Source organism: Schistocerca gregaria, chromosome 5 (assembly GCF_023897955.1).
Source record: "Schistocerca gregaria isolate iqSchGreg1 chromosome 5, iqSchGreg1.2, whole genome shotgun sequence".
In the NCBI taxonomy this organism is placed as follows: domain Eukaryota; kingdom Metazoa; phylum Arthropoda; class Insecta; order Orthoptera; family Acrididae; genus Schistocerca; species Schistocerca gregaria.
In genome coordinates this window covers 222,644,393-222,932,750 of record NC_064924.1, presented here as the reverse complement: position 1 = coordinate 222,932,750, position 288,358 = coordinate 222,644,393, and the positions used below count along the sequence as shown (strand labels likewise).

At 39.6% G+C, this 288,358-nt stretch overlaps 2 protein-coding genes across 5 annotated transcripts; one reads left to right on the top strand and one right to left on the bottom strand.

The window, feature by feature from the left end:
• Nucleotides 1–71,114: 71,114 nt before the first annotated feature.
• LOC126271901 (bromodomain-containing protein 7) lies at nucleotides 71,115–204,975 on the bottom strand. Of its 4 annotated transcripts, none has more exons than XM_049974286.1 (12): nucleotides 204,549–204,637; nucleotides 182,055–182,322; nucleotides 177,213–177,520; nucleotides 170,250–170,430; nucleotides 169,402–169,661; nucleotides 149,583–149,908; nucleotides 120,790–120,904; nucleotides 113,724–113,907; nucleotides 99,842–99,977; nucleotides 84,179–84,465; nucleotides 83,911–84,087; nucleotides 71,115–73,351 (listed from the first exon to the last, which is right to left on the bottom strand). In XM_049974286.1, the coding sequence occupies exons 2-12, from the start codon at nucleotides 182,077–182,079 to the stop codon at nucleotides 72,891–72,893; spliced, it is 2,460 nt and encodes an 819-aa protein (XP_049830243.1). In that variant the 5' UTR covers nucleotides 182,080–182,322; nucleotides 204,549–204,637; the 3' UTR covers nucleotides 71,115–72,890. The 4 variants fall into 4 exon arrangements, with proteins under 4 accessions (XP_049830243.1, XP_049830244.1, XP_049830242.1 ...); XM_049974287.1 differs by lacking the exon at nucleotides 204,549–204,637 and adding an exon at nucleotides 203,830–204,464; XM_049974285.1 differs by lacking the exons at nucleotides 182,055–182,322; nucleotides 204,549–204,637 and adding an exon at nucleotides 204,837–204,975.
• Nucleotides 204,976–205,074: 99 nt separating this feature from the next.
• On the top strand, nucleotides 205,075–278,579 carry LOC126271902 (cytoplasmic tRNA 2-thiolation protein 2-A). The gene is made up of 9 exons (XM_049974288.1): nucleotides 205,075–205,282; nucleotides 227,917–227,991; nucleotides 228,072–228,271; nucleotides 245,176–245,425; nucleotides 245,551–245,686; nucleotides 258,133–258,264; nucleotides 265,765–265,923; nucleotides 277,878–278,186; nucleotides 278,411–278,579. The coding sequence occupies exons 1-9, from the start codon at nucleotides 205,218–205,220 to the stop codon at nucleotides 278,507–278,509; spliced, it is 1,425 nt and encodes a 474-aa protein (XP_049830245.1). The 5' UTR covers nucleotides 205,075–205,217; the 3' UTR covers nucleotides 278,510–278,579.
• Nucleotides 278,580–288,358: the final 9,779 nt, after the last annotated feature.

Sequence of the window (288,358 nt, the reverse complement as noted above, 5' to 3'; positions counted from 1 at the left end):
AACTGAAGATATTCATGAAGCATCTGTAATAGGAGCACATTCTGAGGAAGACTCTTACATAAAAATGTGCTAATGGGTTAGAAAATCTGACATGGCTCTTACTTTTCTCACCAAGAAAGGCTACATTTCCATTATTTAGGTACTTCCAAGATGTTTATTTCTTGGGTGACAAAGAAGCACTTTCCTGGACACACCTCAATACAGTTGCTAATTGGCTCAGATAGTAATCAAATGTCTTTGAAAACCTGATGACATCTGGACAACAAAATTCATGTTCTACATTTAAGATGATGAAGTAGGTTGTCCATCACACATTCAAAGGTGGCAGGAGCAAATGGTGTAACTTCAAGTTCACAGGAGCCACAAGGTATAGGTGGTCTGCATATCTGTAATGTAGAAATATATCATTCCATTCAAACAGACCGCCATGTCATCTATTTATGGAATCCTTTTTCCACAGCCCAAGATAATCAGTACAAAAATGCTGTGTGCCATCTTTCTTCATCATAGTCAGGTTCTTTCTGATGAATAAATGATGTCATATTGTAGCATCTTCTCCAGACCTTTCTGTATTAACGATAATTGATGCAAACCATCAGCTGCTGAGAGGTGTTGTTGATATACCTCAATGGGGGCAGCTGAAAACGTGTCTCCCAATGGTTTCCATTAATTATCATTTATTCTAGAGGAGCTGCACTGTCATCAATGGTATCTGTTCTATTGGGAACAGTTACTACCTTCATCTATCTGAATTATATACATAATGACCAGCACTTGCTGATACTGTTCCTTGGTCAAGCTGTGACCTATTGGTGGCTAGATAGGGGTATTCTACAGTGGGTTGTCAGTAATGATTGTGTAACATGATTCTCTGTCAATGGGACTGAACTGACCTTTCTGGATGAACTCAGTTATCACTGTGGACATATCCTTAACTATGAGTTGTGGCTGGTCAAGGCAACTGGTGACTCAAAGCTCTCCTTATTCACTTGTGATGTTATGATGATTGCTAACATATACATTTATTTTCTGTAGTCCAGTACTCTTTCATGCTTAGCCTGACAAGGGAACTGTCCATCCAATGAACCAAAAGCAGTCCCGAAACGTGTTATACAGAAAGAATACACCGAAAGAAACACAATGTAAAAATGTTAGTTGCTAACCTGCAAAGCAAGTATTTTTGTTTATTTAAGTTGAAAATTGACAAATATATAGCTTGCCAGGTGGCTGGAGGAATGTGTACCCCTGCTGTAGCTGCGGAAGACAGAGCATGTGCTACATGACTGGTGCATTGCCTTGGTGGCCATGCGGTTAGAGGCGCCATGTTAGGGATTGCGTGGCCTCTATTATTTATCAGTTATAATCCTGGCCATTCATTCAAATTATGTTGGCATTTTATCAGAAATTATGAAAACATTAGAAGAAACAGAAAATAACTAACAATTCCACATATTGTGATTCCAGTGATGATTGTTGTGCTAATTAAAGTCCAGAAAAGAACACAGTACCTTCCTAGCCCAAAGAAAACATGTACATTAATAGCTTTAGGTTCCAAAGAGAATGTTGTAAACTGTTTGATTAAACAAAGGAGGGAAAAAGGGTTTAAAGTTAAGCAGAGTGCAAAGCTAGTTCTGTTTGATAAAATCTGAATGTGAATCATATAAATGGAACAAAGATTTACACAAAATACCAGTTCCAAAATGAAGCTTGCAAATTGTGAAAGGAAAGCTATTCGAAAGATTTAGAGTTGCTCATGAGAGTTGGTGAATTATTACCAAGGGAGATATATCTGACTGGGCCTCTGAATTGCAAGTGAGATTAAAGTTACTGATTTCCAGGTTTCTTTGACCTATTTAAGCAGATTCAGGAAATTATACGGAAAAGGAAGTAGCAAAATTACAAAGTTTACTTAATGTAAACATATAGAGGAAATGCGATTAACAGGTAATACAACAGAGAAATTTGTAGCTGAGGTAAGGATGAAGCTTCTTACGATCCCCTGAAATGCTATGTATAAACCCAATCAGTCAGGTTTCATACAAGAATTGCATGTAAACTGCACTTTATCATTTTCAGTGAAAGGATGACAAAGTTGGATGTGCAGTCAAAGAATATTAAGACATTCATATGCAACTATGCTGGTGATAAGTATCAGTGTACCATGACTTCTTCAGCTTTATACCTGCCTTCAAAAACCTCAAGACAAATTAGGACCAAAAATTAAATGAGAAAGACTGTTCATCATTTTTGCAACAGCAACTGGAAATTATCATGGAACTGTTTCATTGTCAGTAAAATAATAAGCATTATTCAAAAATTATTATGAGAGCTGTCCTACACAAACTTAAATATGTTGACATGAAATGTTTTCTTTCCTCTGCTGTTCATTTGTGTAACAATTACAACTGTAACAGTTTATCTGGCAACATGAACTGCAAGTTATTCAAAAAATTAATGATTTGAGACGTTTTTGTATGGTTTAAGTGCTTAAAATCTGCATGCATACTGTTTGGATTTCAAGTTATGTACCACTACATTCTCTTGCCATGGCTGCATTTGCTTATTCACCAATTTGCAAGCCATGCAGGAAGGGCTGTACAAACTGCTGTTACAAGTGGTTACGACAGTCAATGCTGCTATTTCTGGTTATTTGGATTTGATATTAACAGACTTCATAAACTCTTGTAACCCTTCTATTTCTGATCAAACAGTCCATTGCCACAATATTTCCGTAATCAGGCATGTTGTCATGCATGTTGTCATCATCGGGTGTGTTGACAGACTGAGCTCCTGCTGGAGTGCAGTCAGCCTACACACTCTCTGCAAGCCATTCACTCTGTGGTCTGTGCCCAAGCATGCACATTGGCAACTGCAGAGGCGATTGCATCAGCATCTGTGCTAGCATCTTTGTAGTTGCTCTGTCCACACTGGTTGCCAGATCACGCTTGCTGAGTGTCTTCTTAATTAGATGCAGCACTGGTTCCCAAGACTGCTCAGATTATAATCACAGTCCCAGCTGATAAGATTCTCCCCGGTGCAGATTTTGATGGTTTCTATAATGGCACTATCCCAATATTAAAAAAAAAAAAAATCCTGGTACATTCACCTGTCTGGTCCTATACCTAATAAGATACAATCATACATAGATATGATGTACATCTTTGTAATTCCGCAATTCTCATGAAATTTGCATTTGCTTTAAAATATGTCATATATGTGACCAGTCAGATGTGCAATTGTGTAGGTCTGCAGCTTTCATAAGTTTTGTATATGTTTTCATGATACAGTAATCTCTAGAATTATGTACAAGCTCCAATGACGTAGTGTTACCACACACGCAGAGCCTGTTAAGACGCAAGCTGTGACATTCATTGGCACCTCTTTTGATAGGGCCATCTCGTGATGTGGCCTGTAGTGTAAGAACAGAGCCAGAGTTGCAGTAGTACCTAGCTTGTGCTTGTATGTGATGGAGATACTTAACATTTATAATGTCATCCCTCTTGGACGCCTATGTGCTATTTACAACAATTTTGAAAGGCCCTATTAATCTCAACATTGTTTGCCTTGATGTTGTAACCCGTATGTATCCTAAGGTATGTAACTAAATTTATATGTATACATGTTATATAAGTGGAATCCAAACCCACTGTTATAGTGTTTTCTGTTCTCCCTAGAGCCAATGATGGGGGCTTTAGTTTCACCAAAACTGGTAATCATGGAGTAAAAAGAATTCCTGCAATCTTGGTTATCAGTTTATTGTTTTACAAGCATCTATATCACTCCCACATGAGCACTATGTGCTCCCTACAAAATGATGTATTTCTTCCCTCCTCTCCTTTGCATGCTACAGTTTTATACACCTGAAGGTAGGATTATAAAACGGGTCATAGTCTGAATAAATTATTAGTGCAGCTGAAATGGATCTCTTTAAATTAATTAATTAAGACTATAAAGTCAAACATTACCAGCAGAGACAGAGTGGCCATTCAGGACCTGAAAGAGTGGCCTGAGACTGTTATCTTACTTGTTGACAAAGACAATGCTACTGTTGTTCTCTCTCATAAGGACTACAGTGAGAAGATGCAGAGCCTGTTAAATGATGACTCCTACTGGAAAACCAATGCTGACGCCACCAAGAAGGTGGAGAAAAAGACTAGGGCGCTCCTCAAGGACTCTGAGTTACCACAGGGTGTCGCCAAGAAATTGTTACCACGAAAACCTGCACTGCAAGACTTTATGATCTCCCCAAAGTCCACAAAGATGGAGTGGTGTTATGCTGCATTGTCAGCAACACCAGGTCCAACATATTTTCTGTCAAAATACTTGAAAGAAACACTGAGCCCTTATGAGAGTCAATACCAGATTCACATCCACAGTTCTGTTGGTTTTGTCTCATCTGATTCACACTAAAGGACTCAGTGATCATGGTGCACTTTGACATAATTTTCTTATTCCCTAGGGTGCCTCTATGAGAATCACTAGAACTCATTGGTCAGAAATTTCCTGGGAAGTCTACTGATCTTTCCAGGCATGTCCTTACCTCCATGAATGTTCTGGTTAATGAAGAATACTATGAACAGATGGATGGAGTCACAATGGACAGCCCATTATCACCACTGGGTTTGAATTTGCATGTGGAGCACTTCACAGAAGATCTGATGTCACCCAAGTGGAAACCAATTTGTCATCCAGTCCCATGGAAGTAACAAACTCCTTGACCTCCTTGCTCATCTGAGCTCTCTACATCCCAACATCAAATTCACTAAAGAGATAAAAGAAAAAGGAAACTACCAATCCTGGGCATCATCATCAGGAGAAGAACTGACGACATCCTGGGTCCTGGTGTGTATCAGAAGAAAATATACACTGACCTGTATTTACATGCAGACAGGTGCCACCAAACTGCACAGAGAAAAGGGGTACCAAAAATATTAGTATATATGGTGCATGCCATATCGGATGCAGTGAGCCTTGCCCTGGAACTGGAGCACCCTAGAACTGTGTTCTGAAAAAACTGTTACTCAGAATGGCAAATTAAGCACACTCTTCACCCCACCACTACACTACAACCATTGCAGGAAGACGTCACAGAGGAAAAGGTATCCACAGTCCTTATACCACACACCAGTTGGGAGCATACTGAAAAAGCATCAAGAAAGAAGAGTCTTTTGCCACCAATAATACATGTGCATTATTGGAGAGCTCAAAGACAACTTCAGTTTTTGGAAGGCAGGGGTGTACTAGATTCTGTGGCAGTGGGCAAGACATATAATTTATCAGAGAATCATGTGATGGGATATGATTGTACAAGTATCTTAGCACAAACTTTGAAATACAGGGACAATATTATTAGAGAAACCATCAAAATTTTCACAGACTTTGAAATATCAGGACATTGTCATTAAAGAAGCCTCTGAAATTCGCTCCAGTGGTAGTATTATCAACCGGGACCGTGGCTATTTGCGTGATGTCATGTGACTAGGGCCTTCCGTTGGGTAGACCGTTCGCCGGGTCCAAGTCTTTCGATTTGACACCACTTCGGCAACTTGCGCGTCAATGGGGATGAAATGACGATGATTAGTGCAACACAACACCCAGTCCCTGAGTGGAGAAAATCTCCGACCTAGCCAGGAATCGAACCTGGGCCCTTTTGAATGACATTCTGTTGCACTAACCACACAGCTCCTGGGACGGACACTGTGACTATAATCTGAGCAAGGCTTGAGAACTGAGGGTGGACCATGGAGAGGATGGCTCATGGAAAGGGGGTATTAAGTCAGCTATGCAGACCCAGGAGCTCAGTTGTCAGTGCACCTGATAATGGGAATATGTCTGAGTGTCGAAATATTGTTCCATTGGACACTGTAAATTGACAGTATACCCATGGACTGTTCAGTCAACAAATATTCTGGGAGAAACTGAAGAACCTTGTCTTTCCATTTGTTATTTTAGCTTTGGAACTATTATCCAAGTGAATGTCAGGAATGGCTCAAAAGAAACACACTGAGATGGACTATCCCCCCCCCCCCCCCCCAGTCTGGAGACATCAACAGTGGATTGCCGAGTGTAAACAGAAAAGACAAAAGTGAGAAAATGTCCTACAGATGAACTAAGTTCATTGTGGGCCTGGAAAGAGAAAATTTTATATCTAATGAAAGTGGAGACCAAGAAAAAATGGTATGTTACAACAACAAAATGACAACAAAGTGAATACACCACTGAGTGCTGTGTTGCTGCTTGGTGGAACATATAAGATTGCTTCAAGTGTAATTGGCCAACAGAAGGGTGTGTGGCACAGTAAGGCAATGCTAGTGCTGACAATTATAACAGCCCCATGTAATGGTCGAGGTCAAGTTCCATGCTCTGCAGTGGGCTTTTGAATTCCTCAGACTGAGGTACCAGAACCCTCCTCCCTAAAATTGACACTTAAGTCATGAACTGCCCTGGGAGATGTTTTGGAAGGTGAACTGTTCAAGTGGATGGTATCAGGGCTCTTAAGCCTGCCAGCTGATGTGAGTATCTGGGAATGCCTGAAATTCTGCTGGAGTGTGGCAGTGTATGTGTTTTTGGCCATGTTTGTGGAGTCTACATGGAGACCTCAATCTCTGTATCCATATCCAAATCCTATGGAATTACTGCTGATTTTCTTGGGCATGAGTTACATCTTTGCGATCATAGGGATGGCAGCAGTAGGCTTCCCAGTTCAGGGTGTGTTGAGTGAAGTGATGTGCCACTTATGAATGTTTGCCCCTTTGCTAGGACCCACAGGTCTTTTATACAATATGAACATGCCCACACTACTGTTCCTGATGGATAGTGCCCTGAGTGCCATGTCCAGGATTCCCATACAGTTCCACTGGGCTTTGGTCCTGGGCAGGGGTGGTCTTGTACATGCTCAGTAACAGTACGAGTGCTGCTGTTGCTGCTTAAATGTCTGTGCCATACATTCTACTTTGTCATTGAAGGAAAGATGAAATGGCAGACTAAAAAGGTGTTCTGTGCCATTTGCAGTGAAGAATGATTTTAAATCTGTTGCTGTGAATTATTCTAATTTGAGGAAGTCCTTCACTGCCAAAAATAGCAATTAGCACATTTATTGTGGCTTCTGTTGTGGTGGGTCCTGTGCTTTCCACATGTGAATATTTGGAGTATGTGTCCAAACTAATAGCCACTTAAAGGCCAGGAAGGATCTGTGGTGGGCAAGGGAGTCGAAAAATTGCAGTGATGCTGCCTGATGCCAGGTGCACCATGGTTTCCACATTCCTGTTTAAGCTTGGCCAGTAAACATGTTGTCTCATTGGGCTTTTATCCATGACAATCCTCAGTGCCTGCAGTGAATTAATTCTGAAACTTGCGTTTCACTGTTCACCTGCTCTTAACTGCATAAACATAGGAGCTCAGAAAGAGAGCCAAACTTTGGAAGCATTGCACTGTTCATTCTGGAAGACTGCAATATGGCCCAAATAGTACTACCAGTGGTTCACAGTCCATAGTTAAAGTGAACTTGATCCTAACTTAATCCCAAGTAGCTATATGTGGAACTCACTAATGCCTCACTTCCTGTCTGTGAGTAGTTTCTTTGTGTGAATGTCCGCATCTTTCATGCATAGTAAATGTCTTGTTCAATACCATCATACTAATACCATATGGAGAGGCATCTGCCCCAGAACTAGTGGACACTATGATTAAGATGGTGCAAGACTGAGTACTGAGTACAACATACACTGAAAATGTATGACAGTGCAGTTACAGGCAGCCATCCACCTGTACTGACCATCTTCCTGCCATAACTGGTTTATTGATTTCATAATATGTGCCATTTGTGGGAGGAACTTCGAATAATAATTCATCTTCCCCAAAAAAATCTTGCAGCTCTTGTAAGTTTTGGAGGGAAAGTACAGAGTCAACAGCTGCTACAATTAGATCTGTGGGATGGATCTCTTATTTGTTTGGTATGTGCTAGAGGTATTCCATTTGATTCTGGAAAAAGTGGCATGTGTCTATGTGGCACTTCAGTTCTGCATCATGCACTGTAGTGAATAGCAGCCTGAACCCCCTCCACACAGTTCTGCTGTGAAGCATTCCAGGCATATTTGATGACCCTGCTGCACATGATGATGTGGTATGACTGACTTTTCAGAGGCTGTTGATACTCTGCTAAGTGTCCCTGTACCTCCCCATGACAATTAAGTCCTCTACATAGTTAATGCAAGTGGAAGTAGGCAAGTATCTCTAGAAGATTTCAGGAGCAGAGAAGACCCCAAATGACAAGTTGCCTGTATTTGTATATGCTGGAGAAAGTGTTGATAACTGTAACATCTTGCAACTCCTCATTTAGCAGTATTTGCACATAGGTTTTGGAAAGGTCAATTTCAGAAAAAATGTTTTCCATTGACAAGCTTTGTGAGAGATTTTGTAGACATGGGATAGAGGAGCACATTTCTACTTGTTCCTGGGCACTATCTGTTTATTTAAAGTCTCACGAGGGAGCCACTGGGTTTCTTGATCATGACTATCAGTGATAGTGTTATAAGCCTTTTGACCTTCTTGTACACTGTGCTAGTTGTGAACTGACACCAAAGGGGAACTGAACTGGCAGCCTGTGATACTAGCAAAGGGAGGATAAGGCTAATTCTGGGGAATGTAGATGAGAATAAGTTTAGAGGTTTACCAAGGAAATGGTAGCTCTTATGTCTATCTGTAAATTGGCATCTTTGTCTGCAATTGTAAGATTCATAAATAGGTTGTTAGTGAAAGCATCATCTGAGGGAAGTATTGCCTGAAGTTCATGCACCATACCTTGATGTGTGAGCGCACTGTGTCTGATCATCCTGATGGTTTATAACAAACTGTTCAGAGATGCTCATCTTTCCCATAATTGGTGCAGTGCATCCCAGCAGTCTGAACACACTGCACACAGTTCTGCTGAGAAGCATTCTGGGCACGATTGAAGTCCCTGCTGCACATGATGATGTGGTATGACAGGCTGCTCAGAGGCACTGATAATCTGATACTGATAATCATAACACTACCATCTTGGAAGTGGTATACTGAATTCCTGTAGTGTGATGTGGTGTCTGAGCTGTCGCTAATAGAGGCTGGGTCATGAGGCAGTCATTGCTTCCTGTGAAGTTTTGAAAGATCACACAAATGTTAAAATATCTCCCAATGAGAGGTTGTCTAGTTTTAGGGCTGAACTGTGCACTTCAGATCAGGATTCAACCAAACCATTGTATCTATAAATAAAGAGCCTGCATATGAAGTTTTATATGTTGGGTTTTCACAAGTTAAATCACATTGGTGACTTAACCCTTGAAAATCAGCCAACTAGGATTGATACTACTGTCCAGGTTGTTTGTAGTATTGGCAAAATTTGAGTCATGATGTGACCACATGGGATATCTCCAAATAACAATTTGAGACTAACATGCATGCTTTCTAGGGTGTGAGAGTGACTGGATTCAAGTGAGGAACGAATTTCTTAAGTAAGAAAAACGTCTCTGGGGAAACATAAGACATGAAGAGCATATGTTAGAGACTGCCAGCAATGACTTGAAAGATAGTGAAGTACTGTTTCAGCTACTGTAAATATGTGTCTCAATCCTCTTTGACATTGTTAAATGGTGAAAATGCAGTGTGTGGCTCTCTGTCTTTATTAGGTGGGTACTATGTGTTCATCATTTTGCTGCTGCTGCTGATGATGTTGCTGTTGCTGTTATTGAAACTGCTGTTGCTGCTCCAAGAGTTTCACAAGATTTGCTTCCATGGTACTCTGATAATTTTTTATCTTGTTGCCAGTTATTGTGACCAATGTTCAAGCAAAAGATGGAAACAACTCAAAAGAATTCAACGGTGCTGGATTGACAGGTCTAAAGCCATCAACAGCTGGTCTCTGAGTGCAAACAGAAAATACAAACCACAAAGAAACAGAGATGTGGATATGGCACAAAGTCCAATGAGTAATCTGGAGAAAAAAAAATCCTGAGACGTAGTGAAAGTGGAGACCAAGAACTAATGGTGCATTATGGCAACCAGACAATAGTGAAGTGAATACACCATTGAGGCCTGTGTTGCTATGTGATGGAACTTACAGGGTAGCTGCAAGCTGTAGTTGGCTGGTGGAATGGTGTGTGGTGCAGTGCCAATGCAATGATAATGGTGGTTTTTATAGAAGCTCTGCCTAGTGGCCAAAGTCAGGTTCCAAGTTCTCCAGTGGGCTTTCAAAATTGCTGGGCTGGTTTACCAGATTAGTGATGATGCAAGTTCGTAATGGTCTTCCATCACTGCCATTAGTATGACATTCAAAAATCTGTTGATTGCTTTTCAGTGTACCCTTATCTGGTCCACTGATTTGATGTACTGGCACAGACAGATGAAACCCTTTGTTATGGTTATATCCTTAATAATAAGTAAATGGCAGTCATCTTTACCAGACACTTCATTAGTTGTGAAAATTTATTGGCTTCCATTATATTCAAGTTCATTGTGTTAAACAACGCCAAAAGATAAATAACTGTCATTTCCTTCTAGCATTAGGCTCTGCTCTTGAGTTATTCTTCAGCTACACAGATCTGTTGCTGGTTGTCACCTAATCTCTGTTTTATATTTGTCACAACTGTAAGCTTTTTCACATTGTTGTGGAACCATTCCTGGCTGTGCTGTTCACATGAAAGTAGATATTGTCAAGATATGTCATGTCACCCCCACCAATGGTATTTAGTTATACACTCAAATCTCTTTAACAATTTCATCAGATCCTGGCCAACACCTTCTGATGACACTGCCAAATGCCTGAATCACTGATGTTTTTGTATCTGTTGGTACCTTTATAAATTAGACCAAAAAAGAATTATACTGTCTGTATTTGAGTTTCTGCCTATGAAGGAGATGGATTTTGTAAACCCCTATTTGGGCCACTGTGATAGCAGTGGTTGAGAAGACTGATATCTCCATCAAACTGTATCACAAAAAATTCCAAATCAAGAAACAGCTACAATATCAGGGCCATTGACAAGAACTGACACTTCTGACTGAAAACACGTTTATTAAATGGACAACAGAACATATGGAACTGAAATGGCTGCCTCAGCAGAGAGTGCTCATAGTTATAAATCTCACAGAATATTCTAGGAAATTCAAATATCTCATAAGTAAGTATGTTCTACCCCTCTCCCCAAAAATAACAACTCTTAAATTATAAATAATTGTAAGATGTGGGAATCAAATGGGTAATGTGCATAGTAACTGTTATAGTATATTTACTGCAAACACCTCACCCAAAAAGAATAAAATGTCACTAATAATGTGGAACTGGAGGATGACAGTCAGAAGATCAAGTAGAATTTGGGAATAAACTCTACAGAAGTTATGGACAACAAGGAACTTCCAGAAAATGACATAAAAGTAGAGACTTCTGGTAAGCTGGTTGTGGAATACTCAATAAATAAAACAGCAATTGCAAAAACAGCTTATGTTCCACATGTCTACAGTTCCTCTCAAATGCATTCAGATTATGTTGCTTTTCTTTTTGCATTTTTATGACAAAACCATATGGGCATTTTAAAATGCTGCAATCAGTTTTGACTAGCCAGTGATCATCTTCAGACTGTCAGTAGATGAAAAGAGAAAACAAATAATCATGTGACAATTTAATAATTTCCCAGCATATAGACAGTTACATAAAATTTCAGGTGAACTGATGTCTGTCAACAAATTGCTGCAATGATGTTTTGGTGCAGAGACTTCCAGCTACCTTCTGATGTATGCTGGTGACAGCACAATGAGGTGGCACATGTGTGGTGTACCCAGTTGTTACTGTGCATGTGTTGATTGAGCTCATGCACTTCTGTTGCAAGTCTGTGAACTGTGGGAAGCATGGTGAAAACTCACCTCATTGATTTCAGGTTCGTTATCTTCATGTGGTAAAATTGCAGAACTAAATCATTAAGCTGAGCATAAAGTTTCTCTGTGTTAAGATTCCATGAAAAATCCAACTGGAAACTGCCATCCCAATTGATAAGAGCCCAAGAGATTCATATTTCTACTTTTTCATTGATAACAGAGATCCAGAAGTTTGAAGTATGGTACACAATTTTTATTGCGCTGAATGACGAATACAAATTCAATATACTCCCAATAGTGCATCTGCCGGCTTGGAAGAACTGTGCATGTCACTGGTGTTCTGCAACATGCTCCTGAACAGTATGTGTTGTTTATCCTGCCTGTGATTTGTCACACTAACATGGAATCATATAAACTTGGCCTTGCACAGTTTTAAGTTGACTTTGACCGATCCTAGAAGTGCCAAGATTCTTGAAGGAGGATGAAAGATCAATTTATTCTCATGTTTTTGAAGCACTTAGCCTATTTCCATGGAAACATTTTCAATATATGGCAAGCAGATATAATCTTCTGTCTCACCCTTTTCATCTTCCATGTTCTGCCATTCATATACCTGTAGCACTCTCTGAGTCTGCTGAGATGAATATCTATTTTCGAGAAACACAGTCATTTGTTTTCATTTATGGAGTATAGGTGTTGTATGAATTCTCAGAGATGAACAAAACATGTGACAGTTCCAATTTATAGTACAAATATCACAGAACACTGAAAAAGTTGTACAAGTCTCAATACTATTTTAAAAAATACACAGCCTGACAAAGTGAAGCACCAAGAAAGGTTGGAGGAAGTCTGTGGATCCTTGAGCTAATATATTATAAAATTCATCATGAGCAGAAATCAGTCAGTAAAATTCTTTTGTCAATGGTATCACCATATAGATGTGTTTTTGCATGGCAGTAAACATTGTTTAGAGGTGATAGTGAATATTTGTGCATACATGTCAGCGAACCCCATCTTTCCACCAAGCTGTATTGTTTCAATCAATAATAACTTAGTGAGCAAGGGAAACATCACAGTGACTGTCATGAAGAGAGGAAAAGTAAATGCAAAATAATTTCCATCTTGCCCAGAGCTGACAACACGTACATGGTTTCCACTTCGTAAGCCCATCGATTATCTGCTGTCATAAGGAAGTAAATAAGTTTAGTGCTTAATGTCTCATTGACAGGTCAGTTCATTAATAATGGGGCTTTCCTTTGATCTTTTATTATTAGAAGGGAGCGGGGAGGAAGGGGGGGGGGAGGGGTAGGAACCAGCTGTGGCTTTTTCATGGGACATGATCTACCCATCTAATATTCAGTATTCTTCTGTGGCAATAAATTTCAAAAGCTTCTATTCTCTTCTTGTCTAAACTCTTTATCATCCAAGTTTTGCTTCCATACATGGCTACATTCCACACAAGTACTTTCAGGAAAGTTTTCCTAATGCTTAAATCTTTAGTCAACGATAAATTTTTTTTTTCTTCAGAAGTGCTTCTCTTGTTATTGATAGTATATATTTCATATCCTCTCTACTGTGATGATTCCAAATAACAAAACTCAGCTACTACTTTAAGTGTCTCATTTCCTAATCTAATTCCCTCAGTATCAGTTGATTTAATTCAACTATGCTCCATTATCCTTGTTTTATTTTTGTTGATGTGCCTCATATACCCTCCTTTCATGACACTGTCCCTTACATTCAGCTGCTCTTCCAAGTCCATTGGTGTCTCACACAGAATTACAATGTTATTGGCAAACTTCAAAGTTTGTCTTTCTTCTCCCTGAACTTTAATTCCTAACCAAATTTTTCTTTGGTTTCCTTTACTGTTTGCTCAGTGTACAGATTGAATAATATCAGGGATAAACTACAATCCTGTCTCATCTCCTTCTCAACCTCTGCTTCCATTTCATGCCCCTCAATTTTTGTAAGTGGTATCTGGTTTGTGTACAAGTTGTGCATAGCATTTTGCTCTCTGTATTTTACCATGTTACCATTAACATTTCAAATAGAGTACTCCATTAAATATTGTCAAAAGCTTTCTCTGACTCTACAAATGCTATAAACGTAGATTTGCCTTTACTTAACTTTCTTTCTAGGACAAGTATTCTTACCCATCTCTGGAATTCATACCAATCTTCCCTTAGATTGGCTTCTACCAGTTTTTCCATTCTTCTGTACGGAATTTGTGTAAGTTTTTTTGCAACTATGACTTAAAAAACTGATGGGTCAGTAATGTTCACACTTGTTAACTCCTGATTTTTTTTGGAATTGGAATTACTATATTCTTCTTGACATCTAAGGGTATTTCATCTGTCTCATACATACTGCATGCCAGATGGAAGAGTTTTGTCATGGCAGGGCTATTAGCAGCTCTGATAGAATGTCATCAACCTAGGTCCTTCACTGCTCTATCAAATTCTTCTTGCAGTACCATGTCTCCCATCTCATCTTCATCTACATCCTTTGCCAATTCTATAATATTGTCTTCCAATTCATCACCCTCTATATACTCCTTCCACCTTTCAGCTTTCCCTTCTTTGCTTTGGACTGGTTATTCGCCTGAGCTCATGATATTCATACAGCTGCTTCTCTTTTCTCGAAAGGCTTCATTAATTTTCCAACATGTTGTACCCATCTTTCCCCAGTAATATATTCTTCTAAATGCTTACATTTGTCCTCTAGCCATTCCTGCTTGGCCATTTTGCACCTCCCATCAATCTCATTGTTTAGAAGTTTGTATTGTACCAAATATGTAGGTGCATTAATTTCGACAGAATCATGTGTAGTAAGTTCGTGCTTTATATTTACTCTGTGAGACAATATTTAATTGTGTGTGTTCACTGTGAGTTCATGTGTCAATCACTGTGACAGCCGTTTAGTGAAAATAAATAAGGGCATTTATTCTAGCAATAAAATTGTGGGTATTTTTTGTTGTTTCACAAAAGATGACATGTTTGAAAGCAAATTAGTATTTGATTCAAGGACAGAAGTGTTAGCCATGAAAGAATGTACTCTAAAAATTTCATTCAACATATTGTCCACAGTAGGTACAAGACCAAGCATAGCCTGAAGATAGGAAAATGATGATTGAAACACAGGTGGTAGCCAGCTACATAACACATAAAGCAGTTACTAGCTACTGAAGCAAAACATTATCACAGGAGCTCTCACAAAACCATAAGAAATTTTAGTCATGTGTTAAGGCTGGCAGTGGCCAGAAATAAATGTATAGACTCTCATTGATGAAACAGGAATTGAAGTTTACTTACTTACTCACTCATTGGTCATACTGGACTCGAGAGTCCATTACCGCAGCAATGTATTTTTGCCATCTGTCCTTGTTATGGGCTATTTCCTTCCATCCAATGCCTAGGCTCCTCAAATCAGCCTTCACATTCTCCTCCCATCTATGCCTCGGTCTCACATAGGACGTTTTCCCTCTAGGTGCCCTACCAGTACTCTGCGCGCTGCCCTGCCCTCATCCATTTGAGCTAAGTGACCTGCCCATTGCAGATTATGTGATTTAATAATACTGATTATGTCAGGGCCTGAACAGAATTCATGAACCTCTTCGTTATGCAGTTTTTGCCACTCTCCGCTAATGTCATCCCTTTCTGCTCTGAAAATTTTCCTCAATTATCTTAATATTTCCATTTAACTCCACACCCTCTGAATTATCTGCTGCCATATGTACAATATATTCTAGGACTAAAGTAAAAAATAGTGGAGACAGGGCATCTCCCTGCTTAAGTCCGTTCTTTATTACAAATTCTTCTGACTCCAATTTCCCCATGCGTACTCTACCTTTTGTGTTTTTCAAACTCACTTCCATAAGTCTAACATGAATATACAGGTAATATATCCCTCTATAAGTACTACAATCCATTTTGTCGCCCTTCTTAAAAATTGGGATCATAATCGACTCCTGCCACTCTTTAGGTATCATCTCTGAGTTCCATACTTTAGTTATCACTTGGTGAACTACTTCCACCAATTTCTGTCCCCCAATTTTAACTAATTCTGCAGTTATGCAATCTGATCCTGGTGCTTTATGGTTTTTCAATTTGTTGATTGCATCTCTTACTTCCTTTATCATTGGCTCAGGTATCTGGGGTTCTGTTGTATGTATTTCATACCCCTGCTCATTTCCTGCTTCCTGGTGTACATTTAATAGATGCTCAAAATGCGCCCTCCATTTACTTAATATAGCACTGGGGTCTGTCAGTATTCCCCCAGCATCCCCTCGAAGTGCATTTGTCCTTGCCCTGAAGCCCTTCCTCTACCCATTTATGTCTAGGTAAAGTTCCCTAATGTTTTTTTTTTTTTTTGTTTTACTGTTTGTTTCCATTTTTGTAATTTGATTGTTCAAATAATCCCTCTTCTTTGCCCTTAGCCTACGACCAACTTCCCTTCTCAAGTTCAAGAACTCCTCTCACTTTCTGTCTCCAATTCTATCCCAATCTAATTGCGCTTTTCTCCTTTCCTCTACCAATTTCTAGCATTCCTCATCAAACCGCGGTTTCCTCCTGTTCTTCTTAATTGTACCTATTGTGACCTTTGCTGCCTCTCTGATATTATTCCTCACAGCGATCTGCTGTTTATTTACATCCTTGTCTTGATCTTCGTGAGTCCTGAGAGCATCAAACCTATTTTAAATTTCTATCATGTACCTTTTTCTAAGGTTTTCATCATTTAGCTTGTCAGTGTCAAACCTAACAAGTTCTGCATTGTGACACCTTGATGTTGCTGTAGATAAACACCTGTGAGAAAAAATACACTCGTATGGTATATATAGTCAGACTTGTGACTGGATTGAGAATTTAGCAGGCAGAATACAGCATATTATTTTGGATGGTGAGTCTTGCTCAGATGAAGAAGTACTATCTAGAATGCCCCAGGGGAGTGTAATAGTACTGTCACTGTCATACATTAATGACTTAAGGGTTGAGGTTGGAAGCAACCTTAGACTTTTCAATGACACACAGTTATACAAAAGGCAGTTGTATCTGAAAAGAATTGTACCAGCATCTAGTTAAATCTTGACAAAATATCTGCATGGTGCAGAGACCAACTCTAAATGTAGACAAACGTTAAAGTTTACTAGTCTGTGATTACAAGATAAGATGTACACAACTGGAATCAGTATTGTCATACAAATACTTACGAGAAATAATGTGTAGAGGCATGGAGCGGAACAATCACTTGGGAACATTGTGGGAACAGTAAATGGCAGGCTTCTATTGATTGGTAGGTTACTTGGAAACTGTGGCTTGTCTACAAAAAGCATTGCTTACAGGATGCTTGTGTGGCCCATACTTGAATAATCTGCAAGTGTATGGGATCCATATCAGGCCAGACTGATAATGATTCTAAAGTAGTCTGTCTCACATCCTGTGTTGTGGCTAGCAGAGTACAAACACGAGGTGTATCAAAAAGAATCATCTGCGTTAAAAAATTCTTAACTATTATGTTATTTGAGATATGCGCGTGAACAATGTACTGTTGGAAAGAGCATACTCTCAAGTTTTACATGGTTCCTGCTAGGTAGCAGGCATATGTGCGCACTTCAGTTCTAGTAAAAATGGTGTTGGGACAACAGAAAGCATTTTGTGAAGTGCGAGTAAGTAATAACTGTTCAGTGTGAATTTTGTACTAGGTATGGTGTGGATCCTCCTACAGCACAGAGCATTAGATGATGACATGAACAATGTCGAGAAACATGTTGCTTATGTAAAGGCTAATCATCAAGCCATCCCTGAGTGTCTGACCAAACATCGAATGCATCCACTCTGACACAAACATCGAATGCATTCACCTTAATTACACAAGGAGTCAGCAGAAATCTATTCGCCATGCAGCTCGACAGCTCAACATGTCCCCGATGTCCATCTGGTGTGGGTTGCACCAACGTTTACATATGAAACCACACAAAATTCAGCTACTACAAGCTCTTTGTAAAGGTGACAAACAACAACACCATAAAGTAAGAATATGGGGTATGGAACAACCACATGAAGTTGTAAAACATGAGAGAGACTCTCCAAAATTTAATGTGTTTCATGCAGTTTCATCAGAAAATGTGTATGGTCCATTTTTCTTTGCCGAGAACACTGTTATAGGAAGCACAGATCTCGATATGCTTGAGAACTTTCTTTTCCCACAGTTGGATATTGATTAGAATGACTTCATTTACCAACAGGAGGTGGCACCACCACATTGGCATCTGTAAGTGAAGGAATTTTTAAATGAAAGGATTATTGAACAATGGACTGGTTGCACCAGACCAAATTATGGAGCCTTACATTACTGACCTCCAAGGTCACTGGACCTGACTGTATGTGATTATTTCTAGCAGGGGTTTATAAAAGACTCTGCTTATGTGCCTCCATTACCAAAAACAATGAATGAACTGAGACATTGCATAACAGCAGCTGTGGAAGCTGTAACACAAGACATGTTGGCTGTAGTGTGGGAGCAATCTGAATACCGCATTGACATATGCCGTGCATCTCAATGGGGTCTATTGATCACCAATGAAAAGGTATGAATATAAAAAACTTTTTGAGTTTCCCCATTCAAAAGTATACAAGGCAACTGCATCTGAAAGGAATCGTACCAGCATCTAGTTAAATCTTGACAAAATATCTGCATAGTGTAGACAAACGCAAAAGTGTAGTAGCCTCTGATTACAAGATAAGAGATTCACAACTGGAATCAGTAATTTCATACAAATACTTGGGAGCAACAATGTGTAGAGATGTGGATTGGAACAATCACTTGGGAACGTTATGAGAACAGTAAATTCATTAGTAGCATACATGGAAACTGTGGCTTGACTGCAAAAAGAACTGCTGACTGGATGCTTGTGTGGCCTGTACTTGAATAATCTGCCAGTGTGTGAGATCCATATCAGACTAAACTGATTGGGGACACTGAGCATGTACAAAGAAAGGCAGCATGAATGGTCACAGATTTCTTTGACTAGGGAGAGATTGCAGTGAATATGCTCAAAATGCTGAACTAGCAAAACTCAAAAAAGATGCCACATATCTCAAGAAAATCTACTTTAAAAAATCATTGTATATGTTTATTATTTTCAGAAATATAGACATGCCAAATCAGATGATTCAATTTGATACACTCTGCATGCAAATGTAAATGCAGAAAAGTAAACAAACAAATAGAGAGATTATCACATTGCACACACTAAACGTTCCTGTCTCCTACATAATACTGCTTAAAATCAAGATTAAAAAAAGAAAATCATTGTGATCACAATAACAATTTCAGCAGATTCCAGGAGGGCTACACCAATGGTAGTTGTAAGCTGCTGCCATGTGAATGAATGTGTTCTCACCACTCCTAGCTTCAGCAATGGTGACAATTAGTCCTCACATAGGGACACCACTGCCTTTGAGGCTTAATCTACACAATGTGCTAATATTGTCACCCACACTGTCTCATCAGTGACATATTCCCGTTGCATTCCACACCACAATGGTAGTAGGCATTGTATGGAAATGGAGTAATTTTGAAATAAAGATTACATTGCAATTGATTAGCTATAAATTATACAATGTGTACATTATTCAATAAGTTCAATAATTTTTTTTAAAGATGGTTTATGTTCACTGATGTAAAAAAAATGTTCCATTGCCCACCCCATCCTCTTAGTTTTTTCCTCTATTTTACTTTCTAAAGTAACATACATTCTTCCACAGGGTTCAAATTATCTCTGAACTAGCAGTTTAGTCATGAAAATGTAACAGACAAACACACTTTCACATTTTATAATATCAGTACAGAAGTATAGATTAAAAACACTGAATATTGTATAAGCATTGAAACACATTATATAGATTGTATCATTTCCACAAATATGATAAAGTCATAGAATCAAAGAGTAAGTAGCTTTTTCACAGAATAGATATTTTTCTCTATTTCACATAATATTTTTCAAATAAATAAATGTCTATCTTAAGTAGCCCATGTTCTTCCTCAGAGTTCAAGCTATCTCCATACCAAATTTCATCAAAATCAGTTTGTCAGTTTAGGCATTAAAAGGTAACAGGCAAACAGACTTTCTCATTTATGATATTAGTATGGATTAGTAGCATTTGTTTTAAAAGTTGGAATTAAATAGTAATGTTACTCTTGAGCTTGTGTCACAAATGTGTGTGTGTGTGTGTGTGTGTGTGTGTGTGTGCGTGTGTGTTTGTTTTCTTTCATACTGTTTGTTAACTTATGAACCTCTGTATTTATTTCAGTATTTTAGGACGTTATATGTTTGGTTTTTGTATTATTCTCGTAACTTTCTAAGATATATACTTGTACTGGCTTTATGGGTAACGAGGGCCAATAAACCAAACGAAGAAGGTGATATAATAATAATAATAATAATAATAATAATAATAATAATAATAATAATTAACTCCACCAAAGCCGGTCCCAAGCCCGGTTGCAAAAGGAGGAGGGGGAGGAGTAACACCTCGTTAAAAAACCTTGGTTCACCTGGCCCGGGTGATAGTACCTTGTGAGGGCCCCTTGTCAGGGTACGATGAAGACCTCAACGGCAGTGAAGACGGAGATGAAGATCATCGGTACGGCGGAACTGGCGGAAGAGGCTAGCTTTACGGAGAAGATAAAGCATATCCAAAGTCCAGACACGTCTGTGTGGCAACCACCGGTACTCTCGCCAGCGTCTGTTCACCATGTGAGGTGCAGCTGAACACCATGCTCCAGGAACTAACAATCCCTGGTTCTAACCACCCAGCATAGCTGGAACTGAATTACAAGCAGTATGATTCGTACAAGTAAAATTAATATTACCCCAGGTGGACAATCCACTCGCCCTGTGGCGACAACCAAGCTATCGGATTCTGGGGAGCTTGGGCTAGTACGACAGAGAGAGTCGGAGTTCTCTGGTAAACTTCCACGAAAGTCGCATACATTTATTGGCACTTTCAACATCCAAACACTAATACAAACTGGCAAGTTACATAATCTGATGACAGAACTCAACAAACAGAAAATTCAAATCCTTGCTCTCCAAGAGACTAGATTCACCGATTCAGAAACAATAGACTACAATAACTACCGTATCTTTAAAAGTAAAACAGGCAAGAAAATATGCAAAGGAGCTGCACTATTTGGCATGACCTTTATTGTGAATAAGGACATCCTTGATTCTGTTATAGGTGTGAATCAAATCAGTAACAGACTAATGACCATGCGAGTCAAGCACACCAACAAAACATATACATTTATTAATGTTCATGCACCCACCAACATTGATAACAAAAAAGAACCCGAGAAGACAGAAAAATTTTGGGAAAAACTTGAAAATGAAATGTCCAGAATTCCAAAGGAGGACGTAAAAATTCTCCTCGGTGATTTTAACGCACAAATCGGCAAAGAAAAGAAATATAAAAAAACAGTTGGCAACTACACTGCACACAAATTCACGAACAAGAATGGCATGAGGCTCATCGAGCTGTGCCAGCAAAACAACCTAAAAATCATGTCAACATCATTTCGAAAGGACCCTAAGAAACAAAAAACGTGGCGATCCCCTATCCTTCAGCTAGGGGAATTTCAAATAGACCGTGTTGCGATTTCCTATGATTTCCAAAAAGAAATACATGACGTTCAAATCTGCAGAGGGGCAAATATAGATTCTGACCACTATCTTACCAGAGTGAAAATTAAATTCACTCCAAAAAGGAAAGGAGGAAAGAAAACTCCACTAATTCCCAAATTTGATCTGAAAAAAATTGAAGAATCAAAAATTACAGAAGTATGGGAAAAGCAACATGCAAACAATTGGAGAGATTTCCAAACAAAAATTGTACAGAAAGCAAGAGAACTGATCCCGTTAAAGAAAAAATCCAAACACCCATGGTGGAATTCAGATTGTGATAATGCAATAGAAGAGAGACGACGTGTCTTCCTAAATTACAATTGTGACAAATCAGAAACCACGCAACAGACATTTTTCGAAGTGAGAAAGCAAACAGCTAAAATACTTAGGCAAACTAAAAGAAAATATCTTCATGAACAACTAAACTCAATAGAAGAAGACTTCAGGAACCACAACACACAAGATTTTTACAAAATGTTCACAAATCAAGTCAAAGGATACAATCCACGAAACAAGAAAATGGAAAATTAGCATTAACTAACAAAGAAAATTGCCAAGAACTAGCTAAATACTTTTCACAACTTCTAAACTGCCCACAACCGAAAACAAGATTCCCCAGATTACAACCAAAATGCACGAATGAAAGTTCACTAGCGCCAACTCAGGAAGAAATATATAGCCACATTAAGAAGCTCAAAAATAATAAGTCATCAGGAGAGGATGGAATTGTAGCTGAACTACTGAAGAACCTTGGCCCAAACTCCCTAAAAGAGATCACTCAAATCATCACAGAAATCTGGCAAACAGAAAATATTCCAGAGGATTGGAAGTGTGCACTAATTCATCCACTGCACAAAAAGGGAGACAGAGCAGACGTAAACAACTACAGAGGCATTTCACTTTTACCTGTGACTTATAAAATTTTATCCGCGTGTCTACTAAAGAGGGCACAAGAACAACTAGAACATACAATTTCAGACTACCAAGCAGGCTTTCAACCTAGCAGATCATGCCCTGAACAGATCTTTAACCTTAAAGCTATTTTAAAAATGAAAGCAATCCAGTCTAAACCAATAGTGTGCACATTCGTTGATTTTAAAAAAGCATATGACTCTATAGACAGACAGTCTCTATTTAATATTCTCAAAGAACGTGGACTAGACACCAAAACCCGAAAACTAATTGAACAAACACTGACAGAAACCAAATCAAAAATTAAATTCATAGACGAAATCTCGGAACCATTCTTAATTAAAACAGGAGTAAGACAAGGAGATGGGATCTCGCCACTATTATTCAACATAGTTTTAGACAAAGTAATGGAAGAATGGGAAATCGAACTAAGGAAACAAAACTTCTGGGAACCAATTGAACTAGGAAGAGGTAAAGGAAAATTGAACATCCCATATTTAGCGTTTGCAGATGACATAGCAATTATAACTGACAGTGAAGAAACTGCAATAAAACAAACTGAGATCCTTAAAGAATGTGCAGAGAAGGTTGGCCTGCAAATCTCCTTTGAGAAGACTGAGTTTATGTGCTCCAAATTAGATATTCCGAAACTGGAAACAAATTTTGGTGAAATCAACAGAGTCAAACACTTTAAGTATCTCGGCGAAGTTATTGAACCAACAGGACTCGAGAAAATAGCACAAAACAACCGAGTACAGAAATTCAAGAAAGCATTCGGACTTGTTCAAAGCATATATAACAAAAAATGCCTGTCAAAAGGAACTAAAATCAGACACTACAACACAGTTATCAAACCTACAGTCACATATGCAAGTGAAACGCTCTCACTGAATAGAAAACTAGATTTACGAGATATTAAGAAAATAGAGAGAAAAATTATTAGGAAAATTCTGGGACCACGATACACACAAGATGGATACAGACTGCAGACCATCGAAACAACTGAAAAACTATCAAATATCGAAAGTGACATCAGAAAGAGACGAATGAAATTTTATTGACACCTACACAGATTACCTGGAACAGGTTAACTAAACGTCTATTGGACTATGTGACATCACTTAAAGCAACAATACCCTGGGTAACTGAAGTTAAGAAGGATTTGACAAAAGCAAAAATTGACATAACAGACGCATCAGCCAGGGATACATTCAGAAGAAAAATTGACAAGTGGAAGTTTACTTCAGAGACGGCACCAAAACCATACCGACCAAAGTGGACTGAAGAAAGAAAGAAGGCTTTTGGGGAGAAAATGAAGAAATATTGGCAAAACAAGAAGAACCTAAAGAAATATTGATAAATCACCTGCTTATCGTTCTCCTATGGGGACATTCGCTAATAATAATAATAATAATAATAATAATAATAATAATAATAATTAGACTTTAATATATTTCAGAATCTTTCTCTACAAAGTAATTGAACATGCTCTCACTACACACTTTTTGTATTGTGATTATAAAGTTTTTGACTAATTTAAGGAAATTATTATTTAAATTGAATTATACAATGTCAAATATAAAAAAAAGGGATAAAAAAGAAACAGAAATAGGACTCAGTCTTTGGAGTTCAAAAATCAACCAATTTGCTCTTAAGCTGCAAATGTTGACACACAAGGTAAAAGTTTCCAACCTGATGCTGAGAAACTTAATTCTTTGTATCAAAATTGTTTTTAGTTTTAGATATAGCCCCCCTTTTAGGTAAATGCACTTTGTCCAACTCTTTCAAAAAGAGTCAATACCTTTCCTAAAGGTTAATTCTGGAAGGTCTGTAAATTACCCTTGTATGTTTCCCCTTATGCGATTACAGGATCCAAAATGTTTTCTCACACAAATTTCTGTATGTTTGGGAATATGCGGGATACTAAGTGTGATGAATAGGATGAATGTTTCAAGAATTCGTATAACACAACTCTCAGTTTTCTTCTCAAAGTTCATTGATACATTGGAAGAAGGAAAATCAGGGTTAAACATTTGGTTGACAATAAGGTCTTGAATTGGGGAAGGATATATGCCATCGCCTTTCAAAGGAACCATTCCAGTCTGCACCTAAAGCTTTTTAGGGATGCCACAGAAAATATTAGTCTGGATGGCCAGACAGGAATTTGCATTGCCATTCTCTTGAATATGATTCCAGTATCTTACCACTGCACCACCTTACCCTAGGCATTTCAACTGGAACTTCTTAAAATGTCCATAATCTTTGTCCTGACTGACAGGTTCTCCTATTTGTAGAGGATTTTCTTTTTCTTTTTTTGGTACACACTGTCCAAAATGTTCATGGTAATGGACCATCACATAACTGACAAGGCCCTCTGGCAAACAAATTCTCCATTCTCTGCTTCATTGTACACTAAAATGGAGAATACCAAATGTACTGATCATTGCCAGCCTTGCAGCCCAAGTGTGAACTAGGCCAGTTGGTGAGTTCGTTCAGTTACCATGGCACAATAATATCTTCAAACTGTGCTCTCATATGCTCAGCATATAATGTGTAGTGTGACTGCTAGTGAACCTGATGTTCACTGAACAACTTGATGATCTGTGTATAATTATATCCTCTTATTGGTGATCATTTTCATTTCCAGTGTGAAGAAACATGATTCCACAACTTGTGGCTTCTGCAAGTTTCCATCCTCTTCAGCATGCATTGATAGCCATAAAGCTTCTGTTACAATGCATATGCTGTACTAGTTTGAAAAGTGGTTTTAATAGCTGTTTGAAACTGATTATAAATGTTCTGTATTATGAGCAAAAGCCCAAAAACTGAGAAGAGCTTCTAATATCAGTCTGCTGCTTCAGTTCCTTTATTTCCAAAACATTACCTTCTATCAGGTGGATGCTTTCATTTATGATACAGATAAAGATGAAATGGGAGATATGATGCTGTGAGAATAATGTGATAGGGCAGCAAAAGATCTAAGATGAAACTATGCCTCAATAGTAGATGTCATTCCATCATAACTACTGATAGCCTTGAGAGAGGCAGCTATGACAAAACCCTTCCATCTTGTGTGCAACATGTGTGAAACAGACAAAATACCCTCAGGCTTCAAGAAGAATAAAATAATTCCAATTCCAAAGAAAGCAAGTGCTGATGAGTGTGAATATTACCAAACTATCAATTTAATAAAGTCATAGTCGCAAAATATTAACACGAATTCTTGACAGAAGAATAGAAAAACTCGTATGAGTCAGCCTCAGGGAAAATCGGTTTGGATTCCAGAGAAGTATAGGACTGCACAGGGCAATACTGACCCTACACTTTATCTTGGAAAATGAGTCAGGGAAAGGCAAATCTACATTTGTAGCATTTGTAGAGTTAGAGAGAGTTTTTGACAATGTTGACTGCAGTACTTCTTTTGACATTTTGAAGGTAGCAGGGGTAAAACACAGGGAGCAAAAGGCTATTTACAACTTGTGCAGAAACCAGACAGCAGCTATAAAGGTTGAGAGCCATGAAAGGGGTAGCAGTGCTTGTGGAGGGAGTGAGACAGTGTTGTGGCCTATCCCTGATTTTATGTTATGAACATTGAGCAAGTGGCAAAGGAAACCAAAGAAAAATTTGGAGTAGCAGTTAACATTGAGGGAGAAGCAAGAAAAACTCCGAGGTGACTGGAATGGACAGTGTCTTGAAAGGTGGGTATAATATGAACACCAACAAAAGCAAAATAAAGACAATGGAATGTAGTCAAACTAAATCCAGTGATGCTGAGGGAATTAGATTAGGAAATGAGACACTGGAAATACTAGATGATTTTTGCTGTGTGGGTTGCAAAGTAACCAATGATGGACAAAGTAGAGAGGATATAAAATGTAGGCTGCAAAAGGAAAGAAAAGTGTTTCTGTAGAAGAGAAATTTTTTAACATCAAATATACACTGAAGAGCCAAAGAAACTGGTAGACCTGCCTAATATCGTGTAGAGCCTCCGCGATCATGCAGAAGTTATGCAACACTCTGTATCATGGACTCAACTAATGTCTGAATTGAGACCATGAATCCTGCAGAGCTGTCCATAAATCTGTAAGAGTACAAGGAGGTGGAGATCTCTTCTGAACAACATGTTACAAGGCATCTCAGATATACTCAATAATGTCCATGTCTCAGGAGCTTTGTGGCCAGCAGGAGTGTTTAAACTCAGAAGAGTTTTCCTGGAGCCACTCTGTAGCAATTCTGGATGTTTGGGATGTTGCATTGTCCTACTGGAATTGTCCAAGTCCATCAGAGTGCACAATGGACATGAATGGATTCAGGTGATCAGATAGGACCCTTAAGTATGTGTCGCCTGTCAGAGTAATATCTAAACATATCAGGGGACCCATATCACTCCAACTGCACATGCCCCACACCATTACAGAGCCTCCACCAGCTTGAACAGTCCCTTGCTGACATGCAGGGTCCATGGATTCATGAGGTTGTCTCCAATGTGAAACGAGAGTTGTCTAACCAGGTAACATGTTTCAAGTCATCAACAATCCAATGCTGGTGTTGACTGCCCCAGGCAAGGCATAAAACTTCATGTCCTGCAGTCAGCAAGGGTACGCAAGTCGGCCTTTGGCTCTGAAAACCCATATCAATGATGTTTCTTTGAATGGTTCACATGCCCACATTGAAATCTGCACCAATTTACAGAAGTGTTGCTTGCAGAATAAAGTCATGAAATGGTCAAATGGGAGGAATCCTCATTTCATCACCACACAGAAATGCTGTGTCCCAACGTTCATGCACCAACTATGACACTCACTTAAATCTTGATAATGTACCATTGCAGTAACCAATCTAACAACTGCACCAGACACTTGTTGTCTTATGTAGGCATTGCCGACTACAGTGCCATATTCTCCCTGTTTACATATCACTGTATTGAATATACATGCCTATACTAGTTTCTTTGGCACATTTAAGTGTTAGGTTGTCTTTTCTGGAAGTATTTGTATGGAGTGTAGCCATGTCTGGAAGTGAAACATAGATGATAAACAGTTCAGACAAGAAGAGAATAGAAGCTATTGAAATGTGGTGCTACAGAGAGTGCTGAACATTAGACAGATAGATCATGTAACTAATGATGAAGTACTTAATAGAATTAGGGAAAAAAGAAATTCATGGCTCAATCTGACTAGAAGAAGCGATTAGTTGACAGGACATATTTTCAACGGGGTCACCAATTTAGTATTGGTATTGGTTGCAGTAGTTATTCAGAGGTGAAGAGGGTTGCACGGGATAGAGTAACATGGAGAGCTGCATCAAACCAGTCTTCAGAATGAAGACCACCACCACAACAACAAAAACAACAACAACAACAACAACAACAATATGCTGTCATCAGGGATCTGAATATTATTTGGCTTAGCAAGTTCATTTGTTTAAAGCCAAATGATAATAACACTTTCCTTGATTTTGTTCTTTGAATTTTGAATTCTCGTGTATAGTACATTGGTTTTGTCTTGATGATGTGAATAATTTTTCAGTACTAATTGTAGAACCTCTTTAAGCATTGATTAGAAATAGTCATCAACATTAAGTAAAGTTCCTTCTAGCTGATACAACATTACAATATACTTTGATCCTGTATGTTATCCACCTTTTCTCTGTAACATTTTTTTTTAAAAAGAGGATTAAATTTCTCATCTACTTAGAGAGCCATCCCATTTAGAAGTCTGTTGCTGTAGCAAGTATAAAAGCACTTACAGTCTTCTGTCATAAATTGTAGTCTGTTATCAGTAACAAGGGTGCAAGATATAACTTCTATAGAGAGGACCTTCAATGAAGCTGTAGTTGTAGCTATGACAGTGACGCACTGTACTGTGGCCACATATGGGCAAAAGAGAGTATGACCCCATTGCTGTTATCCACATGGAACCTAGAAGAGGTTCATCATCAGTGTGAAAACATCTCCATGACTGTGTGGGCTCTGTCTGTGAGTAAAATATTAGGGGAGGTGTTAAGAGATACACTCTCCATGCCTGTCAGTTCTTTTTTTATTAAGTGTGTAATGTATTCATCCAATTGTCTCAATAAAGATAATTCATAGCATGATTTTTCACCTATGCTATTTTCAAGCATGATTGGGGAAATGAGTTCTAAATGCAATATCACAGGTACCGATAATATCAATGAAAATAATCAATTTTTGAAAATATAAGTAATTGGATAGATAAAAACTATACATATAAAAAAGTATTCTGGATGACAATGGAAGAAACTATCAGGAAAATTCCTGCACATAGAGCAAAATAATATTGGGAGACTTCAACGCTAAACTCGGAAAAGAAAATATATACAGACATACCACAGGAAAACATATTTCACATGGAAAAGCCACAACTTCGCCATTATGTCAACAAAATTCAAGAAACCAACACAGAAACTTACCACATGGAAATTCCCCAGCAGAAAGCAAGAACTACAAATCGACCACATAATAGTCCAGAAAGACTCACAAAAAGAAATTTTGAACATAGACACACATAAAGGGTACTTCAACTCAGACCATCACCTAATACAGATCAGGATTCATCCTTTGCCCAAGAAAAAGCTCCAGAAGAAGAAAATTGTTAAACCAGATCTAGAATACCTTACTTTAAACCAGACACAAATATCAGACAAAATTAAAATGGAGAAAATGACAGACGGGTCACAACTTTCAGGAAGAATCCGAGAAGCCATGAAACTAGCACAAGCTCCACGCACAAGGAAACATCGTTGGTGGAACCACACATATGACCAAGCTATTGACCAATGAATCAGTGCATGGAAAAAATTTAGTAGCCATAAATCCCAAGAGAATTGGGTGAACTTCCTGAAAACACAGAAACAATCATGCAAAATCATTTGCAGTGATAAACGGCAACTGACGGAGATCGAATCGGACTTCACGAAGAACAATACAAGAAACTTCTACAGAACATTCAGAGAAAATATGACTGGATATCAATCACCCAACTTGTGCTTCAGGAGACTGGATGGAACCCTAGAAACCAATACCAAAAACAACTGTGACATTCTGGCAAAGTACTTTACTTTGAAAAAACTCCTCAACACGGACACCCCCCCCCCCCCCCCTCCCTATGGAAGAAATAATGACAGAAATGAGCATGTACAACCCAGATAGTGTACCTCCAACTCTAGAAGAAGTCAAAGAAATAATCAAGTCACTCAAGAATTGTAGAGCACCAGGAGAAGACGGCATCATCACGGAAGTCTGGAAGTTGCAAGACCCAGAACTCATCAAAGACATCCATAGCATCTTGGAAGACCCTGAAAATTCCTGATGACTGGAAAACTGCCCTGATACACCCATTACACATAAAAGGTGACAAGACTAACCCGAACAACTACAGAGGAATATCCCTACTACCAGTCACATATAAGATCCTCTCTAAAGCTTTACTAAACAGACTAGAATGCCAGACCGACCACTTGATTGGGGAATACCAAGCAGGCTTCCGTAAAGGTTGGTCTTGTGTGGAACAAATTTGGAACCTGAAAATGATTTTACAACACAAACAGAACCTGATCATTACCTTTGTCAACTTCAAAAAGGAATACGACTCTATCGACTGGAAAACTCTCTTCAAAATTCTAGCAGAACACAAAGTAGACAACAAAACACTGGCTATCATAGAGTAAACTTTGACCAACATGACCTCCAAAGTCAAGTTCTGTGGGAATTATCAGAGCCCTATGAAATTCACAAAGGTGTCCGACAAGGCGATGGCCTCTCACCTCTCCTTTTCAATCTAGTGTTAGGTAAGGCAATAAAAGAATGGGGAACATCACAACAAGGGATAACCTTAGGAAACCTTCAGATTAAGTGCCTGGATTTTGCAGACAATTTGGTGATTGTCACAAAAAGTATAAATGAAACAAAAGAAACTATTGAAAAAATACACAAAATCGTTTCCAAAACTGGACTACAGATCTCTTATGAAAAGACACAGTTTATGAGCACAAAGAAACTCTCATCTCTGAACACAAAGTACAGCATGATTTAAAAATGGCAAACTTCAAATACCTTGGTGAAACACTACAAATGAGTGGACATAATAGTGACTCAAACAAAGAAAGAAAAACTAAACTGGACACGGGCATAAAAAGTGGTGTGGAATCATTACAACAAGAAGTCTATATCACAAAAAGCCAAATTACATCACTACAACACGGTGGTGCTCCCCGAGGCACTATATGCAGCAGAGACCACACTAATCCTAGGGCATACACATATCAGGCAACTAGAAAAAGTAGAATGGAAAATACTTAGGAAAATATTTGGTGCAACTAACAACAGTGGAATAAGGATCAAGAAACCTACAGAGGAACTATACAAACATATGGAGACAATCAGAGAAAAGATTATAAAACACAGACTACAATTCTATGGACATCTATACAGAATGCCATCACACAGACTGACCAAACAGATCTTTGGCTGGGTAATCACTAGAAACAACAAATGGGTGGCAGAGGTAAAAAATGACCTCAACAAACTCAGCATAACAGCAGACACAATACATGACAGAATAAAATTCAGAAACATCATTCAGAAAAGTAAACTACATGAGATACACTGTGACAAACGAACAGGCATAAAATGGACTGAAGAATGCAAGCAAGATCATAGCCGCAAGATGAAAGAAATATGGGCAACCAAAAAGGCAATCAAGATGAAGCCAAAGACACAAAGCCGACAAGTAGCATAGACAGAGGACCAGAAACAGAAACACAGTGAGCAAATGAGGGAAGTTTGGGCTGCAAGGAAGGAAGCAAAAGGAACTGGCCATGTAGTTCAGTCCAACTGTGCTCTTTAAGGGCAAAACACCGATAATAATAATAATAATAATAATAATAATAATAATAATAATAATAAAGTGTTACGATTTGCAAGCTTTCAGAGCCAGTGGCTCTTTCTTCTGGCAGAAGGGCTGAAGGGGAAGGAAGATGGGAAGTAAAAGGACTGGTGAGGTTTAGAAAATAGGGTAGAGTTCAGAAACGCTTCCTAGAACACCAGGGGAAAACTTATTGGATGGGATGAGAAGAAAAGACTGATTGTTAGGGACTGCACCAGATGAGATTTGAAAATTTGAGAGGTTAAAAGTAGGAGACAGAGTAATATGCAAGACAGAGATTACTGTTGAAACACTGTACATGAGTTAATAAGAGTGAAAACCTAAGTGCATTGTATGCAATAGAGGTGGGTAGGGGATGGCAAAAAAGAGACAAATCAGAAATTGGAAGATATAGAAAACTAAAAGGGAGTAAAGAAAATAATAGTTACTTTGAAGAGATGCTGACACCAAAGAAATTAAAGTATATGAAGGCCAGTTGGGTGGCGAGAACCAAGGACATGTTGCAGCAATTCCTACCTGCGGAGTTCTGAGAAACTTGTAGCTGGGGGAGGAATCCAGATGGCACATGTGGTGAAACAGGCACCGAGTTCACAACTGTCATGCTGTAGAGAACATGCTCTAGATTAGATTTACTTTCATTCCATTTGATCCGTAATGAGGAGGTGCTCCAGGATGTAAAACATGTCAGAAAAACAATAACACTTGACAAATATTTACAACAGCAACAAATAAGCTACTGTACCTTCCACCGGTCCCAAGTGGAATGATCATCATTTGTTTTAATGAATGCTATATGAAAGAATCATTTTACAAACACTCATTTACTAAGATCGCATTAATGCACTGAATTTAAAATGTATAAAAAATGTTTTATTTATTTATAAGGTAATAAACATATGATGGAACTACTACAATACATATTTACAACGAACACATTACTGCTCTGAAATGGTGCAGAAGTTAGATTGTACTATATATATAATCACACACACTAAAATCACTTGCTTCCACAGAGAAATTCATCAACAGAGCAGAAGGAGTTGGCCACCAATAAATCCTTTAGGCTTCTCTTAAACTGAATTTAATTGGTTGTTAAACTTTTATGGCTGCTGGCAAGTTATTTAAAATGTTTGTTCCTAAATAATGCACACCTTTTTGTACAAGAGTAAGTGACTTTAAATACTTGTGAAGAGTATTCTTATTTCTAGCATTGATTGCATGAATTGAACTGTTGGTTTGAAAAAGTGATGTATTTTTAATGACAAAGGAATAATTATATCAGGAAGCAGCAGTTAGTATCCTTAGTTCCCTAAACAGGCTTCTGCAGGATGTTCTTGAGTTCACACCACATATAACGCTTATTGCACGTTTTTGTGCCCGGAAAACTTTAGCTTAGCTTGATGAATTACCCCAAAAAATAATCCCATATGACATTATTGAATGAAAGTAAGAATAATATACCAGCTTTTTCATTTTTATACCTCCTATGTCTAACACAATTTGCATTGCAAATAGAGATTTGTTAAGACACTTCAGCAGTTATGTGGTGTGCTCCTCCAAGTTGAATTTATTATCAAGCTGTAATCCCAAGAATTTAACACTGCTGACTTCTTCTGGTTGCTTGTCATTGTCTATTAGGCATATACTTGTGGGACACCCCTTACAAGTTCTGAACTGCATGTAGTGTGATTTTTCAAAGTTTAGTGACAAAGAATTGGATAGGAACCAGTCATTAATGTCCACAAATATTTTATTAGCTGATCTTCCCAAGACTATGCTTGATTTGCTATTCATTGCAATGTTTGTATCATCAGCAAACAAAACAAACTTGGCCTCTGGTTGTGTCACTGATGAAAGGTCATTGATATACACAAGAAAAGTAAGGGACCTAAGATGGAGCCTTGTGGAACCCCACATGTCATTAGTTCCCAGCTGGATTATGCCTGATAGCTTAGTACATGTCTCTTTCCTAATAACACCCTTTGTTTCCTGCCAGAGATATAAGATTTGAACCATTTTGCAGCATTTCCTGATACACCATAATATTCTAATTTACTTAAAAGGATATTGTGATTTACACAGTCAAATACCTTTGACAGATCACAAAATATACCAGTTGTCTGCAATTTTTTGTCTAGTGAATTAAGTGCATTTTCACTGTAAGTGTAGATAGCCTTCTTATATCAGAACCCTTTAGAAATCTGAACTGCGACTTTGACTGTATGTTATTTGTGATAAGATGGTTATAAAGCCAATTGTACATTACCTATTCTAAAATTTTTGAGAATGTTGGCAAAAGTGAAATTGGACGAAAATTTGATGCTATTTCTTTATCTCTCTTCTTAAACAGTGGCTTAACTTCAGCATATTGCAACCATTCAGGAAATATTCCACTGATAAACAACTGGTTACACAGATCTTAATATGTTACTTAACTCAGAATCACATTCTTTAACTGTCTTTGTTGATATTTCATCATACCCACTAGATTTTTTTGATTTTAAAGGTTTTATGATGGACATTACTTCTGCTGGGGTAGTGAGGGTCAAATTCATATTATGGAAGTTACTTGAAATGTCTGGTCTAAGGTATTCCATAGCAGCATCTACAGAACCTCACAGCCCCATATTTTTAGTAACAATTATAAAATCTTTGTTAAAAAAGTTCTGCAACACTATATTCATCTGTCACCAATGTATCATTTACTCTTAATGCTATCTGTCCCTCATCATGTCTGGTTCTACCAGTCACCTCCTTCATTATATTCCATATTGTCTTTATTTTGTTATCTGATATGATTATCTTTTCCTTGTAATATATTTGCTTTGATGTCCCTATTACAATCTTTAATATTTTGTAGTGTTTCTTGTAATGTGCTATAGCATCAGCATAAGAACTGTTTCGACTGACAGATAGAGTTTTCTTTTTCTTTCACATGATACCTATATTCCCTGAGTAATCCATGGCTTCTTTGTAGACTTTGTTCTAACCTTGGTTAGTTTTGAGGTAAAACAGTGTTCAAATAAGGTAAGCACTTTATTAGCAAAAGTGTTATATTTTTCATTCATGCCATGAGCACTATAAACATCATTCCAGTGAATGTCTCTGAGGAGTGTCCTAAAATAATCAATTTTTGGTTTATATTACCCTCTTGAGTTGAGATTTAACAGTTTTTATGTCCTATTCAGTATTAACATTTAACAGAAGGAACGGCATGTCATGGTCTGAGAGGCCATTGGTTTGTAATATAATTTTGTTCACTGAACTTTTCTATAAAGATATTATCAATGGCTGTTTGTGAGCAATTGGCTACCCTAGTGGGGAACTTTACAGTGGGTATTAATTTGAATGATAGTGTTACTAACTCAGATAAGTTCTTATTTGGAGAGTCTTTTAGGAAATTTACATTGAAGTCACCAGCAACCATTGTTTTTGGTTGTTAAATGGGCCAATACAGCTCCAAGGTGGTTTATGAATAGATTAAAGTTGCCTGCAGGTGCTCAATATATGCTTAATATTATGATGGTTTTTTTGTGAAATTCTACTTATGTTGTACATGGTTCCATATGCTGTTCTAGGCAAACTTTATGAATGTCTGTGCTCTTAAATTTTTGATGGTTCCTGATGAATGTGGCAACTCCTCCTTTCTCCATTTCTGCTCTACAAAACTGAGAAGCTAACCTAAATCCTGTGACACTTAAAAGTTCTATACCAATGGTCACATAATGTTCAGAGAGGCAGATTATGTCATCTGGGTTTGAGGACTCTAATTCATCTGTGCACATAATCAATTAATTAATTTTATTTCTCAGTACTTGAATATTTTGATGCAGTAAAGATAGCTGACATTTCACACTGACTGAGTTAAAATAGGGTAGAGCTGAAATTTTTGCTGATTGTTGAAAATTCTTAAGCAACAGCTGTTTATGCTGATGTAATAAGCTAGAATTATGTTTTTTTTGGGTTTCTTTCTCAAACTGAAGGTTTGTATGAATCCTAACCTCTCTTAAAACTTAGTTTATTTCTGTCCTCCCTACCCTAAAAAAAGAGTCTTTTCTGTTGCCAGTATACACCCTCTGATTATTCCCATTCATCCTAACTAATAACTTGGTGGTAGTCAAGTCGATGTAATAGGTCAAAGAGTGTTCACGTGACAGTTTGTATATGATGTTTAGTTCTTTGATGGTATATGTTTAGCCAGTTACAGGGCCGGTATGAGTTATGGCAGGAGGGTGCATAGTGCAAGTCTTGCAGTGAGGATGGCCACCGGGGTAAGAGCCATAGGATAAGGAGTAGGAGCATAGGGCCTGACAAACGATATTCCAGAGATTGTGAGTGGCAGAAAGCTATTCTTGCTGTGGTGGGCAAAATCTCAGACAGAATGGTTGTCATTTCATTAAAAGACATGACTTTAGAAAGTCATAGCCTAGTTGAAGTAGCTGATTGATATGTTCAAGACCAGGATAGTACTGAGTGAGAAGTGGTGTACTCTAGAGGTGTTTTTGGAGGGATCAGAAGTACCAGGACTGGGTGTGATACCTCAGGATATCTGCTTTGAATAAAGTTGGTGTGGTAATTACATCCAGTGAAGACTGAAGTGAAAATGGTGGTGTAGTATTGTAAAGAGTCTGCATATGATCCAATAGGGTTGCATCAAATGCCAAGGCTGTCTATAAGAGAATGTATGGCAGCAACTGTCAAATTGTAAGCACTGTTGTTTGTTAGTATGTTTAATGTGGACTGAAGTGTTTAGATGACTTTCACTGTGAATGAGATCAACATCATGGAAAGTGACACGGGATTCAGAATAGTATTGTGTGAAATTTAATTGGGGGAAGTATTCAGAGATTCCAGGAATTTTAACAGGTCAGCCTCACCAGCTACTTTACCTTTTTAGTGGCAGATGCATGAACAGATTGGGGGTACACTCACGGGAATCAGGATGGCTCCTTCCCATGCAAAACTTTTCATGGGTCATGTGGTGGAGGCTTTCCTGGGATTCATAAGCCTTCAGCCCCTGGTTTGGTTTAGATACACTGATGATATTTTTACCATATGACTCATGGTGAGGATGATCTGTTGAAATTCCTTACTTATAGTATCACAGGGAGAATGGAATACTGCCTTGCATATTTAATTTTCAGAGATTAAGTGGTGGACACCTTCGAAAGATTCCAATTGATGTTGTTTTGCAATATATTATTGAAACTGTCATTCTGCTGTCTAAAGCACAGTTGGGCATCTTTGTTGAATATACCATAGTTCTTTGCTAAGAATAGGACTGTGCCTCTTGGATGTCACTTGTAGTGGTAGAATGAAATATCTCATCAATCTAATCTAATCTAATCTAATCAATATGCAGTAACAGAACATGCTTAACATGTGATGTTTAAAACTTTGTTCCAGTGGATACAGTGTTTCTTGGAGAGAACTCTGGTGATCAGTAAATCAACATCAGGGTTTCCAATATCTCATGTGGACTGAATTGTATTATTTTTAAGATACCCAAAAACAGTGTTGAAGTTTTGATATGGTGATTGCTGCAACTCATGTGGTCATCTAGTATGTTGGCTAGCATTTTGAGAGTGCATACATCTTTGAGTCTTAATGGTACATCCTCCTTTTGTACATTGGTAGACCACAGAGAGGAACTGGCATTGGTACTTGTGATCTGAAGCACTACATAATCTCTCGCAGTATCTCAAAGGAGTCTTGGAGCATCTTCCTCATGATGCCAAATCCCTGAAATTTCTTGTAGAATGGATCACTTACAGCTGCCAACATCATCTTCACGCAGTTTATGGAGAAGCACATTCCTCTTGTCAACAGGAAGAATAATTATGCCCCCATCTGAACTAATTTCCTCAGGGCTCTCCTCTCAGAAGCTGAGATGACAAATTGGCAGGTGGAATGATTGTTCAACAGATTTCTTCACATGCTTCAGATGAATGTCCCCTGATAGGCTGTCCCATTCCACTGACAGTCACATTTTTGAAGCACTCTAGGTCACAGAATAAAGTTCATACCTTTAGCAATAATTGGAGTTGTTGCTATATCTATTTTCGTCCCAGTCAAATTCACAACATACCTGGAGGCAGTGAACTCTTGGTATACTCCCAGTGTCAGATACATGGATGGAAATAAGTGGCCGGACAGCAGCATCTTAGCAGTTTCGTCCAGTTCTTGATGAGCGGTTTAGATGTGTTCCAATACAAGAGCCTCACTGGTACCGCAGGAGATCCATAGTATTGTCAAAGTGTTGACTGGGTGGTGGATCCTGACACAGTGTGGAATTTATATTTTGTACATGGTCTTCTTTCATTTGCTGTCTTCCTCGCCTCTAAACATGTAAACATCATGCAGACATTTGAAGATATGTAGGTGCTGCAAAACTTTTCTTGAACATTTTAGAATTTAACATCAGTGTGTCATAATTAAACAACACAAAAATTAAACAGAGAAATAAAGGGAACTGCAGATTTTTATGCTTCCTGACAATACAACAATATATCTGAACTCTTCAAAAAAAAAAAAAAAAAAAAAAAAAAAAAAAAAACTGTGTGGCATTAGAGACAATGGGAACTGTAACAAATATTGCAGCTCCTTCGATATTTAGAATATGCTTCTTTATAATATTTATGAAAACAGAAATGTTAAATGAAAATATAGTCAAATTATGTGTACACTCAATATGATAATGAACAATCTGTTCTTTGTGTTAGGCATATGTAAAAGTATGTTGGGAAGGAAATGGGGTGGGAGGCCCCAGATTAATATACTTATGATGACGAAATATAATTGATCACTATGGGATCATTCCATGTCAATTAACCAATTTGAGAAAATGTTCCAGCTGATAGTCTCAGTTTTGGCTGAAATTTAGCACACCAATGCTACCAAGTGTGGAACACTCGTGTACAAAATTTTAAGTTCCCCTGCCAATTAGTTCCAGAATTATGGCTTGTGAAATAAGGTGGTGTGAACAGGAAATTGCAACCCGCATCTGGCAATCTATCTTCAGACCCAGCTTCAGGTCTTAATAACTTTGGAACTATTCCGCACAGTCCAGTGAAATTCTTACAACCCAGTAACATCCACTTAGAGAATACACTATGAAACAAAACACAAACAACATATTTCTGAGGGAGAGAAAAAAATTCCAAAATATGATTAAAAATGTAATATGTTGAAAGGTACATATTGTAGGTGCCCTCTATGCCAAATATAAGTCACTCAAAAAGGGTATAAATTTTTTGTGGTAAGCTTAATGTGGCCTAAACACACACAGAACTCATCTTGCCCATATCAATCACACAAACAGACTTACATGCACATGAAAATACAAAAATTTGAAAAATGACCTGAAAAACATGGATTTTCTAAGTGTGGTAGCACAAAAGGGACAAGTGATAGCCAAGCCAAATTTCAAACACTGCACAAGTAGACCATAATATAATATGTGGCAAAATTTCAACTTGTTATTGCAAGGCATTTGTGTGCAATAAAAGTTGACAGAGATGTATTTTGTTACGTTTCTTTTAACACGATTTAGCAAGTAATAGTGATGATGCAGACAGCTTGTTTCAGATAAAGCTGCAGCAATTGTTGGAAACCATTAGGCAGCAGAAAGTTAAACAATGGTAGTTTTCAGGGACAGAGTGAGTCATTGTTAGGCAGGAACAACAAAGGAAACAAGCAACAATTACAGGTTATTCATGTTTTTAAGATTCTAGTTCAGACTGGTCAGTACTGTTGTGGAAAGTCAGTATGGAGGTAGAAGAGTGTACTAGTGGTGCTTTTGTTCAAACAAGTTTTGGTAGAGCACAAGCATCTGAATGTCATAAAACAACATATGGAACAAAATGTGGCATTTACTTTGTACTGTATGATCTGGATGAATTGGACCAAGATTTGTTGCTATGGAGATCCAGGATACACCCTGTGGGCACAAGAAGTACAGTTCCAGGAAACTTTAGTGTTTGTTATCATCATATGAAAGTGTTTCTGGATAAGTATTCTTCCTACAAAGAAGTTGTTTTGCTCCATTTCGGATTCGTAAGAAGACAGTGAAGTGTAGCCTCTGAGAAATTGATATAAAATCAGTATTGAAAGTGAGTCAGTGCGTGGGACTTAACACGAAACCAGGACAAAAGTTATGTTCCAGGTGTGTGACACTGCTAAAAAAATGAAGAATATTCTGATAATTTATGTGACAGTGACAAAGAGTATCAGCCACCTACAACCACAGCTGATCAGCAATTAAATACTTCAGTGACTGCTCTTGGTTTGTCTACCATCGAGACACACAAAGTTGGGAAAAGAGACAGGCCCAGCTATGGTAGAAGAAAACTACAAGAAGCTCAAATGGAATTAAAACACAAAATAGCTGACACACTAATGGTGGAAGAGGAAGAACTATCTGCTCCAAAGGAACAGAAATCATGCCAGAAATGCTCTGATTTGGACAAAATTGTACATGATTTTATTGAAAAATGTACCATATCCACATGCCAGAAAAAAGTAGCTATTCTTACCCTTGCACCTTCCAGCTGGTCTACTGACTACACTGCAAAGGAATTCAATGTTTCTACATATACTGTAAAGCAAGCTAGGAAAATAAAAGCAACCCAAGGAGTGCTTCCACAACTTCAGCAGGCTCAGGGTAAGCAATTGAGTTCAGAAATAAAGGTCCTAGTGTCAGAGTTTTATGAAAATGATGACTACAGCTGAATAATGCCTGAAAAAAAGCCTATGTAATGGTGCAAATGGGAAATGTACGTGTAGAGATGTAAAAAATACTGTTGCTATGCAACATATCAGAACTATTTGTAGAATTCAAGGAAAAGTATCCCAATACCAAAGTAGGTTTATCATCTTTTTTCAATCTCTGGCCAAAATGGGTTGTGCCTGTAAGTGCAAGGGGTACACACAATGTTTGTGTGTGTGAGACCCATAAAAATGCTAAGCTGATGTTTGCTGCTATAAAGGATTCTGGTCTGGATTACAAACGCGCAATGAAGCTGCTAGTTGGTGACATCAGTTCCTACCAGTGCATGATACACAGGTGTGAAAAGTGTCCTAATAAGCAAATCTTGCAAACCACATGAATAACAAACTGTATGGTGAACTCCTTATGGATGACGATGAACTTGTTTCTTATAAACAATGGACACACATGGATCGCACAAGTCTTGAAACAAAGCAAAGAAGATTTTGTTGAAATGTGTTGTCAAAAAATGGACAAACTGACCACACACAGCAACAGCACAATTAGCTTATCTCCAGTTTTGTAAGGATAATTTGAAACAAGATGAAATTATAGTAATATTAGACTTTTCTGAAAATTATGCATTTATAGTTCAAGATGCCATCCAAGGATATCATTGTGACAACAGTGAAGCAACTCTCCAGCCATTTGTGATTTACGATAGAGGTGAATCAGGTGATGTCTCTGTCATGAACCTGTGCATTTTTAGTGACTGTTTAATTCATGATGCCATTGCAGTTCATGCCCACATTCACATTGTCATGGTATATGTGAAAAACAAGCTGCCTCACATGCATTTTGCAAAATACTTTAGTGATGGGCAGCTAGTCAGTACAAAAAATGTAAAAATCTCAAAAATTTATGCATGCGTTGCCGTGATTTTCAGATTCACACGGAATGGAATTTTTTTGCAACAAGTCATGGTAAAAATGTATGTGATGGTATTGGAGCTACCGTTAAGCACATGGCATCATGAGCTAGTCTGCAGCACCCTAAAGAAGGTCACATTCTAACACCTCTTCAATTATTTACCTGGGTACAGAAAAATATCTCTGGCATACAATCAGTATATGATTCGAAAGATGAGGTGAAATCAGCTTAAGAGTTGCTAAAAAGCTGACTAAAACACATTAAAACTGTTGCAGGCACAAGGAGCCATCATCACTTCTCTCCAGCGGACTCTGACAATGTGCAGATGAACAGACTGTTCGGTTATAACTATAGGTTCATGCACAACATGTTTCTTCACAGTGTGTCTGACTCAGGATTCAGAAGCAAAAGCAGCAACATACAACCAGGTTGCCATGTTATTGCTGTTTATGATGACAAATGGTATTTAAGATGTGTTGCAGAGTGCTGTGAAGCAGAAGATGATGTATTTGTGAACTTCATGACACCAGCAGGACCAGCAAGATCATTTCAATGGCCATGTTTGTCAGTCAGATGTTGGATTCCTTTTGAACATATTCTTATGACAGTTCCAGTTCCTACCACAGTGTTAGGAAGACAGTACAATTTGCCACTCAATGTACAGAGTACAGTAGCTAATGTGTGGGAGAACTTCTGTTCGACACACAATTGACTGGTTTTTAGCAGTTAAGGTGCAGTAAACATTAATGATAGGTTGGGTTAATCTGTCTATATGTTGTTGCTAAGTGATTAAACAGTTGTGGGAGAGGATAAGAAGAGGCAGAACAGTTTACGGTTTGTTTTTACAAAATTGTGTTGTGGAACAATGGCCACATCATCAAATACATCTGTCAACTTCCATTGTACACAAATGTCATGCAATAACATGCTGAAATTTTGATATATATCATTATGGTCTACTTATGCAGTGTGTGAAATTTGGCTTGGATACCACTTGTCCCTTTTGTGCTACCACACTTCAAAAATCCATGTTTTTCAGGTAATTTTTGTATTTTTGTGTGCATGTAACTCAGTTTTTGTGACTGATATAGGCATGATGAGTTCTGTGTGTGTTTAGGACACATTAAACTTACCACAAAAAATTTAGGCCCTATACCCTTTTTGAGTGAATTATATTTGGCATAGAGGGCACCTACAATATGTACCTTTTAATGTATCACATTTTTTAAATAACATTTTGGAACTTTTTATTTTTCCTCAGAAATATGTTGTTGGTGTTTTGATTCATGGATGTTACTGGGTTGTAAAATTTTCACTGGATTGTGTGGAATAGTCCCAATGTTATTAAGACCTAAATTTGGGTCTGAACATAGGGTGCCAGATGCGGGCTGCAATTTCTGGGTCACGCCACCTTCTTTCACAAATCATAATTCTGGAACTAATTGGCAGGGTAAACTAATACTTTGTACACAAGTGTTCCACACATGGTAGAATTAGTGTACTGAATGTCAGCCAAATCTGAGACTATGAGCTGGAGCCCCTGCTTGAACTGACATGGAATGACCCTATGAGGAATCAAGTAATCATTTACTGAGTATGTCGCAGAAGAAGTGCACAAGAAGTGTCTCCAAAACAAGATGTGTCTGTTAGCTAAAACAAACTTGGTGGTCACACTGAATGTTCCATTGCAATACACAATATAAAAACAGGGAATCTAAAAATTTAACAGCCAAGCAAACAGGGCCTTTTTTTACTTTTTAACCAACATTCTATAGAAAAATGGAAGAGAGGCCAACCCATCACCATCTTCTTTCTTCACAGACAACTGATAGCTTTTAAGATTATGCATTCTTCACCAAAGTGGTGTTGGATGTCAAAATTATAGATGGATCTAAGATTCTCTGCAGCGTCATAAAACTGAACAGCTTCTTGTTTGGTGATATTCAAGAGTTATAATCTCTGTAGACATTAACTCTCTTCTGTAACTCATTTTGAAAAGTTGATGTAATATCAGGATATGGCATTTGCATTCTTCTCCAGATCCCTACACACACTGATCCTGTTTCTTCTTCTGGACATTTGTCTTTGTCTTCTCAGTTAGGTGATTCATCAAAGAATCTCTTGCATTTAATGTCACATTTCCTTCTTTGATTCTCATCAGCTAAAGGAGGTGGAACTGATTCTGAATTCCTGATCTCTTTAAGTTTCTTTTCAGGTGAATCCTTGTGAATTGAAAAATATGCCTAAGTCTTAGTTAAAAACATTGCAAGTGTGTCATACATTTTAACAGGAGTAAAAATGTCCACATCCCTAGCTTGCAGTTTTTCCATTGCTTTGTCAAACTAATGCAGAATACAACCCCACACTGATGTCATGAAAGCTACCTCAATACTACTTAATTTTCCAAGAAAACCATCTCATCACATCTAACTGTATCACTTTCACTTTCGGCTATTGTCCTTAAAGCAGAAAACACAGCTTTCCAATATGCATTCAAACTCTTACAAGCATCATCACATGCACGTCACTGTGTTGTGGACAGTGACTTCAATGTAATACTTGCAGGATAAAATAATGTTTTCAGGGTGTTCATCTGCCTGCAGAATCCGAAAAGAATTTGTATAAACCTTGAATTAACTTGAAAAACTGTATTGCAGCTGTGCAGCATAATCATATGACTGACCTCTACACTGTCAAATTTTGGTCCATGTAATGCTAAAAAATTCTAAACTATTTCAGAAAGCTTCTCATTCATTGTGGGCTGCCCATTTTACAAAACACAGGAATCTTTCAACTGAGAGCCCATCTTCTTTTATGAATCCAATTATTATACTTAACTTGTCATTAAGGGATATATCTGGTGTAGAACCTACTATGGCTGAAAAATATTTAGTAGAAATCATTTTGTTACACATTTTTTGGGTCAGTGACCTCTCCATAACACGTATTAAATCTTCATAAGTTACTGATGACAAGTCTGACGGAAACCCTTTTCCAGGGTTAACAAACTTTTCTATGGTCAGCCAAAAATGAATCATACTCTGCAGTCAATTTCAGACAAATCATAAAACTTCCATTTGTCACAGAGCCAGACACTTCCTTGTCTCCACGAAAGCACTAGACACTTAGAAATCAGCTTCTTAACTACAGAAACAACTCTCCTTATCACACTTCTCTATTATGTAACTTCATGTTCACACTTGGTGAGCAACTATCTGTCAGTTCCAATCATCTCTCTTGCTGTGTTTTTCAATTTTAAAATGCAGTCTCTGTGATTTTCATATTCAGCTATCCAATCACTAACACCAGGTGTTGCAAACTGAGAGCATCATCAAATAATTTACAACATGCACAGAACCATGGTCCTTGCCTAGGAGAATATGCAAGATATTTACATTGATAATTTCCCCGTTCACCAAAACCTTCTGAAAAAAATTTTTTCTGCAAAATCGCCGAGATCTGTCGGCACATTGGCGTGACGCGATAGAATAAGATCAACATTTTTCTTTTGCTCAATGCCTTTTTTAACCAAGTATACAGTGTCTGGTCATTGGTTCAGCATTATAATGGGTCATTACTGGGAACAAAAAAATCCTCTGCTTTAGAGCGTGTAGATTCTTGACATCCTTCCGGAACTCCGAAAGTTAGAAATTCTGCATTCTGTTTGCCATTTATAGCTCAAATTTTGGCTGCACTTACTGGGCTACACTGTTCACTGTTAATGTTCTGAGCCGCAGCTTCACCTGATATTCAGAGCCACATGGATCCTTTCACATTTACCACTAAAATGTGGGTCCAGTCGCTGTATTTTCTGTAAAAGTTTACTATACCTCTGTCTTTTTTCTTCAGCTTGCTTTTGATATGCAGCTCGAACTCGCCTTGATTGTCCATCCATACCACTACCGTGAACTTAAGACGAAAAATATCTGCAACATAAAGTGTTTGAAACTGAACATATATGGTAGTAAACTCCAGACTATCCGGCCGAATGTGGTCAAAGGTCAAGGTGAACAACAACAAAACCGGATAGGTTGGAGTTTCATAATTTTCTCTTCCGACTGCACCAGCACCATTAAATGCACCCTTTTTTATTCTAAAACCCTATTTCATTAACATTTTCCGACTTCCGTTCTCACAAAAGTTTTTGCGTTTGTCACCCACTTCGGACTCGTCAATTAAAAAACAAAGGACTACACAAAGTAACAATTTAACAACGAAAGCACTATGAGAATCTGATACACAATAGAAGAAACAATGAACACAGGGTTGGTAAGAGAGCTGATCTCTACGTTGTCGATTGTTGTTTGTGTGGGCTTCTAAGTATGACTTTTTGAAGAGTGGTTCCCGTGATTTATCCAATATTATAATTGTGACTCCAGATATGTTAGAAGCACAAAAGATGTTAAATCATTTTGAAAGGCAACACAGCATTGTAGCCAGCACCTGCTTCCTAAAAGTTTTGAAAAAGTACAGTAGATGCAACAAATTAATCCTCGCTTTGTTACAGAGAAGTATTATTATGATATTAATTAAATAGGCTGGAGAGTCACGAGCCGGTTTGTTGAGAGTTCACTGTACTTTGGTTATCACAAATACAACAGCACCAACTTCATTATGGCTAATTAGGACTTGAATTACATACCTTGTTGACAACCATATCAAATGTTTTGTTGTGTATGATGGTACCGTCACTTGGGGTGATTTGGAACTACTGGGGTAAAATGGAACACGGTATCCATTTCAACAAATCATCTTTTCTGTGGAGTGATACTTTGGTGTAACTAATGGAAGCCACCCTCTAGAGTCACCACAGATATTAGTTGTTCCAGTAATATAAAAATTGTGTGTGTCAAAGAGGTACGTGATATTTAAAAAAATAATGTATTTAAGTGTAAACCTTACCTTTTTTTCTAAAACTCTGGAAACAAACTGTTGCACAGCTACTCTGGTAATAATAATACAGTTCTCTGAGATTGGACTGTGGAGAACAACTATCAGTGATGATGTTTGAAAAGTTAGGTTAGGTTTGGTCATGTTATTCATTAGCTGCAGGCATAAATGTAGAAAATAATATTTTTTCAGGGTGAATTGGAACATGTTACGGGTATAGAAAAAGAAGATTGGGTCAGCGGGCTATCAAAAATACAGCAAGACAAGCCTGCAGAAAGCTGTCAGTGATGTCAAGGCATGTAAATTATCACTCACGAATGCATCCAAAAAATATGGTATACCACCTAGTATACTTTCAAGGAAATTAAATAACAAAAATCCTTTGAAAATAGGTGGACAAACTGTTTTGAGTTTAGAAGAAGAGAAGACACTAGTCAGTGGATTATTTAAATGTGCAGAATGGGGTCAGCCATTAATGACAAGTGACATAAGGGATATTATAAAGACCTACTTGGACCGAAGGGGAAGAGTGGAAAAGAGATTTGAAGACAATAGGCCTGGATATGAGTGGGTGAAAAATCTGCTTTCACGTCACCACAATCTTACTGTCCGTTTGAGCGAAAATGTAAAGAGAGCTAGAGCTCAAGTGAAAACAGATGTCATAGCAAGCTATTTCAAAAATTTGGAGGAGACTACAATGAGACCAACTTCTCCGAAGATCCTGGTGCTATCAGAGTGTTGGTCAAGAGGGGATGTAAACATCCTCATAGACTCATCCAAAACAAGCACATCTGTAATGATAGCTGCTGCAGGAGATGGACATCTTTTGCCACCTTATGTAGTTTACAAGGCCACTCATCTGTATCCAACTTGGACTGAAGGTGGAATGAATGGTATAGCCTACAACTGAAACCAAAGTGGATGGTTTGACCTCAATATATTTGACGATTGGTTTCAAACAATAGCTTTGCTGTATCTTAGAAGGCTTGAGGGGTTCAAAGTTCTACATCTACATCTACATTTATACTTCGCAAACCACCCAATGGTGTGTGGCGGAGGGCACTTTACGTGCCACTGTCATTACCTCCCTTTTCTGTTCCTGTCGCGTATGATTCGCGGGAACAACAACTGTCTGAAAGCCTCTGTGCGTGCTCGAATATCTCTAATTTTACATTCGTGATCTCCTCGGGAGGTATAAGTAGGGGGAAGCAATATATTCAATACCTCATCCAGAAAAGCACCCTCTTGAAACCTGGACAGCAAGCTACACCGTGACGCAGAGCGCCTCTCTTGCAGAGTCTGCCACTTGAGTTTGCTAAACATCTCCATAATGCTATCACGGTTACCAAATAACCCTGTGACCAAACGCGCCGCTCTTCTTTGGATCTTCTCTATCTCTTCCGTCAACCCGATCCCACACTGCCGATCAATACTCAAGTATAGGTCGAACGAGAGTTTTGTAAGCCACCTCCTTTGTTGATGGACTACATTTTCTAAGGACTCTCCCAATGAATCTCAACCTGGTACCCGCCTTACCAACAATTAATTTTATATGATCATTCCACTTCAAATCGTTCTGCATGCATACTCCCAGATATTTTACAGAAGTAACTGCTACCAGTGTTTGTTCCGCTATCATATAATCATACAATAAAGGATTCTTCTTTCTATGTATTCCCAATACATTACATTTGTCTATGTTAAGGGTCAGTTGCCATTCCCTGCACTAAGTGCCTATCTGCTGCAGATCTTCCCGTATTTTGCTGCCATTTTCTAATGCTGCAACGTCTCTGTATAATACAGCATCATCCGTGAAAAGGCGCATGGAACTTACGACACCATCTACTAGATCATTTGCAACGTCCCCTTTGAAAAATTATACACAACTGTGCTTAAACTGACACACAATATTTTTTTTTTTTTAGCGCAACACAATCTGACTTTCAAAAATCCCTACGAAAGAATGGCCCTGACTAACATTAACCTATACCTTTCACAAATCAATTACCTCACAAAAAATCTTCGTTACTCGAACTACTGCAATACAGCGAGCGCCACTACTGCCAGCTAAATAAAAGATTCAAACTACTGAAGGCACTAACTACTGATAGGCATAGTTAGCAAATGAAAGATTTTAATAGAGAACAAACAATGTATTTACCTCACTAGTCATAATATATATAGCAGTTCATGACACCAATTCTTACAAATTTCAAAACTCAGCCATCTCTCTCCCCACGTCCATCACTGCTGGCGGCTCACCTCCAACTGCGCAACGCTACGCGCTGTTAGCATCCAGCTGCCGCTGCCCAACACTACAATGGCGAGTATTACAACAATGCCAACCAGCCACAGACTGCACACGGCACAGCCAGTGATTTTCATACAGAGCACTACGTGGCGGCGGCGTTAGCAATAAAAAAAACTTAATCAGCCTACTTACATAGCCCCCATGCTCCCCACAAAAAATTTTTACAAATTGTTTTGGGCAGTGGCCAATAATGATTTGATAAATTTTTCATAATTACTATAATAAAGATATCAAATGCACACACTTATTGATACAATGTTGGCCAGAAGCTAAAATTTTCTCACAGTCCATAAAGACAGTCCTGATCGTTCATCACAGTAAAATAGCAATCTTTTTGCTCAATGTCTGAGCAGTAAAAGAAAATGCACACGGAAGTAGTGGATTTCCATGCAGTCTTGAAGAGGTAGTGTTGTCTTCCAACTGAAAGACAATGCTGACTCTTGACATGCTGGCAGGTAATGGGCCACAACAGAGCAAACCCACAGCAGAGTCAGTCGAAGTTTTGAAGAATATTGGTAGGTTGGTCATCACAGAGCACACCAACTGTAGTCCTGGTAGAGATTACGGTATTGGTGGGCCACCAGAGGTGCAGACCCACTGCTGTCCTTGTAGAAATAATGGTATTGGTGAGTCATTAAAGGTGTAGACCCACTTCAGTCCTTGTAGAGATAGCCAGCAGCCATCTGTTGCGACTGTGCAGGTGCACAATCACCATCGAAGAGTCTTGCGAATAATACAGCAAGTCCATAACCACCACTTGTGCACTCACAATTTTTTTTTTTTTTTTTTTGAAATGTCCTTAGAACCAGCAATGCTGTTATCCAGTCCCTTGCTGAATTATTAACACACGTGCAAACACTATCAGTCCCTACTTCTCACATATTATCCATATACTATGACCAACAGAAACGTGTGCAGTGGAATGTAATTTACATGTTACTTAATTTGATGAACTGGTGTCAATTACAATTTTATAACATGAAACTACAATAACAAAGGTACAAAATATATCACTAAAGAACATAATAGTACAGATAACATTTGCAGTAATACAGGCTTTACAAAAGAATAGAAATAAACATGCACATCTGTCTTACAAAAATTATGACATAAGTACATACATAAAAGATCAGAATAACTTTTGAAACATCAACTTCACACATGAGCATTAGAACAAAACAGAATAAATAATGTGTCAACATCTTTACAAAGTAAATAACATGTTATTAATGCAAATTATATTTGAGGATAACAGTATGCCTCATCATAGTGAATGTAGCTAGTATTAGAAAAATTCTGCAACATGAGTATTATCAGATAAACATATAAAAACTGGAAGAACATAAATACACAAGGGTACACAAACACATAGTGGGATAACAGAAGGACAGGACAGGGTTTGTTTTACTGCAGTATTTTGCATAGAGATCTCCCTTAGTTCATCATTATTCCCAAAAAGTTCTATCTAAACCTGCTTTCTGTATTCTGTTCACATCCTCTTTCAAAAATAGTTTTTCTCCACTGTACACTACTTTTTTGGCCAAACATTTTCTTATAGCTTCTCAATGCTTTTCTTCCAATTCATCATAGTTAGTTTCTAAAAATAGTATACCCCCTCTTAAGCTAACTTAAAGCTACTGAGCTCAGTTGCTTAACTAAGGGACGAGGCAATGCAGCAGCACAAAACAATTTACACAAACAGCAATGATAAAAAAATGGAAATTGGCAAAAAAAAGGCAGCAATATTACAACTAATATAAGGCAATGCACAGCAAACAACAAAAATAAATCAGTAATAAAATTGGCTTAACCTAGTAATACAAAGTGACATTCAGTAGCACTATGCCTGGCACATAGCAGCAGCAGCAAATGCCATAAATTATACCTAAACATGACAAAGCTCAAGCAGAAAAAATATTACGCTAAAGACAACAATGCAGATAAGGGAAATGTATATTCACATCTTAATGTCTATATAATTAAAGTGGTGCACCACAAAAAAACTAAATTTACAAAAGATATTACCAAGTAGTTGAAAAGAAAATTAAGTATGCATTAACTGTTACTAGTCCCTTCTTATTGTTCTTTCCTTTCCAAGTGCTCCTTTTTTTTGAAGAATGTGGATCATAAAATTATTATTTAACAGATCTGTTGACAGAAACTTTTCACATTAGCAAATGCATTTACTTTTATTTTATAAAACCAATGCTGCAACACAGCTGGAAAAGAGATATGAAATGAAATAAGCATTTATGTAAAAAGTATAAAAATATCATTCAATAGTGATGTGGCATTTCATAAGTTAGTAGAAATTCTCTCAATTCTCGTAGAAAGACGCTTGTCATTATCAGGTGTGCAGATGTAAGAAAGTATCTTTCCAAGTAATGAACGTGTCGTTTTTGCGATGCTTTCTACAAAGGAATGTCAATAGCGAGGATAATGGCCTCCTTTTTTTCTCTACCTGTGCCTCTGAAAGGCACACACTAATGACTTTTTCTCAAGGCGGCTGGCACACCTGGCCGCTCGCAACGCATTAATTCACGGTCACCTACCTTTCTTACCGAAATATTTACGACAGCAGTTTCCGCTACAGTGGCAGTCTCATATAAAAAATTTCACAGGTCAAGAATTTGCGTTACACATCTGTAGAAACAAAATTCTATTAACATAACAGTGTCCAAAAAGTTTTCGTCGGCATTGTAATACATTCAAGCATTTACATACATTTCATAACTCTTAAAGTACGATTCTTGGTTTTCAACAACCTTTTTCACAAACCAGAGTCCCTAACGTCTACTCATTATTTCTTACCTTATTCGTCGACACTTCTTCAATATTCCATCATAACAGATAAGTAGCATAATCAAATAACTCATATAGCATCAGCTTATTGATCATAAACATACCGCAACAGCGTAATACACATCGTCATCATAACATCATAAAACCTCAGCCAAATCTCAAAATCGTCGTAGCTTCTTCCAATAATTTCAAAACCTAAAAAAATTCTCTGCTCATGTCAAAAGTGTCATCTACCTCAACCGTACTTTAAAAATCATGATCTCATACCCAATTATGTCATTCAAAGCTCTCATAGTATCACAATGGTTCCGAAAATGTATGAACAGTTCACAAAGTACAGACAAAATACAATTTCGTAAGTGTGAAGTTATCCAACTGTGTAATTATGTAAACATCTGTCACTGATGTAGTATAATAAATGTTTGTTTCTCTCAGTTAAATGATGAGATAGCTGTGTAGTTTATGTGTTAGAGAAATATGGTACCGATGTGTAAATTTGTATAAGCAAATACCATATTAGCTAGGGCTCCTTGTGCTTGCCATACACATGGTACACAAAGTAAGCGTGCACCCCCCTGAGGATTAATGTAATTATACCCTCAGGTGTTACAGATTACAGCAATGGAATGAAATGTATCACAAAAAACTTTCTTTTTAATTCAACAATATTGATAAATAAATGGTTTAAGTACCAAATTAATCACTCAAATGCGTGCCCTGTAGTGCTAAATGTGCGTTTTGCTGTAAGATAATTCTGTGGAACTGTCGTAGTTATCGTCCTCTGTAAGCAAAGTTCTGCTGAAGTCAATGTACTTACCTCATCATAAACGAAGGTGAAATGCTTTCCGTATAGATATCGTAGTTACTACGCTTAGTGCCATGATGAAGTAGGTGCTGTACTGTAACGTATTGTTGTGCAACAGAAAAGGCTGTCTCATTGTAGCTATACCACAAAGTTACTACTAAAACATGTTTTCCTTTCCAGAAGAATTCAGAAAAATTGTGCAGATATAAAACAGATACACCGCAAAAGCAACATTGTAAATTGTCACTCATTAGTAGCGTCGTGATAAAATCTTGTAGCTGTCACATAAACTAACCACTGTGTCATATGATATCTCACAGAAAGTACTTTAAATCCAGAATGTATTTTCAAGTAAACCAAAATGTTGCATTATATCTCATTAGCCATACTGGTAACTGTTCTAAGTACGTCAGCCTTATAGTCGTTACATAATCGTACAACTAACAAGCAAGAATGTACAAATAACAACACTGTGTCGTCTGTTCACTATAACAATGCATTCGTAATTTCTGTTTAAAAATGTTCCCTAGGTTCTAGACTGGATAGTGAACGTCAAAACATTGTTGCATGTTAACAGTTTCTAAGTCTGAAAAAGCATACTAGTAACGTGAAGTGAAAAATTTTATGGCAAAGACAAAGTTAAAAAGCTGATTATATTTCAATAAACGGTTTTACATGTGAAATGTGGTGTAAACCTTTACTCTACCTAGTACGCAGACTGTCAACTGAAAAGCAATTACCATGTGATTACGTCGGCTGCCTGCGGTGCGAGTCATTGTCTGTTTCTTTGTTGGCGCGCGTCGTTATTGGGATTAGGAGACCTAACTTCTACAAATTCACCTTGTCGAGAGGGCCCTGCTCTGTTTGAATCCCGCCAGTTCTGCTGCAATTCAGGTCTGTCGTTACGATCATATCGTGTGTCGTCATGTCGGTAGATTCCATAGTTTCTTTCTTGTCGGTCACGTGGTGGAGAATTTCTCCCTGAATCGTAACTGCCCTCCTCCCATGAACCATGGACCTTGCCGTTGGTGGGGAGGCTTGCGTGCCTCAGCGATACAGATGGCCGTACCGTAGGTGCAACCACAACGGAGGGGTATCTGTTGAGAGGCCAGACAAACGTGTGGTTCCTGAAGAGGGGCAGTAGCCTTTTCAGTAGTTGCAGGGGCAACAGTCTGGATGATTGACTGATCTGGCCTTGCAACATTAACCAAAACGGCCTTGCTGTGCTGGTACTGCGAACGGCTGAAAGCAAGGGGAAACTACAGCCGTAATTTTTCCTGAGGACATGCAGCTTTACTGTATGATTAAATGATGATGGCATCCTCTTGGGTAAAATATTCCGGAGGTAAAATAGTCCCCCATTCGGATCTCCGGGCGGGGACTACTCAGGAGGATGTCGTTATCAGGAGAAAGAAAACTGGCGTTCTACGGATCGGAGCGTGGAATGTCAGATCCCTTAATCGGGCAGGTAGGTTAGAAAATTTAAAAAGGGAAATGGATAGGTTAAAGTTAGATATAGTGGGAATTAGTGAAGTTCGGTGGCAGGAGGAACAAGACTTCTGGTCAGGTGACTACAGGGTTATAAACACAAAATCAAATAGGGGTAATGCAGGAGTAGGTTTAATAATGAATAGGAAAATAGGAATGCGGGTAAGCTACTACAAACAGCATAGTGAACGCATTATTGTGGCCAAGATAGATACGAAGCCCACACCTACTACAGTAGTACAAGTTTATATGCCAACTAGCTCTGCAGATGATGAAGAAATTGAAGAAATGTACGATGAAATAAAAGAAATTATTCAGTTAGTGAAGGGAGACGAAAATTTAATAGTAATGGGTGACTGGAATTCGAGTGTAGGAAAAGGGAGAGAAGGAAACATAGTAGGTGAATATGGATCGGGGCTAAGAAATGAAAGAGGAAGCCGCCTAGTAGAATTTTGCACAGAGCACAACTTAATCATAGCTAACACTTGGTTTAAGAATCATGAAAGAAGGTTGTATACGTGGAAGAACCCTGGAGATACTAAAAGGTATCAGATAGATTATATAATGGTAAGACAGAGATTTAGGAACCAGGTTTTAAGTTGTAAGACATTTCCAGGGGCAGATGTGGACTCTGACCACAATCTATTGGTTATGACCTGTAGATTAAAACTGAAGAAACTGCAAAAATGTGGGAAATTAAGGAGATGGGACCTGGATAAACTGAAAGAACCAGAGGTTGTACAGAGTTTCAGAGAGAGCATAAGGGAACAATTGACAGGAATAGGGGAAAGAAATACAGTAGAAGAAGAATGGATAGCTCTGAGGGATGTAGTAGTGAAGGCAGCAGAGGATAAAGTAGGTACAAAGACGAGGGCTGCTAGAAATCCTTGGGTAACACAAGAAATATTGAATTTAATTGATGAAAGGAGAAAATATAAAAATGCAGTAAAAGAAGCAGGCAAAAAGGAATACAAACGTCTCAAAAATAAGATCGAAAGGAAGTGCAAAATGGCTAAACAGGGATGGCTAGAGGACAAATGTAAGGATGTAGAAGCTTATCTCACTAGGGGTAAGATAGATACTGCCTACAGGAAAATTAAAGAGACCTTTGGAGAGAAGAGAACCACGTGTATGAATATCAAGAGCTCAGATGGCAGCCCAGTTCTAAGCAAAGAAGGGAAGGCAGAAAGGTGGAAGGAGTATATAGAAGGTTTATACAAGGGCGATGTACTTGAGGACAATATTATGGAGATAGAAGAGGATGTAGATGAAGACGAAATGGGAGATACGATACTGCGTGAAGAGTTTGACAGAGCACTGAAAGACCTGAGTCGAAACAAGGCCCCCGGAGTAGACAACATTCCATTAGAACTACTGACGGCCTTGGGAGAGCCAGTCATGACAAAACTCTACCAGCTGGTGAGCAAGATGTATGAGACAGGTGAAATACCCTCAGACTTCAAGAAGAATATAATAATTCCAATCCCAAAGAAAGCAGGTGCTGACAGATGTGAAAATTACCCAACTATCAGTTTAATAAGCCACGGCTGCAAAATACTAACGCGAATTCTTTACAGACGAATGGAAAAACTGGTAGATGCAGACCTCGGGGAGGATCAGTTTGGATTCCGTCGAAATGTTGGAAAACGTGAGGCAATACTGACCTTACGACTTATCTTAGAAGAAAGATTAAGAAAAGGCAAACCTATGTTTCTAGCATTTGTAGACTTAGAGAAAGCTTTTGACAATGTTGACTGGAATACTCTTTTTCAAATTCTAAAGGTGGCAGGGGTAAAATACAGGGAGCGAAAGGCTATTTACAATTTGTACAGAAACCAGAAGGCAGTAATAAGAGTCGAGGGGCATGAAAGGGAAGCAGTGGTTGGGAAAGGAGTGAGACAGGGTTGTAGCCTCTCCCCGATGTTATTCAATCTGTATATTGAGCAAGCAGTAAAGGAAACAAAAGAAAAATTTGGAGTAGGTATTAAAATTCATGGAGACGAAGTAAAAACTTTGAGGTTCGCCGATGACATTGTAATTCTGTCAGAGACGGCAAAGGACTTGGAAGAGCAGTTGAACGGAATGGACAGTGTCTTGAAAGGAGGATATAAGATGAACATTAACAAAAGCAAAACGAGGATAATGGAATGTAGTCAAATTAAATCGGGTGATGCTGAGGGAATTAGATTAGGAAATGAGACACTTAAAGTAGTAAAGGAGTTTTGCTATTTAGGAAGTAAAATAACTGATGATGGTCGAAGTAGAGAGGATATAAAATGTAGACTGGCAATGGCAAGGAAAGCATTTCTGAAGAAGAGAAATTTGTTAACATCGAATATAGATTTATGTATCAGGAAGTCGTTTCTGAAAGTATTTGTTTGGAGTGTAGCCATGTATGGAAGTGAAACATGGACGATAACTAGTTTGGACAAGAAGAGAATAGAAGCTTTCGAAATGTGGTGCTACAGAAGAATACTGAAGATAAGGTGGATAGATCACGTAACTAATGAGGAGGTATTGAATAGGATTGGGGAGAAGAGAAGTTTGTGGCACAACTTGACTAGAAGAAGGGATCGGTTGGTAGGACATGTTTTGAGGCATCAAGGGATCACAAATTTAGCATTGGAGGACAGCGTGGAGGGTAAAAATCGTAGAGGGAGACCGAGAGATGAGTACACTAAGCAGATTCAGAAGGATGTAGGTTGCAGTAGGTACTGGGAGATGAAGCAGCTTGCACAGGATAGAGTAGCATGGAGAGCTGCATCAAACCAGTCTCAGGACTGAAGACAACAACAACAACAACATCGTAACTGCGCGCTGGACCGTTGCGTCTTAAGTTATTCCGTCTCCCTTGATAATAATTATTTTGGTTTCCATATTGTCTGTTTCTCTGATTGCCTCTGTGATAGTCATTACCGCGGAGAGGTGATCTTTCCCTGTAATAATTACTACTCTGCCAACGGTTGTCATACGGGTGTGGTGTCCGTTTTGGTCACGATTTACGTTGTACGAATAGCCTTGTCGTGTATTTGTGACCTGTAATTGTTGTGTTCCTGTTTTCGCGTTCCGCGATTGTCGGTGTCAATTTCCAGTTCTTGTAACAGTCCCTGAAAAGCTTCAATGTCGTCTTCGCATCGTCCTGCTAAAATAATCTGTCGTAAATGTTCAGGTAATTTGATTAAGCAAATGCGGATGAGTTCTGAGGGGCTGTATGGGTTTGAAAGATACTGATTCTTATGCAACATGTCTTCAAAATATTTGAGAAGACTGGAAAATTCAGATTGTTCGAAATGTTTCATCATTATGATGCTATGTTTTACTCGGTCTTGTGTAGCTTGAGACCAATACGCTGTGAGGAAGGCATGATAAAATTCTCCTTCACTATGACAATCGTGAATGACCGATCGCATTCTTACAGCTGGTTCATTCTCCAAGTAGCCACACATAAATTCTAATCTGTGCTCTAATGACCAGTTTGGAGCAAAACAATGAGAGAATTGATGGAGCCACGCTTGTGGATGAATGTCGTTGCCAGAATTCTTAAATGTTTTGAATTTACGTGCAGTAATGAACAGCTTATAGTCAAAATCATCGTGTCGGCGGGTAGCATATCGTTCATTGTTACGTCGTGTCGGCAGTTCCATCTCAAAATTCGGTGCACTTTGCCAATTTCTTTCACAATTTCTGAAATGCCCTGTGTTGTTATTTTGTGGCTTTTCCGTATTTCTAAGTCCCTCTTCCCGTGTTGGAGCGCGAGTGTCCTCTGAAATACGTAATTCTTGTATTACCTGTGTCGCTGATCTTGCACTTCCCGGATTTCTCTTTGGTGTTGTGTATTAATTTGATTCTGATTTTGTTTGAATTTCCTAATTTGTTCGCACTCTTCTGTATCATTCAGATCATCATCTACCTTTGTAGATAAGTTAGTGAACTGATCTGAAAGTTCGGCTACTTTCTCCGATAGTGAACACATTTCCTCAGTGTGTTTTTCTGAACCCAGTTTCAGAGTGTCCATTTGTATTGAAATCGAATCTACTGTGACCTTTAAGTTTTCCTGAGTTCTTGCAAGTTGCGTAACCGAATCGGTGGATGCAACTGAGTCCATGTTAGCTTGCAAGGTGTCGTGATTTTCACGAACAATAGTTTGCTGTTCTTTTATGGCTGCTTCATGATTCTGTAATGCGTTTTCATGCCGCGAAAACATAGGTTGAAAAGCTCACAAATTTGTGTTTTTACGTCATTACAGATTTTTTGACATTTCGATTCAATGTTACGTAACTCAGTTAAATCTTCACGTGTTTGTTCAAGTGTGGTGTCTTAACTTCCGAAGATTTTGTTCCATTGTGTCTAACTTTTGAAGCTTTTGTTGTGTTTGTCTCTGGTGTTGTTCCATTGTGTCTAACTGTTGCTGTGTTTGTCTCTGGTGTTGTTCCATTGTGTCCAACTTTTGAAGATTTTGTTCCATTGTGTCTAACTTTTGAAGATTTTGTTCCATTGTGTCTAACTTTTGAAGCTTTAGTCCCATTTGTTGCATTAATTGTAATAACAATGCACTGGTGTCTGAAACATGTTCCTTAGTGCTATTCGGCAATGCATTTGCACCGCCAATATTCGCAGTTTGAAAAACAGAAAATGTGTCTTGACTTATTTGAGAAAACAGTGAGGACGCAAAACCTGAATCTACAGTATTTGCAATATTGTGTCCTGTCATTTCGGAATCCTGAGGCGAGCTGTTGCCGACCGATCGATCGATAACGCTTTCCTGTTCACTAATTGTTTCACTGCCTACACCATTATTTGCAGCCCGCTCCATTTCCCTGTGCGCTATTACCAAATTACTACTTTGAACGTTAGTGAATTCATTATATGGTGACGCTAACACACTGCTTTCGTCTTCACTGTCATTTCTCAGTTTGGAGCCTAGTGTTACGTTTTTCACACGCCATTATTGTCACAATTTTGCACACGACAACACAGAAAAACACAATCTGAAGAACAAAAATAAGAGAACACATTAACATAGCACTGAAAATAATATCTAGTTAATTGCAAGCGCAGCTGCGAAATACTTCGTGCAATACTACATGCATGCCACAACTATTTTACTGTACAACAATGAAAGACTTCAACTGCAAAGGAAATTCTCTTTATGATTACGCGCCAGCAATAAACAAAAGCTACACTAATTACACAAACTACAAGGAAAAAAATCAGAAGATTCCAGTGAGGTATCCTCGGCTAAGGGTCGACATATGAAACGTCCCCTTAGAACAATTTATACATGACTGTGCTTAAACTGACACACAATTTTTTTTTTTAGCGCAACTCAATCTGACTTTCAAAAATCCCTACGAAAGAATGGCCCTGACTAACATTAACCTATACCTTTCACAAATCACTTACCTCACAAAAAATCTTCGTTACTCGAACTACTGCAATACAGCGAGCGCCACTACTGCCAGCTACATAAAAGATTCAAACTACTGAAGGCACTAACTACTGATAAGCATAGTTAGCAAATGAAAGATTTTAATAGAGAACAAACAATTTATTTACCTCACTAGTCATAATATATATAGCAGTTCATGACTCCAATTCTTACAAATTTCAAAACTCCGCCATCTCTCTCCCCACGTCCATCACTGCTGGCGGCTCACCTCCAACTGCGCAACGCTACGCGCTGTTAGCATCCAGCTGCCGCTGCCCGACACTACAATGGCGAGTATTACAACAATGCCAACCAGCCACAGACTGCACACGGCACAGCCAGTGATTTTCATACAGAGCGCTACGTGGCGGCGGCGTTACCAATAAAAAAACTTAATCAGCCTACTTACACATTCATATAAATTGTGAAAAGCAATGGTCCCATAACACTCCCCTGTGGCACGCCAGAGGTTACTTTAATGTCTGTAGATGTCTCTCCATTGATAACAACATGCTGTGTTCTGTTTGTTAAAAACTCTTCAATCCAGCGACACAGCTGGTCTGATATTCCGTAGGCTCTTACTTTGTTAATCAGGTGACAGTGCGGAACTGTATCGAACACCTTCCGGAAGTCAAGGAAAATAGCATCTACCTGGGAGCCTGTATCTAATATTTTCTGAGTCTCATGAACAAATAAAGGGAGTTGGGTCTCACATGATCGCTGTTTCCGGAATCCATGTTGATTCCTACAGAGTAGATTCTGGGTTTCCACAAATGACATGATACGCAAGCAAAAAACATGTTCTAAAATTCTACAACAGATCGATGTCAGAGATATAGATCTATAGTTTTGCGCATCTGCTCGATGACCCTTCTTGAAGACTAGGACTACCTGTGCTCTTTCCCAATCATTTTGGAACCTTCCGTTCCTCTAGAGAGTTGCGGTACACGGCTGTTAGAAAGGGGGCAAGTTCTTTCGCGTACTCTGTGTAGAATCGAATTGTTATCCCGTCAGGTCCAGTGGACTTTCCTCTGTTGAGTGATTCCAGTTGCTTTTCTATTCCTTGGACACTTATTTCGATATCAGCCATTTTTTCGTTTGTGCAAGGATTTAGAGAAGGAACTGCAGTGTGGTCTTCCTCTGTGAAACAGCTTTGGAAAAAGGTGTTTAGTATTTCAGATTTACACATGTCATCCTCAGTTTCAATGCCATCATCATCCCAGAGTGTCTGGATATGCTGTTTCGAGCCACTTACTGATTTAACTTAAGACCAGAACTTCCTAGGATTTTCTGTCAAGTCAGTACATAGAATTTTACTTTAGAATTCACTGAACGCTTCACACATAGCCCTCCTTATGCTAACTTTGACATCGTTTAGCTTCTGTTTGTCTGAGAGGTTTTGGCTGCATTTAAACTTGCAGTGAAGCTCTCTTTGCTTTTGCAGTAGTTTCCTAACTTTGTTGTTGAACCACGGTGGGTTTTTCCCGTCCCTCACAGTTTTACAGTTCTGATAGGAGACAATCTCTTAAGCCACATTTCCTTGTTTGCAGTCTCCCAATGTGAGAAGGAGTATATTAAGTTTGTGTTGTTTCCACCAAATGCAACACACATCTGCCAGCCTCTAGATGTGGCATTCTTTCGCCCAATGAAGATAGCTTGGCGAAAAGCTTTGACTGATTGATTGGAAGAAAGGCAATAGGGGTGTTCTTCCAAAAAGCGACTTCCCTAAGACATTGAAGGCGACATTTCACTACATGGGCGAGAAAATTCGAGACAATGTTATTGCAGGATTTCGTGCTTCTGGTCCAGGAAAAGTTCTCTCTCTCTTACCTACTAGTAGTTTGGAAAATGAAATAGGTGACCAAATGTCTTTGTGGAACACTTGAAAAATGTTTGTTATGGATTTGTTAATTCCCAACCCAAAAAAGCTCACGGTAGAAAACTGGAAGTTCTCGCTGGGAAAAGTGTCATGTCACAGACAGAAATTTCAGGTGATATTGGAGAGGACAGCAAGGGGAAGGAAGCTGATGATCCCAAAGTTTTGGAGCAAGAAACTATATCTGAGACAACAACTGAAGAGGAATATGGACCTGGACCTTCTGAGGCACCTCCAATGACACTGGCCAAAAACGATTTTAAGTTTCCTGTTACAGATATTAACCATTCAAAATTATATGTAGGATGGATTGAGGCTATGGAGCTGTATGACATTCAAGTTAATTTCATGAGGAAGAAAATTATTGAGAAACAAGAATACTTTTTTTCTAGTTGTTTTAGACATGTGTGTGGTGTCAAAAGCACAAGTTGCGATGAAGGTGCAAGGAACTGATTTCCGACAAGGTAGAATGAAATTTAAAACTTTTGAAGGCATTTAAATCATGTAACGTAAAGTGTTGTATTAAGCAATGAATGACATGGTTTGTTTTTTTGTAACATCATTGTCTTAGAAAAGCATTTGTAAGCTCAGAGATTTAATGGTTAATAAAGCTGGTCACTAATATAAAAAATATTAACTGGCAATAATTAATACAAAGTTGAGGTAGTATAAATGCACTTTTCTTAGTAAAATGCTTGTTAGATGTGCTTTACATGTTCCAATTCGCCTCACCACATGTTTCAAATGCAACTACAGTTCAAAATATGCAGATCAAATTCAATTCACATCAATATTTGAAGCAGGGTTATGGTACAGCATTTTCATTCATGTAAAACATTGCTGTAGGAAGGACTAGAGATGCTGTATTTAAAATTTCAAAATTATGGTACAATATTTTGATATTCATTTTTAGTAAAAACTTCTCTTTCTGTACCAATTCACCTGAAGTTACAGTAACATAACCATGTACGGATGAAGAATTGCACAACATGTCACAGGCAAATACCCTCAGGCTACGCAATCACATGGAGAGTAAGGCTGTCTAATAGGGAACGGGCTGCCCGAGCACTCAGAACACACTGTCGCCCACGACGGTAAGCTGTGGTCAACTAGAGGGCAGGCAGGAAGTGCTGATCCAGTTTTCGAATGGCATTTGTTACAAGCGAGACAGCTGCTGTCCAGTAAACAGGAGTAGCAGTTCTCAAGATGACCAACTTTATTCGCACTAACTTTGAGGGAACAAAGAAAGTGGAAATATTAAATTCACATCAAATGAGGGGAACTCCACCGACTTTACAAACATTATACAAACTCATGTAACTGAAAATCTCAAAAGCTGAAACAAACTAAAGAAAGTCCACAGGTTCAGAGCAAATACTTGTCAAATTGTCTGAGGCAAGCTCATTTTTATTTATCTGGTTAATTGATTCTCTTCTCATTGCTTTGTAGAAATTATGATACAAAATTATTTATGGTAGAAACCATTTACTTTATTTTATTATTTACTGTAAATACATATTTTCTAAAATAGTAATAATCATGAAACATGCAACTATATAAATAAAATATAAACTGAAAAATATTGCTCAGCTACAGGTCAATAGTCAGTTGCGCACACTAAAACTTTTGCCTTCGCATACATTTCTCTAGTGCTACAAAAGAGTTTGGAAGATTCCCCCGTTTCTGAAACTGCAATTCATTTTACAATTTAGTACCAGCACTATACTGTGACACCACTGAGCTGGGTGATGCAAGGTCTGCAGGGGATAGTAGCAACAAGAATCAACTCTGAAAGGCAATGCAAGAGGCAGGCAATAAACTGATATGACTGGTTCAAATGCTTTGAGAAAAACAGTACACAAAGTAAAGGTTGTGGGCACTTTATCAAAGGCATTTGAAGTTAACAAAGGATTGCGACAGGGTGCTGTCCACTATTCTGTTTAATGTCGCCTTGGAGAGAGTAAAGCGAAAGACACAAAGCAGCAACCCTGGCAGAACACTGTTTAATAGTGTGATGCAGGATCATGCATATGAAGATGATATTGATTTTTTTATCCAGGAGGAAACACGGTCTGGAAGAAAAGCTTAAAAAATTAGAAAGATACGGAGCGGAGACAGGGCTGATAATCAAAGGCCAAGTATATGTTGACATACAGGAAAAGGTATAACAAAGGAGAAAGAAGCATGACTTTGAATGGGAAAGAACATGAACACTTTGGGAGCTTTAAATATCTTGGGTCACTGGTAACTGAGAATAACGATATGAAAGAAATATGGGCAGGATTATAGCTGTGGTGATGTATGGTTCGGAGACTTGGACACAATGCACAATGATGAGTTGTTGCAGAGATGGGAAAGGAAAATACTTTGGAAAATCTTTGCGCCAGTGAATGATTGGGGGTTTTAGGCGGATTAGAAATAATAAGGAGAGTAGAGAGTTGTATAGCAACCCAGATATGGTGGTAGAAGCAAAGAGTAAAGAGTAATAGACTACACTGGTTGGTACATGTAGAAAGAATAGTGGAGAGCACCACTGTCAAGAAAGTTTTCAAAGGAAAACCAGGTGGACACCGTATAAATGATGACTTGAGAAGAATGGGAGTTAGAAGATGGAGAGCCAAGCAGCCAACACAGAAGAGTGGGCGAAGATTGTCCAGGAGACCAAGGCCATACATGGGCTGTAGCACCAAGGTGGAAGTAAATAAGTAAGTGCAAACCCTCCAAATAATGTGCCAGTTGCATCGTAAAGTGAGTTTGTCTTTGAGCTGGAAGTGTATTGAATGAGTGCATCACTTAAAAATAACTTGCCATATGGTTGAGCTCGTGCTTCTCTCTCCTGTGGCTGTCTCTGGTGTGTTGGCGATTTGTGGCTGCGGCTACATCTCGATTTATTTACTTTTGTTTCAACTGACATTACGAATTCAAATTATGCTGCTTCTTTTGATCCACAATGTCAGGAAATAGTTCCTCTGACGATGTGTGTCAGGAAGAAACTACATATAACCTGCCGGTGGGCAATTCTGATACTTCTTGGCTCAACCTGTGCCTCCATTTATGACTTTTTGGTGTTTGGTGTAGGAGGCTCTTACATTCTTCCATTTTGCTCGAACAAATTCACTTGTCAATCAAGGCATATGCAAATCATTTTATTTCTTATGGTGCATTTATTACTGATTATTATTAGTTCCAGATATTTGACCACTTGGTGATTCACACCATACAGGCAACTCAAATTTACTATTTATTCATCTATAACAGAACAGTTCAACATTTCTTAGGCTGCTGTACAATCACTTCATGATCCACACTATCCTGATGCTTCTGTCAACAGAAAATTCTGTTAATTGTTCTGCAGGCAAACTGTCCCTTCAGTTAATCCTATGTTCCTGCAGTGCTCCTGGCTTCTGCCCCCGACAGTCTGAAACTGAGATCTATCTTACACCATTACCATTTCCTGCTGCCCCCACCGCCCACCCCATCTCTCTCTGCCCCTCTTCCTTCGTTTTATTTAGGTTTATAGCATTATGGAACATCATTCAAATTTTTCTCAGTGACTGTCCCTATTCCATCCTCCCCCTCCTTTGAGCTGTATGTGACCACCACTGCCTCTACCAGGATGAGTTTACTCTGCAGCTCCTACTTCACCAAGCTCTTCCCTCTACATTTTATTGGCCACTGCAATTCATCTAGTCCATCCAAGACAATTACTCAACCAACAACACTGGGACAATGTTGCTGTGTGTTGCTAGTCTGTAAGCTGCTAACATGCATTGTAAGAAAACTGTCAGTGGGAGGGAGAGGGGGGGGGGGGGGGGGGTAGCAGAAGCTAATAGGAGAAAATGAATTAACAGAAAGCAGAATATTTTGACTGTTACTGAATGCATTCTGGTTGTTACCAACTGTAACTTGCACACAACACAGTATTTGCAGCAGCAAACATATCAGTAATCAGTAGATGATTTCAAACTCGCAAGGGAATGGTCCAATCTGACATGCCAAAACAACCCCTGAAAGTTTTTATGCAGGAAGAATACACTGGAACAAACACAATGTCAAAATTTTAACTGCTAAAACAAACAAACTATTTAAAAAGTGTTGAGAGTTGACAAATTCATAGCTCACCAAGCAGCTGGAGAAATGTACATCCATGCTGTAACTGTAGCAGACAGCACATGGGCAACATGTTGGGCACATATTCTTGGTTGATGGTAAACAGATAACACGGCACAATATGATCATAATTTGTAAACCAAGGAAGCTTATTTTATTTCACTATAAGTTTTATTGAATTAATTTTTAAGTCAGGATTTCTCAAATATTGCACTTTTTGAGTTGTGTCACTATTCTTGCCAGCATATGAATTGTTTACAGTTATTATTTTCTCAAATTTACAATTATCTTCAAGAATGCCTTTGTGGTATCACTAAATGTTGACAACAAATATAAAACTAAATTAATTGTTTTGTGATTTCTTCATATATGCTTGCTAATAGTGCCATCTGTCTCTGTGCAGGTTCCAGAGTTTCACAGTAATGTAGAATCCAATTAATGTTTTCAACATTGCAAAGATGAAATATGAAGAATGTGGTATCCAACTGAAACCACCTACTTCTCCTGAAGACCTGCATGTGTATTACTTATATGTTAATTTCATGGACATTCATTTAAATGATGTCAACAGTTGAAATTGTGGAAACATTGGAAGAAACAGGAATGGTTTGGATGATGATTGTGCTAATTAAAGACAAGAACAAAAATGGAGTACCTTCCAAGCCAAAATAAAATGTATACAGAAACAGCTTTCACTGACAATGAGAGGGCTGTAAATTTTTTGTTTAAACAAAGGAAGGAGAAAATCCTTAAACTTAAGCAGTGAGCAATGGGTCAGGGGCGGGGAGGGATAGCAGGGCGGGGAACAGTGAAGTTCTGTAAGGGTGAGGTGGAGAGAAGGTAGGCCAGCTAGGTTTAGTTGGGAAGTTAGACGGATGGTAGGGGAGAGGTGGGGGGATAGCAGAAAAGTAAAGAAGTAAAAAGACTGGGTGTAATGGCGGAATGATGGCTGTGCAGTGCTTCGTAGGATATATTGCAGGGAGAGTTCCCAACTGCACAGTTAAAAAAAGCTGGTGTTTTTTGTAAGGATCCATATGGCACGGGCTGTGAAGCAGTCACTGAAATAAAGGATGTCGTGTTGGGCAGTGTGCTCTGCAACAGGATTGTCCACTTGTTTCTTGGCCACAGTTTGTGGTGGCCTTTATGTGGACAGACAGCTTGTTGGCTGTCATATCTACACAGAATGCAGCACAATGGTTAGCTTATAGATGACACGATTGGTTTCACAGGCAGCCCTGCCTTTGATGGGATAGGTGATGTTTATAACCAGACTGGAGTAGGTGGTGGTGGGAGGATGTAAGGGACAGGTCTTGCATCTAAGTCTACTACAGGGATATAATCCATGAGGTAAGGGGTCGTGTAAAGATGGGTGAGTATATTGTGCAGGTGCGTTGGACAGCGGAATACCAATGTGGGAGGTGTTGGAAGGATAGTGTGCAGGACATTTCTCATTTCAGGGCACAGCAAGAGGTGGTTCACATACTGGCTGAGAATGTAATTCAGTTGCTCCAGTCCTGGGTGGTACTGAGTTATGAGGGTAATGCTCCTCTGTGGGCGAACAGTGGGACTTATGTTAGGTGGTGGGTAATTGTGGGTAAGGATATAGTTGGCCATGGCAGCTAGTTAATGAGGTTGTTGGCTTGGAATCTGTCGGGCATTGGGAAAGGTAGTGTTCAACAGTGGCAAGGCCATGTAATCTACAAGCTAAACTGCAACCACTGTGCTGCATTCTATGTGGGTATGACAACCAACAAACTTTCTATCCACATGAATGGCCACCGACAAACTGTGCCCAAAAAAACAAGTGGACCACCCTATTGTTGAGAACACTGGCTAACACAACATCCTTCATTTCAATGACTGCTTTACAGCCTGTGCCATATGGATCCTTACCACAAACACCAGCTTTTCAGAATTGTGTAGTTGGGAATACTCCCTGCAATATATCCTACATTTCCTTAACCCTCCTGGCCTCAACCTTCATTAATCATTTTTTCCACCCATCCAGCCCCTTCCCTGTTTCCATTCCAGCACTACACAGTCCTCATCCACCAATTCACGCAGTCCTTTTACTTCTTTCCTTTTCCACTCTCCTTCCCACTCCCCCCACCTCTTCTCGGCCCTCTGTCTAACCTCCCAACTGCAACTATTTGCCCCAATCCCCCTCCACTTTGTGCTGCATGCAGCATTTCACCACAGTCCCTACCCTGCTATACTCCTCCTTCCCCATCCCAGCCACCTCCTTACCCCCATTCCGTTGCCATTCCCATCATGCACTGCTGCTGCTACTCGCAGTGTGGCTTCAGCTGCCAGAGGCTGCAGTCGTGTGTGTGTGTGTGTGTGTGTGTGTGTGTGTGTGTGTGTGTGTGAGAGAGAGAGAGAGAGAGAGAGAGAGAGAGAGAGAGAGAGAGAGAGAGAGAGTTGCATTTGGGTTGGCGTGTGATGTATTTTCGACAAAGGCCTTGTTGGCTGAAAGCTTATATTGTGGCAATCTTTTATTTGTGCCTACCTGCGACTAAGCATCTCCGCTACAATGTTAGTAGCAACTTTCTTTTTCATAATATTCTTACATTCCATCCTGGATTTTTCACTGTTTGATAAATGGAAGGAAGATTTACATGAAGTACAAAACGAAACTTGCAAATGTGTGAAAAAAAAAACTATTCAAAAAGATTTAGAACTACTCATGGGAGTCAATGCACCATTACCAAGGAAGATCTACGAGGCTGGAGGCTCTGAATTGCAAGTGAGATGAATATCATTGATTTCCAGACTTCTACAACCTGGTTAAACAGATTCAGGAAATTACATGGAAAGGAAACTGCACAATTATCAAGTTTATCTCAAATAAAAGTGTAGAGGAGGTTACTAATAGGTAATATTGTAGTGAACTTTATAGCTGATGTGAAGATGAAGCTTCTTGTCATCCCAGGTTTCATGCAAATCACACTTAATCATGTCAAATGAAAAAGGACAGAATCACCTGTCCAGTTCATGAGTTCTACGACACATTTGTGTACAACACTGCCAGTGGTTAAGTATCAGTGAATTACTGGTTCTGAAGTATTATATGTCTTAATTTTCAATGTTACATCCATCTATGACACATTTGTGTACAACACTGCCAGTGGTTAAGTATCAGTGAATTACTGTTTCTGAAGTATTATATGTCTTAATTTTCAATGTTACATCCAAAAACGTCTTACTATTTGCAGAAAATAATTAAATGATTCTGTTGGACTCTTGGCCTGGGCATACTGACATCTCCATCTTTAGGATGACAAAAAGACTTTTAATATAATTCGGATTCCACCTGGAAAGTATTTTTGTTGCCCAGTATGATTTCTGATAGTTCTTTGTCATTTCAGTCATTATTTGACTTCATTCAAATTTGCACTGTCAGTTTGCATCAACAGATTTTACAAATCTGATCCAAGTATGTCTGGCCGACAACACAATATGCAGAACAACAGCCACAACCACTTTTTACCAATTCCAATTCCGTCTACATGAAACTAGTAAAGACTGTGCAGTGCCTGCATGCATTAATGTTTCTTTTACCTGCTGTAAGGAAAATAGTTTTTGTCATCCAGTAGACACTTCCAACTTTTGTGATGGCTACAACAAATAAATAAGGAACTGTTTTTTGTTAGTACAACATAAATTATTCAAAAATTATTGTAAGGACTGTGTGACAGGAACAGCTATGAAATATTTGATGTCAACCAATTCAAGTCCCACTTGATGGATGTTTTCTGTAATATATAGCATAGACTGTCTCAATTTTCTTTCCTTTACTAGTCACTCACTCGCATAACAATTATATCTGCAACAGTTTATCTGTCGATGTGAACTGCAAGTTATTCAAAAATAAATGATTTGAGGCATTTGTGACATAGTTTAAGTGCTTAAGACACGAGTGTGTGCACTTTGGATGTAGCGTTAGACTGCCGTCACAGTTGCAACTGCTTATTTACCATACCATGCAGGAAGGACTGTACAAACTGCTGTTACAAGCAGTTCTTTGTGCAGCAAAAATGAATAAACTTAATCATTTTTTTTAAATATACACAGTACATCTTAGAAGCTAAAATTTGGACTGTGCATGTCTTTCAGCATACTCTTCCTGTGGGAAAAGTTTCATGCTGGGTTTCAACTTGTCACATTGGATCGTTCCCTTGTTGATGAGATGCAACATCTCAGCAAGCAACTCTTGTCTGTCCCACTTCTCCTTTCCTAGACACAGAAACACCAAACACAGTATTGTCTGTTAGCTCACACTGGCATAGGCCAGAAAGTTATAAATGTAAGTTTATGCTGTTGAATTTAAATTGATTCAATCACTCCCATCAGCCACCTAATAAGTATTCTATAACAGGTTAAATATTCTTGTTTGCATGACAATACAGACCTCAACAGCTTCATGGCACAATGAATGGTTGTTTTTTCTCACTCATACTGCCATAGTAAATATATACTATTTTAGACAGCAAGTGTACAGATCAAAAGTTTTGGGTTTACATCATAGATGGCTCTGGTATCTTTTTAATACTACTTACCAAGTTCTGGCTTATGTATGTGAAAAAGGCCAAAAGCAGTGTGATTCCGATTCCACATTAAATGTGCACATCTGCCATTAATTGGCATGGTAATCAGTTCAGAGATCATAAAGGTAGGTGAGATGTATTGATCATTCCTCCTGGGTCACCCTGTATATCATGCAGTTTAAAAAATCTCTGGATACTCACCTCTGTTCAATCTGTAGATAACAACCACACAATTACTAACATGTAGCACCACATTTAAAATATTTTTTTTTTAGGTAAATCTAACATAAAATTACTGACAGACCGAATGTGGAATTTGTTTTCATTTTTTCTAGAGAACAACGAGTGTTGTTCACACAATTTTGTCCAAAATAGTCAGACATGCAATGACACTATACGCTGCATCGAAGTTGTTTAAGATTTGAGCTCTCGGTAGAATGTTCAAAAAATTCACTTTAATTTCTTTGAGTCATGAAGCAATAGTTCTGGCTTTGTGGAGAAGCTCTAGATCCTAATAGAAAAAGTACAATTTCAAACTATTTTACAGTCAAAAGGTTTAGTATCTAATGTGTTTTCATCCCACTTACAACTGCCCTGCCATCAATTCAGACCTGGAAAAATTCTCTATTCATCATCCTGTACCCAATAAAATTTTAGTTTCCTAAACCTACTCAGTTAATTATTATTTATTAGGCATGTCAGGATAAAATAAACTCATTCTAAAAAATGGAAACTTGAGGTTGGAATACAACAATGTAAGAAAGTGATACATAGCCACTTACTATATAGATAACACGTTGCAGATGGTCATACCTGAAAGATACTTACACATTGTCTTTTGGCCACAAGTCTTCATCACAAATGGAAACACACACACACACACACACACACACACACACACATATATATATATATATATATATATATATATATATATATATATATATATATATATTTTCAATGAAGCAAGCACACCTCACACACACACACACACACACACACACACACACACACACACACACACTGCCATCTCCAGTAGTTTGGATCAGAATGGACCACTGGTTGAGCTGCCAGAGACGGCGCCAGAATACTTCATTCTTCTCCTCATAAAAGTCAATTATGTGTGAATGATAATCATATTTAGTGGTTCCCTGAGTTTTCCAGTTTTGAGCAAGATTGTTAACAGTGGATCAGGCCATATTCAACTCTCCCAAAATTTGTCACAGTGTTTTAACTTAATTCTTGCTAATGATTTTTTTTTCTGGCAGAAAACCTTTATCTGATACTGCACACTGAACCTACATTTTTATGCTCTTGGATGTGTAACCTGATGTCACATACAGCATGTTCAAGTGGGGTATTCATAGACTTTGAGGCCACATAGTATAAAAACAGAATTTAGTAATTAAATTGACAAGTTCAATATTGTTATGCGTAGCACTGACAAAAAATAAAATAAAGCACTGTGTCACTCCCATCAAACAGTCCAACTTCAGTGCTTACTGTGTAACGTGGCGATCAATAATTTATCTTGCCTAATATTATGGCTTAGTGCATTGTGGTGCAACATTTGGCATAATTTTTCCATATGACACACACAAGTCTGGGTTTAATCTTTTCATAAAATCTACTTCATTGTTTGAAAGAGATTGTTAACAGTTACACATTCTAAATATTCACCTAACAAAATTTGTCTTCATTATCTCCATCAAATCAATGAAACACTAAATGTGATGTACAAAAAAATTTGATGATTCATAAAAAAATTCTACTGAACAACTCCTACTACTCTATGTATGCAATTCAAACTTCAATTCAACTGTACATATAATGGATGTGAAAGGATAGTTTCGGTTTTGACTATTATTAAACTTCAAAAATTTCTCAAAGTATTTATGTAGGTATCTGTGTACAACTAACATACAGCCATACTTACATTCAAGTTATGTACAAGCAGATTTTGTAAAATTGATGTGTTCCACACCATTTTGATATATCACATACATCATTTATAGAATAAGAAGTTAAACAACAACTTAATACATTCATACAATATATTTCTTAAAATTGCTCTCAAAATTCTGGAAGTGCTACTGTTATTCTTAAGGTGACACTTATAACATTGTTACAGAAACTTACAGTTCAATGAGAGTTTTTTTTTCTACTGACACTCATTTTGTATGCTACAATACGATTTTTGCTATATACTTGAAAAGTTGTATTAAGAAAAGTGACATTGAGCAAAATACATTTTTAATTTTTAGTACAACAGAACTAAATCAGAGTAAGCCAGAAAAACATTTGGCACAATCTCCTACATGTCACACAGTCAAAACATCTTATTTAACAATATTTCAAGTGACATTTTGAACAGACATGAACTAGAACTAATGTGAACACACTTTACACATGAAACAGCTATGATGCAAAAATGATTGATCCAGTGTCTATAAAAATTTGCAAGCTTGTTTTATCACAAGCTGACAGTTTTTTTAATATAATAATGTTCAAATTTAAATTTGGTTTAATGTACACACCTGCAAACAGGTGAAATGATCACTCAACATCCAATGAATCCACATTTTTAAGAAAGAATTTTATGGTTTATGTGGAATTCGTTCTTATTGAAAATTAAGGACGTTTATTATCAGCAGTAATAATTTATCTTACAATATTTCTAAACTATACAGGAGAAACTACAGAGAGGGAGGGAGAGATGAGAGAATTACACCGAAGTAACTTTATACTATTTGAAACAAGATTTTTTCTTTTCTTTTTTTTCTTCTTTTTTTTGGGGGCGGGGCGGGAGGGGGTGATGGGTTATATATGATTGACTGGCATACTGCCTTCACTATGGGAAGCTGTGATTATACAAAAATATTGTTAAATAACAATAAAATATTTTATAATGGGGAAGCTCTTCATCACAGCAGATGGAAGTTAATGTCTATAGTTGCCAACATATGGGGTCTGGAGACTGGAGAATAGGACATTTCAGGCGACAGCCATTATTGTAGTACAATTCACTTTCCCCATTACTATGATACCTTAAATGTATTTACACATTAACAACATGTACAACAGTGCATTTGGTGGGAGCATTAGGATTGGGCCTCATTCAATAATGATTTTTTTTTTTTTTTACATGAAGTTAAGGATAACACCAAGCACCATATTCCTGTCCTCTTACAGGAACTTAACATTTGATTAGTGTACCATACTTACAGTGGGTCGTCATTCTCCTCCAATAATTATTCCAAAAAGATTTAACAGCACTGACACTTCATTCTATTGGATATCACAGTTTTTTGCAATGCCTGACACAGTTTGTAACAAACACTGAGTAAGTACTGACATTTGGCTTTTATGTTAAGACTTTCCATTACAATGTAAAAAATAAGGATTTTTATATATATAAACAGTCTGTTAAGTGTTTTAATATTTTACAACAAACTCAACTTAGAATTGAGTTTTACAGTTAAAATAAATTATCTAAAATCATAAAACTTGATGTATGTATTTCATATACTATAAACAACAAATCTCTGTCATATTTTAAATAAAGTGTAATTTATAAAATATATGGAATTCAAATGACATTCTTATCATCAAATTGTAAGCTGTCATCAAAAATATCCCACGGGAGAGCATTATATCATGATTCTGAAAGAATCTCTTCTATTGTTTTGTCGTCATGAAGGGGAGAGTTACTAAGGGCAGGTTCACTTTCTAAAAATTCCCTCAGTTCTGATTCTAAATCTGGCACAAGGCTCACAGATGCTTCATTATGCTCTGCATGTGATGAAGTGCCTTCCACACCAACGTCTATTACATGTCCACTTGCTAAGGGCTCACTAAGTATTACTGGCATCTCACTGCTACTTGTTTGGGTTAATGCACTCTGTACAACATTATCAACGTCCATCATAACTGCACTGGTCTGATTCACTGCCTGCTGACTTCTGACAGCCATAGGTAACTTTTCAAAGTTTATGTTTGGAGGAACAATTTCACTTGGCAAAATTCCCATCGCCTTCCTTATAGATGGAACGGGAGCAACTGAAGCAGGTGGCAACTTTTTAGCCATATCCTTAAGACTTTCTGTTATTCTATCCGCTGAAATACAATCAAAATAAATGTGGTTAAAATAGCCATAGTATATTATTAGAAAATAATTTGTTGTGAAAGTTAACTAAGAACATGGAATAACTAAAATAAAATTGTTGTGTGTATCTAAATTGCACATTAATTACGAAATATAAAATATGAGTGTTTTGAGGTTAATTTATAGACTGCCACAATGTATAATAGTAAGATATGTGGTATTTTAATATGAATAGTGTGTGTGTGTGTGAAGCTGAAAGCTGTTAGAAGACTGTAAATCTATTGCAGAGAAATCACTGACTTCCATTTGATTCACATAGTTATACTAACCAAGGAATTTATTTTCATCCATTACAACATGAGCAACAGCAATCACTACTCACTAAGGCAAAGCAAACATTTCGTTTTTAAAACAAGTATACACATATATTTGACATTTCCTCTCTATATATTTATGGTGTGGTATGATTAAAAAATCAGTCTTTCAGTTCGTTACCTCACTGAATCATTTTAACGGGAACATGACTGTGGATTTCCTGGGATAGTACTCTCCATTAAAATTGGTAGTTTTCGTTGGCAACAAACCGGAGCAGGCGCTTTTAATATTGGACACTACTTCTTAATGACTGTAACCTACAACCTAACAAACAGGAGCAGACGTGTCTGTTAATGTTTCATTGTTTTCAAAGGAACACAGTTACACTTTATCATGCTTCAAAATAGTAAAGTGAATGTTTAGAACAGAGCTTCCAAATTGCTGATTAAGCCTTTTGGGTGTGGAGAGGGAAGTACAGCATTTCTGTACTTTTTCATTTTTACTCCCTTTAACTATGTCACTTTGTCTGGTATTTAGACTACACCATGTTTTTTGGTCTGATCTATATGCACTGTGGTAAATGTTCTGTTGCAACCATGAATTGATGCAATACTGCAACAGTACACAACCAGACCAACTTCTAGTCAGTATTTCAACTGTACACTGACCATCATCTTCATATGATGTGCTATTACTCAATCTTATTGGAGTGATTTTAATATTGGAGAGCAATCTTCTAAAAACCAAAAGCTTTAAGTTTGCCTCCAATGTAATGTATACATACAGCACTATCATGTGGTAACCACTGGCAAGAATGACTTACCATTATTTTAAATTGCCATAAAAACTTCATTCAGCCAAGCCGGGTTATATTTTGTTTTGATGCAGGTTAATGCAGATTAAATGTTTTACGTAAAGCTTTCATCTGCATTAAACTGATTATTACTATCCACCAACCTAATAACCTATCTCCACTATGGTGGATTTACCAGGTTGTAGCAGCAATGTTCTATCTAACCAATATAAGCTTTCCCATACTGATACAATATCTTATATACATCAGGATTCCTCAACATCAAATCATTATTAAAACAACCAAGGAGAGCTCTAATTTTGCTCAGTTGGCATATTCAAACAGTGCATGGAGGTACTGGTTCTTATTTCTGAGTTTACTGTAAGCACTATTTCTATCGTAAACTTCATGCTGTGATGAAAATAATCAAAATGTTATGAGAAATAGTTAAGAGCATCTATTCAATGTGACCTGAACTTAACATTTTGTCAACGACAACCAATCTCTGCATAGATAAAGCATTCATGTAAAAGCAAGTTATTTTAATTTACTGTCCCTTTCAGCTACTGTTATGGAGATCTTTGTTCCATTATTCATTCACACACAGTTTTTCAAAGATCCCATCATGAGATGAATACTCATGGAGGCTGTAGGAGTCGAAGCATATAGTACTACAGAGATACAGCTATGATGATTTGCTTTTTTAGTATTTGTAATTATTACTCCATGATGATGTAAATAAAATAGAAAGAAACTTCCACATGGGAAAAATATATTAAAAACAAAGATTCCAAGACTTACCAAGCAGGAAAGCGCCGGTAGATAGGCACAATAAATAAAACACACACAGAATTTCTAGCTTTCGCAACCGACAGTTGCTTCTTCAGGAAAGAGGGAAGGAGAAGGAAAGACGAAAGGATGTGGGTTTTAAGGGAGAGGGTAAGGAGTCATTCCAAACCCGGGAGCAGAAAGACTTACCTTAGCGGGAAAAAAGGACAGGTGTACACTCGCACACACACACACACACATACCCATCCGCACATACACAGACACAAGCAGACATTTGTAAAGGCAAAGAGTTCGGGCAGAGATGTCAGTCGAGGCGGAAGTACAGAGGCAAAGAAGTTGTTGAAAGACAGGTGAGGTATGAGCGGCGGCAACTTGAAATTAGCGGAGGTTGAGGCCTGGCGGATATCGAGAAGAGAGGATATACTGAAGGGCGAGCTACCATCTCCGGAGTTCGGATAGGTTGGTGTTGGTGGGAAGTATCCAGATAACCCGGACGGTGTAACACTGTGCCAAGATGTGCTGGCCGTGCACCACGGCATGTTTAGCCACAGGGTGATCCTCATTACCAACAAACACTGTCTGTCTGTGTCCATTCATGCAAATGGACAGTTTGTTGCTGGTCATTCCCACATAGAAAGCGTCACAGTGTAGGCAGGTCAGTTGGTAAATCACGTGGGAACTTTCACACGTGACTCTGCCTTTGATCGTGTACACCTTCCGGGCTACAGGGCTGGAGTAGGTGGTGGTGGGAGGGTGCATAGGACAGGTTTTACACCGGAGGCGGTTACAAGGATAGGAGCCAGAGGGTAGGGAAGGTGGTTTGGGGATTTCATATGGATGAACCAAGAGGTTACGGTGATTAGGTGGACGGCGGAAAGACACTGTTGGTGGAGTGGGGAGGATTTCATGAAGGATGGATCTCATTTCGGGGCAGGATTTTAGGAAGTCGTATCCCTGCTGGAGAGCCACATTCAGAGTCTGATCCAGTCCCGGGAAGTATCCTGTCACAAGTGGGGCACTTTTAGGGTTCTTCTGTGAGAGGTTCTGGGTTTGAGGGGATGAGGAAGTGGCTCTGGTTATTTGCTTCTGTACCAGGTCGGGAGGGTAGTTGCGGGATGTGAAAGCTGTTTTCAGGTTGTTGGTGTAATGGTTCAGGGATTCAGGACTGGAGCAGTTTCGTTTGCCACGAACGCCTAGGCTGTAGGGAAGGGACCGTTTGATATGTAATGGGTGGCAGCTGTCATAATGGAGGTACTGTTGCTTGTTGGTGGGTTTGATGTGGACGAGATGTGTGAAGCTGGCCATTGGACAGATGGAGGTCAACGTCAAGGAAAGTGGCATGGGAGTTGGAGTAGGACCAGGTGAATCTGATGGAACCAAAGGAGTTGAGGTTGGTGAGGAAATTCAGGAGTTGTTCTTCACTGTGAGTCCAGATCATGAAGATGTCATCAATAAATCTGTACCAAACTTTGGGTTGGCAGGCTTAGGTAACCAAGAAGGCTTCCTCTAAGTGACCTTTCGGTTCATCCCTATGAAATCCCCAAACCACCTTCCCTACCCTCTGGCTCCTACCCTTGTAACCACTCCCGGTGTAAAACCTATTCTCTGCACCCTCCCACCACCACCTACTCCAGTCCTGTAACCCGGAAGGTGTACACGATCAAAGGCAGAGCCACGTGTGAAAGCACCCACGTGATTTCCCAACTGAACTGCCTACACTGTAACGCTTTCTATGTGGGAATGACCAGCAACAAACTGTCCATTTGCATGAATGGACACAGGCAGACAGTGTTTGTTGGTAATGAGGATCACCCTGTAGCTAAACATGCCTTGGTGCACAGCCAGCACATCTTGGCACAGTGTTACACCGTCCGAGTTATATGGATACTTCCCACCAACGCCAACCTATCCGAACTCCGGAGATGGGAACTCACCCTTCAGTATATCCTCTCTTCTCGATATCCGCCAGGCCTCAACCTCCGCTAATTTCAAATTGCCGCCGCTCATACCTCACCTGTCTTTCAACAACTTCTTTGCCTCTGTACTTCCGCCTCGACTGACATCTCTGCCCGAACTCTTTGCCTTTACAAATGTCTGCTTGTGTCTGTATATGGATGGATGTGTGTGTGTGTGTGTGTGTGTGTGTGTGTGTGTGTGTGTGTGTGTGCGTGCGTGCGTGCAAATATACGTATCCTTTTTCACCCTAAGGTAAGTCTTTCCGCTCCCGGGATTGGAATGACTCCTTACCCTCTCCCTTAAAACCCACATCCTTTCGTCTTTCCTTCTCCTTCCCTCTTTCCTGAAGAAGCAAACCGTTGGTTGCGAAAGCTAGAAATTCTGTGTGTGTGTTTGTGTGTTTTATTTATTGTGTCTATCTACCGGCGCTTTCCCGCTTCGTAAGTCTTGGAATCTTTGTTTTTAATATAATTATTACTTCACACACACACACACACACACACACACACACACACACACACACACAACCGAACAGCTCTGCAGCCCCATTTTTGTTCATTCCAAACATGCACTGTAATTAATAGCATATAGGGCTCATTCCCAATCAATGCTCTAATTTACTGGTGTCAAACTGCAGCCCAAATCAAATGTTCGCACAGCCCATGGTTCTCAGTGTAACACTATTAGCTAAGTACTCAGCATTACCAGAGTACGTACTTACTCCAAATTTCAATGAGTTCCTCTCTTACTCCTCTCATACACTCTATCTCCTACTCCCTCCTGTCTCTGTCCGTCTCCTTCTACCCCTCTCCCTGTCCATCTCATTCTCCTCTCTCTCGGCGTTCATCACCTTCTCCCCCTCTCTGCTCATCGCTCCCTCTTCCCTTTCTACATCTACATTTATAATCCACAAGCCACCCAACGGTGTGTGGCAGAGGGCACTTTACGTGCCACTGTCATTACCTCCCTTTCCTGTTCCTGTCGCGTACGGTTCGCGGGAAGAACGACTGCCGGAAAGCTTCCGTGTGCGCTCGAATATCTCTAATTTTACATTTGTGATCTCCTCGAGGGGTATAAGTAGGGGGAAGCAATATATTTGATACCTCATACAGAAACGCACGCTCTCGAAACCTGGACAGCAAGCTACACCACTATGCAGAGTGCCTCTCTTGCAGAGTCTGGCACTTGAGTTTGCTAAACATCTCCGTAACGCTACCACGCTTATCAAATAACCCTGTGACCAAACGCACTGCTCTTCTTTGGATCTTCTCTATTTCCTCTGTCAATCCAATCTGGTACCGATCCCACACTGATGAGCAATACTCAAGTATAGGTCGAACGAGTGTTTTGTAAGCCACCTCCTTTGTTGATGGACTACATTTTCTAAGGACTCTCCCAATGAATCTCAACCTGGTACCAGCCTCACCAACAATTAATTTTATATGATCATTCCACTTCAAATCGTTCCGCACACATACTCCCAGATATTTTACAGAAGTAAATGCTACCAGTGTTTGTTCCGCTATCGTATAATCATACAATAAAGGATCCTTCTTTCTATGTATTCCCAATACATTACATTTGTCTATGTAAAGGGTCAGTTGCCATTCCCTGCACTAAGTGCCTATCTGCTGCAGATCTTCCCACATTTCGCTGCCATTTTCTAATGCTGCAACGTCTCTGTATACTACAGCATCATCCACGAAAAGCCACATGGAACTTCCGACACTATCTACTAGGTCATTTATATATACTGTGAAAACCAATGGTCCCATAACACCCCACCGTGGGGAGTTCTCTCCATTGAGAACAACACACTGTGTTCTCTTTGCTAAAAACTCTTCAATCCAGCCACACAGCTGGTCTGATATTCTGTAAGCTCTTACTTTGTTTATCAGGTGACAGTGCGGAACTGTATCGAACACCTTCCGGAAGTCGAGGAAAATGGCATCTACCTGGGAGCCTGTATCTAATATTTTCTGGGTATCATGAACAAATAAAGCGAGTTGGGTCTCATACGATCACTGTTTCAGGAATCCATCTCGATTCCTACAGAGTAGATTCTGGGTTTCCACAAATGACATGATACGCGAGCAAAAAACATGTTCTAAAATTCTGCAACAGATCGATGTCAGAGATATAGACCTATTAGTTTTGCACTTCTGCTCGACGACCCTTCTTGAAGACTGGGTCTACCTGTGCTCTTTTCCAATCATTTGGAACCTTCCGTTCCTCTAGAGACTTGCGGTACACGGCTGTTAGAAGGAGGCAAGTTCTTTCGTGTACTCTGTGTAGAATCGAATTTGTATCCCATCAAGTCCAGTGGACTTTCCTCTGTTGCGTGATGTCAGTTGCTTTTCTATTCCTTGGGCACCTATTTTGATGTCAACAATTTTTTCGTTTGTGCAAGGATTTAGAGAAGGAACTGCAGTTCAGTCTTCCTCTGTGAAACAGCTTTGGAAAAAGGTGTTTAGTATTTCAGATTTACACATGTCATCCTCAGTTTCAATGCCATCATCATCCCAGAGTGTCTGGATATGCTGTTTCGAGCCACTTACTGATTTAACTTAAGACCAGAACTTCCTAGGATTTTCTGTCAAGTCAGTACATATAATTTTACTTTAGAATTCACTGAACGCTTCACACATAGCCCTCCTTATGCTAACTTTGACATCGTTTAGCTTCTGTTTGTCTGAGAGGTTTTGGCTGCATTTAAACTTGCAGTGAAGCTCTCTTTGCTTTTGCATTAGTTTTCTAACTTTGTTGTTGAACCACGGTGGGTTTTTCCCGCCCCTCACGGTTTTACTCAGCACGTACCTGTCTAAAACGCATTTTACAATTGCCTTGAACTTTTTTCATAAACACTCAACATTGTCAGTGTCGGAACAGAAATTTTCGTATTGATCTGTTAGGTAGTCTGAAATCTGCCTTCTATTACTCTTGCTAAACAGATAAACCTTCTTCCCCTTTTGTATATTCCTATTTACTTCCATATTTATGGATGCTGCAACAGCCTTATGATCACTGATTCCCTTGTTCTGCGCTTACAGAGTCGAAAAGTTCTGGTCTGTTTGTTATCAGTAGGTCCAAGATGTTATCTCCACGAGTCAGTTCTCTGTTTAATTGCTCGAGGTAATTTTCAGATAGTGCACTCAGTATAATGTCACTCGATGCTCTATCCCTACCACCCGTCCTAAACATCTGAGTGTCCCAGTCTTTCTGTCCAGTTCCCCTTATCTCCTCTCTGTTCAATTCCCCTTCATCCCCCCCTCAGTCCACCTCCTCCTCCCACCTATCTATGTCCATCTCCTCCTTCCCACTCTTTGTTCATCTCCTCCTGGCCCCTTGCCTCTCCATGTTATAGCTCCCACCCCAATAGAAGGTTGCTGGTTTTTAACTCCCATGTGTGTTTTTCCAGATAGTAAGTAACAAATGCACAAAATTTGGTTGAAATTGATCCAGGGGTTTAGGAGCAGCTCTTTGCCCATGGCGTTGTTCACATGTCACATATATTTCACTGCAATCTAACGTATTTCAAACATATTTGAACACAAAGGGTGTGGCAAATAAAAGTGGGGATAGCCAACATTTTGAAACTACTTGCAGCAGCATTAATGGAGGAAGAAAAGGCCTATGGTTATTTCCAAAAGGATGGAGCAACTGCCCCTACAGCCAACTGAATCTTGGAGCACATTTACACATCTTCATGCCCGACAAGAGTTGTTGGTAGAGGTCTATCTGATCACTGCCCTAGCTGGTCACCTAGGTCATCTGACATGTCAGTGTGTGATTACTTCATGTGGGGAGCCCTCAAGTCTAAGGTGTATCGCAAAACCCCTCATAGTCTTCAAGACCTACAGCAGAACATTTAGGATGAGACTGCAGCAATTCCAGCAGTCAAGCTTCGATCAGCCAAAAAAAAAAAAAGAGAGAGAGAGAGAGAGAGAGAGAGAGAGAGAGAGAGAGAGAGAGAGAGCTTCAAATGGCTTTGAGCACTATGGGAGTTGACATCTGAGGTCATCAGTCCCCTAGAACTTAAGAACTACTTAAACCTAACTAACCTAAGCACATCACACACATCCATGCCCGAGACAGGATTCGAACCTGCGACCATAGCGGTCGCGCGGTTCCAGACTGAAGTGGCAGACCGCTCAGCCACTGTAGCTGGCAGCCATCATCACCTTGCTGACCAGGGCCCAGAAGTGCCAAGAGATAATTGTGGTCACTTTAAACATCTGCTACAGTATGGTTAGTATAGTATTTTCTTTCCTCTGTTGTGTTTCTTTGTACCTTGAAACTCTGTTTTCCAGTCCACTTTTATTTGCCCCACCTTGTATAACACCTGTACTCCTCTAGAAGTTCAACTTGCAGTTATTTTTCCATGCAGCTCAATATATGTGAGCTCATATCACCTGATGCATGTGAACACCATCTTAAAAATGTGTTACAAATAGAGTTAGTAGTTAAGAAGCAATAAAGTAAATGGTAGTTATACTGCATAAATAGTGAAACTGTGGTAAGCTATAAACTTTTTTCCTTTCGTCATTTTGAGTGGGATGCCAGTGAGAGAAAGTCCTGTAAAAATTGTAATTTATGTGTAAAGTTGGTTGCAAGTCACTAAGTACTCTCATCATCAGGTACAGGATGAGTATAGTAGATACAGGATGAGTGTAGTATTTAACTCATCTTCAGAAACTGTTTTTCTATTAGTTGAGCTAATGAGCATCTAGTTACACAAAAGAAAGTTTTTCCTTTTATCAATTTCAGGAACCTAGCGCCCTTTTCAGAAGGTTACAATGATCAACATGACCACAGCAATATGCTACATACATCTTATTTTTCAAAATCACAAATAATGTGATGATTACAACCTTCTGAAGAAGGGCACTGGATGCCTGTAATCGGTACAGGAATAAAATTTCTTTTTGGCAAAAGTTTCTGATTTTTTTCAACAAAAAGACTGAATATAGTCTGGCCATCTGTGTGGTGTGAAGTACACTTTTTTGTCACTGTCTTCCCCCCACCCCTCCCCCTCATTTGAGAGGCAGATAGTGGTTTTTATCCAGTGGTTCTTTCAAGACAGCATGCGATACAAGCACCAAGTTTGGATGAAATTGACCCACTGGCATAGGTGTAGATGCGGATCATACATGCATACATACATACATGCGAACATATACACATACATCCACTTTTATAACATATATGGATGCACCTAGTAAGTAACATCAGCTGAATCTAAAAAACTTCAGCTAAAGATAAGAGCTTTGAAGGAGTGTAGCTTTCCTGCTCACAAATAGTAACAAATAAAAATATTTACACACACATTAATTATTTTCCTTGCCGCAGGAGCAGAAGGATAAGTACAGTAGCTACTGTGAAATTAGAGGATATGAGAAAGGGGCTGTTTGATTTTTTTCCCTCGATTTCTAACAACTCCTGGCCATGTGTGCTTCGTATCGATCAGGTGATATGGTACACATTTCAAGCGCAAGTAACATGGAATTGTGACTGGGCATTATAGAGACGATCATGTTCAAATGCAGTACATATATGTAGAAAGGAATATGAAATCAAATTAAGACTGTTGTAACACAACACAGCAAGTAGAAGGAAAATGAAATTCAAAGTATATAGTAAACTTTTGTGATCATGTCGCATATTGCATAATGCATTTAAATATAAGTACAATTATTATAATTGAACAATTAATCATCTGCTCCCAGGACACAATAACACTCCATCAGGGAATTACAGTGTCAGAATGTTGAGGTAGCTGAACGTGACAGAGATTTGAAGCAGACAATGGTTGACAAGAAGTGTTTTGAATAGTGCTGACTTTTAACAATCAGTGCTGTGGGGCTGGGAGTCAACTTATCACACCCTCACTGTAGCTGGTGTATTAGAGGCTCATAACATACTAATTTATGTAAGTTACCAATCAATAATAACACTGACAAATATGTATCCCGAGATGCCAGCCAACAATGTCAGCATTAGCTCTTGAGCAAAGAAGTTCGATGAACACTGGTCTAATTCATCAAAAAGATGGTTGGAAGTGAACAATCTAGCCCATTAAATACAACTGTTCTTTTTCTGCTAAGTGTAACCTCATGATGATGATGTGTTCGGTAGCTTTAGGGCAGCTGAGTCCTATTGGCTCTTAGCGGATTGTTCAGTCATTGTCCTCTGTACCTGATCTGCAGTGAAAGTCCACTGCACCAAATGACAAATGATCTGATGACTACTTTGTACAGTATTCTTTGGAGTTCAGTTGACACTATCATTAATTTCTTAGGCCATGCAGATAATAGGTTTAGTGCTTTTAGAATAGTTCACTTCATAATAACACCAGTGACAGTGGACCTGGGCCCACAGAACACCACTGTATGTTTTATGACCAAATTCCTTAATTTGTGGAGTTTTAAAATTATGGCAGGTTCAACTAACTGAATTGTATTTGATGTCTTATTCTGATAAAAAAAAACACCAGTGATGCTGATGCATTGAGCCTTCACTTACATAGCTTTGAATCAATAATCTACAACCAGAAAAAGTAAAAACCATGAGCTTGTCTGGAGATTAGACTCCTGGTTTCATTTTGTGTGTGTGTGTGTGTGTGTGTGTGTGAGAGAGAGAGAGAGAGAGAGAGAGAGAGAGAGAGAGAGAGAGAGAGTGAGTGAGTGAGAGAGAGAGAGAGAGAGCAAAAATACATACCTAGATGAACTTCTCCATCTGAAGCATGTGGTACTTGTGATAAATGCATAGGTGGAGGAAGACTCAACCTGTCATTCTGAACTTGTTGGAGCTTCTGAATGAGAGATGAAGTTTGTTCTAACTGGGACTGCATTGCTTCATCACCGGCTTTTTGCTCACTGGGATAAAATGACTTCTCTGAAAGGAAATTTCATGGAAATGTAATGTAAAAATGAAATTTTTCATTATTTAATATTAACTACGTAATAGAAACACACAGTATACTCACCTAATACGTCAAGAAAACAAGTATCTAAACCAAAATCCTTTATTGTCTTAAGCTGGTTCATATCCACTTTTTTCTCCTTTAAAGGCGGCACATTTTCATTATTTACTAAGTTGGAATAATTTCCTTTGCCTTCTAACATCTGTTTTATTTTCTCCTCCTCTTCGCGTAACTTTCGCCTTTCCTCCAAAATCTTTTTTGTTTTGCTATGTTCCCCACTAGTCAAAAGGTCCAAAAGATTGTCTACCATTGTGAGGGTATAATCGTTATCCTTAGCAAAATCCAAAATGCTGAAAAATAAATGAAGATATCATCATTTAATATCCATCTGTGAATGCTTAATCATAGAGCACAGGTCACTGTGATCCTATGCAACAAATAAATAAAGTAAGAAACAAAAATGAGTAAAAATCAAACAAGGAAACAAAGGAAAAGAACAGGGAAGGAAAATACTGACTTTAATATCCTGTCAACAACAAGGCCATTAGAGACAAAACTCAAGCTTAAGTTGGGAGCGGAATTTGACCACATCCTTTTCAAAGGAACCACCCAGGCATTTGCTTTAAGTTATTTGAGGAAACCATGGAAAACCTAAATCTAGATGACCCAAAGGGCATTTGAACCACTGTCATCCTGAATATGAGTCGTGTCTTACCACTGGGATACCTCGCTCGGTAGTAAAATAACAGGCAGGCAGAGAGTGAAAGCTGTGAAACAAATAGCAATCCACGTAATGAGCTTTACTAACGAATACGACTACATCAATTACTACTATTACTCGATGAAGTGAACTATTCACCCAGTCAAAGTGTGAACTAAGCTGATTACATGACTAGGCACAACCACGTTCCAGTTCAAAGTAATGTGCTTTGTCATCTCATAGTGCAAGCATGGGAAGTGATTATGGAAAATGTCTTCTTGGACAGGTATGAAAGCCTGCTGTTACTGATGGCATGAAGGTGAAATGAGTGACAGTGCTGATGATATGCGCAACAAAATGTTGAACTGGAAGAAGTCGATTGCATGCTAATTATAGAAGGGACACAATGAGGGGCAGGGTGGGATTCAAGTATTTACCCAAAAAAAAGAAGCAGCAAAGTGCACACAGTAAATATTCCGCTAATGATGGGGATATGTATTAATAGGTAGCAATTTCTGCAGTAGTAAGACCAACACAGGGAAATACAAACTTCATTAAAATTTCACAGCCCTACTCGCAAAGCTTCAAGGATAGAAAATATGCTCTGAGAAAAACAGTTCTTGTCTTTGGGGTTTTGTTTTCCAAGGTGGCAGAACAGACAAGAAATCATGTGTGAACAAAGAGGACATAGTAGCAGAAAGCGCCCATAACATTAAGGAAGCATCACAATTAAAGCAGCCAGTAGTTTATAACGATGTGTTTTCATACAAATTACAGAGTGGACAACTATTGGTTAAATTACAATGTGTGAAGAGAATTGACAAACGGAAGTAATGGCCAACATATAGTTTTGTCCCTTGAGCTCTTCCCAAAGAGCAAAAATTCAGACTATCATTCAAACAAGGATTTTAAAAATTTCAGAACACACATAAAGATGCAGTTTATTTCAGGATTACATCCTAGAAGAACAGTCATTTCTGATAACGCTCCTAGTCACACAAGAACTATGAAAACAAACCACATTCATATAGTTTGCTAGAAAAGAGGAATAATGCCACAGTTGACCAGTAACCGCATACATTATGAGCAAGATCTAATGAAAACTGAGTTTTTAACATTAGTTATTTAGCACCGACCTAATCTGTTTATTTCACTGCCAAAATTTTGGAAGAAGCTAGATTTACTTAATTTTGATTGCCACCACACCATCCAGAATTAAACACCACAGAATTGATTAGGAATCTTGTAAAGAAAGAAAAGACTGAAGAAAATGCGTGATTAGAATAGAGGAGGAAAGTGGTAGGTCGCATGAAAAAAATATTTGACAAGAGATGCTTTGATGAACGAGAAAACTGTAAACATAATAATATTATTCATCATGAATATGAGTGAATAATCGTCATCATGAGTCATGACTGAAATTTGAGATAGCGAACTGATAGGTATAAATGAGATAAGATAAATACACTGCAGGCCCTGTTTCTGTTCTTGTACTTAATCGACATTTAATGTGGAAATGCATACAGCGGGAGAACCTCCACACATGATCGTTTGCAGTATTTACTGTGTGTCCTGCAACATTTCCACTTCACAGCTTAGATACTGCACACCTCAGGCTGCTAGGATATACAGTAAAGAAAGCAGTGTCAAATTAGGCATGGAGCACTGCCATAGGTGTGGGGGTAGACAGGTGCTTGCTTATTATTATTATTATTTATTATTATTACAATCCCCCCCCATGAACCGTAGAGCTTGCCGTTGGTGGGGAGGCTTGCGTGCCTCAGTGATACAGATAGCCGTACCGTAGGTGCAATCACAACGGAGGGGTATCTGTTGAGAGGCCAGACAAACACGTGGTTCCTGAAGAGGGGCAGCAGCCTTTACAGTAGTTGCAGGGGCAACAGTCTGGATGATTGACTGATCTGGCCTTGTAACAATAACCAAAACAGCCTCGCTGTGCTGGTACTGCGAACGGTTGAAAGCAAGGGTAAACTACAGCCGTTATTTTTCCTGAGGGCATGCAGCTTTACTGTATGGTTAATGAGATGGTGTCCTCTTGGGTAAAATATATCGGAGGTAAAATAGTCCCCCATTCGGATCTCCAGGCGGGGACTACTGAGGAGGACGTTGTTATCAGGAGAAAGAAAACTGGCGTTCTACGGATCGGAGCATGGAATGTCAGATCCCTTAATCGAGCAGGTAGGTTAGAAAATTTAAAAAGGGAAATGCATAGGTTAAAGTTAGATATAGTGGGAACTAGTGAAGTTTGGTGGCAGGAGGAACAAGACTTTTGGTCAGGCGAATACAGGGTTATAAATACAAAATCAAATAGGGGTAGTGCAGGAGTAGGTTTAATAATGAATAAAAAAATAGGAATGCGAGTAAGCTACTACCAACAGCATAGTGAACGCATTATTGTGGTCAAGATAGACACGAAGCCCACGCCTACTACAGCAGTACAAGTTTATATGACAACTAGCTCTGCAGATGACGAAGAAATTGAAGAAATGTATGACGAAATAAAAGAAATTATGCAGATGGTGAAGGGAGCCGAAAATTTAATAGTCATGGATGGGTGACTGGAATTCAAGAGTAGGAAAAGGGAGAGAAGGAAATGTAGTGGGTGAATATGGATTGGGGGAGAGAAATGAAAGAGGAAACCGTCTGGTAGAATTTTGCACAGAGCATAACTTAATCATAGCTAACACTTGGTTCAAGAATCATAAAAGAAGGTTGTATACATGGAAGAATCCTGGAGATACTAGAAGGTATCAGATGGATTATATAATGGTAAGACAGAGATTTAGGAACCAGGTTTTAAATTGTAAGACATTTCCAGGGGCAGAAGTAGACTCTGACCACAATCTATTGATTATGAACTGTAGATTAAAACTGAAGAAACTGCAAAAAGGCGGGAATTTAAGGAGATGGGACCTGGATAAACTGAAAGAACAAGAGGTTGTACAGAGTTTCAGGGAGAGCATAAGGGAACAATTGACAGGAATGGGGGAAATAAATACAGTAGAAGAAGAATGGGTAGCTTTGAGGGATGAAGTAGTGAAGACAGCAGAGGATCAAGGAGGTAAAAAGACAAGGGCTAGTAGAAATCCTTGGGTAACAGAAGAAATATTGAATTTAATCGATGATAGGAGAAAATATAAAAATGCAGTAAATGAAGCAGACAGAAAGGAATACAAACGTCTCAAAAATGAGATCGACAGGAAGTACAAAATGTCTAAACAGGGACGGCTAGAGGATAAATGTACGGATGTAGAGGCTTATCTCACTAGGGGTAAGATAGATACTGTCTACAGGAAAATTAAAAAGACCTTTGGAGAAAATAGAACCACTTGTATGAATATTAAGAGCTCAGATGGAAACCCAGTTCTAAGCAAAGAAGGGAAAGGTGGAAGGAGTATGTAGAGGGTCTATACAAGGGCGATGTACTTGAGGACAATATTATGGGAAGTGAAGAGGATGTAGATGAAGATGAAATGGGAGATATGATACTGCGTGAAGAGTTTGAGAGAGCACTGAAAGACCTAAGTCGAAACAAGGCCCCGGGAGTAGACAACATTCCATTAGAACTACTGACAACCTTGGGAGAGCCAGCCCTAACAAAACTTTACCATCTACTGAGCAAGATGTATGAGACAGGTGAAATACCCTCTGTCAGACACAGCACAGGACCTGGAAGAGCAGTTGTACGGAATGGATAGTGTCTTGAAAGGAGGATATAAGATGAACAGCAACAAAAGCAAAACGGGGATAATGGAATGTATTCGAATTTTGTCGGGTGATGCTGAGGGAATTAAGATTAGGAAATGAGACACTTAAATTAGTAAAGGAGTTTTGCTATTTGGGGAGCAAAATAACTGATGATGATTGAAATAGAGGGGATATAAAATGTAGACTGGCAATGGCAAGGAAAGCATTTCTGAAGAAGAGAAATTTGTTAACATCGACTATAGATTTAATTGTCAGGAAGTCGTTTCTGAAAGTATTTGTATGGAGTGTAGCCATGTATGGAAGTGAAACATGGACGATAAATAGTTTAGTCAAGAAGAGAATAGAAGCTTTCGAAATGTGGTGCTACAGAAGAATGCTGAAGATTAGATGGGTAGATCACATAACTAATGAGGAGGTATTGAATAGAGTTGGGGAGAAGAGGAGCTTGTGGCACAACTTGACTAGAAGAAGGGATCGGTTGGTAGGACATGTTCTGAGGCATCAAGGGATCACCAATTTAGTATTGGAGGGCGGCGTAGAGGGTAAAAATCGTAAAGGGAGACCAAGAGATGAATACACCAAGCAGATTCAGAAGGATGTAGGTTGCAGTAGGTACTATGAGATGAAGAAGGTTGCACAGGATAGAGTAGCATGGAGAGCTGCATCAAACCAGTCTCAGGACTAAGACCACAACAACAACAACATTATTACAATCATGAAAAATTGTGGGTGGAATACAACCCATAGGATGAGTAAAGATCACGAGGCAGAACTATCTGTGAAATCAGATATCATACACCAATTACCAGCAATTCCTTATCATTTTTTAATCCCATAAGATTTGCGAAGACAAGATTAGACAAATTGTAGCACATACAGAGGCTTTAAGCTGTCTATACTTTCTGTGCTCCAACTGTGATTGGAATGGGGGAAAAAAACCCAAGATGTGATACTGTCTTAAGTACCCTCTGCCATATGTTTCACAGCAATTTGTAGGGTACGTACACAGATGTAGTTTCAGCTTCTCCCCTCACTACTTCGTAGAACGACGTCACATTTATAGGTGTAAAACACAAACTGTGTACATTCTACAGTAGTAAGTTATTCAGTGGAACAGTTTTCAGCTTACAAGCCCATCTTCAAACAAAAAATCATAAAAAAGCAATACAAGACTGGTATATAAATTTTAAAAAAATACACTACACACAGAGTGCTGAAGCAAAAACAGAGAAATAGCATATTTGATAGTGTTGTTGAGAACAAATAAGTAAAACAGTACAAGCTGCATTCCAATTATAATATTTCAGATTTTTTTCTCTCACAAAAAAAGCCACACCAAAACTGTGGATATAGTGTCACTTCTAGGTATAATTTTTTATCAGCAATAACATTTTTCACAATTTTGATGTTATGATTCCATGGTTGTTTTAAATGCTTCTTTGGGAGTCTGGTTTGAACACTGGAAATATCGCTGCTGCAATAGTGGCACGGTTACTGAACATGTGACCACAGTGAGTGTCTTTCATTGTTGGAAACTGATAAAAGGCACAAGAAACCTGGTCACCTGAGTAGGGGTCATGCTGTCTTGGTGAAAGAGCACATGTGGTGTCTTTTCCAAGCATTTTTCATGCAATGCTGTAAGGAGCCTGTCCTTCCAAAATATCTTGGTAGGATGCACCTATTACCATAGTGGCCTTTGAAATGCAAAGATTAAGGATTATGCCACCGCTGTCCCAGAACATGACCACTATCATTTTTCCAAGCACTGGCGCTTACCCAAAATTGTTTTGGTGGCAGTGAGTGTGTGTGCTTCCACTGAGTTACCTGGTGCTTCGTTTCAGGATTGAAAAATGGGATGCATGTCTCATCCATTGTCACAGTTGATGGAAAGGCAGTACTACTCATGCCTCGACATTGCCTAGCAACATGCCACATGAAAACCTTGTGATCGCCTGTCAGCATTCATAGCAAATGACCAACGGGACACTTCTCTCATTTTCACACCTTCATGCAGGACTGTGTGGACACATCCCACAGAAATGCCAACTTTGAGGCTGATGTGCCCCACACCCATTCAATAATCCTCCAAAACAACTTTCTCCACTTGCTCGAACTTGTCGTCAGCCTGGCTGGAGCATAGAACACCAAAGCATAAGAAGTGCAAGGCTCACGTCGCAATACAGAAACAGAGAACAGCAGCAGCACTCTAAGTGGCCTGGCAGTGAATTTCAACATGAGAAAATATGGTGTAAAACCCCACATTTTTAATATGAAAGTGTGACCCATAAGACAATATTTTCCACTTATGTTTATGGGTGCACCTAGTTGTGTAGTAGTATAGTGTGCACCTGGAAACTGAAAAGGTTTAGAGACCTTGCAAAGTAATATAGTCGAGATATCTCAATAAAAGCTAATATTAACTTCTGTAAGCTGCGTGTCACCATGTAAAATTCTGTTGATGACATGGTGGTTGCCTTCTGACTATAAAATTATTTACAGGTAAAACCCAATACTGCAAACTAACTACGTGATTATTATCAAGTGGAAATAACTGTGCTCTTAGCATACATCAGAACCTCGGAATAATCTGAATTGACATGGTATAGAAGCTGGCCTCATTGCCTTGTGTTCATGATCACAACTTCTTGTGTGAATTGTGCTCTTTGAACAGCATTGTGAGTAAGTTGCTTGCACACTGCTTTATTTTGGCATGTATCTGTAATGCCGTTTGGAGCAAATGATTCCACATTTGTATGTGTTTCATATAAAACAGAAGCTGATTTCAATAAAATGGTGTTTAGTGTTCTATGGGCTTGTGTATGTATGTTCCTGCTTTCAAATCTGTGTGTGAACAGCTCAAATGATTCTGTTGTATGAGGGTATGCTGGAAACTGACGTCTCCGATTTTTTAAATTCTGTTCTCATTATCAGTTTAGGTATACCACGCACATTAATCAGTCAACTTTCCTGCTTTGCTGACAGAAGTTAAAACCCTTTACCACAAGAGGGCTCTGAACTGTATTCAAGCTCCCACTCTCGGCTGATATATGTTTACAGGTCAGTAAGTTAAGTGTTTATGTTTTTCTATGTTTCCATGTAGTAATTTTATTAAATTTTGTGTGTGTTTCTCCGTTTACGAGGTTTAATCTTGCATTTTTGTAAGTGTAAATTCATTCAGCCTGTAGTGCAATAGTTGCTCACTGAAAAGCCAGCTATGTAGCTTATTAATGCATCCACATCCATTGGTGACACATCAGGAGGGTAGCAAGTTACATATCTAGGATTGTCTGCTTTTATAGTTCACTTCTTCAGTTGGTCTTCATAGGATGGCTAGGATGTGTGCACACTGTGTGCGGACACAGCAGGAGGAGCCAATCGCAGTTTGTGAATAGCTGAATGTACTTTTGGCTAAGGTCAGTCACCTTCAGGCCGCTGCCTTGGGGTGTAGCGTGGCGGAGAATCTCATGCATCACAGGGGACACCTCACGTGTATCGTGCTCAGCCTCCAAGGCACCTCCTAGTGCACCCAATGTTGTGGATCAGCCCTTACAGCAGGGTGAGCTGTGGGTGGTAACATGTTCACGTCGCACAAGGCGGAGGGCCATCGTGGAGGCTGGCTGCCTGGCCTTGTCCACACACCCTGTAAGTGGACAGGTGGTTTTCAGCATGCTCTATGCAGGCACACGGTGAGAGAGGGGTTTACTAGTTATTGGGAGCTCCAATGTCAGGCACATTGTGGAACCCCTTAAACAGTTAGCATTCAGGGCAGGAAACAAAGCCAATATGCACTTGGTACGTCTGCCGAAGGGCCTCATCCGAGATGTGGAAGCAGTCTTGCCTGGGGCTATGCAGGGTGCAGTCGTCTGCAGCTTGTGGCTCATGTTGACATCAAACATGCCTGTCACATGGTTTCTGAGGTGATCCTCAGTTCATACAGGCCCTCGCGGTAAAGACAGCTGGCCTCACATGCTGGGTGCAAGCAGAGCTCCCAATTTTCATCATTCCCAGAGCTGATCAGGGTCCTTCGGTTTGGAGCCGAGTGGAGGGTGTCAACCAAAGGCTCGTTCGACTCTGATGGTCTTGGTTGCAGATTTGTAGGACTCCCCTTGATAGGTCAGAGGTACACTACATAAAGGAAGCAGCTACTAGGGTAGCAGAGTGGAGTGCACACGCGGGTTTTTTAAGGCTAGGCAGTAATTTGAGGCGCTCTGGTGAACACTTGCCAGTAAATATGCAGCAAGGAAAGTCAAACCAAGTTCAGAATTCAGAACTTCTACTGTCACAATTTTATCAATAAACTTTCGAAGTATTCATAATGAAATTCCTGAATTTACTACCGTCCAGGAAAGTCCTCGTGCTCATATTATTCTTGGGACAGGTAGCTGGAAAGTGAACGTGGAAAGTGCAGACATATTTAACTAGTAATGGGAAGTATATCAGATAGACAGAATAGAGGCCATAGGGCAGGGAGTGTTCATAGTGGCTGACAAAAATATGTTTTCTATTGAGGGTCGTAGCTGAGTGTGACAGTGAGGTCATTTGGTTGCATTTAACAAGTGTAGATGAAACCAAGTTAATTGCTGAAAGCATTTACCAGCCACCCAATTGTGCTGTGACAGTTCTTGAGTAATTCAAAGAAAGTCTACAGTCAATAGCGCTTATATACGCAATCATGTTGGCGGCAACTTTAACCTGCCGAGTGCTCATTGGGATGTCTATGGATTCATTGCTGCGGTACAGATAACAGTCATGCAAAATACTTTTGAATACATTTTCTGAAAATTGTCTTGAATGGCTACTTCAGCAGCTCACACACTATGGAAATATCTTAGAACTTGTAGCTACAAATACACTGGACCTTATAGATAATGTCAGCAAAGAAACGGAGATTAGCGAGTATGAAGTCATTAAAGCATCTATGACAACAAAAGTTAATAAGTCAGTCAAGAAGACTAGGAGACTAGGAGACCGTCTCTGCAAGATACAGCAGTTATTAACATCTCACTTAGACAGTGAATTGGCATAATTTAGTTACTGTTAAGATGGATGTAGAGGAATTATTGCAGATTGTAAATCATGGTCTGGAGAGTTATGTGCCTAGTAAGTGGATAAACAATGGAAAAGACCTACTATGGTTTAATAACAAAATTCGGCAGATGCTGAGGAAGTAGAGGCTGTTGCACTCTTAGTTTAAACAGAAAGCATAAATAACGAAAAGCGAAGGTCAGTAGAGATTTGTGGTCTGTGAAAACAGCTGTGCACAAAGCATCCAACAACTACCATGTCACACTTTAGCAAAAGATCTAGCAGAGAACACGAGAAAATTCTGGTCGGATTAAAATCGTAAAGTTGGCCTAAGGCTTCCGTCCAGTCCCTTGTTGACTAGCCTGGTGAGGCAGTTGAACATAGCAAAACGAAAGCTGAAGTTTTAAATTTCATGTTCAAGAAATCGTTCACACAAGAGAACCATACAAACATACCATCATCTGACCGTCAGACAGACTCCCATAAGGACAACATAGTAATAAGCATACCCAGTGTAGAGAAACCACTGAAAGATTTGAAAGCAACTAAAACTCCAGGTCCGGAGGGAATCCCAATTCGATTTTACAAAGAGTACTCTACATCATTGGCTCCTTAATTAGCTTGCTTTTATCGTGAATCTCTTGCCCAAACAACTAGAAAAAATGCCACCATATAAGAAGGGTAAAAGAACAGACCCACAAAATTACAGACCAATATCCCTAATTTCTGTTTGCTGCAGAATCCGTGAACATATTCTCAGTTCGAATATAATAAACTTTCTTAAGACTGAGAAGCTTATGTCTACGAATCGGCATGGTTTTAGAGAGCATCACTCGTGCAAAACTCAGCTTGTCCTTTCCTCACGTTATACTGAGAAATATGGATGAAGGGCAATAGGCGGACTCCATATTTCTAGATTTCCGGAAAGATTTGATATGGTGTCTCACTGAAGAGCATATAGAATAAGTTACGATACATGAGTGGCTCAAAGACTTCTTAAATAATAGAACCCAGAATGCTTTCCTGTACGGTGAGTGTTCATCAGAGGCAAGGGTATTATCAGGAGTTCACAAGGGCCGCTGTTGTTCTTTATATACAGAAGTGATTTGGCAGACAGAGTGGACAGCACTCAATTATTACCCACCAACCTAGTTCAAAAGCAGATTTCCAGGCCATCACATCCAATACTGGTATAGTTGATCCCCCCCCAAAAAAAATTGGAGCACAAGTCTTATGACTCAGTATTATCCTTGTCTTCAATGTATTGATCAGGTACTTCGACAAGGCCACGACTTCCTAAAACCATGCCCTGAGATGAGATCCATTCTGAGATTTTGTCCACCACATCTCGAATAACTATTTATCTTTCTGCCAATTTCTGCACTGTAATTGTTAGACCTTATGCTCTCACTGCTGTCGTCTCCCTAACCTACGACTCCTACCCCAGTGACAATCCCTGCTGCAAAACTTGCCCTATGCACCCTCCTACAATCACCCTTACCAGCCCTGTATCTGGAAAATCATATACTACCACACAGAGAGCCATCTGAGAAACAACACTTCATACACTAGCTATTCTGCAAACACTGTTCAGCCTTTTACATCAGCATGACTACTACCAAGTTGTCAGTTAGGACAAGTGGGCATAGGCAGAAGGTGTATATCAGCAACACACAATACTCTATTATAGAGCACGTTCTACAACATGACAGTTGTGACCTAGGTGCCTGTTTCACCACATGCACCACATGGATTCTTACACCAGACACTACTCTCCCAGAGCTTTTCAGGTGGGAACAAGCGCTATTATGTGTTGTTGGTTCTTGCCACCCACCTGGCTTAGATTTACATCAATTTCTTCCATCTCAGCATTTCTTCACAGTAACTACTCCTTTCTTCACTCTGTTTTAGTTTCAACACCTTTCATTTTTCGAACTGTCTACTTTTCACCGTCCCCCTCCCACCTCTATTACATACAATTCTCTTAGTTTTCACTCGCATTAACTAGTTTATGATTTTATAGCAGTAATTTCTTTCTTACGTATTACTCTGTCTTCCACCTTAAGCTCTCAGGTTTTCAAATCTTGTCCGATGTAGTCTCAACAATCAGTTTTTCCTTCAATCCAGTCCAATAAGTCTGCCCCAATCTGTGGTTCTCTGTGATCTTTCTGAACTCTGCCTTTTTTTCCTAACTCCTCCAGTCCTTTTCCTCCACCCCTCTTCCTTACCCTTCTGCCAGAAGAAACAGCCACTGGCTTCAAAAGCTTGCATGCCTGAAACCATTTTTCGTATGTTTCTTCTCCTGCCACTTCTCGGCGAGTAGATTTTATCCATACAATTACTTTTTAACTATGTTGGCATGTGAAAAAACTCTCAGAAAATTAGAAGTATAAATCTGAAGAGTTCATCCAGACATGGAGCGCATTTCCCTTCAGCATGACAATGCAAGACAACACACAGTTCCAACTTGGCCCTGTCCAATTTTCGTTTGTTTCCAAAACTTAAAGCACAACTTTGAGAATCTCACCCTGATAGTGATGAAGTTGGGTAAGCAGTGGTGAGGTTGAGGCTCCATCAAATAAGTCAAACATTCAACACTGACGGTATCAATAACCTTATTTCTTGTTGGGAGGAATGTGTTTGTCAGCAGGGTGACTAAGTTGAGAAATTAATGTATAAACATGAAGAATAAAGATGTAGAATGTTTGTTTTATTTAAAAAGCTGTAAGAATTTTGACATAAAAAATTGGAGGCATTACATTTTAGAACTCCCTTGCAAGTATACTGTTCCTATTCTATTTCCTTTTAGTTTACAACTGTTTTTCTTAATTTCTTGCATTTAATGGAGAAATCCATGTGATCAATTTCTGACAGAATTGGCATTCAGTTTTATTAGATCTTATTACAGAATGATTACATATTTCTGCTTTGAATGGAGCTACTTCTTGTCACAGAGTATGCTTTGTATTCTTAAAGACTAGGCATTCTTCCTTGCAAATGCTAAAGATGCAACAGTAGTTACGTAAATGTGTTAACACATATATTAACAAGTACTGAAACAACACAATTTAGCAGAAATCAATGTTTTACAATCATCCTTTCATAATGACAAAAATTTAAAAGCAAACACCACACAACCTCTCACTTTTATCACTGGATCTACTAGTTAATGCTGTGTAACTACACTTCACTAAATTCAGTAGCATTCAGTATGATGGAAGTAGGTTCAAACTATACCACACAATCCCACTTACAAAGATACCCGTTGACGTAGAACATTTTTGCTGCATAATAGTACCTTGCACAATAACTATATACTTTGTCGCTAATACTACAAAGCTTAACAGTGGGTAGAAGCAACACCTTTCAAACCAGAAATACAAACTCATTCTGTGACAAGATGAAGTAAAGCTGAACACCAGTTCCGTCAAATGTTGCTAACATGGAACTCTCCATTAAATGTGAGAAATTACGTAAAACAGATGCAATGACAATAGAGTACGAACAATACCTTTACATGCCAAGTTCACACAAGGATTCCTAGGCAGGAACATATGTTCGCAGAACACTACATAATGAAACAAGTTTCCATTTTGTGTGGATCAAAAACAAATATGGAATCAGCTACTCCACCCAATACTGCAGCTGCAAGCAAAACACAAGCAGAATGTGAGCAATGTATTCACAATGTTATGAAATATTTTCTGTACTGAATGAAACCGAAACAAAAGTGGAAGACAATAAGCAACTGAGATGATGGATTGATAAAGTTGCAGAGTTACAAGTGGCCTGGCAGCCAACCAAGGTTGTGTAACAAGTCTTGTGGGCTGGCTCCAGGCTGATGTTGTCTTGGTTTGTTGCCTTCTTTGAACAGTTGCACCCATGAATGCACATTACACACATTCAAGAAAACCCCACCACACACCTCACTAAACTGATGATGATTTTCACACCATGTAAATAGAGGAAACAAATGGCTACACAGTGTTTTTATAATGAAAATATCGCTATTTTAAGCATCAATAACAGGCCTCACTCTTGCCACAGCTACTAGGGTTTGTGTGCTGTACAGCGCTGCCATTTCTTTCACACATTCACAACAAGTTATGTAACTAAATGTTTAGGGGAGGGGGAGAGGGGAGGGGAGGGAAGCACTAATGGTATCAGCTGCATCAGGACTTTGTGAGGAATTAGCAGTGAAAAATGAAAATGCATGCAAGATCAGGATTTGAACCTGGGAACTCCTGCTTACAAAGCAGTTACATTAACCACTACATCATCTGGACATACTGTTTATCACAAATGCAAGGGCCATCTCGGCACACTCCCCAGCTGACACACACTCCCATCTAGTGCAACAATCTGCAGCCTCCATTCATGACCTCCATGCTCGATAATATTAGATCCCCACTGAAGGTCAAACGAACTGTGCGCCCAGACTAAAGATTGTGGATTTATTGTTCCACAAGGAAAATCAATTATACGACTGCAGGGCGTCTATTCTTTTGGACAGGTCTACATAGGTGGCCCTAGGTGGGAAGGTGATTCATTTGGGGAGTATTCCAAAGTAGTCAGGCATTTGCGATAAAAACTGTGTGTGGATGGTGCAGTGGTTAATACAACTGCCTCATAAGCAAGAGATACCAGGTTTGAAGTACAATCTCGTCACCACTGATTCAGCATAAAGTCCTGATGCACTTGATACTATTAGTTCCTTCCCTTCCCTTTCCGCCCCACCCCTACCCCATCCACCTTTAATTTGTCTATTCCTTCAGACATGTCAGAAAGAACAGACACCACACATTCACGTAATTCACAAAAAGTGTATGCATATTTTAAAACAAACCGCATATTTTATTTGTTTCCAGTTCTGAGGAGGGGGGCAGGAATAAGTAAACAAATAAATAAGTAAATAAATGTAATAATATCGGAGGTGTTGTAACTTGACTGCACTTCAAAAGTGAATGAACCACACAGCATTAACAATAAATATCATTTTAACCCAACAGAGAATATATTGATACGGCTACACTAACAATCTCATTCAGTTATATATATGTGCTGTAGAATACTGGAGGACTATTTTGAAAAAGTATTACACACTGACTGTGATAGACAGAGAAAGTAAGAGTCATCTCTGGCAATTGTAACATGGCCAGCTCACGGCAAGAAATGGAAGAGGAATCAGAACACAGCAGCTCAGCACAAGAAACTGTTTTCAATGAGACTATTCCACAGCCGTGAATAGTTCTATGGTGATGTATCGCTTCACTGTAGCTGGTTAATGCCTGTCATGGAAATTTAGTTTCTAATACTGTTGCACTGATAAAGAATTACAATGAAATGAAACATACTCGTTTTAAGTGCCGAGACAAAGAAGAAGGGGCAACTAGGTACAAAATATATTTGTTATGACTGGTGCAACCTTATAATGAATGTCGTTTTCGGATAAAGTATAAATTGACATTAAATTGTATTTTGTAACTATTTTATTCACAGATTTTGAAGTCTTTCAGTGAGCTTCTGCAGGTAAATTGATTGTCACACTGGAATCTATAAGGCCCAACTGTAGCTAGACGCGTTAGAAATCGATACTGGTGTATTTGACCTTCAAAGTGAAGTTCTTAATCCAGCCATCATATTATCTTTTGTCAATTTTAAAAGAGATACTCTGCACTTTATTCATTGTGCAGTTAAATATACAGGTATATGCTTGCATTTAAAACTATGACAAACTTAACATATTGTCATTCTCCTGAAAACACTGCACAGTTTGCACTATCCTCTAATATTATTATTGTTACTATTATTTATTTATCTAATATTGTTATTATTTATTTATAATGATGTCTGACAGCCACATTTTACCGTGAGCACTCAGTACTCAAACAGCAGGTGACCATGATCACTCCTGATTGTCTGGCTGCCTCCTAGACAGGCCTCACTAAACCACATATGATGCCTTCTCAGCAATCTCCCTGCTATCTATTGTGATCACCCCTCCCTGAGTTTAGCCAACTTATGACAGCTCTACTATCAGATGAGTAATGGACATCATTCATTTTCTTGTCAGTCCCATAACGGGTAGTTCTAAGAAATCGGGTAACCACAACCAACAATTTTCCAAATGAACAAGTACTTACACAATATATCTTTTAGTATTTAAACAATAATTAGTATCCTATATTAATATATGAAACTGACTGCAGTGTCCTTAAAGTTACTGGGGTATTACTTTTTTGAAGAGTGTGAAAATTGGGCATCAAACATACCTCTCTGCATACTGCACTGCAGTTTCATCTCCATACGTTTGGTAAATAAGTTCTGTCTCTTCTTTTGTCAAATTAGCAAAAGTAGAATCGTAAGATGGTGCATATGATCCGAAAGCTCCATAATACAAAGGTTTAACTGCAAAGAAGAAAAAATATTATTAGTAGTGAATACTAATGACTTCATTGTACCTATAAAATTGTCTGCAGTCCTCACTAAAATGCCATGAAATGCAGTCTTAATGCAAGAGTGAGACAGTGATCCTTCTATAATCATATTCTGTAAATAATCAAAATACGATGTGTTGGAAGCAGCTAATGCAACCATTATTTGCACCACTTCTTGTTCTATTCATGGATGTTGGACAGTAAGAATAAGACCTTTTAGGTTTCTGTACACGTTGCATTGCCCCTCTAATTTATTCCTTTCAACTCTGTGCTTATAATGTGAGAGAAAGAACACAAGAACAGAATCATCTGTGGAGTGACAGTCTTGAATCTGTAATAGTTTACCTTTTAGTACTGGTTACTACTTTTCTTTTCCTATAGCCCAGTGAAGTTTATCTTTGTAAAATTCTTAAGACCAAGTCTTGTCGCACACATCCCCAAATCTTATTTCACGTTTTATTATTTCTCTGTACAGCTAACAATGAAAGGAAGGAAGGATGATTAATGTCCTACTGGGATGAGGTTACTGGAGATGCAGCACTAACAGGTATTGGATAAGGGTAGTCATGTCCTTGGAAACCATCATGATATTTTCCTTAGGCATTTTAAGAAACTTACATAAATCTGAATCTGAGTGGCCCGATGGAGATTTGGCCTTCATTCCTACTGAATGCTATTCCAGTGTTTTAACTCCTGGACCACCTTCCTCGGTAATCTTACAATGATTGTATGTCAGGCAGCAGGCAGTACTTCAGCATGAATAACACAACATTTCAAAATCCACTTTCTTTGTAACAATGTGACGGCTAGACAGATCTATCCCCAAGAACCAATTATAGAGTTTGCCCTTCCTGCTGTAAGGTTCACAGGACCACTACACTGTATTATCTTTTGAATCATCACAATGACGTACTTAACCATGTCACTAACTGATGATCTTTGATTATGTTACACTGAAACTAACACACATCTGTTTGCTATAGGCAAATAAGATTTAGCTTTGCTGTTAATGCAAGAATTTTACAAATGACAAAGCACACTGTACAAATACTGAACACGGTCCTCTGAGATTCGAAGTGGATTAGGAAACTCAATGACTGAAAACAAATTATCTGTAACACAACAACTTCTGGTCTCAGTTCTGAATTTAAAGTCAGGACTTCTGTCTGTTGTATTCAATTACTTACAACGATGTTAGCAAGAAAAGTATATGGACATATTATTCACAACTCTTTCTGTTTATTATTTTTTTCTCTTCTTTGTGTCAAAACACTGTCTTATCACAACTTTGTTTGCTCTGATACCACCTCACCATACTTGTTTTTGCAAAGGATACCTTGTATTAATTGTATACTGTTTAATTCAGCATCTTCAGAGTGATGGTGAAATATGTTACAGATGGCTAAGGTGGTTTATATAGTGACAGAAGTAACTCATAAATTCTTATTGTATGTGTGATTGTGGATTAGGGGCACTCAATGATGGAGCTATCAGCACCCACACGAAATAAGTTGAACTGTATGTGGTTAAAAAACAACGAAAGATTAAAATCAATCTGAAATAAAATCCCAATCAATCTCCACTATAATCACCCACACAATCACATTAGCTCACATCACGGAAAAAGGGTTAAAATTGTTCTGATGTCCTTAAAAAATCTCAGCAAGACAAGAGGAAAACTAAAATAGATTCGCAGGAATATGCGGCTGGCAAATAGCTTAAAAAATATGGATGAGCCAGTCAGCCTGATACCACATTAAAAACACTGCCTTAAAATGTTAGGAAACAAGTTGGACAATTCACAAAATCTTAAAAATCGTACCACATTCATTCAATTCCCAATTTAAAAAGTGGGCAAGTCTATCAGCAAATGAGCTGCTGCCCTCTCGTCCGAATATAAACCACTGTCTAGTAAAATATGGCACACTGTGATCTGCACACCACAAGCACAAGCTTCTTCTTGCCAGAGCAAGAGCCGTGTGTCATAGGGCTGTAACCTATGGGAAGACAAGTAAGAAGGACCTCATTCTGGCCTGCAGAGATAGAAGGAAGTATCCCCAACGGAAGTATCCCCAACTGTATCATGGACTATGTAGACTGATGAGGGTTCTGGATATTCTGGACTACTTTATCTGCTCGGTACAAGCATTGTAGAGAGAGATACACTCAGGGAGTCATAAGAGACAAGGAATGTAGCACTCCAAACACATTGCATCTGCTCTAGTGTCCACAAGATCATGTATACTTCCACATTGAAGACAGTAAAGTCTTGAGGCGATTGGGCACAATCAAGGAAAATGACAGTGCAACCAAAAGAGCCCCCCCCCCCCCCCCCCCATTTAGACCCATCCATAAACACAGCTGCAGAGTGGTGGTGCTCAGTTAAGATTTCATAAAATGAATGTGTTAAAGATACATGCAGGAGTGAAACCTCTCCTCAACTGCAATAAATCTAAATGACTCTAGGTCCTAGCAGTAATCATGGTGGCACATGGTTAAAACCCTTGATTTCAGGTTGTACTTGCTCTATACCAAGAAACTGCATGTGAATCCCAAACAGCCTTGTTGCTTGTGGATGATGGAAGAAAAGGCTTTCCAGAGTTGGATGAACAACATTTAGGTAGGCTGGTGAATTTGGAGGAGTGAGGATCTCACATACCTGACATACCATGAGGAGCTACTCCTAGGTAGTGAGTAGCAGTACCTCAAGCACAACACAGACTTGGTATTGGGGGGGGGGGGGGGGGGGGGTCCGGTAAGCACCCGTGGTCAGCCTAATCCCCTCATGGTAACCAAGACAGTTTGGAGTAAAAAATGAGGCCCAGAAACCCCAATGAGTCTTTAAAATGTAGAATGGTGTCCCTCATATGCAAAAGAGGTAAATTAAAAATATGAGAACCCCCCATCCCACCCCACACACACACTTATCTGCAGAAAAATGAACACTTGTCTTTTCAGCCCACTCCATTAACCTCAGCACTGTATGTTGCGACTCATGAGTCACTGTTGCAATACTGAAGGAGAAACAGAAAACTGCAAAATCATCCACAAATAAGGAGTATTGTACAGGACTCCTTACCATAGATGTGATGCTGCTTTTTGATATGGCAAAGAGGGTAACACTTAAAACACTGCCTTTAGGAACACTATTCTCCTGTTCAAAATGACCCGCCAGTATGTCAGCAACTTGGGACCTAAAAAATGCTTCGGTAGGAAGGATCATATGAAGAAGGGGAGGTGGCCATGAAAGCCCCACTGGTGGAGCTGCCCTAGAATAATGTGTCACCAAGTAGTGTCGAATGCCTTACTGATATGAAAGATACTGAGACAGTGACATAGGAAACCCTGCTGGATACACACCTCTAAAAGTGTCAAGCTGTCAACAGCAGATCGAAATCTCCTGAATCCACACAAAGAGCAGTTAAAGAGTTGCCAGGTATCATCCAGACTAGATGACGATTAACCATTCGTTCCTAGGTCCTTCCTACACAGCTCATTAAGGTGACACTTCAGTAATTATTGAGATATGTTCAGGCCTTTCCTGGTTTGAGGAAAGGTACCAAAATAGCCTCTCTCAACAAGTTGGGAAAGTGGCCTGTCTGCCACATGAAATTAAAACATTCAAGTAAGATTTTCTTTGACTCAACTTGCAAATATCGGAGCACACTGTAACGGATCTGATTGTGACCATGTGCAGTATCATTAGCATCAAACAGTGCAGCTCCCATTTGGACAAAGGGTAACTGTAAGACTTTGAATTATTAGATCTGAAGTCCAATTGGACCCTCTCCACAGTCACGCATTAGCAGCATACTGCTGGATCCTGGCTGGAATTTTGGCAGTAGCTGTTGCAAAATGTTCTGCCACTGGCTGGGTGATGTATCCGAGTGTGGTTTGGAGACACCCTTGTTTTAGCACTGCTGCGTCCGGCCATCCTGATTTAGGTTTTCCGTGATTTCCCTAAATCACTCCAGGCAAATGTCAGGATGGCTCCTTTGAAAGGGCACGGCCAACTTTCTTCCCCATCCTTGCCTAATGCTATGAGACCAATAACCTCGCAGTTTGGTCTCTTCCCCCAAACAACCAACCAACTGCTGCTATTGGTAAACGAGTGTGTTTACTGGAAATCCTCCTGATGGCTTTCTGTACTTTTGTAAAACAGTGGAACAGTTGATGTAGGCCAGTAACGTTTGCTATGACCTTTTCTTGCTCTCCTTAATGATGAGTCGAGCCTTGATCCTCACCACACGAAAGGTTGTGAGGTTTTTTGCCATTGGGCAGCACTTGAACCATCGCAAAGCCAGACTCAGATTACTGAATGGTACTCATCAGTCCAATAAGTGACAGGTTGTCTTAAGAGATGACTAGAGGATGTCGGGATGGAAAAGTCAGTGGTGCGGTGGACCACATGCGTAATGGTCGCAGCATTCAAACACAGCCAGCTGCCTCAATAATGTCTAGTCAGCTCTGTTGATCATCCAACATGGCTGGATCCTTTCAGGGACAGGTCTGTCCAGTAGCTGAATCCGGAGTGGAATGTGGTCACTGTAATGGGGGTCATCAGTGACTTCCCACTGAATAGTGTCCATGAGGGCAGGAGAACAGAAAGAGAGGTTGATGGCTGAGGATGATTCAGTTGCAGCACAGAAATGAGAGGTAGTGCCTGTGTTCATGATGCACAGCTTTTGTGATATTATGAGGCTTCCAAAACCTGAAGAAGAGGTCGAGCCTCATAATACATGAAGACTTGTTCTACAAGAAACTGTTTGAGGCTCAGAGTGAACCACAACTTGTAGAGGTAAATACAGCCAGCAGCGATCCTCCAACACACACGAATTTCAACTGCTAACACTTGCAATCAAGTAGAAGCGGGAGAACAGAGGAGTGGTGCATATTATGAACAATCCAGAGTTTTGATTTCCCAGTTAGAAATACACTTTTCCTGGGTGAGAAATACACTTTGTCTGTGTTAAGTAACAATATAATTTCCCTCGGAACTGTAAAACCTGTCAATCCTTTGAATGGTAAAGGTTTTACATATCAGCATACAGCTTCCAGGCATTTTTGTAAATGAAACCCAGGAGAAAAAAGGAAAAATGCTTTTTGGAAAGATCTTTGATGCACAGCAACATGTACACCGCGTGTTTTCATGTAACAAAAGTATAAATATGAATTCCACGAAACAGAGAACATTAGTTTCCTAAATCCTGAAACTGAGATTATGATGCATTTTTGTCAGACAATCCTACATAGCTCATGTCATGGTATTTCATCAGAAAATGACGGTAGATATTCAGAGCAGAGGATACATGATGTACTTAGAAAATAGTAATATCAATATTAAGTAGCACAAACACATAAATAGGAAGAGTTCATGGTTTAAATTAATATGCATATTGGATAGCCATAAGGAAAGCTACGGTTTCACATACACTATTGGTCTTTTTGTGTGTGTGTTGCCCTTTAAGAAACATCAAACACAAATGTGCCAGTAAAATTTTAAATGATGGCATGAATGTCTGGTTTCCTGGGCCCTAAATTTTTCTTGCGGCTGGTGCTTAAGGTGTGAAGTTTTGAATAACTGTCAAATGCTCAGCGATTTAAGAAATTCATTGCACATTCTCATGTGTAACATAATTCATTTTGGGTAATAGGAAATTTGCTTTAAAGTTCTCAAACCACCATTTGGAATATTTTTCTGCAACCAGTTAGCAGCCTAGAGGAGGTACCAGATAAATGTTAAGTGTCTGCTTAAGCTTTTCAGTGTGGTTTCTGGGAGCATCAAACTGTATTATCTCATATTTGGTTCTTTATTGTGGCATAATGCCATAGGGATGGCTAGAGGACAAATGTAAGGAAGGATGTAGAGGTGCATATCACTAGGGGTAAGACAGATACTCCCTACAGGAAAATTAAAGAGACCTTTGGAGAAAAGAGAACAACTTCACGAATATCAAGAGCTCAGATGGAAACCCAGTTCTAAGCAAAGAAGGGAAAGCAGAAAGGTGGATGGAGTATACAGAAGGTCTACACAAAACCGATGTTCTTGAGGACAATATTATCTAAATGGAAGAGAATGTAGATGAAGATGAAATAGGAGATATGATACTGCGTGAAGAGTTTGAGAGAGCACTGAAAGACCTAAGTCAAAACAAGGCCCTGGGAGTAGACAACATTCCATTAGAACTACTGACAACCTTGGGAGAGCCAGCCCTAACAAAACTTTACCATCTACTGAGCAAGATGTATAAGACAGGTGAAATACCCTCCGACTACAAGAAGAATATAATAATTCCAATCCCAAAGAAAGCAGGTGTAGACAGATGTGAAAGTTCCTGAAATATCAGTTTAATAAGACACAGCTGCAAAATAATTACACAAATTCTTTACAGACGAATGGAAAAGCTGGTAGAAGCCGACCTCAGGGAAGATCAGTTTGGATTCAGTAGAAATGCTGGAACATGTGAGGCAATACTGACCCTATCATAGAAAATATATTAAGGAAAGGCAAACCTAAGTTTCTAGCATTTGTAGACTTAGAGAAAGCTTTTGATGATGTTGACTGGAATACTCTCTTTCAAATTCTGTAGGTGGCAGGGATAAATACAAGGAGCAAAAGGCTATTTACAGTTAGTACAGAAACCAGATGGCAGTTATAAGAGTTGAGAGGCATGAAAGGGAAGCAGTGGTTGGGAAGGGAGTTGTAGCCTATCCCCAATGTTATTCAATCTGTATATTGAGCAAGCAGTAAAGGAAACAAAAGCAAAATTTGGAGTATGAATTAAAATCCATGGATAAGACATAAAAACTTTGAGGTTCGCCAATGCCATTGTAATTCTGTCAGACACAGCACAGGACCTGGAAGAGCAGTTGTACGGAATGGATAGTGTCTTGAAAGGAGGATATAAGATGAACAGCAACAAAAGCAAAACGGGGATAATGGAATGTATTCGAATTAAGTCGGGTGATGCTGAGGGAATTAGATTAGGAAATGAGACACTTAAAGTAGTAAAAGAGTTTTGCTATTTGGGGAGCAAAATAACTGATGATGGTCGAAATAGAGGGGATATAAAATGTAGACTGGCAATGGCAAGGAAAGCATTTCTGAAGAAGAGAAATTTGTTAACATCGACTATAGATTTAATTGTCAGGAAGTCGTTTCTGAAAGTATTTGTATGGAGTGTAACCATGTATGAAAGTGAAACATGGACGATAAATAGTCTGGACAGGAAGATAATAGAAGCTTTCGAAATGTGATGCTACAGAAGAATGCTGAAGATTAGATTGGTAGATCACATAACTAATGAGGAGGTATTGAATAGAATTGGAGACAAAAGAAATTTGTGGCACAACTTGACTAGAAGAAGGGATCGGTTGGATTCAGAAAGATGTAGGTTGCAGTAGGCACTGGTAGATGAAGCAGCTTGCACAGGATAGAGTAGCATGGAGAGCTGCATCAAACCTGTCTCTGGACTGAAGGCCACAACAACAACAACGCCATACAGGCCACATGATGAAAAAGTGCACTTGAAATTCAGAGAACAGTTCAAACCTGCTAATAGTATGGAATGAAACATTTCATTTCAAATAAATTGACTGCCTCTGTAGAAATGATTAATAAAAGCCAAATTTCTCCAGCAAATCAACAAAAATAACTTTGTTTTATTGCTATGCAATTAATGCTTGATGACCAATAATGTGGAAATATTATAAAATCAAAAACTGAAATTACTAACACACTTTATATGTCCATAATTATTTGAATGTCTTGAAATTCATTCGATAGCTCTCAGCCACACAAATCTATTTTGTTTCATTTGACATGAGAGCTGTAAATCAAGAAAAAATAGCAAAGTCATCAAATGTAAACATGTGTCATGTGGATACTACTCCCCACAACAGCTGCCACTGCTCTGCGCATGCACAAATCTGGCAGCTTGGATGTGCCAGAAAAATTTTTCTGGATGGCATCTGGCTGCTAGCAGCTACTGATTAAACATCTAATAGCCACACTTTAAGTAGCGAGAAGTAGAAGAAGGCGCTGCTCATATGTGACTCCAGCTCTGTGCATGTGCATATGCATGTGCATGAGCCCACTGGCAACTGCTCAGATGAACCTATTGGTGTCTCAAGTGTGATACCACACTCATCGAATGCAGTTTGTTGTTATGAAGTATTTCATAGTGTTTGTCCTACAACCTTCGACACATTTTGCTGATGGCGAATGCTTGTGTGCGTACTGTGATTAGTTGTTGTAAATGGTGAATTTTCTTAAATTTTATATTGGTGTTTTTCACTCATTTGTTTTATTGATGCAATATTATTCTGCAACATTGGGGACCAGACAACTAGGTCATCAGTCCCTCGATCCCAGAGTGACGCATCTACCAAGTAGAGTAGTAGTAGAGGGGTTTTGGGCGCACGACAGCAAGGTCTTCAGCTTACCAAGTAGAGGTACCAGCCAAGAATGTTTTCTGATCTAGCTGGGAAATTCATAAAGGAAAATGCAAGAAGGCTAAAAAAACATAATGGACAGCTTTTGTACCGCCAATAATAAAATGAAGATGAAGGAAATGTGGAAGTCAGCAGGTGGGTGTCCCCAGGGTGACAGCAAATATTCTACTCACAGAAATGTAATACTGAGAGAATAATTTGACAGAGTACTGAAAGACCTATGTCAAAACAAAGCACATGGGCTGGCAACAGTCGCCAGAATTAAAGGCTCTGAAGCAGAGCTGCCCTGATAGATACATTAAATATATTTTTCAATAAGGTATTGTAGAATTTAAATCCTACCCCCATGAACCATGGACCTTGCCGTTGGTGGGTAGGCTTGCGTGCCTCAACGATACAGATGGCCGTACCTTAGGTGCAACCACAACAGAGGGGTATCTGTTGAGAGGCCAGACAAACGTGTGGTTCCTGAAGAGGGGGCAGCAGCCTTTACAGTAGTTGCAGGGGCAACAGTCTGGATGATTGACTGATCTGGCCTTGTAACACTAACCAAAACGGCCTTGCTGTGCTGGTACTGCGAACAGCTGAAAGCAAGGGGAAACCACAGCCGTAATTTTTCCCGAGGGCATGCAGCTTTTCTGTATGGTTAAATGATGATGGCATCCTCTTGGGTAAAATATTCCGGAGGTAAAGTAGTCCCCCATTTGGATCGCCGGGCGGACACTACTCAAGAGGGCGTCATTATCAGGAGAAAGAAAACTGGCGTTCTACGGATCGGAGCGTGGAATGTCAGATCCCTTAATCGGGCAGGTAGGTTAGAAAATTTAAAAAGGGAAATGCATAGGTTAAAGTTAGATATAGTGGGAATTAGTGAAGTTCGGTGGCAGGAGGAACAAGACTTTTGGTCAGGCGAATACAGGGTTATAAATACAAAATCAAATAGGGGTAATGCAGGAGTAGGTTTAATAATGAATTTAAAAAAAAATAGGAGTGCGGGTAAGCTACTACAAACAGCATAGTGAACACATTATTGTGGCCAAGAGAGACACAAAGCCCATGCCTACTACAGTAGTTACAGTTTATATGCCAACTGGCTCTGCAGATGATGATGAAATTGATGAAATGTATGACGAAATAAAAGAAATTATTCAGATGGTGAAGGGAGCCGAAAATTTAATAGTCATGGGTGACTGGAATTCGAGAGTAGGAAAAGGGAGAGAAGGAAACATAGTGGGCGAATATGGATTGGGGGAGAGAAATGAAAGAGGAAACCGTCTGGTAGAATTTTGCACAGAGCATAACTTAATCATAGCTAACACTTGGTTCAAGAATCATAGAAGAAGGTTGTATACATGGAAGAATCCTGGAGATACCAGAAGGTATCAGATAGATTATATAAAGGTAAGACAGAGATTTAGGAACTAGGTTTTAAATTGTAAGACATTTCCAGGGGCAGATGTAGACTCTGACCACAATCTATTGATTATGAACTGTAGATTAAAACTGAAGAAACTGCAAAAAGGTGGGAATTTAAGGAGATGGGACCTGGATAAACTGAAAGAACCAGAGGTTGTACAGTTTCAGGGAGAGCATAAGGGAACAATTGACAGGAATGGGGGAAATAAACACAGTAGAAGAAGAATGGTAGCTTTGAGGGATGAAGTAGTGAAAACAGCAGAAGATCAAATAGGTAAAAAGACAAGGGCTAGTAGAAATCCTTGGGTAACAAAGGAAATATTGAATTTAATTGATGAAAGGAGAAAATATAAAAATGCAGTAAATGAAGCAGGCAGAAAGGAATACAAACGTCTCAAAAATGAGATCAACAGGAAGTGCAAAATGGCTAGAGGACAAATGTAAGGATGTAGAAGCTTATCTCACTAGGGTTAAGATAGATACTGCCTACAGGAAAATTAAAGAGACTTTTGGAGAAAAGAGAACCACTTGCATGAATATCAAGAGCTCAGATGGAAACCCAGTTCTAAGCAAAGAAGGGAAAGGTGAAAGGAGTATATAGAGGGTCTATACAAGGGCGATGTACTTGAGGACAATGCCACAATCACCAGTTTAGTTATCCCATGATTATTCTCCAGTTAGGCGTTATTAATTGTTAGTAAAATGCATTTTCCTCGCTACTCCCATAACAAAACTTAAGTGGCTGCTAGCCGGGGACTGCACAACTGGCCATTACTAATGTAGCAATCTAGCCAAAAATTTTGTGTAAAAATTTCATTTTATTGGATACACCAAGAAGACAATACATAATCTTTCTTCCCTGTTATTCCTGTTAGTCATTTATTTCCACTCTGGTAGTATGAATCTATAGATTTCACTAGTAATTATAACAATGCTGATCATTCAAAAACCCAGTCATCCACATAACAGCGATTGACCTTCACCCTTGGCTTTATTCCACTCAGCTCATATAGCCCAGTCCCCTTTTGTCTGCAGAAAAGTTTTTCTAGATGCGACGGGGATTCCCCTGGCAGAGACATCAAGTACACTATGTCGCATTCAAAAGTCAACTTACGATTCATTCAGATATCAACTTAGAATGTGCTCAAAAACCAACAGGGACACGTTTCAAAGTCATCTGAACAATCAATAGGCCAACGTGCGCTGGATGATACGCTCTCTGTGAAACAAGGTTTTTTCACTCAAGAATATGAATTTGGCACTCCCCCCCCTCCCCCTGAAATTGCAGCTGGGGCAGATACCCCAGTTTGCCCCCTCGCATGTGTGAATCTGGCAGCTTGGGCGCACCAGTTAAATTTTACCAGGTAGCATCAGGCTGTTTGCTTATACAGCTAATAGCCACATTTCTGTAGCCAGAAGCCAGAGAAGATACTATTCATATGCAACGAAACTGCACATGCGCTTGCTCACAACAGCTCAAACAAATCTAATGTCAACAGTTGTGACGTCACGCTCTTTGGTGGCAATTTGTTGTTAGAAAAACCATTGCATAGTCTTCCTAAAGCCTTTGACACTGTTTGCTGTTGGCATATGCTTGTATAAGCACTGTGTTTTGTTGTTATATATGGCGAATTTCCTTTGCAACTTAAGTTTTACTTTCAATTTTTTTTTTCTCATTCATGTTTTACGGCTGCAGTATTATTCTGCAGTAGTGTGATACAGTAATATCCTTTGTTAGAGAACTGGTTCCTAGCAGTCAACATTAAAAAAATTCAACTGAAAACTAAAACAATGAAAAATTCCTGGAATTCCAAAAAATTCCCAGGCTTTTCTCGTTTTTCCCTCGGATGAGAAAATTCCAGAGCTTTTCCTGGATCGCCCAGTTGTCCTGGATCGTATACACCCTGTATACACTACAGCAAGCAAGTTCACATCGAAATAGGATGCAGTAGTTATTCAGAGGTGAAGAGACTTAAAACAGAATAGACGAGCATGGCAAGCTGCATTAAACTAGTCTTTGGATGACCACCACTATCACAACCACCACCACATCATCATCATCATCATCATCATCATCATCATCAACAACAACAACAACAACAACAACCAACAGAAACACGACATAAGATTGCCAGAACTCTTCCATGAAATGAAAACTATGACAGTGAGGTAAGCAAGATAATTTCAAATCTTCAGCCACTGGTTTAATTTAACAATTCCAGAGCTGGTAATTTTGTCAGTTAATTATTTTATTTAATCTCTGCATTGCATATTCTTGAGTGCATTATAACACCTCAAATATGTTGTTTCCTCATGCCAGTTGCTGTATCATTTTAGTGACTTCACTGTAATGTAAAGACATGCAAGCACCTAGAAATTTTTGTACTTTGAAAAATATAAATGGTCTGTTAAGCAGAAGCTCACTATTCTAACTATTATTTAAAATTTTGTTTCTCTTGACTGGTATACTACAAATGGGTGGTTTTCGTATATACAACTAATCAGAAATAGAGAATTCTACTTAAGTTAGCAAATAATGGGCAGTCTGCACAGACGCTGATTTGCTAGAGACACACATTTATACAAATAAAAAGAGAACTAAAACAGCCATCACACACTACTGTAAAACACAACAAAATAACTTCATGATTGCAGTAAAAGACCTTACCAACATGTGACACTTCATGATTGAATTCCCTTTATTCTTTATTCTACAAATAAAATTGTTTTGAATTAATGTAATCTTTGTTCAATTAATTTACTTTTCCATTTCCTGCTACTGACACGGCCTTGCCACAGTGGCTACGCCAGTTCCCGTGAGATCACCGGTTAAGCGCTGTCGGGTGTGGCCGGCACTTGGATGGGTGACCATCCAGGCCGCCATGCGCTGTTGCCATTTTTCGGGGTGCACTCAGCCTCGTGATGCCAATTGAGGAGATACTCGACCGAATAGTAGCGGCTTCGGTCAAGAATACCATCATAACAACTGGGAGAGCGGTGTGCTGATCCCATGCCCCTCCTATCCGCATTCTCCAATGAGGAGGACATGGCGGTCAGATGGTTCTGGTAGGCCACTTGTAGCCTGATGATGGAGTGCTCTTTTTATTATTTTTTTTTTTTACTTTGTAATTTCCTCCTACTGACACAAATTTTATCAAAGCTTCCTGCACCAGGTTATGTCACGTTCCTGTGTTTCATCTCTTTCTCTCAATTCATCACTCACCTCTTAGGCTACTTTGCCTGCTATGTCATCTCACATCTTTTCTTCCATAATTCTACAAGGGACTTGGCTCATACTTTAAACCCATTTCTCCAACTTTCTATAATTACAGCACAATTGCTATTGTTAATATTTGAGAGTCTCTTTATTTCATAACTTACCTTATTATCTAGTCAGGTATTGAAGATAAAAGCTTTGCAAAATCAAACCATAAAAGTCAGTTTGTTTTCACAAGCCAGTATATGCTTATCAGTATAACACCAATTCCTGTCTTTAATAAAACATGAAAACTACAACAAACTATGTATTTTTTAGAGAGAAGAGCAAGGATAAATTAATTTTACCATTAGCTCTTTCCTACTTTATCAAGTTGCCAATCTGCTGTCATCACTGTTTAAGAATATGTCTCTTTACTGCTCTCTGTTCAACATAAACCTCAAAAACAATTAATTAAAAACTATTTAATGCTCACATTCAGTTACAGGCATTCATATAAAATAACAGTAAACTACTGTAATAAACACGTAGCTACAACTTTAAGCAGGACAGAAAAATGCGTAATTTGAGACATAAAAAATGACAATTTGTACAGCCTACAATCAAAATAAATACATCACACATAGTTACCTCCTTTAGCTATGTTACGTCGATCTTCTCTAAATCCTTGAAGCTGTCCTGTGCCATGTGATAATTTCCCCGATAGCATGCCCAATGAAATTGGGCGTTCATTTGTGCCTGGAGCTATGCCATCATTTGGAACCAGGATGGCGAGAGAAGTACTACCATCCTTGTTCTGTCTTAAGAAGCCCATCTAAAAGTAAAATTTTCACTTTAATACGGCCACAAATGTGTAAACTAAGTGTAGAACTGAAGTTTTGGCTTCTAAAAAAAAAGAGTTGTCAACTTAACTTTTCCTTGAGAACATTGTAACCTTGCCCCCCCCCCCCCCCCCCCCGCCCTCTTAAAAATTATCAACTTTCTTTTTGGCAGGGGGTGGAGGGAGGGAGGGGCTATACTGCTTAGCTAGATATATTATTCAGCTGCTCTTTACATATCTATGCTGCTCATATATAGGCAAGTACAGTGGTACTTACTGATGATGATGATATCAAATATGACAAGAGACATGTTTTACCAGTAACTTAATTTCCATGCTAAAAAGAATTCGTAACCTCAAAATAAAGATGTTATGACTTATGAGGTACATTTTCATTTCTGATTTCTTTTAGGAATTCCACCTACATGTCACGACTGTGGGTTACTCCCTACCAGCACACTCCTTTAAGTGTGTTCAGATCTCTGAGGTGTTTGAAGACACCTTCACATTATGTTTATCCAATGCGTTTAAGCAAATGGTGCATATAAAAGAAAGGTACTATCTTCTAAATTCAGAGACTGCCAAATTACTTGTTTTCTTTAGTTTAGCAATGTATTCATTTGTTGTCTTTTTGGACATCATAAAATTTCACTTATGGAGTGGTATGTTTAGTAACTGTTATTGTAAACTGCAGATCATTTTTGGTGCATGACAACAAGGACCTAGTCAGACTGCACATCACTGTACAGTGAGGTTGCAATAATAGTTCTAAAACAGATGTCATAAAAATTATGATTTCAGAAGATATCAAAATAAAGAAGTAATTGGATGGATTTAAAAACTACTCACTAAGTGGCAGCAAGAGAACACACATACAAGGTTCTATCCAAAATTTTTGGGCCTAGAGCTGCCTTCTGTTGAAAACCTTACCTTTAGACTAATGGTCACCATCACCCATCCGCATGTACACACCGGTCCCAGTGCTTACAGGCCAACCAAGCGTTGGCCTGACCTGCTGAGGGATTGAGTTTCACTAATCCCTCAACAGAGTGTGTCTTTCTCTTTTTCAGGTTAAATCAGACGGGACCAATCGACAAGAGTGTTAATATATATTTCTATCTCTTACAGGAACCGCAGGAATGACAAATTTTTGTCTATACGGCACCACCATGAGCCAAGGACAGGGTCGTCATTCCAGCGTCAGCGTCAGAGGTCTCAGTGCTTCTGCCACTGATCAAACACTTTCTGGAAGTCCTGTTCTTTGAGGGTGTTTATCACCGCCAGCGATGCTTCTTGAATCCTCTCTAGAGTGTCGAACCGACGGTCTTTCAACTTGTGTTTCAGTTTTGGAAATAGTGTGAAGTCGCAAGGTGCCAAGTCTGGTGAGTACGGTAGGTGGAGTACAACTGCCATGTTGTTTTTGCCAAGAAGGTCCTGGTGAGCAAGGACGTGTGACGCCAAAGTTTGGGCCGTCGCCGCCGCATGTTTTCACAGAGCCATCACAAAATGTCACAGTAGTGCGCGGAATTTACAGTTTGGTTGGGTGCACAATTCCCTTGCTATCAAAGAAAACTGTGATCATGGTCTTCACTTGTCTTGCTTTTTGGGTCTTGGAGAGCCCAGGCTCTTCCACTGGGATGGTTGTTGCTTTGTCTCTGGGTCATAACCGTAAAACCAGCTCTCGTCGCTGGCAATAACCCGTGACATGAAAGTTGAATTATCAGACACAGTCTGAAGAGGGTCCGTCACACTTCAACACGCTGTGCCTTCTGATCAGCCGTCAAGTTCTTCGGCACAAATTTTGTGGTGACACGATGCACACCCAATTCATCAGTCAACATTTGTTGACATGTCTCATAACCAATCCCACTTCATCCGCAAGGTCTTGAATAGTTCGACGTCGATCAGCATGAACTAACTGTTGAAGTTTGGCAAGAATGTCTGGCGAAGTGCGGCTACTGGGCCTTCCAGTGTGAGCATCATCTTTGACGTCTGTACAGCTGGCCCTCAACCGAGCATGCCACTCAAACACATTCCAGATGGCAGCAGCACTCCCGAAAATTTTAGATTCCACCTCGTACAAAATCTATTACAGTTTGCATCCATTTGGGACCAGTGGCTCCTTCTCCTGACAGAAGGGTTGAAGGAGAAAGAAGATGGGTGAAGGAAAAAGACTGGCGATGTTTAGGAAAATGGGTAGAGTTCAGAAAAGTCAGCGGTGACTTACCAGACAGGATGAGAGGGTAAGACCGATTGTTGGGGGACTGCACCACACGAAATTTCTCATTTAAAAATGAAGCTTTTGCTACTGAGATCACATGCAGATTTATTTTGAAAAAACTGGAAGGGCAGTGCTCAGCAAATGATACAGTATCCATGTTGCTCGAACAATCACATGACACTGACTCAGGTGGCACTAGTGCAAAGAGATACACAAGAAACTCTGAACTAGCCACTACAACAGTCTATTGCTCTGATTAAAATTTGACAATTTTGTGGATCACTGGGGGAATTAGCATTAAATTCTATCACCTTCCAAACTTTTGTTTTATTTGAACTGGTTTGCAGTACATGTTCTCTTACATGTACGGATACCATATACAATGCCGTTTTTAAAGTGAAGGTGACATTCAAAATGGAAATATTGTCCTTCAAAAAACATTATCTGAATCAGAATCCAAACCAGTATTTTACTTGGTTATGAGAGACTGTAATGATTTGCTAAGTGGAAAAAATTTGATCGCTGCTCACATATTAGAATACTGGGTAATAGTGTTATCAGCTTTAGAACATGATGGTGACATTCAGTTGAAACAACAAGGAAAATTAATACAGAAATAAATGTCTAAGGAAGGAAAGACAACATATTAAAATGACTCACTAATTGTCAACATGAGAATAAATTATAGCGGCAGGACTAATATTAAAGACAGCAGTGACAGATGTCACTATATCTTGGGACGAGCAAAATTTCAATAATGGGATTGAATCATAATTGCACATTTTTATTTATGTCTTAGTTGGTGTTGTCACATATGATTAACACACTAGCAGATATTGCAGTCTGTTTTTCACAGTTGCTCACACTCAGCACTATGGAAAGGTTGGAGAGGAACAGTGACACTTGCTTGGCTGACAGCCAGGATGATTGCGAGAAGAAGAGTGGTGAGTGAGCAGCAAATTGCATGTTGGCAACCATGGAATCTATACCACGTACTTTGGATCTTTATGAACATCTACCACATTTAAACTGCAGTTTGCCTGAATCCATTTGCAGTCAGGATCGAAATCCAATATGTATTCAGGAGAAATAGCCACATAGTTGGAAGAAACAGCCAAATATTTGTGACAACAAATATACAAATTTCACAGTTGTGCTGTTATGATGACGATGCGGTTGCTGATGATTAAAAATAGTGATATCACAAACTATGAGGTTAGTAAGCAAAATAGGTAGAAAAGAAAACAGTCCAAAAATTAATGTAAACCATTTCTTTTTGTTTATTTTATTTCTCCTAGTATTAGCAAAATGTAGACGAACTGCAAGCTTGTCCTTGAGTGCAGCTCTTTTGCTGCAAAGGTGGCTTGCATAAGTTTGGAATAGGTATAATGTTAATGTTTTGGCAGATGCTTTGTGTTAGTAAAACAGTTAGTAATTTTGATTATTCAGAATATGTTAAAATTTTTTCCCTAAAGGAGCCTCTTAAAAACAAGAGGGTGGGCAGGCGGAGGGGGAGGGGAGATCTCACTAGATCACGGACTGTCAATCGAGTCTGGTGTCAAAGGAGGCTAAGCAGTGTAGATGCTGTTCCTCCGTTGCCCTCTCTGGTGGTAGTAATAGCCTCTCGTGGGAACTGTCATCGTGCTACTGCTGCGAGATCTTCAATGGCAGGCTGTCTTCTGCCAGAGCGCCACTCCTCCTTCAGCCACTTCTCCACAACTCGGTAGACATGCTACCAGTCACGGGGGTGAAGATAGGGTGGGTGTTAATCAGGCGCAGCTCCTTCCGAGACACCACCTGGTGCTACAGGCCACAGGTGTGGTGAAGGTCGTACCGATGATGGGAAGGAGAGGATTGTGCTTGTCCGGCTGCATGAAGGGATAAGGATTGTCCTAATGTGGGTACAATCCATCTTTTATGGACGCCGCAATCTTCTTGAGGAAGGGCTGCACAATGCGCTCACCTAGGAGTGGCAGGTACAGGGGCAGCTCTTCCTCCTCTGATGCTTCTACCATGAGAGGGAGCAGACGGCGTCATTTCCCTGGCACAGCGAGCGCCTCGACATCCATCTCCAGGGGCACCACCTCCTGCATTTCTGCAGGGAGCGAGGTGATGGCCATCTGCGTGGCGGCATCCATCCCCACTGGGCTCCTCACAGGGGAGGCAGGGGTGGAGACAGGCGTCTTCTTCTTGAGAACCCTTAGCTCCTTGCGCAGATGCTGGAGCCGGCGATGGACAGCTGCGAGCTCATCCTTGAGTGCAGCCATTTTGCTGCAAAGGTGGCTTGGAAGCTGGCCATTGCATCATCAGTGGCAGCTTCGAGGTGGCGCAGCTCACACCCTTCGCTAGAGTGGAGGTGTGGGGCGGCCGTCTTGGCACCAGACACCGCCACAAGGCGTGTCGCGATGTGCTGGCAGCAGAACTCCTTGAGGTAGTCACAGCTATGCAAGTCTGTGTTGTGTGACACACATCTGCAAGACACCTCTCGTGGCTTGGGGCAATTTTGAGTGCCATGCACTGCTGCGCACTGCAAGCATGCGACAGAATTATTGCAAACACTCGCAGTGTGCCCCATTTGCTGGCACTTGTAGCACTGCATATTCTTCTGAGTACACTTTGGCTGTTGTTTGCGGCCGCAGTTGCTCCACATTTCGTCGATGAGGAGGTCCAACACAGCTGCCAACTTGCTTCCCTTGTGTCAACCCTTACCTGCCGGCTAGTGGCGTACGTGAGAGACATTAAAAAAATGAGACACAGCGAGTCGAGCAGCAGAATGTGTGCGTGCGTTGGGGGAGAGGGGGGGGGGGGGGAGATTGGATGTCGTCTTACATTCAGGGTCGTCCTGTACTCGGAAAAATACAATATGTGGGCATGACCACAAACCTTTTGTATCTGCAGAGGAAACCACCAACATCCCAGTCAGTGACTGTTCACCCAGTGGGTATGGATGCCTCTTAGCTCCAGGAACCAACAATGCTTGGCTCTAAGGTACTGGACAATCACAAAAAGATAGCATCGCCCCAGGTGGTAACTTATCCACCAGTTGACAAACAGCAACTGAGCACTTGGCTTTTGGAGGGCCTGGACAGTCATCAAAGCACAGTTCTCTGGCAAACTTCCATCTAGAATTCACACATACACTGGCAGCTTCATCACCAACAATATAATTCAATCTGTAAAATTATGTACTGTAGTGTCAGTGTTAAAGCAACGAAAAATCCTGATATTAAGCCTCCAAGAATACTATTCACTGATGGCGGTCCAATGGACTACGGTACCTATTGGATCTTGAAGAATTTGAAAATCACCTTTGTGGTACACAAAAATATAGTCAGCTCAATCGGAGAAGTCTCTCCATAAACAAGTGCCTTATGGATATGTGCTTACAATGTACCAACAAGAAGTACATGTTTGATCTATGTCCTTGCACTCACAAACATATATACAGAAGAGACCTAGTGTACACCAAAAAGTTCTGGGTCAATCTTGAGAAAGTGATGGTAAAAGTCACAAGACGCAAAATTCTGCCATGTGACTTCCATGCAGAAACTGGCAATGAAAGAAAAACCAAGATACCAGGACACAGATCCATGAACAAAAATGGCGCAAGACTCATTGAACCATACCAACAAAACAATTTAAAAATCAAGTCAAACGTTTGAGAAAACTTCCGAAAAAACTTGGACGTCCTCCATAAAGGAAATAAATGAATATCAGATTGATCACATAGCCATTTCCTACCATCTGCAGTCAGAAATCTATGAAGTTCAAATCTGCAGAGGAGCGAACATTGGCTTGGACCACTATTTAACAAAACTCAAAGTGAACTTCGGACTGAAGATGATATGTCAGAAAAAGCTTATGTATAAAAAATCAACACAAGTAAAATCAGAGAAACCAACATGAAAGGAGAATAGGCAAATGAACACACAAACAACTGGAAAAAAATTCCACATCAAAATCCCACATAGGGCCAAAGAATTAATTCCATCGAGAAAGAACTCCAGACAACCCTTGTGGGATCCCAAATGTGAAAAGGCACTGGAAGAATGGAAAGATGCTTCCCTAACCACAGAAAGCTTCATTAACTGGAGCAGCAGGTTGTTCAGTACTTCCAAAAGAATGACCTAAATTCCCCAACTAAACAAGAAATTATATGAATGAAGGTGCTGGAGATTAAGAGCAGTCTTCCAGCTGAGTGCATTACGGAATTCAAAGCAAGTACAAGCTGGCAAATGATAGTGATGATGAAGAGGGTGGAGCTAATGTTACGATGCTGAACAACACTAGCTCAGCAATTTCCCAACTCATATAATGAAAAATGGCTTGCACATCATCTCTCCAAGAAAACAATACCTGTACTACAATTTTAGGCAGATCTTAAAATATACTTTTGATAAAAAAACTTTGTCACAATATGTTAAAAATTAAAATTTCTCTAGGAGCATCTTAAAAATACATATATGAAGAGGAAAACCAATCTGTGGTTGTGTTTCACTGCAGAATTACCTTAGACAGACACAAAAGACAAGCTGATACAATATTGGGGAAAATATATTACAAGAGTCAAAACTGTAAACATTACTGTCTTGGGCATTTGATTACCCTAACACAATATAAAAACGAAATAATGAAGACTGAAAATTTTCTCTTACTTTTGTATTTACTCGTTTCATTGACAGCCTATCAGCAGCGGCCTGGGCTGCCTTCTGCGCTTGTTCCAGAATTTCTTCAGGTGTCATATCATCCGGAATTGCTTCAAATTTGTTCCTGGAATGAGTAAATTGTGACACATGACATGATTATTTCCTTGTTTGTGGTATAGCAGTTAAAGAAGAAAGGTTGGAGCATTAATTATTGACAAAATGCCTTCAACAATATCTGCTATAGTGGTGACAATATGGAAGGTGGTTCACCTATTCCAAGAAAATAAGGCATTTCATAATTACGTTACAGGAAATGATTTTTCACAGAAAAATTGCATGAAGTAAATTAAATAACTACAATGGGATAAAGAAAATTTCAGAAATGACATTATGATGAGCTGTGAAAGGAACCAAACTTTTATTCTTTGGTGCACATTTTGATTAACTGATGCTCAGAGTAAAGAATATGAGAGCTTTGTCAAGATTTCCATATATTACTTATGCCTGGAAAAAAAAAGAGAGATCAAGTTTAGCTGAGTATTTTATTTGCAGTAAATTAATTTACTAACAGAAGTGCTGTTATGAATTTCAACTTTATGGCAGCTTTCTACAAGCAACTTCTAAAATAATATCTTTAGTGGATTGAATGATGGATAACTGCAAGTGCCAGAGATTTACAATTTACAGCATATTACTCAAATGATTGAATTTTGATCTAAACATTGATGCGATTTCTATGTCCAACAATTTGGAAGTACACAGCATAACATGGTCAAAATTGTCCGCAAAAAGAACATGTGAGTTGTTATTTAAAAAACAAACATTAGTCAGAATGCAAACTAGGAAAAAAGCCAATGGCAATCTAATGCTGTATAGGATTTATGAAAGCCTAAATATCAACTGGTCTGAATTCTGAACAGTGTACTGCTCATACAGGATTACAGTTGATAAAAGGCCACACTGCTGATCACATGATATTTACCTCCTTACATTTTCCATGTTGGAGCATGACCTGATGTGTATGTTCTGAATTGGAACAAAGACGAACTGAGGTGGCATGCAGGTGGAAGCAACATATGGAGTTTAATTTGTTGTAAGTGCTTCTGCACATTACTTTAAAAACTAGCAAAATTGCTACTGATTATGCTCTTCAAGGGTATGCTGCCGGATATGATTGTCTTCACTACATAATATTTTGGAGATCCATCTGGCAGCCATCTTCAGGTGCAATTGGAGTACACAATCATGGCGGAACTGAATGCTGTCATTCAGTTTCAGCGTGGATGTGTACTCAAGCGTTCACACCTGAAGATGGCGGCCAGATGGATCGCATCCAACAGCATACCTGTGAAGAGAATAATCATATAAGATGCTGGGAAAATCTACGGGATCACAAAATTGCAATTACTTGTACACACAGACTGAAGGAAGAGAAGGTGGAATTGGCATCTTGATACCTTAGAGCAACATTCAGATGATTCAAATGGAACAATATAGTTCATTAACAAAAGGGATGATCCTAGTTTACCCCAAGTTCAACAAAATATTTTAACTTCAACAATGATGGAAACTCCACGATAGAAACAATAAACAAAAAGCAATCTGTATGTAGCTGATTTGTGTGTGGTACTTAGATATATGTAACAGCACAAAGATGTAATTAGTTACTGAGCTGCTTATACTAGAAACAGAGCTGTAGCTTTAGTTATTTCTCTTTGGTGTTATACATGTGTATGTATGTCTCACACATTAAACCCCTTAACATAAAACCCCAAGCTGTCCGATTTTTATTATTTTGACAGGAACTTAAAATCCTGATTGTAGTTGGGCAACAATCGAACAGACCTTCAAAAAAATAAAAACCTGCTTATATCAGTTTCAGCACTCATAGTTAAGTGTTCGTCCACTAGGGAGCATCTGGTACTACATTTGTAACCTGTCTGTTGTGTTTTGGTTGCCACTAGATATCATCTTATCTGTCTCGCGTGTGTTTACCCAACGACCATAAGCATGCTTTTACTCACTCTCTCTCTCTCTCTCTCTCTCTCTCTCTCTCTCTCCCCTGTATTACTGTTTAGGCAATCCTTTAAAAAAAGACAGTTATATTGATCCTGAATTTGTAACTGAATGTAGTAACTCAGAAAGTGAAGAAAAATGTGATGTTACTTCATTAGAGACTGAACGTGGCAGCAATTCGTCAGTTGAGTGGCTCGCCAGTGGTATTAGTGAAATATGTACGCTGTGCTTCAACCAGCTCCTCCAAGATCTATGTTCAAAGTAAACCATTGTAAAGTACATGGTTCACTTCACAGCTACACAGAAACTAAAGAATGACTTCAAGTTTCAGGATATTTTAGTCAAAGCCTAATGCATGAATATACTCGGGATTTTATTATTGCAGATCTTCAAAATTTTGTAACTTATTATTTTGAGCTTTAAAAGCTATTTTCATATGTCTGTATGTAATGTCATGGATTAGAGGATGTTTTTCATCAATAAAAAATTATTTTTAGGACATAATTTGAAAGAAATTGTTAAGTTAAACAGTTATCAACTACACGTTAGTAGATGCCTTCCCCAATTTTAGTTTGTCACCAATTTACTTTCTCATGAATAATAAACTCTTTTCTTATATAGAATTAGTGCTTTAATACATTATTTAGTTTCGAAGGATAATCTGTGTCTATTCTATAGCAAATTATTGTGTGTCACGTATTAATCTCACAAATTGGTGTGCTTCTAGATATATTAAATCATATTTTTCTATAAAACAGGTCTTATGCCTTAGTTTCACAAAAATATTCTTTCCCCAGGAGAGCCTACTCCTTTCATTTTAGTTTTTGTGTATAAGAAACAAGAAGCTAGTCTTAAAAAAATTATTCATTAGCACTATTCAGGAATATTAGTACACTCTCTCTCTTTAAAGACAATTAATGTACAGGAATTATTGAAAACATTATCACTGTATTTTCAGTAGGTGGTATTTCACAGCATTTAAGTCATACTGCACTACCAAAAGCTGCATTGACTGATCACTTTTTTTTTGTTACTCACCCTCATGAAGGCTCGTTAGCACTGAAAACTGCTTGGAAAATAAAGAGATTCATCACAGTAGCTATTCTGATTCAATATATCCTTTGTTATTATTGTGTTTCATTTATATACATGAACATTACCATTACAATACAAGCACTGCCAAGACCTATGTACACAGATCACGAGTGAGTGTAATACAGTTAGTCTGAAGTTTGAATTTTTGGGACAAGTTAAAACTGTGTACCACACTGGTGACTTGCCTCTTTGTTCCTACATTTCACTGTGAACGCACAACTCCTAGTGCCACCTGTTAATGCACACAGGCCGATTCAAAATTGTAACGTGTCACTTGCAGCAGAGCCTCTGTTGAGTCTGGAATGTATAGAGAGGACCAAATGACAAGTGGAAACTTTGAGCCAGACCACGAGACTTGCATAGGTAGCACAACTGCTCACACAAGGCAGGGACCTAGGTTCAACTTTTGATTTGGCGCACAATTTTATCTTGTCAAAAATGTTCATTGCAGCAAAAAAACTTTCAAAGTGTAGAAAAATATCATATCCGCCTGCGGTTTTCTACAAAATACAGAATACTAGCAAATATGTTAATCACGCGTACACACTGTAGGAAAACACCCTGATGAGTAAAACACACAGACACACACAGACACACACACACACACACACACACACACACACACACACACACACACACACACACACACCACCATTCATACTCACAAGCAAGTACACCTCATGCACACATTACCACCAGCTCCAGCATCTCAGGCCAGAATGCAATTATCACGTGGGATGCAAGCAGTAATTTGGATGAGGCAGGGATAGGGGAGGGATAGTAGCGAATGGTCGGGGAGAGAGACGAACACTATTGGTGGAATGTGTAGGCACTAGCATGCAAACAGGTGCAATGTCTGGAGGTTGTGGGGGGAAAAAAGAAGCAAAGAAGGCGAGGAGCCGGGAAAGACAGGCGGATGCATCTACAGAGGGTGGCTAATACACAGGGTGGCAGATGAGAATGAGGAGAAGATGATAGTATAGAAGTGATGTAAACTGTTGGATGGATGGTGTGGAGACAGTATGTTACTGTAGGTTGAGACCGAGACAATTATGGGAACGGACAATGTGTTATAAGGAAAACTCCCATCTGTGCAGTTCAGAAAATCTTATGTTGGTGGGAAGGCTCCAGGTAGCTCAGTAAGTGAAGCAGCCACTGAAATCAAGTGTGTTACGTTCAGTCGCATGTTACACCACTGGATAGTCAATTTGCTCTTGGCCACAGTTTAGTTTTATCCTATGGACAGCTGGTTGGTAGTCATACCAATATTTTTTTATATCTAAAAACAAATATGATGGGACTTACCAAACAAAAGTGCTGGCAGGTCGATAAGACACACAAACAAACACAAACATATACACAAAATTCGAGCTTTCGCAACAGGTGGCCGCCCTGTCAGGAAAGAGGGAAAGATGAAAGGATGTGGGCTCCAGGGAGAGGGCAAGGAGCCACTCCAATCTCGGAAGCGGAAAGAGCAACCCCAGGGGGAAAAAGGATAGGTATACACTCGCGCACGCACTCACGCACACACACAGGCAAGCAGACATGTCTGCTTGTGTCTGTGCACGTGTGGATGGACACGCGTGTGTGTGCGAGTGCCCCTCCCCCATCCCCTCGCAAGTCCCCCCTCCCCGCCCCCGGGACCGGAATGACTCCCCACCCTCTCCCCAAATCCCACATCCCTCATGAGCCACCCCCCCCCCCCCCCCCGACGAAGCAACCGCCGGCCGTGAAAGCCCGAATCCTGCGTACATGCCTGTGCTTGCTCGTGTGTCCACCGACCTGCCAACACTTTTGTTCGGTAAGTCACATCATCTTTTTGTGTGTGTGTGTGTGTGTGTGTGTGTGTGTATATATATATATATATATATATATATATATATATATATATATATATTAAAAACAAAGATTCCAAGACTTACCAAGCGGGAAAGCGCCGGTAGACAGGCACAATAAATAAAACACACACACACACACACACACACACACACACACACACACACACACACACACACACACACACACACACAGAATTTCTAGCTTTCGCAACCGACGGTTGCCTCTTCAGGAAAGAGGGAAGGAGAGGGAAAGACGAAAGGATGCGGGCCCTAAGGGAGAGGGCAAGGAGTCACCCCAATCCCGGGAGCGGAAAGACTCACCCCAGGGGGAAAAAAGGACAGGCGCAAACTAGCGCGCGCACACACACACCCATCCGCACACACACAGACACCAGCAAACATTTGTAAAGGCAAAGAGTTCGGGCAGAGATGTCAGTCGAGGCGGAAGTACAGAGGCAAAGAAGTTGTTGACAGGTGAGATATGAGCGGCAGCAACTTGAAATTAGTGAAGGTTGAGGCCTGGCGGATATCGAGAAGAGGATGGACTTGCCTTGGTGGGGGGTTGGGGGGAGTGCACTTGCACACACACGCGTGTCTATCCGCATGTGCACACACACAAGCAGACATGTCTGGGGGTGAGTCTTTCCGCTCCCGGGATTGGAGTGGCTCCTTGCCCTCTCCCTGGAGCCCACATCCTTTCATCTTTCTCTCTCCTTCCCTCTTTCCTGACGGGGCAGCAGCCGGTTGCGAAAGCTCGAATTTTGTGTGTATGTTTGTGTGTCTATCGACCTGCCAGCGCTTTTGTTTGGTAAGTCCCATCATCTTTGTTTTTAGATTTATTTTTCCCACGTGGAATGTTTCCCTCTATTATATTCATATCAATATTTTTTTATTTTTATTTAATAAAATTACTGGCATATAGCCACATACAGTTACTTTGCTTAACATTTTACGTTTTTGCATATCAAATTATAGATTTCACTCTTTTACTGCACAGTTCTATGTGATATCGTTCACAGGCTTCGTTGGTTGCAATGTCATCCCTAGGCACTTAAAGAGTCTGATGAGATTTTTACTTTTTGTCCTCTGATGTTGATTTCCGCATTCTTGGGTGTTTAGCCTCCTTTTCTGAAAATCACCATTTCTGCCTTTGTTATGTTTATGTGTAGTTTGAGCACTTGTCTATTTTTCTCAATGATTTTCTGCGGCTTCTGTATGTCTATCGAACCTTCGGCTATGTCGTCAGCATATGCATATACGAGGTGTGACAATAAAGTAATGAGATTGATGTGGGGGGAAAAAGTTGCTAACCGTTTTAGTCACGTTTAGTGTTGTCTCCTTCAAAATAGTTCCCTTCTGATTGCACACACTTTTCCAGTGCTTCTGCCATTGATGGTAACATTTCTGGAACTCATCTTCTGTAATATCCTCCAAGACCCTTGTCACAGCTTTTTGGACATCTTATCTTGTTTGAAAATGGTGTTCCCTGACTGCTGTTTTGACTCTTGGAAATAGAAAAAAAGTAGCACGGAGCGATAGTTGGCGAATAAGGTGGCTGTGGTAGTACTGAAATTTGTTTTGAGGTTAAAAATTGCTGTACTGACAGAGCAATATGGATGGTGCATTATCATGATGCAGAATCCAACTATCAGCAATAATGGCACGGACACAAAGAACTCTTTTACGAAGTCTTTCTAAAATTTCTTTGTAGTAATATTGGTTAACTGTTTGTCCAGGAGGCACCCACTCTTTATGAACAATACCCTTGGAATCAAAGAAGCACCCAAGCATTCATTTCACTTTTCACTTTGACATGCAAGCGTTTTTTGATCTAGGTGATCCCTTTGAGTAACACTGTGAACTTTGGCGTTTTGTCTCTGGATTGTACGGGGGGGAGGGGGAACCAACAACAACAACAACAACAACAACAACAACAACAACAACTTTCATCACCAGCGACAACAAGGCTCAACAATTCTGGATTGATTTCCATTCGCTCTAACAGATTGGCTCTCACATTTTTCCATGTTTTTGCTGTTATGGTGTGAAATTTTTGGGGACCATTTTTGCACAAATCTTTCTCATACCTAAGATCTTCAGTTAATATAAGACGAACTGTTTGTCAATTGATGTTCAGTTCTTCTGTGACCATTTTCACAGATAATCTTCGATCAGGTCTTACGAGTTCATGGTCCCTGGCCAAGTTGACATCTGCCTGTGAGGTTGATGGTCGTCCACTGTGGTCTTCATCTTCAACATTCGTTCTGCCTTCAGTAAACATTTTATGCCAATGAAAAACTTCAGCTCTTGACATAACCTCCTCTCCAAAAGCCTTCTGAAGCTTACCGTAAGTTGTCGTCGCGTTTTCACTCAATTTAACGCGAAAAGAAATGGCATATCGTTGCGCAATATTATGCGGTTCCATTTCTATGATGAGAGACACAAACACATGTTAACTTATTACAGCACAACTCATGACTGAGCAGTTACATCGATGTGCCACTTGGACTAGCAGCAGCTTATAGACAAAGGTCAAAGATATTGTGCCTATGCAAGCCTGCAGGGTTGCCACATCTTGCAAAGAAAATCAGTCTCATTACTTTATTGTCGCACCTCGTATGTATACATCATTTTAATTTTCTCCAATTTGCAGTGGCGAGAACGTACAGCAAAGGGCTCATTGGGTCACCCTGTAAGACTCCGTTCGATTGCTTAACGAGGTTCGAAAAAGACAGGGTGTCTGATATTGTGATCAAGTTGTATTCAAGGATTGACTTGATTATTCTTGCCCATCTATCTTCTCCCAATGTGTGACCCAGTTTTCGGACTATGAGATATCTTTCCAGTAGCTCAAAGCCTTTGGTAAAGTCTATGAACGCTGTGTAGAAAATTTGTGTCTTTTGTAGCACTTCGTCAATGTTGTTTAGAAGAAGCCTGACTGCTGTTAAGTGTTGATCTTCCGGATCTGAAGCCCATTTGTCGTTCTGGGAGGTGACTGCCCACACAGGCTTTGAATTTTTGTGTGATTATCTTTGAAAACATATTGAACTGAGTATTTTCCAGGGCTATGCCTCTGTACTTGTTCGTGACCAATGGGTCTCCTCTACCTTTGTAGAGAACTTTTATTATTGAGTGTCTCCTTCTTCATTTAGAGGTTTCTGTACATTGTCTTTTTCCTTTGTTGACGATGTTTCTCCTTCTTTCGGGGTGCTTTGATTCCTCGTTTGTTCAGTATCTTACTGAAGTTGTCTTCCCATTCATTCATGTCTATATTTGGTGTATGAGCCAGTCTTCTTGGTCTCGCTGCTATGTATGGGTCTTTCTCTGTTTCATCTGCTTCTCTTTTTGCCTCTCTTTCTATGGATTCTTTTTTCTTCTCTTCTATTAGTTTTTTGTAGACTCTCCTCTCTTCTGCGTATAATTTGCATGTTTCCTCATCGTGCTGGTTTCTTAATCTGTGGAGCGTTCTTAGAACAGTGTTCCTTTTGCTGTAGCATTCAGCATTGAATCATCTTTTTGCCATCCTTGTTTTTGGGTTTGTTTGTATCACTGAATTTTTTTTAGGTGGTCTTCTATTCTGTCTGTTGCTGTTTCAAGGTCTCCTTCCTCTATTAAAGTTTCTATTTGTGTTATTTGTTCTTGCTGGTTTGTTAATTTTTCTTTATCTATTTTTCTTTGTATGATTTGGTGGGTCATTCTTGCTGGTGGTGACATGACATGACGTTATTTATTTTTATCTTCATTGAATGTGCTTTCATATAGGAGTGATGGAGTCATGCCATACTGGTTGAATACTTCCTTTCTTGTTAATGTGATATCAATGGTGCTTTTCCCATTGTGGCATATATATGTAGGTATCTGTCTATCATTCAGTAGGGTGAAACCATCTTCTTCTAGGGTTTCAATGACTAGTCTTGTTTTATAGTTCTCTGTGTCTATTCTGCAGTTGAGATCGCCTAAACAGTGGTGGGTTTGCTGTCACACTGTTTAATGAGTGTAACTATTTCATCAATTATTTCTACAGCATTTGTGTGTGTTTTAAAATAGGCTGCATTATATTTATGTTTGCTGTTTTTACTAGCATACTATTTTCCCTGTTGGTGTTAGGTTAAGAGCACTTTTTATTCCCTCTGTATTCCACAAGACTGCTTTTATTTCTTGCTCTTCTAGTTTTCTCCATAGTTTAGTTGAGCTCTGCTCCCTCTTCCATTGATCGTTTTGGGATGTACTTTTATGTTTTCAGGCCAGAATTCTGGTTCTTGTGTGACTTGTAGATTATCAAACAGAATGCCTACTTTAAAAGCTTTTTTGTTGTCCAGTGTGTGCAGTTCTTCACATTCTAGTTGTCCCAGTACTCCGTTCTTGTTGAGGTATTGCACTACTGTATCAGTTGTGGTGGTTCTTTAAGTTACTGATATATAGCCACGCTGTTGTTTCTGCTGCTTGCATTTTTTCATCTTTTTTTTTGTATCCATTATGGTTTTATTTTTACTCTGGTTTCCTCTGTACGAGCTCCTCCCTATCTCAGTACTCCAAATTGGTTCCTCTAGTTCATTAACCTGATTTCAGATTTCATTATGTTGCTCACGTGCATTGATAGCAATATAAAAAACTTTGCAATGATTGTAGTACAGGTGGCAAATGACATGGCTGCTTTTATAGGTGGCCAGGCCCCTGATGGGGTAGAATAAACCAGTGACAGGACTGGAAGCCAGCTGGAGTGGCCCAGCGGTTCTAGGCGCTACAGTCTGGAGCCGTGTGACCGCTGCGGTCGCAGGTTCGAGTCCCACCTCGGGCATGGGTGTGTGGTGTTCTTAGGTTAGTTAGGTTTAAGTTCTAGGGGACTGATGACCTCAGAAGTTAAGTCCCATAGTGCTCAGAGCCATATGAACCATTTGAACAGGACTGGAATAGGAAGTGCTGGGTGGGTGGACTGTGCAGGTTTTGCATATGGGCTTTCCACAGCTATATTATCCATTTGGCAAGAAATTGGGATTGGGAGTGACATAGGGATGGACTAGGATGTTTTGGAGGTTGGGCAGGTGACGGAACATCACTTAAAGAGAGGTGAGAAGTATCTCGGGTAGGATGACCCTCACTTCGCGACATGATGACAGGTAATCAAAGGCCTGATGAAGGATGTGGTTCAGTTGTTCGAGTCCATGGTGGTACTGTGTGATGAAGGGGACGCTCCTTTGTGGTTTGTCCTTGGGGATGGTGTAAGAACTGGGGGCATGAGGGGAAATGGCACGGGAGATCTGCTTGCGGACGTGTGGGGGTGGTGCCTGTCTTTGAAGGCCTTGGTCAGATCCTCAGCATACTGAACTAGGAAGTTTTTGTCACTGCAGATACACTGCCCCTGGGTGATTAGGCTGTATGGGAGGCATTGTTGGGTACGAAAGGGATGACAACTGTCACAAAATGCAGGTACTGTTGGTGGGTTTAATGTGGACACAGGTGCGGATGCAACCACCAGAGAGGAGGAGGTCAACATACAGAAAGGGGGCATGCTGTGATGAGGAGGACCACATGAAGCAGATGTGTGAGAAGGTGTTAACGTTGTGAAGGAGCAAACATAGGATGTCTTGGCCCTGAGTCTAGATCAGAATTAGATCACCAATTAACATGAACCAGACAAGGGGTTTTGTGTTTTGGGAGGCTAGGAAGCTGTCCTCTAAATGGCATACAAAAATTTTGGCATAGGAGGGTGTCAAGTGGATGCCCACGGCTGTGCCACAGATTTACCTTGCCTTCAAAGGAGAAGTAGTTGAGGGTTAGGATAAAGTTAGTGAGGTGTATGAGGACTGAGGTAGTGGGTTTGGAGTTTGAAGGATGTTGGGATACGCAGTGTTCAATAGTGCTAAGACTATGGGCATGATGGATTTTGGTGTATAGGGAGGAGGTGTCAACAGTGCGGACGAATGGGGGATCCAGGAGGTAAAGGGGGGGGGGGGGGGGGGGACACGATGGAGCGTTGGTGAAGGAAGAGGTTGGTGTTTTTGACGTTTAAGGCTTAATTATGGGCAATTGGTTTGAGGTGTTGGTCAATGAGGGACGAAATTTTGTCAGTTGGGGGTACAATAACCAACCACAATGGGGCACCCTGGATTGTTGGATTTGTAGATTTTGGGCAGCATGTAGAAGGTGGGTGCATGGAGTGAGAAGGGAAGTGGATTCAGGAGAGATGTTTTAGGAAGGGCCTATGTCTTTAAGCAGGGATTGGGTGTTGTGTTGGACTTATAAGATGGGGTCACTCTGGCAAAGTTTATACGTGGAGGGGTCAGATAATTGGAGCAGGCCTTCTACCAAGTAGTCATTGCGATTCTTAACAACACTGGTGGAACCTTTGTCTGCAGCTAGCATGATTAGATCAGGATTTGTTTTGTGATTGTGTATGGCTGTTCTTTCTTCTACTAAAAGGTTGGTGTTCTTAGGAAGGATGGTGAGGCTAAGTTGGAAGTAAGGATTTCCAGGAACATGACAAGTGGGTGGTTATGTGGGAGGGGGTGGGGAGGGGGGGGAGGGGGGTTCAAGGTTGGATGGTGGTATGAACTGGAAGATGCACGGTTCAATGTTTGAATTAGGGTGGTTTGATAGTAAATATTTCTGAACACAATGAAAACACTGGCACCCTCCTTGAGTTGTAAAACAGTATAATGTTTTTTATCAACTGACAAAGATCTGCGTACTTTGAGCAGATGAAGCAACAAGAATGGCTGAAACAGTGATTTTGCTTTGAGCTATACAAGGCTGTTTCAAATAAATTGCAACTAGTAGTAAATAAAAGTTCAGTTTATTCATTATCAGCCGTGCGGAGTGGCTGTGAGGATTGAGGCATGATGTCACGGACTATGCGGCCACTCCCGCCGGAGGTTCAAGTCCTCCCTTGGGCATGGGTGCATGTGTTGTTCTTAGTATAAGTTAGTGTAAGTAGTGTGTAAGTTTAGGGACTGATAACCTCAGCAGTTTGGTCCCTTAGGAATTCAACACATTTGAACATTTTATTCATTAGCAGCTCGTAATGTTATATAAAAATTACTTTCTTTAAAGAAATAATTCCAGTTGCTGGTACTGCATTACTTCACAAACTGCATATCATAAAGCTCTGTGAATCAACTTACATGCAAAAGCTGGTTACACCTATCATGTACATGAATTTTGAAGACTGCAACATTGAAAGTTTGCATTCTAACAAGGAGATATTGCAGGATTTGAGTCCAAGGCATTGGACTGTAGCCATTCACCTTGGTGGGCCCACATCTATGAGTAATCAAGAAAACAAAATTTTTCAATTTCTTATGATTGATTAGAGCCTTTGAATTATTTATAACTTGAAAGTGGCAGCATAATACAGAGATTAAGTTATTTGGCTTACGTGCTGAAAGTGGTTGTTCTGATTCCCGTCAAGTGATTTTTTTTTCCCCCCCGTCTTTGTCAAAACCAGAACCTTCAGCGGATCAGCCAAATAAATGCTATGCTATGGGACCGCTTTGAAATTATTCATAACTAGATGACAAACACATTATTACCTGGATATTCATTTTGGCACTTTCCTATTAGAAACAGAAGCTTATATGTACTCCTGCAGAATACTTGGTATGGAGATTCTTTGCGTATCTACAACGCGATTTTGCAAATGTGTCTGGGCTACATCTTTTCATAGATCTATAGACGGCAACTGTTTTTGCTTACAGCAGTTTGCGTTTTGCAGCTGAAAGCTGTCAAAAATGCTGAGCTATCAAAAGTGCTGCCAAGTGTCAGGGTTTTCCTTAAGTTGATTTGACTGTAGGAGTGTGTTAGTAGCAAAGAATAAATGTATTAAAATTTCATACATGACATTGCATTTTTTCCAAGTATCTCAGTGTTTATGATCTCACATCCCGAACTATGACAGATGGGTAGTTCTTACCCCCACAGCAATTGTTGTCTGACAGTAAGGGATGTTTATACCAAGTATGCTTGAAAATGGTCCAGTGGTTTTAGGAGATATGGAATGAATGAATGAAACACACACACACACACACACACACACACACACACACACATTTTTATAATTTGTATGGATATGGATTTCAAGGCTCTAACCAATCACTAGAAATACTGAAATTTTGTTTCATCAATTATGTGCATATTAGGGGCCACCAGGATGAATAGCTGTAGTGTGCGATACCTGGAATCCTAACCTGCAACAATGTATAGGGGATCTCTCCTTTTAAGACTAGTGAACACGATGAACAATGCCATAGTGAGGTGTTTCCATGGAAAATTGTCAGGTTTCATGAGGGGCAATCCAAACTGAATAGTACTTTACATAACACAACTGTATGTTGTAGGATCCTATAAAATCACACATTTGTACAGGTAAGTAAGTAAAATCTGTACATCTGTAAGACAGCAGCAATTTTGTCTTGTGGTGAATGAGCCTTTATCTCTCTGTGGGGAGGGGGGAGGTGGCTATTAACCCTTTAACTGCTGTGGATGAGTTAATTCTTCATGCTCTGCCACTGCCCGTGTTGAGAATATGTTTATGCATCCCATTCTGCTGATCTCTCACTACTGCGGGTAAGTTACTTTCCGTATTCTGGTCAATAAAAAAGGGCACTTATCAAACAGGATCTGTGCCTCTTTGCATGCTATTATTCGGAAAAAAAACCTTATTTTCATATTTTGAACTGTTTATGAACCAGACGATTGTTACAACCACATGATTCATGATATGCAGTGACAAAAATGCGCACATCGTGTCCATCAGCTATAAAAATCAATAAGTCTGGAATGAAATGAGATATTGTACTGCTTCCAACTTTGAATAAAATTTTTATACCTTATGTACAGTTCATACACAGTAGTGTAAGAGCAAAGAGCAATCACACGCAAAGTTAACACGATGTGTTTTTACCTCTGCACTCTTTTTAAAATTTTATGCAATGTTTTACTGAAATTGATGCTGAATTATGAGAAGAAATTCAGTCCTTTATTGAACAACGATATCAGACTGTATGAGGTCCACAAATCAATTTTTTAAATTTAATAGTTTTCTTAAAATTGGACTGTAAGTATTTCATAATGGCCTGAGGGCTGGCTCTTAGCACAGGCAGTAGTATCTGGTGAACAGTACAGTCATAAGAAAGTTACAGTCAGCACAAAATGTAGACAACACATCTGCAGCAGCGAAAGGGTTAACAGCCTGATTCCAAAACCCACACAGAGCAAAGGCACTCAAACCATTTTTGCAAAGTAGTTGGACCATGCAGATGTATAAAATGGAAGCATAAATGTATTTAAATAATTGTATTCTAATAAATCTCACCAGTTTATCTGTACACTCTTAACTGGGTAATTGACTGTTGTTAAAAAAACATTTAGTAAACTAACATTCAGATGCATGTTTTAAGTTTCAAATAAGCTTATTGCTGTAAACAGTTGGTTATTTGTGGCAAATGCACACATCTGGGAATTTTAATTTTTTTCTTAAATTTAAATGAAGATCTATTCTACACTCACTATAATGTAGAGAGACATATATACAGGGTGGTCCATTGATTGTGACCGGGCCAAATATCTCACGAAATAAGCATCAAACGAAAAAACTACAAAGAATGAAACTTGTCTAGCTTGATGGGGGAAACCAGATGGCGCTATGGTTGGCCCGCTAGATAGCGTTACCATAGGACAAACGAATATCAACTGCATTTTTAAAAATATGAACCCCCATTTTTTTAAATTACATATTCGTGTAATACATAAGGAAATATGAATGTTTTAGTTGGACCACATTTTTCGCTTAGTGATAGATGGTGCTGTAATAGTCACAAACATATGGCTCACAACTGTAGATCAACAGTTGGTAACAGGTAGGTTTTCTAAATTAAAATACAGAATGTAGGCACGTTTGAACATTTTATTTCGGTTGTTCCAATGTGATACATGTGCCTTTGTGAGCTTATCAATTCTGGGAACGCATGCTGTTACCATGTGATTACCTGTAAACACCACATTAATGCAATAACTGCTCAATATGATGTCCGTCAACCTCAATGCACATGACAATACCGATTCATCATCATTCTTCCGGCTGAAAAGGGTTTCACGACCGTGGTACTTGATCGTCGGGAGTATGTGGCTGAGGGACTGCGTCAGCTTTCAGACAACTCTACATACAAAGTTTGCCAAGGTAATCTCATTCCTTATGTCCAGGCGGAGCTTCAAGGAATCCTCAGAACCTTAGGCCCCTACAAAACCTTTCACCTGACTCCATCAAACTCCTGACCCCACTGACACCTCGCTCTCCTACCTTCTACCTACTTCCTAAAATTCACAAACCCAAACATCCCGGCCGCCCCATTGTAGCTGGTTACCAAGCCCCCACAGAACGTATCTCTGCCTACGTAGATCAACACCTTCAACCCATCACACGCAGTCTCCCATCCTTCAAAAAGACAGCAACCACTTTCTCAAACACCTGGAATCCTTACCCAGTCTGTTACCCCCAGAAACCATCCTTGTAACCATTGATGCCACTTCCCTATACACAAATATCCCACACTTCCAGGGCCTCGCTACAATGGAGCACTTCCTTTCACGCCGATCACCTGCCACCCTACCTAAAACCTCTTTCCTCGTCACCTTAGCCAGCTTCATCCTGACCCACAACTTCTTCACATTTGACGGCCAGACATACCAACAGTTAAAGCGAACAGCCATGGGTACCAGGATGGCCCCCTCGTATGCCAACCTATTTATGGGTCGCTTAGAAGAAGCCTTCTTGGTTACCCAAGCCTGCCAACCCAAAGTTTGGTACAGATTTCTTGATGACATCTTCATGATCTGGACTAACAGTGAAGAACAACTCCAGAATTTCCTCACCAACCTCAACTCCTTTGGTTCCATCACATTCACCTGGTCCTACTCTAAATCCCATGCCACTTTCCTTGACGTTGACCTCCATCTGTCCAATGGCCAGCTTCACACATCACACATCAAACCCACCAACAAGCAACAGTACCTCCATTATGACAGCTGCCACCCATTCCATATCAAACGGTCCCTTCCATACAGCCTAGGCCTTCGGGGCAAACGAATCTGCTCCAGTCCTGAATCCCTGGACCATTACACCAACAACCAGAAAACAGCTTTCGCATCTCGCAACTACCCTCCCGACCTGGTACAGAAGCAAATAACCAGAGCCACTTCCCTAACCCTTCAAACCCAGAACCTCTCACAGAAGAACCCTAAAAGTGCCCACTTGTGACAGGATACTTCCCGGGACTGGATCAGACTCTGAATGTGGCTCTCCAGCAGGGTTTACGACTTCCTAAAATCCTGCCCCGAAATGAGATCCATCCTTCATGAAATCCTCCCCACTCCACCAAGAGTGTCTTTCCGCCGTCCACCTAACCTTCGTAACCTCTTAGTTCATCCCTATGAAATCCCCAAACCACCTTCCCTACCCTCTGGCTCCTACCCTTGTAACCACTCCCGGTGTAAAACCTATTCTCTGCACCCTCCCACCACCACCCACTCCAGTCCTGTAACCCGGAAGGTGTACACGATCAAAGGCAGAGCCACGTGTGAAAGCACCCACGTGATTTCCCAAGTGACCTGCCTACACTGTAATGCTTTCTATGTGGGAATGACCAGCAACAAACTGTCCATTCTCATGAATGGACATAGGCAGACAGTGTTTGTTGGTAATGAGGATCACCCTGTGGCTAAACATGCCTTGGTGCATGGCCAGCACATCTTGGCACAGTGTTACACCATCCGGGTTATCTGGATACCTTCCACCAACACCAACCTATCCGAACTCCGGAGATCGGAACTTCAATATATCCTCTCTTCTCATTTTCCACCAGGCCTCAATCTCCGCTAATTTCAAGTTGCCGCTACTCATACCTCACCTGTCATTCAACATCATCTTTGCCTCTGCACTTCCGCCTCGACTGACATCTCTGCCCAAACTCTTTGCCTTTAAATATGTCTGCTTGTGTGTGTGTGTGTGTGTGTGTGTGTGTGTGTGTGCGCGCGAATATACGTATCCTTTTTCACCCTAAGGTAGGTCTTTCTGCTCCCGGGATTGCTATGACTCCTTACCCTCTCCCATAAAACCCACATCCTTTCATCTTTCCTTCTCCTTCCCTCTTTCCTGGTGAAGCAACCGCCGGCTGCGAAAGCTCGAAATTTTGTGTGTCTGTTTGTATTTTTTTATTGTGCCTGTCTCCGGAACTTTCCCGCTTGGTAAGTCTTGGAATCTTTGTTTTCAATATAAAAGACTTTAACAAAATTGACAATGTTGCCGAGTGTCTTTAATAAACAAAAATTAGTCCGACTTTATGACAGGTACCACAGCTTTATGGTAAAATACTCCTCCGCCATGTGGGGGGCCTGCGTTGATTCCCAGGTGACACTAATTTTTAAGCAGTGGAGCACATTATACGAGCATTTCCATGAAGTGTAAAATACATGAAAATGAAAAAAAATATATTAGCTAATGTTTTCTTTTTAATTTAAAAAAAATCTGTTATAAAAGATAAAGAATTTATATTTGCAATGAAAACTGGATTTTTGTTTGTGATATGTAATTGCAAATAAGACCACTTGCATGTTTCATAAAAGTGACAATTATATATGTGTTAACAAGCATACATCTAATGACTTAACATGACACAGGTATTCAAACTGAACATAGGATGGGTGGTAGAGGATTTTGGGGGTGGGGAAAGGGGACTGAAACGGGACTTGAACCAGCAATTACCAGTCTCAAGTTCTATCGATATTTTTGTGTCTCTGCATATCTAATATCCACGTATTGATGAGACAGATATAGAAAGCAATAGCCAAAAAGGAACAGTTATTGTTAAGCACATGGAAAATGAGTGCCTAACATAAAGAGAAGACAGTGCAACAACAAAGTGGATTGCTACACAATAATAAGAGCTAACTAAACAATAAAAAGATCACCACAGAAAAAAGATAATCAAATGAAGGAAAACAGTAACAAGATAAAGCAAAAAAGGTCATACAATACAGAAAAAAGATAGCCAAATGAAGAAAAATGTTGGTAAACAAGGAGAGGGATCACCAAATGGGTAAAGATGTTTAAGTACATAAAACATGACAAAAATCAATGACGATGTAAAAAAGATTGTCAAGTAAGACAAACTGGTCTATCAAGGAGAAAAAAATTATTGCACAATAGAGAGAGAAGTCCTTTCAACAGCGGAAGTGAATGAATAAATCCTTTACGAAATTCTTACTGTGTCAGATTTGTCAGTCTCAAGCTCAAGACTGACAAATATTACAAAGCACCAAATCAGTGAGGAATTCATCAAGAATGTTGCTGTGAAAAACTACATGGTCTGGAAATGCATAACCAAAATTGAAACCAGACTGTGAAACAACGAAAAGATATAATCAAACAAAATATAAATCAACTTAAGACTGGAGGGGAGGGGGTAAGCTTGCTGGAAACAGACAAATGATCATTAAAGAAAAAAAATAGCAAACAAAGAAAGAGAATTACTAAATACAGGAACAAAAGTTGGTCAACACGCAAAAAAAACTATATAATTATTGTAATCACGTAATCTCTAATGGCTTCTATTTGGGTTCTTTGGCCCACGCATTTTTAACGATGTCCTGACAGCAATAGAAGGTGAACCTTTGACAATGCTAGCCACTCATGCTGGGGAAATGTCAGAAAAATCTTTAAACAAACATCAGTGGATGAACATTAAGATAGACATCAATATGCAATACATCATCCGGTGAACACAAAAGTCTCAACAATTTTGTAGTGCAATCTCTGAGCAACCTGATCGATAACTGAGGAAATAATATTCTTTTTGTTTTGGATGGTGCTTCTACCATGAGCTAGGAGATTACTAAATTTTTTGCCATATTGTGTCTTGCAGGCACAGGGAGAGCAGTCAATCAGTATTTAGCCATTGTCAAAATGAGTCAGCTTCAAATGACTGCGGTGGTACAAAATAAACGGTACTTGAGTACAGCTACTTCAGAATTTCGAAAAGTAAGCTGTCTCGGATGGAGGAACATGGAGGCTAAGAAACCATACTGAAGCACACTCCATGATGACAGTGATGGAAGGCCAAATTTAAAGTGGTGGGAAAGCAATGATCTGGACGGCATGAAAAGCCATGCTGAGCTGAGGCAAGAACTCCTTTGGGCATTTTGAAGACACAATAAACTGAATAGTTGCTGTACGGCATTTCTGAACTTTTATATGGCAAGATAATTCATCATTTCCTTTATAAGGTAATGTTAGCCCCCCCCTGTAAAATACAGTTGTGTAAGAGTATTTGTAATAACTGAGGACTGAATATTCTTTTTCCTTTTTTCACACTTAATAAACAAGAGTTCTGTATAAGAAAAACATTTGTGAGGGATATTTGCAATATCTTGAAAAACTTGATCGTGTCCCAGGAATGGTTTAGCAAAAACAATTTTCATGTGGCAATTAATGTTGCACGAAGTCAAACTGTCGATGTCAGTTGGGCACTGATACTGATAGTGTTAGGGAGTAGTATGTGGCAAAATACTCTGTACTGATTTCAGCACTGTGCGGGCTTAGCCGAGCAGTCTAAAGCGCTGCACTCACGGACTGTGCGGCTGGTCCCGTCGGAGGTTCGAGTCCTCCCTTAGGCATGGGTGTGTGTATTTGTCCTTAGGATAATTAAGGTTAAGTAGTGTGTAAGCTTAGGGACTGATGGCTTTAGCAGTTAAGTCCCATAAGATTTCACACAAATGTGAACATAATTGATTTCTGCAGGTATGTTTTCACTGTTGCTATGTTGCTGCAAATTATTTTTTAATGTTTTGTCTTATATCTTACATTTCATGCCACAGATCTGATGAAAGGGTCCCAAAAAGATGTCATACGATAATAAATACTATTATTTTGTGATCCAGGCTAGTATTTTCTCATTTAGTGCCAAATGGTCACAGGTTTCCTTTGAAACTTTTTGTCTAAACTGATACAATATGCAATTTCTATGTTACAACTAGTGTAAAAATTAGCTTTGTCAGTTGTTAAGCAATTACAGGGTGTATACATGGACAAGGAAAAAAAATTCCCGGATTTTTCCCGGTTAAAAATACACTTTCTACCGGGTGACAGTATATTTACCCTTATCAATCCTTTGAATGGTTAAGGTTTTATACAAGGGTGTACAATTTCCCAGCACTTTAGAAAACGAAACTCAGGGAAATGAACACGTTTTGGAAATATTTTTAATGTGCAGCAACATGTACGATGCGTATTTTCGCATTTAAAAGTATACATTGGAATTCCACCAAACACCGCATGTTACTTTCCAAATCATTGAAATCGAGATTTTGATGCGCTTTTGTAAGTCGTTCGTATCTCATGTCACGTGATCTCGCCAGCCAATGACAGCGGATATTCAGAGCAAAGGACACGTGATGTAGTCAGTCAACAGCAACATCACTATTAAGTAGCACAAACACACAAAAAGGGAAAGTTAATAGTTTAAATTAATATACATAGTATTGCTACAAGAAAAGCAAAGCTTTCACATGTACTGTTAATCTTTTTTGCGTGTGTTACACTTTAAGAAATATCACACCAATTTTCCAGTAAAATTTTTAATAATGACATAAATGTGTGATCTTCATGGTTCAAAATTCTTCTAAATGGCTCGTCATCAAAGAGTTGATTTTTAAATTAGAGTCAAATGTTCTGTGATTTAATAAATTCATGTTACATTCTCGCACAAAGTTCAACTTACGTAAAAGGATATTTACTTTAAAAGCAACGCTTTTCAAACCACTATCCACAATATTTTCCCGCGACCTGTTAGAAATAGGTTCGTTTCAGCAGTTGCCAGAGAGCTCAGATAATAGGCGACACCGCGCTTTGGTAGCTATCATGACGTAGGAAGCCCGTATGTACATACATGTAAAACATTGAATGATCATACATTATGTCATAAAAGAAACAAGACATCAGAGGATACTGCAAGAGCATCCGAATTTCGTGTATGATATAACTAAATGTGCACATTTAAAGTGCATACTTAAAGGCCACATTCGTAAGTCCAGATTCCCAATGAAGTAGACCTCGACCTAATATTAAGCTTTTCAGTGTGGTTTACGGGATTTAAATTTTCTTGGAGCACCAGTACTGTATTATATCATGTTTAGTTCTTTATTATGGCATAATGCCGTAAATGCTAGAAAATGAAAACGTGCACTTGAAATGCAGCAAACAGTTGAAACTAACCAGTACTGTGGAATTAAACATTTTGTTTCAAATACATTGACTGCCTCTGCAGAAAAGGTTAACAAAAGTCAATTTCTATAGCAAACAGACAAAAATAACTTCATTGTTCCACAAGGCGATTAATGCTTGACTGAACTAATGACATATTTCAGCATTCCGTAATTATGTGAATGTGTTTTAATTTACTTGATAGCTCCTGGCCACAAATATCCGTATTGTTTTCATTTGATGTGAGAGTAAACGAAGGGGAAAATGCAAATTCATTAAATGTAAACACGGGTCACTTGGAGACTACCCACTATAACTCAAGACTGCTTTGCGCATCAGCCTCGGATCTACGAACCGGGTCAATACTAAAAAAAATCAAATTTTCAAAATATGTTCATCTTGTAGTGCACATCTTTCTGAAAAGTCTGAAACATAAAACATATGTATTTGAGGAAATGTAAGACATATTATTTGGTCTTAAGTTTGCCCAAGTGCAGTGCCACGCCTCTTCATAAAGCATTTTTCTGCCGCACGTCCAAACTATATTCAGGAGAATGGAAATTGATATGTCCTGTGGTGCTTCTCCTGCTGCCAGTCGGCCGGTTTGACAGCCTGCCCCCCCTTAAAAAAATCTCGCAATTAATAGCGGATGGGATTATTTGTAATCGAGAGAACAAGAAGTCTTCAGAAAATCTGAACTCTTTATTGCCTATTAACTTGCTATTTTGTGTGACATAAAATTATATAAAACCAATACCGACAAGACATAATCAAGAAATTACACATTTTGTCAAAAATTCGCTCCTAGCATTTTTTTCTGTCTAATCTTGCTACAGCTTTACATGGTGTGCTTTCATTTCTGCGAAAGGCTCTATTACCTCATCAAAGTCCGTCAAACATTTTGCTACATGAAAAATCGAAATGTCGCTATCTAATACTGAAAAAGCTGTTAATACAAATAATACACAAGACTGGTGTGGGTTTCTCGATCTGATAACGTCTATTTTATCACTGTTTGCTGGATAAAACAAAATAGGCCTTTCTAATACCGCAGCAATTTTGTAACACACCAAATAAACGAGACTGTTTTGACACAAATGGCCACTTTTATAACACGACATAATATAATCCACAAAGTACCAATATCAAATGCGTATTAGGCCTACTACAAGCAAAAAGCTTTGTGTTAGAAAATAGTTTCACATTTCATTCATACGCACCAGCTTCTCAAGCATGAAATCGAAATTTTTATATAAATTTTGGAATCGTCTTATTCTTCCATAATTTGTGTGATCCCGTTTCTTCTCCTTCCTCGTTCTAACAAACAATCTTGTCATCACCAACTCTGTAGCTATTGCTGCCATTGTCAAAATTTGTTCGCTGATTAACTTCACTAACCCTGCCAGAACCACAGGTTTGTTATCCCGCGATTATTTTCTGTTCAGGCGTTATTATGTGTTTGAACAACACGTTTTCCACGTTACTTCCAGAATAGAAATTACGCGGCGGCTAGCCAGGGACTGTTCTACTGGTCCTCACAAGTGTAGCGATCTGGCCAAAAATTTTCTGTCAAAATTTCATGGTGTGGGTTCCTGTAGTCGTGTCCTAGTTCATAAACCACGGGCAATGTATGAGTGGCCAAGTAAGTGGTCGCAACAGTTGGGATACCAGTTACTTTGGAATAAGGCTGGGCATCTCGGACATATTCTGAGTCGTGGTCACCTTTGTGCTCATACGGCAAAGACTACCAAATCCACCGGTTAGTCCCTCAGCCGTTAGGGGTAAAACCCAATGGGACTCGGGGCAAGTAAGGCTAGCAACCTGCTTCCCTGGTACTTTAAATATGATGCTGGCAACAATCAGAGCAAAATGCCTCGGACCTTTGGAGGTGACGGAGTCCCACCTCTAACTGACAAACCAGGGACTCCTAAGGTACAACTTGGCAAACAAATTGTAATTAGATGGGGAGCGATTAATATTAATGGGGGCTACTCTGGGAAGAAGGTAGAGCTGGCAGAGGCTGCAAGAAAGATGGGGCTGGACGTGTTAGCTGTTAGTGACATTCGGGTAAGGGGTGAGAAAGAAGAGGAAGTGGGAGAATACAAGGTCTACCTGTCAGGAGTCAAAGCAGGAATAGCACAATGGGGTGTAGGGCTTTACATCAGGAAGGAAATGGAACCCAGCGTAGTTGCAATAAGGTATGTAAACGAACGACTGATGTGGATAGATTTGACAGTGTCTAGCAAGAAAATTAGGATTGTGTCAGTATATTCGCATTGTGAAGGGACAGATCAAGATAAGATGGATAGTTTTTATGAGGCACTCAGTGATGTAGTTGTTGGAGTAAAGGGCAAGGACAGTGTTCTGCTCAGGTGTGATTTTAATGCCAGGATTGGAAATCGAACAGAAGGGTATGAAAAGGTTATAGGTAAATTTGTAGAGGATATGGAAGCCAACAGGAATGGGAAACAACTCTTGGATTTCTGTGCCAGTATGGGCTTAGCAATCACAAACTCCTTTTTTTAAACATAAGAACATTCACCAGTATACTTGGGAAGGCAGGGGAACCAGATCTGTCACTGACTATATAATAACAGATCAGGAATTCAGGAAGGCTGTGAGGGACACATGTGTATTCAGGGGATTCTTTGATGACACTGATCATTATTTAATCTGCAGTGAAATTGGGATTGTGAGGCAGGAGGTCAGGTCCATATATAGGAGGATAAGAGTGGAGAAGCTTCAGGATAAGGAAATGAGGGACAAGTACATAACAGCGATCTCTGAAAGGTACCAGTTAGTTGAATGTAGTCAATTACAGTCATTGGAAAAGGAATGGACAAGGTACAGGGACACGGTACTAGAAGTGGCTAAAGAATGTCTTGGAACAGTAGTGTGTAAAAGTAGGATGAAGGAAACAGCTTGGTGCAATGACACAGTCAAGGCAGCCTGTAAAAGGAAAAAGAAGGTGCATCAAAAATGGCTACATACTAGAAATCTTGGGAAGACTTTGGAAACAGGTTGGAGACTATGGGTCAAGCTGCTGGAAAACCATTCTGGAGTGTAATAAGCAGTCTTCGAAAGAGAGGTAAGAAGGAAATGACAAGTATTTTGGACAGGTCAGGAAAACTGCTGGTGAATCCTGTGGATGCCTTTGGCAGATGGAGGGAATATTTTGAAGAGTTGATCAATGTAGGTGAAAACACAATCAGTAATGTCTCAGATTTGGAGGTAGAATGGGATAGGAATGATGACGGAAATAGGATCACATTTGAGGAAATGGAGAAAATGGTCAATAGATTGCAGTGCAATAAAGCAGCTGGGGAGGATGAAATTAAGTCAGAACTCATCAAATACAGTGGAATGTCAGGTCTTAAATGGTTACACAGGATAATTGAATTGGCCTGGGAGTCGGGACAGGTTCCATCAGACTGGACAAAAGCAGTAATCACACCAATCTTTAAACATGGAAACAGAAAAGATTGTAACAACTACAGAGGTATCTCTTTAATCAGCGTTGTGGATAAAATCTTCTCAGGAATTGTTGAAAGGAAAGTGCGAGTATTAGTTGACGACCAATTGGATGAAAATCAGTGTGGGTTTAGGCCTCTTAGAGGCTGTCAGGACCAGATCTTTAGCTTACGGCAAATAATGGAGAAGTGTTATGAGTGGAACAGGGAATTATATCTATGCTTTATAGATCTAGAAAAGGCATATGACTGGGTTCCTAGGTGGAAGTTATTGTCTGTTCTGGAATAGGAGGCAAACTTTTCCAAGCAATTAAAGGTCTTTACTTGGATAGTCAGGCAGCAGTTAGAGTTGACAGTAAATTGAGTTCTTGGTTCAGAGTAGTTTCAGGGGTAAAACAAGGCTGCAACCTGTCTCCATTGTTCTTCATATTATTTATGGATCATATGTTGAAAACAATAGACTGGCTGGGTGAGATTAAGATATGTGAACACAAAATAAGCAGTCTTGCATATGCGGATGACTTAGTTGTGATGGCAGATTCGAGTGAAAGTTTGCACAGTAATATTTCAGAGCTAGATCAGAAATGTAAGGACTATGTATGAAGATTAGCATCTCCAAAACGAAAGTAATGTCAGTGGGAAAGAAATATAAACGGATTGAGTGCCAAATAGGAGGAACAAAGTTAGAACAGGTGGACGGTTTGAAGTACTTAGGAAGCATATTCTCACAGGATGGCAACATAGTGAAAGAACTGGAAGCGAGGTGTAGCAAAGCTAATGCAGTGAGCGCTCAGCTACGATCTACTCTCTTCTGCAAGAAGGAAGTCAGTACCAAGACTAAGTTATCTATGCACCGTTCAATCTTTCGACCAACTTTGTTGTATGGGAGCGAAAGCTGGGTGGATTCAGGTTACCTTATCAACAAGGTTGAAGTTACGGATATGAAAGTAGCTAGGATGATTGCAGGTACTAGTAGATGGGAACAATGGCAGGAGGGTGTCCACAATGAGGAAATCAAAGAAAAACTGGGCATGAACTCTATAGATGTAGCAGTCAGGGCGAACAGGCCTAGATGGTGGAGTCATGTTACATGCATGGGAGAAGCAAGGTTACCCAAGAGACTCATGGGTTCAGCAGTAGAGGATAGGAGGAATCGGGGCAGACCAAGACGGTACCTGGATTCGGTTAAGAATGATTTTGAAGTAATAGGTTTAGCATCAGAAGAGGCACCACTGTTAGCTACTTCACGATTGATTTGGATAGAAATTTTGAACTAATTCTGTCATGGAGGAATTTTATAAGGGGGGCTATGCTCCAGCCTGGACGCTGAAAGGCATAATCAGTCTTAAATAATGATGATGATGATGATGATTTCATTTTCTTGGATACACCAAGAAGATAATACGTAATCTTGCTCACCTGTTATTCCTGTCAATCGTTTATTTCCATTCTGGTAGTCAGAACCTATGGATTTCACTAGTAATTATAACAATGCTGATCATTTGCAAACCCAATCAACCACATAATCAGACAGCGATTGGTATTCATCCGTTCGGTTTTACTCCCTCAAGCTCGTATAGCCCCGTCCCCTTTTGTCTGCGGAAAGTTTATTTCTAGGTGCAACGAGGATTCTCCTGACAGAGAGATCACGTACACTATGCATGCATTCATTCAAAAGTCAACTTATGATTCATTCAGAAATCAACTTAAAATGTGTTCAAAAATGTTCAGAAACCAACAGGGGAGCGTTTCAAAATCATATGAATAATCGATAGACAAACATGGCCTGGATGCTAAGCACTTTGTGAAACAAGTTTTGTTCCTCAAGAATATGAATTTGGCACCCCCTTTCCCCGATAGCATCTATCTGCTTGCTGCGACTGCTTGCACAGCCAACAGCCACATGCCTGTTGCGAGAAGCGGAAGAAACTACTACTCAAACGTGACAACTGCGCATGCGCATGAGCCCGCGCATAACTGCTAAAACAAATGGAACGTAAACAGTTGCGACTTCACGCTCATTGGAGGCAATCTGTTGTTATGAAGCACTGCATAATCTTCCTAAAGCCTTTGACACATTTTGATGTTGGCAGACGCTTGCATGAGCACTGTGTGTCCTCATTGTATATGGTGCATTTTCTTTGCAATTTAAGTTATTTTAGTTTTTTTCTCTCATTTATGTTATATTGTTGAAGTATTATTCTGCAGTTGCAGAATACAGTAATATCCTTTGTTAGAGTATCGGTTCATACAATTCAAAATTACAAAAATTTAACTGAAAACTAAAACAATGAAGAATTCCCGAAATTAAAAATATCCTGGGTTTCACCCAGTTTTCTCCCGGAAGAAAATATTCCCGGGTTTGTCCCGGATCTCCCGGTTGTCCCAGGTCGTATACACCCTGAATTAAAATTAAACAACGAGAGCCACAAACAACAGTAGTATTATCTTGATTGCCTTAGTAAAAGAAACGTTCCTATTTGTTGCTACTTCACGATTGATTTGGATAGAAATTTTGAACTAATTCTGTCATTTTATTGGTATGTTGATGTTTAGCCAATGAAAGAGATCTGGTATTGATATAGAGATAGGGAGCTACTGCTTCCCATAGTTAGTTAATTTAGAACTTGCCACTTTCAAATTTCATTCTGGAAGTAACTATACTGAAGTTCAGTTTCGTGTTGGATAGCTGTGTACCTTAATACACGCTGAAGCGCCAAAGAAACTGGTATAGGCATGCATATTCAAATACACAGATAAGTAAACAGGCATAATACGGCACTGTGGTCAGCAATGCCTATATAACACAACAAGTGTCTGGTGCAGTTGTTAGTTCAATTACTGCAGCTACAATGGCAGTTTATCAAGATTAAAGAGAGTTTGAACATGGCATTATAGTTGGCACACGAGCGATGTGACACAGCATCTCTGAGGTAGTGATGAAATTGGGAGTGTACTGTGAATATCCGGAATCCAGTAAAACATCAAATCTCTAACATCACAACGACCAGAAAAAGATCCTGCAATAACGGGCCCAACGATGACTGAAGAGAATCATTCAATGTGACGCAAGTGCAACACTTCTGCAAATTGCTGCAGTTTTCAATGCCGGGCCATCAACAAGTCTCAGTTTACGAACCATTCAAGAAAACATTGTTGATATTGGCCGAAAGCCAATTTGTGTGCCATTGATGACTGCACTACACAAATCTTTACGACTCGCCTGGGCTCGTCAACCCAACAGCAGACTGTTTACGACTGGAAATATGTTGCCTGGTCAGACGAGTCTCATTTCAAGCTGTGTCAAGCGGATGGACGTGTCTGGGTATGGATGTGCATGGGCGCAGAGACAGCAGGGAACTGTTCAATCTAGTGGAGGCGCTTTAATGGTGTGGAGCGTGTGCATTGGAATGATATGGAACCCCTGATGCATCTAGAAATGACTAACAGGTGACACCTACATAAGAGTCCTGTCTGATCACCTGCATCCATTTATGTCCATTGTGCATTCCGACGGACTTGGGCAATTCCAGCAGGACAATGCGACACCCCACACATCCAGAATTGATACAGAGTGGCTCCAGGAACACTCTTTTGGGTTTAAACATTTTCGCTGGCCACCCAACTCCACAGTCATGAACATTATTGAGCATATCAGAGATGGCTTACAACATGCTGTTCAGAAGAAATCTTCACTCCCTTGCACTCTTATAGATTTACGGCCAACCCTGCAGGATTCATGGTGTCAATTCCCTCCAGCACTACTTCAGACATTAGTCGAGTCTATGCCACATCATGTTACGGTACTTCTGCATGCTTGCAGTGGCCTTACACGATATTAAGCAGGTGTAGCTGTTTCTTTGGCTCTTCAGTGTAGTTGCAGTTGCAGTTTAATGATACTTTACCATTAACTTTACAATATCAGAGCTTGTTATGTCAAATGGTAGGTCAGTTTGAACTACATAATTAATTTTATGCTACAAATATATAATGACCATTGCGATTAATTACGCTGAATGGATATCCTGCATTAAGCCTAACCTCAGACATGTCACAACGTAAGGAGACACAAAAAAACTTATATCCAGGTTGTTACACCTTTATAGAAAAAAAATGATCCAAAGAAATACTCACAATGGCCTGTTATTTTCCTTCATTTTACGTTTATTTTCTTTACTGGCATCTGAGTCGTCATCATTCACACAAATTCCATTTTCAGTGCTTTCTAATGTTGTATTTTGTGCACATGCAGATATAGAAGATTCATCAAAGCCCAGATCAAAACCAAGTTCTTCTCGAGACAGCTCCGACATATAAACCAGGACACTTCTAAGAGGCTTTAACTTATCAGGGCTCATCATTTTTACACCAACATGCAATAACTTTTTTGCAGCTTTATAATATATAGTATCTGGGTGGTTGTAAACCATAGCATTATTGCACATTAGTTTGAAGTCCTCCTGCAAATAAAGGAGATTATTACTTTAATTTCAAACAATGGAAAATACAGGATGGAATAATGACAATATTATGAAAAATATAGACTACTACTCACCATATAGTGGAGATACTGAGCCGCAGGCAGACAACAAGAAAAAGATTGCTAACAAGTTATGCTTTTGGGTAAAACACAGTTTTCTGCTTTAGACAAATAACACACACATTCATGAAAACATGGCTCTCATTCACGTGACCATTGTCACTGGCAGCTGAGGCCAGACTGCAAGCATAATGAGAGAAACAATCTTGGTGGTGGGGCTAACAAGAAGGCTGTGGTGGCGAGGGGGAGGGATAGCAGAGTAGGAGTGGGGGATGGTAAAGTGCTATCCCTTTCCCTCCCTGTCACAGCCTCCTCCTTATCCCCATCCCCCAAACTGCTTCTCCGATCATGCACTGCGGTTCAATCTCGCCTGAGCTGTCACTAACAGTGGTCATTATGAGTGTGAGTTGCATTTTTGTGAATGTGTGTCTTATTTGTCTAAAGTAGAAAAAGGCTTTCTGGCCAAAAGTGTAATTTGTTAGCTTTTTCTGTTGTGCCTGTCTGTGATTCAGCATCTCCACTATACAGTGAGTAGCAATCTACCTGTTTTATAATACCAACATTACTTTAATTTCTGAGATTCCTTTAAAAAAAAAAAAAGTATTTAAAATATGTAAAATATGTTAGATCGTATCAGAATTTCAATACACACACAAAAAATTACTACTTTGAATTACTGTGACTGTTCTACCCTACCTATTTAATAAAACAAAACACAGATCAACCAAACAAAGAAAGAATTTTTTTTTTAAAAATGCCTAGTAAAATTAAAAAATTATGTTTATTACATGATCTACTTCATTTCAAGCTACACTAGGTCACATTGAGTTTTGACAATTTCAGTTGATAAATGTATCATCTTTCTAATATTTTTTAATGCAGTCCACCGCCACACTTATTTTTACACAGATCTCCACATTCATTCTTAACTTAATCTTCAGATTCATCATGTTCACGAAACAGCCAGTCAGTTTTATGTGCTGTGTACAGTATACATAAATCAATAATGTACATAGAATATAATGGCAGGATTCTTAAACGAGTGGAGGGATGCACATGAGGAGGTGCAGTCCTCTGTGTATGGTACATCAAGATCATGAAGTCATTTTGCTTAACACAAAATCAGAATAGAATAAAATTTTGCAGCTCACTCCTTTATGTGAGAATTCAGTCCTGCGTCTTGAGAGAAGCAGCACACTCAAGAAGCAAAACAATAAACTATGTTCAAGACATTAACAATCTGACTTTGTATAGCATTCTTAATTATATTTTAAAACTTCGAGTGCATGCTAAAAAGTAATGCACCCAAATTTTTTACGTGAAAATTGTTAGGGCTTTATACATAAAACAAACATAATTAATGTTCTACATCTTTATTCTACATGTCTACAGGGTGGTCCATTGATAGTGACCGGGCCAAATATCTCACGAAATAAGCATCAAACGAAAAAACTACAAAGAATGAAAATCGTTTAGCTTGAAGAGAGAAACCAGATGGCACTATGGTTGGCCTGCTAGATGGCACTGCCATAGGTCAAACGGATATCAACTGCGTTTTTCTAAAATAAGGACCCCCATTTTTTATTACATATTCATGTAGTACTTAAAGAAATATGAATGTTTTAGTTGGATCACTTTTTTCGCTTTGTGACAGATGGCGCTGTAATAGTCACAAAAGTACATCGTATCACGTAACATTCCACCAGAGCGGATGGCATTTGCTTCGTGATACATTTCCCGTGTTAAAATGGACCATTTACCAATTGTGAAAAAGGTCAATACCGCATCGATGTATGGCTATTGTGATCAATATGCCCAACAGGCCTGTGCTATGTATGCTGCTCGGTATCCTGGACGACATCATCCAAGTGCCGGACCGTTCGCCCGATACTTACGTTATTTTAAGGAAACCACGACCTACAACAAATGATGATGCCCAAGTAGGTGTTTTAGCTGCTGTTGCGGCTCATCCGCACATCTGTAGCAGACAAATTGAACGAGAATCAGGAATCTCAAAAATGTTGGTGTTGAGAATGCTACGTCAACATTGACTGCAACCGTACCATATTTCTATGCACCAGAAATTGCATGGCGACAACTTTGAACGTCGTGTACAGTTCTTCCACTGGGCACAAGAGAAATTACGGGACGAAGATAGATTTTTTGCATGCGTTCTATTTAGCGACAAAGTGTTATTCACCAACAGCGGTAACGTAAACCAAAGTGGAACATCAGCGACCTTGGCAGGTTAATGTATGGTGCAGCATTATGGGAGCAAGGATAATTGGCCCCCATTTTATCGATGGCAATCTAAGTGGTGCAATGTATGCCGATTTCCTACGTAATGTTCTACCGATGTTACCACAAGATGTTTCACTGCATGACAGAATGGCGATGTACTTCCAACATGATGGATGTGCTGCACATAGCTCGCGTGCGGTTGAAGCGGTATTGAATAGCATATTTCATATTTCATGACAGGTGGATTGGTCGTCAAAGCACCGTACCGTGGCCTGCACGTTCTCCGGATCTGATGTCCCCGGATTTCTTTCTGTGGGGAAAGTTGAAGGACATTTGCTATCGTGATCCACCAACAACGCCTGGGACAACATGCGCCAGTGCATTGTCAATGCATGTGCGAACATTACGGAAGGCGAACTACTTGCTGTTGAGACAAATGTCGTTACAAGTAAGGCCAAATGCATTGCGGTTGATGAGCATCATTTTGAGCATTTATTGCATTAATGTGGTATTTACAGGTAATCACGCTACAACAGCATGCATTCTCAGAAATAATAATCTCACAAAGGTACATGTACCACATTGGAACAACCGAAATAAAATGTTCAAACGTACCTACATTCTGTATTTTAATTTAAAAAACCTACCTATTACCAACTGTTCATATAAAATTGTGAGTCATATGTTAGTGATTATTAGAGAGCACCACAAAGCAAAAAACGTGGTCCAACTAAAACATTCATATTTCCTTATGTACTACATGATATGTAATACAAAAAAAGGGGGTTTCCTATTTCTAAAAATGCAGTTGATATCCGTTTGACCTATGGCAATGCCATCTAGCGGGCCAACCATAGCGCCATCTGGTTTCCCCCTGCAAGCTAGACAAGTTTCGTTCTTTGTAGTTTTTTTGTTTGACGCTTATTTTGAGAGATATTTGGACCGGCCACGATCAATGGACTACCCTGTATATATTTGCATCCTCTGTCACTAGAGGGCTCTGAATTGTATTGCGTAATATGGCTGTATGTAACATAACTATGTCGGCTTGTGGGAAACGACACGCTACAATTGAGTTTCGAGTTCTAAAGAGTTTGTCATCCAGTTTTCTTGTTCCCAAAACTTAAAGAATACCTCCAACGACTTCACTTCGATTTTGATAAGGTGGTGCAAGTAGGGGCAAGGTTGTAAATCCATCAACAATGTCAATTATTCTATAGCGATGTTATCAATGAACTGCTCTCTCAGTGGGAGGAATCTGTTCATTGCCAGAGTGATTATGTTGAGAAATAAATAAGTAGACATGAAGAGTAAACATATGTAGACTGTTAATAATATTTGTTTCACTTCAAAAGCTTTAACAGATTTCAAATAAAAACATTTGGAAGCATTATTTTTCAGAATGCTCTCACATACTATGACAGTTAAGCAGAAGCTGAGAAAACTTGGACTGAAGGTTAAGATTTTGCTCATAAGTCACGCATCATGCTAGTAAATGCCAAATGACACCTCTTTTGATATAAGGAGCGTAAATATTGGACAACTGAACAGTGGAAAAACATAGTGTGGAGTGACGAATCACAGTACGCAATGTGGCGATCCGATGGCAGGGTATGGGTATGGCAAATGACCGGTAAACGTCATCTGCTAGTGTGTATAGTGCCAACAGTAAAATTCGGAGGCAGTTGTCTTACGATGTGGTCGTGTTTTTCATGGAAGGGGCTTGCTCCCCTTGTTGTTTTGTGTGGCACTAATCACAGTACAGGTCTACAATGAGGTATTAAGTACCTTCTTGCTTCCCACCATTGAAAAGCAATTCGGGGATGGCGACTGCATCTTTCAACACGATTGAGCAACTGTTCATAATGCACAGCCTGTAATGGACTGACCTGCACACAGTCCTGACCTGAGTCCTATAGAACATCTTTGGGATGTTTTGGAAACGCCGACTTCGAGCCAGGCCTCACTGACCAACATCGATATCTCTCCTCAGTGCAGCACACCGATAAGAATGGGCTGCCATTCCCTAAGAAACCTTTCAGCACCTGATTGAGAGTGGAAGCTGTCATCAAGGCTATGGTAGGGCCAACACCATACTGAATTCCAGCATTACCGATGGAGGGTGCCATGAAATTTTAAGTCCTTTTCAGCCAGGTGTCCGAATACTTTTGATCACATTGTGTATAAAATTGACATCTGCCTAACTGCACTGCTACTATGTATTTGGCTTCAATAGAGTATTTTATGCCCAATTCCAATTACTGCACATAATTTGTGCGGTTCGGAGGAAGGAACTCAACATTTACATTCAGATAGGTTTCCTTGGGACGTACAAAGCATCAGGCAATAAGAAAGAAGTTTCATGCCTGCTACGCCCATTTTGGCATTTAAATGCCTGAAAAATATCGTAAAGGTTTCTGACGTCATCCAGGCACTGCTGTTGTAAGTGCAAACTAGGTTTTTATGTTTTTCAAACAAATGGGAATTTTAAAATTTCCTAGTATTAGTTGAGGGAAACTTTCACTTCCATCATTATTAACACATAACAGTGTCGTCTTGTTTTCTTTACCTTTTTTTTTTTATCTCAGTGGCATTTTTCTCTCTTCATGGAATATGATTTTGCAGGAAGTAAATTATAAAAGACATCAGTTTCACCAGAATTGAAAATGTCTCTGTGCTAGTAATCCTGTATCAGTTATGGTGATGCAATGTTCTTCCAGTAGTTTACACTTTCTATGAGCACAGCCTATTCTAACTCCATACACAATAAGAAACATGGCTATAAGAAACTAACAACCTTTGAGTCACGGTGTGACAGCATAACGAAGACCGAACCTAATCCTTTAGTAACTTGTACAATGGAGACAGGCCAAATCTGGTACAAGACAATGTAAATGGTACCCCCCTGCGAGGGGCCACTGGCTTCCAGCCGCAGGTGAATGAGGCGCTGTCTATGTTCGGCAACCTCCGATGGAATGCCTGAAGCTGCTGAACATTGAGCTACTTGAAGGAGGCGTGCGCCACAGCCATAGTGGCAGAGGTGTAGTAATGTATGAGACTACACTCCTTCCTCCTTGAGAGGAAGATTCCCCACGTGCTGGCTCTTCTGCAATGCTCTGATGGTTGATACGTCCACGGTGTTGTATGCTACTGTCCTGGACGTGAACAGCTCCACACTACATGAATGTGCTTTAGGAGCAGAAGTAGTGTGTGTGGGCATGCATTTCTTCCTTTCCCTACTGGAGAGCAGGCAGAGGACTCTCCCTACTCATAGGCAGTGGGCGTGGTGGCGTCGGACATGGTGGCAGAGGCTAGGAGCTGCGATGCACAGAAACAATGTCGAAGGGGTCGGCAGGGGGCAGCAGGAAAGCCAGTGCCGAGTCAGTGGAGGAGGTGCCCTAATTGGCGTAGAAGGTGCCCATAAGTGGCTAGACAGCCAGCAGAGCAGCAGGAGATCAAATCAGGAAGGTGGGTGTGTGTGGTGTGGGCAGCATGCTGCCCACAGTGAACGGCTATGCCAACAAAAGAGGCACTGGTATGGTGGGACTGCCTTGAGATGTCAGTGCCCAACAAAGGGTGCAGGAGAGTGGAGTGGTGCACCACAGGGCACTCAACAAGCACACTGAACACATGGTGCCCACACTGACTGTGGATGATGCCAGAAAGCCAATGAGCATATTGTCCAAACCTTCAAAGCCAGCTCGGAGTGCTAGGTGCAAATAGAGATGATGGTGCTACTGCAGGTTGCCTGTCTGGAAGTACGAAGTAGAAGATGGACCAGCTTCTGTGGCTGCTGGCCATCCAATAGTTTGGTCAAGCTCTTATCCTGATTGGAGTCCTCCTGTAAGAACTGAGAAAGAACGTAAGGGCCTCTTCTGTTGGGAATTCCACATACTTCTGTATTTGCGTTTTCACCCACCTGAGTAGCTCTGCCTCGCCATGGGATTAGAGATGAAAAGCCATGGTGTGGCAGATGACATTGTGGGAGGAAAAATCTTTAAAGGATTTGCCACAAATTGTGGACCATTGTCTGAAACTACCACAAAAGGCAGGGCTTTGATATAAAATAACTGATGACTGAGCCTTGTCCATCACTTCTGCCATAGTGGACAGACAACACAAGGTAGTGGGGGGTCCAGCAAAATCTATATGGGGAAATTAGCGCATCATGCCACCTGTTGATTGGAAAAATGGCAGCAAGCTGCAACAAGGCACTTCACTTCATGGTCAATACCAGGCCAGAACATGTGCCTACATGCAAACTGTATAGTGTGGGAGGTTTCCCAAAGACCTTTATGTAACATGGCGAGAGCCTCCCAGCACAGCAGCAGGGGAATCACAACACAAGGAGTTTTCCCTTCCATCAACAAAAGAATTAGACTAACCAACAAGGAAAAGACGATCAGGAAATAGTAGAAGTTCTGCAATGGGTCAGACCACCTACGTCATATCATGCGCAAGTTGTTTAACCCTCGAGCAAGTGCACCCATTTTTCGTAACACGAGTGGGCATGTGGAATACTTTGCACACATGAAAAGAACAACTGCCTTAATGTTAGCATGGTAAACATGTTTGGGCAAATTCACAATTTAATCTTAGTTTAATTAAATAATGATACAATAAACTTACAAATTTATGAACTAAAGCTCCGTTTAACCACACAATAATGAAATAAACATTCATTATATTTTTTGGTTGCCATGGACTGGTGTTCCCCACTGTAATGATAACTCGAAGAAATACACTGTAGTTGCTTCAGATCCCAGCCAATTGCTTATTTAATTACTAATTATGTTGTAGAAAACTGCCTCATTGTGGGAGTGTGCTGTCAGCTTGTGATCCGGGTAATTTTCTTGGGTGGAATGAAAATTTTCCCTCACTTAGCTTTATTTTACATTACTGCTGTTCATTTAGGAAACATAGCTGAAGCAATAGCAAAGTAATAGCTGAAGCAATCAAAAATGTATTTGTGGCTGGAGTCCTTTATACATAGGTGCGCCCACTTCAGCGTTAAGCACTGGGTCTGCAGCAACCTCTGACGTATTCCTGAAGCTGGTAATGGGGAAACCATAAATGGCCTGTCATTCTTCTGTGTCAAGTTGAAAACACAACAGTTCTTCCTGATTAAACAACAGATCAGACGATGTATCTACATTTGTGTGATGTGATGTAGGTCACAAATGGATCTCCTGATTGTACCCTGACAAAAATAAGATCCAAAGCTGAAGGTGATTAGTGGCTTTAGCATGTAAAGCAGCTGAAGGATGAAACAAGGAAACTAAAGGCTCATGATATGTGATTAAGTGGTATTTCATATTGTCACAGAAGAAGCTGAATAGCACCATGGTGTAGTTGTTATGATACTGAAGTGTTGCATGGAGGGTCGTGAGTTCAAAAATCACCTGGACTGTAAAATTTTAATTTCTATATTTGGTTCAAGTACATTCTTGAAGTATCCAAAAATGTCAAGAATCATTGTACTGGAATGTTCTGTAGCTGTATATATACTGTAAGTGTTCTGGCCGGAGGCAGTTCGCTCCGCACTCTTGTATGTGCAAGTGCTGAATAAACCTTCATTAAGAGAAGTTAGTGTTCGTCATTCATCTAATTACATCTTCTTCTACGTGATATTATTCTGGTGGAGACTCTGGGTATTGGAACTTGTGACAGCGCACATTAGCGACGACAAAATGGCTCCCATCAGGCCACGACAGAGCTGCTGTTTACTTGGTGAGAAATCAGAGTTCGAGCCATATTCAACAGATCACAATCTAACGGAGACAGAAGAAGAAGAAGAAGAAGAAGAAGAAGGGGATGTTATGATGACAGCAACTGTGTGCCATCACGTGAGACATCCTTCTGGGTCCTCTGGTGACGATGGCGAAGATCCAAAACAAGTACCTGAAGGTATATGAGCATATAGCCAAATTTAACAAATGGGATGATGCTGTGTGTGTGGCTAACGTATTCTTCTACTTGGAGGGCACAGCCAAGCAATGGTATGAGAACAACGAGGAGAAGCTCACAAGCTGGGAAGTATTCCAGGTGGAACTGCGCAAGTATTTCGGTGACACACAATGACAGAAGTGCAAGGCTGAAGATAAACTAAAGTGCAGGGCACAGCGTCTAGAAGAAACTACAGCATCCTACATTCAAGACCTCTTGGAGCTGTGTAATATAGTGGATCCTAGAATGAAGGAAGAAGATAAAGTTGTACATCTCACGAAGAGTGTTGCTGAGGACACGTATCAAGCCCTACTCCTGAAGCAGGTTTCAACAGCAGACGACTTCATAAAATGGTTCCAGTATATCGAGACAATGCATCAAAACAGAATTACACGCAAGAAGTTTGAAAACTTCCAAATATTGTATCGATGTCTATGATGGAGGAAGGAAATGATTTCACAAGTGCTCTTCGTCAGATAGTGAGAGAGGAAGTTCAGAAGACACTTGGATTGCATGGCGAGCAAAAATCCAAAACGCTTCAAGAGGTCATAAAGGAGGAAGTGGAACAGACATTGAACCCAATCTCCCATCCTTCATTTCCCTTGAAAACGGCGAAAAATTAGAGACCCAGGCGAAGTTAAGTTTCTACAATGCTGCATTAGGAACCTGTTTGGGCTCCAAGGAAGACTGACATCTGGAGTACCCACAATAACCAACCAGTATGTTTCCACTGCACACGACCGGGACATGTGGTGTGCTATTGTCGAGAAAGGCGGCGGATATTTGATGACACCCGCCCCAGAAGTCAGCAGACCAATCTTAGCCGACGCCAACTCCGGGACGACGAAGATGAACAAGCAGAGCCCATGGTCCTCACCAGTGGTCCTTGTCAGGAAGAAGGATGACAGTTGGTGCTTTTGTGTTGATTACAGAAAACTTAATAAGGCAACTATAAAGAACATTTACCCTCTTCCACGAATTGACGATACACTAGATAGGCCCCTTCAGACAAAGTTTCTCTCACCCTGGACATGTCCTCGGATACCAGCAAATCGAAGAAGATGAGGCTGATCGTGAGAAAACTGCATTCATCACCCTCAGACTTCAAGAAGAATATAATAATTCCAATCCCATAGAAAGCAGGTGTTAACAGATGTGAAAATTACCGAACTATCAGTTTATTAAGTCACAGCTGCAAAATACTAACGCAAATTCTTTACAGACGAATGGAAAAACTGGTAGATGCGGACCTCGGGGAGGATCAATTTGGATTCCGTAGAAATGTTGGAACACGTGAGGCAATACTGACCTTACGACTAATCTTAGAAGAAAGATTAAGAAAAGACAAACCTACATTTCTAGCATTTGTAGACTTGGAGAAAGCTTTTGACAATGTTGACTGGAATACTCTCTTTCAAATTCTGAAGGTGGCAGGGGTAAAATACAGGGAGCGAAAGGCTATTTACAACTTGTACAGTAACCAGATGGCAGACATAAGAGTCGAGGGACATGATAGGGAAGCAGTGGTTGGGAAAGGAGTGAGACAGGGTTGTAGCCTCTCCCCGATGTTATTCAATCTGTATATTGAGCAAGCAGTAAAGGAAACAAAAGAAAAATTTGGAGTAGGTATTAAAATTCATGGAGAAGAAGTAAAAACTTTGAGGTTCTCCTATGACATTGTAATTCTGTCAGAGACAGCAAAGGACCTGGAAGAGCAGTTGAACGGAATGGACAGTGTCTTGAAAGGAGGATATAAGATGAACATCAGCAAAAGCAAAGCGAGGATAATGGAATGTAGTCACATTAAACCGTGTGATGCTGAGGGAATTAGATTAGGAAATGAGACACTTAAAGTAGTAAAGGAGTTTTGCTATTTAGGAAGTAAAATAACTGATGATGGTCGAAGTAGAGAGGATATAAAATGTAGACTGGCAATGGCAAGGAAAGCGTTTCTGAAGAAGAGAAATTTGTTAACATCCAATATAGATTTATGTATCAGGAAGTCGTTTCTGAAAGTATTTGTATGGAGTGTAGCCATGTATGGAAGTGAAACATGGACGATAACTAGTTTGGACAAGAAGAGAATAGAAGCTTTCGAAATGTGGTGCTACAGAAGAATGCTGAAGATAAGGTGGATAGATCACATAACTAATGAGGAGGTATTGAATAGGATTGGGGAGAAGAGAAGTTTGTGGCACAACTTGACTAGAAGAAGGGATCGGTTGGTAGGACATGTCCTGAGGCATCAAGGGATCACAAATTTAGCATTGGATGGCAGCGTGGTGGGTAAAAATCATAGAGGGAGATCAAGAGATGAATACACTAAGCAGATTCAGAAGGATGTAGGTTGCAGTAGGTACTGAAAGATGAAGAGGCTTGCATGGAGAGCTGCATCAAACCAGTCTCAGGACTGAAGACAACAACAACAACAATTAACTGACATGCAATGCCATTACAAAAGCCATGAAAACAGCCGAAGCATCTGAAGTAGCCAAATTCATCGTGGAAGACAATGTATAAAAACACGGTGCCCCAAGGCCGTTAATTACAAATCAGGGGAAGTTTTTCAATTGAATCCTGTGAAAAAGATAAAACGTCAGTGCAACATTACTCATCACATGACGAATAAGTACCATCCGCAAACTAACGGGCTTGCTGAACGTCTTCTTGGTGGACATGCTATCAATGTTCTTCAATGTTGAGCAGAGGAACTGGGATGAGGTGCTACATTTTGTGGCATTTGCCTACAACATCGCAAAACAAGACAACACAGGATTTACGCCATTTGTCCTGGTGCATGGGCATGAGGCGACTATGGCCATGGACACTGTGTTTCCGTTACATCCTGATGACGTGGATGATGACTACATCGGCCAGGTGTCAACCACAGCTCAAGAAAATGATCGCCGAAGGTATGATGCGAGCCACTGCCCTGTTGTCTACCAGCTCGCTGACCTTGTCTGGATCTTCACTCCTGTTCAGAAGCTTGGTCTCTTTGAGAAGCTCCTCAGACGGTACTTTGGACCATATAAAGTTGTAAGACAGTTGTCTGATGTTACTTATGAAGTTGAAGATTTCGACCCTGATGCAAGACGATGAAAGTTCAGAGACACGGTCCATGACCTTCGAATGAAGCCCTCCAAGGATCCTGCCACGCAGGGTAAATTCGAAGCTCCAGCGACTGGCAACAAGTGAAAAGGTGACGAAGAGCGCAGTGGCAAAAGAAGTTCTCAGAAGATCACCACCAGGGCAAGAATCAGTCATCAGGAGTCGGAGTATGCAGGATCGATGACTTGTTTCCAGACTAGGAGGATGTAACACCAAGACGCTGTTCTCTTAAGGAAGGAGCAATGTCGCAGAAGAAGCTGAGTAGCACCATGGTGTAGCGGTTATGATACTAAACTGTTGCATGGAGGTTCGTGAGTTCAAAACTCACCTGGACTGTACAATTTTAATTTCTGTATTCAGTTGGAGTATATGCTAGAAGTATCCACAAATGTCAAGAATCATTGAACTGGAATGTTCTGTAGCTGTATATACACGATGTGTTCTGGCCAGAGGCAGTTCGCTCCGCACTCTTGTATGTGCAAGTGCTGAATATATCTTCGTTAAGTGAAGTTAGTGTTTGTCATTAATCTAATTACAACTTCTTCTACATGACAATATTATATACAAATACATGAAGTATTCTGATTCATAAAATAATTTTTTCATAATGTGGGGCAACAATCATAATATATTTCTTTGAAGTCAGTACCGCAATTACACTGTTGTTTATTTACAGTGTTACATTCAGACTTACACAATCATAATTTTGGCTTAAAAATGCCATCATCAAGTGTTTTCTGAAAGCAAGTTAGACAGTATCAGTGAAATACGTAACAAGTGATATAAGCGTGTAACAATACATATTTGTAATGCTTACTTACAAGTGTTATAAATGGACTAAGGTGGCATACTGTCGTATTAAAATACACTATTAGACACAATGTCTAAGAGTTGATATTTCTGGCAGAGCCTACTGCTTTGTTTCATTAAAGAGTACACCATCTTGACTGAATGACAGTTGGCTAAGTGTCAAATTGTCTTGGTCAAAGAAATTCCTGTTACAAGCAGGTGACCTTTTATTTTAGTCTCTGGACTCAGTGTCTGGTACGTTAGGAAAGGTTCGGAGCAATTTATTTTCTTTGGTAGTTGGTACATCTTTGCAGTACCTGTTTATCTTAGTATACAATGAAGTTGCCTGCTCATAAACATAAACAGTAACAAACCTCTTGATAATATTTGCTGCATCCATAAATATAAAAGCCCAGTTAGTCACTGACGTTGTCTAAAGTACATTTTAGTAGGTAAATATACAGCTTTGTATGTGAAACTGACACATGGCCAACTCTAAGTTGTGTATTTTGTCTTAATTCAGAATTAGTAAATACAGTGCAATTACTTATTCTACTAACTCATCAATTAACCAGCGAGGTTTGAAGCGATATTTATGATGTACGTGTCATCTCAGGTATATAAATCCTGTTATATCTGTTGGAACATTACTTACGAATAAGTGCAAATACCAGAGGTATGTGAAACATGTCATGTACATAAAAGCATTTAACCACATAAAAGAATCAAAAGATTTCATGTTGAACAGCACATTTAAACTGTAACATAATATAAAGAATAGGGATATCCTAGGTTTTGTTAATGGTTGATGAGATACAATTACAAACATTGTTATGCATGATTCCTCTACTTCAGCATCCCCCCCCCCCCCCCCTTTCCCTGGACGTATTGTTAACATGCCCATAAGCCCCATCAGGGATTATTGCCAACCACTGATTCACTAACCCCTTCCTCCCTCTGAGACATACAACTTTTATGACAAATTAATATCCCTCTTCATACCTCACCCCAAACTTCTATCACTAACCAAAGGACAAAATGAGTAAGTCTCAATAAAACGTTTTATTTTCTTAAATTTATGGAGTAAATTTTAGTATTACAACTACTTAATACATAAAATACTAGGATATATGAATCCAGACAGATTATATACTGATACACACTTAAGCAATACCTTTACTTAGGACACATCATTCCCACACAATGTCCTAACATATGCAATATTTGGTCCTAGATTTAAAATGTAAAAGTGCCCAGTTACCATTTTGTCCCCCACCATGCCCATGTTGTTGTTGTTGTGGTCTTAAGTCCTGAGACTGGTTTGATGCAGCTCTCCATGCTACTCTATCCTGTGCAAGCTTCTTCATCTTCCAGTACTTACTGCAACCTACATCCTTCTGAATCTGCTTAACGTATTCATCTCTTGGTCTCCCTCTACGATTTATACCCTCCACGCTGCCCTCCAGTACCAAATTGGTGATCCCTTGATGCCTCAGAACATGTCCTACCAACCGATCCCTTCTTCTGGTCAAGTTGTGCCACAAACTCCTCTTCTCCCCAATTCTATTCAATACCTCCTCATTAGTCATGTGATCTACCCATCTAATCTTCAGCATTCTTCTGTAGCACCACATTTCGAAAGCTTCTATTCTCTTCTTGTCTAAACTATTTATCATCCATGTTTCACTTCCATACATGGCTACACTCCATACAAATACTTTCAGAAACGACTTCCTGACACTTAAATCTAAACTCAAGGTTAACAAATTTCTATACCCGATGTTAAAAAATTTCTCTTCTTCAAGAAACGCTTTCCTTGCCATTGCCAGTATACATTTTATATCCTCTCTACTTCGACCATCATCAGTTATTTTGCTCCCCAAATAGCAAAACTCTTTTTCTACTTTTAGTGTCTCATTTCCTAATCTAATTCTTTCAGCATCACCCGATTTAATTCGACTACATTCCATTATCCTTGTTTTGCTTTTGTTGATGTTCATCTTACACCCTCCTTTCAAAACACTGTCCATTCTGTTCAACTGCTCTTCCAAGTCCTTTGCTGCCTCTGACAGAATTACAATGTCATCGGCAAACCTCAAAGTTTTTATTCCTTCTCCATGGATTTTAATACCTACTCTGAACTTTTCTTATGTTTCCTTTACTGCTTGCTCAATACACAGATTGAATAGCATCGGGGAGAGGCTACAACCCTGTCTCACTCCATTCCCAATCACTGCTTCCCTTTCATGTCCCTCGACTCTTATAAACTGCCATCTGGTTCCTGTACAAATTGTTAATAGCCTTTCGCTCCCTGTATTGCCATGCCCACATCCCACTATAAAAGTCATCTTATAACCCCCCTCCATCCTTCTACCCCCCCCCCCCCCCTCCCGCTTACAATTAACATTCCACATGCCTACAGCTGACAATGAATGATTTATTGTATTTTAGACCTTGTGTATCTTCTCATTTGTTTATTACCTCTCTCAGAAGTAACTATGACCAATAATGTTGCATTTATCTTTGTTGTTAAGAAGTAGGAATTAACCCGCTTAGGGCTTTCATATGTGGTAGTTGATTAAGTTGTTAACATTACTATGTCATCTTTATGTCGTATAAATAAGATGTCACTACTCTAACATGTAAATAAGATTTATAGCACTAAGATTACAGAAGTATGTATCAATACCATCAATACCACAATGCACTCATGTTTGTAATTGTATCTCATCAACCATTAACAAATACTAGGATATCCCTACTCTTTATATTATATTAAATTTACTGTTCAATATAAAATATTTTGATCCTTTTATGTGGTTAAATTCTTATATGTACATACATATTTCACACACCTCTGTTACTTGCACTTAATCCTAAATAATATTCCAACAGATATAACAGGATTTACATACGTGATGATACATACATCATAAATATCACTTCAACCCTCACTGGTTAATTAATGAGTTAGTAGAATAAGTAATTGCACTGTATTTATTAATTCTGAAATGAGACAAAATACACAACTTAGAGTTGGCCATGTGTTAATTTCACATACAAAGCTGTATATTTACCTACTAAAATGTACTTGAAACAACATCAGTGACTAGCTGGGCTTTTATATTTATGGATGCAGCGAATATTATCGAAAGGTTTCTTACTGTTTATGTTTATGAGCAGGCAACTTCATTGCATGCTAAGATAAACAGGTACTGCAAGAGTCCAGAGACTAAGAAAGGTCACCTGCTTGTAACATGAATTTCTTTGACCAAGACAATTTGACACTTCGCCAACTGTCATTCAGTCAAGATGGTGTACTCTGTAATGAAACAAAGCAGTAAGCTCTGCCAGAAATATCGACTCTTTTAGACATTGCGTCTAATAGTGTATTTTAATATGACTGTATGCCTTCCTAGGCATTTATGACACTTTTAAGTGAGCATTACAAATATGGATTGTTACACGCTTATATCACTTGTTCGTATTTCACTTGTACTGTCTAACTTGCTTTCAGAAAACATTTGATAATGGCACTTTTGAAGCCGAAATCATGATTGTGTAAGTGTAAATGTAACACTGTAAATAAACAACAGTGTAATGGCAGTACTGACTTTAAAGTCATTCATAAAAAAATCACAAGAGCTTCTTTTTTCAATTGGGAATACTGCTGCTGAGCTGCACTGACATTTTGAACATAAAAGCCATAGGTCGGTCAGAGCCATCTGCATGAATACGGGCCAGAACCACTGGCTGGGACGCATCGGTGGCCAAGACTAAATGTTTACCAGTTTGAAACAATGCAAGGAAAGGCACGGAGTGTATATTATTTCTGAATTCTCATAAGCTGACAATCACCTGACAGGAACATTTGTACAAAGCAACTGGTGCAGAGAGTGAACCAGAGTGGCTGCAGCCATGAGAAACCAGTGATAGTAAACTGCCTTACCGAGAAATGCCTGCCGTTCCCACAAATTGAATGGACGAGGCAAAACTGTTCCAGGGATTGAACACCCTGCTGGGAAAGTTCATCATGAAGATACTCAATAGAGGGTTGAAAAACACTGACTTACTAAGATTACACTTAAGCCTTTTGGTGCACGAGAGGGTACAGGTTACATAAGTGTTTTACTGTTACAGTGCCAGTGACAAAATCATCATCATGACAGTTAATGCAGCACGGAACATCAGCCACAAATTGTTCCAAAAAGCTATGAAATATAGCCAAGCACTAGTCACCTCAAACATTAAACACTAATACTGATACTGATAAGGACCAAAAGGCACGATCACAACAAGCACTTGTTCTAAGGTGTCATCCTAAGGGAACAATCAGGTAAGATAAGTCAACCTCGGAAAAGAATTAGCACCTGGCCAATTTCACAAGTAACTCACTATGTTGACGCAAAGTGTATGGGTCAACAACAAACTGAACATTTATGGTAACTTTAAAGTTGCCACAAAGTCAGATCTGACCTGCGCATTGAAAAAATGCGGCTGAGCTGAAGGTTTAAGTGTGATACGTGCCGTGAAATTGGTCGCAAGCAAAAATCTGAAAATTCAGAACACAATGAATCCAGGGCTTGATAAGGAATTTGAATCAGCACAAGAGGTTAGAATTAGTAATAGAAAATTCCAAATCAACAAAAGCATCTATTACAAACAAATTCTCAGTTTGCGGATGATTAACACCCAAATATGTGATAGGAAGGACAACAGATTAATAAGTTGTGGCAGCCGTAAATTAACCAAGAACATGCTGTTTACTGTAGTTTACCAGACAGCAGCTGACAGGAGCCAACAATGGGGAGCTCAGCCACGTGCATGTTTGAGAGCTGAGGAATTAAACAGCTGGTTTGATGACCACTTGCAATGATAATATTTTATGCAGTACACTCACTTCAATAAAAGGCTTATTCTGACCTATGGACGAAACTGAAGCAGAATGAATGTCCATGTCCATTTGATTAGAAGAAAGCTGAAAATGACAAACTGATTCGATGTGGCCTTTTTTGTGATACCTGTGACATGTTGTCCACTACCTGGGCAAGCTGATCTCTCATGTTGTACAAAGCAAGAGGGGCAGAATGGAAGTGCTGCATGTTGTCCTTGTTGTCATGTCTGGCACCAGGTTTGTCCACCATGATCAGGTTTCCTGGTTTGCAAGGCATTTACTTCTTCTTCATTTGATAAGCCTGTTGCTATTTGCCACGGCGGTTCACTATAATGATGGCGACATTCCCCCATGCTTCAATTTGGTGACTTGCTGTGCAGGTGACCTCAATTTGGTGAACATCTGTGCAGGTGACCTCAAGTCTTTGAGTAATGTTTAACACTTCATCGAAGGACAGATCTTTGCATTGAAAGGACCTCTGATGAACTTCCTTGTCAGGTACGATATGGATGGTTGTGTTGCGAACCATGGAGTCAGTCAGCATAAGATGCTATAGTTTTAGCAATAAAGCGACACTTTAACGTCTTAGACCACGCAGCTCCTCCACCCAAGGTCAATATGACTGATGTTGCTAGTGGCACTGGGAAGGCTCTAAGTGAACGGCAATAACACCGATGCATTTATGAAGATATGAAGACAACAAATTACACATTTCATCACAGAAAATTCTGGCCATTCCTGCAAGGATCCCAAATGTCACAATAACTGACACATGCGAGAAGGAATTCAGTGTTGGTGGAGCTGTTTTCCATAAGCTTCCCAATCTTTAGCAATTGACGTACGGCAGAAATGGCAATGGACTCACCGGAGACAGTGGATCCTGAACAGACTATGTAGCCCATTTTGTCATAATAAGTTGTTGCTAGTTGAGAACATATTGAAGGACAAGTTCCATACAGAAGTTACAAGAAAAAACAGTCACTGAAGTTGAGCACACACAATTCTACTTGTCGACACTTGTGGTCTAATTCAGAAGACAACAAGAAACCAACGATCTTTATTTGAGTCACGGTGTGACAGCATAACAAAGACAGTACGTAATCCTTTAGTGACTTGTACAAAGGAGGCTGGCCAAGACTGGTGCAAGACGATATATAGAGTATTTGCCTGCCAGGGACCACCAGCTTCCTGCTGCAGGTGACTGAGGTGCTGTCCATGGTCAGCGGCCTCTGGTGCAAATGTCTGGAGCAGCTGAATGGTGCACTACTTGAACGAGACGAGTGCCATGGTCGTAGTGGAGGTGGTGCAATAACATGTGAGTTACTACAATGATGTTCCATAAAATGATACAACCAGCAATTCAATGTACTGAAATTTTCAACACCGATGTTAAGGGCAATTTCATTAGTTTTCTCTTGCAGTGTGTTTATGCTTCTAGGAATGCTGCCATGTCCCATTCCTTGAAATCACTTTAACAGAATATTTTCAATACCATCAAATGCGTACATATGAATGTTCTTCTTGACGGATCTACAGGAATACTTTGTTTCAGCAGTTAAGGATGCTTCTTTGTTTTTGAGTGAGCTGCACACATAGGCTAAATTTTATTTCTTTTGCATGTCAAGAAGTTTTGGGTTTTCACTACCATTGAGAGTGCAAGCAATTGTCAGCTTTTGCAGAATTGTAAACTTTCTATGTTTGCAGGCCGTAACTCCATAAAAGCACAATTAATAACTTTGATGTTTCAATAAAAAAGTTTTTGCAGTTCATATGCTGAGTTACATTGACATCAGATCACATGCCACAGGTTGCATACTAGACTGAGCAGCAATCTATTTCTGATTCGTTCAATGCACCTGCCAGCACTGCTGTAAGGGAAGTAGAGTTACAGACTATAATTTCAGTACATTTTGAGTGACTGAATCAATTACTATTTACTGCACAACAAAACACAACAAAGCATACAGTCTGTGTGAAATTGAAAGAAACCTCCGTTATGTCGTGAGCTGCATAAAACTGGATTTTAATCTACACAATGTTTCTTGTTTATTCCTTAAATGCAGACTTTTTCTCGAAGTGGGGCTCGTTAAAAGCAAGGAGGAATAGCATTGCTCTTATGGAAGTTTTGCCAGGACCAATAGCAGTATTTGTTAAACAGATTTCGCTAAAAGGTTTTACTGTAGTAACAAATCTGATGCATCTTCCGCTATACGAATTAAGTTCTGTAATATCTCTGCTGATTTTTAAATCTATTATTTTTTAAACTACCACATAATTATAATGTTTCTTTAATTCAGAGCAGCTTAGCACATCAACAGACCATTAAAAAAAAAGTAACAACCGAGGATCCAGGACCAAAGAAAATTTACACAATTAGTAATTAGCACATAATGTTTTTATGTAAATAACTGCTGCATTTAAAAAAGAATACTTACGATGAACTCATGAAGTGTAGAGTATAGATTGTCATCTATTTTCTGTTTCATTGTACTGAAATCCATTGGATTCTGAATTATCTGGGAATAACCAGGAGCAATATGATCTGTGACAGGCCATGCAAAAAACTGTTGAGGATCTCTCTTCTCAAGGCCTTTAAGCAGATAATCGAGTAACTTCTGTAATGCACTTCTCTCCTGCCTCTGTCGCAGAACGCAAGATCTGGGTTCCCGGGACACAGCGGGTGTCTGTATCCTAACTGGAAATAGAAAAATGACATAACCAATTTTTAGCTTTGACAACCAACTACTTGCAATGGCTTTTTTAAAGGCAACTTCCATAAGGAAAATAAAAGACTACCTGAAACACCAGAAGTTTCTAGTAAATAAAATATCCACAGTACATTAAACACTGTTTACTCCTTAGTTAGTTTCTTAGTTATATGTTCCTTACATCATTTGAATGACTCTTTTCTCGAAATGATGTGGAATGAGCCTTGTGAAAATACAGAATCCCGAATCTTTGAAAATCCTCTAGTTACTCTGTATCAAGCTGAAGGTAAAGTGTACAAATTAAAATACTGTAGGGGAAGATATCAAATGGGAAGAATGTTCTGAAATAACAGCTCGGTGAGCATCATAAAGCACAATATGAAGGACTAACAATCAAATTTCAAGCAATGCCTTTGCACAAAAATTTGAAAAATACAGCTTAACATCTTTCACCCACAATTGAAAAAAAAAAGAGCTGGAAAACACATTTGAATTTTTGCATTTCTCAATACCATAATGGAAAACTGTAAGTAGTGCTGAATAATTGAATAATATTGAATTTTTTTCATTAGTACCTTGTCCAGATTGCTCACTTCCCAACCCCTGACCTGAATGTTGAACTTCACCAATGGATTTTGGAATAGGTACATTGCCTTCCAATAACGTCCTCTTATTTGATGGAGGTTCTGAAAGAGACTCCTCACCCATACTGACATCCTCTTGACTAGACTCATCACGGGGTCTTTTACGTTTCTCCTATGGACATAAATTAATTCATTTACAATTAAACACAATGAAATGTGAAATTTGATGGCCAACATATACCATCATAGCTGATAGCTTACAATAATGACAAATCACTGAAAACAGAGACAATAACAATAATATTCTCAACAAAATTTGTATGTGAGAACCAATTGATGGTCACACATGAGATGTCATGTCAAGTTGTCAAATTTAAAAACTTGACTGCACGTTTTCCTTTCTTTATCTGTACCTGCTGTTAAGTACTAGAATACTAGTATCTCTCACCTGATGGTACACAATTTCTAGAATAGTATAATATTAACAATAGCCAAAGCCAGAAGGAATGTTAGAATAATGTGACAGGCATTCATGAATTTGAAGTTAAATTTTGTATACTGATCTGGAAAGAAATAAAGAAAGAAAGAAAGAAAGAAAGAAAGAAAGGTCAAAGTAATCTACATGGTACCATATTGATCATAAGTGAAATTGACACAGAGAAGGATCTGAAATTGTTACAGTGTGGAAGATCAATGTATGCATATCAAGATAATTGACTGCAGAGCACAAAGTCAATTAAAACTGCTCAACATGGCAAAGTAAACTGTATCTAACAGAAGCCTGTACAATTTTATAATTCTTACACAAAAGAAACTGACTACTTCTACCACCAGTTTCTCATGTGTTGGTGCAGAATTGAAGGATTCCAAACAACTGGGAAAAGCCACAGGTTCTTCTTCTATATTTTCTGGATAATAATTGGCAACCAATGCTGCACAATCGCAATCAAGTCATGAGATGTTCAATTGACTCTTTTATTAGAACATGTTATGTGATTCAGGATTACAACCATCTTCAGACATGACAAACTTCAACTCCTTCCTAACCAACCAGGCATACAGCCTTGACAGCTCAAAGAAAAAGTCAAGGCTGTACACTTGGTTGGTTAGGAAGGAGTTGAAGTTTGTGCTGTCTGAAGATGAGTGAAATCCCGAAACGCGTAACATGTTCGAATAAAAAGAGTCAATTGAGCATCTCATGACTTTATTGTGATTGTACAGCACTGGTTGCAAATTATTAACACAAAAAATGATCACAGGCTTCAGACGGGATTTTATGTTGTGTACATCATCTTCAGGATAATTGTAAAATTAATGCTTAAGTCAAACAATGGAAATCCAGGATGGAATGTAACAATATTATGAAAAGGAAAGTTGCCACTCACTTATAGTGAAGATGCTGATTCGCAGATAGGCACAACATAAAGACTGTCACAAATAAAGCTTTCCACCAGTAAGATCTTCATCAAAAATAGATATCTCTCTCTCTCTCTCTCTCTCTCTCACACACACTCACACTCAAACACACAAAAGCGGTTGTGTGTGTGTGTGTGTGTGTGTGTGTGTGTGTGTGTGTGTGTGTGTGTTCTATTTCTGACGATGGCCTTGCTGGCCGAAAGCTTTACTTGTGACAGTCTTTCTGTTGTGCCTATCTGCGAATCAGCATCTCTGCTGTATGGTGAGTGGAAACTTTCCTTTTCATAATATTATTAATGCTTTACTGTTTGGCAGAGAGTTAATAGAACCACTTTCAGACTATTTCTTTATCGGTCCACTCTCAAATAGCTTGTGGGAAAAACAAACACCTAAATCTTTCCGCATGATCTCTGACTTTTCTTATTCAGTCACAATGTTCATTTCTCGTATGTAAGTGGCAATCAACAAAATGTTTTGGCACCCGGATGAGAAAGTTAGTCACTGTTGTTTTGTCAAAAGATGTCAATAAAACAGTCTTTGTTTTAATTAGTGGCACCCCACATCATTTATCAGATCTGCATCACTCTTTGCCTATTTCACGATGTATGCAATTAGTTTCTCAGCATTATTAACAGGTGTCCTGTACGTAAGTGTCAACAGAGAAAGTAGTCAAGAGAAGGTAATGTCGTTGGGCAAGCCCTGGATCACCCTGCCCAATCCAATGTTGACAATAAGTTGTATTCAGGTACATGCATCAAAGGCTGTAACATGAAAAAGGGGGGGGGGGGGGGATGGTTTCAGCATGATGCTGAAACCATATGGCAGAACAATATGAAAGGGGGGGGGGTGATACTGGAACCATGTGGCAGAACACATTGCAGCAGCTATATGCTCTTCGACCAATAGCTGCAGCAGTACTTGCTGAAGAAAGTCGAGATAGGCTGCCCCTGTCAAATGTTGTGGCAGCAAGTACAGTCCAACAATGTGGCCATACGTTAACTGAAAATCGTCTCTGAGCTGCAAGTGTTCTTGTTGCATGTGGATTTTCCTCTGAGCACACATAGGTGTTACACAAGATGAACATTCCCTCCCATAAGAGAACTGACTCATCAGAGAACAAAGTGGTGGCTGCAAAATGGGGATCTGTTGTGCAAATTGTAAATATAGCCATGCAAAGGCTACTGTGGAACAAAACTGTCTGTCTTTGTCCATTAACTGCACATTCTGGGAGTGACAGGGGTGCATGGAATTGTCAAGCAGGATCTGCATGACACTGCTGGGGGAAATCTCGACACATCTGGCGATAGCTCGCTTACTGGGACTGGGATTGTTCTGCACTACCCCCAGCATAATCTCGTCATTGCTACCATTGTTATTGTCCACTCACACTGTTGTGTCCCCTCGCTGAATGATCCCCTTCCAGACTACCTCCTACGCAAGCATGGAAAGAAGGTATGGAAGGGAGTTTGCCTCATGGGGTAACACTGGACATACAGCCACAGTGCACCTCACTCACTACAATTGGCAGTCCTATATTCCACATTCATATCAGTGAGCTCCACATCCATGTAACATGCCATCCTACTTTCACTCTGTTGGCAGGCAAAATGAAGCTTCACAGTGAATGCAGTCCCAACAGCCATAAATGTGCTGTCATCTGACGTTGCAGTGTACATATCACCATCTACTGCATACACCAGCCAAAGCTGTCCCGCCATTTTACCTGTACTAAGCATAAAAAATATGTTTTCTCACCCTGATCGTACTTCCCTTCTTTGGTTTTGTGTCATCACTAATGCACCAGGAAAGCATTTCCAACCACGCACAGTTATGTGATTTTATACCATCTAGGTGCACTCTTATCTTTCCTGAAACTTTGTATCCACTGTGCTGGAGCATCCTGTACATAAATGATCCAGTGGAATACATATGAAGCTCTGTGAGGCTGTTTGATGATATTCTATTGTCAAACTAATTAAATTTTAATGGCCTGGCAATAATGAGGACTTTTACAAAAGTTAAAAAATGCTCAGGTAGGACAAGGCTGTGGAAGGAAATCAGTTGGATAAGGAACTACTCTACATAGGAATGTTGTAATTGGAGAATACTAAAGTAGCATACAGGAACATTTGCAGTGGACCATATTGAGAAAAGATCTGCATGATTCATTATGGGTTTGTTCACAAAGTGTGAGTGTGTTATGGAGATGATAAAACTTCAGTGGTAAGCACTGCAAGAGACGGCATGCATCAGAGTTGTTTACTGTTAAAAGTCCAATAGGGGATATAAGGAAGAGTCAGCAATAGCTTCCTTACTTCCTTCCACATACATCTCGTACAATGAGCAAAAAAGGAAAAAAATTAGAAAATTAACCCTTTCAACACCACAAGCATATATGTACGCCTGGCAGTTACAATGCCCAGACGCCTATAGGCTAATATGTATGCCCAGCAGGTGGAATGACTGGATGGCTATGAGTATTCATTTACATCTAGCAGATATGAAGGTCTGACAGCTAAGGGCAGTTATGTGTGCCAGGGCTTGGGAGCAGGTAAACTTGCCTATTAGAATGGCGACTCGCTGTTGTCCATATTTCAACAATTCTGTGAATGCTGTCATTATCAGTTCTTATTTGTGATGGCGAAAAGGGGTACAGCATTCACCTGCTCCTGTTTCTTTCTGCTTACCAGCTGATCAAATAGGTACAATTTGATTTCCTCGCCAACACACAATGGAAGAACAAACATATATAACCTGAAGGGCATGTCTTATCCTAATGAACTGACTTATCAGGTGCTGCGAAAGAACAGTGCAGTAGATGCATGCCATTTCTCAGTAACACCCCGTCATGTGGAACAGAAAATAGTGCACATGGACGTGCAAATTAAATCTGATTTCGTAATCTATAAATTTCATGACACAAACATACATAATCTGAAAGGGCATGAACTGCCCTACATATCTGACATATCAGATGCAAAAGTAGTGCTCCAACCTACGTTCAGTATCTTAACAAAATCCGATGTCATGTGGAACTGCAAATGGCATGCACTGCTGAACAAATGAAATTTGATTTCGTAATCCACAAAGTAGACCACAATACAAATATACAGAGGGTCCAAAAAAATGTATCCACTGTTTAAAAGTCCATAACTGGCAAACTAATTGACGGAGTTGTCTCATCTTTGGTAGTGTAATAGTTTGTAGTTCCGGCTCTGTTAAAGATGTACACAAACAATGATCTGGACGACCTGTAACAGTACCAAGTTCTGCTAACTCCTGTCGTGTGTTACAACAATTCATTCGTTCCCCACAGAAGTCTGAGAGACAGTGTGCCCGTGAAACTGGAGTGAGTCGCTCAAGTGTTCGGTGAATTTTGAAGATAGCAAAGTGTAAGTGCTACATCCCATGATTGCTACACACACTGAATCAGAGTGACCCAGATCTTAGAATGGAGTACTGCGAGTGGTTTACTAATATGGTGCGCAACAGTGAAGAGTTTGTAGAGGTGATTGTGTGGTCTGATGAGGCACAGTTCAAACTCAATGGTACAGTAAATCACCACAATTGCATCTACCTGGGCCACCAAAACTCCGAATGTCCATGTAAACAAAGACATGAATTTGCCAGAGTAAATGTGTGGTGTAAGTTGTCTTACCGGGGCTTGATTGGACCATTCTTCTTTGAGGGTACAGTTATCGGTGAGGTGTACCTTCAGAAGTTTCAGACATCCATTTTACCTGCCATCCGAGACTTATATGGAGACGGAAGAGTTTACTTTCAACAATATGGTGCCCCAGCCCACTACCAAAATTGTATTAGCGCGTATTTCGATGAAAAACTACCAGGAAGATGGATAGGCCATAGAGATGCTGTGGAGTATCCACCATGTTCCCCGTACCTAACTCCTCTGGACTTTCACCTGTGGGGAACACTAAAGGACATTGTTTATTGACAAAAGCCACACACATTGGATGAACTTTGAGAATCCATTGTACATTCATATACAAATATCCAACTGAACACGTTGCAGTCAGCAGTTTGTGTGTGGATGTTAATGGTGACCATTTTGAACACCTACAGTGATACTTTTAAGTTGGACTTTAAGCTACACTTTCACCAAAAATGAGACAACTCCGTCAATTAGTTTGCAAGTTATGGACTTTTAAATAGTGGAGACATTTTTTGGACCCCTCTGTATATCACCTGAAAGGGCACGAATTGTCCTACAGAACTGACATATCAGTTGTTGCAAAAAGTGAATAGTGCAGCAAAAGCAGTGCAGTTTCTCAACAAAACAAGCTGCTGCATAGAAATAAAAACAGCACAGATGGCCAAGTAAATATAACCTGGTTTCCTAATCTACAAAGCACATGATAGAAACATATATAATCTGACAGGGCAGAATTATTCTACAGAACTTATGTATCACATGAAGCAAAAGGCAAACACTGTAAAATAAATAAATAAATAAATAAATGTGGTTTCTCAGTTGCTCAGTTGCTGTGCAGAGCAGAAGACAGTACGAGTTTCAGGTGTCTTCAGTAGGAAGCGTTTATTTTAAAACTATATACTGTATCTTAAAATGTGTAAATTCAATGTTAATGAAATTTTAATGAGGTATAGGTAAACATTTTTGGAGTTTAAATCTAAAGTTACTAAGTTTTCCAATAACATAGAAAAATTTTTCCTTTTTTTAAAAAAAATAACTTTTTCTCAGTCCAAGATAAACTTATAACAGAAATCTTGGATTAACTCTGAAGCGCTCTTCCATGGTTATCCGAAACTGCAATCACTGTAGTGTACTGATTTTATGAAGAGCAGTTCGATGAATGCTGGAACATGCGATTAGCCTACAGTGACCATTACCTGCAGTGGTCGTCGTGCTGAGTCAGCTGCCCTACAGCACATGCACAATACATTGGCCCCCGTTAACTGGCTTGGCAGGCGGGGAGCTCGGCCTTCGCAGCCATGAAAGAGTTAATGTTCAAACAGAGGCTATCAAAACGTATTCCTTTCATGCATCACTTGTAAATCGAATAGGGTAAGGGCGGAAACAACAGTGGTATTAGGTGCACCCTATGTCACTTCTTTTTTTTTTTTAAGGAAGATTAGGGTTTAATATCCTGTCAACATTGAGATAATTAAAGACGGAGCACAAGGTTGGAACGTGTTAGTTACAGGGAAGACAATTGTCCATGCCCTTTCAAAGCAACCATCCCGGCATTAGTCTGGAGCAATTTACGCAAATCACAAAAACCCCAAAACATGATGGTCAGAAGCAGGTTTGAGCTGTCGTCCACCTGAGTGAGAGTCCAATGTGCTAACCACTGCATCATCCCATTCAGTGCCACATGCTTAAGATGGTTTTCAAGTACACTTGAACATGTATCACTGAACATAACAGCTTTGCAGTAAATGTATCTCCAACAAGTTATTTTTACTTGTCTATATGAATATCCTAAAAACATTTATGGTGTATTTTGTACTACAGGAAGAATTGCAAAGTCCAACTATTATGAGCTGTGGTTCTTTTACCTTATGGTGATGTTTATGTTTTTTCTCGTGCTTCTCCCTGTCTTTGTCCTTTTCCTTCTTCTTCTTTTTCTTTTTTGCTTTCTTATGTTGTTTTTCAATGTAGGACTCTTCCTTTATTTGTACAGATGCTGCTGAATGTCGAGATTCTTCATCTGCAGGTACAGATCCCATACCAGGGCCAGCATGTCCTAAAGTTTGTGGTACAGCAAGAGCCGGGCCAGAAGCATCATTGCTATGTTCAGGTGTTGAAGCATTATTAACCTTTAGGATCAATTTCAGTGCAGGCTTGTCAACTCCAAACTGCTTCTCTACAACAGCCAAACAGTAATGAATAGCAAACAAGTTTACAAACAAACATGGAAATATAGCTGTTTTATACATGCTCATTTGAAATATATTTGTAAACTGAAGAAGGGTCACCTGCACTACAAATACAAAAGGATAACACCAAAATACATGTGTTTGGTATGATATTATTTAATATAACTAGTGTCTTATAAAAATAATACAGGATGATCAAAACAGCATAACATGATCAAAATCATATGTGACGTTAAGTAGAACATAAATATAATCAAAATAAAAGTCAAAAGTTAATTAAGATTAAAGTTAACATTACTTCAACGTTCAGAAAACTAGATGTCTGCATTTCAGAAAGACACACAAAATCTTGCAAATGGTTCCCAACCAGAGCTCACACAAAAAGAAAGTGAAGAAGGCACGATGAGATACAATGAGGATGTGGAAGAGGATAAACAGGAGAAGGGGACCAAGTGTGTGTGTATGCCACACTCATATCCATAAAACCAAAAGATTCACTTATACCAGAAAATCGGTCATGGGATAAGCCATTCACCAAGACTTCTTGTGACACTCAAATTATGGGACAGAAGAATGCATACTGATGCAAGACAACACACTTATAGACTGCTTCCATCACAGTAACTCTTGGTAAGAAAAATGCAGTGGTATATGTGCTATTAACATGGTACCACCATTGCCATATCACAAGCATCACTTAATCAGCCCCTTTATAAAGTGCCACAAAGACAAAGACAAGAATCTTACATTCCATGAATGGAACATTACCACAGTGTTCCTGGTGACACTACATTTGTTGAGCCACATAGTATCTTTGCATTGCAGGACTTTACCAGGCAGATCACCAAGCTCAAGAAGCAGCCCCCTGAAATAGGCTACATGCAGCAATTACCCAGAGGCTGCCAAGACATCTCTACCAATGACGTGTATGTACACTGTGTTGGTTGGACATCTACGGCAAGATAACAATGCTGTTGCTGGGTTTTAACACATCAGCAACCTCAATCATAATACCACAGAATGTTTCGTTTTCCTCCAGTTTTCTCTACAACTGTGAAATGGTCCTATGTTATGCTTACAACTCTCAGCACGTTTCATACTGTGGTTGACAACAGATCAGCAAATGACCTGACAGCATGTGATAATGATATAAAAGAGTTTGCTGTGGACATAGCTTCTCCATGATTAATTCTGTGCGACCAAAGGCACACGCACACGCGCAAAAACACACACACACACACACACACACACACACACACACACACACACACAACTACTTCAGCCAAAACCTCTGCTCACATGGGTTGCAACAGGCACACTAAACAACTGTTTTACACAGATAAGCTACATATGTCATACATTTCAGAGTTACGCCACCAAAACAGATCCATGCAGTATCACCATGAAGCAATAGTTTCTAATGGCTCACGGTGACCAAAAAATAGAGTCTTACTAAACCAAATGTAGTGCAATCAATTAGGATTACATTCAGAAATGAATTATTGATATTTACAGAATAATGTACTTGACTTACTATGGTTTTAAACAAACTTACAATAGAATGCTGACGGCAAGAATAACTAATAATAATGTATTACAACAAATACACAAACAGCTAGATAGGTTTACAATCTTTAAAAGAAGAAAAATTGCGTACCTAAGACACATCTTACACAACACCATACATAAAGTTCAACAGCTGGAAACAGAAGGGACGATCGAGGTAAAATAACACTATATTGGGTACATAACATGAAGCTAATTACCAAGAGCAGATTAACCACTACAGACTGCTGTTCATAGAATACAGATGCATCATGTGATTGTTAGCATCCATCCATTGATAGGTACAAGAAGGAGGAGGAGGAGACGAATAATTCTTAAGCCCTTCCAAGCAAAATAATCTGTCTCCATTTGTCCACAAAACAGGTGGGCCTACCCTCAATCTGGAGCTGAATGATCTACAATGTCTTTCCAACCTTTAGCACCAGATCACCCCCCCCCCCCCCCCCCCAAGTTAAAATTCTTAATACTAGGATGTCAACAGTATTTAGTCTTCTAGAGGTAAATAATGACCAAATTACTGTGAGGGTCGTTCAATAAGTAATGCCCTACATTTTTATTTTTTTAAGAGCCATTAACATCCTTGTTGATGCTTCACATTTGATATTTGTTCTGTGCGATGGCGAAGTTTCAAACCGTTCTGGCAGATGGCCAGAGCCACTAATTTGGGTTGGACATCATGGACTCATTCATCCTACAGTCCAGACCTGGCAGCCTCAGACTTCCATATATTTGGGCTGCTTAAAGATTCTCTATGGGGGTCACACTTGGGAAATGATGAGTGTGTCAGTCATGCAGTGAAAACATGGCTATGCTAACAGGACAAGAGCTTTTACCAGCAGGGAATACACGTTCTTCCACAATGTTGGCGTATGGCCATAGAACATGCCAACAAGTACCAACAAGGACATGGACAAGACATGTTGATGTATACTGTCACCAAATTCTGACCCTTAACAATAAATATGTCCTGAGAAAAAAATGTGGGGCATTACTTAATGAACCACACTCGTAAATTGTATGGAGCATAGATATTGCTACAAGCTGTGGTACAAATGATCTAACACAGTCACACCAGCAGCACAAAGTGCACTGTGTTTTAGAAGGTAATTAACAAGATACATCATAGAAATGGTTGGAAATCCTACACATATGTAACGAAAAACAATCACTCTATTCTTCAGAAAGTTGGTCATGATATTGGTATCAGTGAAAATTGAGATCACAAGGTGAATGCAAGCCAGATGTAACACCAAATACATATGATAAGCTGCATCAACCAGTTAGAGACTGGAGACAAAATAGGGAAAGAAACACCAAAAAAATTGAGTTCCTGGGTAATGAAAACTTCATTAATATTGTGTGATTGTGTGGAGAAGAAAGGAGTGGGGTGGAAGAGAAGACCTGAAGTTCTGTTGCCACAAGATAATCATTTAATTTCCTTACACCTAAAACTCTCATAATAAAACTGAAGCAAAATACAAATAATACAAATCTCATCTCAGCTCGCCAGGTATTTGGATCCGTATCATGACGGTGTATTGTTTCATATGTCATATCTAGTCCATGGCTGAATAAAATAGCATTTTGTCATTATTAAGACATATACTTAACAGCATCATGTTTTGCCTGAGGCATGCTGTTATTTTACACACTTGTGACTAGGGAAAAAAGTTCACTTTGCTCCCATTTTAACTGCTGTCCCCAATGTTCTGCTGCCTCCACAACAGTTTGAGAACTTGTAATCAGATACACAAATGTGCTTGCATAGTACGAGGCAACAGCAGAGAAATATGAAATGGTTCCAGAAGGGTTGAAATTAGTCTCGATTGCAAATTAGACAAAAACCACGAGGAAAGAAATTATTACTGGCCATTATATCTTTGTCACAAGTGATTTAGGAAAATAATGTGATGCAGGGCATTTCTCATCTTTAAAAAAGATATGAGTAATAAGACATTTGACATCAGTTAGGACTGAGTATCGTGGAAAATTTTCCTTCAATGAAACAGATGGACAGCTGCAAATAATACTTAAAGTACAGATAAAAATGAAGTTAAATCCAAAACTCAATTATAAATTTAGTATTTCCAAACATAGAGCTGACCAAATGTGTCATTTATGAGCAATCTTACTGCTTCAAATCAGGTTCACTCTAAATATTTATTTCTGAATGTTTACAAATAGTTCAATCTCTTGATTTTAAATAATAATTATAGACATGGGAACTAATAAAATACCTTATCTTGAAGATTTAGCCAACTTTAATGGTAATTAATAACTTGGATCATTTTAAAATCAATCTTCAATACAATGAAAGAAAAAAATAGGAAACTTTTATCATATCAATATAAGTTTTAAAGACATTAATAATATTTAAACTGGCAAATTCATGGGTAAGAAAACAACACCAAGCCAAGCATTCATTAGGAAATGTGCAGAAGCCTTTTAAAAATCAATATAACATTTCAAACAAATGACAACTTCAAACATGTACTAATAAAAATTATCACGAGGCTACTGCATCTATTCAATGAATGTTTTCATGTAGTCATGCTGAAGAACTAAAGAAAAATTCCAAATAAACCACTATATTGACCTGCCACTGATTTAACTTCTACTATATTTTTAAATTAATATCCACAGTTTTATATGACTTAAGTCACGAGAGCAAGACTGGATTTAATATTTGTAGTGTGATTAAAACAGCTTGTGACTTTTGAAGTTTAGCTCACAGACAAAGAAGTGACAGCACTGCTCCACCACCAACAGTTTAGTTGCTACAATGCTCCCTGATGCCGCATCAGTTAACAGTAGTGTACTGTGCTGAGAATCAGTGGCTTGTGAGTAGCACATTTGACATATGCTGGAAAAACTGCAACTCTCCAGAAAGACACTAAACAGTCAAAATTCACAAGTTATTTTAATCAAACTATAGTTTTTTGTTGCTATATGTACCTCTTTTCTCTGATGCTGCTGTCATGTTTTGATAGATGCCAGGAGAATTTAAATTTAGACTGCTCTTCAACTTATACTTTATAAATGGTACTAAACACACTGCATGTACAGCACATCATGTTCATGAACAGCATAGTTCTCAGAAGATACTTCCAATTCAGTATCTGCATTTATGTCAAGCAACATATGTTGGTTCCACACAAAACGCCGCAAAAAATTTTCCGATGCATTCTTCACGTAACTACACACTCATAATAAAATGTGTACACTGCAAGAACAACATATCCCTGTATATAATATGACAACAATTACTAAATTCACTGTTAATATAAAGGTTTGCTGGCAGTGAAGCTATACAATATTTCTCACTTTGACTGAAGATATAATTTTGATTTTGATGCAACATACAATAGTTTTCACAAATAAGGGAAAAATCAGAAAAAGACATCTGCAATAATTTCAGATTGGCAATTTTCATTATCATTCTACATGAACTGGAAACTGTTTCTTTTGAACTGGAAACTTTCTTGCAGTGGGTCATGGCTATCAGATGTCGCAATCCATGTTAAATATAATAATTTGAAATTAACATATTCAATATTGTGAGAATAAAAATTACTGTTAAATGTGTCTGAATTACTATTTACATGTTGTAATGATGTGTCTTATGTTTGTGCGGTAAAGTTGTTCTAACTGTATGTTTTTAAGAAGCTATGATGTTGGCCATAACCACTAAGTGCTACAAATTGGTTGTGTCATATGGACACAGCACACAGCAGTGTATCTGCGAGTAAGGAGTCTCTGTTTTGAGGGTAAGAACAGACAGGAAGGTAGCCAATGGTCTATAATAACACTGTTGCATCATTTATTGAAAGAACTAAAGTGATGGGAAACTGTCAGAATTGAGGTAGATCGAACTCAAATAGATATGGCCATGGGATTAAGTGTTCATTTTTCTGCTGATCTTAGTTATCTCAATAATTTCTAATTACAAGTTAGGTAGCCACAACATTCACTCAAGAAGGTCAAGAGCTAAAACATATGCTACTTACAAATATTTACTGTTACACATTGGAAGAAACAGGACCAACACTCCATTCTAAGTGCAGCTGTCCATTTTTTAGACATTGAAAGATCGTATCATTTAGTACTATGTGTAGAATGATCCTACATGACAACTTGGCAAGTGTGTAACACTTGTTACAATAAGGGGCATTTACACAGGGCATGGCAGCATATTTACTGAACTGCAGAATAAGTAAGGACTAATCACTTCTTGGATGAATACTGGTTTAGATTAAAAACAAAGATTCCAAGACTTACCAAGCGGGAAAGCACTGGTAGATAGGCACAATGAATAAAACACACACACAGAATTTGAGCTTTCGCAACCGGCGGCTGCCTCGTCTGGAAAGAGGGAAGGAAAAGAAAGACGAAAGGATGTGGGCTCCAAGGGAGAGGGCAAGGAGTCATTCCAATCCCGGGAGCAGAAAGACCCACCCTAGGGGGAAAAAAGGACAGGTATACACTCGTGCGCGCACACGCACACACACACATATCCATCCACACATACACAGACACAAGCAGACATATTTAAAAGATATTAAAAACAAAGATTCCAAGACTTACCAAGCGGGAAAGCACCGGTAGATAAGCACAATGAATAAAACACACACACAGAATTTGAGCTTTCGCAACCGGCGGCTGCCTTGTCAGGAAAGAGGGAAGGAAAAGAAAGACGAAAGGATGTGGGCTCCAAGGGAGAGGGCAAGGAGTCATTCCAATCCCGGGAGCGGAAAGACCCACCCTAGGGGGAAAAAAGGACAGGTATACACACGCACGCGCGCGCACATGCACGCACGCACACACACACACACACACACACACACACACACACACACACACACACACACACACGCACGCATATCCATCCATCTGTGTGTGTGTGTGGGGGGAGGGGGGGGGGGGGGGCGCGGGCGCGCGCGGGCGTGGAATTTCTCACTTCCAGCCTTGCCTCTCAATCTTTCTTGAAAAACCTTAATCCTACTCCCAACATCACCACAGCCGAAGCCCAGGCTATCCGTGATCTGAAAGCTGACCGATCCCTCATCATTCTTCCGGCTGACAAGGGTTCCACGACCATGGTACTTGATCGTCGGGAGTATGTGGCTGAGGGACTGCGTCAGCTTTCAGACAACTCTACATACAAAGTTTGCCAAGGTAATCCCATTCCTGATGTCCAGGCGGAGCTTCAAGGAATCCTAAGAACCTTAGGCCCCCTACAAAACCTTTCACCTGACTCCATCAAACTCCTGACCCAACCGACATCTTGCACTCCTACCTTCTACCTACTTCCTAAAATTCACAAACCCAAACATTCTGGCCGCCCCATTGTAGCTGATTACCAAGCCCCCACAGATCATATCTCTGCCTACGTAGATCAGCACCTTCAACCCATTACATGCAGTCTCCCATCCTTCATCAAAGACACCAACCACTTTCTCGAACGCCTGGAATCCGTACCAAGTCTGTTACCCCTGGAAACCATCCTTGTAACCATTGATGCCACTTCCCTATACACAAATATCCCGCACGTCCAGGGCCTCGCTGCAATGGAGCACTTCCTTTCTCGCCGATCACCTGCCACCCTACCTAAAACCTCTTTCCTCGTCACCTTAGCCAGCTTCATCCTGACCCACAATTTCTTCGCTTTTGAAGGCCAGACATACCAACAATTAAAGGGAACAGCCATGGGTACCAGGATGCTCCGCTCGTATACTAACCTATTTATGGGTCGCTTAGAGGAAGCCTTTTTGGTGACCCAAGACTGCCAACCCAAAGTTTGGTACAGATTTATTGATGACGTCTTCATGATCTGGACTCACAGTGATAAAGAACTTCAGAATTTCCTCTCCAACCTCAACTCCTTTGGTTCCATCAGATTCACCTGGTCCTACTCCAAATCCCATGCCACTTTCCTTGACGTTGACCTCCATCTGTCCAATGGCCAGCTTCACACATCACACATCAAACCCACCAACAAGCAACAGTACCTCCATTATGACAGCTGCCACCCATTCCATATCAAACGGTCCCTTCCCTACAGCCTAGGCCTTCGTGGCAAATGAATCTGCTCCAGTCCTGAATCCCTGGACCATTACACCAACATTCTGAAAACAGCTTTCACATCCCGAAACTACCCTCCCGACCTGGTACAGAAGCAGATAACCAGGGCCACTTCCTCATCCCCTCAAACCCAGAACCTCTCACAGAAGAACCCCAAAAGTGCCCCACTTGTGACAGGATACTTCCTGGGACTGGATCAGACTCTGAATGTGGCTCTCCAGCAGGGATACGACTTCCTAAAATCCTGCCCCAAAATGAGATCCATTCTTCATGAAATTCTCCCCACTCCACCAAGAGTGTTTTTCCGCCGTCCACCTAACCTTCGTAACCTCTTGGTTCATCCCTATGAAATCCCCAAACCACCTTCCCTACCCTCTGGCTCCTACCCTTGCAACCGCCCCCGGTGTAAAACCTGTCCTATGCACTCTCCCACCACCACCTACTCCACTCCTGTAACCCGGAAGGTGTACACGATCAAAGGCAGAGCCACGTGTGAAAGAACCCACGTGATTTCCCAACTGACCTGCCTACACTGTGACGCTTTCTATGTGGGAATGACCAGCAACAAACTGTCCATTCGCATGAATGGACACAGGCAGACAGTGTTTGTTGGTAATGAGGATCACCCTGTGGCTAAACATGCCTTGGTGCACGGCCAGCACATCTTGGCACAGTGTTACACCGTCCGAGTTATCTGGATACTTCCCACCAACACCAACCTATCCGAACTCCGGAGATGGGAACTTGCCCTTCAATATATCCTCTCTCGTTATCCACCAGGCCTCAATTTCAAGTTGCCGCCACTCATACCTCACCTGTCATTCAACATCATTTTTGCCTCCACACTTCCGCCTTGACCTACATCTCTGCCCATACTCTTTGCCTTTAAATATGTCCGCTTGTGTCTGTGTATGTATGGATGGATATGCGTGTATGTGTGTGTGCGCGAGTATATACCTATCCTTTTCCCCCCCTAAGGTAAGTCTTTCCGCTCCCGGGATTGGAATGACTCCTTATCCTCTCCCTTGAATCCCACATCCTTTCATCTTTCCTTTTCCTTCCCTCTTTCCTGACGAAGCAGCCGCCGGTTGCGAAAGTTCGAAATTTTGTGTGTGTGTGTTTTTTAATTGTGCCTGTCTACCGGCACTTTCCCGCTTGGTAAGTCTTGGAATCTTTGTTTTTAATGTATTTTTCCCACGTGGAAGTTTCTTTCTATTATGTATATTATATTAAAACAAAGATTCCAAGACTTACCAAGTGGGAAAGCGCCGGTAGACAGGCACAATAAATAAAACACACACACAAAATTTCTAGCTTTCGCAACCGACAGTTGCTTCTTCAGGAAAGAGGGAAGGAGAGGGAAAGACGAAAGAATTTGGGTTTTAATTCCATTTTATTTACATTATATATCTTTGATGTGACAAGGAGTTGAAGCTTGCTTTCAGAGCCAGATATCTGTGAAGAGAAAATTAACTCATCTCTATAGCTGAATTTGTTGGGGCTCCATGTCTTTCCACATAGAACTGTACTTGCACAGGCTTATAGAAATGGCACCCTTATTGCTAATGGAGGTTCTCATCTTGATGCAATACGATTATGGTTTCATTCTAAAGAGATAATGATGGATCAAACAATGCTTACTCCAAGGACATATATCTCTAACTGGAGGTGGGGAGGGAGGGGAATCCATGAGCTATCAGCATATTTTTCGGCCAACTTGTTCTGGATTGAATAAACAGACAGGACCTCTATGAGATGCATTTGTATGGGATTTTGTTGATTAAAATATTCACCTCCAAACCTATGCTGTGCGGAGAGCAGTTTTGTAAGAAGAATGGTGTTGAGTATTAAATTGGATATGTTACATTGATATTCATGATAATCATATTCTGTGTTGACACCCAATGGTGCGGTACCATATTGACACCTTCACTCTGTTTATTTTACATGGATTTCAAAACACAAATTGTCTTCTTTACTTATGAAGTTTTAAGTTTGTTACACTTTAGCCAAGTTTCATCATGAAACTTTTTCGTTGGCATCATTTTTGTGATTTTTCCTTGATTTATGGAAACCAATGTACAAACAAAGAAATTAACTATCAACAAATGTTTGAAAGGTCTTAAAATCTGATTTTTAACCTGAAGTCTTTGCTCAGTTATACAAAATAGTCACTAATAATAATAAAAAAAGGAACAGTAATGTGTAAGAGGCATCACTATTATTCTAAGCTCCCATTTATTGTAACTATATATAACTTTTCTTTTGCAATATTGTCATTATAAAGTAAGAATATTTTTTTGTGAAATAGTTGGAGTAAAATAAACAATTACTGAAACCTGTGTGCAACACAACTTGAAGACATACACGGAAAACTATACAGGGCACAGTTAAAGAGTGTGAGAAATCAATTACTCTGAATTGTACATTTCAATATCCCAACAGAATCAAACACATATTAGATGAGTATAATACTAATGCTGCACACTGTTGCTTTTCAAGCAACTGCAGTAATATATCACTACCCTACTGCCAACGTGGGTACTTTGTAATGTCATGTGTCAATTTCAACGTAAGACCTCATTTACATTGAGTTCTCAATCAAGGTAACATCTGTCATTGCCAAACCTCTCAAAATTATTCTGCAAAATATTTGAGTACGTGTTAATAAGTTGTTATATTACATGCGCTTCCAATCACAATGGTGACACAGCAAAGGTAGCTTTGGTATTCTGAATAAGAGATAATAGAATGTTACCAGCATGTCAAAAAACCTTCAAGTGAGGAGAAAAATGTGGGGATTAGCTACCAGCATTCAGAGACACAATAATTTATTGTAAATGAGGGTAGTGTATTGACCATTGTAATACTGTCCTACTGTAACACTGTTTTGACCAGTGGTGACAACATTTTATTTATTGTTGTTGTGGTGCCAGGCAGATATGTGTTACAGACCGGGCTCTGGCTTAGGTTGGAATATACTGTAGTATTTTGTTGTCAACCAGCAAAGCCAATGGACATATCATGATAATCTTTCATTTTTGGCCAAACTGACAGTGATCACAGATTGTTCCTAGCAGTGCTTCGCATGAAGGAGGTGGTGTAATTATTTTCTAGGACATTTCATCCAAGCTTCCACAGGTCTCAATGTGTGCTGTCACTGAAGGACCATGGACAATTTCACCTGCCTGAAGTAAAAGTCCCATTTCATTTTCTTCAAAATTATGACATATGACCAGCTGTTATCTTCTGTGAAAACTGAAATGATGGCTTGTAATTCTGCTATTTTCAAACTGTTCCAGTGAAAAAAGATAAAATACAAATTACACAAGTAAAAGAGAAAGAAGGTTGCAGTTCAACGTAAGGTTGAAAAGGCAGTCGCATAGACAAGGTGATGGTGCAACTGAACAAAGAAGAGGGAGGAATTTTAGTATTATCATACAGTTCATAATTCAGCAAAGGCTTTCCCATGAGCTTGTACGATTAGAATGGGTCAACTGAAGCTTTGTTAACACCCATACCCAAAAGGTTACAGCATTGTGTGTCATCATGGTGGTGCTGTGTATTTGAAATTGATAGTGTTTGTGGATGGCATATTGCAGTATATGATGGCACTCTCTAGTGTGGGATTTTTATGTTTTTAAATTGTGTCTAACGTTAGTAAGTCATTGAACTTCCTGAGAGCTGTTTGCAAGAATAATACTGTAAGAGTTAATGGCAGTCTGTTAGCACATTATTTTGGTTTTGGCAGAAATGGATACTAAGACTGGTTTTCACATTAGAAATTGTGATTGTGGTGCTGTTTATGTTTGTAAATCTTAATTTTTTGTTGGTTATGGATGACAACAAAGTTCACGAGTAGGTCTCTACATGCCACAATGAGTGACAACAGGATGACCGCAACTAAATTTTCGAATATTTTAAATGTTACATTTGTAGAGAACATACGAGAGTGACCAAAGTTAATGCATCTTGGACAATGTGTGTTTTGCCAGCAGGACAAAACATGGCATTCTAAGCACAGGGTGGTCTTGGTTTGAGAAGTCCATGGCAGACATTTGAGAGACTGTGCTGATCTATGAGAGTTTTTATGCATAATTGTATGGTTCTTGTAAATCAAAATTGATGTTAATGAAATTTTTTATTAACTTTTGGCTTGTGTTGTTAGTTGTTGGTAATTACGTTGTATTGTGATTAGCACGTATTTTGGAATGTGATTTACCCTCATTGGTCAGGTAAGTTTTCAATATTAGTTATGCAGGGTGTAACAGGTATAAGTACAGATATTTCTCCTGGTGACAGAGAATGGCATATTGAACTAAATTTCATCAGTATTTATGGCATATACAGACTAATAATTGTAGGGATTACCTCCAAGTGCATCTGACAAGAGCAAGCTATTAATGATTATTTCCCCCTGAACAGTAGGTCAGTTGCTGAAGTGCGGTTGTAAACTGGTTAGTCTATAGTGATCAGCATAGCCCACTTGGTGGTGCAGTTACGTTCATGCCGAAAGCATCAGGATGCAAAGTTTGTGAGAATACTGTTCGAAGCAGATGTGTGTGAATATTACGCTACCACATATAAAAGTATCTGAACATACATCCATTGCACACTGTACAACAGTTTTGGTTTTGTGCTAGTATTTACTTCATTTTAGCTATTTGGGTCAAATAATGTTTAAGAAATGTGACTTGTTAAGTTGTGGTATCATGGATTTCGTTTGAGCTATGTGGCCCAGTGACATTTTCACCACTGGGTTTTGGATCTATGTGTGGGTCCATGGTACTGTGGACTTCATTTGTGCTATATTGGTTACATGCAATTTCCAGTATACCAGTTTTTTTCCCCCTTATTGTTGTTTTGTTGATTATTGAGGATTTAGTTTGCTTGATCTTTGGGTTAATATTTGTTTTTGGTTATGTTTTCATTATTAGGATCATAGTAGTAAACTTAAGTTTGTCCCCACCCAAAAACCACAGTTGTCCTGTTAGTATTACATTATTACAGCAATTAAATAAATTTTCATATTATATCTGTTTGTTCACATGTGTAGTAAGTGACATAATGGTTGCCACATTGTAAAAGTCTGAAACAGGGGTGTACTTCATCTTGATGATTTCATGGGTCAAGTTAAGCTGGTGGAGCTGCAATCTTCAATTTAGTCTTTTAGAACCAATGGGAAAAGAAAAGCATGCACAAAACCTAATGTTTCTTTCTAGAATTTTATTGCAGGAAGAAAGCCCTGTCACTCACTAACTCTGGCAGCCACATTTGAGCAGCCAGAAGTCACTCAATTCACTACTAAATGGTTGGAGGCTACTGATGAATTGGCCTGTTTGACATTTAAGTCTTGTATGTTTAAAGTTTTTCTTAGGAGTAATGTAAACATTTTCCCAGCTTATTATCGATAGTGTGCCACTGATGCTCTGCACAAATGAAACAAGGAACAGTGGTAGAGGACAATACTAGATAAACATTGTTCCATTGTTAGCTCCCTCTAATTAAACACAAACAGGAGGAAGAAAGATTAGGTTCAATGTTCCATCACCAACTTAGTCCTTAAAGATGGTCAGGAGACTTAGACAGGGTGAGAATAGGAAAGGGAGTGTGCCATATACTTTTGAATCATTCTGGAATTTGCCTTGAACTACTTAGTGAAAGCACGGAAGACCTAAATCTGGATCACTAGATGGTAATTTGAACCTTGCTCCTTCCAAATGTGACCGTGCAGTGATAACCAATATTCCATCTCAATTGATAACTGATTACAAATGTAAACAGTATTTCTGCATACAGGTCAAGAGTGAATGTGCCTCATCACTATTTTAAAGTTCACTGAAAAAAATGTATGTTAAAGTTCCACATGAAACCTCTCCAAAACTACAATATTTTGATTTTGTGATGATTTCTTAAAACGCTACGGACGTCTCTAAATGAGAGTACTTGTGAAAACGCCATAACAAAAGAGAAAATCGAAAAATTGTAATAAAGAAACAACAAATGAGTGATAGAGATTTCAATTTATTTTCAATAAATATTTTGTTCCCAGTAGTATGAGACGTGATTAACACACACACACACACACACACACACACACACACATACACACACACTTTTGGGCTTTTTCTTTTTTCCCCCTTTTTTGGAAAAATAAACTATAAAAATTTGTAACTTTTTGCAAATTTCAAAATTATGTTTTGAAAAGATGAATAGTCACAGGATGTTAACTGTCTTGAGAACAGATAAAGAGGAAGTTTTTAAACATTTTGTGGCTGTGAGTTCAGCAACCATATATGCAATTATATAAAATGTAATAGCCAGTCAACCGGTTGCACACAACTAAAAAACCCCACATTAACCAGATTTCAATAGTTCTAAGACTGTTTTCATCAGAATGGTAAAAGTTACGCGAAATCACATAACTTTAAAATTTCAGCATAAATGACATCTTTGTGTGCCATGAGTCAAAAATAAAAATGATGATAAAAATGACAGTTATCACAGAACGATAAAACCATGGTTGCAAGTGGTGACACAAGTTAACTGTTATAGTCTGATGCCTCTTACACTGTGTATGTGCCAGTCTCAGCCAGCTACAGCAGTTAACTTGTGCCCCCACTTGCAACCATGGTTTTATCATTCTGTAGCAACTGTGTCTTTTTTATTATGATTTTTATTCTTGACTCATGGAATATGAGCTTGTCATTTGACGAGCATTGTTGCTGAAATTTTGAAATTGTTATGTGATTTCATGTAACTTTTACCATTCTGATAAGGGCAGTCTTAGAACTATCACAACCTGGTTAATGTGATTAAAAAAAAATGTGCAACTGCTTTGCTGGTTATTACATTTTATATAATAAAGTGGAAGGACTGTTAAGTGTCAGCAATGACATTCTTAAACTGTGAAAAAATTTGTATGTAAAGAGAAAGAATCTAAAACTTTTTGGTTATTCAGAAATTATTTATCTCCAAAACCCTCATCCTAAATGTTTCATGATACATTAGTTGTTTATTGTACAAAATGATTGTGTGGCATTGTTGGCCAGGAGGCTCCTTGCAGAAGTTCCTGATGTGGGGTTGCAAATCTTATTTCAGGGGATGCCACACTGGGCAACTTGTGTGTTGTTGTTGTTGTTGTTGTCGTCGATGATGATGATGAAAGGATTATGAGGGCAACACAACACCCAGTCCATGGACGGAGAAAAATCTCCACCCCAGTCGGGAATTGAACCTGGGCCTTCTGTGTTGTAGGCAAACACATTACCACCCAGCTAACCAGACGGATGTTGTTCTTAGGAAATGTACAGTCACAGTGGGCAATACTTGTCTGCACAAAATGTGAGGAATTTTTTAGGTTGATCTAACTCTACTGTCAAGGCCAAAAAATCATAGACACTTGAATAGTGAAATTGATTGCTGATTTTAATTAAATGTCATGCAAAACTGGTATTTCTGAATCAAAATAACTACTCTACATGATTATAAGTGAGTGGAAAACAATTCATAATTTTACAACAAAAATGAGATTTATAAAATAATTATACCCATTTTTCTTTTTATGATATTATTCATAAATTATTATTGTCTTCTGTCATGATTTTACTTTTTCATGACTTTCCACGAATTAAAACTGTCTACAATATAACAATCAACACTGCATGGTTAAAAAGAGGTTTTTTCCCCATCTGTTTCTCATTTAACTTGTATAGCCGAGCTTGCTTTTGAACATAAACAAGGATGATCCAACAAGAACAGTACTTGGGAAATGGGAACTGCACACGGATCTTTTGATGATGACCATTTGAAAGCATTAGCAGGACCATGAAGTGCCAAAAGAGAGACAGTTATATCTTGCACCCACCACTGATTGTTATGCATAGAAGAAATGAAGGGGCTCACGGCAAAGTCTTCTAATGTATACTGCAGCCTCTGCATTTCACACACAGTAAAAAGTTGCCTTTCATGGAGAACCATTCTTGCAAATGTATGTGCCACTCCGGGATGCAACCCAGTAGAGACTCGATTCAATTCCTAGCACAGGCTTCATAGCAAACCACTCTTTTTTTTTTTAAACAGAATTCCCTTAACACGCTTTTATTTAGAATTAAGAGTTTCATGTTTGTTATTAATGTTGGCGTACAAATCCAGTAGCATCTCTTACAGCACTAACAGCTTAATGCTGGATATTAAATCTTGTTGCAAGATATTTACAGAGACCTCCAATCCCGTCACATGCACTTTTTCCTTGACCTGTTGCTGAAAATATCCTGTACTACAATGTTGACCAAGCTCATACAGTTGAAAGCGGTGTTTAAAATGAGGAGCTGCGCCATCAGTCACACACACATTTAGGAAATGCATGGTCTCTAGATGCTATGTCATCAATTATCATGCTGACAGCATAGCATGCAAGTCCACTGTCATGAATAAGATAATCACTGACAACAACAAAACAGTGTGAGGTTCTAAGAAAGTGAGCAACGCAAGTGAATATTGATACCTGTGATGCATGCCAGTGGTAACTTTGAATTTTGTTCAGTGAAGCAACTGACCATTCTCAGCAAAGTTAAAATGAGGAACTAATGTGTCAGTATTCTGGGATGTGCCTGATTTTACTTATGCTATGGCCTGTCTTTCAATCCTCCAGAAATGATATGAGCTACTCCTTTCACGATCCAATGCTTAACCTCTGTAACAAACTTCTCTCGCTCTACTGTCTTGTTCATCAACTCTCCTTCCTCCCAAAATGCATAGGTTATGTCACTGTCGGTATCCTGAAGGAGTAATGCTTCAACAGCACCAAGGCACATTGCACACTCCTGCAACCAACATTTATCTTGCAGCTCAATATATACAAGAAAGCATCAGCTCTGTTTCTTTCTTTCCTGTGACACTGCTTATGGTGAAACAAACATGTTCATTTTACCCATTTTGGTCACGAGGAGTTCTCCTTTTTCATTGGGTGATATGCTTCTCTTATTGATCTTTTCTTGTATCATTTTACCTTTTCCACCATTTTCACTAACAGGATAACATTAGCCTTGTTAGGACTTTGCTCGCTGCAAGCTTTGTCATCACTTAGGTAATATTACAGAGCAATAATAAGTGTATCACCTTGAAACAGATGCCTACAGTAAGCAACTGGGCATGCCCAAATACCTTTCTCATTCTTTATTTTACAAGATTTTGAAATCAAATAATGTGAGGAATTGGGTACATATTTCTGTATCTGCTGCTTAAAGTAGCTACCTTGATTCAGTGTCAGTAACTGTACCTTCTCAGTATAGCTTGATGCTGAGATAGCAGTATTTAGGTCTTGAAGCCGCACATCAAATTTCGTGCACTTATCACTATCTTCAGGTTCTGCACCAAGTGCTTCTATATTATACACTTCACAACCCTTTGAAGGAGGAGGTTAGTGTTTAACGTCCCGTCGACAACAAGGTCATTAGAGACGGAGCGCAAGCTCGAGTGAGGGAAGGATGGGGAAGGAAATTGGCCGTGCCCTTTCAAAGGAACCATCCCGGCTTTTGCCTGAAGCGATTTAGGGAAATCACGGAAAACCTAAATCAGGATGGCCGGAGACGGGATTGAACCGTTGTCCTCCCGAATGCGAGTCCAGTGTGCTAACCACTGCGCCACCTCGCTTGGTCAAAGCTTTGAAGATGTTGCTTGTGTAAATTTCAATTTCTTCCACTTTTCTTTTTACACACTGTATTCTTGTGTTTCTTACCTTTTCTGGGCATTTAAGGGGGAAGTAGGGGCTATAGCAGAAAGACTAACATTCGATGCATCAGGAATATAAACAACTGCACTGTCTTCATCAGTTTCACATTCAGCTGATGGGGATCATTCAGGTAGAGTGTCACAAAATTTCCTTCTGTAGTAAGAGTAACAATTCCTGCACAAACGATGTGATGCTAATATCGTTAATTGAGGACCAAGATATTTCTGCAATACTCCGACAGATTTCTAACAACTGTGAAGTGTTTTTCATTTTTCTTAAACACCAGTTTCTTGTGATCTCTTCATAGTTCACACACTTCACTCTCAGTATTGTATTTCCTCACTGACACTGTATCTAACAAAAAGTTCAAACCAAACACACAACTCAATGCAGAATGTTTTATGTGCAAGTTCTCACTCGTTTATTATAAACAGGAGAGTGCTGGAAACAGTGTTGCCAACAAGTATATTTTACAATAGAAATTCAGTGATGTGAAATATGCAGAATTTGAAAATTTGTTAACACTTTACACGGAAAAATAGTGTACATTATGTTTGCACTGACTACTAACATATTAACCAAACAATATTTTGTGTAATTCTCTAAAGTTTTGGATGGGGGTTTTCGAGTAAATAATTTTTAAAATCTCATAAAAATGCAATTTACATTTTTAGTAATAAATATTTACATAATACAGGTAGCTGGAGCTGATAAGATAATGTTTATAATTACATCAGTAGTATCTGGTAACATGACAGAAAAGATGCAGTTCTGTGACATTCCAAATTACGAAAAAAATTTAAAAAGCGACAAAATTAACTTAAATTTTGTATTCTCATTTTAAATAAGTAAGTTAAAGGACAGGTGTACACACACACACACACACACACACACACACACACACACAACACATCCATCAGCACATACACAGACATACATAGCCTGTGTACGTGCAGATGGATATATGTGTGTGTGTGTGTGTGTGTGTGTGTGTGTGTGTGTGTGTGTGTGTGTGTGTGTGTGTGTGTGTGTGTGTGCGCGCGCGCGCGCGCGAGTGTACACCTGTCCTTTTTTCCCCCTAAGATAAGTCTTTCGGCTCCCAGGATTGGAATGACTCCTTACCCGAAGAAGCAACCGTTGGTTGCGAAAACTAGAATTCTGTGTGTATGTTTGTGTGTGTATCGACCTGCCAGCGCTTTTGTTTGGTAAGTCACTTCATCTTTGTTTTTAGATATATTTGTCCCACGTGGAATGTTTCCCTATATATAATGTTGTTGTCTTCAGTCCTGAGACTGGTTTGACGCAGCTCTCGATGCTACTCTGTCCTGTGCAAGCTGCTTCATCTCCCAGTACCTACTGCAACCTACATCCTTCTGAATCTGCTTAGTGTATTCATCTCTTGATCTCCCTCTACGATTTTTACCCTCCAATGCTAAATTTGTGATCCCTTGATGCCTCAGGACATGTCCTACCAACCGATCCCTTCTTCTAGTCAAGTTGTGCCACAAACTTCACTTCTCCCCAATCCTATTCAATACCTCCTCATTAGTTACGTGATCTATCCACCTTATCTTCAGCATTCTTCTGTAGCACCACATTTCGAAAGCTTCTATTCTCTTCTTGTCCAAACTAGTTATCGCACATGTTTCACTTCCATACATAGCGACACTCCATACAAATACTTTCAGAAACGACTTCCTGATACATAAATCTATATTGGATGTTAACAAATTTCTCTTCTTCAGAAACGCTTTCCTTGCCATTGCCAGTCTACATTTTATATCCTCTCTACTTCGAGCATCACCAGTTATTTTACTTCCTAAATAGCAAAACTCCTTTACTACTTTAAGTGTCTCATTCCCTAATCTAATTCACTCAGCATCACACGATTTAATTTGACTACATTCCATTATCCTCGTTTAGCTTTTGTTGATGTTCATCTCATATCCTCCTTTCAAGACACTGTCCATTCCGTTCAACTGCTCTTCCAGGTCCTTTGCTGCCTCTGACAGAATTACAATGTCATAGGAGAACCTCAAAGTTTTTACTTCTTCTCCATGAATTTTAATACCTACTACAAATTTTTCCTTTTGTTTCCTTTACTGCTTGCGCAATATACAGATTGAATAACATCGGGGAGAGGCTACAACCCTGCCTCACTCTTTTCCCAACCACTGCTTCCCTTTCATGCCCCTTGACTCTTATGACTGCCATCTGGTTTCTGTACAAATTGTAAATAGCCATTCGTTCCCTGTATTTTAAACCTGCCACCTTCAGAATTTGAAAGAGAGTATTCCAGTCAACATTGTCAAAAGCTTTCTCCAAGTCTACAAATGCTAGAAACGTAGGATTGCCTTTTCTTCTAAGATAAGTCGTAAAGTCAGTATTGCCTCACGTGATCCAACATTTCTATGGAATCCAAACTGATCCTCCCCGAGGTCCCCATCTACCAGTTTTTCCATTCGTCTGTAAAGAATTTGCGTTAGTATTTTGCAGCTGTGACTTATTAAACTGATAGTTCGGTAATTTTCACATCTGTCAGCACCTGCATTCTTTGGGATTGGAATTATTATTTTCTTCTTGAAGTCTGAGGGTATTTCGCCTCTCTCATACATCTTGCTCACCAGCTGGTAGAGTTTTGTTATGACTGGCTCTCCCAAGGCCGTCAGTAGTTCTAATGGAATGTTGTCTACTCCTGGGGCCTTGTTTCGACTCAGGTATTTCAGTGCTCTGTCAAACTCTTCACACAGTATCTTATCTCCCATTTCGTCTTCATCTACATCCTCTTCCATTTCCATAATATAATCCTCAAGTACATCGCCCTTGTAAAGACCCTCTATATACTCCTTCCACTATTCTGCTTTATCTTCTTTGCTTAGAACTGGGTTTCCATCTGAGCTCTTGATATTCATGCAAGTGGTTCTCTTCTCTCCAAAGGTCTCTTTAATTTTCCTGTAGGCAGTATCTATCTTACCCCTAGTGAGATAAGCTTCTACATCCTTACACTTGTCCTCTAGCCATCCCTGCTTAGCCATTTTGCGCTTCCTGTCGATCTCATTTTTGAGACATTCGTATTCCTTTCTGCCTGCTTCATTTACTGCATTTTTATATTTTCTCCTTTCATCAATTAAATTCAATATTTCTTCTGTTACCCAAGGATTTCTAGCAGCCCTCATGTTTTTACCTACTTTATCCTCTGCTGCCTTCACTACTTAATCCCTCAGAGCTACCCATTCTTCTTCTACTGTGTTTATTTCCCCCATTCCTGTCAATTGTTCCGTTATGCTCTTCTTGAAACTCTGTACAACCTCTGGTTCTTTTAGCTTATCCAGATCCCATGTTCATAAATTCCCACCTTTTTGCAGTTTCTTCAGTTTTAATCTACAGGTCATAACCAATAGATTGTGGTCAGAGTCCACATCTGCCCCTGGAAATGTCCTACAATTTAAATCCTGATTCCTAAATCTCTGTCTTGCCATTATATAATCTATCTGATACCTTTTAGTATCTCCAGGATTCTTCTATGTATACAACCTTCTTTTATGATTCTTGAACCAAGTGTTAGCTATGATTAAGTTATGCTCTATGCAAAATTCTACGAGACGGCTTCCTCTTTCATTTCTTAGCCCCAATCCATATTCACCCACTACATTTCCTTCTCTCCCTTTTCCTACGCTTGAATTCCAGTCACCCATGACTATTAAATTTTCGTCTCCCTTCATTACCTGAATAATTTCTTTTATTTGATCATACATTTCTTCGTCATCTGCAGAGCTAGTTGGCATATAAACTTGTACTACTGTAGTAGGTGTGGGCTTCGTATCTATCTTGGCCACAATGATGCGTTCACTATGCTGTTTGTAGTAGCTTACCAGCACTCCTATTTTTTATTCATTATTAAACCTACTCCTGCATTACCCCTATTTGATTTTGTATTTATAACCCTGTATTCACCTGACCAAAAGTCTGGTTCCTCCTGCCACCAAACTTCACTGATTCCCACTACATCTAACTTTAACCTATCCATTCCCCTTTTTAAATTTTCTAACCTACCTGCCCAATTAAGGGATCTGACAGTCCATGCTCCGATCCGTAGAACGCCAGTTTTCTTTCTCCTAATAACGTCGTTCTCCTGAGTAGTCCCCGCCTGGAGATCCAAATGGGGGACTATTTTACCTCCGGAATAATTTACCCAAGAGGACGCTAACATCATTTAATCATACAGTAAAGCTGCATGTCCTCGGGAAAAATTACGGCTGTAGTTCCCCCTTGCTTTCAGCCGTTTGCAGTACCAGCACAGCAAAGCCGTTTTGGTTAATGCTGCAAGGCCAGAACAGTCAATCAACCAGACTGTTGCCCCTGCAACTACTGAAAAGGCTGATGCCTCTCTTCAGGAACCACATATCTTTGTGTGTGTGTGTGTGTGTGTGTGTGTGTGTGTGTGTGTGTGTGTGTGTGTGTGCGCGCGCGCGAGTATTTACCTATCCTTATTCCCCCCTAAGGTAAGTCTTTCCGCTCCCGGGATTGGAATGACTCGTTACCCTCTCCCTTAAAACCCACATCCTTTCATCTTTCCTTTTCCTTCCCTCTTTCCTGACGAAGCAGCTGCCGGTTGCGAAAGCTCGAAATTCTGTGTGTGTGTTTTATTCATTGTGCCTATCTACCGGCGCTTTCCCGCTTGGTAAGTCTTGGAATCTTTGTTTTTAATATATTTTTCCCATGTGGAAGTTTCTTTCTATATAGGGTGTTATAAAAATGTATGGCCAAACTTTCAGGAAACATTCCTCACACACAAATAAAGAAACGATGTTATGTGGACATGTGTCTGGAAACGTTAATTTCCATTTTAGAGCTCATTTTAGTTTCGTCCACCTACGCTCAATGGAGCACGTTATCATGATTTCATACGGGATACTCTACCTGTGCTGCTAGAACATGTGGGTTTACAAATTTGACACAGCATTTGGTTAATGCATGATGGAGTTCCTGCACATTTCAGTCGAAGTGTTCGTATGCTTCTCAACAACAGATACAGTGACCGATGGATTGGTAGAGGCGGACCAATTCCATGGCCTCCACGCTCTCCTGACCTCAACCTCTTGACTTTCATTTATGGGGGCATTAGAAATCTCTTGTCTACGCAACCCCGGTACCAAATGTAGAGACTCTTCGTGCTCGTATTGTGGACGGCTGTGATACAATACACCATTCTCCAGGGCTGCATCACCGCATCAGGGATTCCATGCGATGGAGGGTGGATGCATGTATCCTTGGTAACGGAGGACATTTTGAACATTTCCTGTAACAAAGTGTTTAAAGTCATGCTGGTACGTTCTGTTGCTGTATGTTTCCATTCCATGATTAATGTGATTTGAAGAGAAGTAATAAAATGAGTTCTAACATGGAAAGTAAGCGTGTCCGGACACATGTCCACATAACATATTTCCTCTCTTTGTGTGTGAGGAATGTTTCCTGAAAGTTTGAGTTTCCCCGTACCTTTTTGTAACACCCTGTGTGTGTGTGTGTGTGTGTGTGTGTGTGTGTGTGTGTGTGCGCGCGCGCGTGCGAGTGTACACCTGTCCTTTTCTTCCCCTAAGGGAAGTCTTTCCGCTCCCGGGATTGGAATGACTCCTTACCCTCTCCCTTAAAACCCACATCCTTTCGTCTTTCCCTCTCCTTCCTGAAGAAGCAACCATCGGTTGCGAAAGCTAGTAATTCTGTGTGTGTTTTGTTCATGTGCCTGTCTGCCGGCGCTTTCCCGCTTGGCAAGTCTTGGAATCTTAATTCATGGACAGGACTTGCCGTGACCTGTATGATTTGAAATGAAATCACCACAGTGGGGGGAGGGAGGGGGGGGGGGAAACACCCTTACTTTGTGTTGAGTTACTATGGTTTGGACAAATACAACAATGGTGCACATGAAGTAGGATTTACAGAATATCAGCAGGTGGATCTCGCAAGGAAACCACAATATGAGGCAAGAAGAAGAAAAATGGAGGTGGGGCATAATATTCAGTAAAACTACATGCCTATGAGGCACTTGCTGCAGACAGAAGCATTCACTGTATATTTTAATTGCTATACAAGACTCTCAATAATCTGGAGAAGCATGCATCAAGTGAGTGGGCTGAGGATGCAGAAGACCCACTATGATTTAACAATGAAATTAGAAAAATGCAGAAGAAGCAAAAGTTGTGGCACTCTCGGTTCAGAAATGGGTGTGAAATGACAACAGGCAAAAGTTAATAGAAATTCGTGCGTCTGTAAAAAGATCAATGCACATAACTTACAATTACCATTGTCATTACTTAGCAACAGATTTTACCAAGAAAATTCTGGTCCTAGGTGAAATTGCAAATGGGTCTAAGGCTCCCATCCAGTCACTCGTAACCAGTCTTGTGTGACAGTAGAAGACGGAATAGGGAAAGCCAAAGCTAAAAATTTTGCACATAAGAAATTGCTCATGCAAGAGAATCACACAAACATACTGTCGTTTCACCATCCCACCGACTCCTGTATGGAGGACATAGTAAGAAGTATCTGTGGTTGGAGAAACAACTGAAATAGTTGAAAGCAAATAAGTTGGCAGGTCCTGAAGGAATCACAATTCAGTTTTATTAAGTGTAATCTCCAGCACTGTCCCCTAACTTGGCTTGCATTTATAGCAAATATTTCACCCAACGCAATGTCCCAAGCAGTCAGAAAAAAAAAGAGTAAGTGACTCTGGTATATAAGAAGCGTACAAGAATGGACTTATAAAATTACATATTCACATTTCAAATACAACAAATTTCCTTGACAGTGAAAAGCTTCTGTCCGCAAATCAGTGCAGTTTTAGAAAGTGCGACTTGTTCGAAACTCAGCTTGCCCTCCGCTCACGATATCCTGAGAACAATGGATAATGGGCAACAGGCAGTGCCAAACCGCCAAATGTTAGTGAAGATATAAGCATATGGAACAGTTTCCCAGATATGTGAGTGGCTTGAATATGTTGACCTCGATGGCAAGTGTTCATCAGAGATAAGGGTATTGTCATGCCCCTGGGAAGCGAGATAGGACTGCTGTTATTTCTATATATGTAAATGATCTGACAGACAGGCTAAGCAGCAGTCTGCAGCTGTTTGCTGGTGATGCTTTGGTGGATGGGAAAGTATCACCATTGTGTAACTGTAGCAGGATACAAGAGGCCGCATACAAAATTTCTAGTTGGTGTGATGAATGGCAACTAGCTCTAAATATAGGAAAATTTCACTTAATGTGGGAAAGTAGGAAAAATGAACTCTTAAAATTTGGTTACAGCATTAGCAATGTGTGCTTGACACAGTCAAGCCAGTTAAATATCTAGGCATAAAGTTGTGAAGCAATATGAAATGCACTGAGGCCATAAGGATTGTAGTAGTGAAGATGAATGATTGACTTAGTTTATTGTGAAAATTTTAGGGAAGTGTGGCTCACTTGGAAAGGAGACTGCATACAGGACACCAACGTGGCCCATTGTCAAGTACTGTTTGAGTGTTTGGGAGCCATGCTAAGTCCGCTTAAAGGAAGACAATGAAGCAATGCAGAGGAAATCTGCTACATTTGCTACCGATAAGTTTGACTAACATACAAGCATTAAGGAGAGGCTTCAGGACCTCCAATGGAAATCGCAGGAGGGAAGGAGAAGTTCTTTTTGAGGAACACTTCTGAGAAAATTTAGAGAACCAGCATTTGCGGCTGACTGCAGAATGATTCTACTAGTGCCATTATACATTTCACATAAGGGCCACAAGGTAAAATTAGACAGATTAGAGCTTGTACACAGGTATATAGCCAACTGTTTTTCCCTTGCTCTATTTGCAAGTGAAACAGGGAAGGAAATAGCTAGTGTGGTACAGTGTACCCTCTGCCACATACCATATGGTGGCCTGTGGAGTATGTGTGGATTTGGGAAGGTAACATCCACAGTCTTGGACACAAATCAGGTCTGAATTTGTCTTAGCGAATCTAATTCTTATTAATATATTTATAATAAAAATGTCTAAAAAAGAAAAACATAACACTGTTACGGATGAGGAACAAATTGACAGGATACCTGCAGAAAATTTACAAAAAACTAATCTACTCTTGTAGGACTGCTGGTACTGCTCATCACAGACCATAAATCACTTGAAGTAAAACTGGTACAGTATGATACGGAACTATTATGGGTTACTATATGTTTGGTTAAACATACAAGGGAAGTGTGCCATTCAATTAGAGATGTCTATTCAAAACACAGGTGCATTTTGTAATATTCAAGCACTCTGCACCAAGTGGGCCTGTATGAATATGAACTAACAACACTTGGTTCCTTACACACCATTAACAATTTGCTTCCAGTGTTTGGTCAAAACTGGATATGAAACATAGGCCTATTATGTGTAAGATCTCACAAGCATCTCTGGCTACAATGTTCCCCCCTCCCCCAACACCCCCGCAAAAAAAAGAGTAACATGTCAAACACAAAGTTATTTGATGCAAGCTATATTAAGTGTAGGCTATAAAGACTGAGGGATTAAAAATAAGTTGGCCTTTTATTCTATTTATTAGATGATTATATACAGTTTAAGACCAAAGACTCTTTGTAGGTTCATTGTTACCTGACTAAAGTTCCGTTCAAAAGCGAGTAGGCTATCAAGCATTTTTCTGTCGCTAATATTCAGCTGTAGGATTTTGCACTGTCCTTGATTATTTGTAAATATTGCAATACACGCGCAGTATAGCTAATGCGAATGCTGTTACATTAGAATCAAGAGGCGAGGGGCTGAATAAACGCGCACAAAAAGTTTCCCGCCATGCAAAAGTGAAACACTGCTCTTTTTAAATATTTACTAATACACAGTCATTTCCCTAGTAAAATATGCACATTATGCCATACTGCTGTGGGTTACGTACCTTTTTTGGCCATTAAGTTACTATCTTCAGTTCACGATTACAACAATAACAGTAGTGCGCATTACAAATTACAACCCGCAGAATAATTATATCGCTCTAGGGCAACAAAACACTTAATATCGGGATATTACGTTAAAGGCAGTTTTCCAAGCATTTATCTGCGGCAATATTTAGCTGCTACACCAACAGATAGCACCTTTACATATGAATCGATGGTATCAAGATGCACCCACTTTCCCTTGCACACCAATACCGTCAAAGTGACAACGCACTGCTTTACTAGTCTCGTTATCCTCACTCCTGTCGAAAATGCAATACATTCATGTTTGCTCTGATTTCATTAAAAACCACACAGTCCATAGTTTTGCTGCCGATGACCTTCAATGAGTTCCCCACATTTATTAGCACTAAGAAAATTAAATCTGCTGTTCTACAAATCAGCCTGGTTATAGTCGTAGCTTGAACTAAAATGTCATGGAGATTTGACGTTTGAAGCCATTCGTCTACAGTCTCAGCATTGGTAGGGTCATACCACTTCAATCAGTTTTGGATTTAATCAATACCACACTATCGGCTACGTACGAAAACAATGTCAATACTACGCATGCAAAATACTCAAAGGCAAGATAGTGCACCAGTAGTCTAACAGAAAACAATCCACAGAATGCAACATCTGACAGTAACAAAATACGCGGGCTTGTTTGTGTACACTCTATTACCTTCATAACGCTCCCGTTTTTCCGATTTATGTTTCTTGTGTTTCTTCGAACCCATAATAAATAACGCCACCGTCGACAGCCAACAAAATAATTATGGCAGAAGTATGTAGTTTTACAAAATTAGCGAACCATTATCACAAAAACCTGACCAACGCTCGCAAATTCACAAACACATGCATACAAAGATAATAAATTGACTAAATGTTTGAGCGTCGTTGGTAACACATCATTAGCAGCGCTTAACGTGTGTTTCAACAACATATATCGTAAATTAGATATCACACTTACCTTTAAATGCAGTTGCAAAAGACATAGCTCGGTCTAGTGAACAGAAATATGTCAAGAAGCACCCCTGCAGTGTTATTGCTTCAATAGACTTTCTTTTTCACTTGAAACAATCCGCTTTTTGCCATCATGTTGTTGGTGACACTGTGAGAATAACTGAGATATCTTTCAGAATAGCTGCAATTACCGGTCAAAGTGCAACATCTTCATCGGTGATTATCCGAGGCAGCTAGGTTGTGATGTATGTTGTGTTTACATGTTGAAGGTGTAGATTTGCGTGGTCCAAATAAAAAAGTTAATGTTGTTTCTATACGTGTTGTCAAGTGTATTGACATTTACTTTTGACCGCGTGTTAAGCGTACCTCGAAGGTGTTTTGTTTGACAATGTGCACTGTGGGTGATGAAGATGTGGGAGAGAATTCTTACATGCAGCCGCAGAGCAGATCACCGTACGTACTATAGTGTTTATGATGAATTGCTATCCAGTTAGTGACATCAAGAAAAATGTCTCAAGCTTGTTATATTAAGAATGAGAGCTGAAGACTTGTTAGATGAATTATTTATTTTAATCATTCATTCGTCCACAAATCATTTGCTACGATAATATCGGACATCTCAGAAACGACGGAAATAATATATACATCTAAAATATTATCAAAAATATGATTAGATGAGAATAGCGCAGGAAATGACCTAATCAAAGTAGCCATCCCATCATTCATTTTAGCGACAAAGGGGAAACCAAGGAAAATCCAAGCCGTGTGAGGAGTCGGTGCGTGATTGTTAGGGCAGTCACAAAATATATCGTCTGCACTGTACGCACGATATGCACAATAAGTAAATAAATGAAAAAGAAATTCTGAAAGTAAAAACACTACTGAAAAGTGAAAACATATGCATAAATTACATAACATTGCAGAAAAGTACAAAAGCTACATTAAGTCAGTTATTGATGTAGGTGAAACATGAAACTTTGATTTAAAATACCAATCAAAAAATAAAACATACTAGCGTATTATGTAACATTGCTGAAAAGCATAAAGCATGAACACCCAGAAAACCTGCCGATACTTTAACCATCACAATTATGCTAGCACCAGATCCCTTCTCAGCAGAGGTGTATCACATTGCATTAGAAACAGAAAACCAACAGCAGAAACGTTCTTTGCAAAGACAAACACAGCAGCAGTGGTGCATCAGTTAACAGAATCAAAAGATCCCAACAATGAATGAGGGTCTAGTAATCTTATTAGCTAACTTATTCAACAGCAAATGATTTTAACCCTGATCTAAAAACCGTTTCCATGTCCTCATCGATGTTGGCAGTGCGTTATAAAGAATGGCACCTAGGTGGTTCGCATGTTCACATACACTAAACTGGTGATCCCTTGATGTCTCAGAATATGGTCTATCAGCCATTCCCTTCTTTTGGTCAAGTAGTGCCACAAGTCTCTTGTCTTTCCTATTTTACTCAGTACTTCCTCATTAGTTACATGATTGACCCATCTAATCTTCAGTGTTATTGTGTAGCACCACATTTCAAAACCTGCTATTCTCTTTTTATCCAAACTGTTTTTTGTCCATGTTTCACTTCTGTGCATGGCTAAATTCCAGACACATACCTTCAGAAAAGACTTCCTAACATCTAAATCTATATTTGATGTTAACGGATTTCTCCTGTTCAGAAATGCTTTTCTTGCTATTGCCAAACTACATTTTATATCGTGTCTACTGCGGCCATCAGTAGTTATTTTGCTGCCCAAATAGAAAAACTCATCTGCTGCTTCAAGTATCCCTTTTCCTTACCTAATTCCCTCAGACTCATTTGATTTAATTTGACTACTTTCCATTATCTTTGTTTTGCTTTTGTTGATGTTCATCTTGTATCCTCTTCTCAAAGGGCCACTTTCCAACTGCTCTTCCAAGTTCGTAACTGTTTCTCACAATTATAATGTCATCGGCAAACCTCAAAATTTTTATTTCATTTCCCTCAATTTTAATTCCTGCTCCAAAATTTTCTTTGGTTTCCCTTACTGCTTGTTCAATGTGCAGATTTCATAACATCAGAGAGAGGCTACAACCCTGTCTCACTCACTTCTCGACCAATGCTTCCTTTTCATATGCCGGACCCTTGTTACTGCCATCTGGTTTCTGTACAAGTTGTAAATAGCCTTTCACTCCCTGTATTTTAGCCTGCTATGTTTAGAATCTCAAAGTATTCCACTCAACATTATCAAAAGCTTTCTCTAAGTCTAGAAATGCTGTAAATGTAGGTTTGCCTTTCCTTAACATATCCTCTAAGATTAGCTGTAGGGTCAGTATTGCCTGGGCATTTTTACGTGTCTCTGGAATATCAAACTGATCTTTTCTGAGGTCGACTTCTACAAGTTCTTTCCATTCTTCTGTAAATAATTTGTGTTAACAACTTGCAACAATGACTTACTGAACTGATACTTTGGTAATTTTCACATGTGACAGCAACTGCTTTCTTTGGAATAGGAATTATCACATTCTTTTAATGTCTGAGAGTGTTTCGCCTGCCTCGTTCATCTTTCACACCGCAAGGAAGAGTTGTGTCATGGCTGGCTCTCCCTCCCTATCAGTAGTTCTGATAGAGTGTCATCTGCTCCTGGGGCCTTGTTTTGACATAGATCTTTCAGACTTTTGCCAGATTCTTCTTGTGTATCTCCCATCTCATCTTCATCTACCTCTGCTTCCCCCTCTATAATATTGCTTCCAAGTTCATCTCCCTTGTATAGACAATCAAAATATTCCTTCCACCTTTCAGCTTTCCCTTCCTTACTTATGACTGGTTTACCATCTCAGCTCTTGTTATTCATACAGCTCCTTCTCTTTTTCCCAAAAACCTCTTTATTTTTCCTGTACACAGTACCTGTCTTTCCTTTAGCAAAATATGCTTCTAAATCCATACATTTGTACTTTAGCCATTCCTGCTTAGCTATTTTGCACTTCCTGTCAATCTCATATTTTAGACGTTCATGTTCCGTTTCACCTGCTTCATTTTTAAATTTTCTCCTTTCATCAATTAAATTCAATATCTCTTATGTTATCTAAGAATTCCTACTATGCCTTGTCTTTTTACCTATTTGTTCCTATGGTGCCTTCACTATTTCATCTCTTAAACCTACCCATTCTTCTACTGTATTTCTTTCCCCTGTTCTAGTCAACCATTGCCTGATGCTCCCCCTAAGGCTCTCAGCATCCACTGGTTCTTTCAACTTATCCAGGTCCCATCTCTTTAATTTCCTGCATTTTTCCAATTTCTTCAATTTTAATTGACAGTTCATAAACAATAAAATGTGGTCAGAGTCCACATCCACCTCTGGAAATGTCTTACAATTTAAAATCTGGTTCCTAAATCTCTGCCTAATCATTATATAATCAATCTGAAACCTTCCAGTGTCTCCAGATCTCTTACATATATACAGCCTGCGTTTATAATTCTTAAACGAAGTGTTAGCGATGACTAAATTATGCTCTGTGCAAAACTTTGCAGCTTCCTCTTTCATTCCTTACCCCCAGTCCATATTCACCTACTATTTCTCCTTCCTTTTCCTACCATCAAGTTCTAGTTCCACATCACAATTAAATTTTTGCCTCCTTTAACTATCTAAATAATTTCTTTTATCTCATCATACATTTATTCAATTTCTTCATCGTCCGCAGAGCTAGTTGGCATATAAACTTGTACTACTATGTTAGGCATGGGCTTCGCGTCTTTCATGGGCACGATAGGCTAATGTGTTCACTACGCTGTTCATAGCAGCTTACCCACAATCCTATTTTCTTATTCATTATTAAACCTACTCCTGCATTACTCATATTTGATTTTGTACTTATTACCCTCTATTCACTAGACCATAAGGCCTGTTCTTCCTGCTACTGAACTTAACTAATCCCACTATATCTAACTTCATCCTATCCATTTCTCATTTTAAATTTTCTAACCTACCTGTGCAGTTAAGGAATCTAACATTCCATGTTCCAATCTGTAGAATGCCAGTTTTGTTTCTCCTGATGATGACATCCTCCGGAATATTTTACCCAAGAGGATGCCATCATCATTTAACCAGACAGTACAGCTGCATGTCCTCGGGAAAAGTTATGGCTGTAGTTTCCCCTTGCTTTCAGTGCTTCGTAGTATCAGCACAGCAAGACCGTATTTGATGTTACATGGCCAGATCAGTCAATCATCCAGACTATTGCCTCTGCTACTACTGAAAAGGCAGCTGAGAAACCATGTTTGTCTGGCCTCTCAACAAATACCCCTCCATTGTGATTGTACTTACAGCATGACTATCTGTGTTGTTGAGGCACGCAGAGCACCCCACAGACAGCAAGGTCCGTGGTTCGTGAGGGGCGGGGGGAGTGGGGGCACACAGTAAGCAATCCAACTTTTCTAATAAATGATTGTAGTGAGCCCTAGCTGAACTGTGTATCAAGATTCAAATAGCCCTTTCCTGTAATGTAAAACTTTTATTTAATTGAATGTTAATTTTACTCTAGAAAACTATTTCATAAGCTGCAAGCAACTGCAGGAATAAACAAAATAATCCATTCTAGCTCCATTTGGGGAGCAAAGTTAAGGAATAATTCTCAGAGCAAAACACACAGGACTGACTTTCTGGGAGAGAGTAGTTACATGGTCTTTCCAGTCTTGGCCAACATACATTCCAAAACATTTTGTACATCGTACTCTTTCTAACTTATTTCTAACCAATACCAGATTGAGATCTTGGTTTTGTCTCATTTAGGGTCAGCTGGTGGCATCGAACTAGGAATGTAAGGACTGTATCAGTTGTAGCGGGATGAGATTCCTTAACGTCACTTACTATTACACTAGTGTCATCTCTAAGCAACAAGATCTCTACTGCAGTGTCTGATGCGTGCATATCTTTTGTGTAATAAAGAACAGACGGTGGCCTAACATACTATCCTGGACTTTCTTTGCATCAGATACTAATCTGATTTCATGATTAACATGAGCTGATGTAAGTTCCACAACTTCTAATCTTTTTTGCAAATTTGATTGAAGCCACATGTTTTCTATTCATTTTATTCCCATTGCTTTCAACATAGCTAAAAGGCTTTAATGACAAACTGTGTTAAAAACTTTAGAAAGATCTAAATTAACTTCTACAAGACTATTGTCATGACATATATCCTAATTACTAAATGTTTCATAGGTGTAATCATTTATCATTGTTTTTGTGATTCTCCCTATTAAAATCCATGAGTGAAATGGGTCGGTAATTTTCCACTTTATGCCTATTTCCACATTTGAATAGCTGTATCACTATCAATACATTTGATCTTACGGGGGACCTATCGTCAGTGAATGATAAATTAATCATGTGAGCCAATGGCTTTAGAATTTGTGAAGTAATGTGGATTATAAGTCACACTGGAACATCATCTACACCAGCTGACATTTTGCATTTGAGGCTTTTCTCACATTCACTAATTCATGCTTATTAGTTGGAACTAACTTCAAGCTGTATGCCAGTGTGGAAAACCTAAGTTTATTCATATTTGTGATTTAAGCTAAGTGTTGAGGGAAGCATCTATAAAGTACTCATTTATGTAATTAGGCAGGTCTTTTTGTCAATATTGTATCATCAGCATTTAGTAGAGTAATTTCCTGTGCTTCATGTATCTCTCCTGCCTTGGCAATTACTTGTTGACATATTTTCCTATAGGCCTAAGTCTATGCATATTTTATAAATTAGTGATCTGTCGATCTTTTCATTTGAGAACTGAACATTTTTAAAGTCTAACAAGAAATCTGGCAATCTTAAAACCTGATGTATTCGAGGAACTGTATTTAGTGATCCAGTGTGATTTAGCTATCAATTTTGCAGGAAAATATATTGCAGAATTGGACATAAGCATTGTTAGCACTTGACTGTGAAAGCATTTCTGACCAGGATTCATTACTCAGACCAACAAAACTACCACAATTTTCTGCAGAAAAATTTCTTTTGTAAGAAAAAAGTGCATTCCTCTCTTTTACAGATTGTTAGGATGAGGGCATTGTGATCAGATAGCCTTAGGTAAATCAGTATTAAATAATTAATGGAAAATCTTATGTAAATATGTGAAACAAATACTAAGAAAGAGATAGAGGGGCTGGCCAGTACTTACCTCAGCTCAGTACAGCCGATAGATACAACAAAAACAACCGAAAATTTAAGTTCCTAGCTTTTGGAATAAATTTTCCTTCATCAGGGAGGAGAGAGGGGAAAGAAAGGGAAGAAAGGAAAGTGGATTTAGTTACTCACAACCCAGGTTATGAAGCAACAGGGAAAGGAAAACAGGGAGGGTAGCAAGGATGGAGGCATGGTTGTCAGAGGGAAGCCAAAGATATTCTACTGTAGGTACTGTGCCAGCTTCAAACCAAAGAGGATACATACAGAAGTAAAGAGGTATATAGTATATCCACACCTCTGTACATATCAAACCCACAAACAAACAACAGTACTTTCACTTTGATAGCTGCCATCCATTCCACATCAAACGCTCCCTTCCCTACAGCCTAGGTATTCGTGGCAAATGTATCTGCTCCAGTGACGAATCCCTCAACAATTACGCCCGCAACTATCCTACAGACCTTGTCCACAAGCAGATCTCCCGAGCAATACATTCCTCCCTGTCCAACAACAATGTTCCTACCCTCAGACCACACAGAAGCATCCTCCTTGTCACCTAATATTATCCTGGCCTCGAATACATCAATAAATTACTCCGCCAGTGATATGACTTTCTCAAGTCAACCCCAGAAATGAGATCATCCCTTGACAAAATTCTCCCCACACCACCCAGAGTTGCCTTTCGTCACCCCCCTAATCTCCATAACATCCTTGTTAAACCCTACAATATTCCCAGACTACCTTCTCTACCCAGCGGTTCCTACCCCAGTAACCGACCCCGCTGCAAAACCTGCCCCATGCATCCCCCCACAACCACCTACTCCAGCCCCGCTACTGGTAAAACATACACAATTCAAGGCAGGGCCACGTGTGAAACCACACATGTCATTTATCAGCTGACATGCCTGCACTGCACAGCCTTTTACATTGGTATGACAACAACTAAACTGGCTGAGCGCATGAACGGACACAGACGAACTGTCCGCCTAGGAGATGTCCAATACCCAGTAGCGGAGCATGCCCTCCAGCATAATTCTAGGGACCTAGGAACCTGCTACACCGTATGTGCCATTTGGCTTCTCCCACCACCCAACACCAGTCCCTCTGAACTGCGGAGATGGGAACTTGCACGCCAGCACATCCTTTCATCCCGCCATCCCCCTGGACTGAACCTACGTTATACAACCTCACTCCCATTTACTCTTCAGTCTTCTCCTCTTTCCCTTTCCTCTTTAGCCATTCATGCGTCTTTTCATCCTACATCTTTATACTATATACCTCTTTACTTCTGTATGCATCCTGTTTGGTTTGAAGCTGGCACAGTAACTACAGTAGAATATCTTTGGCTTTCCTCTGACAACCATGCCTCCATCCTTGCTACCCTCCCTGTTTTCCTTTCCCTGTTGCTTCATAACCTGGGTTGTGAGTAACTAAATCCACTTTCATTTCTTCCCTTTCTTTCCCCTCTCTCCTCCCTGATGAAGGAACATCTATTCCGAAAGCTAGGAACTTAAATTTTTGGTTGTTTTTGGTGTATCTATCGGCTGTACTGAGCTGAGGTAAGTACTGGCCAGCCCCTCTATCTCTTTGTTAGTATTTGTAAATCAGTATTAATAATTTGTGTCTGTCTATGTGGTAGCAATGTTTGAAAGCATATTGCCTATAGTGCTTTCTGTTCTATTTGTTATTTTTGTGGGGCTATTTGTAAGAGGAAACATGTTAAAGCTGTGCAGCACATTAAGAAACAGCTTCATAGGTGCAGATCCACGCATAAAGTCTATATTGAAGCCCGCACAGGTAATTATAGTGGCTTTTTCAGTAAACATCATGTCCAGTGGAGACTAAAATTAGTGAATGTGTCTATGTCACCACTATGTGCTCTGTAAACTGCTGTAATTATCATGTTACCCAAGTCCCCATGCAGTTGAACAGCAGCTTCAAAATGTTTCTCGATACTCAAAGCTGCTGCCTCACTTCTCCTTTTATACTCAACATTCGAAACATAGGAAAATATGAACCCCACCACTTTGACATTCTCCCTACAAAACTGTCTAGCAAAATTGTAATGTTTAATATTAACAAAATGCAATTCTAGATCCCAACACCAGTGCTCCATGATACACATACAGTCAATAGTGTTATCCTTAACAGCAACTTCAGGTTCAAAAGATCCATTCTTCAGACTCTGGATATCATAGCTTAAAATATGAAAACATCTGGAATAGAGACTGGTGACAGATGTACTCACACTTTTCCGTGTCATAGCAGATGCTGTTTAGAGGTAAGATACCAAAAGTCCTTAAGTGGTATGGGTTTTCTGTCCCTTGCAGCTCTTCCTTTTGGCTACATTTTACTGCTTAGGCTGACTATACAGCTGCCAGCAAAGGGTCTCCCACTACTGCTGTTCTCTGAGCTGCAGCAAAGTCTTCCACTGCCATGAAGGTTCCTTCACCCCTGCTGGTGAGCTGTCCTCCACTGCTTGTGAGGTTTTCTTTTGCCGGTGAGATGCCCTCTGCTTTCAGTGTTATGTCCTCCAGTGCTGGTGAAAAGCAATTTGCTCAATATTCAAATCCGTTCTTTTAACTTTAGAAAACCGAGCAAAGGCAGCACATTGGACTTTTACTCTGAAGGTGTTAAGTACGAATTCCTGTACAACCACAGAGTAGTAATTCCATCTGGAAAAGACATGACCAGTTCTTTCCACTCATCCTTCTTCATTCTACTCTGTGACTGTTAGATGGCAGTAGGCTGTAAACTGTTATAGGTGTGACAAATTGTCTCTAGCCTGCCAATGGACAGAGAATTTAGTATGAAATATATAAAGATTATAATAGCAAACTGAATGATGGTGATTATGGTTTCTCATCAATGTAGGCCCGAAATATTGTGTATCAGACCCACAAAATGTCGTCTTCACTGTTTATTAGGGAACTCAAATTTTTCAGAGAAAGGTGTGTAAATGACTTGCTGTGTGAGAGTTTATAAATTATTATTAACTCGACAAGAAGAGAGAGAGAGAGAGAGAGAGAGAGAGTGAGAGAGTGAGAGTATTTGTGTGTGTCCTTCAACAACTGTATTAGTATAAAATATTGGTTGTTGGTTTGATGTGTTGGGAAGCCTGCAGTATCCCATGTCAAGGGTAGGCAGGTGCAAAAGGATTGTTGTTGTCTTCATTCCAAAGACTGGTTAGAAATTCCACCATCAAATTAACTATTCCAGCTATTCCTTTATGCACCAGGCAATGTCATGTCCTGTCAAGTTGTAGCATAAAGCACATTTCTTAATAATTAATGGAAAATGTCATATAAAGATGTGAAACAAATTGGCTCTGTCCTATGCCAACCTCTTCATGGGCCGCATGGAGGAGGCTTTCCTGAAGACCCAACAGCTGCTTCCCCTGGCCTGGTATAGGTTTATAGATGACATCTTTGTGGTCTGGACTCATGGTGAAGAAACACTCCTTAATTTCCTCCATAACCTCAACTCCTTTTCGAATCCGAATTTCACCTGGTCCTTCTCCAAAACCCAAGCCACCTTCCTGGATGTTGACCTTCATCTTGTTGAAGCTCACATCCACACCTCTGTCCATATCAAACCAACAAACAAACAACAGTACCTTCACTTTGATAGCTGTCATCCATTCCACATCAAACGCTCCCTTCCCTACAGCCTAGGTATTCATGGCAAACGTATCTGCTCCAGTGACGAATCCCTCAACAATTACACCAATAACCTGACCAGTGCTTTCCTCTCCCGCAACTATCCTGCAGACCTTGTCCACAAACAGATCTCCCGAGCAATACATTCCTCCCTGTCCAACAACAATGTTCCTACCCTCAGACCACACAGAAGCATCCTCCTTGTCACCCAATATTATCCTGGCCTCAAATACATCAATAAATTACTCCGGGAGGGATATGACTTTCTCAAGTCAACCCCTGAAATGAGATCATCCTGTGACAAAATTCTCCCCACACCACCCAGAGAGGCCTTTTGTCGCCCCCCTAACCTCCGTAACATCCTTGTTAAACCATACAATATTCCCAGACAACCTTCTCTACCCAGCGGTTCCTACCCCTCTAACTGACCCCGCTGCAAAACCTGCCCCATGCATCCCCCCACAACCACCTACTCCAGCCCCGCTACTTGTAAAACATACACAATTCAAGGCAGGGCCATGTATGAAACTACACATGTCATTTATCAGCTGACATGCCTGCACTGCACAGCCTTTTACATTGGTATGACAACAACTAAACTGGCTGAGCGCATGAACGGACACAGACGAACTGTCCGCCTAGGAGATGTCCAATACCCAGTAGCGGAGCATGCCCTCCAGCATAATTCTAGGGACCTAGGAACCTGCTACACCGTATGTGCCATTTGGCTTCTCCCACCACCCAACACCAGTCCCTCTGAACTGCGGAGATGGGAACTTGCACGCCAGCACATCCTTTCATCCCGCCATCCCCCTGGACTGAACCTACGTTATACAACCTCACTCCCATTTACTCTTCAGTCTTCTCCTCTTTCCCTTTCCTCTTTAGCCATTCATGCGTCTTTTCATCCTACATCTTTATACTATATACCTCTTTACTTCTGTATGCATCCTGTTTGGTTTGAAGCTGGCACAGTAACTACAGTAGAATATCTTTGGCTTTCCTCTGACAACCATGCCTCCATCCTTGCTACCCTCCCTGTTTTCCTTTCCCTGTTGCTTCATAACCTGGGTTGTGAGTAACTAAATCCACTTTCCTTTCTTCCCTTTCTTTCCCCTCTCTCCTCCCTGATGAAGGAACATTTATTCCGAAAGCTAGGAACTTAAATTTTCGGTTGTTTTTTGTGTTTCTATCGGCTGTACGGAGCTGAGGTAAGGGGGGCCAGCCCCTCTGTCTCTTTATTTAAAGCACATTTCTGCTCATTAGTTACTTAATGCATTCATCTATAATGCCATATTGTAAAAGCTTCTATTCTCTTCTCCTCTGAACTGAATCTTATCCACATTTCACTTACATACAAATTTACGCTCCATACAATTGCCTTCAGAAAAGCCTTCTTAATGCTCAAATGTATATTCAGTTTTAACAGATACACTTTTCTTGCTTTTGCAGTCTGCATTTTATAAGTTCCCTGCATTGACCATTGTCAGTCATTTTGCTATACAAATGACATAACTCAAACTAGTTTTAGTGTCTCATTTCCTAATCAAATTCCATCACCATTGATTTAATTTGAATCATTGCTTTACCTTTGTTTCACTGTTCTTGATATCCATTGTATAACCTCTTTTCCATTCAACCACTCTTCCAAGTCCTTTGCAATCTCTGACACAATACATTGTCATCGGCAAGCCTTTAAGTTTTGTTTATTCACCCCCCCTTTAAATTCTCTTTTCAGATTCCTTTTAGTTTTCGTTTACCATTTCCTCAATATGCAGGATGAATAACATCTTTCACTACTTGCTCAGTATAGGCCCTACTGAATAACACTGGGAGAGACAAGTACTGCATTTCACTTCTCAGTTGCTACTTCCCTTTCATACCCTTTGACATTTATAATTGCAGTCTTGTTTCTGTACAAGTTGTTATATAACAGTTTGTTTCCCAAATTTCACTGCTATTAGGCTTCAGAGGATTTGAAGACTGTATTTTAGTCTGCATTGTCAAACACTTTCTCCAAATCTACAAATGCCATAAATGTAGGTGTCTTAGGGTCAGCCTCACGTATTACTACATTTGTTTTTCCAATCCTCTGTAAGTAACCCGCATCAGTATTTTGGAATCATGATTGCAGTGCCAGCGTTATTCCGATTACAATGCATAGTTCCTCTGAACGTGCACATGTGCACCATGCCTCCATCCTTGCTACCTTCCCTGTTTTCCTTTCCCTGTTGCTTCATAACCTGGGTTGTGAGTAACTAAATCCACTTTCCCTTCTTCCCTTTCTTTCCCCTCTCTCCTCCCTGATGAAGGAACATTTATTCCGAAAGCTAGGAACTTAAATTTTCGGTTGTTTTTTGTGTTTCTATCGGCTGTACTGAGCTGAGGTAAGTACTGGCCAGCCCCTCTATCTCTTTGTTAGTAATTGTTTCACATCTTTATATGAGATTTTCCAATATATATATATATATATATATATATATATATATATATATATATATATATATATATATATAATGGATGTACGACTATAAGTTGTAGACGCATGCTTGATGACATATAGAAGTTCGAGTATGGCTGTGATTCGTGCATAAACAGGCAAAAGGTAAGCAACCACTCGTGAATAGCAGGAAATCCTGGTTCGATTCCTGTTCCAACACAAGTTTTCATTGTCTTGATGTATCGGTGTTTCTTTGTGGATGCTTTTATTGCCGTCATTTATTTTTCTTAAAAGGGACCATGCTTTTCTGTTAGACATTTTGAAGTCTAGTTCTTCTCTTTTAGAGAGGGTGGATGTTGGCTGTATGGGAAGTCTGGTAGAATATTACGAGAGATTCTCAGCAGTATGTTTCCGTTGTCTGTTGTCATGAAGCATAGATTCAAGTTATATCCTCATCTCCATGCTGCCGAATAGAAGGAATCTCTATCCTTTATGTCAAATACAAGATACGTATTGTTTTATCTGCCCAGTTTGCAACTGCCTCACCATTGTCATCATTCTCTTTGTATTTCCATTGGTTGTGATGACTGTTGTAGTCGCCTTCATAGACAGATGGATGGTGCAGTAGTGGTAGGACTTGTGGAGGGCATGAGACTGCAGGAGGTTTGTATGTGTTAGTTATGGTGTACCCTCCGATTTGAATACCACTTCATGTATGTTGTTGTTGGTAGATGTTGAATGCAATTGAACATTTTTGATATTGGATCTCACTTAAGTTGCCACACCATAATCATGGTGATATATGGTACCAACTAAGTTGTAGTCTTATATTTTACCTCTTTTTCTTAGTTGTTCCTCTTTCTCTGTGTGTGTTTTCTGAATGGCAGCAATGTCAGTGTCATTATCGTTTATAAACTTTTGCAGGACATCACTCTTTGCTCTGCTTATTCCTTCTATATTTAGCTGGTTTATCCTGAGGCAAGGTCCAAGTTTTCTTGTCACTAGGTCATGAGAATGACCGATGGGTTTTCTCTGTGCCATTGTGATTAGGATGTGCTATTAAATAGCCAGGAGATCAATATGATTGTCTGACTGCCAGTTAGTGCTAGTTCTTTTTGTTCACATCTATAATTAGATGCTATTCAGGGTGCATGTGTAGTATTCTACTAGGGACGCGAACTAGCCTTACACCCCTCAAGAATTCATCTATGATATAAAAATAGTTGTCAAGGAGATATGATTTCAATTTATTTTTGGATCTGTTACTGCTGTCTGTCGGACATTTTATTTCATCTGGAAATGTATCGGAAAGTTTTACAGCAGCATATTTTACCCCCTTCTGTGCCGAAGATAGGTTAAGTAGAGGATAGTGTAAGTATTTCTTTCTTCTGGTATTATAATCAAGAATGTCAATGTTGTTTTTAAACTGGTCCATATTGTTGAGAACAAATGTTATTACTGAGTAACTTTGTTATGAGGCTGTCAGTTTAGCTTCTTTTTTCAGATAAGAAGGGAGGTCATTCGCATATATCAAGAACAGAAGGGGACCCATGATCGAACCCTGTGGAACACACAAAGTAATTTCATCCCAGTTAGATAAAGTAGCAAATTTCCTTAAATTACTTAAACCATATAAAGGAACTTCTTGCTTCCTGTTCTGTATATATGGCTTAAACTGCTCATATGCTGTTCCATTTCTACCATATAATTGTAATTTCTGTAACATAAAGTCATAGTTCACACAATTAAGTTCTTTGGATTAGTCTCAGAAAATTCCTATTGGTGACATTTTCCTATTTAAAGACTCTATTATGTGGGCAGTGAAATTGTATTTTGCTGTCTCAGTGGAAAAGCATTTTTGAAATCCGAACTGTGATTTACTAAGTATCCCATTACTGTTGAGATGGCTAACTACTCGAGTACATTACTTTCTCAACAATTTTTGAAAATGGTGTAAGCAAGGATACTGGCTAATAATTATTAACATCTGTGCTGTCTTCTGTTTTGTAGAGAGGCTTGACGATGGCTTATTTTAAACTGCCTGGGAAAATACCTCGAGTTAGTGATGCATTATATATGTGACTCAGAACATCAGCTTCAACTGCTCTACATTGTTTTAATATCTTGTCAGATATTTCATCTACTCCAGCAGAATATTTATTTTTCAAAGATTTCATTACTTTCCTTGTTTCACAAGAGATTGTTAGCTGAAAATTAATCTTTCGTAGGAGAAGAAAAACTTCTTAGCCGAGATCGCAATAAAACACAATAATAAACACAATGAAATGCAGTAATAACCGGTTTTGGTAAACTGTGTTACAATGATCAAGTCTTTGTACAGGTTATTACAAATGTCTTACGCCGGATACACACACAATCTTTCCACTAAATCTCCAGACACACAACATATGACTCGAATGATATGTTGGCACGTCAAAAGTAAAACTTAAAATTACTATGTACACAAATTGCCACAACATTGCATCCATATAACCACACACCATGCCTTCTAGGGTGACACAAGACTGACTGTCAACAGCCAATGCATAAGATGAATTTATGCGTTGGCTGTTGACAGTCATTTTGTGTGTCGCCCTAGTAGACAATATGTGTGATAATATGGATGCAATGTTGTGGTGATTTGTGTACATAATAATTTGAACTTTTACTTTTGACATGCCGACACATTTATTGTATCGTATGTTGTGCATCTGGAGATGTAAAGGAAAGATTTTGTGTGCATCTGGAAATTTTTTGGAAAGTTCCTATGGGACCAAACTGCTAAGGTCATCCGTCCCTAGGCTTAATCTAACTTAAACCAACTTACGCCAACTTACACGCGTGCCTGAGGGAGGACTCGAACCATTGCAAGGTGCCTCAGACCGTATGGGTTAGTGCATCTGGCATAAGATGGTTATATTAACTTGTATGAAGATCTGATGTTGGTAACATAGTTTACCGAAACCCTAAGAAGTTTTTCTTCTCCTAAGAAAGCAAATACAGATTGCCACTTCATACTCAGTATGAGTAAACTAATGAAAATTAATCTAAGACTTCTTAAAGCTGAGTCTTCCACTTACTGCTTGACTTTTTCTTTTGAACTATTCTCATCAAATTTTTACACCTACACGTAAGAAATTGTTGTTAAATATATTAGCTGATTATGTACTGTTGGTAAGATGGTCTCATTCTCTTTAATAGTAATACTACGTACCCCAGTGGCAACTTTTCCTGCCTCCCTTCTAACAACATTATGTATTGATTTAATTATATTGCGCGAATTGTTAATTTCAACTCTGGTAACAGATATTTTTGATTTTCTGACAACTTTTCTCAGTATATTACAATAATTTTTGTAGTGTAAAATTACTTTTGAGTCTTTACTAATTCTTGATGTCTCATACAGTTTTGTTTTTGTTTCGAACAATGGAAAATCTAGGATAGAATGTAAAAATATTATGAAAAGAAAAGTTACTACTCACCATGTAGCAGAGATGCTGTCACAGATAGGCACAACAAGAAGTCTGTCACAAATATAGTTTTTGGTCAGTAAGGCATTTCTCAAAATTATACGATAGAAACCCACATACACACTCATGCAAATGCAGCTCACACACACGACCGTAGTCTCAGGCAACTGAGGCCACTTTGCGAGCAGCAGCACCAGTGCTTGATGGGAATGGGGACTGGATGGGGGTAAGGAGGAGGCTGGTTCGAGGAGGGGAAGGCACAATCACAATAGGGTAGGTGTGACGGACATTGACATGCTGTTGGGGAATGTGCAGGGACGAGGTGGAAAGAGGGTAGGGCAGCTATGTGCAGTTGGGAGGTTAGACAGAGGGTGTCTGAGAGGTGGGGAAGGGGGGGGGGGGTAGCAGAAAAGGAGAGAAGGAAAAAGATTGGGTACGATGGAGGAATGAGGACTGTGTAGTGCTGGAATGGGAACAAATAGGGGGCTGGATGGGGGTGGACAACGAAGGTTATGGCTAGGAGGGTTACGGGAACGTTGGATGTATTGCAGGGAAAGTTCCCATCTACGCATTTGAGAAAAGCTGATATTGGTGGGAAGAGTCCATATGGCACAGGCTGTGAAGCAGTCGTTGAAATGAAGGATGTCATGTTTGGCAGCATCTTCAGCAACAAGGTGGTCCACTTGTTTCTTGGCCACAATTTTTCGGTGTCCATTCATGCGGAAAGAAAGCTTGTTAGTTGTCATGCTCACATAGAATAAAGCACAGTGGTTGCAGCTTAGCTTGTATATCACATGACTGGTTTCACAGGTAGCCCTGCCTTTGATGGGATAGGTGATGTTTGTGACTGGACTAGAGTAGGTGGTGGTGGAAGGATGTATAGGACAGGTCTTGCATCTAGGTCTATTACGTGGGTATGAGTCATGAGGTAAGGGGCTGGGAGCAGGGGTTGTCAGGGATATACGAGTATATTGTGTAGGTTTGGTGTACGGTGGAATACCACTGTGGGAGGAGGGGGAAGGACAGTAGGCAGCACATTTCTCATTTCAGGGCTTGATGAGAGGCAGTCTAAACCCTGGCAGAGAATGTAATTCAGTTGCTCCAGTGCTGTGTGGTACTGCGTTATGAGAGGAATGCTTCTCTGTGGCCAAACAGTGGGTCTTAGTGAGGTGGTGGGAGACTGGAAAGTTAAAGCATGGGAAATTTGTTTTTGTACAAGGTTGGAAGGATAATTACAGTTTATTAAGGCTTCAGTGAGACCCTCGGTATATTTCAAGAGGGACTGCTCGTCACTGCGGATGCGACTACAACTGTTGGCTAGGCTGTATGGAAGGGACTTCTTAGTATGGAACAGTTCACAGCGGTCAAAGTGGTGGTATTGCTGGTGGTTTGTAGGTTTGATATGGACAGAGGTACTGATTTAGCCATCTTTGAGGTGGAGGTCAACATCTAGGAAGGTTGGTTCTTGGATTGAGTAGGACCAGATGAAGCAAATGGGGAAGTTGTGGAGGCATGTGGATAGGGCGTCCTCACCCTCAGTCGAAATCACAAAGATGTCATCAGTGAATCTGAACCAGGTGAGAGGTTTAGGATTATTTCTTTTTCTTTCTGTAGACACTTTAATACCTTAGCAGTTCAAGGTTTCTTTCTAAACTGTTTGGTGTTACGTTTAATAATTGTTTTGCGCAACATTGTTCAAAAAGAGATATAAATTTATCAAGAAGTGTTGCATTTATCATTAACATTTGGCTCATTCTATACATCTCCCCAATTAATATTTCTTAAACTTCCTCTCAAGTTAGATTTTGTAAGTTAATCAATTGTATGTCATGTTCTGATAATCCATTTATCAAAGGGAACCTGTACAAATACATTATCTATTATAGTGACACTGTCTTGAGCTATTCATGTAGGGAAATTGATCACTAATTCTAAGTTATATATCATTAATAACACTTCTAGTTCACTTTTCCTATCATAGTTGCTTAGAAAATTTACATTGAAATCACCACAGATTAATAATTTCTTCTTTTTGTCTCGTAAACAGCGTAATATGAAGCAAATCTTTTTATGAATAGCTCCCAATATCCTAATGGGTACTCGTACACTGTTGATAATATCAACACTACATTATCTAGCTGTAGTTCACATCCACAAACTTCAAAGTGCTGATTGACACAAAACTTGAATATTTGTACAGTTTTATATTTATACCCTTATTTTGTGTAAATGGCAGCTCCTTCTCTATCCATGCTAGATTTGCAAATGTAAGACACTAAATTATGCCCATTTATACTGACACTTTCCATCCCCACAGTTTCATGGTGTTCAGACAGACAAAGGATATCAATCTCATTCTTATTTTTGGGGTCATTGAAACACACTGAGAGCTCATCTACTTCATTAATTATTCCCCTGATATTTTGATGAACTAAATTGATACTACCCTTAGCTGTATCCCTATTGACTATATATGAAGCTTCTTTTATTCTGCTTTTTTGGTTGTTGTCTGTCTGGACTTTGGATTTAACATAAAAAAATGTCTACCTGGTCCCATTAACCACAGGGGTCATTCCTTGTGTGACTGTGCCCCCCTTTACAGCAGTTGCTAATAGATAAGCTAAATTATCTTTTCTCTTCCTATTTAGGTGCAGGCCATGTGTAGTTATCCCCACCTACCAATAGCATCAACTATAACAACACTTTCATGAGATTTTGCCGATGTGCAGCAGCCTATTCTTCTCGAAGTGTTATAAACACTGTTTTATCCTAGAAGAATTTCCTTTTATCATCTGTCACTGCTGACTGCCTGTTGCACTTCCATGTCACATGGCCTGGTGCTCCTTTACAACTATACTCACATGAATTGCTGCATCCTTTACAGATGGCTGGGATATGTTCTGTGTCAAGTAGCACATCATTCACTCTGATGATTTCATGTATCTTAAACTAAGCCTCCCCTCTACATTTCAGAATGAACTGTAAACATGTCTTTCTGCTGTTGCTTATCCTGTAAATATGACCATTACTGTAGGATCCACACTTGTATTTCCTGTTTAATTGTTACAAACTGATTCATGTTTTCCTTGTACAGTTCTCTTCTTCTGCCAGTGCTGGTACTCTGCATTCTTCTTTGTAACTTGCAGCTCTGTTGGTCAGATTCCCAGAATAACTTGGATGGCCCCAGTTGGTATCATCCTGTATGCTTTTGTAAAACAAAGAATCATGCTTTGTTGCATATAGTGCCGGGCTTTTCTTGGTTTCATAACATGCAGCCTGTGCACAAACACTGTTTCTGTAACCTACAATTGCTATCAAAATGGTCTCGTGATATATTTTGATAGTTTGTAATTGGTGTCCAAACATCTTCTTTCGTGTGTTTACTAAATTATTCATTATGTGATGTCCATTTTTGCATAGTTCATTTTGGGTGTGGGAGAACAAGTATTCTCTTGGCTAACAGCAGCCCCAGATATCTGGTGTTTTTTAGTTTTTTAGCTGTTCTTCACTTCTTTTACTGAAAAATTTCTGCTATTAGACAGCTTCCCATGTGGCAATGCTACTGACATCACTTGCTTTTTGTGGCATCTTCCATTGATTTACAGCTCTTAAACCCATACTGGTTAGGGTTTACACCTGCAAGACTTCTGTGTGTTTATAATTGGCGACAGAAACATTTTTCCTGATTGTTTTCCATTCCATTTATGAGACATATTGATCGATATGCCTGCACTGCTTTCGAGTATTTGTCCCTCTCCTTTCCAGTAAGATAATTTCCCCTGCCTTTCAAACATTTGGTATTTTTTCTTGGAGAATGCATTTGTTGTATAGCCTGCAGAATTGTGGATTTTATTCCATAAGGCCCTTAGTCTTCTTCAACATTAGAATGGACTTTTTCAGGAAAATGAATTAGTACATATACATTATTGTAGAGCAACTTTATCTTTCCTATTGGCTGTTTTTGTTATCCTGTGTCATCTTTACAGTTGTTGTCTAGAACCATGGTCCCCAATTAATAGTTCTAATGAATTCTTACTAGTTCTTATCATGTCACTATCTCCTCTTCCCATAGTGGTGGACACATGTGTGATTATATTTTCTATAAGTAGTTTATACAGTGTTCCACAGACATTGTTAAGATGTAGTTATTTGTATTTCTGTTTGGTGTTCCTGTAAATTCGTAGTTGTTTCTCACACTCTTCGGTATATAATGTTTTCTGGTACAATTTTCTGTATTTTGTTTTTCTTCTTAGTTTTTGCACATAGCTGCTCCCCACTCCCTTTAGATCTCCATAACTAAACTGTTAAAGGTCTGTTACCATTCATTGCACTTTCTGGGTTATTATTGCTGGCTGTTAAACCTTCTTCCTCTGCCCATGACATTATCTTGTTTCAGATGTTCTGATTGGTTGATAGCATTATCTCAATATTGGAGAATGTGGGAGGGCTTTGAAGTCTGTTGATGACCAACAAATGAACCATATACAGTAAAACACAAGATAATGACCATTAAAGATGAAGGCATAGCTATTCACTTTGCCCAGTACTGAGTGATTTTGTGCAAATAGAGAGAGTTGACAGATTCTAATCTCCATCTCCTACCATTTGCATATTTTATTTCCTATGGTGCCCCTAAATGAGTGACTGTCCCTTACAAAGGACAGAGCAATAGGTCTAGTGGACAACACAATACATAAATATATTCTTTGCAGTGTGTCACTGTACATTACGCAAATCCCATTTGCAAGGATCTTCCTTTTTTTGACATCCTTGAGGATGTCTTCACTGTGGATCCACAGAAAAAAGTGTATCTACTATCTACCTATTTGTCTATTGGTGTATTGGTCTAGTGGTGAGCATGATTCATTGAGGGTCTTTGGCTTGTACCATGTTGTTTGTTAGAACTAGAAGCCTGTATGTGTAGTGAAGATGGTGATCTATTAAGGGTAGAGTCTTCCCCTGTACAATTCAGCATGTTGTAGACTAGACATATTTAGATCATGTGGAAACAGAAACAGAAATCCTTGTAAAATTATTTCATTCAAATGTGATAGTGCACTCATCAAAATCTTGGTTTAGGGACAGATGGATCTGTACCGTAACACGAGGACTAGTTAAGGGCAGAAGGCTATAGTTGGTTGGAAGCCAATGTTACTTTTAACAGTAAGATTCGCAGATGGTTGTCTTTCTCCTGTACACATACTTATGAAACAAAATATTAACAGCCACAAGATGAGTCTCTCTCTTAATACACATAAAAAGGTGTTATTCCTAAAGCAAGTCCCCCACCCCCTCTCTCAATATCTTATCGATTTGGCATGTTCATATAATGTAAGTGTATATATGCCACCCAATCCACTGTACAGTACATATGCTAATGTTAGTCATAATCTGCTATTACATTTGTGTATGGGGTGAGAGCAAAATGACTGTTGTACCCCTCAATATGTCCGCTAATCCCTCTTGTATCGTTTTCATGACTTCTAAGTGAGATATGCAGAAGAGGCAGCTGAATTGTACAAGGGAAGACTGGAAAGTAACACACAATAATTTTACTATCAAAAGGTTAAGAAGGCAACAGAAAAAAAAAAAAAAACACAAATGAACTTACAGCTTTTACCTACTTTTGTACATAGTCACCAACATTCTCAATACATTTCTCCCATAACGGATTTTCTCATGAACTAGAGCAGCAACATGGGGGCGAGCATTGTCATGAAGAACATTAATGTTATGGCGTTTGTCATGAAAGGTGTGACTCAACTTGACCAAAGTTTTAATGTAGGTTGCAGCACTCACAGAGGTCCCGTTGTCAGCAAATTCCACCAGTAACTCACCATGCATATCCGAGGATATTGTCACAAGCACTTTCATAGCAGATTGAATAATTTTGAATTTTTGTCATACTGGGGAACCAACGTATTTCGACTCTATAGACTATATCTGACGAATGTTCTGGATTTTGAGCACAAGCTCAGAGATTTTAGCCTATGAGTTATAAGATGCAGGTGTACCTTGTGCCTAAGAGAGCTCACTGAGCTGGGGAAGAAGGGTTACTTACCTTGCCTTTGTTGACCTTTCATAGACCTTGGGGTTTTCTTCCCCTGGGTTTTGCGCAGTAGGCTATCTGTGATTTGTCTGTCTGAAGGAAAAATGGACTGATGACCTCATAGTTTGGTCCCCTTAATCACCCTACCAACCAAACAGGGTTAACTTGTAAAAAAGCATGAATATGTCAAGATATTTTCATTTAAATATATTTGAAGCTTACAGCTAAGTCAAAAAGCTAGTTTCCTTGTTTTACATCCGTAACTGTGCCCATAACAGATTTGTCTTTTTGAGTTGTATGATATGAGATTTTTTCATTCTGATTGTGAATAAAGCTTTCACAAAACAACAGGGTGACCATTATTTATCTACCGTCTTACAAAATTTGAACTGAATCACACAAGTTTGAAACATAGAAGTGGTGTGCTTGAAAAAACTCACAGCAAACATATTTTTTGTGTGTAAAATCCAAATGAAGCTAGATTTTAGAAGTGAGTTTTCAATTTTATGTTAAGAGTGAACCTTTTATTTATTTGAATCACTTTAAAGTGTTTCTGCGCATTAAATTTACTTAAGAATTAATTTTATGTGGTATGTTTAGCATGAGTTTAAACTATTGAATCTCAACACACTAAAAAATTATTGGATGTAAAAAAAATCATTTTGATACGATCCGTTTATGTACAATTGTGCAAAATTTGAAGCGTTCTATACAGGTCCAAAATATAGATATTGCACGCGTCATAAACCTCCAGGAAAAACATGTTTATTGCACATAAAATCTGAAAGGTGTGCATACAAATGGTGCCATTAGATTAGCATTAATTTCAGCCCAATTAACATCTTTTGCAATAGTTCAACTCGCCTGGGTACCAACTCTTTTTGTTATTCAAATCTTGCTTAATATACTGTAACATAGATGCAGTAAGACATATTCGTATGGCTATGCAGAAGACTATTGATCCAGGCAAAACCAAAAACTTTTTCACTGTACGTCCATAGTTCAAAGAGGAACTGCGCATCAAGATGCCCCTCAAAACTGTGATTCTGTGCATGTCTATCTCAAATCTATTTATTACAGTACGTCTGTGTGCTAATGATTCCATTTAAGAGAATGTTACTCTCAAGTTCTGTGCAATTGTATTGTAATAGTGAAAAGCTTCATGAATTTTAACATAATTTTGATGGCAGGAAGATATCCAGGAAAAATTTATGTACAAATAGATCAGTTGATATTTGTAATTATTTCATTGATTAAAAATTTTGCTTGCTTATAATCCTTTTTCCCATTTACAGTGTCAGTAACATCTGTAGAAAATGTAATGAAAATCGTGCAGAGGTAGTTCTTCGAAAGAAACATCCCTATTGCAGGTATTTCTCTAACCTATAGTTTCTTTGAATTTATTAGTTTTTGATGCATTGTACAAATTATTTGTCTTGTTCTGTTTCAGACTCTGTTTTGTGCAAGCAGCAACTCATAAATTCAGAGCAACTCTTGGGAAATCAAAGATCATTAGAGCAGGTGATAATGTAATGATAGCTTTTTCTGGCAGTGAAGCTTCAGCTGCACTTGTTCATTTGGTATCAGTTGGCTTAAATGAAGGAAATCACAAACGACTCTGTTTTAATCCCATTATTTTGTATGTCGATGGTAAGTACGCGTGTTGTTAACAGTAGTCCATTTTATGGAGACACATACTGGACATTTGTGTAGAAGATAAATATTATTCACAAGTAATAATAATAATAATAATAATAATTAATAACTTAGGAACCAACACAACTGGATACAGATCACAAGTACACACAACATTTATTACCAGATACCCAGAATTAAAATTTTTAACAGAACAATGACTAGCTGAGCAGATCGGTGTAATAATCAAAAATAACAGGATACCCCAGTCAGAATTAGAAAATACCCGTCGAGGCCCAGGAAAAGAATAGGTCTTCGGTATGTTCTGCCAGTCGTAAAAGGCGACGAAAAGGACAAACCATTAATAGGGCTAACTCCCCTTTTACTGTGATTAGTTTGTTCAGGACAGAAGTAAAGAAGCCTAGGACAAGAGCCGTCATGGTCGGGGATGATGCTTGGACCCTATGCCTGCCCACAATGGTAATGACACTGCTGGTCACACGGAAAATGATTTAAATCCAAATAGAGATGTTTTGCAGGAAATGCTTCCTGCAACCACCCTAGAAGGAAAACAAAGACAGAGGATGAGATGGTCAGATGAAGTTAACCGACACCTCATGTTCTGTTATTACCAAGCAACAAACTTAGGAACTAACACAACTGGATACAGATCACAAGTACACACAACATTTGTTACCAGATACCCAGAATTAAAATTTTTAACAGAACAGCGACTAGCTGATCAGATCCTTGTAATAATAAAAAATAACAGGATACCCCAGTCAGAATTAGAAAACATCAAACAACAAGTACAACAAATACTGGAACAAAATAATGTGCAATCAGAAGAAGAAGAAAATACAGTAATGGACTCAAACATCCCAGAGCAAACAAACAAAGAACACGCATCAATTAAACAATCAAAGGAAAACGAAATCTTAAGACAGCCACGAGAACAAGCACAAATAGAACACGAAGTGACACAAATGTTAGATATAGAAGAAAAATTTCAGCTGACATATATAGAATACAAAGACACAAAATACAGTCATTAGACCAATCTTGCATAGACCACCAAATAACCCACAAGTCGAAACAATAACAACTATCAACACAATCATACACAACAAAATAAATGAAAATACAACTATGGAAGAGTTACAACTACTGGCTTATATAGGAGCACTCACTACACTAAATATACACACTAGGCAGAGATCAGAACCAACCAACACACAGAAGAAACCCACAAAACCAGCATGGCAACACAGGTTACAGATCAGAATAGAAAAATTGAGAAAAGACATCGGACAGCTAACACAATTTATAAGAAATGAAATGTCAGACAAAAAACGAAAAAGGTTAGGGAAAATCTCACAACAAGAAGCGATAGAGCAATTAGATGGATAGAAGCAGAAATTACAATCATTGGCCAAACGACTTAGAAGATACAAAAAAAGTGAAAATAGAAGGAAACAAAACCAAACATTCAACACAAACCAAAAGAAATTTTACCAGACGATAGATAACACACACATTAAAATAGACAATCCACCAAACATTACAGACACGGAACACTTCTGGAGCAACATATGGTCAAACCCGGTAAAGCATAACAGGCATGCACAGTGGATACAAGCAGAAACAGACGCATACAAGATGATACTACAAATGCCTGAAGTGATAATTTTGCAACATGAAGTCACCCGAGCAATTAATTCTACTCACAATTGGAAAGCCCCTGGAAAAGATAAAATAGCAAATTTCTGGCTAATGAAGTTCACCTCAACACATTCACATCTAACTAAATTTAACCTCTTGGTTCATCCCTATGAAATCCCCAAACCACCTTCCCTACCCTCTGGCTCCTACCCTTGCAACCGCCCCCGGTGTAAAACCTGTCCTATGCACCCTCCCACCACCACCTACTCCAGTCCTGTAACCCGGAAGGTGTACACGATCAAAGGGAGAGCCACATGTGAAAGCACCCACGTGATTTACCAACTGACCTGCCTGCACTGTGACGCTTTCTATGTGGGAATGACCAGCAACAAACTGTCCATTCGCATGAATGGACATAGGCAGACAGTGTTTGTTGGTAATGAGGATCACCCTGTGGCTAAACATGCCTTGATGCACGGCCAGCACATCTTGGCACAGTGTTACACCGTCCGAGTTATCTGGATACTTCCCACCAACACCAACCTATCCGAACTCCGGAGATGGGAACTCGCCCTTCAGTATATCCTCTCTTCTCGATATCCGCCAGGCCTCAACCTCCGCTAATTTCAAGTTGCCGCCGCTCATACCTCACCTGTCTTTCAACAACTTCTTTGCCTCTGTACTTCCGCCTCGACTGACATCTCTGCCCTTACTCTTTGCCTTTAAATATGTCTGCTTGTGTCTGTGTATGTGCGGATGGATATGTGTGTGTGTGCGCGAGTGTACACCTGTCCTTTTTTTCCCCTAAGGGAAGTCTTTCCGCTCCCGGGATTGGAATGACTCCTTACCCTCTCCCTTAAAACCCACATCCTTTCATTTTTCCCTCTCCTTCCCTCTTTCCTGACGAAGCAACTGCCAGTTGCGAAAGCTCGTAATTCTGTGTGTGTGTTTGTGTGTTTTGTTCATGTGCCTGTCTGCCGGCGCTTTCCCGCTTGGTAAGTCTTGGAATCTTTGTTTTTAATATATTTTTCCCATGTGGAAGTTTCTTTCTATTTTATTTAAATTATTTAACAGTTACATTGCAGACCCATACACATTCCCTGATACACTTACACATGGAATAACGTATCTGAAACCTAAACATCAAGCAGGCATAGCAAACCCAGCTAAATATCCCCCCATAACATGCCTACCAACAATATACAAAATATTAACTTCAGTCATTACACAGAAATTAATGACACATACATCACAGAACAAAATTATAAATGAAGAACAAAAAGGCTGTTGCAAAGGAGCACGGGGATGTAAAGAGCAACTGATAATAGATGCAGAGGTGACATATCAAGCTGAAATTAAACAAAGGTCGCTACACCAAGCATACATTGAATACTAAAAAGCTTTTGATAGTGTACCCCACTCATGGTTACTACAAATATTGGAAATATACAAAGTATATCCTAAATTGACACAGTTCCTAAACATAGTAATGAAAAATTGGAAAACCACACCTAATATCCAAACAAATTTAAATAATATCACATCACAGCCAATACAGATTAAGTGTGGAATATACCAAGGAGACTCATTAAGTCCTTTCTGGTTCTGCCTTGCTCTGAACCCACTATCCAACGTGCTAAACAATACAAATTATGGCTACAATATCACTGGAACATACCAACACAAAATCACACATTTGCTATACTTGGATGATCTAAAACTACTGGCAGCAACAAATCAACAACTCAACCAATTACTAGAGATAACTGAAGTATTCAGCAATGATATAAATATGGCTTTTGGAACAGACAAATGTAAGAAAAATAGCAGAGTCAAGGGAAAACACACTAAACAAGAAGATTACATATTGGATAACTACAGCGACTGCATAGAAGCGATGGAAGAAACAGATGCCTATAAATACTAGGATACAGACAAAAAATAGGAATAGATAATACCAATATTAAAGAAGAACTAAAAGAAAATATAGACAAAGACTAACAAAAATACTGAAAACAAAATTGACAGCAAGAAACAAGACGAAAGCTATAAATACTTAAGCTATACCAATACTGACCTACTCATTTGGAATAGTGAAATGGAGTAACACAGACCTAGAAGCACTCAATACACTTACACGATCACAATGCCACAAATATAGAATACATCGCATACATTCAGCAACAGAAAGAGTCACATTAAGCAGAAAGGAAGCAGAAAGGGGATTTATCGACATAAAAAACCTACATTATGGACAGGTGGACAATTTAAGAAAATTCTTTATAGAACGAGCAGAAACTAGCAAAATACACAAAGCAATCACGCATATAAATACATCGGCTACACCACTGCAATTTCATAACCACTTCTACAACCCTTTAGATCACATAACATCAACAGAAACAAAGAAAGTAAATTGGAAAAAGAAAACACTACATGGCAAGCACCCGTATCATCTAACACAGCCACACATCGATCAAGACGCAACCAACACATGGCTAAGAAAAGGCAATATAAACAGTGAGGCGGAAGGATTCATGATAGCAATACAGGATCAAACAATAAACACCAGACATTACAGCGAGCATATTATTAAAGATCCCAATACCACAACAGATAAATGCAGACTTTGCAAACAACAAATAGAAACAGTAGATCACATCACAAGTGGATGTAGCAAATACAGAATACCTCAGAACACATGACAATGTAGCAAAAATAATACATCAACAGCTTGCTTTACAACATAAACTTATAAAACAACACGTTCCCACATACAAGTATGCACCACAAAATGTACTGGAGAATGATGAATACAAATTATACTGGAACAGAACCATTATAACAGATAAAACAACACCACATAACAAACACGACATCATACTCTCCAATAAAAAGAAGAAATTAACACAACTAATCAAAATATCCATACCCAATACAACAAATATACAGAAGATAACAGGAGAAAAAATTGAAAAATACATCCAACTGGATGAGGAAGTCAAGGACATGTGGCATCAGGATAAAGTTGACATTATACCAATTATACTGTCAACTACAGGAGTCATACCACACAATATCCACCACTACATGAACGCAATACAGCTACATCTAAACGTATATATACAACTACAGAAATCTGTAATTATTTATACATGTTCAATTACCCAAAAGTTCCTAAATGCAATGTAACATATACCGTACAGTTAAAAGGTAGTTACACTTGATCAAAGTCCGCGTCACTTTCCATTTTTGACCAGACATAATATCTGAGAAAAGAAATAACAATAATAATATGTGTTCATTCTTCAGTCATTTTGTACATTGATATGAACAAGTTAATTCTAAAGTAGTATACAATACACAGAATGTAGATAATATAACGCAGCAACAAATTTATAAGAACATAGGCTGCTGTGGCCGGTGTTATAGTGATTAAAATTCTTCTGCGTATTTACCGCGTCATTGATAAAAACTAACAATAATAAACTAAAACCGATGTTTTGGCCGAATTGCAACGGCCTTCCTCAGGGGTACGATTGGTTTTTCATGGGGATAGGTGCTTCTATTTATTACAGACTATCGATGTCTGACGTCACTGTTGTAAAATTTTTAATTGGCCCTCTAATATGATTGGCTAGTCATGACATAAGGGAAGATGGAAGGAAAGGGGCTATTCATGGATGTACAGCATGCATTTATGGCTGTCCACTACGTTATCAGCGAAGGACTGGGATAACATTGACTGAATAAACCACAACCAGGCCTGCATGGAGGAGGATTTGGTCAGCAGTTGACAGAAAAAGAAATTTGAGGAGCTAATGGGAAACAAACACCACTCACAGCTAAGTGTGGATACAGCTCATGCTGTGGTTAACATCTCATCACAGACCATCAGTGAGGCAGCGACGTCAGTTCTGTCCACAGGGTTAATTTTCGCAGTTACGCCCACAAAGATTCCCACAGAAGAGATCGTTCAATCTCCACCAAGTACCACGTGTCGAAGCAGAATAGATAAGGCAGGAAACTGTAAGAATTTTACAAGTAGCAAAACCACCCAGAACCAATATCACACATGAAGAAAGACAGGCCATAAAGGAGCTCGGGAATAACAAGGATATTGTGGTCCTACATGCAGACAAAAGGAAATGCTACGGTTCTGATGGACATTTCTGAATATGAAAAGAAGATTGACGAACTGCTAAGTGATCTCATTTACAGAGTACTAAGGAGGTACCCGACAGCGAGGATAGGCAGAAATACGAAGGCCCTCATAAAGGACTCGAGAATTGATCCTTACACAGCCAAGAGACTAATCACCAAGGTGCCTGTTCCTCCTAGAATTTATAGAGTACCTAAGCTCCATAAGGAGGGTTACCCGCTGAGGCCCATAGAGAACGGAATAGATTCACCTATGTATTATGTTGTGAAAGATCTGGCACCTAAGTTATGCCATCTTGTGGGACAAACAGACTCGTACATGAAAGACTCGTCCCACTTCATACAACTGATTAGGGAACAGCGAATAAAGCCATCAGACATTATGGTGAGTTTTGACATCAAGTCTCTCTTCACTAACATACCTATTGAGGATACTGTGCGCATTCTACAGGATCTGATCCCACCAGATATCTGCGATTTGATGTGCTTATGCCTGTCATCTACGTACTTCACCTGGTGGGGAAAATATTACGAACAGTTAGATGGAGTGGCAATGGGTTCCCCTCTCTCCTCTGTAGCTGCGGACATATTCATGGAAGCCTTTGAGCAAACAGCCCTAGCTTCTGCTCCTTACGTTCCAATTGTTGGCTGCAATATGTGGACGACACGTTCGTTATCTGGCCTCATGGTGAAGCGGAATTGGGAAACTTCCTCCAGCACTTAAGTGGCCTGTACAAAAATATAAAGTTCACACGTGAGACTGAAAATAATGGTACCTTGCCATTTCAGGATGTGGAAGTATACAGAGCTACTGAAGGTAAACTGGGACACAAAATGTACCAGAAACCAACACACACTAATCGGTACCTGCACGTGTAGAGCCACCACCACCAAGCTCAAAAGTATACTGTTCTGCATATGTTAACCGTCCGAGCCTACCAGATAAGCGATGAAAATAACATCAAAGAAGAATTAAAGGAGCTACAACACACATTTAATGCCAATGGTTATGATGACAACATCATAAGTAAGGCAGTTAAAACCAAAGGGAGCAAAACATGAGAAGAAGGCAAAAAACAGAAGCTTCCACTGGTACACTTACCATATGCAAAAGGCGTCAGTGAACGGCTAGGCAACATCCTCCGCCACTGAGGTTTCAAACCTATTTTTCGAAGCAGTCACATGATCCACAAAATGATAGGTTCCACCAAGGATGTAGTCAACAATCTTAACACTGCAGTTGTTGACGAAATACAGTCTGAGTGCGGAGCTGCCTACATAGGAGAAACAGGGAGACCTGTCAGCTTACAAGTAGCAGAACATGAACGCTATGTACGATTACAACAACATAATAAATCGGCGATAGCGGAACACCACCGTGACTGTGGACAACCTATCAGGTTCCAGGAAGCCCGAGTACTGGCTAAAGAATTGTGGAGAATCATGGATGTGAGAATTCAAAATACGGGAGGCGATCGAAATTATTAAGTAGCCTGACAACATCATTAGAGAAGATGGCTACAAACCCCCAGCATCCTGGCTGCCGGCCATCCCAGTCCAACGGGTTGCGAGTGCTCATGGGGCAGAAGCTACGCGGGACACAGACGTATCTGCACAAACAGCTGTAGAGCAACTGTCAGTCCACTTCCATGCACACCAGGAGGAAAACTTGCCGACCAGAAGCCGAACGCTGATTGGCGCACAGCTACCAATCATTGACGTCATGGACATCCACGAATAGCCTCTTTCCTTCCATCTTCCCTTACGTCATGACTGGCCAATCATATTAGAGGGCCAATTAAAAGTTTTACAACAGTGACGTCAGACATCGATAGTCTGTAATAAATAGAAGCACCTATCCCCATGCAAAACCAATCCTGCCCCTGAGGAAGGCCGTTGCAATTCAGCTGAAACATCGGTTTTAGTTTTTAGCAATGATGCTTTTTACCCAGAAGAATTGTAATCACCAGCAGCAAATTTGTTTCTTAATTATGTACTAAAACAGTGAGAGAGTAGGTTCTAATTGTTCTCTAATGTATCTCACCACTTTGATGGTCATATGCTGGGTGATTCAAAAAGTTATGCACAGATTGAAGCACTGATAGTGATGTCGAAATACAACTTTAGAACAGGAACTTATTGTTTTGGAAGTAATCATTAGCTAGTGAAAGCTTTTGAATATCAGAAACAACAAGGACAATCAATGCATATGTACCATGAGTTCAGCTAAGATAATCTGCTGTTTATGTATACATTAACTGCCTGTCACTCAAGATCATTCCATTTGTTGTCATGCCGTTAATGTCTTGAGCCAGTATTAGCAACAGTCATGTGATTAGACTGTTGAGTTTACACTTAACTAACACTCTTTATTCCACTTTCTCTGTACACCCATACAGTGAACAAGAAGTCACACAGTCCAAGAGTAGCATACATCTGAGGTAATAATTGTCATCACATAGTAGCCAGAATAATATGCGGATCATATGGAGCAGCAACAACAGCTGGCATTCCTAGCAGAGCACCTAATAATATCAAGCAAGTCGGCCACAGGATCCCGCCATGTGACACGGTGATCGCTTCAAGGACAAGTCTTCTTTCCAGCATTTGTCTTGTGGCACCCACTCGCAACTCGCAGTGCCATTGGCAGGGCAGGCGGCAAGTATGAATTGATTTCAGACAGTTGTGATAACTCCATCTCACTGTCCGAGTCAGTTAATCATGGACCAAATGAACTGCAATTGTGTTTAAGTGGAATTAAGTTCAAGGTCTTCATTGAACAAGTTCTTCCAGGCTTCATCACTTAACATACATAATCAGACGTGGGAATGGAGTGAGATATGAGATCTTCATTGAACAGGTGCTTCTGAAACGATTAGAAGCTTTACTACATCACATGCATCATCTTATATGTATACAATTAGATATAGCACACTTTTCTTCGCAAGTAAGTGACATACTCAATGTCACATATCCATGTGTTGGCCCAGAAGGGGACATCCAATTGTATGGCCACCTCACTTCCCTGATTTGACACCTCTTCATTTTGTATTTCTGTTGAAGCATATCAGAAGCCTTGTAGAAATGACACCAGTTCCTGATGATGAAACACTTGTCGTCAGGTAACCTGCCGTGTCTGATGAGGTTCGTGGGATGTGTGATGTGCTTGGTAAAGTGCGCCACAATTGGTATGGCTGTATTGAATGTGGTGACAGCCATTTTGAACACCATCTCAATATTCATTGTTGAGGAAACAGTACATTACCTTTGCCGAACTTACAATGTGTGTGCATTGATTGACGTTGTTGTTCCTGACATTCTAATGCAGTCATTTCTTCTTCTTTTTCTTCTTCTGTAGCACTACAGCCCTTGGTGAACCTTACCTTCTTCAACTATTTTCCTCCATGCTTCTCAGTATTTTGCAACCCTTTTCCATTCCCGGACTCCCATGCTGGTTATCTCTTCTATCGCATCATCAATCGACTTTCTTCTCGGTCTCCCTTTCCATCTAGCAACATGCATCATATCTTTTACCAGTTTCGTTTTATTCTTTCCTACACCATTCTCTTCATATGTCCAAGTCATTGTATTCGTTGTGATTGGACAAATTTTACAATATACCTTCCTTGCATTAATGCTTGTAGCTCGGTTATGTAGCATATCCTCTAGGCTTCTTCCTCCATCCTTGGGCCATAAATTTTATGTATTATTCTAAAATCAAAGATTCTTAAAGTGTTTGTTATCATCTGTCAGTGTCCCTACCTCTGACCCATATGTGACAGGGTGAACTAGGGAGTTATGTTTCAGAAGTTTTGTTGTTCTTGTAACGAGGATATTTCTGAAGAGTTGTAAATGTGCAAAGTAAGCTGTGTTCCCTAGTTGTATACTTTCCCTTACAGTCTTTCCAATGGTGTTATCATCTGATATTAATGCTGCCAAGCAAACAAAAGAGGACACTTCTTTGAAACTTTTCCATTTATATTTGTCTCTTAAAGGGCTCTTCTGGTCTCAGAGTGTGATGTTACCACATATTTTGCTTTATTTTCATTTACTATGATGCCAATGGTGAAGTGTGGACTGAAGTTTAAGCAACTAATCAGGAAGAATTAGCGCAGAAAGAAGTGGGATACGGAAGTATTAAGGAATGAAGAGGTATGCTGAAAGTTCTCTGAGGTTCTAGATACTGTGATAGTAAGAAGCCCGGTAGGCATTTCAGTTGAAGAGGAGTGGATGTCTCTAAACTGGCGAGTCACAATAGTTGGAAAGAAAACATAGGTTCAAAGAAGGTAACTATGAAGAAACCATGTTGATCAGTGAAAAAAAGAAGTACAAAAATAATCAGGGAAAATCAGGAATATGGAAATATTAGGAATGAAATAAACTGGAGGTATGTGGAAGCTAAGGCAAAATGGTTGCAAGAAAAATGCAAAAAAATTGAAACAGAAATGATTGCCGGAAGGGCTGACTCAGCATACAGGAAAGTCAAAACAACATGTAGTGAAATCAAAAACAAGGGTAGTAACATTAAGAGTGCAGTTGAGATTCCATTTTGAAATGCAGATGAGAGAGTAGATATATGGAAAGAGTACACTGAAGGTCTTTGCAGGAGGGGGGGGGGGGGGGGGGGGGTGGACTTGTCTGATCACATGATGGGGAAGAAAGGAAGAGATAAGGGATCCACTGTTAAAATCAGAATTTAACAGAGCTATGGGAGTCATAAGATCAAATAAGGCAGAAGCGACAGATAACATTCCATTAGAATTTCTAAAATCATCTGTGACAGCAGGTGAAACTTCTGGTTAGTTGTAGTATTTTGCATCTGTTACCTACTCGAGAGCTTTTTGAAAGATTTTGGACATTTTTAAATCCATCTGGTAATCATGCTTCCTCCACAGCAGCTTGTATTAAAAAACCCCAACTAATGTCCAAGAACTGACAGAAAAAGTAATTTAACTAAATTATGATAGTGCTTACAACACGTACAGCCAACATGCAGGGGTCTGAACAAATGTAAGAGAACAGTATCATTTCACATATTATGTGAATTGTTATGCACACCAACTGAACTTAATTCTTGGTCAAACTAAAAGTCAAAATAAACAAATGAAACTGTTTTTCAGTACTATTGCAGAAGTACTAATCTTCTTCTCTCATTCATCTGGAAGGGTGGTTGTTCTAGATGCAATTGTAAAACAAGGATTTCCTCATGGATTACCCACAAGATGAACATCCTATCCTCATTCCTGCACGACTTCAACACCTTCTCTCCTGTCTGCTTCACCTGGTCCTCCTCAACCCGACCTGCCATCTTCCTGAATGTTGACTTTCACCTCTCAGATGGCTCCAGCCATGCTCTGTCAATATCAAACCCACAATCACTAACAAAATCAGCATATCAATGGCTGGCATCCCTTCCACATCAAAAACTCCCTCCCGTACAGCCTGCCACCCAGAAACAGCATATTGGGAATGACAAGAAGTCTCTTGTTCAGTATGCTGCAGGTTCTCACGAGTACCTTCACAGACAGGCACCCCTCCCAAACGTAGTCTGCAAACAAAGTTCCTTTGCACATCCTCACACATCCCTACCTCTCCCAGAACCCCCCCCCCCCCCCCCCCCCAATAGTTGACTTCAAAGGAGCACCCCCCTTACCACCGAATATCTACATGTGTGTGAGTTGATAACAAATCCAAGCATGGGTAATACCTGTTTCATTTGAATGTAGATAAATATCTTTCAAGTGATATCTTCAAGATATAAATCTCAAGTGTTTTGAACCATTTACAGTGCTGAAAATTTACACATCTCTGAAATTATCCTGTGCTAGGGGACTTGCGTGAAACTTTCATACTTTTATAGTTTTAAAAAATGGTATATTTGAAATAAGTGCAGTCGTTGGATTGAGGGCAGTTGTGAGAATGAAAAGAAAAGCTCGTTAAAAATGAACCGAACAATATGAAATAGTAATCATTAATTTATGATACCTTCTTGTATATACATTTCCATGCATTATTGCTTGTAATTTCTAACTTTTGTCCATAATATCTACATTTACACATATTTGAATGGAAGTTTTATTAGAAATATGAATATATAAAGAAGTAAATAAATCCGAAGTGTGTAGGTTAGGACATAGTGTTCACTTATTAGTTGGTATATCATTAAAGCTCAAGAACCTCTAACTGTATTTTGAGATTTTAATTGCACTTCTTACTTTATGTACGCATGATAGGCTGCAGTAGCAATAGGTGACAGTGACAAATATGCTCATTGTTTCAGAAAGGATATTCATTTAGAAAAGTCAACTTATACAACAGGCAGAGTTAATGGGCTTCCGCTGTGTTCACAGTTATTACCTGTGACAATGCTGTACACAAATTATCCAGTTAATAAGGGCTTTAAAACAAGTAAAATGGTATTTGTAATAAGATAATATAAAAAGAGAGTCTCTTACACATGATTAATAAGTTAGCTTCATAAGATATAGGTATGAAGCTGTGCATCCATGATGCACTTTTCCTATGAAAGTTAGAAGTCTCTTTTATGTTAAAGTTTTCCACAAATAGTAAATTTTAGCACAAAATCTGTACGCAGCATCTGCCTGTTAAAGAATCTACAATTAGTATGTGTTGAGAAAAAAGGATAGTGAATCAAGAAATAATACGTATGGTTAGTGTTTTACATATGAAGGCTGTTTTACTACTGCTGGCACTTTGTACCTGTACAAACTATACATTTTTCTATAATTCGGGCGTGTCCAAACCACAGTTCAAAGAAATGCCCATAATGTGTCAATTTTTAACCACACTGATATCGAAAAGCTATTTGTAGTTCTATGTAGTTATATCTTCAGCTGAAATTGCTCTGAGAATCTCAAGTATGTAATGATGCTGAAAATTCCGTCCAGTTGCTGGTACTTTCTGCAGAATCGTAACAACAAGGACATATAAAAATGAATTTCTGTGTTAAACAACACTTTGAATCCAGTTTTACTTTGGTGTAAGGATGGGTTACCCCCTCTTGAATCATGGACCTTGCCGTTTGTAGGGAGGCTTCCGTGCCCGAGCGATACGGATAACCATACCGTAGGTGCAACCACAACGGAGGGATATCTGTTGAGAGGCCAGACAAACATATGGTTCCTGAAGAGGGGCAGCAGCCTTTTCAGTAGTTACAGAGGCAACAGTCTGCATGATTGATTGATCTGGCCTTGTAACATGAACATAAACGGCCTTTCTGTGCTGGTACTGTGAATGGCTGAAAGCAAGAGGAAACTACAGCCGTATTTTTTCCCAAGGGCATGCAGCTTTACTGTATGGTTAAATGATGATGGCGTCCTCTTGGGTAAAATATTCTGGAGGTAAAATAGTCCCCCATTCGTATCTCCGTACGGGGACTACTCAGGTGGATGTTATTATCAGGAGAAGGAAAACTGGTATTCTGTGGGTGAGAGCGTGGAATGTCAGAGCCCTTAATCGGGCAGGTAGGTTAGAAAATTTGAAAAAAATGGATAGTTTTACATTAGATATAGTGGGAATTGGTGAAATTCAGTGGCAGGAGGAACAAGACTTCCAGTCAGGTGAATACAGGGTTATAAATACAAAGTCAAATAGGGGTATTGCAGAAGTAGGTTTAATCATGAATAAAAAGAAATTGGAGCTTGGGTCAGCTATTACAAACAGCATAGTGAACGCATTATTGTAGCCAAGATAGACACGAAGCCCATGCCTACCACAGTAGTACAAGTTTATATGACAACTAGCTCCACAGGTGACGAAGAGATTGAAAAAAAATGTATGATGAGATTAAAGAAATTATTCAGATAGTGAAGGGGGATGAAAATTTAATAGTCATGGGGGACTGGAACTCAATAGTAGGAAAAGAGAGAGAAGGAAAAGTATTAGGTGAATATGGAGTGGGGGTAAGGATGAAAGAGGATGCCACCTGGTAGAATTTTGCACAGAACATAACTTAATCATAGCTAACACTTGGTTTACGAATCATGAAAAAAGGTTGTATACATGGAAGAGGCCTGAAGACACTGGAAAGTTTCAGATAGATTATACATGGTGTTACAAAAAGTACGGCCAAACTTTCAGGAAACATTCCTCACACACAAATAAAGAAAAGATGTTATGTGGACATGTATCCTGAAACGTTTAATTTCCATGTTAGAGCTCATTTTAGTTTTGTCAGTATGTTCTTCCACCAACGCACAATGGAGCACGTTATCATGATTTCATATGGGATACTCTACCTGTGCTGCTAGAAAATGTGCCTTTAGAAGTACGACACAACATGTGGTTCATGCACGATGGAGCTCCTGCACATTTCAGTCGAAGTGTTCGTACGCTTCTCAACAACAGATTCGGTGACCGATGGATTGGTAGAGGCGGACCAATTCCATGACCTCCATGCTCTCCTGACCACAACCTTCTTGACTTTCATTTATGGGGGCATTAGAAAGCTCTTGTCTACGCAACCCCGGTACCAAATGTAGAGACTCTTCGTGTTCGTATTGTGGACGGCTGTGATACAATACGCCATTCTCCAGGGCTGCATCAGCACTTCAGGGATTCCATGTGACGGAGGGTGGATGCATGTATCCTTGCTAAAGGAGGACATTTTGAGCATTTCCTGTAACAAAGTGTTTGAAGTCACGCTGGTGTGTTCTGTTGCTGTGTGTTTCCTTTCCATGATCAATGTGATTTGAAAAGAAGTAATAAAATGAGTTCTAACATGGAAAGTAAGCGTTTCCGGACACATGTCCACATAACATATTTCCTCTCTTTGTGTGTGAGGACTGTTTCCTGAAAGTTTGGCCGTACCTTTTTGTAGCACCCTGTATAATGGTAAGACAGAGATTTAGGTACCATATTTTAAATTGTAAGACATTTCCAGGTGCAGATGTGGACTCTGACCACAATTTATTGGTTATGAACTGTAGATTAAAACTGAAGAAACTGCAAAAAGGTAGGAATTTAAGGAGATGGGACTTGGATAAACTGAAGGAACCGGAGGTTGTAGAATGTTTCAGAGAGAGCATCAGGGAACAACTGACAGGAACTGGGGAAAGAAATACATTAGAAGAAGAATGGGTAGCTTTGAGAGATGAAACATTTAAGGCAGCAGAGGATCAAGTAGGTAAAAAGACAAGTCCTAGTAGAAATCCTTGGGTAACAGAAGAAATATTGAATTCAATTGATGAAAGGAGAAAATATAAAAATGCAGTAAATGAAGCAGGCAAAAAGGAATACAAACATCTCAAAAATGAGATCAACAGGAAATGCAAAATGGCTAAGCAGGGGTGGCTAGAGGACAAATGTAAGGACGTATTGGCATATATCACTAGGGGTAAGATAGACACTGCGTACAGGAAAATTAAAGAGACCTTTGGAGAAAAGAGAATCTCTTGTATGAATATCTAGAGCTCGGATGGGAAACCAGTTCTGAGCAAGGAAGGGCAAGCGGAAATGTGGAAGGAGTATAAAGAGGGTACTTGAGGACAATATTATGGAAATGGAAGAGGACATGTATTTGCTGAAAGACTGAGATATGTAATAGTAACACATATTTATGAAAGTGGAGGTAAGCAAGTGATCTCTAATCTTTAGTCCATCTCTTCCATGTCATCAAAAATGTTTTAGAGGGTAACTTACAGGAGAATAATGAACCAATGTTTCTGAAAATAACCTTTGAACAGTAATTTAGTTTGGCTTGCTTCTATAAAAGTTTCTACGCGGAGAAAGCAATATACAATGATACAATGAAATGAGTTCAGTTCTGGTAGAACTAAACAAGGAAAATTATCGTGCTGACATTTTCTGTGATTTGCCAAGGCCTCTGCATAGTTTATAAAATTTTGCCGCGCAGTCTGAGGCGTCTTGCCACGGTTCGTGCGCCTCCCCTATTGGAGGTTTGAGTCCTCCCTCGGGCAAGGGTGTATGTGTTGTCGTTAGTGTAAGTAAGTTCAAGTTAGATTAAGTAGTGTGTAAGCCTTGGGACTGATGACCTTAGCAGTTTGGTCCCATAGGAATTTACCACAAATTTCCAAATTTCATAAAATTTTACATATGTATAACACATTTAAGTGCAGTAGAGCTGCATTAAGGGATAAATTGTGTTCTTGCAGTGTAAGAGAGTGGAGGAGTTGTGGTGGTGGTGGTGGTGGTGGTGGTGGTGGTGGTTGTGGTTGTGGTTGTGAAGGATGAGGTAGGAGGTACATATGTGAGCAAAGGTAGGTCACCGGATTGTGTTCATGCTCTTCTCTCCTTCATAGATCTGCAAAATGAAGATTGAGCTTGTAAGTCCTCACTCTCTCTACCACCATTACATCACAAAAAGCAACTGTAGGGTGTTTCACAAAGTTATACTGATCTTCCTACAGTTTGCCATATGAATCATTAGTGACACCGTGCACATATGTGCCTGGAGGGTGTTGCTTTTCCACAAAGTGCATTAACATTATGTGGAATAGATATATGAGCTGCTAATAATACTAATGCAAAAGCAGATATAGATAGATTCTACTTACATCTCTCTGTACACTGTTCTACACTTTTAGGAAACTGATTCTTAGTTAATGTGTACAGCAGTTGTAGTGTTTTTCTGAGGAAGGTGACTTCCCCCACCGCATGATCAGAACTGAAAAGTGTGACATGTTGTGACAGATGGGCATATAACACATCTTTGCAGAGCTACAAGGATTGTTCACTGTGGTTTCAATTTCATCTATCAGAGGTTGTGAAAAAGTAAATAAATAAAATAAAATAAAATAAAAAATAGCCCCCGTATCTGCATACAGCCACTCCAATTATCACTTGCTTTTAACACGATATTAATTTAAAGCACACATCACATTTACCTGTTGCTAAAGATAAGCAGGGGAGATTTCAGCATCATGGTGTAAGGAATCCTGCTACATGATGTTATAGTAGATGGGTATTCTCTCTGTGTTGCTGGAAGAATTACATAGTTTTGGTTTTTAGTATATTAGTGTACAGCAGCAACTATTTTATGACTAATAATAAGTTGTGAAAAAGTTTATCATTGTTTTGAACATTATGTAGACAATTGTGTTTCAATGTTCATACAGAGGGCTGCATATTAGGTCTGTCACGGGATGAACGAAAAAATATATCTGATGCTATCAGCAGAAGTTTGGAAACATATAGGTTACCTACATATATGACTTCTTTGGAAGCATTTTTTAATACTCAAGAACTGAATTGCTGTAAACTTGGCACAGAAATGTCAATTTCTGTTGAGAATGAAGAAAGACTCCATAAGTTGTTCAATCAAGTAAAAAGTTTAACTTCAAGGGAAGAGCTTTTGAAAATTTTAAGGTAATTGTGCAGTGCTGTATTAGATGTACCTTATTATATGCTTACACCTTTAAAGTGTTGCAAATATTACGCATATCTTTGTTTGTAATTGATAATTCTCATGGGATGTTGATGTTTTATTTCAGATTTAAGATACTCCGTAGAGCAGCAAAGTCTTTGAACTGCTCAAAAATATTCGTTGCAGATACTGCAACAGGATTAGCCACAACTTTATTGACCAACGTGACGTTGGGGAGAGGTGTTCATTTACCCCTTGATGTTGTAAGTGCTCAATTCTACTAATTATGGATTTTGAATAAAGATAAATGAAATTCCATTCTCTCTCTCTCTCTCTCTCTCTCTCTCTCTCTGTCTGTCTGTCTGTCTCTCTCTCTCTCTCTCTCTCTCTCTCTCTCTCTCTCTCTCTCTCTCTGGAGATATCTAAGGTTGCACACAAAGAGAAAAGTTAAATGTTTAAGGTCTGGTCTGCCACAACAGAATTTTTATCTGTCAGAAACTTTCATTATACCTTACCCTCCACTGCTGAGTGAAAATATCATTGTGTGTGTTATTTCATCTGAAAGTAATGTTTATATTCACAATTATGGTGGTGTCTTTCCTTCAAATTACGCAACAGTCATGCCACTCAGAGAAATAACATTTGTGTCCTTGTAACCCCCCCCCCCCCCCCAACCTTTTTTTTAACTGTATGCTCATATTTTACACGTGTGCAATATTTTGTCTGTAGAATATCATCTGTGTAGCTTGTTACCTATTTTAGTCATTTGTGTTATAATACATGTTGTACCAGCTATGTGGATGCCAAAATCAAATGGCCATGCTTAAGCTGATAACATCAAACATGGAATAATGCACTAATGTTTCCTATGTGAAATATACTGGTCAGTACTGTGAAATTACAGCAGGTTAAGTTGTTCATGTATAAAAACTTATGGAACAACTTTTAAAATTTTCTGGTTGATCTTGTTGGAATAATACGAGTCTCTTTCTCTGTTGCTATAGTGTCAATCATTTGATTTGTATTCATCTGTTTTTTTTTATTGCCTGTATGCTATGGGCTCTTGTAGCAGCTACCTGAATGCTCCAAACTTCTCATTCCTTGTTTGTTATATTTTCACTCTTCAGAATTTCTCTTCACAAGGAAAATGGGGTAATGTTTACTGAAGGAGGGCAAATGGCCTCTTACTTTCAGCATAAATCCATAGTTTTAATGAAAACACTGCTGCGTATTCCTAGAATACTTGCACCAGATCAGCTTCCATGTATCTTACATGGGAAATTCCCCAATGCAGCCCCCTCAGATTTAGTGGTAATAGGGCCCAGTGGATTGCCTGTCAAAAACTGAACACCAATCAGGCATGAAAACAGGGAGAAGATGTACTGAACTGTAAAACAAAAAAAATAAAAGCAAAATAGAAACAGTGAATGGTCGAAGAATAAGAAGTGTAATAAATAGCAGCCCGAACGAGCAGTGGCATCATGGGTAAGTGGTCATGGTGTTGGACTCTCAAATGGGCAAGCAGTGTGCAAAACTCCCTCATGCCATGTATACCACATGACTCACATTCTATAACCAGTGTATAATATGGCAATTGCCAAGACTACAGAAAGAGAACAAACATTTCAGTGACCGAATGGACAGTTCACAATATTGTGGGAAATATATCAAACACACAACATTGTGAACTGTCTGTCTGATCATTGAAATGTTTGTTCCCTTTCTGTATGGCAGTTTCACACTTGTTACAGAATATGAGTCACCTGGTGAGAATACATTACTGTCACAAGAAAATGTTATGAATAGTGAGAGCAGGAGAGATGCCACATACACGTCTCACAGAAATGAAAACAACAAACAAATGTGTGGGAAATATGTTACAACAAAAGAATTCAAGATTCAAGACTTTCAAAATGGAGCACAACTTCAAAATGTTAAAAACATATGTTTTGACAGAACACACAGAAATTTTTGCCTTCCTTTATTGCAGCTTATGTGACAAACTATTATATTTTCATCATTTCTTTAGGAGTTATCACATTCATATTCACATACAAACACCTATATCTGGTAAGGTGGCATGTCTCACTTGCTTACCAGTTGTACAAATTAGGTGCATTTATAAGAGATTCCTATCATATGACACACATACTGTCACTCATTCCAAGTGTGAAACACCAGACGTTTTTTCTGGTGGTGGATTCGTCTGACTTGTTGCCTTGTCATCAAACGTTTGTGGTCCCCATTCAAAAGTTACTTGCTTTCAGCTGCCTGGAATCATCTGGCATTAAAGGTCCCTACCTTAAATCTTGCTGTTGCTGTTGCAGACAGACCTTACACCGAAACACAGATGCAAATTTGAAAAAAAAAAAAAAAAAAAAAAAATAGGGAGAGAAAATATTCACCCGAGGGAAGTTTGAACATGGCTCACCTACACAGCAGTCCAACACCATAACCACTTAACCAGAATGCCATTTATATTCAAGGTTGCTCTGTTTTGCATTTATTTTCCTTGCACCGTTCACTGTTTCTGTTTTCCTCTTCTTTTTTTTCATAGTCCAGTACACCTTCTTCCTATTTTCATGCCTAATCTATGTTCAGTTTTTGACAGTCTGTCCACTGGGCCGGCCCTCTTACCACTAAATCTGAGGGGGATTGCAATTGAGAGTTTTCCTTGTTAGTGGTTCTTTTTAATTCTGCTATTCTTTTTGTACACTACTGTGTATTTCTCCTATCTTTGCCGTCTTGTAACTTACCTTAGGGAATAATTTTTCCTGGGTTCAAATTCGCTATGGATGCTTTTAATTGTGTACCATCAACAACATGTTATTTCCTTACCTCTTCTTCCTCCACTTTCCATGCCATTAACTACCAGTTCCTCAGATAAAACTTACTTATAGAAATGGACAATTTAAAGACATGCTGATGGCACTTGTACTGCTGTGTTTTGTATTTTAGCAAACCTATGTATGTGCATTTTGCATGCCTTCTTGATTTTCTCCTTTAGTTCATCACAGTTTCTCCAGATTGCAACTGAACGCCACTAATGTTTATTTGTTTTGCACTTATTTTAGTATCCTTCATTCTGTTCCCTGTTTTTTTTTCACTGCAGCCATAGTCGTTCCTTGCATCATTATTGCCATTGTCTTATTATTCATTGTATGTTACTTATTTATCCCATTTATGTTTTACACCTTCTGTTTGTCTCATCTACTATTTACATTTTTACCGCTCTCTGTTGCTTTCCGTATTTACCTGAACTGATGTCTTCTCCCACCCCCACGCTTTTCTCCCAAAATTCAACTTGCCATTTGTTCAGTCTACCAATTATATTCCTGTTTTTATTTGATATTATAACTGAATAATTTTAGACTTAAATGATGTATTTTGTTTATATCTGATCTGATCTGTTTTCCATGTATCCACCATCCACGGTGTTGTCACCTACTAGATACTTATTATTATTGGGTTTGTATACTACTGCAGCAGTTACTGGAAGCACATCATGTGTGATTCCCATCTGGAGAATAGATGCTGCTTGTAATAAATGACATAAGTGATGAAGCAAATGCATGTGCATGACTTGATTAATTAGGTTAAAAATTGTAGTATTGACTGTATTTCAAATAAAATAATTTATTACATAATTGATTTACATCTCATTCTCTTGTGCAGTCTCTCCTTGCGTCTCAGTTCAGCACAAGCAATAGGACCTTTGCCTTTAAACTTGTTGTCTCTTTTGTCAATAAGAGTAATGTTTCTGGCACCTTTTGTAATTTTGTATGAGTCAGCTGATGCTGCTAAGTAGGTTGTATTTATGTGGTATTTATTGAGTTTTATGTCAGTTTTGACACATGTATTCTTTTCTTTCATTTTAAGTCAAACTTTTCTTTCATGATATTCCTTATTCTTCCTGGGACTTCCTACACTAAAGCATCTAATTTTTTTTTTTTTTTATTCTACTCGAATACAATAATTTGTAACATATTTCTTTTATTTGTGTTCACTTGCTCTTGGCACTGACATCTTTTTTAGTTTTTTTTTTGTCTTTTTTCCTAAAACTTTAGACTCTTATTTTGTAAGCTTTTTATCAGGAACAACTATCCCTCTTTCTCTTGATTTTATCAGCTCTATTATGTTTTCCTAATTAATGCTGCCAGTTTCAAATAATACATACTGTTGTTTTTTTTAATGCATATTTGTATCGACTATGGTGGGAGTCAGCACTGCACAAACAGGGAAGGAAAGAAATTGCAATGGCCAGTAAGAGGAATCCAAAATGATCTGTACATTAAACTTTCAAATGATTACAATACTTTATTTCTAAAAAGGAAATAAATAAAACTTAACTTGAACTGCTGCTTGTGCCTCTTACAAGCAATTACTATTACTGCTCGTAGAACCCAAGCTAAGTATCATCTTCCCAACACTCGTTACTGAGGCTCTCAAAAGTGTTCGACTGAACTGGGGCACAACCAGCGATGGGCAGCTGGTTAAGTCAGCATACACAGAGGGTCCTTAACATTGTCTTCCTCGAGATGTGGTGCTGCCCACTCTTTCCATTGGCTCACTTGTTAGCACCTTCTTGGTGCCATTGTGCAGTGCTGCACCGGTCCGCGTGCAGTCGATGCCTTAGGACTGCAGGCAGCCCCCCCCCCCCCCCTCCAAAATGCCACACCGTTGTCTTATAGGGAGCCATCTTACAACAATTGGGAGGGGGGGGGGGGGGTCAGGAAGCTGGGTGGAGTGAGGAGGTGAGAGTCGCAGCAGAGACTGAAGCCAAGCCCCCAGCCATGCACTGACTTCTGTCCTGTGCTCCGAGGGGAATGTTGGTTGGAAAACCCCCGGAAAGATGCCCACTGTATTCCTGAGCCAGTCTGACAAAAAACAAAAAGGGCGGTGATGGCAATGTTGACTATGGCAGGTGTCTGGATGAGTGCTGGGGAGTTGAGATGCTGCAGTGGCTAAGGTTATAGGTGCAATTCCAATGGTTCTGCAGGAGATGGGTGCAGTTCCATTCGTTCTGCAGGCAGTGCCAAAGAGACACCCAGTAGGATACGAATCTAGTAAAAGAAAATCTGTAGAAGAATCTTGTACTCAACAAGTGCAAATCTGGTTCTGATGGTGATGCAGCAACCCAGCAGGACTTTAAATTAAGTATGTACAAGCACCAAAATTTTGAAGATTCATTCCTCTCCTCCAGAGCCTGGTGCAATAAAAAACCCTGAAAAGAATAGAGTCATTAGGCACAAAGCAATACTTGCAGAGCATGTGAGGTGCCGTGCACTTTGGTGGGTGCAGCATCTGGAGCAGCGTGTGGTGGTACTGACTATGTAGAAGCTCCGCTGGTGATGGACTGTCACGGGGTTGGGAACGGTAGGTTGTAAGGAAGAGGTACAGCAACTGTTTTGTGCGTACAATTCCCTAGTGCCCTTGGTGGAGCAATCGCAATATTTTTGCAACACTTTAGAAATAAGCTCATGCCATTGTTCATAGTCATGTTGCAATAAAATCACACTGCTCTGGACAAAGAGGCTGTGCTGGGAGCAAAATATCAACACATAGAAAAATTCTGAATGTTTTTCACAAAACAAGGCCCAAGCATTATTATGGATGTAGTGCAACAAAGGTTCAAATCAGGGTCTGCTTCTGTGGCCTGTGCAATTTTCCTATAGCACAGAGGAGAAATCCGTGAAGTTCAGTGTCCTGCACATCGATCTGACAATGAGAGCAGCAGTAGCTTCGAATTCAGATCCAGGACTAACAGTAAGGCAAGAAAGGACAACAAGATTTGCATGCTTCGACATGGGCTGGTACGATATTTCTACTGATACTGTGACAGTAACAAAGCCCAACATTGCAGCCTCTGAGCCATGTGTAGCGGAACATGTTAGGATGGATGATACAAATACTGAAGTGGCTTATGGTCCATCATTAGGTAAAACTTCGCCCCAAACAGATATGGTGAAACTTTGTCACACCATAGATAATAACAATTGGCCTGTCCTGTGAACCAATTCTGTGCAAGAGCACACCTTTAATTCCTTACACTATGTGATCAAAAGTATCTGGACACTCCTCAAAACATATGTTCTTCATATTAGGTGCATTGTGCTGCCATCTACTGCCAGGTACTCGATATCAACGACTTCAGTAGTCATTAGACATCATGGAAGAGTAGAATGGGGTGCTCCGCGGAACTCACAGACTTTGAACATGATCAGGTGATTGGCTATCACTTCTGTCATAGTCTGTACATGGGAGTTCCATACTCCTAAAAATCCCTAGGTCCACTGTTTCCGATGTGATACTGAAGTGGAAATGTTAAGGAACACATACAGCACCAAAGCATACAGGCCAATCTCGTCTGTTGACTGACAGAGACTGCTGACAGTTGAAGAGGGTTGCAATATGTAATAGGCAGACATCTATCCAGACCATCACACAGGAATTCCAGACTGCATCAGGATCCACTGCAAGTAGTATGATAGTTAGGCGGGAGGTGAGAAAACTTTGATTTCATGATTGAGCGTCTGCTTATAAGCCACACATCTCACCAGTGAATGCCAAACGACTCCTCACTTGGTGTAAGGACCGTAAACATTGGGCAATTGCACAGTGGGGAAATGTATGGAGTGACGAATCACAGTACACAGTGTGGCGATCCGATGGCATGGTGTTGGTATGGCGAATGCCCAGTGAATGCCATCTCCAAATGTGTGAAGTGCCAGCACTAAAATTTGGAAACTGTGGTGTTATGATGTGGTCTTGTTTTTCATGGAGGCGGCTTGCACCCCTTGTTTTGCATGGCACTATCTCAGCAAAGGCCTACATTGACGTTTTAAGCACCTTCTTGCTTCCCACTCTTGAAGAGCAATTCGAGGATGGTGTTTGCATCTTTCAATGCAATCGAGCACCTGTTTATAATGCATGGCCTGTGGTGGAGTGTTTACACACAATAATGTCCCTGTAATGGATTGGCCTGCACAGAGGCCTAACCTGAATCCTATAGAACACCTTTGGGATGTTTTGGAACGCCGACTTCGTGCCAGGCCTCACTGACCGACATCGATACCTCTCCTCAGTGCAGCACTTTTTGAAGAATGGGCTGCCATTCCCCAAGAAACCTTTCAGCACCTGACTGAACTTATGCCTGCCAGAGTGGAAACTGTCATCAAGTCTAAGGGTGGGCAAGCACCATATTGAATTCCAGCATTACCGATGGAGGGTGCCGCAAACTTGCAAGTCATTTTCAGCCCGGTGTCCAGATACTTTTGATCACATTGTGTAGGAAGAAGCATCCACTGTCAAAGCCACAGGCTTATGCGGGATCAAAATGAACAAGGTGTCTTTCACTCAACAAAGCATTTTTAAGTTTCTGGAAAGCATACTGACAGTCTTTGGTCCAAGCAAAATGCACATTCTTCCAGTGCAAAATATGTAACGAAGTCACAAACTGACTGCAATTCCATCACATTCTGTGGAGCAGGGAGGTCCTGGATAGCCAGCAGGTGTTTTTTCAAGGGGAAGAACCCCTTTGATATTAAGAACATGGCCTAAGTTCAGACTGAAAAAAGGCACATTTGTCCAGGCGATACTTCAAACCTGCAACTTGTAGCACTTGAAAAAGCATACAGAGGTTATCAATACATTCCCTCCGGTGTATGTCCTGACACCACATCGTCCAAGTAATCTGAACAGAGTGGAACGTTTGCAGTAAGCTGTTCTAAGTAGCATTGGATTATGGCAGGTGTGAAAGCGCTGCCAAAGAGTAACAGAAAGTACATTGTCCTGAATACAAAGACCAAAAAAATGTAACCCAAAAATATTTTCAGTCTTGCGAATGCAAAATTGTACAGGTCACTGTTCTGGAGTGAGGCAGGAATGTGACAGGTAGACTACATGTATGAAGCTCTGGAATGTGCTGCCCATTATATGCAGTAAGTTCTATACAAGATTTTGTCAACTATTGTGAGCCAAACTGTTCATATGTGTCACGATTAAGCAATGTAACGGAAGTGCCAGTGTCTAACTGAAGTCGCGCAAAGCGTCTGACAGTGATGAAGTTCACAAACAGTTTTATTGATTGTCATTGCACAGCACTTGGCAAGAGTGAAGGCACATCTTGAGTTCGGTAATTACTAGTACTGGTTGCTGGTTCAGAAAAAACTACATTCACTGAGTGAGAAGGTGCTCTGCACTTGTTGTTGTTGTTGTTGTTGTTGTTGTGGTTGTGGTTTTCAGTCCTGAGACTGGTTTGATGCAGCTCTCCATGCTACTCTATCTTGTGCAAGCTTCATCATCTCCCAGTACCTAGTGCAACCTACATCCTTCTGAATCTGCTTAGTGTAGTCATGTCTTGGTCTCCCTCTACGATTTTTACCCTCCACGCTGCCCTCCTATACTAAATTGGTGATCCCTCGATGCCTCAGAACATGTCCTACCAACCGATCCCTTCTTCTGGTCAAGTTGTGCCACAAACTTCTCTTCTCCCCAATCCTATTCAATACTTCCTCATTAGTTATGTGATCTACCCATTTAATCTTCAGTATTCTTCTGTAGCACCACATTTCGTAAGCTTCTATTCTCTTCTTGTCCAAACTATTTATCGTCCATGTTTCACTTCCATACATGGCTACACTCCATACAAATACTTTCAGAAATGACTTCCTGACACTTAAATCTATACTCGATGTTAACAAATTTCTCTTTTTCAGAAACGCTTTGCTTGCCATTGCAAGTCTACATTTTATATCCTCTCTACTTCGACCATCATCAGTTATTTTGCTCCCCAAATAGCCAAACTCCTTTACTACTTTAAGTGTCTCATTTCGTAATCTAATTCCCTCAGCATCACCCGACTTAATTCAACTACATTCCATTATCCTCGTTTTGCTTTTGTTGATGTTCATTTTATATCCTCCTTTCAAGACACTATCCATTCCGATCAACTGCTCTTCCAAGTCCTTTGCTGTCTCTGACAGAATTACGATGTCATCGGCGAACCTCAAAGTTTTTATTTCTTCTCCATGGATTTTAATACCTACTCCAAATTTTTCTTTTGTTTCCTTCACTGCTTGCTCAATATACAGATTGAATAACATCGGGGAGAGACTACAACCCTGTCTCACTCCCTTCCCAACCACTGCTTCCCTTTCATGCCCATCGACTCTTATAACTGCCATCTGGTTTCTGTACAAATTGTAAACAGCCTTTCGCTCCCTGTATTTTACCCCTGCCACCTTCAGAATTTGAAGGAGAGTATTCCAGTCAACATTGTCAAAAGCTTTCTCTAAGTCTACAAATGCTAGAAACGTAGGTTTGCCTTTCCTTAATCTTTCTTCTAAGATAAGTCGTAGGGTCAGTATTGCCTCACGTGTTCCAACATTTCTACGGAAGCCAAACTGATCTTCCCCGAGGTCAGCTTCTACCAGTTTTTCCATTCGTATGTAAAGAATTCGTGTTACTATTTTGCAGCTGTGACTTATTAAATTGATAGTTTGGTAATTTTCACATCTGTCAACACCTGCTTTCTTTGGGATTGGAATTATTATATTCTTCTTGAAGTCTAAGGGTATTTCGCCTGTCTCATACATGTTGCTCACCAGATGGTAGAGTTTTGTAAGGACTGGCTCTCCTGAGGCCGTCAGTAGTTCCAATGGAATGTTGTCTACTCCGGGGGCCTTGTTTCGACTCAGGTCTTTCAGTGCTCTGTCAAACTCTACCAGTATCGTATCTCCCATTTCATCTTCATCTACATCCTCTTCCAATTCCATAATATTGTCCTCAAGTACATCGCCCTTGTATAGACCCTCTATATACTCCATCCACCTTTCTGCTTTCCCTTCTGTGCTTAGAACTTGGTTTACATCTGAGCTCTTGATATTCATGCAAGTGGTTCTCTTTTCCTGTAGGCAGTATCTATCTTACCCCTAGTGAGATAAGCCTCTACATCCTTACATTTGTCCTCTAGCCATCCCTGCTTAGCCATTTTGCACTTCCTGTCGATCTCATTTTTTAGACGTCTGTATTCCTTTTTGCATGCTTCATTTACTGCATTTTTATATTTTCTCCTTTCATCAATTAAATTCAATATTTCTTCTGTCACCCAAGGATTTCTACTAGCCCTCGTCTTTTTACCTACTTGATCCTCTGCTGCCTTCACTACTTCATCCCTCAAAGCTACCCATTCTTCTTCTACCGTATTTCTTTCCCCCATTCCTGTCAATTGCTCCCTTATGCTCTCCCTGAAACTCTGTAAAACCTCTGGTTCTTTCAGTTTATCCAGGTCCCATCTCCTTAAATTCCCACCTTTTTGCAGTTTCTTCAGTTTTAATCTACAGGTCATAACCAATAGATTGTGGTCAGAGTCCACATCTGCCCCTGGAAATGTCTTACAATTTAAAACCTGGTTCCTAAATCTCTGTCTTACCGTTACAGAATCTATCTGATACCTTTTAGTATTTCCAGGGTTCTTCCATGTATACAACCTTCTTTTATGATTCTTGAACCAAGTGTTACCTATGATTAAGTTATGCTCTGTGCAAAATTCTACCAGGCGGCTTACTCTTTCATTTCTTTGCCCCAGTCCATATTCACCTACTACGTTTCCTTCTCTCCCTTTCCCTACTACCGAATTCCAGTCACCCATGACTATTAAATTTTCATCTCCCTTCACTATCTGAATAATTTCTTTTATTTGATCATACATTTCTTTAATTTCTTCATCATCTGCAGAGCTAGTTGGCATATAAACTTGTACTACTGTAGTAGGTGTGTGCTTCGTATCTATCTTTGCCACAATAATGCGTTCACTATGCTGTTTGTAGAAGCTTACCCACATTCCTATTTTCCTATTCATTATTAAAGCTACACCTGCATTACCCCTATTTGATTTTGTGTTTATAACCCTGTAGTCACCTGACCAGAAGTCTTGTTCCTCCTGCCACCGAACTTCACTAATTCCCACTATATCCCTAACTTTAACCTATCCATTTCCCTTCTTAAATTTTCTAACCTACCTGCCCGATTAAGGGATCTGACATTCCACGCTCCGATCCGTAGAACGCCAGTTTTCTTTCTCCTGATAACGACATCCTCTTGAGTAGTCCCCGCCCGGAGATCCAAATGGGGTACTATTTTACATCCGGAATATTTTACCCAAGAGGACGCCATCATCATTTAATCATACAGTAAAGCTGCATGCCCTTGGGAAAGATTACGGCCGTAGTTTCCCCTTGCTTTCAGACGTTCGCAGTACCAGCACAGCAAGGCCGTTTTGGTTAGTGTTACAAGGCCAGATCAGTCAATCATCCAGACTGTTGCCCCTGCAACTACTGAAAAGGCTGCTGCCCCTCTTTAGGAACCTCACGTTTGTCTGGCCTCTCAACAGATACCCCTGCGCTGTGGTTGCACCTACGGTACGGCTATCTGTATCGCTGAGGCACGCAAGCCTCCCCACCAACGGCAAGGTCCATGGTTCATGGGGGGAGGGCTCTGCACTTACGAGAGCAAATGTAGATGGAGTTGGTTTTCTGCTGCAAGCATATAGACTGTACATGACTTGGCTTGGCAAAGCAAGTCACCTTCTGCAAAGTATAGTTTTCTCTTTTATGCCTGGAAAAGCAGCGAGGACATGATTTCACAGCAGATACGTGCATTAACTCTTGTTTACTATCACTGTGGCATTGCAGTCACTTTGCATTACACTGCAAATGGGAGCTTCCTCAAAGTTTCTATGCCACTATCACACGAGTGCTGATGTTCAATAATATGTAATACTTTTTTTCAAAGTAGGTTTAGAATGTTTGTGAATTTGTTCATGAATACTACTGTCTGGCATATTGTACGTAATTGCATCATGGGTCATTGCGTCACTACAGTACTGTCAACAGCTACATTGAAAATGACACTGTTGTGTCAAACCTTGAGGTTCAGGGACTCTTAGGCGTTTATATCTGACAACCATGCCTCCATCTTTGCTACCCTCCCTGTTGCTTCATAACCTGGGTTGTGAGTAACTAAATCCACTTTCCTTTCTTCCCTTTCTTTCCCCTCTCTCCTCCGTGATGAAGAAACATTTATTCCGAAAGCTAGGAAGTTAAATTTTCGGTTGTTTTTTGTGTATCTATCGGCTGTACTGAGCTGAGGTAAGTACTGGCCAGCTCCTCTATCTCTTTGTTAGTATTTGTTTCACACCTTAATACTCAGTACTGACGCTCTCAAAGTCTGTGACCGAACTTGGGCTCAACCGGTGATGGGTAGCAGGTGAAATCAGCATTGACTCTGTCTTCCAAAAGAAAAAGATAACGAACTATGTCTCAAATACTGCTGCATCCTCAGAAATTGCTTTTATGTTAATGAGCATCTCCACATTTTCTTGAGACAATTATCTGCACAAGGCATGCGCGCGCATGCTGCTCCCCCCCCCCCCCCCCCCCCCCCCCCCCCCCCCCCACACACACACACCACACACACCAGTGTTGTCACACACACCAGTGCTGTTAGAGGTAGCAAATTTTCTGGGTACTTGAACTCTAATGTTTGTGGCCATTAAATCATCTTCTCATCTTTTGAATATGGTTTCATCTTATACCATTACTCATTTTCAAATAATTAATTTTATTATTGTAATAAATTTATATCTTAAAATGCTAGTGTAGAAGAAAATTTTTACATTTCTTTTATATTTGTTTTTTTTTGTATCTAGGGATTTTGCGATGATACTGATAACAATCTCTTAATACTTCGCCCCATGCGTGATTTCATGAAGAAGGAAATTATCTTTTACAATGTTTTCAACAAAGTCAGTGGAGTTCACATACCATCAATTGTTACAAAGGTAAGAACTGAAATTGGGGGGGGGGGGGGGGGGGGCTGGAGGAACAGTTTTGGAATTAAGACAGTGATACACTTTTATTCGTTTTCATCCATGTTTCAGCTTCAGTTCACATGTCAAATGAATATTGTTTCCAGTAGCCGTTACTGCTGCTCCAAGTGCCATTTGGAATTATTTTTGATTTTTTGTGATCTGTTTGGGTCCCATCTTAATATGAAATTTGATTAACTAACTTGTCTCATGTTAGTATAGACATGTGGTATAATATACAAGCTTCTCTGCATCGTTGATAATCTTTCATTTTCAATGCCACGGAAAATATGGAATTTTTAAAATTAAGTAGCATCAGAATGTTTGCTTATCAGAGTTATTCTCTGTTCTAGTGTTCAGAAAGTACAGGTCTCACATACATCAGTTCATGAATAATAAATACCTAAATAAGTACAATATTGGTTTTTACAATGTTGAATACTTACTAGTGGGGCAGTACACAGCTCAGCCGTTGGGTGTGCAAATGCAGAATCATGTATGAAAATGAGCAGTGGTTAATGGGAGTATTTACCTTCAGAGGCATCACAGAAAGTGAACACCACAGTATAATTGGTGAAAAATTTTATACAGAACTTGGACATGTGTGTTGGATGTGTATGTATCTTGTAGACAGTTCTACTTACTAACAGGGGAAACTCCCCCTCGCACCCCTGTCAGATTTAGTGGTAAGAGGGCCCAGTGGACAGCCCTTCAGAAACAGAACTCAGATCAAGCATGGAAGCAGTAAGAAGGTGGGGGGGAGTAACAATGAAGGGGTCAAGAAAAGAAGCGCAATGTTGAGTATTCGCGAAGAGAAATGGAATTGTGGTGTGGTTAAGCGTTTACAGTATTGGACTACCAAGCGGATGAGCCGTGTTCAAACCCCAAGTGGGGGAGGGGGGGGGGGGGGGGGGGGGAAGGTAACAAGTCAATGGAATCCCCCCACAAAAAAGTATGCCTGCTCTGTGTCATACGCAACATTAGTGACATACATGTGTCATATAACAGGAATCTCTTATCGATGTACCTAATTTGTATGACTGGTAAGTGAATGAGATATGCCTCCTTGCCCGATATAGGTGTTTGTATAAACGTGAATGTGATCACTCCCAGGGAAATTATTAAAATGTAATAGTTCGTCATATAAACTGCAATAAATGAAGGTATCAGTTTCACAATCACACAGTTTCTCTGTGCTCTGTCAAAACATATATTTTTAACATTTTTGAAGTTGTGTTCCGCTTTAGAAGTCTCGACTCTTAAAGTGTCTTGTTGTAATGTAGTTCACACCCATTTATTTGTTGTTTTCATTTGTGTGAGACATCTATGTTGTGTCTTGCCTGCTCTCACTATTTGTTGTAACCTGTTGTAACCGCAACCGGAACGGTCCCAGATTGGGCGAGAATGTGCAGCGCGACCAAACGGAGAGTGGCCCACGAACAAACAAACAAACGGAAGCGATGGACACGAAACAACGACAGATGATATAGAGAGACCTCACGACGACAACACGCAAGAAGCAACAGAGTGACAGAGACAACCAAACGAATCCAAGATGTCCACTAGTAATAAAAACAAAGAACGGTAAACACACTGTCTGTTTTCGAGGCGAGATGTCAAGACTCACGCAATAATTAGACTCGCTGGCTGAGCGAGAGACAGGCACTTAAATACTCTATTGGGTGCGCAGCTATTGGCCGCTGGAACCTCGTGTTCCACTGTGGCGCCCTCACATTAAATACGGGCCAAGAGGCATGATCCGCCACAGCGTACGGTGTGATTTGCAGAGACCTCTAGGGGTCTTCAATGTCTATGATGTCTTGCGGGATTCAAATTCCGTGGTGCATGGTACCAGATCCCTCCCCCATGAAACTTGGGCCTAGGGGCGGAAATGCCCCAGACGGTGTCGAGGTGGGCGGCAGTGGGGAGAGGAGCCAAGCTCATTAACCGCTATTGGTGGGGAGGAAGGGACAGCCGAGGTATCCATGACAGCTGATCCAGAGTCCAGGGCGGGGGAGGGAGCCGCGGATCCACCCGGGGGCAGAGAGGGCCGGCAGCAGACCCGCAGGGAGATGGCAACCGGGGACAGGGATGGTGACTCGAGGACCACGTCTGCACCCGAAGGAGGTAGGGGAAGAGGCAGCGTCACGAGTCCTGCGGGGGCACGCAGGCAGAGCTGATTATGATGGCAGCACTCCAACCCATTCAAGGTCTGCACCGACGTCACACACCGCCCATGGGCCGCGGTGACCATGGCGGGTGTCCAACCCGCCTTGTGCCCATACTCGCGGACCCACATGGCTGTGCCAGGGGCATACCGCTGTGAGAGCCAGGAGTGGGGGCGGGAGAGGGATGGTGTCAGCAAATGGAGCAGGGTCCGTGGCTGTCGTCCATAAAGGAGCTCTACCAGACTGCGTCCGTCAATTGGCATAGTGTGATAGGTGCTCAAAAACAGGGTGAGGGCTGATTGGTAGGAGATGAGTCGACCGCCTCTGTCATCTGGTGTTTAAAAGTGCGGACAAGCCCTTCTGCCACGTCATTGGACAAAGGGGGGCTACGTGTAGCCTCCCTGGTGGTGGATGCCAAGCGGACAACATATGGGTATTTGGAGTAGGCATCAATGATGAGTAACCACATGGACCCCAAAAACAGGCCTGCAAAATCGATATGGATACGATCCCAGGGCCGGCGAGGCACAGTCCAGGGTGCAAACGACTGACGGGGCTTGCCTGGTGACACGCACAGACACTGCACCCACGGACCAGATGCTCAACATCGCCATCGATGCCAGGCCAATACACGTGCCAGTGAGCCAAAACTTTCATATGGGACATACCCCAGTGCCCGCGGTGTCACAAACTGAATATCTGAAGCCGCAATGCTGGAGGGATGACCACCTGATGGGCATCCGACTCCGTGGCTAACAGAAGGATGCCATCGACCACGGTGAGCCTGTGGGACAGCTGGTGCTAGGGGCTGAAATCAGACTGCATTCGACGAATAACATAGGAGGGCCACCCATGGACTACATAGTGGAGAACCTGCTGCAAGACAGGGTCACGGGGAGTGGTCTCAGCAATGTGAGAAGCCATAAGAGGCAGACCATCCAGCACATCCCAGCGGGTGGAATCAATGTGAAAGCAGAGGACCTCCTGTTGGTCAAAGGCAGGATCAGGGCCTGCTGGGAGACTGGGCTTATACCGGATAGTGTAAGCGTAATTATGTGAAAACAAGGCCCAGCTTTGGAGACGTTGAGCCGTCCGCTCTGGAAGGCGAGAGTGGGGTCCAAAAAGTGTAATTAAGGGTTTATGGTTCGTCAGAAGGGTGAACTTAGCCCCAAAGAGATAGGTGTGAAAGTTTTGGACAGCGAACACGATTGCCAGGACCTCCTTTTCAATCTGGGAGTAGTTCCGTTGTGCTGGGGTCAACGTCTTAGAGGCATAAGTGATCGGCTGTTCGGAGCCATCGGCATCCTGCTGTGCGAGCACAGCCCCAATGCCGTATGCCGACGCATCAGCCGCCACAAGCATGGAGTGGTCTGGAGAGAAAGGACTAATGCAAGGGCCGGACTTCAGCATCGCCTTTAAATGGAGAAAAGCCTGGTTACAGGCAAGAGTCCAATCAAAAGGTACCCCTTTGCAATGCAAGTGATTGAGGGGTTGAGCAACAGAGGCAGCTTGGGGCAAGAACTTTAAGTAATAAGTAACCTTGCCCAAAAACACCTGGAGTTCATATAAGTCCTTGCGATGAGAAAGGGCCTCAATGGCTGTGACATTATGACCCAAAGGGCGAATGCCATCTTTGCTAAGCCAGTGGCGTAAGTATTCCACTTCCGGTTGGGAAAAAAAAAAAAAAAACACTTGTCCAGCCAACAATGTAAACCAGCAGGTAGCAGAGCGTGAAATAAGGCACTGAGGTTTTGCAAATGTTCCTGGAGGTAACACCCGGTAACTAAGATGTCATCCAGATAATTCACACAGGTGGGGGTAGGCTGTGTAAGCCGCTCCAGGAATCGATGGAAAATGGCCGGCGCTGAAGAGACACCAGAGGGAAGGCACTTGTTCTTATACAATCTGATGTTCTGAGATTTGGAATCCAAGGGCAAATGGTGGTATGCCTCACCCAGGTTGTTCCTTGAAAAATACTCTCCCCTGGCAAGCTTGGTGAGAAGGTCTTCCTGTCGGGGAATGGGGTAAGTGTCGACAAGGGACTGAGCATTGACTGTAGCGCCAAAGTCCCCACACAGCCGAAGGGACCCTTTGGGTTTCCATATGACCACCAATGGTGTTGCTCAGGCACTGTAAGTTACAGGCTCCAGAACGCCAGCGGCTGATCAAGTTCCTGCTTGACTGCCAGCCATAAGGCCACCAAAAGAGGCCCGGCCCAGAAGAAGCGAAGCTCGGCATCCGGCCATAGGGTGATGTGTGCTTGAAAACCGGAAGCACATCTGAGATCCATTGCAAATGACGCAAAAGCGGAGCATAGATCATCCAAGTCCGGAAAAGGAACAGCCGCAGAAATGACCTTAACTTCATCGGAAATTGAAAAGCCTATTCGAAGCTGACAGATGGTCGACAATAAAGAGGGTCAGGAACCAGGGAACATGCTTGTATGTCACCTGGATGACGAACTGCCCACAAAGGGGAATGGAACCGTCTCCGTAGGTGACCAAACAGTGAGAGGGAGCTGACAACTCAGGAGAGCCCAGCTGGGTATATGTCGCCATATTAGTCAGGGAGACAGTGGCCCCAGTGTTGACCTGAAAACTGACATCCTGTGTGAAAAGGCAGAGCGTGAGGAAAAGCTCCCATGCTGATGGGTCATCCTGTGGGATAACCGATTGCAGAGCATGGACTGAATCTTGAGGCCCAGGAGGGGCAGGACTGGAGCGAGTCGAGTGACTACGACAAACTGATCAGATGTGGCCCTCCTTGTTACACAGGGTGCACGTTTTCCAGCAGTGGGGACAATCAGCCCGTGAATATGCAGTAAAGCACTGTGGGCAACATGGAAGTGGGCAACGCGACCGGTGGCAAGGGGCAACCGGAGGCGCCGATGCCATAGAGACGTCAGACAACGAGGAGTCCCAATGGCGCCGTCCTGTTGGCTGGGCCACATCGACGTCGCGAGGGCAGACCCCCCATGACGCCGCATTTGCCACCACCTGCGGTCACGCCATAAGACGCTCGTTAGCCGCTTGAGCAATTTCAAAGGAGTGCGCAACGCGGAGAATCTCTTCCAAGGAGGGGTTGTCGAGTTTCAATGCCGCAGTGCGGACCTCAGGATTGGGAGCCAGCTGAACCACGACATCTCGGATCAGGGAGTCCACATACAAAGCCTTGTACTGCTGATTGGTGCACATAAAATCACATCAACGGCTGAGACCCTGCAAGTCTGTGACCCAGGAATGATACGATCAGGCTGTTTATGGTACTGGTGGAACTCCAGCCGAGAGGCGACCACATGGTAGCGTTGGGGTTAATAGTTTGTCACCAAAAGGCATATCTCCTGGAAAGAGAGAGCCACAGGATCAGACAATGGTGCCAACTTGCGGAGAAGAAAGAACATGTCTGGGGAGGCCCAAGACAAAAACAAGTACCGCTATAAGGAGTCGTCCGTGACTTGAAAAGCCGTGAAATGTTGTTTCAGCTGATGTAAGTAGGTTTCCCAGTCCTCTTTAGCGTCATTAAAGGGTGGAAACGATGGTGGACGTGGGAAAGCATCGGACACACGAGGAGTCGGAAGCTGTTGTGGTAACGCGTCCCGAGCATTGACTTTGTCCGTTAGCAACTGCAGCGACTGTTGTAAGATGTCTAACTGGAGCTGCTGCTGCTGTTGCTCTAGAATACAGACCCAACTTTGCCTCCATGTAAGTAACTACTGCCGTTTACCTCATCACCAAAGATGTTGTAACCTGTTGTAACCATGACCAGAACAGTCACAGGGTGGCCGAGAAAACATGGTGGGACCAAACGAAGAGTGGCCCGCGAACAAACAAGCAAATGGAAAGGACAGACACAAAACGACGACGGACGATCGAGAGAGACAGTACGACGACAACACACAAGAAGCAACGGAGTGACAGAGAGAACCAAACGAATCCAAGATGTCCACTAGTAATAAAAACAAAGAACGGTAAACACGCTGTCTGTTGTCGAGGCGAGATTTCAAGACTCACGCAGTGATTAGACTCGCTGGCTGAGCGAGAGGCAGGTGCTTAAATACTCTATCGGGGGTGCCACTATTGGCCTCTGGAACCACGTGTTCCACTGTGGCACCCTCACACTAAATGCGTGCCAGAAGGTGCGCGCCACCACATGGTGCAGAGACCTCTAGGGGTCTTTGACGTCCGTGACATCTGGTGGGGATTCAAATTCCACGACGCGCCGTACCAGACTCTTCATCACATTTACTTGCGATGGTAACGTATTCTTACCATGTGACTCATATTCTATAACCATTGTATAGAATGATAACTGCCAAGGCTGCAGAAAGAACACAAACCTTTCAGTGACCGGATGGACAGTTCACAATGCTGTGGAAAAAAAAAGTAGGAATGGCACTAGGGAGTTTTGAACACAGCTCACCTGCTTGACAGTCCAGCACCATGATCACTAACTCACAACACTGTTGTCGCAGGCTGCTCTTTATTGCTCTTTGTGTGATTGGACCATTCACTGTTTCTACTTCGCCTTTTTTTAATTAATTAATTAATTTATTTATTTATTTCTTCGCAGTTCAGTCCACCTTCTTTTTGGTTTTATGCTTGATCTGTGTTCAGTTTTTGGCAGGCTATCCACTGGGCCATCTTAGCACTAAATCTGAGTGGGGTGCAATGGGAGGGCTTTCCCATGTGAGGAAACCTGTGATTAAAGAAAACTTTGTTGAGAACTTATTGGCAAAATATCTCTCGGTGAATTATCTGGTATGTGAAGCTGCCTTGTTGTGTGTATCAGAGTAGAATAAATTGCTTGTTTTAGACTGGGCAGCTTACATCAACTGAAATTGGGAAGAAAATTGTCCTTACTCAGCTACCCCATGTTTTTCGAAATTCAGTCACATTTTGTTGTTCAGACAATATTTGTTGTCAGCAAGATTAGCAGTATTTGATTGTAGCTTCCAAGCATTTGTGCTACATTTGAAAGCTGCTAAGCATTCAGTATTCTATTTACTTGGTATTCATGTATTTTACAGGACTATCATAAAATAAAGAACTGTAATCAGTATGATGCTTCACACTGTTTATTTTTCACGATCTTCTCATTGTTTCAATTATTACTCTGTCACCCTGAAAGGTATCCAAATTTAACTTTATGCTGGGGTTGCAGTGTTTCAAAATCGTACTTTTCTGGTGTATGTAGTGTTATTTCACTGTATATTGTTTATTTAAAGACAGCAGAAATATGTGTTTGCATTTGTTCCACTTGGGTTTCTCAGTTGTCTTACAGACGATTTTTATACATACTGTTTTAGGTTAGCTCCAACCAGAGCATTCAGAAGCTAACTGAAAAATTTGTAATGGAGCTTCAGCAGGATTATCCATCTACTGCATCTGTAGTGTTCCGTACTGGAGAAAAGCTTAGTATGCCAAGGGACATCAAGCTTTCAAATGAGGCTTGTTCCCTCTGTGAGGTATAGAAATTATATTTTCTTAGAGTTTGAATTTACTTTAAGTGTGTTGTTATTAGGCACTGAAACACTGAATGTGCATCTTTACAAGAGGAGGAATTATTCATAGTATGTGTTTACTATGGATGAATGAGAAGAAATAAATTCACACTATGCTAGAACATACTGGTAAAACAATTGGAGGATGAGAGAGCCTTCACACTGTGCACATAGAAAGGTGTACTTTCAGTTATAGTGTCATTTGCAGGAGCAGTAGTTTGCGACTCAAGTAATGAGAGGACAATTACTGCACAATTGACAAAGCTCCTAAAAACATCAGACAGCTGTATGGTGGGAAGTAACTCCAAGGTGCAAAGAGTCCATTATACCTGTGTAGCACAGATTTAACAAGATTATCAGTGAGATTCTGAGTGACAAATTCTCCATCCTCAAAAGGTTCAATTTGCTACACAGTAACGGTCATGGCAGGTGCTGGCCATTTGTAATATGGGTTTCAAGTAAATTCTGTTGATTTTCAGTAGGATTCAGCTATGAGAAATTAATTGGCCATGATGCTATACTAATATGACTCAGTGGACCTTGGTTAGATGCTTCCGGAGCAATTCCTAAAGCTCTTATAATACTTTCTTTTTTTCTATTGTCAGCAAACACTGAACACAGTGCTAAACTTTTCAATTTTGCAAATTACCTATGATAAATGTGCAGGGAGTCATGAATTGTCCCCTCTGAAAAAATACACTGCTAGTCAAAAAAGTGAAGCACGTAGAAGGGGAGGAGGAAATGAAATGGAACTTCATCACTTGGAAGGGTATGGGCTATTACTTTAGTGGTTACAAATTCAAATCAAATTTACAAAGAACTTGGCAGTATGAGCCCACTTACCAGTATGACATTGCATCTCCTCTGGCCTTGCATGCACTGATTCGATTGAGATGGATGTCATAAAGCCCCCTCCTGAGGCAATCTGGCTTCATAACTGTTGTAACCGGTCCTTGATACACTCGCACTGAGGTGGAGTTAACCGAGCTGGTGTACACGTGTTCTAATGGGAACAAATCTGGGCATCATACTGTGCATGAGAGTACCTCAGTACCATGCAGTCAGTTCATAGAGGTATGTACTGTGCATGGATGAGCCATGTCCTGTTGAGAACTGGTACTAAGATACTGTCATGTGAGAGGTAACACGTGAGGACACAGAAAGTACATTGCATGCCATTTTGTTATCGGAGTTCCATCAATTACTACAAGCTATGACCTGAAGTACGAGGGTGGTTTGAAAAGTTCTCGGGCCGGAATAGAAAAAAAGTACTTATATCACTAAAACTTTTTTTTATTTTTCAATGTAGTCTCCTTGTAGATTAATGCACTTGGTCCAACAATGTACCAGTGCCTTGATCCCATCTCAGAAATGAGTTTCCTCTAGGTCTGTAAAATAGTTGTCAACTCCAGCTATCAATTCTTTGTTTGAAATGGATCTTCGTCCACCAACTAAAATTTTCAGTTTTGGGAAGAGATGGAAGTCTGACAGAGTCATATCAGATGGATAAAGTGGGTGTGGCAACAATTCATATCTTAGTTTGTCTAATATTACCATGGTGATGGCAAGTTTTTGATCCAGCATCAAGAGTTGCAGCACCCATCTTGCAGATAATTTTTTCATTTCTAATTCTTCAGTTAAAATATGATATACTCTTTCTGGTGATGACATCTGGCAAGCATGAACAATTTCATGCACTTTCAATCGGAGATTCTGCATGACCATTTTGTGCACTTTTGCAATGATTTCTGGTTTAGTGACATCTTGGCTGACCACTGTGCAGATCATCATCTAAGCTCTCCTGACCAAATTTAAATTCATTTGCCTGCTTTGCAACAGTTGAATATGAAGGAGCAGAGCCCCCCTGTGTATTCTGGAAATCGACATGAATGTCCTTTTTCTTTCATACCTTTCTTTACGAAGTATTTAATCACTGCTCAAATGGCGATTTCTCTCTCTCTCTCTCTCTCTCTCTCTCTCCATCTTCGTAAATCACTATGCGGAACAACAGCAGAGCCACATCACCGCCACACTCCACTTCCAAGAGTACTGATGTGGCTCGTGTTTATAGGCAACAGTCCCATGAATATCATGTGAACAACTCATTGCGCTAGTGCTGACCTCTCATGGTGATTCCAAGAACTTTTCAAACCACCCTCGCAATACCCAATGGCTCCCCACACCATGGCAGCAGCAGTGACACTAACGTGCATCTCAGAAACATCGGAAGAATGGAATCCCTATCCACATTGCTGCTGTCCTTGCCGATGATGATTATCTGGGGTAATGGAGAACTGTGATTCACACTGAACACATTGTGATGCCATTCATCAGCAGTCTGTGCTTTCCAGCCATGGCACCAATCTAAATATAGACTTTTATCTTGTGTTGCTAACAGCGGCCTAAGCAGGGGACAGTATATGCCTAGTCTGGCTGCTGCAAATCTCTGCCCAACGCTGCAGGATGGCACGTAATGTTGCAGCGAGTCCACTACTTGTCCCTGGATGCCAGGCACAAATGTGAAGGGGTTATAATGTGCTGGGTGCACAATATGATGATGCTCTCTTGTGTTGACTGACTTGACCGACTAGAACCTTAACGACAAGCATACCTGCTGTCACATTTCCGTGTAAAACATTGGGCTGCTGTCACATTCAAATGCCTCACAAATTTGGATATTGTTTGATTCAACCAGCTGGCCAAATGGTGAACCACAATGAGGTCTCTTCCAAACTCTTATCAGGTGCTGGTAGCACTGTGTCACATGTGTCTGTTGCATCTCAAAGTCTTTCACTGTGATCACTCTACATCTCTTGCTGTTCCTGTCCCTTATATACCCTAACAGGCATGGTAGCAGCACTAATGCAGTCTGGTGGCCATTATGTGTCACAGAGAACTTTAAACATTTACAAATCCACCAATGGTGTGTATATGTACAAAGTCACCTTGACATCAAACCATGTCTTGTGGGTGCTTCACTGTGTTTTTTTGTCAAGTAGTGTGTTTTCTTGTATATTGCTCTGTTAAATTGTCCAAGCTGTCTTCCGACTATATGTTTATGCCACTGATTTAGTTACACTACTCTAGCAGACATGAAATTTTCATTTTTGCAAGCCTCCTTTGACCACAATAAATAATGACTATGCATAGGTGTCAGCAGTAACAGTACAATCAGTTTCTGCATTATGTATGTTTTATAACAATTACTAAATAACAAGAATATGAGCCCCCAACTCTCCTTATCCAGATATATCACAGTAGCATGAACAGAATGTCCCACTCTTACACAGTGGACCTGTTAAATTGGGTGACACAATGCATGCAGAATTTGGAAATAGGAAAGCATCCAGGGTAGTATTTATATTTTTACTAAATGTATTAAGAGCAAACAAATTATAGTATACACCTTATCGCAAATCACATTATTATATAGTACATGTCTTAAAATACGGGAATGAAAATAATAATACTAACAAAATTTTAAAAGCAATTAATACATTGCGTGCAAACATAACACAACACTTTCCTGTCTGAATGCATGTAGTCCACAGACTCCTCTCAAACGGGTCACACGGGGTTAGCACACTGCACTCACATTTGGGAGGATGATGGTTCAACCTACGTCGAGCCATGCTAATTTATGTTTTCTGTGATATCCATAAATCGCTCCAGCATATGCCGGTACGGTTCCTTTGAAAAGGAATAGCTGATTTCCTCCCCCATCCTTGACAAAGTCACATGCAGCCAGGCACAGTACACATGGCACTGCACTCACTCACAAAACAGGCTACACAGCTAGCATGTGTTGCTCAAGAAAGAACTACAATTGGATAGCAGCTGGCCTCTTCCAGTAGACTCACTAAAACATCAGTCACAAAGTAATTTCAATCAGAATATACTTCACTAATTAAAGAACTTAGAATATGTAAATAGAAACATTGTAGGGCTAATAACTAAACTAAGTTAAGAAAAACAAAAAGTGACACAAATCTCTACATACTGCATAAACTGGTAAACAGAGCAAAGCTAAGTTTGTGCATGGCAGCTGTAGCATTTTCTTGCAGAAACAAGCTACCTTTAATATTGCACAATGCAGGTATTTCCTTGCTCAGTAAATTACACTTGCACCACGACAAGTCATCAGATGACGTCTCCGAGCAATGCCATTAAGTATATGAGCACAGCAACCTGACAGTCACTGTATAGTATGAAACTATACATCACACGCCATTCAGTCTCTCACCACCAACCCGACTACTTCTCACTGTCTGCTTTTGACATGCTCCTTGGCTATTCTAGTTTGGCTGATGATGATGATGTGTATTTTGTAGTGGTTTCTGATTTCTATGTTACAGTCTTTGTGAATTTTCACACCCTTCCTGCAACTGCCTATGCTAGTTGCAAGGCTGCTGGTAGCTGCACTGCTCTGAACATACAGGCATAGTGCTGCCTTTTCTGACCACTTCTCTTTGATTCTACACTTATGAGCCAAAACATTATAACCACTGCCCACTGCGAGATTGAATGCCATCTGTTGGTGTTGAGGGCTTGTGAAGTGAACCAAGGATGAGTGGGAACTCTACACATTGACAAGGTACAGATTACTGTGGCCCAGTACCTAGGAAATAGCAGCTCGGAAATAAAAACGTGATGAGCTGTTTGCATGCTAAATTCATGAACACTTATTGAAAGTGGTGGAAGAACAGTGAAACCATGAGTAGATGACAAGGTGTTGGACATCCACATCACATTGGAGAACATAATGGTTCGTGGCTTGTCCATTCTGTAAAGAGGATAGGTGGTAATCTGTGGCAGATCTGACGACAGAGCACATTGCTGCTGCAGGCAGAGATACTTCGGAGCGCAGTACTTGGTGCACGTTGCTGAACTAGTTTCAACTGCAGTGGGCATGGGATCATTGAGAGCAGACCATGGATTAATATAAATGTGTCATGTCATGTTTAATGTTAAACCCGGTTGAGAGCCATGCTTGGATAAACTGTCATGTATGGGTGCTTGAGACTGCACCACGGACACAGACCGATGGGGAGCATTTTGTTATCCCATGAGGGACATTCACTTGGGCTTTGTGGTACTTGTGGTAGTAGTCAGAGATACCATGACAGTTGTGAATGTCATGATCGTCATTATGGACCATCTACATCCCTTCATACTTAACATCTGCAGTGATGATGGCTCCTTTTAACTGAATGACTCCCCCTGTGATTTGAGGAGCATGATAGTGAACTCACACTGATGGCTTGGCTACCAAGTTCACTTGTTCTGAATCCCATGGAGGACATATGGGATACTATTGAGTGCCAGCTTCGTGCCCACAAACCCCAGCCTGTAATTTACCGGAATTGTGTGTGTAGGAGTCTGGTGCTATATACCTCTGGAAACCTACAAAGGGCTTGTTAAAACCATGCTGTGCACAATCGCTGCTGTATTTTAGTTCAGGGATGGATCAACATACTACAGGTGGTCATAATGTTTTGGCTCATCAGTGTATCTTACTAGATAGCTTATTCGCCCACCAAGATTGTTGCCTTAGCCTACTTTTACAGGCAAGATTATAATGAAGCCGTATTTGTAAATAAAAAAAGCAAATAAGTGGCACAGCCTTCAATGTCAAAGTTCTGTACCATTCTTTTGTTTCCATGTCTGGGAAAACATTGTTACTGCCACAAATATTCCAGTTATTATTATTTTATTATTAAGAACAATTGACACAACAGCAGAGAATTACATGTTCATTTCTTTTGTTTCTCAGTATTGTAATAATTCCTTCAGCAACTCAGAATTCTTTATTACTGTTACATAAGTATGGTAAGTGCCCTGAACTATGCGGAAAATGTAGCCAGTGAGAAGTGGAACAAAAATTAACAGATGTCCACTATGGGTATTTATCACAAACATTATAACAGTGTTGTGAAATTTTTAGTTGTCTGTAACACTTATGGTTGTGTGACCTGCTGTTGAAATATTTAGTGACAACAGAACATAACATTGAGACAAGATTAATTAATAAGTGTACAAGACAGAAAATATACAGAAATTTGTCAGTAAATACTTACACCATAGAAGCTGATATGAGTGAACAGAGAAAGAGGGAGAGAAACTGTAACTTATTTATACATTTGCCATAGTACCCCTTTACCTCTGGCAAGTACTTGTTGTATCGTATTCTAATCTTAGCCTCCCACCCATCACTACTAAGGTTCTGTGTCTGTGCGAAAAGTTTAGAAAGCTATGAGAGGTGTAAGATTTACAAAAGAAGAACTTTTTACTTATCTTGATTTTCTGCTCTTGTTGTTGTTGTGTCTAGGGATACATTCTTGAGTCTGTAATTACATTGTGGGTTCTTGATGACTAAATAACTGATGAAGATTTGCCTGTTGCTATGAATATCTTTTTATTTTATCCCATTCTTCTAAGTCACACCCACTTTACAATTTTCATTTCTATCACACCAAAGAGTACATTATTGGTGACACAATCAAAAACGCGTCTGATTCTATCAGAGGCATGCCCATCACTACCTAATATTCTGCGGTACTCACCATATTCCAAAGAGTTTACAAACTTTCTTGACGCAAGAAGAATCTTTGCTAAATTATATCATTATTTTATAAATTAGTCCAGACATAAATTTAATAATTAATGTTAGATTGGGCAATTAATAATATGAATTTTAAATATGCCAGATATTTTCGTGATTTCAGATATTTTTAAAAGAAGAGTAATTTTAACCATTAGTGCTTATCGATTGTAACAAATTTAATTTCTCTTTATACATTTTAGTCTGAAGCATAACACATCACATACAAAATCATATGAAATTCATTCAGTTAGACAACTGATATTATGTTCACCTATACAATGTTTGACCTGGAATTCAATCGCATCAACTCAACAAACATTTTAAGAATGTATTGTCTATGAAAAGAAACCTGGGCAAAACTGGTAACAAAACTTTAAGTTCTGAAGATTACAGAGGTGTCTTATTCCACGTGGGCACAAACTCCACCCACAGTGACAGTGAGGAAGAAATTGGGAATGAAACACAGAATCTGATTAGATCAGCGAAAACTGTATACCCAACATCCAGGCTGGTAATTAGTGGAATTATTCACCGAAGATCGGTAAGTGATACTTACATCAACAGGATAAATACCGGCATTAGGGAACAGTGCAACAGACTCGGTGCAGTATTATTGACCCAAACAAGTTCTTAAACTATAAGTGTCTGAGAAAAGATGGCCTGCACTTGAATAGATTAGGCTCTGTGAACCTTAGTAAAACATTCATAGACGTGTGTAAAATCCTAAGAAGCAAGGGAAACTAACTCATTCTGATAGGGGTGACAAAGAAAAAACTCAAACTGAAAATAAAAAGTTTAGGGACCAAACAAAGGATGTAGGTGAAATAACTAAAAGCCAAAATGATCTGTCGATGCACTGGAATATAAATGGCGGAGGGGCAGAACTACCAAATTGTAAATACTCAAAAATCGACGAAGTAAAAATTCTGCTTTCAGAATCCATAAATTTTAAAATAATCTGCCTAAATGAACCCTGGTAAACAGAAGATAGAATAAAAGTATCAAATAGTATTAATAATTTTAAGGTAACTGCTAGCTTTTGTAGAATAAGCAAATCTCGTGGAGGCTCCTGCATTCTTGGCAATTCTTCTGTTAGTTATACAGTAAGAGATAATTTTAATTATTTAAATGAAGAGAGTGTGTTTGAACATTGCTCTGTAGAACTAAGTGATCTGAACACACTGGTTATAGCAACCTACAGAATTCCTGCATGTGCGGTAACAAAAGTGTTTTTAGCCAAATTCGAATGCCTCCTAGAAAAAGTCCATAAAGAAAGTAAGAAAAAAGTTGTTATAGCAGCAGACTTCAACTTAAATGTCTTAGTTGAAAGCAATGATTCCATAAAATTTTGTGACTTAATTCAGAAATCTGGTTTCAACCTAAATTTTTCTGAAGGCGCTAGGGAAAACAGCGCATCAGTGACCTGCATTGACAATATTATTACTAACTTCAAATTTGACAGTGGAAATAAGCACAAATACTGCTTAGCCTTGGGTATTTCAGATCACTCAGCTCTGTTTATTGAGCTCCCAAAAGCAAATAACCTAAAGCCTCCAGAAGTGTATATAAAAAAAGGATCTCAGTAAAAGTAAAATCGATTTATTCCACAGTAAATTAAGTATAATAAGCTGGCCTGTAGACCACAATAGTTCAAGCTCGATAAACTATGACTAATTCTTAAATTGTTTCTTAGAGGTATTTAATTAATCATTTCCTCGTAGATATAAGCAAAAGAAGGTAAAGGGTAAACTCTAATCTACTACAATAGGAATAAAAATTTCTAGTGCCAGAAAGAGAGAGCTCCACAATGAGTTAAAATCAAACAGAAATCCGGATTTTGTTACTTATGTCAAACAGTATAAAGCTGTATTTAGGAAAGTTGTAGTGGCAGCTAAAAAAAATGACAAATAATAAATTCATACGAGAACACAGAAATAAAACAAAAGCAGTGTGGTCAGTTGTTCGGTCTGAATTAGGAGCTGAAGTAAAAATTCATGAGATTTTGAAAATTAGACATGAAAATGAAATTATAGTAAATCCTGTTCAGATGTCAAGTTATTTCAGTGAATTCTTCCTAAATGTAGTAAGATCAGATGTGGATATGACATTCTGTCAGGGCATCACAAATTTGGAAAACAGCTAGAACACATCTTTTAAACAATTTGAAAAAATCACCCAAAGGGATGTGGAAAAGGAAATATTGTCTCTAAAAAACAAAACCTCACATGGGTGGGATGAAATAACAACATCTGTAATCAAGTATGTGTACGATATTATTTCTCAACCACTGTCATCTATTATAAATCAATCTTTTGAACAGGGATGCTTTCAAAATGTAGTGAAATATGCTGAGATCAAACCTCTATTCAAGGAAGGATCGACAGAGGATATGGAGAATTACCACCCTATCTCTCTCTTGCCAATCTTCTATAAAATGTTTGAAAAGATTGCAGCAAAACAAATTAATAAATTTCTTACTGTAAATGATGTAATTTTTAAAAACCAGTTCGGATTCCAACAGGGTAAAAGCACTGTGAATGCTATAAATGAGTTTATCCAAAAAATATGCTCCACGTTAGATAAAGGTAGAAAGGTCACAGGAATATTCTGTGATCTAACTAAAGCTTTCGATTCAGTGAACCATGCATTACACCTCCATAAATTACAGATGTATGGAATCAGGGACACTGCTTTAAAATGGTTTAGCTCTTACCTGTCAGTTAGGAAACAAAGAGTAATTTTAACTTCAAATGGAACCAATTATTCCTCAGACTGGAAAACAGTTCCCCAAGGAGTCCCACAAGGTTCGATGTTGGGTCCCTATTTGTTCCTTTCTTACGTAAATGACCCACCACTTGCTATTGATGTTCATTCAGTCTTATTTGCTGATGATACATCAGTTCTAATTGAAAATAGGTATCTGAAAATATTCCAGAAAAAGCCAAAAATACTTTAGAAAAACTTGAATCATGGTTCTATCAAAATGGACTAAAACTAAATGTAACTAAAACCAAAATGATGCAAATTGAAGCTAAATCAGTAGAAAGGACTGAAATAAAGATAACTTGCAATGATCAGGATATCACAGAAGCAAACCACGTGAAGGTCTTAGGCCTAAATCTTTACAAAATTTAAATTGGAAGGTACACATAGATTACTTAGCAAATAAACTGAACAACTTAGCATTTGCAATGTGTATTTTGTCAGGTGCCACAAACATGGATACCAGAAAGATAGTTTATCACTACTATTTTGAGTCAGTTATTCGTTATGGCATAATCTTCTGTGGAAATACAGCAAATGTCAGGCTCCTAGTATTTCGACCATTGTTAAAAAATTTAAATATACTATCTATCCCCTCACTTTACATGTATGAGATGGTGGTGTTCCTATATAAAAACATACATACACTAGACACTTTCCGTTTTGATCACAATTACAGCACTTGCCACAGAGATAACTTCAAACTTCCAACACATCGTTTTAAAACTTTATGCCCAAATGCCAGAGTATATGGGGTTAAAAAAATTCAATAAAATAAAAGGCAGTAATATATTTAAAATGGAGCTTGGTTCAGTGAAAAGATTGCTCTTTACTCTTCTGGTGGGAAAGTGTTGTTATTCTACCAATTAATTCATTGAGGACAGCTTCACAGTCTGAATACAGGGATTGTATTACATGTATTACTTTATATACATGTGTAGCTGTAACTTAGAAATGAAAAATATAATGTAAACTTTTGTATTTCTCTTAAAAAAGTGAAAAAAGTAAACCTTGACGTGTCTTCTGTACATCAAATCAAATGAATTGAAAATTGTACGTAATGAGATGAATAAACCACATATCACAAGAATCAATAGTATACAAGCTATCGGTCATTTCTATAAAAAGAAGAAGAAAAAAAAGAAAAGTACTGTTAGAGGAGCATGACCATTAAAGACAATGCCCACACAAGTTTTCGGAACAGGAATTATATATAGAAGCAATTGGATATATTATGAGGAATGGTTGAATGATTGATTCTTGAGGTGGTGGTGGAAGCAGAGGCACAGATGATTGATTCTTGAGGTGGTGGTGGAAGCAGAGGCACAGACACTCTGCTACTAATATCTCAGCAATGCCCCCTGGTCTCTCTCCCCCCCCCCCCCCCCCCCCCCTTTTTTCATTCAGACACTCTCAGTTGAAGCACAATGCTGCACGAATGATGGGAGGCATCTTTATTGAAACCCTTTAATTATGCCTTTAACCGATGCCACAGCCTGTTCCAGTGAACTGATGGGTACTTCCTGAGAAAAACTTGCTCAAGACTTCTGAAAATGGCAGCAAATGATGAAGTTAGTTTTGGATCATTTCACACTAGATTATACAGGTGAACTATATTTCACTTTGTAACTGCAGTTGGTGAGTTGGTGGGCACACTGTTTGATCCTCAAGCTGCATGCATATCGGACCCACAGCACCGAGGTCAATGAAGAAAAAGGTTTTGGTGCAGCATGGTGCATCCAGCCTTGATGGTAAACTGTGCCACACTGCAGAACAATTAACGAGTTCTGTGCAGTGTCGATACATCAAATGAATGTTTGTTGATGCACACTCTGTTTGCACAGAGTTTCTCGCTACTGAGCTGGAGTGTACCAACAGGAAGTGTATAAATTCTGCGGGCTGTCCAAGACAGTAACTTCTATGTTAGAGATGTATTAATTAATAATATACTGTTTCAAGATACACTAATTTTTTTACTAATTTTTGCACATTGTGGTTTGGAGCTACAACTCCATTTTCAAGGAGTGATTCATTTCTTTCAGTATGTCCTGTAAGTGTTCTCTGCTTTCACTTGGGATAGCCTGTCATTACCGAATCTTATAATTGGCATCCTACTGATCACTTCTGATACAAAAATCACTTAAAAGCTTAATTTCCCAACATAGCTTTCGACTTTTTGGTTCTGGTGTCACCCATCAATGATGTTCTCTAAGTTCCCCCCCCCCCCCCCCCCCCCCCTTTCACCTTATGGCGAACAACTCTGAAAGCAACACTTGTGATTCATCTCCAATTTTCTGTCAAACTAGACCACCACCACCACTTCAACAACATAGAATGCACACCTGTGCACACACTGGCACATTGCTGTGCATATACGAACACTGCTTCAGTCTGTGCATTTCTGTGCTGTTATGCACAGCTGTGTGCCACATTTGTGCTTGGCATTGTGTGGCCAGTGTGGACACAGCTTCATATTTAAGCATGGGTGGGTCGTATGCATTGTGTTATGTTACTAACTTCTGATTAACAGAAAAAATTATTTTTTTTCCAGGCACCACTAGATGACAGAAATATGAAATCATCTTCTCTTCAAGCTACTGAATTTTCACGTCTAGCTTCCCATCTAGGACCTTCTGGATTCAGTGTTGACAGCATTATGAGTGACTCTTATTCAGGGAAAAACAATTTCCCAAGTGAAATAAAAGAAGAATGTCAGTCAGAAAGTGCCGATAAAGTGGACTGCAGTTCATTCACAGATGGTTGTGATTGTCAGCATAAGTGTAGTCCTGACATGAAAATATGTATTTCTGATGCTGAAAAATGCTTTTGCTATAGCTGTCGAATTATTTTGAAAGAACTAGTAAGTATTACGTTGGCATATTCTCTTTACATATCTGTGTGCATATTTTATGTCTGGTAGTAGCATTTTCCTCTCTGTTACATCTTTTCTTTTTTCTTATGTTCAAGTTATTTCTACTGCAATTTAATTATTTTTTCAGTTGAAGTACTGGTATGCAGTATTTCTGTAAAGTGAGTGCCTAATAATCTTATCCCTCCCTTTTATTTTATTTTTTATTTTTGCAGGGCTCTGTAGAGGTTCTACCACAAGAAGTCCAAACTAAGATCCGAAATCAGCTTAGTTTCAGAAATATGAGAAAGGAAATTGCAGATTTTTTATTATGACATAGAGTTTTATCATAGCTTTTATTCATCTCTGTTATACTTCTGTGAATAAAACCAAGGCGCAAAGTCATTTGTCACTTGTGCTGTATACAGTTAGTGGTGATGATGGATTCTATCATTGCTTTCATAGTTTCTATAGCATGCTGTGTTTGCTAACTGAGCTATATATTATTCACATGGGAAAATATCTATAGTGCTGGGAAGGCAGAAGAGAAGCTCCAGTATCTTGAGTAAATTTGAGAGCGAGGCACATTTTTGAGTTGGCAAAGTGTTATTAGCAGTCCATTCACTGATTTGCTCATCAGTTACGAACTGTTTGACAAAGGCATACTAGTCATATATTTCAATTTCTGCAAACTGAACACGTGGGACAGTTTTGATCACTAGAGAAGTTCTTTCAGATGATCCCGTAAAGGTATTTGATTTACCGTAACCAGCTGTAGAATTCCAAGTTCTGGAAACGTTCTTCAGTCCACATTTTTTAAGTAGGCTAGAGCAGTTTAGTAGAAAAATATTACAGCACTATGAAATCTTTTTACCTCTGCTGGAAACAGACTTACTAACACAAGTACCCACTTTAGTAGAGTGACTGTCTATCCTTCAACAATTTTCACTGCTTCATGAATCGGTGAAGCCTGGCTGTGAACAAAGTATAACCATCCTTCAGAAAAGAGGCTCTGAAAGCTTCAAATGAACAGTGGGCATTTCTTTTCAAATTGGAAGTATGATTATGATGGTTAAACATTTTAATGACTGACTCAATACCAGGCAGTAGGGCTAACCACCTTTTTCTGAGCATAACCCAAATGTATTGCAAAATCTGTTTCCACATAGCTACTCAAGTCCTTCAGAGTTTCATCTCTCAAAGTGTATGTTTTTTAATACAGAAATATTTTGGAAAATACCATATCTACACCTACAGGCAAAATATCTGTAGCTGCTTTAACAGTACTATGTAATAAAGTAGCAGTAATAAAGTAGAAAAAACACATATCAGTCCATGGCCAAGTTGCACTTGTAGTATGATAAAAAACATTGTTCTGAGCTTCTCTTACAGCACCTCAAAAATTGCAATTAGCAATATCTGCACACAGTCCAACAACTTTTTATCCTAGATCATTTTTTCTGAATTTAAAGTTGCAGTAAACACTGCTGCAAAGATTTTGTTTTATGGTTGTCATTTTGTAAGTGGATTTGTATATAACCATGTCCACTGTGACTTATTGAGAAACTAATGGGTGCCTGGGAAATAGGGACGAATTTGAATTTTGTGCCATTTCGTCATATGAGGTAGCCGTGGTTTTTTTCATGTTTGTTATCTGCCATCCTTCTAATTAGTAGCCTGGTAGCCTTTGTGTGGTGACCATTGTTGCCTCATGTTTATTTTCATCATGGAGGAGATGATAACTGACCAATGTATCCAAGTGAAAAAACGTTATTACAAAAACAATGTAAGTCCCATGGCAGCTGTTTGTGAATTGCTTGTGACACTTGGATGTAATGCCGCTGTAACCGAATCATCAATTTGGAAGTTGATCCGGAAGTTTGAGACCATGGGGTCTGTTTCAAATGTTAAGAAAACAGGATGACTGCATTTTGTTCGAACACAAGAAGACATTGCTGTTGTGTGTGATAACATGACCTTACGCCCCAGAAAATCTGTTTGCTGACAAACTCAACAATTGAATTTATCATCAAGTTTACTGTATGAAATCCTTTCGAATAATCTGAAAATGCATGCTTACAATTTATGACTTACACAAGAGTTGAAGCTTGCAGATCACGGAAAGAAACATCAATTTGCTCAAGGGCCTTGGCTCAACAAGCAGAGAATGAGAACTTGACAAAAAATAATAATTTTCTCAGATGAGGCACACTTCCACCTCAGTGGTAATGTCAATAAGTAGAAGTGCAGAATTTGGGGAATCAAAAATCTGCGAGTGACTGTGGAAAATGAGATGCATCCACAATGCATTACTGTGTGGTGTGGGTTCTTTTTTTTAATGATGATGGAGTTGCCATCACTGTGAATAGTGACCATTACCGAAACTTGCTTTCTGATTGGTTTTTCTCTCTTATTGATGAAAATGAAGATTTTTGGTTTCAGTAATATGGTGTGACATGTCACACATGTGAAACAATTGGTCTGCGTAATGAAAAGTTTCCTCAAAAAACTATCCCTTTACATGGCAACCAGGAATGGCCTGACAGATTGTGATATTACGCCTTGTGACTTTTTTTTGTGGGTATTTGCGAAATGAAAAGTGGATGTGAGCAAACTGCAAACAATACACCAATTGAAGGATGAAATTAAAAGAGTTATTAATGGCATCTCATCAGATGCTTGTTAATGTATCATTGACAATTTCAGTGAATCCATTGCTCATTGCTGCACAACCTTGGTGTTCATATTGAGAATATAATTTTTCATACATAAATGAGAGTAATTACTTAATGTGTTTGTAAAAAAAAAATGACATTTTCAATAAATTTTGTATGTTGTACAGCATATAATATCCGTCCCTACTTCCTGGACACCCCCTAGAAAGGCACATGTTACATATGATTTTTTCCTTTTGAGTCCTAAGAAATAATTTCACTGATGAATGGAAATTCTTTTTGGAATTGTTCATTGAAAGAACACTTACACTTCAGTGAGGTCATTCTTGCCAGGAATTATTGCTATTGTAAAGAAAAACAACTAAACTTAACCAGTGTAATACGGTGTAACACTAACTAGCACATAATAGAAATCTGATATAATTTTGCGTGCACAGATGTCACAGTAGTGAAAACCAGCTTTGTGCATTGTAACCAACATACACAGTATTGGTGACATCAAAACAAAGAAGATTGGCTATTGCAATGCAAATGGGTATTCTGGTAAGAGTAGAACCTCTTTCTAAAACAGTTTCACCAACTAATAATAAAATATGTCAACAGAGATGAGATTAATATCTAACTCAGCATTTCATAATAATTGAACTCAGGACAAATAGGTGTCCAGAATTACCTTTGAAAAATTTAGGACTGAGCTCCAAAAATTGTGCCTGTCTCATAGTGGACTTGGGGTGGTCACATTAATTATTTGAAGAGTGTTTACTCACTATGTATTTGGGATTTGTATCTGTAGTTGGATAATTTTCATAACAGCTCCTCATAGTTAGATGAGGAGGGATTTGTAACCTCATTTGACTTGATTCATGTAATCATTTTTTTTAAATTTATGTATCGGGTCATAAATACCTCCAGGTCTCAGAGGCTGTGGAAAAAGGGGGGGGGGGGGGGTGAGAGAGAACAGGAAGAAATATGCACAAGTGGAAGTGAAGGTACCCAAGTTTTGATTGTAATTGTTGCAGTGGCATAGTTACAGACTGCAGCACAATGAGCCAGTCATCTCAGGTGATGGTGGATATTGGAGAAGACTGTGTGCATTGTCTGTATTTGAATTTGTTAAATGTGTGCCCAATACCATGCAGAAATATATAGTATCAAAACAGTTCATAAGTAGTACAAGAGAATCAATGAAATTTCCTTCTTGTGCTGTGCAAGAAATATGCACCGGGAATGGATCCAACAAATACTGAAATAATGTGACAATTTCATTTTACTTCATGATGGTTTGCTGCCACCTTTGTATTTGGATTCCTGTAATGCTCACCATAGTGCAAAATTGGTTAAGTATGATAATTGGAAGTTCTGGTAGAGCGTAAATGATGCCCTGGGTCGTCGACAGGCTAATAAACAACACAGAAAACTGGAAAGCTTTTTCAAGCTAGAAGGAACACACACACACACACACACACACACACACACTGTACAATTACATTTTGCCAGTTGAATACACAGTACCTCAACTGCAGGAGGATTATGGGAATGAAGGATGTGCTGCAAGATGGTGGATAGGACTTGTTTCCCACCCTGACTGTCATCATCTTCATCACTGCTTTTTGTTCTAACTGCTCCACCTCCTTCTTCTTCCTGCTCTCTCTCTCTCTCTCTCTCTCTCTCTCTCTCTCTCTCTCTCTCTCTGTGTGTGTCAAAATTGCATAAAGAAATACCACAAAATGTGTATTAACTGCTAGGAAGTATTGTAAATGCAGTTACTATTCACCAGCATGACATTTCAGAGTGTGTGTGGCAAGATTAGGAATACTGCATTGATGATTGTATCACATAGGTCAGTCATGTTGAAAACTTGTAAGATTTGTTGGAAACTTCTGGCAACTGATTTATGTGTTTCTTTTTGATGTATGTGTTATGAATCTCCATGGGTATTTCAAAATAGTACTGTGGTGTAGTAGCTTGTGCTTCATATCTGAGATATAAGCAGGAAATTGGCCAAACATTTACTTGAACAATATCATAATATCATGTTCTTTCACTATTGTTATAGTTTAGGTCTCTGGCTTGTGAATTAATGCTCAATGTATACCGTATAATCTTGTTAAGTTTTTGAATCTTGGATTTCGTATGGCTACAAAGGCCATTTTTCACACACAAATGTCGATAAAAATTGGTTGCATGTGTTTTCTGTTATTTATTGGAACTTTTATGCTGGACCAGTTTTGGGCATCATTTGTCCTTTTTAATAAGAGACAGACATCTCATAACATCAATAATAAATCAAAAGAGTGCAAACTTTAATACCCAGTACACATTACAGCATATATATTTGAAGAATCTTAAAATGCACCATCTTTATAATGTCTTGTTGCAGCCTGTTGGGAAACCCCATGACAGGTAAGTAAGACAAGGATAAATTAAAACCAGCGAGGGCCCTAAATCTTGAAATATATTATGAACCTTTTTCTTAAGTATGAGGAGCATGTGAGAGACATAACAGGTAAAATTAACAGTGTTAAACTTAACTATTCTCTCCTTATCCCTACCACACCCCGCACTACTACCTTCTACGTGCTTCCTAAAGTCCATAAACCCAAGCACCCAGGACACTCCATTGCGGCTGGTTACTGTGGCCCCACAGAGAGAATCTCTTCTCTTATAGACCACCACCTTCAACTACCTGGAACCTACCCTCCTGTATAAAAGATACCAGCCATTTCCTGTACTGACTCTCCACAGTTCCTGTCCCTTTACCATACCATGCTATGTCCCTTTACACTAACATCCCTAATGCCCTTGGCCTTACCACTATTGAACACTACCTTTCCCAATGCTCAACAGGTTCCAAACCACCCACCTCCTTCCTACTCACCATGACCAACTATATCCTCACCCACAATTACTTTTCCTTTGAAGGCATTACCTGTAAACAAATCCGGGGTACGACTTTGGGCACCCATATGGCACCATCCTGTGCCAATCTTTGCCATCTAGAGGAATCCTTCCTAAACACCCAGAATCCCAAACTCCTCATATTGTTCAGATTCATTGACGACATCTTCATAATCTGGATTGATGGTGAGGACACCCTACCCACATATCTCCAAAACCTCAACACCATCTCCCCAATTTGCTTCACCTGATCCTACTCAACCCATCAAGCCACCTTCCTCGATGTTGACCTCCATCTCAAAGATGGCTATGTCAGTACCTCTGTCCATATCAAACCTACCGACCACCAGCAATATCTCCACTTTGACAGCTGCCACACAAGAAGTCTCTTCCACACAGCTTAGCTGCCTGTAGCCATTGGCGCTGTAGTGATGAGTGGTCCCTCTCGAAATGTACTGAGGGTCTCACTGAGGCCTTTACAGATCATAGTTACCCTCCCAACCTTGTACAAAAACAGATCTCAACAGATCTCATGTGCCTTATCTTTCCAGTCCCGCATCACTTCCCAAAATCCCACTCTCCGCTCACAGGGGAGAATTCCCCTCAGTACCACCCAGGACTGGAGCAACTGAACTACATTCTCTGCCAGGGTTTCGACTACCTCTCGCCATGTCCTGAATGAGTAATGCCCACCCACTATCCTTCCATTCCTTCCAACAGTGGTATTCCACCATGCACCGAACCTGCACAATATCCTCGTCCATCATTATACAACCCCTGCCCCCAACCCCTTGCCTCATGGTTCGCATCCCTGTAATAGACTTAGATGCAAGACTAGTCCCATACATTCTCCCACCACCACCTACTCCAGCCCACTCACAAACATCACCTATCCCATCAAAGGCAGGGCTACCTGTGATCTACAAGCTAAGCTGCAACCACTGTACTGCATTCTTTGTGGGCATGATAACTGACAAGCTGTCTGTCCACATGAATGGCCAAGAAACAAGCAGACCACCCTGTCGCTGAGCATGCCACCCAACACAACATTCCTAATTTCAATAACTGCTTCACCGCCTGTGCCTTCTAGATCCTTCCCGCCAATGCCAGCTTCTCTTAATTGCACAGGTATAGACTCTCCCTGCAATATAGCCTACGATTCCATAACCCTTCTGGCATCATCTTTCATTAGGCATTGTCCTTACCCATCTACCCTCTTCCCTATTTCCATTCCAGCACTACACAGCCCTCTATTCCACCATCGCTCCCAGTCGTTTTACTTCTTTCCTTTTCCGCTAACTCCGTCCCTCCGTCTAACCTCCTGACTGCACCTAACTGCCCTACTCTCCACCTCACTCCTGCACAGTCCCAGCAGCACTTTACCATGTCTCACCCTTACCCTGCTATCCCTTGCTCTCCCTGTCCCAGCCTCCTTCCTTGCCCCCACCCAGTTGCCTCTCCCATGGTGCACTACTACATGCAGTCTGGCTCCAGCTGCCTGAGACTGTGTTCATGTGTGTATAAGTTGCTTTGGTGTGGGTGTGTGTGGGGGGGGGGGGGGGGGGGGTCTATTCTTGACAAAGATCTTGTTGGCTGAAAGACAAAGATCTTGTTGGCTGAAAACTAATGTTCTGACAGCCTTTTTGTTGTGCCTTTCTGCATCTCTGTTACATGGTGAGAGCAGCAATTATCCTTTTCATTATATTGTTAGATTCCGTCATGAATTTCCCATTGTTTGAAACATTTATATAACTTTACTTACCAATTGCGTCTGAATATCGGACAATCTTTTACCTCTTTGGAACATCATCTTGCATGTTGGTACAGAAAGCAATCTTTTACAAAGTGATGAGACTGCATGTAATGTCTGACTTGTAGCAAAGTAAATACCATGACATGAATCATCCACAGTGTCCTGCTGCCTGTTTGCAAGCATGAGTGATTGAACACCACGAGGAAACTAATCTTGCAGTAATGCCTAGAAACAGCCAAACTTGTTGTACAAGAGCAACAGCCCAACATGCTAATACTACCAAGCTTAACGTAAATGTACTTGATGTAAGGAGAACAACATAAGTGAGCACTATGGTTGGGGAATTTCATGACAGCCTATACAAACATGGCTATACATGTATACTTACTAAAATAGAACCTCGATTATCTGACTTTTGGTTAACTGACCCCTAATATTATCGTACCAAGTGTCCAACCATCTGTCTGTACTCTGCACCAAACAGCATGTCAGCATTATCAATCAATTTTACACTTGTCACGACTGGTGTCCATCTGTGTCGAGCTGCTCATGCATGCTCAGTTGACAAGGCTACAGTACTTTTTAATCTTCTGCTACATTTATTCATTTTTAAGTTTATTACCGTATTCCTCTTAAGCTTCAAGATTAAAGTGTAGGTTGTGATTAAGGAGCATAAGGGATTCTGAAAGACTAAAAATTGCTACAAATTGGTAAAGGAAATAAGTTTTGTCCACAGTCAAACATAAACTAAGTGTTCTGTGAAGACTTGAGAGAGGTGAGGCAGTTACCAATTTAGGCTCTGAAACAGATGTTGGAGTGACAACCATTAAAGACTGCAAAAAGAACCAAAAAGGCTCTTGAAGCTTTTTGTTAACTGTAGATGGTAAAAATACTTTATAAACAAGAAAAACATCGAAGAAAACCAGAGCTTGAGTTCTAGGATGACATTATGTGGGTTTGCTTTTTCAGAAAAGACATAAGGGCCCATGTTCAGGCACTATGGTAAAAGAGGAAGCTATTTAGTTGCATTAAAAACTGAGGTGGGGGGGAGAGAAGAAGATGGATTCCAAGGAAGTGAAGGTTGGCTTCACCAGTGAAGAATAGTCACAGCATTAGGCAAGTTGCTATTTCAAGTGAAAAACTTTTTGCTGCTGATGATGCAAGTAGGGAGTTCGTTGAAAGTTGGAAAAAAAGTGACAGAAAATAATCTATTAGCTGAACAATTTTGCAACATTGATGAGACTGGGCTAAACCGTAAAATGTTCTCTCAAAAAACACATTGTCTCAAAGAATGAAACAGTCATACGCACCAAACTAACAAGCTGACCATTGCAACACGCAGCAACGCAACTGGTGACTATAAATTGGCATATTTTGTAATTGGCAAATCTAAGAAATGAGGAACTTGCAAAAATATAAACACATCAGCACTTCCTGTTCATTACATAGCTCAAAAAAATTGCGTAGATGAATGGTAATTTGTTTATAGAATGGTTTTTTGATTCATCTGTTGTTAAAAAATATTTGAAATCAAAAAACCTTTCACCACATGCAATTTAATTTCCCCACCCCCCACTAGAACCCCAAGTGACTCCAATATTCCAACCAACTGACCAGCACATTACTGAGTGGCTACAACAATGTTATAGGAGGAAATATGTCAGTGCTTTGTTAGAGAGCACAGAAGAGGGTTGTGATCCTTTTAAAAGCCTTAACATGAAAGATGCAGTTTAAACAGTTGCTGAAGCCTGGGAAGAACTTAATAAAACCACCATAAAAATCATGGAAGAAAGTTGCCTAGCCTAAACCAGGAGCAAGAACTCCTAGAATCAGATGAGTCAGACATTGCAGCTTTAGTCACTGATTAGCAAACTCTTCAGAATGATATCCAGCATGCTGACACAGAGGAATGGCAGGACATCAGAGGATACTCAGAGACCATCGGAATTTTGTAAACCACACTAAAATGCATAATTCAACTTAAAGAGCGCATTGGTATGCCCATATTCTCAAAGAAGTAGGACCCAGGCTAATATTAAACTTCTCAGTGTGGTTTTCGGAATGCAAATTTTCTTGGAGTACCAGTACTGCATTATCTCATGTTTAATACATTGTTGTTGTTGTTGTTGTTGTTGTTGTTGTGCCCTTCAGTCCTGAGACTGGTTTGATGCAGCTCTCCATGCTACTCTATCTTGTGCAAGCTGCTTCATCTCCCAGATTTGTACCCTCCATGCTGCCCTCCAATACTAAACTTGTGATCCCTTGATGCCTCAGAACATGTCCTACCAACCGATCCCTTCTTCTAGTCAAGTTGTGCCACAAACTCCTCTTCTTCCCAATTCTATTCAATACCTCCTCATTAGTTATGTGATCTACCCATCTAATCTTCACCATTCTTTTGTAGCACCACATTTCGAAAGCTTCTATTCTCTTCTTGTCCAAACTATTTATCGTCCATATTTCACTTCCATACATGGCTAAACTCCATACAAACACTTAAATCTATACTCAAGGTTAACAAATTTCTATACTCAATGTTAAAAAATTTCTCTTCTTCAGAAACGCTTTCCTTGCCATTGCCAGTATACAAAATATCCTCTCTACTTCGACCATCATCAGTTATTTTGCTCCCCAAATAGCAAAACTCTTTTTCTACTTTTAGTGTCTCATTTCCTAATCTAATTCTCTCAGCATCACTCGAGTTAACTCGACTATATTCCATTATCCTTGTTTTGCTTTTGTTGATGTTCATCTTATATCTTCCTTTCAAGACACTGTCCATTCCATTCAACTTTTCTTCCAAGTCCTTTGCTCTCTCTGACAGAATTACAATGTCATCGGCGAACCTTAAAGTTTTA

Excerpts from the sequence above, each read along its gene's own strand:
- LOC126271901 (XM_049974283.1), bottom strand. The coding sequence starts at position 204,603 with ATGGGTTCGAAGAAACACAAGAAACATAAATCGGAAAAACGGGAGCGT. Across the intron at positions 120,905-149,582 it reads AAGGAAAATAACAGGCCATT|GAACAAATTTGAAGCAATTC; the intron begins GTGAGTATTTCT and ends TACTCATTCCAG. Across the intron at positions 84,088-84,178 it reads TTGTTTTCTTGACGTATTAG|AGAAGTCATTTTATCCCAGT; the intron begins GTGAGTATACTG and ends ATTTCCTTTCAG.
- LOC126271902 (XM_049974288.1), top strand. The coding sequence starts at position 205,218 with ATGTGCACTGTGGGTGATGAAGATGTGGGAGAGAATTCTTACATGCAG. Across the intron at positions 205,283-227,916 it reads CAGCCGCAGAGCAGATCACC|TGTCAGTAACATCTGTAGAA; the intron begins GTACGTACTATA and ends TCCCATTTACAG. Across the intron at positions 245,687-258,132 it reads TTCATTTACCCCTTGATGTT|GGATTTTGCGATGATACTGA; the intron begins GTAAGTGCTCAA and ends TTTTGTATCTAG.